This window comes from Pseudorca crassidens, chromosome 9 (genome assembly GCF_039906515.1).
Source record: "Pseudorca crassidens isolate mPseCra1 chromosome 9, mPseCra1.hap1, whole genome shotgun sequence".
In the NCBI taxonomy this organism is placed as follows: Eukaryota; Metazoa; Chordata; class Mammalia; order Artiodactyla; family Delphinidae; genus Pseudorca; species Pseudorca crassidens.
The window spans coordinates 105,163,467-105,384,070 of record NC_090304.1 but is presented as its reverse complement, the minus strand read 5'-3'; the positions used below and the strand labels follow the sequence as shown (position 1 = coordinate 105,384,070).

The 220,604-nt window shown below is 43.8% G+C and overlaps 3 protein-coding genes and 1 long non-coding RNA gene across 9 annotated transcripts; 2 read left to right on the top strand and 2 right to left on the bottom strand.

Moving 5' to 3' along the window:
• Positions 1–34,926: 34,926 nt before the first annotated feature.
• Positions 34,927–122,500, top strand: PRDM10 (PR/SET domain 10). 2 transcript variants are annotated; one of them, XM_067751575.1, is made up of 23 exons: positions 34,927–35,089; positions 65,125–65,306; positions 67,700–67,864; positions 70,323–70,382; positions 77,826–77,897; positions 81,971–82,184; positions 84,037–84,278; positions 85,595–85,798; positions 90,240–90,312; positions 92,360–92,477; positions 94,793–94,922; positions 95,431–95,673; positions 100,767–101,114; positions 103,437–103,592; positions 105,315–105,494; positions 106,320–106,430; positions 107,441–107,641; positions 108,296–108,439; positions 109,129–109,299; positions 110,529–110,669; positions 112,904–113,072; positions 116,671–116,774; positions 119,499–122,500. In XM_067751575.1, exons 2-23 carry the CDS (start codon positions 65,238–65,240, stop codon positions 119,694–119,696), a joined length of 3,513 nt encoding a protein of 1,170 aa, XP_067607676.1. In that variant the 5' UTR covers positions 34,927–35,089; positions 65,125–65,237; the 3' UTR covers positions 119,697–122,500. The 2 variants fall into 2 exon arrangements, with proteins under 2 accessions (XP_067607676.1, XP_067607675.1); XM_067751574.1 differs by lacking the exon at positions 77,826–77,897 and having other exon boundaries at positions 34,930–35,089.
• On the bottom strand, positions 56,799–81,057 carry LOC137231051 (uncharacterized). The gene is made up of 5 exons (XR_010946364.1): positions 80,812–81,057; positions 79,103–79,356; positions 77,375–77,453; positions 74,798–74,845; positions 56,799–57,925 (listed from the first exon to the last, which is right to left on the bottom strand). It is a non-coding gene; the product is annotated as an uncharacterized lncRNA (long non-coding RNA).
• Positions 122,501–123,451: 951 nt separating the features above from the next.
• On the top strand, positions 123,452–160,137 carry NFRKB (nuclear factor related to kappaB binding protein). 5 transcript variants are annotated; one of them, XM_067751567.1, is made up of 27 exons: positions 123,452–123,560; positions 124,614–124,767; positions 125,909–126,064; positions 128,157–128,358; positions 135,911–136,038; positions 136,673–136,847; positions 137,348–137,449; positions 138,200–138,273; positions 139,098–139,182; positions 139,544–139,724; positions 140,300–140,408; positions 140,611–140,737; positions 140,985–141,050; positions 144,291–144,370; positions 144,477–144,523; positions 147,874–147,934; positions 148,346–148,520; positions 149,588–149,694; positions 150,193–150,316; positions 150,497–150,576; positions 150,670–150,890; positions 150,989–151,256; positions 151,881–152,087; positions 154,045–154,812; positions 157,551–157,657; positions 158,420–158,555; positions 158,669–160,137. In XM_067751567.1, exons 3-27 carry the CDS (start codon positions 125,930–125,932, stop codon positions 158,792–158,794), a joined length of 3,891 nt encoding a protein of 1,296 aa, XP_067607668.1. In that variant the 5' UTR covers positions 123,452–123,560; positions 124,614–124,767; positions 125,909–125,929; the 3' UTR covers positions 158,795–160,137. The 5 variants fall into 5 exon arrangements, with proteins under 5 accessions (XP_067607668.1, XP_067607669.1, XP_067607670.1 ...); XM_067751568.1 differs by having other exon boundaries at positions 123,460–123,560; positions 124,606–124,767; XM_067751569.1 differs by having other exon boundaries at positions 123,466–123,560; positions 124,682–124,767.
• A 1,545-nt stretch (positions 160,138–161,682) lies between these two features.
• On the bottom strand, positions 161,683–193,291 carry TMEM45B (transmembrane protein 45B). The gene is made up of 6 exons (XM_067751572.1): positions 193,188–193,291; positions 168,608–168,804; positions 166,223–166,429; positions 165,211–165,395; positions 164,570–164,715; positions 161,683–163,482 (listed from the first exon to the last, which is right to left on the bottom strand). The coding sequence occupies exons 2-6, from the start codon at positions 168,786–168,788 to the stop codon at positions 163,371–163,373; spliced, it is 831 nt and encodes a 276-aa protein (XP_067607673.1). The 5' UTR covers positions 168,789–168,804; positions 193,188–193,291; the 3' UTR covers positions 161,683–163,370.
• Between the last annotated feature and the right edge of the window lie 27,313 nt (positions 193,292–220,604).

Sequence of the window (220,604 nt, the reverse complement as noted above, 5' to 3'; positions counted from 1 at the left end):
ACTTTCTGTATCTATAGATTTGCCTTTTCTAGACATTTCATGTAAGTGGAATCATAAAATATGTGGTCTTTTACAAATATCATGTGATATCACTTATATATGGAATCTAAAATACGACACAAATGAACATATCTATGAAACAGAAACAGACTCACAGACATAGAGATCAGACTTGTGGTTGCCAAGCGGGAGGGGGGAGGGGAGGGATGGACTGGGAGTTTGGGATTAGCAGATGCAAACTATTATTTATAGGATGGATAAACAACAAGGTCCTACCGTATAGCACAGGGAACTATATTCAATATCCTGTGATAAACTATAATGGAAAAGAATGTGTGTGTATGTATATATATATATATATATATCTGAATCACTTTGCTGTACAGCAGAAATTAACACAACATTGTAAATCAACTATATTTCAATAAAATTTTTAAAAAATAAAATAAAATATGTGGTCTTTTGTGACCAGCTTCTTTCTCTAAGCATCGTGTTTTCAAGCTTAAGCTAACCATGTTGCAGCATGTATCAGTGCTTCATTTCTTCCTAGATAATGTTCCATTATATTATCCATATATATTATACTACCCATGTAATATTCCATTATATGGATAGACCACATTTCAATTATTCATTCCTCAGTTGATAGATAGTTGTTTCCACTTTTAGACTATTATGAATAATACTTTTATGGATATTTGTGCACAAGTTTTTGTGTGGACCTATGTTTTTATTTCTCTCGGGTATATACTTAAAAGTAGAATTTCTGGGTTTCCCTGGTGGCGTAGTTGTTAAGAATCCGCCTGCCATTGAAGGGGAAACAGGTTCATGCCCTGGTCCGGGAAGATCCCACGTGCCACGGAGCAACTAAGCCCGTGTGCCACAACTACTGAGCCCGTGTGCCACAACTACTGAAGCCTGCGCACCTAGAGCCTGTGCTCTGCATCAAGAGAAGCCACTGCAATGAGAAGCCCACGCACCGCAACAAAGAGTAGCCCCCGCTCGCGGCAACTAGAGAAAGCCCCTGCACACAGCAACGAAGACCCAACACAGCCAAAAATAAATAAATAAATTTATTTTAAAAAAACCTTGTTTATTAAAAAAAAAAAAAGTAGAATTTCTGGCCCATATGGTAGTCCACTGTTTTGCAGGTCAGAAATTTTATCAGAACCCTTCAAGTACTATCTTTAGGTAACCAAACTCAAAAGAGATTGCCAGGGACTCCCCTGATGGTCCAGTGGTTAAGACTCCACACTTTCACTGTGGGGGGCATGGATTGGATCCTTGGGTGGGAGGGAACTAGGATCCCACATGCCATGTGGTGTGGCCAAAATTTAAAAAAAGAGAGAGAGAGAGAGACTGCCATGTAGAACTAGAAGATAATACATCAATTGACATTACTGTTTGCCATCAAATGGCATTACTGTTTTCAGGGGACCAGATCACTCATGCTAACTGCTTGGAGAGCCTCCTTTCCAATATCAAGGTATATGAGAAACTGAAAATGACTGCATTTAATTTTTAGTTTAGTACTCACAACAGCTCTCTGAGGCTTAGAGACACTAGATAATCTACATAGAAAACAGATGGAAACAGCAGGATTGCAACTCGTGTCTGCCTCTTTCCAGAACTGTCTGTCTTAAATACTAGACTAGACTCATACCGCTCAAATGCCACCAAATATTTAACTGTCCACTTGTTGGAAATGAGTTGCTTCCAATGTTTTCACCCACAGCACTAGTCCTTCTGCAAACGGCTACTTGAAATAAGTATGTGCTCTCAGTAGTTTTATTCTCAAAAGGTGACCTGGCATCCAAATTCTGGACATGTCTTTATGTGGCTCTGCCGCTACTGACTTTTTATGAGAAGTTGTTCCTGATCGCATTTGCTGGCACACCTCCTTAAAAGCACAGTCAGCAGCATTCAAATCAGCTCCTGGACGCCTGCCCTACAGGGACTTTTGATGATCTCTGTACTGTTTTGAGATAAAAAGGGTTCAGCATCCAGCCGTCCAAAAACATAGTCTAAATCAGCTTTTAAATCCCTCGTTACATTTTACAAGGTGGAGGCTGCTGAAGACTTGAGTTGTTTCCAGGTATACTCCAGTAGGTCTCTCTAGGTCTCGCTCCTTTTTTGGGAATGGGTTGCAGACCAGACGAGGCGCGGTGAGGTGACTAACCCACCATCATGGCCTCAGCTGTTGCTCATCTTGGAACACCCAGCTTTACAGCTCTTTTGAGAAAACCGGGGTTGTATCACCTGTACTTGGCTGGTATTCACACACTAAATTACATAGCCACGGTAAAATATTATGAAATCAAGACTCACTTTGAGAAGTTTTGTTAAATTTGTTAGGTGTGACAGTGGTATTGTGGTTAGGTGAGGAAAAAAAGATTTTCCTTTGAGATGCATACGAAAAAAATATACCTAAGGATGGGCTTCTCTGGTGGTGCAGTGGTTGAGAGTCCGCCTGCCGATGCAGGGGACACGGGTTCGTGCCCCCGTCCGGGAAGATCCCACATGCCGCGGAGCGGCTGGGCCCGTGAGCCACGGCCGCTCAGCCTGCGCGTCCGGAGCCTGTGCTCCGCAACGGGAGAGGCCACGGCAGTGAGAGGCCCGCGTACCGCAGGAAAAAAAAAAAACAAACATATATATATAGATAGGGGTGAAACTGAAGAATAAGAGGTTGCCCTGTAAATGAAGAGCCTGTGAGAGGCAGACGGAATTGAATACTTGATATAAATAATTTAAAATGCATAACTGTTATTCAAATCGTTGAGACTTGACTACGGATGCAACTTTTAAGATCTGCTAGAAATTATTTACACTGAAGTGCTCAGAGAACAGTCCAGATAAACGATAAGGCAAATGTATCAACTGACATATTTGGTGAGGATAAGTGATACTTGAACATCACAAGATTGAGTTAACATCCTCAAAGAGAAAGTTTGTAACAGTTTCAAGTTGTAAAGACTGATGTATGGGGCAATAACCTATCCTTGAAAGAGAAGTTATTCTTGTAATGGTTGTTTATTATATCTTTTACTCTTGGTTGCTACCCTAGGTAGATTAATGTTGAAGCTTTCAGTATCTATGAGGTTGAATTTACAGTGACAAAGGGTGCAAATCAGCCTCAGGATTCTTACCTTTGAGAAAAGGTAAAGAATGGCTTTCTCATTCTTCATCCTGCCATTTTGCTTAGTTCTTTTTTTTTTAAATTATTTTATTTATTTATTTTTGGCTGCATTGGGTCTTTTTTGCTGCACACAGGCTTTCTCTAGTTGCTGCGAGCGGGGGCTACTCTTTGTTGGGGTGCGCGGGCTTCTCATTGCTGTGGCTTCTCTTGTTGCAGAGCACGGGCTCTAGGCGCGCAGGCTTCAGTAGTTGTAGCACACAGGCTCAGTAGTCGTGGCTCATGGGCTCTAGAGTGCAGGCTCAGCAGTTGTGGCACATGGGCTTAGTTGCTCCACGGCATGTGGGATCTTCCCCGACCAGGGCTTGAAACCATGTCCCCTGCATTGGCAGGTGGATGCTTTTAACACTGTGCCACCAGGGAAGCCCTGCTTAGTTCTTTAAAAAGAAATGTGGGGTGTTCAATCCTGCGTTCGGCTGTTTTCTATCACTCAGCAATAAGTCAATTCTAATTTGAGTTCAGAGGTGATTGACGAAAACCAAAGTCAACTCTCAACCATCATCTACGTTTTGTGTTATCTGTGACCTCTTAGCTCCTCAACCTGCTAACCCCCTTTTGTGCCATTCCTTTGAGGAAAGGCAAGGACATTTTTTTAAAGTCAATTTTACCGCTCTTGAGAAATTCTGGCAAAAGGAGATTAGGGAGTGAGGAAAGAAAAGAAAAAAAAGTGAGACAGAAAATCGTGGTGAGGCAATTAATTAAAGTGAACTTTGGGGATTGTTTGTGGCTTTCCATTATTTAAGTTCCACTTCTTACCAAAAATGAATACAGTGGGCTTCCCTCGTGGCGCAGTGGTTGAGAATCTGCCTGTTAATGCTGGGGACACGGGTTCGAGCCCTGCTCTGGGAGGATCCCACATGCCGCGGAGCAACTAGGCCCGTGAGCCACAACTACTGAGCCTGCGCGTCTGGAGCCTGTGCTCTGCAACAAGAGAGGCCGCGACAGTGACAGGCCCGCGCACCGCGATGAAGGGTGGCCCCCGCTTGCCAAAACTAGAGAAAGCCCTCGCACAGAAATGAAAACCCAACACAGAAAAAATAAATTAATTAATTAATAAACTCCTACCCCCAACATCTTCTTTAAAAAAAAAAAAAAAATACAGTGCAATTTGGCTCCTGTATGCTTGGTAAATACCTCAAAACTTCGTTAGTTAGTGCCTATTTCTTTTTTTTTTTTTTTTTTGAGGGTTTTTTTTTAAACATCTTTATTGGGGTATAATTGCTTTACAATGGTGTGTTAGTTTCTGCTTTATAACAAAGTGAATCAGTTATGCATATACATATGTTCCCATATCTCTTCCCTCTTGCGTCTCCCTCCCTCCCACCCTCCCTTTCCCACTCCTCCAGGCTTAGTGGCTATTTCTGCCTGCTACTAAGCCACTTTGAACCATTGAGCATTAAGCGACAATACAGAAAACTGGAACTTCTTAAGCCATTGCTGACACCTGAAACATTAACAGGCTATAGTTACCAAATTCCTGGTCCAAAGATGTTCTATATTTGTGTGGTGATTATATATTCTAAAGCTAAGGCATATGATCTGATGAGATGAAACATTTGAAATCAGAGCAGTTAACCACAATACATACTTGACAGTTAAAATATTATTTTCCCATCCTACACCTTGTTCTTAATTGCTTTCATTGCTGTGTATTGAGCAGACTTGACCTTAACAAACCCTTCCATTAAGATAGAAACCAAAACAAAGAACATGTGTTAGAGAGGAAGAAAACGTGTAAAGACAGATAGTCAAATAACTGGAAATCACGGTGCTTAGATATTTAATATTCTTCAGCAACGTTAGTCATTATTTTAATAAACTTGATTCTTTCAAACAGTTGTTAGGCCATTTTTAAAAACTGGCTTGCAATTGTGGCAGATCTGATTTGCAAGAACAGAAGAGAGAAAAGCAGTCTTGCTATATTCAGAACTAGGAAGATTATTCTTAGAGTATTGTGTTCAGTTTTGGTTTTCCTAATTGAAGAAGATTGGGCACAACTTGGGAAGAGTCCCAAAAAGTCAACCAAAACATTCAGAGGCTAGAAAAGAAGGCATATGGATTCAGCTTCCAGAAATACACAATGGAAAATAATGAACGTTCAAGTGTATTCACTATAGCATTATTTATGACAGAAGATTGGAATCTACCTAGAAGTTCATCATTATGAGACTGGGTAGATGAATTATAGCTCAGCTATACAATGAAATTTACTGTAGATGTAAAAAAGATTGAGGAGGGCTTCCCTTGTGGCGCAGTGGTTGAGAGTCCGCCTGCCAATGCAGGGGACACGGGTTCGATCCCTGGTCCGGGAGGATCCCACATGCTGTGGAGCAACTGAGCCTGTGCACCGCAGCTACTGAGCCTGTTCTCTAGAGCCCGTAAGCCACAACTGCTGAGTCCGCGAGCCGCAACTACTGAAGCCCGGGTGCCTAGAGCCCGTGCTCCACAACGAGAGAAGCCACCGCAATGAGAAACCCGTGCGCTGCAACAAAGAGCAGCCCCCTGCTCGCCACAACTAGAGAAAGCCTGTGTGCAGCAATGAAGACCCAACACAGCCAAAAACAAATAAATAAATTTATTTAAAAAAAAAAAAAAGATTGAGGAAACTATTTTGTGTTAGGGAAAGATCTCCAAGATGTATTGTTAAGTGAAGCAAGCAAAGCACAGAACAGTGTGTGGAGTATGCTGTCATCATGTTGAAAAGTAAAAGGAGAGATGATATATATTTATATCTATTTGCGTATGCATAAAAATAATCTCTGGAAGTGTATACAAGAAATCAGTGACAGGGAGTTTGGGATTAGCACATGCAAACTATTATATACAGGATGGATAAACAACAAGGTCCTACTGTATAGCACAGGGAACTATATTCAATATGGTGTGATAAACCATAATGGAAAAGAATATGAAAAAGAATAAATATATATGTATAACTGAGTTACTTTGCTGTACAGCAGAAATTAACACGTTATAAATCAACTATACTTCAATAAAATTAAAAAGAAAAAAAAACAATGACAGTAATTGCTTTCCAAGGGTAAGCAAAAATTAGATGGATGTGAGATGTACGTGTAAAGAGACTTTTATACCTTTTGAATTTTGATTTTTACATATGTATTACTTACTTTAAAACTGAATAGATAACTTTAAATGAACGGCAAAGAAGAAAAGATACAAAATGAAGATTGGTGAGAGAGATGAGGATTTAAATTTTGTCTACATTTACGAAGAGCCCTAAGTAACGCACCTTATCTGAGTATCTCCATAATCAGTGTAAATTACCACATGTTAACTTAATTGCAAAGACAAACAATGAATGAATTGATTGTGCCATAATACAGTTCACTCATGATGCAAAGACACGACCCTAATTCACAGAACAGAAGATTGAATTAGTAACTGATTTTTTTCCAAAATGACGAACAATTAGTCAATGAAAGAATAATACAGTTCTCTATTCCCTGGACCTCATAATGTTTGTAAAGCACTCTGTAGTTTGCAAACTGCTTTCACTTACGTTATCTCATTGGATCCATCGTTACAAAAACGTTGTGTGGTGTACAAGACAGAAATCGCTATTTCTCATTTTACAAATGAGAAATGGAAATAAAGAGAAGTGACCACGTGCTGGTGGTCTCAACCAGCATGACAGGATATCTGAAACTGGAACTGGCTTGAGAAATGAGGGAAAGACGATGGCCAAGGCCTTGCCAAGTCCCTGGACTCCTTGGAAGTACTTACAGCTTTAAAATTCTTCTGCTTTTTGCCCAGAGTTATTTCTCAATTACTAATTTTTCTTTGTTCTGGTTCAGAGATTTAGCTGAATTTCTGACTCATCTTGTTTCTTTATAGAAAAAGGCATAGAAACCCTTCTTATCTTCCATCCATTCAATCTTTCCTTTTAGTGAAAGAATCATGGAAGAGAACTGATTAGAATGCGCATTCCTGACACCTCTCCCAAGATTCTGAGCAATTGGGTCTCGGGTGGAGCCTGGGAATATGTGTTTTCCATAAGCATGTGACTATACTTAGACTGGGGGTCTGAGCATTGCCCTGAAAAATATGCACAACGTGAAGTGAGATTGTTTGTAATGAGTTACTCTGTGTGGCTGATTAAAATCAAGGAGGCCGGGTAGGATAGGGAGGGTGGGAGGAAGGGAGATGCAAGAGGGAAGAGATATATATATGTACAGCTGATTCACTTTGTTATAAAGCAGAAACTAACACACCATTGTAAAGCAATTATACTCCAATAAAGATGTTAAAAAAAATTTAAAAATGAAATAAATAAATAAAATCAAGGAGGCCTCTCAGAGTCTCTTTCCAAGCTCATTATTGCTGCAGAAAAGGCAAAGGCAGGGAGCTGGGAGTGATGACTAGCCTCTAGTGAGCTGAAGGGAAGACAGTGGCGACAGCGCACAGGGCTAATATTTGCCTATAGCAATTCAGGAAAAGATTCACAGACTTAAAACTCATCAGATGTATTCCTTTCCCTCTGAAACTCTCCAAGTATGAGACTGAACTCACCTTGGAGAGTCTGAACAAGTTGCCTGTTTGCTTCTAAGGAGAATTGTAAGTGTTGACCACGTCTGTAAAGACCTAAGTGGTTTGAGATTTGGTCTCCTGGTGACTGCCTCTTGCCCTCTGCAGTGCTGGAGCAATTTGTGATCTGGTGGGGTACACCTACTCACAGGTCCCAAATTCCATCTAGAGAAGAGGGACCTGGAAACCACAGAGGCCTCATGGTGGAGGACACTTGTTTACCTAAGTTCTTCCCCACTCCAGCCCTGGTGAAGCCCCTAGTTTGGCTTCCTTCAGAGTTTCTGTACCAACATTTATCTTTTTTCAGCTGGCTTCTCCATAAGACAGTATTTTGTGAAAGCTGCTTTGGAATTATTTTAAATGGCGTAATGCCTAAAGAGTACATTTGTCATTGGCTGAAGGCTTTTATAGTTCTGCATAATTTTCTGAGTGTTTTTCACTTGGTACTCATGCCCCAATTATCGAAAAAGATATACATTTATTAATTGAAATAATAAATACTCTGTAGGTGTTCTAATAAAATGTGGTGATTTAAGGGTTAAGTGGTATATAGACTCATTCTAGAATAACAGTAGAGAACACTTCTGTAAAAGCCAAATGGAAAAGTACAGAGGGAGAAAAAAAACAAAGAAAAGTTAAATCACGGTGCACTAGGTACACAGAAACAATGGAGAGAATTTGAAGAAAAACTCACCTCATAAGTTTAGGAAAGGTGTATTCACGAGAAATTTCATTTGCTAACTATTTTTCCTCGGTTCAAAGATGTACAGGTGCTACTTTATCTTGTCACCTTATTTGTCCGTGGAGCATGTCCTCTACAAAAATAAGAGCCGTTCTGAGCTGTGACCACTTATTGACCTTATGGAGTCACTGGATGCAAATTAGCCAATTTCCTGCTCTCCACACTTCATTAGTTGACTGTTAGTCTACCTTCCAAGAAGGAAGCAGTGACTAGAAGTTTGTCTAAGGACAAAACTGGATTACCGATTACATTTGCCTCAGCTCCTCAAACTTCCTTTCATAAATAAACATAATAAGGAGCCTTGGGTGCGTGGATCTACCTCTGTCTCTTGGTAAGATCTTTATCTGAAAATCTTATAACAACTCAAAGATGGAGGCCAGGACAGAAGCCCGAGTAGCTTACGAGAAATAGTGGTCCCTAGGGAAGAGTGAAGAGGACTCTAATTAGCTAGTTTTGACTTCAGCATTCATGTCTTACCCACAGTTTCCTCATCCACAGTTGCACCTGCAGAAGCATTTCAAAGTTAGGAAGATAAAGATGGGGAATTTGGAAAGTGCAGGAAATGACATACTTGCTGGCACATGATCTAGACCAGCACCGTCCAACAGTTCTTTCTGAGGTACGGACATGTTCTAGACCTGGGCTGTCCAGCATGGAAGCCACCAGCCACATGTGAATACTGAGCACTTGGACATGTGCCTCCTGTAATGGAGGAACTGAATTTTAAATTTTATTCGGTTTTAATAAATTTAAACTTAAAGAGCCACATATGCCTAGTGGCTACTTATACTGGACAGTGCAGTTTTAGACTTTCAGGTGACTTTTTTAGCTGTTAGAGACCAAATCCAGATTTCCTGACTGGTTGAGTATTCAAACCTTAACCAACTCCTGAGTTTGGTTCAAACTCAAAGAAGTAGATGGTGGAAAAGTGAAAGGGTGAAGAGAAAAAAACATACCCTCATCTACTGATATTACTGGGGTAGAAGGAAGACACATAAACAGTTCTAAACCAAGTAGATACTAAAGAACTTTAGCTGATCACCTGAACATTTGGTATCTATACAACACCAAAAAACTATTTTACTTTTTAGAAAAAACTGAATGGAGTGAATTGGCAGATGAATTTGGCATCATGTAACACAGTAAAATATAAATGAAAAACAAACACCAGGCCGGTGTTTGAAGCTTCAATAATAAAAGGGTGGAGGGAATGTTTCATTTTCGTAAGGACTGCTCTTTGACAACTAGGCCATCCAACCCAGCTGCCAGCAGGCAACTTAGGTACCACAAAACAGAACGACCTAATTGTGTTTAAGTGCATTTGTATGCATAAATGAATAAAAAAGATAGGAGGTACATATACTCATGAACGTTGGGTTTTTATTATTGTTATTGGGTTTACCCTTTTCTGTTTTCTCCAGATTTTCAACATTGAGCAGAAACATTTTTTAAGAAAAATATTTTTTCAAAAGACAAAAACACAGAGAGTAATACAGTATAGTAAACATTCATGTGCCTATCACCCAGGTTGAACAGTTGTTCCTAATTTGTTATATTTGCCTTGACTATTTCTTTCAGCCCCTGGGTACCCTTCCCCAGTCTCATGGCCCCTTTCTCCCCATTAGCATGAATTTAATGTGTTTTCCCACACATTTGAAGTTCTTTCCCTTCATATGTATGTATTCATGAACAACACATAGCGCTACTTTACTTTTTAAAAAACTCACAGTGTTTTCCAAAGAAGACATACAAATGGCCAACAGGTACATGAAAAGATGCTCAACACCACTTAACAGGGAAATGCAAATAAAAAACACAATGAGATACAGCTTCGCACCTGTCAGAATGGCAGTCATCAAAAACACAAGAAATAACAAATGTTAGTGAGGATGTGGGGAAAAGAAAACCCTTGTGCACTGATGCTCAGAATGTGAACTAATATAGACAGTACGGCAGAACCTGAACTCAAACCCTGCCCACTGCAGGCAGGAGTTTTTGTTCCCCAACATTTTGCCTCCCATGGTGTCCTGGTTCTCATTTGACCATAAGACCCACCAGTGGAGAGTAATTCTCCCTTGCTGACCAAGGAAACTCAAGAACTGGAAGTCAGTAAGAGGGAAGGAAAGTAGAACAAGTGAGAGAAATAGAAAGAGGGGGAGGAAATTGAGAGGAAAACAGTCACTTTGGTCAAGGATGTAATGTTACTAAATTTTAATGGATTCCATAGCTTGGAAAAGACAGACCAAGGTTGCTGAAGAGTGGGTGGAGAAGCTGTTCAGGTATCATTCTATCACGTTTTCAGCCTCCCAGTTGGATTGCAGGTGGGGTTGAAGGCATCTCTTCACCTTCCCTTGAGCAGTGTTTTCTAAACGGTAGGAGGAACCAGAGATGATTTTAGATGTCACAGTCTAGGCAGCAGTTGGATGGCAGAGTGTGAAAGTGAGATCTTTTTAAGTTGTTTTAATCCTCCTCTACCCAGTTTATTGAACAATCTGAATCAAGTGAGGTACAAACCTGAAACGTTTTCTTTTTTCCCTTCTGCCACGCTCAGTGAAATCGCTTTCTCCCATGATTCTGGGAAAGAAGGAAGAGGGGAAAATGTCTCCTCCCTAAACGATGTCGGATCCTCTTTGGCTCAGTTGCCTCTCTGGCTGACATTGTTGGCTGTTGACGCCCCTTGTTCTGGGCGTCTTAAATTCTGATTCTCCCACTAGTGTGAGGACGCATTCTTCAGTAGGCCCTGGGTAGCTCCCCGGCATCGCGGGGTCACTCTGGCTCGACCGCCTCAACTGTCCCTCAGCTCCCATTCCATGTCCTTTCCACTCTGTGGGCGTGGGGCTTGGGAGGCGAGCACCAAGGCTCCTCCAAAGCCTCTGTCTCCACACTCCTTGCTGGGGTCGCGGCTCCAGGTCAAGACCGGTTCCGACCTCCAGTGGATGGACGCCACCTCCTTCCTTACTATTCTGTGGTCCCTGAGAGTGATTCTCTCAGGCCCCTTCCTGCCTCAGGGGAGGCAGAATTCCTGACCAAGTCAGGAGTCAGGACTGAAGGTCCTCAACCTCTCCCCGCCCCTCTATCCAGGCATCTGCTCTTTCTGCAGCTCAGCCACCTCCGCCTCTGATAACCTAAGAAGGTATCTGGCCTCAATTGTTTTCAACTCTATTGACGGTGGGGACACAAGAAAACCTTCTTTGTTCTCAGCCTGGGATCCCAGTCTCGGGTTCTGATTACATCAGAGCGAAATTCTCTGTTTGTGCTGGTGTGAATCACCTGGCTAGCTTTTTCAGTCTCCTTTTTCAAGCAGAGAGAGCAAGCCTTCCTTAGGTAACAACATGTGTCTACAAACTAAGATTGTTTGGCTTTCCTTGTGTTTATTTTCACAGTACCTTTTATTTATGACAAATGATACTGATTTTGCGTTTACCATAGGGATATAGTGTTTTATTTTTCAATGAATTTCTCTAAGTTTTATGTAAGTAATTTTGTTTAAAGAACAATATTTGGTTGATAATTGGTGTTGATGGTAAGTGAATATGGAAAAAATAATGAAAGTGGTATTTGAAAGACTGAAACTAAGAAATACGCCTTAGAAATACATGAGTTAAATTGAGCTATGGCACATAATGTGTTTAAAGTTGCTTACCAGTAAATGCTTATTAAATGTTAGTGATTTGCTATAGTATTGAGTATCTACTACATGTCTGGTGGGTTTCTAAAAACAGCTTTATTGAGGTCTGATTTAGATATTTAGATATCATAAAATTCCACCATTTTTTAGTGTGTGTTCAGTGACTTTTAGTAAATTTACAGAGTTGGGCATCCATCCCCACAATCCAATTTCAGAGCATTTCCATCACCCAGAAAGATCCCTCCTTCCCATTTGCAGTCTCTTCCCCTCCCCGCTCCCTCAGCCCTTGGCAACTCTAACCTGCTGGAAGTCTCTGTAGATTTGTCTTTTCTGGGTTTGCCTTTCCTCATGTAAACGGACTCATAATATATGTGATCTGTTTCATCTGGCTTCTTTCACTTAGCATAATGTTTTTGTGGTTCACTCATGAATAATGTTGCTATGAACATTCACACATCAGTCTTTGTGTGGACATATGTTTTCATTTCTCTTGGGTAGATGCCTAGGAGTAGGATCGCTGGGCTGTATGGTAAATTGATGTTTAACTTTTTAAGAAGCTGCTACACTGTTTTCCAAAGAGGCGGCACCATTTTACATTCCTCCCAACAAAGTAGGAGAGTGCCAGGTGTTGTGAATATATTATTTTGCAGAGATAGGTGTGGTCATATCGTAAGCACTATTTTATGGGTGGGAAATCTGAGGCTGAAAGAGCTTAACTGACTTGCAGGAAGTCACACAGCCTTGACAAAGCCAGCATTCAGCCATATCTGATTCCACATCCCATCCTTTTTCTACTGTGGGACTAGGCTCTGTGCTGGGTGTCTGTTTTCTCCAACAGAGATGGGGGAGGTGCTGCAGTAGCTTTGCTCTTGGCTCCCTCTATGGAGCTACTCAGGTGAGTAATGGGGCCTCGGGGCAGGAAAGGTGTCTGGTTTTTTTGCCACCTGGTCCTGGACACCTAGCCCTGAAAATGATTTACATAACTCGCGTAGTTCTTTCCATTTAGAATGGAACTTCGGTCCTGCTTAACGGATGACACAGCAAATGAGCAAGCTGGGTGTCCATCCCTGTGAACTTTGACAGTCTTGTAATCACTTGGCTGTCCACAGAACTGGGAGAGATTTTTGCTTTCCTCTTGTCTCTGAGTCAGCAAGTAGTTAGTTACTGAAATCACATCCGATAACAAGTCCAGGCAACTGCTGACTGCATTGTTCCTGGGTACCTTGTTTTCTATGGTCGGTCAAAACACAAACAGCAGGGTGTAGAAATTGATTACCTAAAGACAAGGGAGACAACATAGTCCAATTGAACAGATCAAGCAAGAATTACTGCTTTCTATAATCTCTACCTTCAGCAGGATTTTAATAAAAGTCCATCTTCTCTCATTCATAGCTTTCTACATCACTGGCTCCAGGAGCCTCACGTTGGGGTAAATGAGCGTGGAGTTCGGCATTCTTCTTCATTCGTCCTTCGAGGCAGGGCCGTGTCTTGCTCAGCTTCTGTTCCCTGCAGTGCTGAGCAGGATGTCTTGTAATATCAGACTTTCATCTTATCTCACCTGGACTATTGCAATCTGTCTCCCAATGGTCACCCCCCTTCCATATCTCCTCTGTGCAGCCCATTTTCCATGCTGTCTCCTTTATTATCTTTTAAAACACATCTTTTTATTCAAAGAGAAATAGTGACTTTTTTCATTTGATTAGATTCATGGTGTTGCAAATATGGCAAAGGTAGCACCATGCATGGCAGTGCATTTAAAGATGCCCACTGGTATGGCCAAAAGAAAAGAAAAAAATATATTTTAAGGTTGTCAACTGCTGCGGGAAAAAATCCATATTCTTTAGGAGGTTATAAAAGACCATTTGTATCCTGGCTCCGGTACCTGCAGGTGGACTTCTCACTATTCTCTTTCCTTCTCTGCCTTACCTGAAAGGACCTCTTAGTCACTCGCCTTATATCTCCCAGCACCTGCAGTAGGCTTGGACATAAAGCAGTGCTCAATAAATACTGCGCAGTAGATGATAGCTCTTTTGGCCTGTTAAGAGCTCTATTAATTCTATAAGCCTTCAAAGGAGACTTCTACTAATTCCTAGGAATTCTTTCTTCATAACAGAGGAGGTATAAGAACGGTAAATAAATGTCACTATTTCTTCTTCCCTTCAGAGTGAAACCACTGATTCTTTCAACCTGTGTCTTAAACTTTTTTAAATTGAAGTTTAGTTGATTTACAATATTGTGTTAGTTTCAGGTGTACAGAAAAGTGATTCAGTGATATTTATATATATATATATTTTCCAGTTCTTTTCCGTTATAGGTTATTACAAGATATTGAATTTATGTTCCCTGTGCTATACAACAGTAAACCCTTGTTGTTTATTTTATATATAGTCGTGTATATCTGTTAATCCCAAACTCCTAATTTATCCCTCCCTTTGGTAACCTTGAGTTTGTTTTCTATGTTTGTGAGTCTGTTTCTGTTTTGCATTAGTTTTTAGATTCCATATATAAGTGATATTATATAATATTAGTCTTTCTCTGTGTCTTAAAATTTTTTAAGGCCAAATTTTTATTTTAAAATCGCAGAAGTGCCCACCCCTCAAAGTGGAAGAAATTCGTAAAGAAATAGCAAGGGTGCTAAGTTTCCTAACATTAGACGGTTTAGTGAAATGGAATTTGAAAGGATTTAATGGTCATTTAAACTTGAACTGCTAATTATTTTCTTAGGAAAACAAAAATAAGTAAATAAAGGAAAGAAAACGTAAATGAAAGTTCTCCATAAGATACTAAAGATGGTACATGCTTTACAAACCACATTGGGGTCAGCAGTACCCTAAACGCTGTTCTAGGAAATGGATGATTTAAGACCACCAAGAGAATCTTAAAATTTAGCCAATTTCAGATTAGTATATATATTTGTAAATTTAATGATATATTAATGATTTTACCATCAAAATATCCTATCTATTATGTGTGACCACTCACATAAGCAAATTGACATTATAATAGAATCAAGTATTAAACTCTTTAATTCTATACTGATAGGCATTATTTAAAAACTAAACCACGGACCCCAAAAAACCTAGGGAAAATGTGTAGCAAATTTGACAACAGCTTTATTGGAATATAATTCACAAATCATAGAATTCCACTTTTTTTTTTTTTTTTGGCTGTGCCTAGCAGCTCTGCGGGATCTTAGTTCCCCAACCAGTGATCGAATCCGTGCTCCCTGCAGTGGAAACGTGGAGTCCTAACCACTGGACTGCCAGGGAGTCCCCTCCACTTTTAATTTTCCTTTCTTTAAACACTTTGCATTTATTTACATTTGAGAAAATTCCTAGAGGAGTGTATACATGGCACTGTGTAACAAGGGATCTTCCTTTTTCCAGAGCAGCAGGTTGTAGTCATTCTAAAACTAAAAAACTTTTGTACATTATTCCAATAGCGTATACTTATCGAGTTTAATCAAATGCAAATGAATAATAAAAATCATTGAAGATACTTTTCACAAATTGGTTTCTAAGCAACAAAGTTTATATTAACACTGGTAAGGCTTAAGTAAAATTCTGTCACATTTATAAACACACGTAAACATTTATTGACTGTTTACTATGTGTCATATGCTGTCCTAAGCAATTTAGTACTGTGCTACCTCATTTGATCTTTACAAGAACTATATCAGATAGGTACTATTATTTTTCCCATTTTCTGGATGAGGAAATTGAAGCATTTATCCAAGTGTGCATAGCTAATAAGTGCCAGAACCATGATTCGAAGTGATTTAGGCCAACTCAAAGCTGTGCTATCAAGTATTATGCTAAGCTGCTTCTCTGGGAAAATAGTACAGGGAATTAAATTGTGGCTTTTAAATATGAAATCATCAGTGTTTTCTGAGTCTGTCAAGCACCCTGTAAATGGAAGTCTTTGTGAAAATTAAATACAGATTGAGCTTTTTCCTCCCCACTTCTGGACCACCTCTCACTCTCATGAAGCTTGACCTGGTTTTTAGCCATATGTTACCCCCTCCGTTTTGAGGACTCCACTTATCTGTGGGGTGCTTCTTTTCACTACTTCTAGATTTAACAAGATATATTTTAATTTGGGGTCATTTCATTAGGAATGAAAAAGCAAATTCACAAGGAACATAGTTTTTATATAACAGTTTTATATAACAGATGGAAGCACTCCTTATTCTGAAGCTCAGTCTTGTTTTTTCTTGTATTGGTTTTTTCTCCTCAGTTTTACTGACTTCACTGACTTCTCTTTTGGGTACTCATGTTCATTTCTTCTAGATTTACGAATGTATATTTTTATAACTCTTGACCATATCGTTAGGCATGAAATAGCAAATTAAAAGGGACGTAGGGGTTTTTTTTGTTTTTGTTTGTTTGTTTTGCGGTATGCGGGCCCCTCACTGCTGTGGCCTCTCCCGTTGCGGAACACAGGCTCCGGACGCGCAAGCCCAGTGGCCATGGCTCACGGGCCCAGCCGCTCCGCGGCATGTGGGATCTTCCCGGACCGGGGCACGAATCCGCGTTCCCCGCATCGGCAGGCGGACTCTCAACCGCTGCACCACCAGGGAAGCCCGGGACATAGATTTTATAACCGATAGAAGAGGTAATTTTTTTTTATTATTTAGCCTTTAAAAACATTTAGTGTTTTTATTTGCGGTACGCGGGCCTCTCCCTGCTGTGGCCTCTCCCGTTGCGGAGCACAGGCTCCGGACGCGCAGGCTCAGCGGCCGTGGCTCACGGGCCCAGCCGCTCCGCGGCATGTGGGATCTTTCCAGACGGGGCACAGAACCCGTGTCTCCTGCATCGACAGGCGGACTCTCAACCAGTGCGACACCAGGGAAGCCCTATTTAGTGTTTTTGAATAGCTGACTGGTATTCAGAAGTCAGTATGAAAGATACAGAAGGGCCTTCAGTGAAAAATGAGTCCCCTGTTGTTTTTTATTCTGCCTTTGATAGAAGTGACTGTTGTTACCATGTTATTATCATGTTGTGGGAGAGATTTTATCCTCAAGAAAGTATCTTGAGGGGCTTCCCTGGTGGCGCTAGTGCTTGAGAGTCCGCCTGCTGATACAGGGGACGCGGGTTCGTGCCCCGGTCCGGGAGGATCCCACACGTCGCGGAGCGGTTAGGCCTGTGAGTCATGGCCGCTGAGCCTGCGCGTCCAGAGCCTGTGCTCTGCAACAGGAGAGGCCACAACAGTGAGGACCCCGCGTACCACCAAAAAAAAAAAAAAGCATCTTGTCCTCAGTTTCTTAGACTTACTTTTAAATGACTGCCTCCTACTTGTTTTGTTTCAGCATTTTAATGGTAATAGTCCATTGCCTTATGTTGTCCTTTCTTTCCAATAACAGGTCATCAGATATTGTATTGTTCAATGATTTGTTTCTATTTATTTATTTATTTATTGAAGCACAGTTGATTTATTTAATGTTGTGTTAATTACTGCTGTACAGCAAAGTGACTCAGTTATACATATATATACATTCTTTTTCATACTCTTTTCCATTATGGTTTATCACAGGATATTGACTGTAGTTCCCTGTGCTATACAGTAGGACCTTGTTGTTTATCCATTCTATATATACCAGTTTGCATCTGCTAATCCCAAACTCCCAATCCATCCTTCCCCCAACCTCCTCCCCTTGATAAACACGAGTCTATTCTCTATGTCCCTGATTCTGTTTCTCAGATAGGTTCATTTTTGTCATATTTTAGATTCCACGTATAAGTGATATCATATGGTATTTGTCTTTCTCTTTCTGACTTACTTCACTTTTTTTTTTTTAGTTAACACACCAGTTTTGTTATTTTTTAAAATTTTTGGCTGCGATGGGTCTTTGTTGCTGTGCACAGGCTCTCTCTAGTTGTGACGAGTGGGGGCTACCCTTCATTGTGATGCGCATGCTTCTCATTGAGGTGGCTTCTCTTGTTGTGGAGCATGGGCTGTAGATGTGTGGGCTTCAGTAGTTGTGGCGTGTGGGCTCAGTAGTTGTGGTTCGCAGGCTCTAGAGCGCAGGCTCAGTAGTCGTGGTGCACGGGCTTAGTTGCTCTGCAGCATGTGGGATGTTCCTGGACCAGGGCTTGAACCAATGTCCCCTGCATTGGCAGGTGGTTTCTTAACCACTGCACCACCAGGGAAGCCTCTGACTTACTTCACTCAGTATGATAATCTCTAGTTGCCTCCATGTTGCTGCAAAGGGCATTATTTCATTATTTTTCATGGCTGAGTAGTATTCCATTGTATATGTATATACCACATCTTCTTTATCCTCAATGGTTTATTTCTTATGCTCTGTGAGGCTACATGGATTTTCATTCTATTATTCCTTATATCTTTTGGTATGAAATATTTCATGATCAATTTAAAATATTATGTAACTATCAAAAAGTTACATATAAAGCCAATATAATAACATGGAAAACATTGCTATAAAATCACAATGTATAAATTAAAAATAATGACAACTATGTAAAAGCCACAAAAAATCTGGCAAAGCAAGACCTCCCCCCAAAGTTAACACCTTTTCCTTTGGATGGTGGTATTATTACTTCCTTTTAAAAAATATTTCATCTATTTTCTTTTATGATTGGCATTGTACTATAACTTAAAAATAGTAAACTTATTTTTAAAAACAAGCACAATATATTTATTAGGTAGTAAACCATTTGCACTATTATATTGCATTTGATTTATAAGTTAATATTCCACTTACCTTGGGATCTAGAATCACATGTGAACTGTAAAAGGATGGGGAGGGCAGAGATGGAGTTCACTGGTACTGAAGTTAGTTGACAGAGGGGTGTGAAAGCTGGGTGGACCAAGGGTTGCTGCTAGAGATTCTTGAAATTTATGAAGAAGATTTTCCTGATGGTTATGGATAATTGAAGTTGGCTTCCAGTGAGATTTGAGGTAGCAGCAAATGTCCTCAGACTCAATGTGCAACATAAATTAACTTCGTTGCAAGAAAGAATAAATGAATAAGTCAGGGCTAACATTGAAATGGAGGCTCTGAACTCAAGCTTAGATATTAGAATATTCTCGAAGTTTCCAATGAATCTTAGACTTCTAGAATATTCACAGGTCTTTGAGAGCATCTGTTTTAACTTCCTCATGTGATAATTGAGCAAACTAAACGCCAGCCAAGTAAACAAAAGAATGAACTCTTCTCATTTCTTTAATTGTATTAGTTCCTGTGTCAAAACCAAACCAAACAGTGCCCTAAAATTTTCACAGGAAAATATACTACAGATTCCTTGGTCTGCTCTTTGCCAGTCATAGAAAACCCTTGACAGTCTGGCTCCAACCTCTCTTTCTACCTGATCCCACATTAATCCTCCAGAAATGCATGGAGTTTCTGCTATCCTCTGCTTCCCAACCTCACCACCTGTGTTGACACCATTGTCTCCCTCACCAATAAGGCCCTCATCCCTTCTCTCTGCCTATTGAAAATAACTTATCTTTCAAGATACAACTAAAACACTTGGTGGGTTGGTTATTATCCAGATGCAACATAATGAGTGTCTTGATTTGGCTGACGGTGTGGAAATAAAGTAGAATGGAAAAAAATTTGTGCTGGAGATGGGGAAGAGTGAAGAAGCCATGGGGGATAATAATAATATCGATAATAATAATAATAAATAAATGCCAAAAATAGCTACTAACATTTATTATATGCTTACTATGTGCAACACCCTGTGTGAACCATTTTTATATTCATGATCACACTTAATAATATTCTCAATAACTCTGTGAAATACTGTATCAGTTAGGATTGTGTTACATATAATAGAGAACACTTTTACAAGAGTTTAAGTAGTCAATTTGGTTATTTTTCTTCTTCCATTTTAAAAAATTTGTTTTATTTTTTATTTTAAAAAAATTTTATTGGAGTATAGTTGATGTACAACGTTGTGTTAGTTTCAGGTGTGCGGCAAAGTGAATCATATACCTATACCCACTCTTTTTTTTCTTCCATTTAATGAAGAGCCCAGTCCAGTTTTATGTGTTACTCAATGACATCACTAAGAATCCTATCTTCTTTCTTCACTCTTCTCAGCATATGTCTTTCATTTTCATGGTCATAGTATCACTGACACTTCTCCAGACATTGCATCTGCCTCCCAGAGAGAAAGGACAATGAATATCTCTTCTCAAGGACCTCCATCAGCATCTTTTTGGTCAGAACTATGTCTTATCGTTACCTCTAGCTGCAAAGGAGGCTGTGAGATCACTAAATAAAATTTTGTTAATAAGGAAGAAGGAGGATGGATAATTTGGAAAACAACCCTCAAGGTTATCCTCATATTATAGATGAGGAAAGTGAGGTGTGAGAATGCTTAGAAACAGTGTTGGAAGTAGGTCTGACAGCAGAGCCCAAGTTATTAACCATTTACATTACACAGCACTATTTTTAAAATGGCTTTTGTCCTGCTCTCCACTTAAGATGGTGTGTGAAAGATTGGAACACACTTTTTGCCCCCTTTTCCTTCTCTGGCGCCTTCTCTTCCTCTTTGCTGCTGTCTTTCCCCCTCAGATCTCAGAGAGGAGGCTGCAGTTTTTAGTTAGGGCTGGAGGGAAAAAAACTGGTATATTTCTTCATTTTCTTTCCCATTTGAAATCCTCGATATTGTTTTAGGAAACAAGAGAGAGGATGATTTTAATAGGATTTGGTAAGTGATTAAGTATGGAGCTTGACATAGAGTCAAACAAAATCTTTTGGTTTTGATCACAAGTTGTTTGGGTCATGGAAGATACATATGAATAAGATAGAGGAATTGTTAAATTTCTAGTGTTAAGTTTCAGGCGTTGGTAAAACTTCCAGATAGGTAATTGGATAATCGTTGGGTGAGTCAATCATAAGACGCAGAGGAGAAGAAAAGTAAGGTGAATGTATGAGAAAGCGTTAATCCTGTCCCCACTGGAATAATAAAATGTATTTGTTTTGCTTATTTCTAAACTTGTTTGTAACAAGGCTTTATATGCCTGAGGATGAAAAAAAAGAGAGGGTAATATTTCAGTCTTGAAGATAACAAAACAATGACTTTTTTTTTAAAAGGAGCATCATCAATTTACATCTACGTCTGCACTGGGAGAGCTGACAGCATCTTATGAAACTCTGTGAACCAATTCTATGGACTGGGGCGATGGAAGAAACACAAAAATAGGGAATTCAATCAGAGAGCTCCCATGCTGTATGACACCACGAAATCAGATTCAGACCTCTCAAGAGTGGGGAGGGTGTTACTTTTCATCATCTCGTGAATATATTCTTTATTCCAAGTATGGCAAAAGTCAATGCTGTAAGTGTTTACTCTCCTGTCTTCGTCAGACATTAGGGTATATTGATAAACACAGTATTAGAATCATCTTAATGGGTGAAATTTTCTGAGCTCTGCATAGGGTGCTCTTTGGGTGTGTCGTATTTTTTGCTGTTACTTTTAGTGTGGTCCATGGACCAGCGGCAACAGCATCTGTTAGAAATGCAGAGTCTCAGAGCCTACCCCAGAACTTCCGAATTACAATCTGCATTTTATACAGGATCCCTACACGATCTGTATGTGAATTAAAATTTGGAAAGCACTGATGTAACCAATTAAGAAAGTATATGGAATGCATTATAAAAGCCCCTTGGTTTTCAGTAACTGTTATAAAGGAGTGATTATTGGTATTTGTGGGATCCTGGACTCCCTGGAATGTGCTGGAAACTATGAAATCTCCTCTCAGAAGAAATGCACATAAGAAGTTGAACATGGTACTTTGCCTAAAAGTTTTTAGAGGGATTCATAGTCTCAAGGCTAAAAGCCAGGGTCTTATTTTCCTTTTCTAACCTGGAGGAACACTTTCCAACAACTGACATGTGAGTGGGCTGATTAAGTAGGGCATGAACACAATCTGAATAGTTGAGACGCTTCCATGTGTGTCACTTTTGTGTGAACAAACAAACAAAACTAAAAAGTATTTTTTCTAGAAACCTAGTCACCAGCAGTGACTGCATTTGTAGGTACTAGTGATTCATGTTTCTTCCTGGTGAGGAAATAAAAAATTTTAAACGTAAAAAATAACTTGATTTTGTCTGGACCGAAATGAAAAGAAATTTGATGCCAGCCTAGAATTTGAAAGCAGCCTTGAGGGGAAAGAATCCTGCTTAATTCTCAAGCGCTCGGGTGGTTATTTTAATACGATAAGAAAGAGAAGTTAAGAGAATATTTACATTCCATGACCACAGGAGTAGAGTAAATAAAAACACTGGGAAGGAGCAGGAAAGGTCTTACTTAAATTTAAATCTATGCAGGACCTGTCTCTTGTTAATATTTACTGAGAAGGAGCAAAAAGCTTAAACAACTTAAAATCCACACATCATGGTTGGCATTAAAAACAATGGAGTTTTTCCCTCATTTCTTACAGTCTCCTATTTTTAATAGGGAAACGTTGTCCTCACTTACAGAGGATTATTCCTCTAACCAGTGGGACTCACTTTGCTTCCTCTCAGTCTTTAAAATTATGCATTCATGGCCCTGGTAACAGTAACGCTGCTCTACTCTTCTTTGTCGCCATATGTGCTGGAAAAAATCCACCCCAATGTTTTTCATCTGATTTACATCAGCAATATCTATTTCTGAGGATTATTCATGGATTACCCATCAATATTCAGAACAATGTTTCTGTGGATCTTAATCTTTGCTATATTTGGCTTCGGATTTTGTTTTCTAAAAAATTTTCCATTTCCTTTCTCCCACTCAGCAGAAGACTAACCCCAGTTAACTGTTTGGTTGGCCAATATATTTGCAATCTCACTTAGATCAAAAGGTGCTATCCACATGAAAGGCACAGCAGCTGAAGCGGTACAGAAAGAAGGGCTTAACTCAAAATAGAAATTGCCCAGCATTTATTTTTTTAAATTAAGCTTTAAGTAAACCAAAAAGGTTGCTCTGAATGTTTCATTGTGAAAATTCTTAGAAAGTATTTTCTTCAGTGTTTTCTGGGAGCTTTTCGAAAACTGGTCATTCACATCTTCTTAGCTTACTCTAGTGAACTTGGTGGTGGTGGTGGTTTTTTTGTTTGTTTCTTTTTTCATTTTGCTCCCCAATACTACTTTTCCCATCAGAATCTGCAGTTGTCTTTCTCTTCTATCCACGGTCATGTCCTTCTGTCATTTTCTCCCATGATCGTTCAGCTAGAGGGGAAGCCAAATCATGAACAGGAGGAAAAAGTTGGCAAAAGACCACAGCTTTGTTTAAAACGGTCTACATTTAATACAGCTCTTTGGCTTCTGCCTAGAAAGTAACCTTCTCTCATAAACAACCAGCAAGGCAGCAACTCCAGTGGTTTGGCCACAAGTGAAAGCACAGAGGGGGCTTCAGGGCTGCTTCCTACAAACCACTTGGGAACCAAACAGGAGGGATCAGAGAAAGGAGAATTGTAGATCTCCCAGCTGTATTTCCTGTCGTGAGGGAGGAGTGCAGAGAGGATCAAAAGTAAACTTGGCAGGGCTTCCCTGGTGGCGCAGTGGTTGGGGGTCCGCCTGCCGGTGCAGGGGACAGGGGTTCGTGCCCCAGTCCGGGAGGATCCCACATGCCGCGGAGCGGCTGGGCCCGTGAGCCATGGCCGCTCGGCCTGCGCGTCCGGAGCCTGTGCTCCGCAACGGGAGAGGCCACGGCAGCGAGAGGCCCGCGTACCGTAAAAAAAAAAAAAAAAAAGTAACCTTGGCAAGGGGCAGAGCACAGGCAACATGGTAAAGCAGGTCAAGCATGCCTGGAGCAGAAACCTCGCCCTGGGATCCAGAAAATCCTGCTGAATAACTGAGCCACCTCGCACTTCTCACTTCTTAAAGGACAAAGCTAAGCGCGTAGCAGGCTTTCCATACCTACGTATTTCTCTATGGTGCTTCCTATGATTCTTGTCACTGTTAAGGAAAACTACTCATTTGTATTTAATGATTGTGTGTGTGGTCACCATTTCAAACTCTCTTATAGACCCAATGGTATATCAACACATATGCTCTGGATTTCTGCCCATAATGCTGGCTTTTTTCCTCCTTTCGAATAATTGTCTCGCTTTTGTTTTCTGTGTTATTGCAGTGGTTTGGGCTTCCAGGGCAGTGTTAAATACTTGCAATAAGTGTGGCGTTGTTGTTCTCTCCTTTTAATAGAAGTGTTTTAGTTGATTATCATAAGTTGTATACTATAGTGGGTTGAATTGTGTCCCCCGAAAAGATATGTTAAAGTCCTAACTTTTGGTACCTGTGAATATTGACCTTATTTGCTAATGTGATAAAGTTTAGGTGAGCCCTAAATCCAGTGACGCTCTCAGGCGAAGGAGATTTGGAGACACACACATGCAGGCAGAGGGAAGACAGCCATGTGATGGCAGAGGCAGAAACTGGAGTGATGACACTACAGGCCAAGGAATGCCAAGAACTGCCAGCCACCAGCAGAAGCTGGGATACAGCAAGAAAGGATTCTTCCCCAGGCCCTTCAGAATGAACATGACCTTGCCAGTACCTTGTCTTTGAACTTCTAGCCTCCAGAACTGTGAGAGAATAGATGTCTATTGTTTCAAGCCATCCAGTTTATGGTAATTTGCTCCTAGAAAACTAATACAGATACTGTTTGTGGGTTGGTTTGTTTTTTTTCCGGTATGCGGGCCTCTCACTGTTGTGGCCTCTCCCGTTGCAGAGCACAGGCTCCAGACGCGCAGGCTCTGCGGCCATGGCTCACGGGCCTAGCCGCTCCAGGCATGTGGGATCCTCCCGGGCCGGGGCACGAACCCATGTCCCCTGCATCGCAGGCAGACTCTCAACCACTGCACCACCAGGGAAGCCCATGTTTGTGTTTTAAAACAGATATTTAAGAAGAGCAGTTCTCTTTGATTATATTTTAAAAAACTAACAATGAGTACTCTTTTATCTATTGAATACTTGTTAAATTTGTATTTTGGTTTTTATGTCTTTATATATTTTTATACACATAGATTATTTTATATAAATCCACAAATATGATGCTATGATATCCTGGATTTTATGTTTTTAATGTTGTAGAGGTTTTTGTTTGTTTGTTTTTTGGTATTTTTGCTTTTTTTGCTTGGCATTCTCCTCCCTTTCTCCCCCCCATGCCCTCCCAACATTACCCTAACCCAGAGAACTAGATCCCGCATACATGCCACAATGAAGATCCCGCACATCACAACTAAGACCCAGCGCAGCCAAATAAATAAATATTTTAGAAAATAAAGTAATATCTAATAATTAATTTCCATTTGCCTGATGCTTAAAGTTTGAGTATGTTTTATATAGTTTTGGACATTTGGATTTGCTCGTCTGCCTTGAAATTTTAATACACCTTGTCTATTTTACTTTTGGGTTGTTTGCCTTTTCTTACAAATTTATAAGATATTTGTTTTTGTGCTCTGTATAGCAAAAATTTTAATATATTGTTTATTGACTTGTTTGTGGTATATATAGCCAAAGTTTTTATTTACATGCAACTAAAATATGCCTATTGTCTCTATTATAGATGTTTTCCCCCATTACAGCTCCTTGGTCTCCGGTCTTGGTGAAGAAGGTTGCCAATGTTCCTAGAAGAGATGGCACATATAATGAATTAGATTGTCTTAGAAGATTTTTATTGTTTCATTGTTATATTTAAGTCTTTTAGTATTTTTTGTTTATATTATGTTTACCCAAAAACCCTAAGAGACTTTGGTAAATCCTAATCATATTATAAACAAATGGAGATTGAATTCTCCTTTTCAAATTCATAACCAATTAAAAAAAATTTCTTGACTTACTATAATTGTCAGAAATCCCCAAAACAATCCGAACAGCCTTACTGAGGTATAAGTGACATTAAACTGCACATGTTTAAAGTGAGCACCTTAATCAGCTTTGAAAAATGTACACATCCATGAAGCCATCACCATAGTCAAGAAAGTGAACATACTCACCTTCAAAAGTTTCCTTCTGAACCTTTGTGATCCCTCTCCCTCCTCCCAACCCCACAGGCAATCAGATCTGCTTCCTATCACTACACGTTAGTTTGACTTTGTCTAGAATTTTATATAAATGGAATCATGAAGTATGTACTCTCTCTCTCTCTTTTTTTTTTTTTTTTTTTGGTCTGGCTTATTTTACTCAGCATAATTATTTTGAGATGAATTTACATGATGGTATGTATCAATAGTTTATTTCTTTTTTTATATAAATTTATTTATTTTTGGTTGCGTTGGGTCTTGGTCACTGTGTGCGGGCTTTCTCTAGTTGAGGCGAGTGGGGGCTGTTCTTCATTGCCATGCGCGGGCTTCTCATTGCTTTGGCTTCTCTTGTTGCGGAGCACGGGCTCTAGAAGCATGGGCTTCAGTAGTTGTAGCACGTGGGCTCAGTAGTTGTGGCTAGTTGTGGCGCACGGGTTTAGTTGTTCCGTGGCATGTGGGATCTTCCTGGACCAGGGCTCGAACCCGTGTCCCCTGCATTGGCAGATGGAGTCTTGACCACTGCGCCACCAGGGAAGCCCAATAGTTTACTTCTTTTTATTGCTGGGTAGCACTCCATCGTGCAGATATACCACAATACATTTACCCATTCACCTGTTAATGGACATTCCATTCAGCATTGGTTCTCATGCGTAGAGGAGGCTTCTCCACACATTTTACATTCATGTTTATTACCTGGATGGGTTCTTCACATACAATAAGCAGTGGGATTCCGGAGGCTTTTCCACCCTTAATACATTCATAGTGTGTCTCATCTATACGGATGTTGTAATATTTAATGAAGCGTGGTTTCTGCGTGAAGGGTGTTGCCCATTTACTGTACTTATAGGGCATCTCTCAAATGAGGATTTTCACTTGCCATTGAATACTTTCTCACCTTCCTCCCATGCACAGGTTTATCTCCAGTAAGACCTCGCCAGCATCTAATAAGGCTTGACTTCTAAATATGACTTTTCTCATACCTACTACATTGATAAGATTTCTCTCTTGCATGGATTTGATGAATACTGAGGTTTTCCCCTTTGTCTGCAGATTTCCCACGTTCATTACATTCAGGGAGTTTCTTTCTAGTATGAATGTTTTGATCCGTAGTGAGGCATTGCCTCTAGGTAAAGACATTTCCACATTGATTATACTCAGGAGGCTCTTTCCAGTATGGATATTCTCATGCTCTGTGAGGTGTGATTTGCTATTGGAGCGGGGGGTGCCCTCTTCCTTTAGATGCACGGTGTCCCTCCAGCATGCCTTCTTAGATTTCTAATGAGAAATGACATGTGAGTACAAGCTTTCCTTCTCCTTATAATGATGCGTGTAAGCTTTTCCTATGACAGCTGAAGTCTTTTCCACCTTTATCACTTTTATATGATTTCTCCTTGTATGGATTCTGAAATGTAGAGTGAGGGATGAGATTCAAGAGAACACTTGAGGGACTCTCCTGGTGGCGCACTGGTTAAGCATCCACCTGCCAATGCAGGGGACACGAGTTCCAGCCCTGGTCCGGGAAGATCCCACATGCTACGGAGCAACTAAGCCCGTGCGCCACAACTGCTGAAGGCCGCGTGCCACAACTACTGAAGCCTGCATGCCTGGAGCCTGTGCTCCGCAACAAGAGAAGCCACTGCAATGAGAAGCTCTCGGCAACTAGAGAAAGCCCGCGCACAGCCATGGAAGACACTACGCAGCCAATAATTAAATAAATAAAATAAATCTATTTTTTTAAAAAAGAGAGAACACTTGAGTCCAGTCAGCACATGCTTGAATGCACAGTCTCCAGGACGCATATTCTCATGATCTCTGAGGTATTGCTTCAGGCTAAAGGCTTTTCTACACTAAATATATTCATGAGTTTTTCCTCCAGTATGAATTTTTTTAGCTTAAGGAGATTTGCTTTGGCTAGAGGCTTTCCAACATTCCTTAAATGCTACAGTTTCTCTTTAGTATTAATTCTCAGGTATCTGCTGACATCATATTTCTGAGAGAAGACTCTTCTCACAATGATTACCCCAGATGAGATCGCTACACATAGGAGGAACCATAGCAAACTTGTTATATTCATAATCGTTCTTGCTTACACAGATTCCCTCATACTGAAATCTAAGTTATGGTCCAAATTTTTCAGACTGAGCCATATTCATAAAAATGTTTTCTTGAAGGAAAAATGTTTGATGGGAAGTACTTTTCCTTTTTTTTCTTTAAGGAAGTACTTTTCAATTTCATACATTTTCTTTTTCCTTGACTGTATTTCGGGGAGAAAGATGCAGTTTGACTCAGGGTCTTCCTGCTGCTTTTATCGCTGCTTATTAACTTCCGCTGGATATCACCTCCTTTGCAGTTCTTTCTCCAACATCTGTGGCTCTAGCTGTTTGAACTGAAGATGGTATATCCACTCCTGTGACTTAAGATCTCTGGGAGTCTGGGACACAAACAAAAGCAGACACCCCATAACAGCTAGTCCTTCTGCAGCCATCTTATCTATTTTTCTTAAAAAGCTGATTTTTTTTTTTTTTGACCGCACCGCGCGGCTTGAGAGATCTTAGTTCCCCGACCAGGGATCGAACCTGGGCCCCCTGCAGTAGAAACGCGGAGTCCTAACCACTGGAATGCCAGGGATAAAAACCTGCTTGTATTTTCCACTCCATAATTAAGTGTGTCCGATTTTATATAAAAATCATATTTTAATTTAATTATCTGCTCAATTCCTTGGCTTTTTCCTTTCACATCTTAAAAAACATACAACCAACAAGGAACTACTGTATAGCACAGGGAACTATACTCAATATATATATTTTTTTGGTTGCGTTGGGTCTTCTTTGCTGCCCATGGGCTTTCTCTAGTAGCAGTAAGGGGGGGATGCTCTTCGTTGTGGTGCGCGGGCTTCTCATTGCGGTGGCTTCTCTTGTTGCAGAGCACGGGCTCTAGGCGCGCAGGCTTCAGTAGTTGTGGCGCACGGGCTTAGTTGCTCCACAGCCTGTGGGATCTTCCTGGACCAGGGCTCGAACCCATGTCCCCTGAACTGGCAGGCGGACTCAACCACTGCGCCACCAGGGAAGTCCCTCAATATTTTGTAATAACCTATAAGGGAAAAGAATCTGAAAAGGACTATACATATATATCTATATATCTATATCTGTATCTATATATATATCTGAATCACTGTGCTGTACACCTGAAACTAACACAATATTATAAATCAACTATACTTCAATTAAGAAGATAAAAACATTTTTTTTAAAGAATGTATATATATGTCTAACTGAATCACTTTGCTGTACAACAGCAGTTGACATTATAAATCAACTACAGCTCCGTAAGATAAATTTTAAAAAGCCAACCTTCTCAGCAAAAACAAACAAAAACACCCTCAAACTGTTCCTATATCATAAATGCTCATAATCTCAGCCATCCACATGGAGATGCCCTACACATACACGATCCTGTGGCCTTATAGTTTCTTCCTTACTTTATAATGTTGTCTTAGTTTCCTGTGGCTGTCATAACAAAGTACCACAAACTAGCTGGCTTAAAATAATAGAAATTCATTCTCTCACAGTTCTGGAGGCTAGATGTCTGAGATGAAGGTGTTGGTGGGGCAATGGTCCCTCTGAAGGTTCTAGGGAAGAATCCTTCTCTTCAAGCCCTTGGTGGTTGCTGGCAATCTTTGGTTTTCCTTGCCTTGTAGATGCACCATCTCTGCCCCGTCTTCATATATCTTCCCCTGTGTGTATCTCTATTTTCTCTTCCTTTTTTTTTTTTTTCTGGCCGCGCACCATGCGGCTTTCGGGATCTTAGTTCCCCGATGAGGGACTGAACCCACGCCCTCAGCAGTGAAAGCACAGAGTCCTAACCACTGGACCACCAGGGAATTCCATATTTTCTCTTCTTTTAAGGATACCAGTCATTGGGTTAGGGCCCAACATATCCATCTGATGTGACCTCATCTTAACTCATCATATCTGCAAAGGCCCTATTTCTAAATAAGGTCACAGTCACAGCTGCCAGATGTGGCACCAGGAAAGCCCATGGCATTAACATTTTAAAGGTGAGTATAGGCCAGTTATTTTGTAGAATATCCCTCAGTTTGGGTTTGCCCATAGAGTTAAGAGCTTCTGGTAGCCATATTGCAGAAGTCGTGTCCTTCCCAGGGCATCACATGCAGAGGCACTCGGTCTCAGGGTCCTATCCCTGAGTACAGTAACTTTGATCACAATGATGGTATCTGCCAACTTTCTCCACTGTAAAGTTATTATTTTTTCCATTGTAGTTGATAAGTATCTTTTGTAGAGCTATTTCAAGACCACGTTGATATCAAACCATCAAATTTTCATCCATTAAGGTTTATCCTCCATTGATCATTCTTGCTTGAAAAAATTTAATAGTTGTTATGGTTCCTGCCAAATGATCTCTCTTCTTTTCCCAGCATTCCTTTTTCTCTTTTTAGTTTGTTTTCTTCTGTAATGATGAGCTTTACCCTTTTTACTCACGGACTTTGGTTTTAACCTTTGTAGAGTCCTCACTCTGTTGCCAGCTCTGTGATGCATTAAAAAAAAGTGTTTTATGGAAAGCATGTACAACATTTTAGTTGTTTTTATTGGCCTATCTTATCTGCTATACTATTGGCAACAGATATCACTCTTCACCTCCCACTCTTTCTTCAGACAATTCTTAAGTTTCCTAACCCTCCCCTGAAGCTGCTATTGACAAATAACCAGGTACTTCCCCCTCCATCTTTCCAGGCCCACAGGTTATCTGTCTTTATCTTTCTTTACCTCTCAGCATCATTAGCTGCAGCTGATGACTGCAGCCTTCTTCAAGCACTCTCTTCCCTTGGCTTCTCAGACACCACCCTCCTCTGTTCTGTTTTACTGGCCTTCATGGTCTCTTTGGTTGGTTCCTCTCCTGTCTCTCATCTCTAAACTCAGCAGCTCCCAAGAGCTTAATCCTGGACCCTCTTGTCTTCTCTATAAACACTCTCTCCTTCATCTCATCCTCATTAGATGATCTCATCTAATTAGACTTCATGTAATCGTATGTATTGAAATACAATTCAGGGACTTCCCTTGTGGTGCAGTGGTTAAGAATCTGCCTGCCAATGCAGGGGACACAGTTTCGAGCCCTGGTCCGGGAAGATCCCACATGCCACGGAGCAACTAAGCCCGTGCGTCACAACTACTGAGGCTGCACTCTAGAGCCCACGAGCCACAACTACTGAACCCATGTGCCACAACTACTGCAGCTGCGCGCCTAGAGCCTGTGCTCTGCAACAAAGAGAAGCCACTGCAATAAGAAGCCCACGCACCGCAACAAAGAGTAGCCCCTGCTCGCTGCAAATAGAGAAAGCCCGTGCACAGCAACGAAGACCCAACACAGTCAAAAAAAATTAATAAAAAAAAAAGAAATATAGTTTATAGGGGGGAGGGATACATTGGGAGATTGGGGGATTTATATATACACTACTATATATAAAATAGATAACTAATAGGAACCTACTGTACAGCACAGGGAAGTCTACTCAATACTCTGTAATGACATATATGGGAATCGAATCTAAAAGAGTGGATATATGTATATGTATAACTGAGTCACTTTGCTGTACACCTGAAACTAACACAACATTGTAAATCAACTATGCTCCAATAAAAAGAAAAAAAAGAAATACAATGTATAATCTGATGAATTCTAAAATTGTATTGCAGCCCAGATCTCTCCTTGAATTCCAACTGCTTCTGCAGTATGTCCAAGTGTATTTCTAAAAGATATTTCAAAATTGACATGACTATAATGGAACTCTTAATTTTCTAACCAGGTCTCTCCTCAGTTAAGCCATCCACATTTACTAGGTCACTCGAGTCTCAACTTTATGCATCGGTCTTGATCACTCTCTTGTCATCACTAGAAATGCCAACTCTCACCCATTCTCTTATTCATTTGCAAGTTCTTTGGCTTTACCTCAAAAATATATTTGGTATCCATACATTTCCCCCATTTACACTTCTCCTGTTTTAGTCAAGATCACCATCATTTCTTGCTTAGACCATATTGCAGCGGACACTTACTATCCTCCTTGTCTCCCGTTTCTCATCCCCTCAGCCAACATGATAAGCTTCCTAGGGCAGCCTGAGTTATCTTTAAAAACGAAACAAAACAAATATCATACCTTAAAACCTCTACTTTAAGTTGTACTTAAAATACAATAACAACTCCCATACTCTAGCCCTCAAAGCAATATATGATCTGACCCTTGCCTGTTTCCCCAAGTTTTCTTGGACCACTGTATTTCTTGCCCTGTGTCCTAGCAACTCAGGCTTTCTTAGGTTTTTCAGTGTGTTAGAGTGAAAGCTCTCCATAAAGGCAGGGATTTTTATGTGTTGTGTTTTTCCTTTTGTCTATAATGTTAATTGACCAATCTCAAAGCACCTAGGACAGTGCCTGGCGTATCATAAGCATTCAATGAATATTTATTCTATGGAAGAATGAATGAATAGGTGCATGCTTCCCCCCCCCCCCCGCCCCCCCGCCTTTACATCTGCTGGTCTCAGACTGGAATGTTCTCCAAGATCTTAGCATGGTGGGCTTTTTTCATCAATCAAGTCTCAGCTCAAATGTTAGCATCTCAGAAAGGATTTCTTTGACACCTTTATTTAAATTGCCAGCATTCTCCTCCCCTTTGCATTTTTCTGCTTTATTTTCGTCATAGCACTTATCATTACCTGAAATCATCTCATTTATTTATCAATTTTCTTCTGTTGCCTCCACTAGAACTTAAGCTCCATGAGAGCAGGGGCTTTTTTTGTTTTGGTTCCCCATTCCATCCTCATTGTTTAGAAAAGTGACTGGTAGTACACATTCAGTACTTGTATACTGAAGGGAGAGAATTCTACTGTGTGCAAATTTAATAATTAACTGAAACATTTATATAAAAAGCAGATTACTGAGGCTCATTCCAAACCTTCTGAATAACAAAATCTCTGAGGTGGTGTCTACCTGTAACATTTATGCACTCTAAAGTTTTAGGTCTAGGGAATTCCCTGGCGGTCCAGTGGTTAGGACTCTGCGCTTTCAGCCCTTCCACTGCAGGGGACACATGGGTTCAGTCCCTGGTGGGGGAACTAAGATCCTGCATAGCTGCGTGGCCAGTAAAGTTTTAGACAATTTCTCCAAGTCCGTGAGGCCAACTTGGGCCCTCCAGTCCAGACAGCCCCATTCCTCATGACAATTTCCCCTTTTGTGTTCCTTGCGGTCATTTCTGGTCAGACTTCAGTTGTGATGATCCCAATCCTTCAGAGAGGATGTAATAAATGTTAAATCTCAAAACGGGGAAAATTCTCTCTAGGGGCCGTGGACCTGTCTACTTCTGGCATTGTTTGTCTACTCACAGCACCAAAAGAGAACATTCCAGTGACTCTCCTAACCAATATCATCTTTCCTAAGGCAACTGACTTTCATGTGTCTTTATATCCAGCTAAGAGTTAATAGCATCTCTCACTATAAATGTTAAGGTCTGCCTCATCAGACCCCAAATGTGCTTTCTTTTCAATTAAATTCAGCAAGTGTTTACTGACAGCCTGCACAGGAGTCTGTGGAGGAACAAGACATGGGTTAGTCATCAAGTTGCTTATAAGGTACTCAACAGTCCTGAAATTCTAAAAACAATGTTTTCCCAAAATTTCCCAGATTTTGTTTCCAGTTTTAAAAATAAACAGTAAATAGGATATTGTTGAATGAATTTGACATCCTCCGCTCGCCCACCGCCCCGTGTTTTCTATTCTTAGGTTTTTTGCTTAGTGGTACTTTCTTGGTTAGCCAATAGTTCAGAAATTTTGTGTATTTTATCGTCATTGATACTTTTATCCGTTTAAGATCTAGCGTGCTAAGTATTTTACACGTAAATCCCACTTTATCTTCAAAATAACGTAGCAAGTTAGATGTCATGGACAGGATTACGGCTCCCTGAAGGTCCAAAGGCTCAAGGTCTCTTCAAGATCTAGTTGCCATTCATATTAGGGGCGGGGAACTACAGGTGGCATCTTGCTGCAAAGCCCGAGCTCATCTCTCTGCACTGGGCTGCTTTGCGAAGGCAATTTTAAGGGATGGTACGATGTGGAAGCCTGAGGTTAAGAAAAGAGTGAGTTAAGCCCTTGGTTAATCAGGGTTGAAAAAATCTTCACGTTTGTGAAAATCACTTCCTTTCAGCATAGTAAAGGGGAGAGGAGAGACGCAGCGCCGCACTCCGGGCTTCTGCCGGGCTGAGGTCAGACGCCGGGGCCGGCTCCGAGGCGCAGGGCTTCCGCGCGTGGCGTGGGCTCGGCTGGGCGCTCCGCAAGCCGGCCCGCTGCCGGGGCCCGCGCCGCCTCCAAGCCCGCGCGCCCTCGGCCCGCCGCGTTCTGGGGAGCAGCTCTCAGGACGCGGGCCCTCGGGGGGCGTGCAGCACCCGATGAGCAGCTCCTCCTCCCAACCTCGGGCACCGAGGCTGGAAGGCTCACGACCTGGGCCGCGGCCGCCGGTCCCTCCGAGCGGTCTTGACCCTGAAACCGAAGAGTCGGCTTCTCTGATTGGCTTAGAGCACAAACGCAGGCGAGCGGTGCCTGAGACCCGCTCTTTGATTGGACTTGAAACGAACAGCAGAGCACGAAATAAAGAGGCCTTCCGTCATTGGGCCACTGTGTAAATCTCCTTTTAGCTTCTCCGCTGACTGAATAAGCGTCTCAGGATCTTCGTCATGAGTCTTAAATCTGGGCCTGTCAGTTCGCCCCAGCGTTACTCCTCTTCAGGCGAGGCATGGAGTTTACAGAGTTCAACCAATCACATAACGCCGAGATCAGGTTGCCAGGCAGGTTATGCTAATGAAGCCCCGCCTTTTATGCAGCTCCCACTCTGCGGCGGGAAGAACCACCTGGAGGTGGCGGGGGGGGTTTGATTTCCATCACCCCTAGGGAGAGAGGATCGGGGACCCGCTGATCTTCCAGCTCCCCTCACCCAACATCGTGTAAGTACCTAAAGGATTAAGGGAACCGGATAAGCCAGCGTCCAGAGTACCCCATCGACTGGGAGGGTGTTTCGTCTTTGCTTAGTCCCACCCAAAATGGCGCCAAGCTCTTTCCGCGTCTCAGAGCCCGGCCGGGGCCAACCGACCGCGGACCCGGGTGGGGGGGAGGACTTGATGGTGGTGGTGGGGGAGAAATCCCGGCGGCACCGCCCGATGGTACAGTCCAGTCGGGGCTGGGACGAGGCACCTCACTCGGGGTGGGGGGTCAAACCATCTGCACCTTCCAAGGGGAAAGGGGCAAAATCCCTAAAGGAGCTCCTCCTGGTGCTGCGTTCAGCCATGGCTCCGGCGCCTCTTCGCCCTGCCTTCCCTGCGCGCAGCCTCCCCCCTGCGACCCCCGAGCGGCTCGCACGCTCCGCCGGCCGCGCGCACCTCTCCTCCCCTGCCCGCGTTGGTTGGGCCGGGACGGCAGTTGGGCGCCCTGCGCACTCCTGCGGCGGCTGTTGGGCGGGCGCTCGGGGTGCGGCGGGCCGTGTTGGCCGGCGGGCGCGGGGGCGGCGGCTGGGCCCGGAGCTCGGGGACGGCGGGCTCCGTGGACTAGGCGCCCTGCTTTGTTTTGGGAGGCCGCGCCACCGTCCTGCCATTGATTGCTGGTTCCCTGTCCCTTACGCACAAGTTGGCGTCCCGGGACCCGGCGAGGCCCCGCTCGGAGGGCGTGGGGGTGGCCCGTTTGGGTCAGTCGTGGTGCATGGTGTCCTCCGTGGGCAGGGCGCAGGCCGAGGTCCACTTGCGCTCTGGGTCGAGTGCAGAGGCGCGAGCCCGAGGCCTTTGGGGAGCGGGTTGGTGGTGCACGGTTGCCAGCCGAGGGTCAGCTTTCCTTAAGCACTTTAGCCCGTGACCACGTATTAGGTCCTCCACTAAGTAAAGTGTACGCAGCGCTTTGGAATAGTGCGTGCGTACGTGCTTAGCCTTGCTTGGCGGATTGGTTGGGTTTCGATCCATTTTCAATCTATGTTTGTGTAGGTCTAAGCACAAAGCGGGCTGGTTTGGGGTCTGCAGTCGAGGTTCGGCGTGTGAGGAGTCCCGCCCAGCGCGGCCCTGTGCCATCTGCGCCGAAGCCCGTTCAAATCTTGCCTGGCTAATCGTCCCCAAAAGTTCTTTAAACTCAGAAGCACTTAACGTTCATTAAAAACAAAATCACTCGTGACGCTCTGCGGCCTCTGCCTCAGACCCGCTCCTTTGTTTCTCTCTCCACCTTTTGCTGGAAGCTCTTTGAGGGCAGGAAGGTACATTGCGTGTTTTTGGTATCCTTCCATCCACTCCACCCCCCAGCACCGCAGCAGCTTGAGGAACCGTACTTATATGATGCTCTAGAATTGAAAAAGCAAAATTAAAAAAAAAAAAGAAAAATTGGTGGGGGCAAAGCCATGCTTCAAGCAGTGCTGATGCAATCTGATATGTTTACAAAGTGACTTCTGGGTTTACTTTTGCGGTACGCGGGCCTCTCACTGTTGTGGCCTTTCCCGTTGCGGAGCACAGGCTCCGGACGCGCAGGACCATCGGCCATGGTTCACCGGCCCAGCCGCTCCGCTGCGTGTGGGATCCTCCCGCACCGGGGCACGAAACCGTGTCCCCTGCATCGGCAGGTGGACTCTCAACCACTGCGCCACCAGGGAAGCCCCCTGCGTTTACTTTTTAAATGAAGTGAAATTGACAAAGTGAACCGTTTTAAAGAGAACAATTTAGTGATAGATGCGTATTTAAAAATTTTGGAGCGAGACTTTTTTCCCACCTGTGGCTCTTCCTCACTTTATTCCTTGAGCACCCACCCTTGGCTCTGCTCTTTTGTTTTGCGAGGGCGCTAAACGTCTGTCTTTTTCTAAATAAGCCATTTTTAGTTTTCTAGTGTTTTGCGGCGTGGTCCACCACGCGTTAGTGTACTGTATATGTGAATATAATACTGTATAGTGTACTGTATATGTGAATATAATCGAGCATGTATTATAGATAAGGGAAAGCCCACGTCTTCAAGGGCCCTCAGTGCTTTTTAATAAGAGTTTATCATGGTATAAGGGATAGTGTATCAATCCAGTGTAATCCTAAATTGGTTGGCACTGCCTCAGTTGCCACTTGTCTGAATTTATTTTTTCTTCTAGTTTTAACAGTAGTACATGATCATTGTAGAAGACATAGAAAATATAGAACAGTATAAAAAGTAAAAATTAGCTGAAGTACAATTGCCAGAGATAATTTCTACTGATATTTTGGTATGCTTCAAATCTTTTTTGTGTGTGCATATAAACATTTTTACAAACTTGGCACATGATATGTGGTTTTCACATCTAGGTTTTTTGTTTTTTTGTTTTTTTAATGTAAATAGGTACCTAATGACGTCACTGATTTTCCATTTTCAGTAGTTTTCCCCATTACTTGAAGGGGGCATCATGAAATCCTCTGAACTAAAGGAATTATGAAATTTGATTCATTCTGTTTTTCACAAGCAGAATTTATTGATTACTGTTTAAATTTATCATAGGTAACCTAATGGGATAGGTTTCTGAGTAACAAGCAGAACTGTTTCAAGAGTTGAGAAATAGTGAACTGTAATTTTGGTTTCCTTAATAATTTTAAGCACTGGTGAACACATGGTAACTGCATAATTTCGTTTGGTGCAAATGATAAACTGTTAAACACCCTGTCATTGCAATGTTGGAATTGTTTAGCCAGAGTTTGTTTTAAAATAGAATGCTGATGTACTTTGACCTATTGCCACTAAAATACACAGTCTTCCCCCACCCACCTCTGTCCCAGAGAGTGTAGACACACTCTGCCCAGCCTTTTGTGTGGTTTTCACAAGCAGAATTTATTGGTTAAACAATAAATGTATTGTTTAACTTTATCATAGGTGCTTTAATAGATTAGCAAATGAGCATTTGGTCTCCTGTCTAGAAGGGGCCAGCGAGTTAAGAAAAAGGAAGTGTTTTACTATAACCAAATCTTTGCAGAATGGTCCCACTGGATTCTCCAGGGGTACTGGGTAGGGGCAGGAAGGTGAGGGGGGAGCTTTTTCTGACTTTATTATATTGGTCATTCTCTGTTGAAGCCTTTCTCTCCCTCTCTGGCCTTATACTGTTTACATGAATTACTGCTAAAAGGTGTCTGGCCTCCTTCCTTTTTTTATTCTCAAAGTTATAAGCCTAGTTCAGGACCTATGTGGACCTGGTGCCTTTCCAGCTTATTTCCTTGCAGCCCTACCGTGACACTGATATTTAACTATTAGGACTGAAACATTACTTCCACTCCCTTTCCAGAGTCCGTCAGGGGCTTTGGGCTTCCAGTTGCCTAGACCTGTGTAGATTTTAAAGGTTCAGGTTGTGGAAAGCAGCTGAAAGTAGGTTCTTTTTGGATAACTTTGAAATATTTCAAAGAATTGGGGTTGAGGAAACGGAGAGGGAGGTGGGAGGCTATAGATTATACCAAGTCACAATTATAGCAAGACTAGTTAATGTGGTGAAAACACTCATTATAAAATTATAAAATCAGTAATGTGCAACGCTCTAAGAACTCAAAACATACAGATTGCTATTGGGAAAATAGTCTGTTATTGTTTGTTATCCATTTCTTAGTTGAACTCATTTATTTCAGCATCAGAACATTGGGGCTAAATGCTCGCTTTTTTTGCCCACATCCTTCACTCTCACGGTCTGGCTCTCATGGTCTGGCCTGTTTCCCACTGTCCCTCAGATCTGTGCTGTCCGGTATGGTTACCAGTAGCCACATATGGCAGTGAAGCACTTGAAAAATGGCTAGTGCTGTGAGTGTGAAATGCATGCCAGATTTTGAGATTTGGTATGAAAAAAATGAAATATCTCCATATCTAAAATATTGATTACATGTTGAAATGATATGTCGCATATCCCATGTTAAATAAAATCCATTACTGCAATTAATTTTGCCTGTTTCTACTTTCAACAAATGTGGCTGCTAGAAGATTTAAAATTATGTATGTGGGTTGCATGCGTGGCTGCCTGATTTGTTCACTGAACAGCCACCTTAGGCTTAGTCTCATGGGGGGGGAGTGCTCCCAAGTGGCAGTAAGTCATCATACAGTGTCTTATCTTTTTGTTTCTATAGTTTCAGCCAATAGATGTGTCTGATTTCTTTTAGTGCTTATGATAGCTCTCACAGAAGCATTATTATTCTTTTGAAGAATACCTTAATCTCAAAACCATTTCCAGGTAATTGAGTTAACTGTTACTGAATAAATATTCAGTTAATCATTTGAACTTAAAATAATGAAATGCCATCTGTTAAGCACATAATCCATTAAAAAAAAAAAAAAGTTGAGGATTTCCCTGGTGGCGCAGTGGTTGAGAGTCCGCCTGCCGATGCAGGGGACGCGGGTTCGTGCCCCGGTCCGGGAAGATCCCACATACCGAGGAGCGGCTGGGCCCATGAGCCATGGCCGCTGAGCCTGCGCGTCCGGAACCTGTGCTCCGCAATGGGAGAGGCCGCAACAGTGAGAGGCCTGCGTACCACAAAAAACAAAACAAAACAGACAAAAAACAAAACAAAACAAAGAAGTTGAGCTAAGTATAATCAGCTGAATTTTCCCCAGCTTGGTCTGCTACTTACTCACTGATTTTTACAATATACTGTTTTTTCAGAGATTTAAGAAATATTTCTGGGAGAAACTTGAAATTGAAAAAATCAAGCTCATAATTTTTTTTTCTCCTGTGATTAAAAAAAGGCCACAATAGTTTGCTTCTAAGTGTGGAACACTTTGGACCAGCTCATGGGACAGCTATCCTTTTAAGCACAAAGAATCATAACGTACAGATAAAATCATATTCTTTTTATACCTATATTTGAAAACATTGACCGTTTTGCCCTTACGTACCTTTGTGGTTGTGTTTCTTTTTACTACCCTGTATGGGGGTTTGATACGATGTCAAATTTAACAGCATGGGCTCTGGGGGCAAAGGAACCTAGATTTAGAGCCCAGCTTTATTGGCTGGCTGTGATCTTGGGCCCATTAGTTAACTTCTGTAAGCCTTAGTTTCTTTATCAAATTATTAATCTAGTTCCTTAATTATTAATGGGGATAATAATAGTACCAACCTCAAAGACTCCGTGTGAGAATGCCTGTTTTCACTGTCCACAGCGGTAAAAATGGCTCAGTTAACTGTATACTGATTTTGGATATTCTATTTCAGCCAAACTAGTCTTCTCACTGTCCCTGCAATTCTGGGGTTTTCCTTCATGTTTTCACACCTTCATTTCTCAAATGGAATGTTTGTTCCTTTCTGCCCACTTCTCCCTCCTTCCCCAGTTCTGCCCACGAAAATCCCATCCATCCTTCTAGAGCAGTGGTCAGTAAACTTTTTTGGGTAAAGAACCAGATAATAGGGACTTCCCCGACGGTCCAGTGGTTAAGACTCAGCACTCCCAATGCAGGGGGCACGGGTTTGATCCCTGGTCAGGGAATTAAGATCCCGCATGCTGCACTTCAAGGCCCCCCCCCCCAAAAAAAAAACCCCCAAACAAAAAACAAACCAAAAAACCAGATAGTAAACATTTTCAGCTTTGTGGGCCGGACAGTCCCTGAAGCAACTACTCTCGCCCCCTGGTGTGAAAGCATGTTCCAATTAAACTTTATTTAAGGACCCTGAAATTTGAAGTAATATAATTTCCATGTGTCACAAAATATTCTTCTTTTGTCTTTTCAACCATTTAAAAATGTAAAACCATTCTTAGTTCACAGGCCATACAGACAAACAGGTGTCGGTCTGCCCTGCCCTGGAGCCAGGTGAAAGCCGAGGTGGGGAGGGAGGCGGAACATCTTACCTGAAAGGGATCCCTCTCGTCTCTGAATGCCCTACAGGATTTTTGTACTGCTTTGTAATCATTGTAACATTTATTGAGTGCTTAACTAGTATCGCATAGCAACTATTTGTGCTTATTTCTTGCTTCCTAAACATATTGTAAATTCCTAGAAGCTTTGGATGTTTCATAGTCCCCTCATATAGAATGCAGTACAAAAGTGCCTTTCACTTACTGGGCTCTAAAATGTTTGGAGGAATAAAGGAGTGAATACAATTAACATAAGACATTAGAGTGAGCTCTGGAATTTTCCTCTCTTTTCTTCAAAATTCTTATTTTTGGATGCAAATCTCACCATTTTGTTGGCATTGCTTGAAGATTTTGAGGCCAATCCGCTAGGGGTTATTTTCAGTCTTGCCACAAACCATGATTATAGGCAACCTTATCATCATGTTCTTCTGATAGAGGAAGACTATAATCCTTTGACTAATTATTGCTTTGTGTTTGACTGACTTTGAAGTGTCCTTTCTAAGACACCTGTTTACATTTAATCCTTACTGTGCGACAGTGACAGACGGCGTTTTAACTACTTTACAAATGAGAAAAAGGAGGCAGTTTAGTGAATGATGTGGGTGGCGGGAGCAGGGTGTCTGGGTCCTCAGTCCCAGGCAGTGGTATGTATATTTATGAGATTTCAGCCTCTTACTCATCATTTATTCATCTTCTCTTTTATTCTTTTTCTCTTGAAGTTGATGAATTGAAAATATTCTGGGATTCTGGGGAATTCCCTGGCGGTCCAGTGGTTAGGACTCGGTGCTCTCACTATCGAGGGCCTGGGTTCAATCCCTGATCGGGGCGCTAAGATCCCACAAGCCGTGCAGCACGGCCAAAAAAAAAAAAAAATTATTCTGGATTTCCAGTACTTCATAATTTGATAAATATAAGGACTAATAGATGTTTAGGACTTGTTTATGTGACATACAAGTTTTCTCAAGTATGTTAAACCCTCTGAAGTGAGATATGACATAACCACAAAACAATAATTCTAGAATTAAAACTAAATTATGGAGCAGTAATTGTGCTTTTTTAAAAAATTAATTAATTTATTTATGGCTGCGTCGGGTCTTCGTTGCTGTGCACGGGCTTCTCATTGCGGTGGCTTCTATTGTTGCGGATCACGGGCTCTAGGCGCGCGGGCTTCAGTAGCTGTGGCTCGAAGGCTCTAGGGCACAGGCTCAGTAGTTGTGGCGCACGGGCTTAGTTGCTCCGCGGCATGTGGGATCTTCCCGGACCAGGACTCAAACCCGTGACTCCCGCGTTGGCAGGGGATTCTTAACCACTGCACCACCAGGGAAGCCCAGTAATTGTGCTTTGATGAACTTTGTTTCATTCAAAAATTTTAAGAAAGTTGATATTCATATTTATATATACTTTTCCCAAACCTTAGGAATCTCATCAAAAAATTATATCTTTTGGGCTTCCCTGGTGGCGCAGTGGTTGAGAGTCCGCCTGTCGATGCAGGGGACACGGGTTCATGCCCTGGTCCGGGAAGATCCCACATGCCGCGGAGCGGCTAGGCCTGTGAGCCATGGCCGCTGAGCCTGCACGTCCGGAGCCTGTGCTCCGCAACGGCGCAACGGGAGAGGCCACAACAGTGAGAGGCCCGCATAGCTTTTTCTACATCATTTAAAAATCATATATTTTTTTCTGATTTGTGGTTTTTCAACAAACTGTAGGAGAAATATTTTAATTCTAACAAAATATGTATAAGACCTTTACAGAAAAAATTCTGAAACTTTATTGAGTGACTCCAAATAAACTCTAAATAAATGGAGTGACACTGGTTTGAGGATTGGAAGATTCAATATTGTAAGACATTGATTCTTTGGAAACTGACTTATGGATTTAATGTAATCCCAGCAAATTGAAAAAAACTAGACAAGCTGATGAAATTTTTGCCAAGGCCCAAGAAAAGGCAAGACACTCTTGAAAAAGAAAAAGAAGTTGGAAACCCTTCTGTTCCAGAGATCAAGAGCTAAATAATTAAGACAGTGTGATCCTGGCACCGGGTTAGAGCAGTAGACCAACTGAACACCCCGAGGAGTCTGGAAACAGTCTCACACACATTCAGACACTTGATTTATGACCCAGGAAGCATGGCAAATAAAAGGCCAAACAGTACAACTTTTAGAAGTTGACATAGGAGAATATGTTCATGACCTCAGTCTTGAAAGGGTTTGTTTTTTTTTTAAGATGTTTTTTATTTAAGATGTTACCTGCACTAACGGAAAAATGGGCAAAAGTCTAGAACAGGCACTTCAGAAAAGGAGAGATCCAGATGTCTAATAAACATACGAGAAGGTGTTCAGCCTTGTGCCGTGTTACTTTGAGCCTAAATTCAAGTTGGCAAACGTGTACCTGACTGAAAGTCGGCAATACCAAGTCCCAAAGCTTTTGAGCAATAGAACAGTCATACGTGGCTGGTAGGAATAGAAACTGGTATGACTACTTAGGAAAACCGTTTGGCATTACCTAGAAAGTCAAAGACAAGCAGACACCAAAGCCCAGCGACTCCACTGTTAGAGAAGTTGATACACATGAGAGAACCAGGAAGAATATTTGGGGTAATTAATTTTCCTGATATGAGTTGATTCAGTTCATATTTGAGGGCTGTTATGTTCTATACACAGGTAGCTTTATTTTGGCACAAGGGTAAATAAATTATTTATATTTTTTCCCTCTCTACTGGGGAATAAAATAATATCTAGTGTGTTCCTCATTTCCTAAAACAATGCTGGGCACAGAATAGGCATATAATAAATACTGTTGTGTTTTTAAAAACTATCATTTCAATTCTTATAGTGGGTACCCTTCACTATAGCTTTGTAGTTACCTTAACTCTGGCTGTTGACTAATTTGCTCAATTAAATCTGTCTGCGGGTTTGGTAAATTACAACCTCCCCTGGTTCCTTTGAGATCGAGCCTAGCCTACTGATTGCATCATCTGGTGGGAGTCCGAGGAGACAGCACAGTGCTGCGATGCTTGGGTTCTGGCAGCTTTGCTGGGAGGAAAGCTGTGCAGCAGAGAAGGGAAAAGATGTCTAAGCTCTGTAGTGAAAGGGATCTGCGTTCAAATCCCGCTTATCAGCGCTATGGCCTTGGACAAGTAATAATTTTTCTTTTTTTTTGCGGTACGCGGGACTCTCACCGCCGTGGCCTCCCCTGTTGCGGAGCACAGGCCCCGGACGCGCAGGCTCAGCGGCCATGGCTCACGGGCCCACCCGCTCCGCGGCATGTGGGATCTTCCCGGACTGGGGCACGAACCCGCGTCCCCTGCATCGGCAGGCGGACTCTCAACCACTGCGCCACCAGGGAAGCCCAAGTAATAATTTTTGGTTGTTGTGAGGATTAAGTGGAATTGAGTATTTAATAAGCCACAATGCCTGGCTTATGATGGGAACTCAGTAAATGGCAATGACCATAATTATTACTATGCCAGTAGTTGTTTGCTTAAGTAACATTGAATTTCCACAGTATGTTTTCAATCAGTTGAACTATGAATATGCTGATTTTTAAAATAAAGAGCTGCATCTGTTAGGGGATTCTAATTCTGTGGTCTTGGACTTCCCTGGTGGCACAGTGGTTAAGAATCCGCCTGCCAATGCAGGGGACATGGGTTTGATCCCTGGTCTGGGAAGATCCCACATGCCGCGGAGCAGCTAAGCCCATGCGCCACAACTACTGAGCCTGCGCTCTAGAACCCGCGAGCCACAACTACTGAGCCCGTGTGCCACAACTGTTGAAGCCCACACGCCTAGAGGCTGTGCTCCGCAACAAGAGAAGCCACTGCAATGAGAAGCCCGCGCACCACAAGGAAGAGCAGCCCCCGCTCGCCACAACTAGAGAAAGCCCGCACAACAGTGAAGCCCCAATGCTGCCAAAAATAAATAAATAAACAAAAAAACCCTGATTTTGTGGTCTTAACTCATTTGACGTGTAGCCTATATCTGAAGGAAGTGGTCTGGTAAGTGTTTGCAAAGCGTAGATACGGCTGAGCTTTCTAAACAGGAATGGGATGTCTCTCTTTATGGGAGAAAGTGCTAATCACATAGTTTTAAAATTCTATCCGTTTAAAGTTGAAATACACATGTTATCTAGTGAAATACATTAGTTGTGAGAACCCTTGCCTACAGTTAAGACATATTTATTCCCCAATGAATTGTTTAACAATGAAAATATATTAAATTGTCTTTTACTTGGAAAGACGACTTTTCTGGATAAGATACCTTCATGATCTAATACTTAGCATCATGAGTTAAATAGTTACTAACATTTGGAATACACTCTATACCATTGTAGTATACTGTAACAAACATCCCACTCTACCTTAACAGTGAGGCTGAGTTAGGTAAATCAGGTGTTATTATTCCAGTTGTCAAGAAAAAGAACTTGTCTCACATCCAGAATTTTCCCACTACTCTGTACTGAGAAAACACTGTAAGAAATGTCCTGGCTTGTAGAAGACACCTCTGAATACCAGGCCAGTGGTGGATGCTGGCCTTTTATAGTAGTTTTATTAAGATGGAGGAGGTTGAAATTAGATTATAATGTTAATTATATGCCATTAATATAGAGTTTTTATGAAGGCAGTAACTGCCTCACTATGTCATCTGTCTGGGCTCACCATCTTGTTAATTAAATGTTTATTTTTGACCATTCTGTGTTTCATATTTAACTTTGCAAGCAAGGGGCTGAGGTTGAGGAATGAGAATTTGAAAATGAACGGAAGATGAGGCCCATATTACCTGTTCACAGGGGGACTGAATTGGATACAAAGGGAATTACTTCAAACCAGTGTCACTTTGCTTCGTAGTCCTGGGGCAGAGCCATGGTCCAGTCTGTTTGAACAAAAGGCTGTGCCTATTTCAGGAGTTGAGGTAGAGTGAATGAGTAGTTACACTGTCTTCTCTTGTATTATATCCAAAATGTTAAATTATGAAAATTGTGCCCTAGAATAATTTCTTCTAAGCAATTTTAATATTCTTTTTTTTCCAGTTAAAACATTTTAAAGCGCTTGAATTTGTTGAGGAAACAGCTTAGTACTTGAGATTATGCCTCTTAACATTATCTAGTATTTTATCCTAACCTGGATTTGTGATTGTCGAGTCATAGTTACCACCCAGAACCCTCTGTAAGAAAGGCTTTCAGGGCCCCAGAAGACCCACCTGCAAGTCTCCTATTTAGTTACTGCAATTGCTAATTCAACAAAGAGCTTGTGATATGTGGACCAGATAGCTTTCTTTGTACAGGTGCGCCCGGGCCAGAGATTGTATTTGTACCCTTGCCAGTTCTCTTGTGAATAAATGCTACTGTTGAGAAAGGGAGGTGGAAGGATTGTGCTCAGAGCTATGTCATCCATTATCCGTAGTCAGGAAACATGGATGCTCCATATTATTCGATGAGTCATTTGTATTAATCTCTCAGTCTTCAGATGTTCCCCATTAATCCGTATTTGCATACAAAGCTTATTTCCAATATTCCTGGTAAGTGCACGGAATGGGTTTGCTTGTTATCATGTGGTGAAGGGAAGCTGGAAAATCAAATGTGCATGAGAGTAATCTGGTTGGCAAGGAGGACCACCTGAACTAACAACCACACAGCCTTTTCCGAATTCTAAGACATTCACACCACAAACATATTAGAGAAGCTGGTAAGTTGCATATTTTGAAGAAAGGTGTAAGGATTCTTGCTAAATTTTTGCTTAGTAACAAAAAAGAATCTCTTTTTTAGAAGGTGACTTTGAGCAATAAAGGTCTATGAATAACTTTTTTTTTTTTTTTTTTGCGGTACGCGGGCCTCTCACTGTTGTGGCCTCTCCCGTCGTGGAGCACAGGCTCCGGACGCACAGGCTCAGCGGCTGTGGCTCACGGGCCCAGCCGCTCCGCGGCATGTGGGATCTTCCCGGACCGGGGCACGAACCCGCGTCCCCTGCATCGGCAGGCGGACTCTCAACCACTGCGCCACCAGGGAAGCCCCTATGAATAACTATTAATATCATGAAGTTGGAATAAGAATTCAGAGCTCTAATCTTTGCCCAGTGCTTCCTGAAGGCAGTTCTTGGCCTCAGTATAATCAGCCCTTCATGTTACTTCTAGAATGATTTTCCAAAAGATGTTACTGCCATGATAAAATATTTTTCTTCCCTTGCTGTGTAAGATTTAGCCAGATCTGGTTGACTTCAGAATCATCTGGAGAGGTTTACGAACAAAGCTTCCTGCTCTTCCCCTCGACCTTTGCAATTGAGAGAATCCAGAATTTCAGAGGGGAGGCTCTGGAATTTGTCTTTTTGCCTAGGTCCTTAGGTGAATCTGATAAAACCAGGTTATAAACTTTGGGAACTGTAATTCTTCAACTGGAAGTCTTTTGTAGATCCACCCTAACTATGGTTTGAGGCTTTTCTCTCTTATAGTCCCTGAGCATATCCTCAACTTCTCTTGCCTCTGGAACTTCCTCAAGCTGTTCCCATCAGAAATGCCATTATGTTTGCTCCAGTAGCAAGTATTATTCTCTCTCTTTCTCTCTGTATCTATCTCCCTATATAGAAAGGTTCTTGATGTTTATTGCCAAATTGCTTCCTAGAAGGTTTGCATTGATTTAAATGCCCATCTTTTTTTCTTAAAAAAAAACCCAACAGCTTAATTGAGATATAATTCACGTACCATACAATTCACTCAGGTAAAGCATACAATTCAGTGGCTTTAGCCTGTTCACAGTTATACAACTATCACCACAATCAATTTTAAAATATTTTCATAACTCCAAAAGGAACTCCACCTCTTAGCCATCACCCCTTAATTCCTCATTTCATCCCAATCCCTGGGCAACCACTTATCCACTTTCTATCTCTGTTAATTTGTCTTTTCTGCATATTTCATATAAATGGATTCATTCAATGTATGGTCCTTTGTGACCAGCTTCTTTCACTTAACAAAGTTTTAAAGGTTCATTCTTATTGTAGCATGTATCCGTATTTCATTTCTTTTTTTTTTTTTTTTGCTGCGTAATATTCCATTATATGAATGTACCATATTTTATCTCTCTGTTCATCAGTTGATGAATGTTTAGGTTGTTTCCACTTTATGGCTATTATGAATAATGCTGCTATGAATGTTTGTGTCCAAGTTTTTATGTGGACATATGTTTTTATTTCCCTTGGGTTTATTATATCTTGGTGACAAATCTCTGGGTCATTTGGTAACTCTATGTTTAGCCTTTAGAAATTGCCAGACTGTTTTCCATAGTGGCTGCAGCATTTTACATTCTTACCCAGCAGTATATGAGGGTTCCAGTTTTTCTGCCTACTCACCAACACTTGCTATTATCTGTTGCTATCTCAGAATTTTGAATGAAATTGAGAAGATTAAAGTATACTACAGAACTGAGCATAATAGAAACTAGGATATCCTTAAAAGAGGCAACTTTGTGTAGTTAGTGGGCATAAAAGATCTTGCCAGTGTTAAAGATATAGATTAATATTTTGCTGAAGTTGAGGGTGCATAAGCTATGTTCAACTATAATTCTGAACCTCCATATACTATAGATTTTCTTAGTTGGAAAAACCTTTCTTGTTAGTGGAGAGTTTACAGTCTGTATGATTTGAATTTCAAGAATGTTCCACTTACACAATAGCAGGTGAAGAGCCAGAGGTGCTTAACCCTAGGAATGAACATGCATTGTTAAGATGTATTAATAATTAATATCAGTAACTGGGACAACCACAACCATGAACGTCTGCTACTGTTTCCCAAGTGCCAGGTATGGTGTTCTGTTTCATTGATTTCATGGCTTCACATTATTATTTCATAGTTCTACCTTAGCAAGTGGATCTCTCGTTGTTGTTCCTGCTCTATAGATGAGGGAGTTAAGGCTTGGGAAGTGAGATGACTTGTCTCTGGTCACGTAGTGAGTGGATGGTGGCTGAAGAGCGTGAACCCAGGCCATCTGACTCTGGAGCTCTGTTCACGCCGCCATGCTAGAGATGGGGGAAGGGGACGTGGGGTGGTAGTAGGCTAGCGGAAGGTCCTGGTAAAGCACCAGGAATTGTGTAAGGACTGACCATGGCTCTACAGGAGGGAGGACTGTCCAGCTGTGATTTCCGACGATTCTGACGGTCACCCCTGAACCTCTGTCCATCCTGTTAACTAAAGCAGGTTGGAGGCCCCAGGGGAGGGGAGAGATGTACATTCTAGTTCGCAAACTGCCCTGCCACTAGCCTTGGCTGTGCCACCTTGAGCCTGGGTTTATCCCCTGTGAGGTTGGCTCCTCTTAATACCTGACCTACTGTGACAGTGCTGTCATGGGCATGACACAGGTCATGCCTACAGAAACTGCAGAAATTCTACAGTCAGACGTCAAGATCTATTCCTTGGGTTGTAATACGTGGACTTCTCAGAGAATTTCTTTTAATACCATATTTGACCCAGTGTACTCTGTGTTTATAAGGACTGATTTTGATTTGGGAAGCAGCTGAATTCCATGGACCTTTGCAGTCTTATAGTTGGTGTGAGTTCAAGTTCCCTCAGAATATTCGGATTTGCTAGTTTATGGTACTAGATAATGTCTTGAGGAATTTGCTTTCTCCCCCTCCATGTTTCTTTCTTTCCAGCTCATGAAAGTTCAGTTATAAACATTGATATCATACATATACTTAATTTCTTAACTGTGGAAGTAGTTGTGCACCATCATTTTAATGCTGACACATTTTTTTATTTATGGGAATTCATCCTAAGAGTGTTTTGTTAAGAAAGCGGTTCCCTCCTAAGGCAGGAGACTGGACCATGCGTTCATTCCAGAAGCATTTGTGGACCCTCTGCTGTCGGCCGGGTTCCAGGTGCTGAGGGCCCTGCGTTGTCCCATTGGGTGAGGGCGCTCTCGTGCAGCTGCATTCCCCCGTGGCGGGTGGCAGGGGACGCAGACTCTGCACAAAATGCGTGCATCTCTTAATTGATGGTACATGCTTTGCAGAGTGTGAAAGGAGAGAATGTGGAGACAGGGAACAGAAAAGGCCTGCTGAGGAGGTAACACTGACCCTGAAATCTGAATAGGGAGGAGGAGGTGGCCATCTGAAATGTTGGCCAGAGCATCCGGGTGGAGCCACTGCAAAAGCCCTGAAGGCTGGCCTGAGCCCTGGGAGTGTGTAAAGCTAGAAGGAGGAGAGGTCTGCCAGCGCAGCCTTTAGAGGTCGGCCAGCAAGTGAGCTTGTGAAGGAAGTGCCATAGAGGTGGGAGGAACCAGGACAGTTTAGTGTTAGGAGGTGGAGAGAAGAGCTTAAGGAGGGTGTGAATGCTCCCGAGGTCAAGTGAGCTGAGAACCTGGAGGGAACCTGGGGTTTGGCTGTAGACTTTTAAAAGGTGCAGCCTTGCAGGGGGGCAGGGTGGTGTGTTGGCAAGGGTGGAAGCCCAGTTGGGGAGGGAATGTGGGGCGAAGAAGTGAAGGTGGGCTCGCCAGCTCTTTATTGTGTGTGAGAACAGCAGAGAGAAGTAGGTGAGCAGGAAGGTGGGCCCAAGGGAAAGTTTGTTTTTACTGTAAACATTTTGTTGAAATATAACACGTTTAGAAAAGTGCACAGTAAAGATAGGAGATACTGTGCACATTTGCTGATGTGAGTGTTCCAGTAGGGAGGGAACAGTGATGCTGCAGAGGAGTGGGTGTGGGGAAGCGTGCAGAGCGGTGCAGCCCCTGAGGGGACCAGACGGACAGGCTGCCCAGCAGCCCAGGTGGAGAGCCCTGGGCTTGGGTCAGACTGGGGACGTTTCCTCCATTGCAGTGTATGAAGAAGGAATATTTAGTTTCAAAGTTGGGAGAATCACATTTTAATAACAACACAATATTTTTAGGTACTGCCTATATTCCGAAGCTTTCTCATTGCTTTTCTGGTCCTTGATAAATCAATGACCTATTTAATGATTCTGGGTGTATCTTGATTATACTTTGTCATATCAGATGTGTCATATGACAGTTTTTTCTTACCAGGGGCTACCATTACTGGTGTCCACAAGTTCTCAGATTTTGATAAACACAGTCACAAGGTCAAAGGGGAAATGTTTTCACAGTCTCATCCCCCTGGGATTGCCCTCAGTTTCCTGCCAAGGCAGCCAGTTCTGAATGGTCAGACCCAGGAGAGAGGGGATGCTTATTGAAACGTGCCTGCACTTCTGCACCTGCTTTTCCCCTTGGAGCATTTTCTGATTCCCAGGAGGCTGGGAAGCTGGTTGGAAAGGGCTACTAAGAGACAAGAGAAGCAGGTAGTGCTTTAGGCTACTTTGTGGGGCTGGAGAGATAAGACATTCCAGGTGAAGGGCTGCGAAGGCCGGCTCTGGTTTTCCCCTCAAGCTATTTGTAGACTAGGCTGTACTGGCCGGCAGGCTAACAAGTCACCCCCGAAGCAGCTGAATAGCAGAGTGGGATTTTGGTAGTGTCACTTTGCTGGGAAGAAAAAAATTGGAATTCCGGGCCCACCAAGGAAGAGGCTCCCTAGGAAACACCTACCTGGAAATTTCCGTTGCCACTCCCGGAAGGTCAAACCTAAGAGCAGACTCTTGTCTTGTAGGCCTGCAGAAAGTGCCGACCAGCCTGGAGTCAGCTTGGTGGGGTGGAGGGCCCTTCTGCAGCCCGCGGGAGGATGGGCAGAGGGTGGAGGCCGGCGGAGGCAGGTGGCCGCTCCCAAAGGCGCCACAAGGCTTCCAGACGCTGGTGGCTTTCTGTTCCTTGATCCACATGCCTTTACTTTGTGAACCTCCCTCAGGTCAGACGCTAATGATCTGTGTGCTTCTCCGTAGGCCTGTGATACACTGCGGTTTGAGGTTTCCACCTGAAATCTTGTAAGAGCAGAATGGAAGACCCCTGATAGAGTCCTCTTTGGAATCGCTTTCACATTTTACCAGCCAACCAGCTATTCTTTGTAAAAAGGAAAAGGCAAACATCAAGGTCTATCATTCTTTAGAACTCCCACTGAGTGCTGCCTCCTTTTGAATTCTCAAAGATATTAATGTAGAATTGTTGGGCTAAGACCCCCAGCATGTCCTTAGCCTAGGTTTTTCTTTTCTTTGAGTGAATGGTAAGAGTTCTTTTGAATGACTTGATGGGGTTCAAATGCATTGCTGACAAACTATCAAATGGGATGGGAGGATCAACCTTTGTGTTTTTTTGGTGCATGAAAAGTTCTTATCTGAACTAGGAAAATAAAGCCTGTGTTTCTTGGGTTGACACAAAGAAAGATTTGCTTGCATGCATCTTTTGAGGCATGAAGAAAGGAGTGCCACAGCCCTGACTGGAAAAAATAACCTTCTTTCAAAGAAGAGAACCCTTAGTTGATAGTGTCTGAAGCCCTTTGTGTGCACAAGAAAAGTAGGAGGAATCATTGCCTAATGTGGAGATTTCTGTGGGAGAAGTGGAAGGCAAAGGGCCACAAATGGAGAGGCAGAGATGGCCGAGGTGACCGTTGCAGGCCTGTTTGACACACCTCATTCCTTGCTTGCTGTTGTCATCCTGCGTTTTCTACTCTGTGTTTTTTTAAAAAACCTTAGTTCAGCTCTCTTCTGGTTACACAGTGTTGTCCTTGTTTATGGCCAGAAACAAATTAGGAAAAGTTACTTAGGATATATTCTACAGCAGTTTTTATTTTTATTTAATTTTATTTAATTTATTTATTTTTAATTTTTGGCTGCACCGTGCGGCTTGCGGGATCTTCGTTCCCTGACCAGGGATTGAACCCAGGCCCCGGCAGTGACAGCACCGAGTCCTAACCCCTGGACTGCCAGGGAGGTCCCTCTACAATAGTTTTTAGACTGTAACAGGTAGTTCAGTCTCATAATATTAAAAGTGCAGCTTACACCGACGCTTATCTGCCATTCTCCCCTGCTCACGACCCAGTTTCTGAAGGTTTTTTCTGGAGTTTTTTTCCCCAGTGGCATAAAATTTTATCTGGAGTTTTTTTGCAGTCTTGTGCTTTTCACTATTTGCTTCATTGCCAACACTTACAACAAATGTAAAATGTGAATGGCATCGGTGGAAATACCTGGAGGACCCCATTATGATCACTTCTTCATCCTTTATCTTTACCCTTAGACCTCTCTGCTTATATGGAAATATTCCAAATCCATAACTGCTTAATTAAGAACCCCTTTTTTATTTGGAACCTAGTCAAAAGTTTATTATTATAATTTTAACAATTTGTTGAAAGCCTTTCTGAAAGCCTTGTTCCCTGATTATTTATTTTTTCAGAAGCGTTTAGTTCCTTAGGTGTACTTCCCTTCACTGGAATTGTGCTTACTTTATTTCCTCGTGGAATTAAAAAAATGATATTTTAGTCCTACTACTCCGCCCTCACTTGTAGGTTTCCAGGAGCTCTTTAGCTGGGGTCATAGTAGCCCCTTAAGATGGAATTGGGCTCCGACAAACGGAGGGACCTCAGGCCCACCAGACCCAGGACTGCGGGGGAGTCATCACCCTGTCTGTGGTCACTTGGTCCTTTGTGAACTGTAGGCCGGTCCTGCGCTAGCCCTCCCCCTGGCCCCCGGCTGGGGTGAAGCTCGAATAAACAGTGTCTGCCAGGGCGTGGGGCACCTTGCTGGGCAAGGAGAGGGTGTTGCAGATAGTTTTCACTCCTCATTTTCATTTTTTCTCAATGGAGATACTAATTTGTTGTGAATTTTTAAAATTGAGAAACTATGGGATGGATTATTTGGGCTTCCCCTTTTCAGCAAGAATGGGGAATTTGTGTTGAAATCTGTATACGTTTGTTGTTTGTCCTTTGTTACTTCCTCTACCAGTTCCTGTTCACCACGTAGAACCAAGTTCAGTTTTTTTCCCTTCTGAGTTCCAAAACTATTTCTTCCAGAAATCGATGAAATGTAAAATCTCAGCTTGCCATTCTAAATGAGTGAACATTGTGGAAGCCTTTTTTTTCACATTTAACTAATTAATTAATTAACTGAAGTATGGTTGATTTACAGTGTTGTATTAGTTTCTGGTGTACAGCAAAGTGATTCAATCATGCACATATGTATCTAGAGTTTTTCATATTTTTTCCATTATAGGTTATTATAAGATATTGAATATAGTTCCCTGTGCTATACAGTAGGACATTGTTTAGCCATTCTGTATATAATAGTTTGCATCTGCTAATCCCAAACTCCCACGCCATCCCTTTCCCCTCCCCCTCCCCCTTGGTAACCACAAGTCTGTTCTCTAGTCCATGAGTCTGTTTCTGTTTAGTAGATAAGTTCATTTGTGTCATATTTTAGATTCCACATATAAGTGTTACCATATGGTATTTGTCTTTCTCTGTCTGACTTACTTCACTTAGTATGATAATCTCTAGGTTCATCCATGTTGCTGCAAGTGGCATTATTTCAATTCTTTTTTATGGCTGAGTAATATTCCACTGTATGTATGTACCACATCTTCTTTATCCATTCATCTGTCGATGGGCACTTAGATATAGTAGAAGCCCTTTATTTCCAGTCTGCTTGGTCTGATTTTATAGCTCTCACATTTACTGTAGCACCTCAGTTGTGCAGTGGTGACCAGCTGTGCAGAGCAGAGCGCTCGTTGTGATTCTGTCCTGTTATGTCTTCTGAATCATGAGGATATGGGTTTAAACAACTTTGTCAGCTGTCGTGACATTAAATCAGCTGAAGGAGTTGATGAGTGATACTTCTCAGACTGGTGCTGGCGCACGGTGGCACATCCTGTCCTGAGCTTGGCCTTTGAGTGCTGTCTTCCCTCGGGCATGCCATGGCCACAGTGCCAGAGCGCTGAGCTGGATGATAGCTTCTGTAAAACGGAAGCTGCCCGAGACGAGTGGTTCCCAAAGTACCCTCCCCCGAAACAGTAGTGTTCTAGAGCTAGACCAAGGTGTTTTTTCATTTAAATAAAAATAAAGGATAGAATTTTCTTTATTTTGAGCTTCTGTCCCATGAAATTTCATTAACTCTTTGTTGCTATTACTGCCAATCACCTTAGTCAGCACTAGGAGGTGACAAATGAACAAGTAGCAAAAAAAGTTAGTGGAAAACTTGGGAAGACCTAGTCTTGCTTAATCTGATAGTTTAAAAAAATTATAAAATGAGCTTGGATGTGATTTTTATATAGCTCATATAATGGAGCCATTTATGCTGGAATCTTAACACAGGTCAAGTAATCTTAGTTTATGGAACGAGAAGCAGGGTGGAATGGTGGCCACCACATGGGCTCAGTAGCCACATGCCTGGGCTTCTGGGCATCACAGCTCTGCCACATAATAGCTCTTACCAGCTCTGTTACCCTGGGCAAATCACTTAATCTCTCTCTTTCTCTGTCCCTCACCTATAAAGTAGAGACAATAATGTACCAGCTTCATGGGTTATTGTGAAGATTAAATGAATCAATACATGTAAAGTACTTAGAACATGCCTGGCACGTAGTAAGTGCTATACAAATGTTAGCTAATATTGTTTTGTGACATAAAAAATATATATGTTAATGTTTCATGGTGCTTGGCAAAGAACACTGTGGTCCTGTCTTGTGAACATATTTGAGAACCATGGGCCTGGAATTTCTCTTCTAGTTCTGCAATTCTATTATTCTGTGTCATAGAATTGGATTCCCCATAATCTTTCTTTTCCATTTTTATGTTAGTGCTTTAATGAACATGTTCTTCTTTTTTTTCCCCCTTTCTACATAGAGTGAAATCATTCTTACCAAGTGGAATCTAATCTTAAATATGACTTCAGAAGGTGTCCTTTCTGTTTCTTGACATAAGGGTGTTTTTGTATCGTGTACATTAGTTACAGTCGTTTTCTACTGTTACACAGCTAATATCCTTCCGTTCTTTATCCTACGGATGAGAACACTGAAGCTCAGAGAGAGTAAACCAATTGTCAAAAGCTAAGAGTGGCAGATCTGTGATTTTAAGCCAGGCTGTCTGAATCCCGAGCCTGCTCTCCTATAAGTACGGCAAATCCAAGTTGCGGTTCCAGTGGCTGCGTGCCTATTCCAGTGTAACTAACCTAAAGCAAGCTCAGGCAGCATTCCCTTAAATGGAGACGGATTTCTATGTGAGCATTCCTGAAGGATGCTCTTTTTATACTTGGGTCAGCAAAAGTCACCAGATAGCTGTGCCTGTTCATTCCAAGAAAGGTGAAAGGCGAAGCAAACAAAAACAAGCAATTGCTTGTACATCAGGCCAGAGAGCCTCTGGGCCCAGCCATTGCCTGTTTGACCCGGGAGAACCCTCCTGTCGGTGCGCACTGCTGCCCTAGGCCTAAGGGGAGGCGCTGGCTGGCCTCCAGGCCTTGGTGTCTGTTCCCCGCCCAGCCTTCTCACGTGCCCTGAGGTCTCCCTACCGCTGGCCGCGCAGGGCTGGCTGCTGAGTTTGTGCACTGCGGGACGGTTGTTGCAGGCTGGGCAGCAGGAGCGCAGGGAGAGAAGGAGAAGGAAATCTGCCTCCTCACCCCCGCTCTGCTGGCTGGTCCCCTTCTGTTCTGAGCTCCCCACAGCTCCCTCCCACGATTGCAAAGCCACCTCCTCCACTTTCCTTCTCACAGTTTTTATATTCATTTTGCAAGTCTATCAGCCTCCCTCTAACTTCTTTCTATGGTGTGTGTCGTGTAGGATTTCAAGGAAGGAGTTAGCAGTCTCTGCTGGTTAGTTTGCCATGAGCCAGAAAAGTTGATTTGCAAGTGTACTGTCTGGATTGTGGCACACTTCCTTCCATGTAAAGGATGGTGCATCTGGAAGGCACCTCACCAGTGCAGAAACCTCTCTTGCATTCTTAGTGTTTCTGAGGTTCAACAATGTGCCATAATCCCGGGGAATTTAACAACTATCTATAACAATGTGTGTTTTTTTTTGTTTTTTTGTTTTTGTTTTTTTGCGGTACACGGGCCTCTCACTGCTGTGGCCTCTCCCGTTGCGGAGCACAGGCTCCGGACGCGCAGGCTCAGCGGCCATGGCTCACGGGCCCAGCCGCTCCGCGGCACGTGGGATCTTCCCAGACCGGGGCACGAACCCGTGTACCCTGCATCGGCAGGCGGACTCTCAACCACTGCGCCACCAGGGAAGCCCTGTAACAACGTTTTAAAGTGAAATTGTATTTATAGTTCATCCTGTTATCCCGGGTGCGCATCTACCTTTGAAGGTGGATCTGGGCCTCTTCTTCCACCTCTACGTGCAGGTGATGAAACGGGAGCTTCTCGACTCCAAGTCCTGAGTGGTTCTGGAGAATTGGCTTCTTTCAGCCCAAAAGGGCCGGTGTTGGTGGGAACCAGGCTGGTGGATGGTGAGGGGATACGGCTGTGGGGTGGGAACTACGAGGAGAGCAGGCGATGTGGAGGCTGGGTCACTGGGCCACTGCATCGTCTGGCTCCGGGCCAGCCTTGTTAGTGCAGCAGCTGGAAAGGCAGGCATTTCTCTTTCCTTCTTTCTCCCCCTCACGTTTCCTCACTGTCCTTTTTACCACGCAGGCATCCCCGGTGAGCTGGGAAGCCAGCTGCCCATCCCTCCCACTAGGCTGTGAGCTCCGTGGGAGCAGAGCTCTTGCTCAACCTTTCATGCTCGATGTTCACAAAGCATGAAAAGAATTGCTACCATTTCTCGAATGTTCGTCATTATGCTACGTGATCCCAAATGCTATCATGTTGTCTTGAATCTAAGATGTTGGTGGTAAGAAACAACAATTATTTTATGTATCATTACAAAAGGAAAAAGCCTTGCCAATTAAACTCTGATTCAAGTGCTTTTTGGTACTTAGAATTTTTATTGGATACTTGTTGAAAGAGCTCTTTTAGATTTATTTAGGCATAGATTTTTATCACATCACTCGTGTGTACATAAAAGGGAAAATATAAGTGAAATGAACTGTTTAAGATATTCCTAAAATGTTGTCGCTTTCAGAGGCTGACTTCAGAATCACTTTTGGCTCAGGGTCATCGATGTCTCTGTACCATCAAGAGTGCTGGGGACACAGCATTTCTGAAAAGAGGGCACACTGCTGTCACCAGGAATCTCCTCCAAACAGCCTGTACCCATTCTGGGAGTTCTGATCCCGGTGTTTTTTTATTCAGCCTGTGGCAGGCCTGTCTTTCCACGTATCTCAGTAATAACATTGCACAAAGCAGCATCATTCACGACGCTGTCTCTTATACGCAAGTCCCATAGGTTTGTTGGGCAAGGTCATTTTTCCAGTGATGGATATTTGCTTCCCTAATCAAATTTGTGCCCAGCTGCTGTTCCCATGCCTTTCCGTTTTAATGCCAAATTACAGTGTCATCTTTTTGCATTTAAAATGGCAGTTACACGCAGGGTGTCTGGTGCTCACAACACACATGACTCAGTGAAGCGAGGACAGAACTAATGAAGGGCTGTAAGCAAGGTCACACACGCGGGCAGGGCATCCACAGCCTCCCTGCCACCTGGGTGAGAGCGACGGTGGGACACCAGTGTTGTAAAATAGACCCCTCATTCAGAAGTGTTAACAGGTGAAAAAAAGTGCATTAGAGACTTGATGAAATGCAGACTGTTAAGTCTTAACAACAGCCATGCCGGGCAGATAATTTGGATTTTCCAACGAGGAGACTGAGGATTAGTCTGTGGCTTACTGACATCACACATGGTAGATTTGGGGGCATAGAACCCAGATTTGTCTGATGCTATAGCTCCTACTTTCAATTATATAACACCATTCATTTATATATATATATATATAAAATATGTAACATATGTAACATATATGTATATATATAGGACCTAGAACAGTATCTGGCACGTTTAATAAATATTTGTTTTTAATAAGTATTTAATAAATATTTGTTGAATGAAATCTAGAGAGGATAGAAATGCTTCTCTTCCTGGAAATGAAGTCTCTAACATTTTAGACAGTGGGTGAAAGAAGGAAGGTAGGTGGCCATTTTCTAGACAAGGTACAGCTTGTGGATCTCGGGTTCTTTCAGGTCAAGAAGACGAGCGGAGGAAGTCTGTCCCTAGCTCACAGAGCCTGTCAACACTTGCCTGTTGGACAGTGCTGAGGCAGTTCCTGGAATCATCCTTCCGCCTCGCCCATAAATCAAGATCAACAGCGTTCTATAAATTGTGCAGTTAAAAAAGTAATAATAGGGCTTCCCTGGTGGCACAGTGGTTGAGAGTCCGCCTGCCGATGCAGGGGACACGGGTTCGTGTCCCGGTCCGGGAAGATCCCACATGCCGTGGAGCAGCTGGGCCCATGAGCCATGGCCGCTAGGCCTGCGCGTCCGGAGCCTGTGCTCCGCAACGGGAGAGGTCGCATCAGTGAGAGGCTCACGTACCGCAAAAAAAAAAAAAAAAAAAAAAGTAATAATAAAAAAGGAAATCAAATATGACAAGCCTTGCTATGAAGAAAGTTCAGGTACAGGGCATTGGTTATTTGATAAATTGCTAGGTTTATAAAACTATGAGGACTTCCCTGGTGGCACAGTGGCTAAGAATCCGCCTGCCAATGCAGGGGACACGGTTCGAGCCCTGGTCCGGGAAGATCCCACATGCCATGGAGCAACTAAGCCCATGCACCACAACTACTGAGCCTGCGCTCTAGAGCCCGTGAGCCGCAACTACTGAGCCTGTGTGCCACAACTACTGAAGTCCGTGCGCCTAGAACTCGCGCTCTGCAACAAGAGAAGCCACTGCAATGAGAAGCCCGCGCACCACAACAAAGAGTAGCCCCTGCAAACTGCAACTAGAGAAAGCCTGTGCCCAGCAACGAAGACCCAACACAGCCAAAAATAAATAAATAAATTTATAAATAAAATTTAAAAATATGAAATGTTTTGAAAATTCTGAAGCTCTTATAGCTCATCAGTAAAATATGAAAGTTGACACATTTGAGCACTACCATGTGCTAAATCTGTGCCTGGGATTTTTACATATATCATGTAACCCTCACTGTAACACCAGTAGGTAATTATCATATCCACTTTACATAGGATAGTATCGAGGCTCAAGGTGTTTAAGTGATTTGGCCGAAGGATGTAACTACTGAGTAGCTGAGTCATTGGGGAAGCCCGGATGTTCAACTCAGAGTCTGTGGATTTTCTACTATACTCTGCTGCTTCCCGTCTACGCTTAAGGCTAGAAACCACTTTATACTCTCGTTTTACAGTTAAGGAAGCTGATGCTAGAGGATTTTAAAGTGACTTACTTAGTAGCGGAGTCATACCTAAAATTCAGTTTTCTTGAACAATTTATTAAACAATAAATAATTGCAGAATGTCACACTGTTTTGAATAGTTTATCAGTTACAGGAGCTCAATAGGTCTTATAAGTATCAATATATCTTAAAGAACAAGAACTGGGTATTCTGTATCACTGCTTTAGATTCCAGACACTTTTTAAATTAAAGGATTTTCACCATCTTTTATTAGTTTAATTTTTTTATAATGTATTTTAAAATAAATTTATTTATTTATTTTGTTTTTGGCTGCGTTGGGTCTTTGTTGCTGTGTGTGGGCTTTCTCTAGTTACGGCATGCGGACTTCAGTAGTTGCGGCACGTGGGCTCTAGAGTGCAGGCTTAGCAGTTGTGGTGCACGGGCTTAGTTGCTCCGCGGCATGTGGGATCTTCCCGGACCAGGGCTTGAACCCGTGTCTCCTGCATTGGCAGATGGACTCTTAATCACTGCGCCACCAGGGAAGCCCTTTTAATTTAATTTAATTTTGTTTTGGCTGTGCTGGGTCTTCGTTGCTGCCCGCGGGCTTTCTCTAGATGTGGCTAGCGGGGGCTACTCTTCGTTGCAGTGCACGGACTTCTCATTGCAGTGGCTTCTCTTCTTGCGGAGCACGGGCTCTAGGCACGCAGGCTTCAGTAGTTGTGGCACGTGAGCTCAGTAGTTGTGGCTCACGTGCTCTGGAGCGCAGGCTCAGTAGTTGTGGCACATGGGCCTAGTTGCCCTGCAGCACGTGGGATCTTCCCAGACCACTGCTCGAACCCATGTCCCCTGCATTGGCAGGCAGATTCTTAACCACTGGACCACCAGGGAAGTCCAAGAGTTTTCACCATCTTGGGCTTCTTTATGTGCTAACAGTACTCTAAAATTATTGGGAGCTGACACTGTGGGCAGTATTTCACATCTGTATTGCTAAATTTTACTAGCAGGCTTTCCTATGTGTCGATGAACTGTTCTGTTATTTTGCTCCTATCTGCCAAGTAGTTATTTTCATTTTTTTCTCCCCCTTTATCCTTGCCTTCTGCAGTCTCTGGTATTTTATGTCATGTAATGTATACTTCCTTATTTTGGTAAGATTAGAAAAAAGGTATTTCAGTCTAGAGTAAATATCCTGTCCCTTCCCATCTCTTCTTTCTTGTTCCTGTTCATCCTTGAAGATTCACCTTCTCTGAGAAGTCATCCCTGGACACCCCCATTGGGATCAGGTGTCTTCTCTCTTCCCACTGCGACCGATCTGTACAAATGATCAAGGACATGCCACACGACAGATCTAGAGTTACTCATATTCCTTGACCTGAAGGAACTTGAGTTGAGACGGGGAGGCAGACATTTAGACAGAAAAATGCAATATGATCGAACCTTTTTTAAAAATCTAATGTGTGAGTGTTTATCATGGAGCAGGCGTTGTGCTAAGCATTTTATGTGCATTATGTCATGTTCTGTCAATAACCTTATGATCCCGATTTTACAGAGAAGGAGAGGGATTTAGAGACTGTCCTTGCTTTGCCTGAGGTCAGTTAAGTCACAGAATTGCTACCGAAATCCAGGTCCAGAGCCCAAGCTCGTAGCCACTCTGCCTCTTGTACTGACTTCTGCCTCTGCACAGATGTGTCCCCTGGGCCCTCGCACGCTAGGCACAGGGAGAGGACAGCCCCAGTGCTGGAGTTCAGAAACTGATAGTTACTCTACCGTCATACAGCCACTGTAACTGACTCCAAATTATCCCTCAGAGACTTCAAAAGAATTCAAGGTATAGCACATTGTATGTCCAAACGCATTCATCACAAAAGATTAAAAACAACCTGTTTATCAACACAAGATTAAATACATTATGATATATTCATATAATGAAATGATGCAGCTGTAATAACGAATGAGGAAATGCTATATGGATATGGAACAATGTAAAGGGTATGATATTATATGGAATAAATAAGGTTTAAAAGAGATGCTGCTTTGTATAGAATCAATAGCATGCTGCTGTGTGTGGTTGCAGAGGCAGGGAATGTGTAAATTTTGCTTGTATATGCATAAAATATCTTTGGAAGAATAGATAACAAATTGATGGTATGGGTTGATTCTGAAGAATGGATAAGGGATTCCAGGTAGAGAGAAATAATAAGCACCTTTCTAGAAATGAAAACAAATAAGAAAGGCACTCTGGGCTGGTGTGTTTCCAGAGCGTGAGGGGTGAGCCTGCCTGGCTCCTCGCTGCGTCCCCTTGTGCACTTGAGTGATTGTACAATTGACAAACTAAGTTGAAAAAAAAAAAATCTCAAATTCCTGTATGGGAAAAGCATAACATCTCTTCTGTGGTATTAATTCCTGTTGAAAATACATGTCCTGAACCTAACCATGAAGACACATCAGACAAACTCAAATTGAGGGACCTTCTGAAAAACAAATGGCCTCTGCATTTCCAAAATGTCAAGGTCGTGGAGAACTAGGAAAGACTGGGGACTGTTCCCAATCAGAGGGGACAGACGGGACGTGTCCGCGGGATGCACCGTGTGCGATGCCAGATTGGATCCTGGGCCAGAAAAAAGGGGTTTCCTTCTCTGCAAAGGACGGTAATCAGACAATTGGCAGAAGTTGAATGTGGTCTGTAAATTAGGTTAATAGTACTGTTTTCATGTTAACGTCCTGATTGTGATAGTACTGTGGTTACGTGAGAAAATGTCCTGTTTTTAGGAAACAGACACTTAAGAATTTAGTAGTAAAGGGGCTTTGTGTCTGCAATTTACTCTCAAATAGTTCAAGTTAAAAAAACAAAAGAGAGGGAGAGAGAATAATAACGTAAGCATGGTAAAATGTTACCATTTGGGGAACCTGAGTGAAGAAGTACAGGACTTCTTTGTACTATTTATGCTGCTTTTCTGTCTGAAATTATTAAAAAATAAAAAAAGTTTTAAAAACACTTCTGATGTGGAACATTTTATGATTTTGTAATACTGAGCCTTTTATGTCCTTTTGTACAATTTTGTGATTTTCTTCCTATAGATCTTTATATTGTTGGTGACATTTATTCCTAAGTTTCTTAATATTTTTATTCCTTTTTTAAAAAATATAAGTTTTGTTGAGGTATAATTCACATACTGTGCAACTCACTCTGACCACCTTTGTACTATGCTTAGATAGTACCATTATATAAGGAAGGCATGCTTTTTTTTTTTAAAGACAACTTTATAGGGTATAATTTACACATGATGAAATGCACATATTTTAATTGAATAGGTTGATGACTTTTGACACATGAATTCCCCACGTAACCACCCCCCAGTCTAGATGCAGGATAGAGAACATTTCCATTTCTCCAGAGAGTGTGCCCCCAGCCCCTTTGCTTATATAGTCACCTGTTGGCGACACGGGCATCTTTTCCAGGACCCTCCGGTGTGTGCAGGGCGAGCGTGTGTGTGGTGGGGTGCCTTCGGGCGGGGGTAAGGATGGTAGCATTGCAGCCAAGCAGGAGCAGGTTCCTCAGTGGCTCCAAAGAGGCTCTCAGGCTGTTTGGACGTGGCTTTCCTGTATCCCAGACTTAGGCCCTGACATTGGGTGTTCCAGTTTCTTTTTTTCTTCTATAGGCCTTATTCTGGTTCAGAGGTTGGAGCATGTGTAGCCTAAGAATGTTTCTCAGCTTATTTCCGTTACAATGGAGAAAATTCTGGCTGGGTTCTGGGTAGTGGTCTTTTTTTTTTTTTAAAGAGATGTGCAATTTATTTATTTTTAAAATTTTTTGGCCATACCCCGAGGCACCGGGGATCTTAGTTCCTTGACCAGGGATCGAACCCACGCCCCCTGCATTGAAAGGCAGAGCCTTAACCACGGGACCACCAGCGCAACCCCTGGGCAGTGGTCTTTCTGACCTTTAGTTGAATGGTGTTCTGAGCAGTTTGGCCTTTCCTGTCCTGCTATTTAATGGGCTGGTGGGAGGAGGTGTATCAGGCCTGGCTGCCCTGATAAACAGCAGATCTCATGTGACCTTTCAAATGTCAGTGTTTTATCATCATCAGAAGGGAAGATTGATTAAAACATCTATTTTGGAAAATAATAATGTTTCAAGATGTAAATTTTGTGCACATTGATGTTTAGTTGATGTTTGATTGCTCACTCATCACCCCTGTATGGACCCAATGGGAAACAGAGTTTATATTTGTATTCACCAAATTGTGGCCCAGAAAATTCAGCTCCCTCTGCCTGCCAGTTTTTCCTCGTTTTGTGACTTTTATTATTCTGCTGTTCATTCTGAGTTGGTGGTATAGGAAGTCAGTGTCTAAACAAGTGTGCAGGGACTTCCCTGGTGGTCCAGTGGGAAAGAATCGGCTTCCAAAGCAGGGGACTTGGGTTCGATCCCTGGCTGGGGAACTAAGATCCCACATGCCTTGGGGCAACTAGGCCTGCACGCCACAACTACTGAGCTCTCGCGCCTCAACAAGAGAGCCTGAGTGCCGCAAACTACAGAGCCCACGCACCAAAACTAGAGAAGAGAAAACCCTCACTCCACAGCTAGAGAGAAGCCTGAGTGCCGCAAGAAAGAGCCTGTGTGCCACAACGAAAAGATCCTGCATGCCTCAGTGAAGATCCCGTGTGCCTGCAACTAAGATCTGACACAACCTAAATAAATAAAATATTTTAAACAAGTGTGCAAGGGAGGGACGAGCTGGCCGAGCAGCAGCGAGTCTTGGTGTGAACCCAGCACTTCCCTGCATTTAGCATCTGGGGCCTCATCCTTCTCAGGAGAGCTAAGAGGGCTGCCGTCAGCATTTGTGATGAAGGTTCCATCCACCTAACTATGCCCAGAGCAGAGCAAGTATGCAATACATTGCATCATTATTCCAAATAATTTCTTCATTTTTACCTTTTTGCCCAGGTGTGTAATCTTTCACAAAGCTTTTTTCCCCCCTTTTTGTGGTTGAAACTGTAATTTATTAAAATGCATTCATTTAGTTAAAGTCTTGGGTCCTTTTCTCTCTTTTTTCAGGCACGTTGCAGAGAGGCCTTTTTGTCCTTGATGAACACTCACGTGGTAGGCAGATGACTGTCCTTCACCCCGAGCTGCTCTAGGTGCCCAGGACGCTGTCCAGCAAAGAAAGGATGGATTCCAAAGATGAAAGCTCACACGTGTGGCCTCCGGCTGCAGAGCATGAGGAGAATGCCGCACAGGTGAAGAGTGGTCTTCCAGCTGGGCATTGACAGCAGTTTTTTAGTTGGTACAGTTTGCTGACAGCTAGAGAAATAGAAGCTCCTATGCAGTGATGAGTGGTTGGGAGGAAGCTGACTTGCAGAACTGGTGCAGAAGGAACGGGCAGCGTTTCAGCACCTTGGACGCTCCAGCAACGTGGGGTGCTGTGATTTTGCGGAGCTACATACCACTCATGGCTTCTCTGCCTTTCCCCTGTTTTATTGTCATAATCCACTTCACTGCTCCGTTTTATTACATGGTATTGGTGCTGAAAGCTTCAAACTGGAGGTTTTCTTTATGTAATCCTGGAAAGGGTTTTGTTTCTTCATGTGTAATGAAGTACAAAGGTATGCCTATAAAGTGAGTGGCTTTTCCATTTCTTCTCAAATTCAGGATGTAAACCTCTAATTGAAAGTTGTCCCATTGAATCCACAGCTCTGGAGGTTAGTCGCTTATTCAGATGCTGCTGTAACCAGTGATCTCTGCCTTTCAAATTGCTACCCTAACCAGCTACATGTTCTTTGGACTATTCTTAGCAAAGGCGAACCTCTGCATTTTTGGTATGCATTTGAATTTTGAGAAGAGTCAGCACTCATAGGGAGCCGTGTTTACATGTGACCAAAGTATAACACTTCATTTTAAAGCATTATAATATATATGTAATTTTAATTTAATTTTCGTCAAATTATATAACCATAGTATTATTACCCAAATCAGAAAATTAACATTGAAACCTTTAAATATACACATCTTATTTAATTTAAGCAATATAACAAATTTACAATACATAAAATTGATCACCTGGTATGATTTGAAAGTCTGAGTTTGAATACTGAGCAAAACAGTTCCAGAGATGCTTCCAGCAGAATAATTGAGAACGCTGTTTTGGTTCTCATGGAAACTATTTGGAAGGCTACTTTCATGTAGCTATATATTTTGGTGTATTTTGTTTATGAACAAAAATGTAGTTCATTAATAAATAGGGTCCACATTTGTGGGTGACCAGATGGTAGATGGCAGAGCTCAGCACCCTTTATTGCCCCCCTCCTCCCACTGTTCCTTCTCCCAACCAGGAATTCTGATTTAGCCCAGGACTGGGTGTTGAAGACCAAGTTGAAGAGTTTGGATAACTCTTAAGGAAATTTTATTTTTTCTTTTTCAAGCATTGAAACTACTTCAAGATTTTGATGTCAATGAGCAAATCTAAACTCACAAAATTATTTTGCAGCACTTAAAACTGCGCAAATATCTTAGAAGCCTAATTCTCGTATGGATGCAAACTGTATCTTCATGGGCAAAGCAGATTTATGTAGAAGCTGGACTAAGCGCTTAGTATAGAAGTGGAGGTTTGTTTTACTTATGTGGTGCTTGACTTCACTGGGTCTCCATTTTTCTTTCTGGGGATTGAATTAGCTTATGTCATCTTCGGGCTCTACTATTCTCCACTGGAAAAAAACTGAAATAAAAAAGTTAGGTCTAAAGCCAAGACAGTGTAAGAGGAAGGAATCCGACCTAAGAGGGTCTAACTTCAATATCAGCCCATAAACTATTTCTCTCCCAAATGTGTTCTTTGACCATCTGCTTTGTACCTTCAATATCAGATACTAGGCTGTATGCCAGCCTTCAAGAACCTCCAAAGCTGACTACTCGAAAGCACTTTACAGAATCCAGTTTCTGCTTTAGTTCTTGGTAGATAGAAAATTATCTCCCCTGGTGACAACTGAAATAGTTGTCCAAAACCCCTTAAAAGTACTCACTTAGAATTTTTTGTATTGTTACCTAGTTGGCAAGGGAGAGTTCTGTTACATTCACCGAGTCAGCAAATGTTTACCGACTCGCCTCCAGACCGGCCCTGGAGTATGAAAGAATTTGTAGGAAAGAAAGTGACCTTGTTTTAATGTGTTTGCCAAAAGGCACTGTTAGTGATAAAGTAGAATTCTTATGATGTGTTGAAAGCAACTGGTTTTTGAATCTTGACATTTTTTTTCACATTACAAATAATTTGTATTTTGTAGTTCGGTAATGTTGTCAACCATGCATCTTCTGTCACATTTCCAGGGTCAGTGAACCACCCTGTCAGTACGCCCCGAAAGAGATACCTGCATTGGACATTTGAGGCAAAGGGAACTTTAAATCGGTTGCCTAATATTGAGCAATAAGTCAGTGACAAGGTCCTTGGATCCTGTTGCCAAGTCGCTAACTCAGCATAGATGAAGGCGTATCAGTTGAGTTCTCCTTTCAGTGGGGATCTTTTAGAAATGCAAGTGTGTAATGTTCTCGGTCAGTCCTGCGTCTTTGTGAGACAGGTTTTGTTCCACAAGGGTGGTTACTACATACTTGCCGGTTATTTTTATTTTTTTATTTTTTGCCCCAGGTGCATTTTGTTCCAGACGCTGGAACTGTGGCCCAGATTGTCTACACCGATGACCAGGTCCGTCCACCACAGCAGGTGGTGTACACGGCAGATGGTGCCTCTTACGCGTCAGTGGATGGTCCGGAGCACACGCTGGTCTACATCCATCCCGTGGAAGCTGCGCAGGCATGTGAAGGACTGTGGTTTATAGTTTGTTTGTTAATCAGTTAATTCACCAATTACTTAGGTTTACTCTCTGCCAGTCACTGTGCTATTTGCTGGTGATACAGGAAATATTCATATAAGATTTATGCTCTCAAGGAGCTTATAACCAACTGGGCAGAGGAAGATATGGTTTATTTATTTAAATTAAATGTAATAAGGAGTTAGAGCACTAACCTCGAATGAGTTCTTTCCCCAACTGACTATTGATATTGATTTTTTTTTTTTTTTTTTTTGCATTATGCAGGCCTCTCACTCTTGTGGCCTCTCCCATTGCGGAGCACAGGCTCCGGATGCGCAGGCTCAGAGGCCATGGCTCATGGGCCCAGCCGCTCCGCGGCATGTGGGATCTTCCCGGACCGGGGCACGAACCCGTGTCCCCTGCATCGGCAGGTGGATTCTCAACCACTGCGCCACCATGGAAGCCCGATATTGATTTTTTTAAAATTATAAATTTATTTATTTTTGGCTGTGTTGGGTCTTCATTGCTAAGCCCGGGCTTTCTCTAGTTGAAGCCAGCAAGGGCTACTCTGTGTTGTGGTGCGTGGGCTTCTTATTGCAGTGGCTTCTCTTGTTGTGGAGCATGGGCTCTAGGTGCTTGGGCTTCAGTAGTTGTGGCTCACGGGCTCTAGAGCGAAGGCTCAGTAGTTGTGGTGCACGGGCTTAGTTGCTCTGCGGCATGTGGGATCTTCCTGGACCAGGGGTCGAACCTGTGTCCCCTGCATTGGCAGATGGATTCTTAACCATTGTGCCACTAGCGAAGTTCCTGATTGATTTTATTAACAAGATTATCAGCTTTTACTTTTCCTAAGGTATCAACAACCAGGCCAAACATGGTAACTTAATCAAGACAGATCAGTGAAAACATGCAGAGTTTTTCAGTTAAACGAGGGATCCTACTAGCTTATTAAGTGCTATTTACTAATAACTTACTGATGTGTAGACCTGTAATAGAAGCACAGGTAAAAACTGTACGATTACAGCTACTTTCATTTCTTCGCCAGTGACTCTGAATTTTAGTTTCCAAATGCATGACGCGAATATTCCCCAATATATAAATGTTAGTTTGTAGGGGCTTCCCTGGTGGTCCAGTGGGTAAGACTCCACGCTCTCGATGCAGGGGACCCAGGTTTGATCCCTGGTCAGGGAACTAGATCCCGCACGCATGCTGCAACGAAGAGTCTGCATGCTGCAACTAAAAAGATCCTGTGTGCCGCAACTAAGACCTGGCGCAGCCAAAATAAATAAATATTAAAAAAAAATGTTAGTTTGTATTGTCAGCACTTTACAGTGTACAAAGCACTTTTAAACACATTAAAAGAGAAATCAGTTCCATGGTTTATAGTAGGATCCTGGTAATAAAAATTTGCCCTCATGCAATATTTAATCAAGAGACTCAAATCACTCCCAAGAAGACATGGGACCCACCTAATAAATACCTTTCAAATCTACATAAAGATGAACGTGCCTAATAGTCAGATGGTACTTTTGGAATGTCCTTTCTTAGTTTTAGTCCCCTAGCTGTATTAAAATAAGTGCATGTAGATTATGTGAAGAATGTCCTGTGACCAACTTTTGGTTCATTACTGTGTTACTAAATATCTGAATTATGATAATTTTTTTTATTGTCAAATACGAGAAATCTGACACTGGCTGAAATTCTCTTTTACAGTTCTCTGGAATCAACACTTAACCTTAGTTCTTATGCCCATAGGTTTGCTAAAGCCTCGCGCAAATTAAAGTCTCTCAGAAAGAATACTTCTCTGGACTGGAGATTTTCTGTGGTACCCTGGCTAAAATCATTTTGAAGATTTTCCTTCTCCATTTATCTTTGCTGCACCATGGCCCAAATTATGTGTTTATAATCAGAACTTTTAAAATTATGATTTTACTGGCTTTTATCCAAAACAGAATCTGTGGAACATTAAATTCAATTTATTTTCCTTCTACTTCTCTTGTGATAATGAGTGTGCATTTATATTTGAAAGAGTTGTAATCCTTGGGAATACAGTACTCTTCTGTTTGCCGGTATATCTCCAACTATTTTCATTTAATTGCAAGTCTACTCCTGTGATAGAGTGTTACGTGTTGAATGCATGCCCCCTTGTTCATGGCATGCCTTTTTAATCAAGTGTGACATTCAGTCTCAGGAGAGACTTTGCTTTAGAGTAAACTCCTGAAATATGAAGTATGTTAGCCAATAGAGATGGTTAGCTTTCACAATCTCTTTGGAGCCATCTGGATGAAAGGCTTTAGCAAAATGTAAGATTACTATCTTTATCTTCTTTGTTAACGAAAGATTATTACTAGCTATTTGGTAGTTAACTGTCTCAAGAATTGGTGCTTAGCAGTAGTATAATTTTTCCTGTGTAGATGAGCTGTCTAACGATCTATTGATAAGTTTTTGTTGTTGTTTGTTTAGACGCTGTTTACAGACCCAGGCCAGGTAGCTTATGTCCAACAGGATGCTACAGCTCAGCAGGTAATGAGTTGCTTTTTTGCCTTTTTGTTGATTGTGGGTAATACTGAAGTTACCCTTCCCTGGAATGCCCCCAACCCTCTGTACTGTGCATTCTCTGGATGTCTATTTCTCATGCGTTTAGAATATTCTCAATGTCCGTTAATGAAAACAAAGCAGGACATGACACTAACACACTCCAACCAGTATACATTGCAATAGCGTGGTAATAAAAAAATGATTTGTCAGGGGAATTCAAGCATTAAATTAAAATAAGCATATCAACTGGGTATTGGTTCAAGTTCCAAAGAGTAATCCTGAGTTTCAAAAGTGTCTATGGAAATTGGGAAACATTTTAGTACTTGGTATTTTTTTTACATTATTGAATTATAGTTGATATACAATGTTGTGTTAGTTTCTGGTGTACAGCAACGTGATTCAGTTATATATATATATAATATATATATTCTTTTTTCATATTCTTTTCCATTATGGTTTATTACAGGATATTGAATATAGTTCCTCGTGCTATACAGTAGGACCTTGTTGTTTATCTATTTTATATATAGTAGTTTGTATCTGCTAATCCCAAACTTCAAATTTATCTCTCCCCCGCCTTTCCCCTTTGGTAACCATAAGTTTGTTGTCTATGTTTGTGTATCTGTTTCTGTTTTGTAAATAAATTCATTTGTATCATATTTTAGATTCCACATACAAGTGATATCATATGATATTTGTTTTTCTCTTTCTGACTTACTTAGTATGACAATCTATTTTTAAATATTAGGGAAAAATTCCTGCTTAAATTACATATATATTTAGTGGCAACCTTCCTCATTCTACTTTCAGAGAATTGAGATTCTTCTTGGTTTTCTTTTAAAACATTTCTTTCCTTTTATCTATATTTCTAATATATCCTACTTGACTTTGAGGGACTTCTTCGTTATTTTCCTCCAGGTTGCAAAAGTGATAAGGAAGGTGCAGAAACTAGATATTGTCAGTCTTACCCTCAAGGGAATGTGAATCCAAATAGTTTTATTTTCATGTTGGCTAGTATGACTGTTATTTAGCTATACCACTGAGTGTCATGAGTAATTATCAAGTAAATTCTCATTAGTAAGCACTTTCTGCTTTTAAAATTTTTTAGTAGGTGATTTGGAAACTTGCATTTTAAAATTTGGAAAATGAACAGTAATTGTGTTGCTATTATTTATGAAATCTAGCGAGAATTAGGAGTCTTCATCATAGCAGTTATGGTTGAATTTATTCCTGACTGGTAGTGACCTACAATTTTGTGGGTCTGCCATCTTGAATGAGAACTTGTCTTAGTTCATCTGGGCCGCTATAACAGAATGCCATACACGGGGTGGCTTACAAACAACAGAAACTTATTTCTCACAGTTCTGGAGGCTGGGAAGTCCAAGACCAAAGTGCCAATAGATTTGTTGTCTGGTGAGAGCCCTCTTCCTGTTCACAGATGGCTGTGCCCTCACATGGCAGAAGGGGTGAGGCTGCTCTCTGGAGTCTTGTATAAGGGCACTAATCCCATTCATGGGGGCTCTACCCTCATGACCTAATCACCTCTCAGAGGCCCCACCTCCTAACACCGTCACAATGGGGATTAGGTTTTGACATATGTATAAACTTTGGGGAGACACAAATGTTCTGTTGCAGAGTTATTATTTTATTTTAGTAATTTTGTACTAATTAAGTTTACTCTTGATAAAACAAATCATGTCCATTTCTGTGAATATTTATTGATTCCACCAAGCAAGCAATGGATAGATTTAATTCATTTTTACAACTTGGAAGGAAAAAAATAAAATGAAATGCCTTTGTGTTTCATAGATGATTAATTCATTCACTAATATTTGGAGTAATGATTTTTTTTTCATAAAAAGTTGAAGCAATACAAAATAAAAGAGAAGTACATTAAAAAACCCAAACAAACAAATTCTGTCCAGGAACATCCTCATTAATTTACAATTGGTAACTATTATTCTAGACTTCCTCCCAGACATAAAACAGACAAAGATAAACAAGCAGGGGAAAATTGTGCCCTAAATGCTATTATTAATCTAAATGCTTTAAACTTAAATTTACTTGAGTGTAATAGAAGGAAAGCAAATGGAGATGAACCGGAAAGAGGTTGGAGTCCTCACGGTTTCCTAACCGGCCTTGGGCTCCGGTCCCCTGTGTCCTCAGCTCTTGCTGTGATGACCTGACATCAGCACACTGACACTTCCTCCCCCTCCTCTCCTCCCCCAGTGTTTGGTGTTAGTTGCATTATTATTGTAACTAATGTATTTATGTTCTGTTCAGTAACCACAGCTACTTAGAATTTTGCTCCATTATCTCCTGGCATTTAATTTATACAAACCTTGAGTCTAATTTTGATTATTTTCCTCATTCCTTTTCTATCTTAATGGCTGTTTGAGTGTTTCTTTATCCTTGAAGTTTTTCTTTGAAGTCTAATGACTTCACCAGCATTTGAATCAGAATTCCCTAGGACAGGGTGTGTCCTTTTCATGTATAGGTTAAGACTCTGTTTCGGGAACATTTTCATCTATTAGGTTTTTGAAGATCTATTCAGTTTCATTTGATATGTTCACTTTTCCAGGAATATCAGTGTGAGTATATTGATTCTGCTTTCTATATCTAACATTCTCTCTGTGCTCATTTTTATATCTATTCTTTTCCACGTTATTTGTGTAATTTGCTTTATGTCCCCCATATTTCCTTACTGTTTTTTAAACTTTTTAATTAAATTATAACATACATATGGAAAAGTGCAAAAACTTATAAGCAATAATGCAATGATATACCACGAAGTGAACACACTCTGTAACCAACACCCAGATTAAATAATAGAACATTACCATCTCCTAAAAGCCATCCTCACGCTCTCTCCTAATCACTTCTCCTTCCCTTCTCCTCAAAGGTCACACTCTCCTGCCTGCTGACACTGTAGACTGGTTTTCCATGGTTTTGAACTTTATATGAACAGAATACCTTAGTATGGTTTCCTTTTTGTCTTTTTTTTTTTTTTTTAAATTTTTATTTTGGCCTTGCCACTCAGCTTGTGGGATCTCAGTTTCCCCATCAGGGACTGAACCCAGGCCACGGCAGTGAAAGCGCGAAATCCTAACCACTAGACCAGCAGGGAACTCCCCTTTTTGTCTTGTTCTTTGGTTTAACATTCTGCGTGGGAGAGTCACGTTGTTCATGTTGTTGGGTGCCCCCGCGGTTTCCTTCCCTTCTATTTTTATCGCTATATCGTGTTCAGTTTTATGAAAGTACCATAATACATCCAGGAGTGTGATCCTCCCTCCACTTTGTTCTTCTTCAAGAGTTTCTTGGCCCTTTGCTTTTCCATACACATTTTAGAATCAGCCTGAAGTTTCCACCGAAGTCCTGCAGGAAACTTACTGGCATTTCGTTGCATCTATGGATCAGTTTGTGAATCACTGACATCTTTATAATATTGAGTCTTCCAATCTGTAAATATGATCTATCCACGAGTTTATTTATTTTTAAAATTTTTATTGAAATATAGTTGATTTAGAATGTTGTATTAGTTTCAGGTATACAGCACAGTGATTCAGTTATACATACATGTATAAATATATGTATTCTTTTATTACATTCTCTTCCATTATAGGTTATTACAAGATATTGAGTATAGCTCCCTGTGCTACACAGTAGGTCCTTTATTTTATTTTATTTATTTATGTTTGGCTGCGTTAGGTCTTCGTTGCTGCATGCGGCCTTTCTCTAGTTGCGGCAAGCAGGGGCTACTCTTTGTTGCGGTGTGCAGGCTTCTCATTGCGGTGGCTTCTCTTTGCTGCAGAGCACGGGTTCTAGGCACATGGGCTTCAGCAGTTGTGGCTCGTGGGCTCTAGAGCGCAGGCTCAGTAGTTGTGGCGCACGGGCTTAGTTGCTCTGCAGCATGTGGGATCTTCCCAGACCAGGGCTCAAACCCGTGTCCGCTGCATTAGCAGGTGGATTCTTAACCACTGCACCACCAGGGAAGTCCCAGTAGGTCCTTGTCGGTTATCTATTTTATATATCATAGTATCCTTGAGTTTTAAATAAAAGTTGAAAATTGTCTTCTGGGTAGAGGTTTTTCGATAGATTTATTCCTAGATATTTGGTGTCTTTTGATGGTATTGTAAATTATGGTATGATTTTTTTAAATTTTATTTTCTAAGTTCTATTTCTGATTTTCTTGATAAATAGTCAGGTTGTCTATGATTACTGACATTTTTACTTCTTTCCAATATAAGGAAAAAAATCCAAAACTAGATTTTTTTCCTTCTTTCTGATATAAGCATAAAAAATCCAAAGCTGGATTTTTTCCTTCCAGTTTTATTGAGATATAATTGACATACAGCACTGTATTATAAGTTCAAGGTGTACGGCATAATGTTTTGACTTACCTACATCGTGCAGTGATTGCTACGATAAGTTTAGTGAACATCCGTCATCTTCAAAATTAAACAAATAGAAAAAAATATTTTTTGGTGATGAGAACTCTTAGCATTTACTCTCTTAACAAGTTTCACATATAGCACACAGCAGTGTTCATTATATCTATTGCATTGTACATTACATCCCTAGGACTTATTTATCTTGTAACTGGAAGTTTTACCCTTTGACCACCTTCATCCAATCCCCGCTCCCCCATCCACCACCTCTGGTAACCACAAGGGGCATCTCTTTTTCTATAAGCTTTTATGTTTGTTTTTGAAGTATAATTGACCGACAATACTGTGTTAGTTCCTGTTACACAACATAATGATTTTTTGTATACATTTCATACATTCCGCGATGTCTAGTTACGATATGTCGCCACACAAGGATATTACTCACTGACTGTATTCCCCACACTGTATATTTCATACCCATGACTCACTTATTTTGCAACTAGAGGTTTGTACCTCTTAATCTGCCTCACCTATTTCTTTCCTTCCCCCACCCTCCGATACTCCGGTAACCACCTGTTTGTTCTTTGTCTATAACTCTGTTTCTGTTTTGTTATGTTTGCTCACTTACATCTTTTATTTTTTATTTCTTCTTTTGTCCCCCCCTTGGTCTGCTGGCTAGGATCTCCAATACATTACTGAACAGAGGTGGTGCTAGTAGGTTTGTAGATTTCTCATTTTCCTTCCTGATCGCAGAGGAAAAACTTTCACTACTTTACTATTAAGAATGATGTTTAGTGCAGGATTTTCTTTTCTTTTTTTTGGCTGCACTGTATGGTTTGGCTTGTGGATCTCAGTTCCCCGACCAGGGATCGAATCCGCGCCGCCTGCAGTGGAAGCGCAGAGTCTTAACCACTGGACTGCTGGGAAGTCCCTAGTGCAGGATTTTTATAAAAAGAACACATTGATTAAGAAAGCTCCCTTTATTTATAGTGTTTAATGCGTGTTTATTATTGATTGATGTTGATTATTATTCATGGATGTTGATTTTTATCAAATGCTCCTTTTGAATCTGTTGAGATTTTTCTCTTTACTGTTAATAAGGTGGATTATATTAATTGATATTTAAAAGTTAATCCAGCCTCGCATTCTGTAATAAACTCTATTTGCTCCTTTTCATATATGTCTGGATTTGGATTTGGTCTGCTAATATTTCGTTTGGGGTTTTATATGTTTATTCAATAGTTGACTGTATTTTAGCCAGTGTATTTGATATTTTTTTCTTTTAAAGTAGCTTTCATCTTGATGATATTTTTTTCTTTTAATAACATCCTGAAAAGCTACATCATCATTTTTGTTGTCTGTATAGTATTCTATTATGGGGATGTACTATTATTTATATTCTCCATCTATTGTTTTATATGTATGTTCTTTCTTTCTTTCTTTCTTTTTTGCTACTATAAAGAACATTCTCACAGACGTCATATCAGATTATTTCCTTAGAATAAATTCCCCAAAGAGAAATGATAGAGACTAAAGGTAGTCACATTTTAAATTATTTAAGAACCAAGATTTTTGTGAAAGTGAAAAAAGATACAAATATAAAAATCAAACACTTTAAATACAAAGTTAGAATCCTAAATTTGAATTAGAATATCAGTATGAACTCATGACTTTTTTTTCTCTTAAAAAACATGTTTTCTAGTTCTGGCCACTGAAAAGGTTTAGATGAAGTCATCAGTCCAGTAGCAATGATGTAGTCTCTAACTACAGTTTTCCAATAAAAGGAATCAGGGCTACTTAGAAAAAGGACAGATTCTAGCCCTGGGGCAGAAAATGTACAAGATGTGCCTGAAACATCTTGTCTTATCAGAATGCAAGGAAGCGAGTAAAAACTTCTCTTCTGGGGTCCTGGGAAGAAACTCAAGATCTAACTTGAAGGGGCCAAAATGGGACAATTTGACTCATGAAAAAGGAAAAATATCTACAGTAGATTGAAACACATTAAATATATTTAAAATCCACAAGTTCATACTGATATGAAAAGAAATAACTCTTTGGTCACTTTTTGAGGCTGCTAGGGGACCACCACATTATTAGGAAAAGTGGTAAATGGCTGGAAAGAATCCAGCCTTTCCCCCCGAGTGTCCACAGGTAAACAATCACTTGATGAGGGAAATTTCATTATAGAGGCATCCAACTAATAAAGAAAGGGGGGACGACTGGCTTAGAGTCTCACCATTTTTCATCTCCTATCATCAGAAAAAAGCTGATGAGGCACTTTGTAATGAATGGATCAACTTACCCCCTGAACATTGTCAATATCACTAAAAAGAGAGAACATTCATTATAGGGTTCCTGGTGTTGTGTACCTCCTCTTGACATACAGCACTGTATTTTTCCACATAAGAGCTATTCCTCCCCCAAAATTGAACCTGAATCTGATCGAGTCTCTAGATTTCACTGCCAACTAATAGGAAGCACAGTAAACAAAATGGAACAAGTTACAAGACACACAAGAATGCAGTTAGCACCATCTAGACTGCGGGAAGCAGACAAATTGCAGAAGAAAAGAAGAGAAATGGAACTTACAGATTAAAGGAGACTTCAGAGACATAGCAGTCAGATGCAGCACGTGGACCTTGATTGGGTCCTGATTTGAACAAGCCAACTGTAAAAAAAAATTATGAGACAATTGGGGAGATCCTAACAATAATTGGATATTTGGTGATGTTAAGGAATGATTATTTTTTAGGTATGATAATAAATAAAATATAAAAGTCCTTTTCTTGTAGAGATATCTACTGAACTACTTAGAGATGAAAATATATAATGTTTGAAGTTTGCTTCAAAACAATCGAGTGAGGGGGAAGGTGGGCGGGAGAACAGCTGAAGGAAGGTGAGCTCTGAGTTGATAATTGTTGAAGCCAAGTGATGGGTACACAACATGTATTATACTATTCTCTCTATTTGATATAGGTTTGAAATTTGTCATTATAAATGAGAAAGTCATTTTGATAGGACTTTCTAAATTGCTTTTCAGATGCTGAAAAAGTTTACATTCCCACCAACAGTGTATGAGATCGCCCATTTCCACACGCCCTTGCCACGTTGGGTATTTGCATTCTTTGAATATTTTGCCAATCTGATAAGGAAAGTGGTTATTTTGTTGCTTTAATGTTAAGGTATCATTTTAATTAGAGGTTTTGTTGCTATTTGCACCTTAGAGGGCCCTTCCTCTTCTCCAGTCTCCAGAAACAATCTGCCTGTTTATGTTTTGTACAAAAGAAAAGTTGTTCTCAGACAGCTCTGTGAACCCGGCATAACAGGCAGTACAGCCATTGCCTTAGCATCTGTCTTTATTGCAGTTTCCTTTCAACCCGCACGGTTTTTATTTCCGGCTATAACACCTCAGTGATTATCAGTTAATTCCATGACCTGGATAGATTCTGGATAGAAAGTTAGAGTGAGGGTTTAACATAGATGATGGGTGCCTTTTTTTTCAATCCTTAGCAAAAAGGTGCCTGTTTTTTCAATTGTCGGTAGTGGTGGCAAAATCCATTTGAAACCTTTTTCATATACGCATTCCCTCGTCCGTAAGGAAGGCAAGGGACTCTCCAGACCTAGAAGCACAGTCTCCGCTTTGTTTCTGAAAAGGAACATGTGTGGCTCCCCACACACTGAGAGGAAAATATGCTGCCCTCATAATTGGTCTCAGTAGGAACCCGGAGCATTCTGTTGTGTTTGCTGCTGTCCAGTGTAGTTTCATGTTTCACTCTCAGATAAATTGTATACTGAAATGCATTATGTCGCTTCAGAAATAATTACCGAGAGTGATGTTAAGTGGGAAGGAGAAGGTATACCACGAGTTTAACAAATTCCTTTTCCTCTCGCCACGCTTTATCGTGTGTGACAAAATGAACGGGCGTAAACTATTTTTGTTACTAATCTTTTCCTCTAAGGGAAGTTGGCACCATGGCTCCCCGCCCTGCTGCCGGGCCGTTGCCTCAGGAGCAGGTGTGTTACCTCGCTGCTCGTCGCTCGGGTACTCACGGTGTATGCGCTGTTTACCTTCTCCTTGAATCGACTCCAGTCCACAGGGGCCATTGTGATGTAGCAGAAAAGCAGGGCAGAGTCAGAATGTGGATTTCCTCTCTGCCACTTAGGAGCTGGGTGGTAAAGTGATCTGGCCTCAGAGGAATTTAGATTCCTCTGGCACGCCGTAAATGTCAGTTGAATTTGAATTATTAGTGAAACAAACCTGTAATGCATTCCTACTGTGTGTTAAGGTCCATGCTATCTGAAATACACGGTTCTTACCTACAAATGATTATCCCCGCTTTCCATCCCTTTTCGACGGTAACTTGCCTGATTCTGGTATATGTTCCACCTGTGCTTTAGCATCAGTCCCTCTAGGAAATGCTGAAGGCTTCAAGCCTTTTCTTTGCCACAGCCTTTGAGGAGAGTTCCAGCCCAGGGACGAGGAGGTTGTCCGTCTGTTTTGATGTCAGCTTTCTCAGCAGTGGCGAGAAGCCAGTAGTAACTTGCCTGACCCGCAGTCTTTCTAGCAGCATCTGTTGGGGAAAAATACAGCTCAGCTTCATGGGAGTTAACTCCCAATTGCTGAATCCATTCTTTCAGGTTGGCTCTGCAAAGAGATAAAGAATTTATGAGGAGTGGAGGTGGATATATGCTTTGGTTTGTTCAGTGTGTGATAACATTCATCACTAAGGCTGGCATAAGCTCTGAGTGGCTTAGAGTAAAGGGTGATATCGAAGCTGCGCTCTGAGACAGCAAGTGGGAGCCGATCAGATCAGGGTGCAGAGGGGGTGGCAGTTGCAGTTCTGTTGCCAGAAGTCCCTATTCTTTTGCTTGTTGACTCCTCATGTCAGTGGGCATTTTATTGTTGTTATTGAAGTTGAAGCAGAAGCACCTCCCAGAATTTTGTCCTCCTGTCTACACTTCTGAAAGGCCCTGAGCTACAGATGGAATGTCATGCAAGAGTCTGGCTCCTGGGTTAAGTGAATGCATGTTAAAACACGCATGTGCTATCTGAGGTAACTGATTTTATCTGCCTTCTTCAGCCTGAGGGTTTCCCATGTTGGGCAGTGACCTTTAACTGCCTTGGCAGGTCAGATTCTGTAATATTGTTTCTTTACAGAGTTTGAGAGGTTCTTAGATGCACCACTGAGAAAGGATGTTTCTCTGAAGAGCTGCAGAATATCATTTCCCAAAGGGCCAGATGTATTTCCACAAACTAATCTTCATTGGATACCTGCTATGTGGCCAGCAGCCTTTTAAGGTTGTAAAGGAAATACATGCTGTCACCTCGGTCCTTAAAGAACTTAGATAATAATAATAATCTATTACTATTAATATTAAGCACTTACTAAATGCCAGACACTCATATACTGGCCTCATATACACGTTGTTCCACTTAATCCTCACAACAACCTATGAGGTATGTATTACCATGCCCATTTTACAGATAAAGAAACAAAGGTTCAGAGAAGTGTGTTAACTTGCCAGCATCTTAATCGAAATCTGTCTGACTCCAAAGCCTGTGGTCTGCTTGCGTGAGGTACAGTTCGAGAGGCAAGCTGGGCTCCCAGGGAAATGCACACGAATTGGCAATGGAGACAAAGCTACGAGGAACAGCTAAGGTGTGACATGTCAGAACCAAGATTCTGAAAGATCTTGGCAGACTGAAAGAACAGAAAAGACAATAAAATGAAATTTACTAGAGATACATGGCCATTTAAATAAAAATCAGCTATGTAACTCCTGAGCAGGAGAAAAAGCGTTCAGTAGCGCTCTTTGAGCAGACAAGAGGACCCAGTGACCTGCCACTTCCAAATGGGGAGCGCTAGGACGTGGCGGTCTCCAGTAAACGCTGGTGCAAGCTGATGGGGATCCGCTGAGGGGTGAATGGACACAGCAGGACCGTGAGCAATGGGTCAGTGCATTAGGGGTTTGGGTCTTGAAGTACTGGAGGAACTGTCTTCATGGGGCACAGAGGGGGCACTTACTTGGTGTAACTTGAGAGGGAAGTCGGGGAGGTCTTGACTCCACGGGAACATCCCTGAGCTGTTCCAGAACCATCCGGGCTGCCTGGTGGGCAGTGTGAGGAAACGTGAAGCCCAGGCTGGACGGTGTCGCTGGGTGGGATTCTGTGACTCCAGGGGCTGCAGAAGGTCAGAGCAGAGAGCGGACGCTGTTCCCAGAGAAAGCAGACGACGAGGACGGGGTTTAGACGGTTGCCGAGGGAAGAGCATTTTAGGCGAGGAAAGACAAAGAAAAAAGGGAGTAGGCACTTCCAAACACGTGTCTTACTTGTTGAACAGGGGGAGGGCATGGCTTGAGTATGAGTAATGGTGCTAATGGAGCAGGAGAAATGCGCTTGCGTCAGAGGGATCTGAGTGGTATATATCCCGAGGCCGCTTATTTAGAAGGTGAGAACTTTTAAGGTACCATTATTTTCCTCCGGTGTATTTGGTAAAGTTAATCGAATCCATGACCCAAACCGTGTCTTATTTGCAAGAGACTAATTTCAGTGTGATGAACAAAATAGGCATCTCTTTCCTTGTTACTTACAAACCTCGGCCTCTCTGAAGTGTGTGACAGGAGAGCTGGTACCCACTGAATTTTACCAACTGCGTCTTGCACCACGTGTTCAATTTTAAAGCCACGTGGTTGAAGGTGGGTCAGATCTTTACCTGCATTATGGTGTGGCCCCCTGCAAAGGCAGGAGGGTCCCCACCCCAAACCAAACTGAGGCTGATGATACCACACATGTTCCAGGAGGGTTTGGAAGGGTTCATTACTTTCATATTTGAAGTCTCCGGGGAGACAGGGCAGGCCCCTCATTCAGGTTTGGAAAGGCTGAGAGACCAAGGAAGTGGGACTTGAGGTGAAGGCTGGGATCGGCACGACAGTCCCCAGCATGTGGTCAGGGGCTCGTGGGATCTGAAACTCCCGCTGGCACCGGCAGAGCCCAGATGTTGGGCAGAAACAGCAAAAAAGGAAAACAGATCCCTTATTACAGCCCATAGATGGAAATAAGAGTCATTTCTGCAGGGCCTCGAAGGGACCTGGTGAGAAGAGTATTGCGCCCAAACCTCGTGTTCTGCGTGTGTCCTGGCTAACCCCAAACAGGCTGTACTAACGTTACGATTAAATGTCGTCCAGGCCTCGTTGCCGGTGCACAGCCAGGTGCTACCTTCGCTTGAGGGTGTGGGTGGCACGGACCCTTTGGCGACCCTGCAGAGCCCCATGGCCAGACTGGAGGCCAAGGATGAGGAGGACTCAGAAGACTCGGAGGAGGAGGAGGAGGACGGCGGAGACACAGACCTGGACGACTGGGAGCCTGACCCCCCTCGGCCCTTCGACCCGCACGACCTGTGTACGTAGAGCCGCCTCTCGGGAGCGCGTGTGGGCGCAGGGCGGGCTGGCCCCTGCCGGGGCTCCTGGTGCAGATGCTGCGCCCGGTCTAGGTGTCGCCCTCACTCCATCCTCAGGCAGCCTGTGAAGGAGGCCCTGGCTGTCCCTAGAGTTCTGATTGTACTGATGAGCGAACTGAAGCCCAGGGGAAGCTGGGCGGCCTGCTCAGTGCCCCAGGGGGCCGGGGCTGGGTCAGGACCCAGCCTCAGTCTCTGATCCCAGAGCTCCAGCTGCCAGACCGTGATGTGGTCCAGTCCTGGCAGATCCGGCCATTTCCGATTCCCCAAGTTCCCTTCCTGCTTTACCTCTCTTCATACCGACCTGAAAAAATGCCTGTTATAAAAAGACGCCTGTTCTGAAAAGACACCCCAGGCACCAGAGCGCTGCATTTTTCTAGCTCCACTAACGCTCCGCACAGTCTTGTGAGGTCGGCAGCTTTCCCAAGGTCGTGCTCAGTTGTTCAAGAGCCAGGGTTCGAACTCGGGTGTCTGCTGGCTGCAGGTGCCCAGGACGACTGCCTGTCCGTCCTGCCTGCTTGGGGGGTGGGTCCTGCTTCCACCCACCAAGCCATTGCCGCTGCCCATCAACTTCGTGCCTAGATGACAAAGTCCTTATCTCCCCTTGTGAGTTACGAGACTCTGCAGAGCTTTGAGGTCTCACCGTATTTCCCCTGGACCTTCTGTGTCGTGGTGGTAGGCCTGTTTGCATGGGGCCAGTGTTCATCTCCAGGCCCAAAGAAGGGCTTCCTCATTTTGCTTTTCTTTGAATTCATAAGTTTTCAAGGCAACTCCTTAGTCAAATACACAACACACAAGGTCACTTTATGTTATAAATATTAATACAAGATAGCTCTCCATTATTGGAGAACTGTGGAAATTGGAAATACCCATTTTCTAAGTCAGGTCATCACACAGCCAGAGTTGGGTAAACTATAATTGGTTAATTAGATTTGTTTAGGGTCACGAGCATGCTCTCTGTGTGGCCCAGTCCCTTTTTCCTGTTTTGTGGCTGGACCTGTCTCATTCTGGCGGTGAGCTGACAGATGGGCGACACTGGGAAAGGGGGTGAACCACTTTTTCCTGTTTTGTGGCTCGACCTGTCTCATTCTGGCGGTGAGCTGACAGATGGGTGACACTGGGAAAGGGGGTGAACGTGGATGCTTAGTGCCCACCGGTCACTCGCAGAATGAGCTGAAAGTACATATCAGGGCTGGGCTAACTGTGTCATCCAGGTGAATGAAGGATGGGATGCTAAATTCATTCATGTCAGCATTACCTTCACACAGTACACACGGAAATCTCAAACTCAACAGCGCTTTTTCTGTTGATTTAGACATGCCCAGACAATAAGGCTTCTATAACTCCCTTTGAGGAAACTGATTAAACAGTATTGTCAGGTTTTTAAATAACAGCTTTATTGTGATATAATTTACATACTATAAAATTCACCTAATTTACATATTATAAAATTCTCATCAGATTTTGCAACATTTAGCCTAAGAAGCTCCTCTCTTCTCTTTTCAGACACGTTATAATTGATTTGCAAGTTTAATGCCACTATTTGAATGAATATCCAACAGAGGAATAAATCACGGCCTGCAAATTATTTCCGGCAGGCCGCAAGATAATTCTGCCTGCTTTTAGAAGAAAAGTACAGGATCTTAGTGGCCTCTGAGGAGGAATGTATTACAGTGGAATGGGTATTGCAGCTGTAGGAGTGCATTGAGTTTGGGCTGGGAAGTTTAGATTTGGGGATTTTTCAGGTTGGAACTTTTCCCCTGAGACTGTGACGTTGAGGATTGCTCTCTCGTGTAGGGTGTGAGGAGTGTAATAACGCGCACTCGTCCGTGTGCCCGAAGCACGGCCCCCTGCATCCGATCCCCAACCGGCCGGTACTGACCCGGGCGCGGGCCAGCCTCCCCCTGGTGCTGTACATCGACAGGTTCCTGGGCGGTGTGTTCTCCAAAAGGCGTATCCCCAAGCGCACCCAGTTCGGCCCCGTGGAGGGGCCGCTGGTCAGGGAGTCGGAGTTGAAGGACTGTTACATCCACCTCAAGGTAATTCATGCTTCAACATAGTCCAGTCTCGTTCCGACGATTTTTAAGGGGCACGCGTTTTCCCACCAAGCCTCTTAATGCAATCTCATAGCAGTTCGCTAGTAGTTTTCTTTCTGTGCTTGACTTGTTTCAAATGGAGACGTTTTCTCTCTCACCAATGACACAGAGGGTACGGTTTCAGTCCCCGAAGTCTCAATGTGAATAATTCTGAGAGGTGTAGTTCTCAGGGGCTGGATTAGTCTGGGAGGGCTGCCAGGATCAAACACGACAGACCGGGGCAGCTTAAAGAACCGATGTTTGTTTTCTCACAGTCCTGGAGGCTGGAAGTCCAAGGCCAAGGTGCAGGCAAGGCTGGCCCCCGGTGAGGCTGCTCTCCTTGGCTTGCAGGTGGCTGCCCTGCGGCTGCCTTTGCACAGGGCTGTCCCTGTCTGCAAGGTGCCTCTGCAGCTTCTCTGTGTGGCCTGATCTCCCCTTCCTATGAGGACACCAGTCAGATGGGATTGGGACCCACTCTTTCAAAGCCCTGTCTCCGAATGCAGTTACATTCTGGGCTATTGGGGGGCTAGGGCTTCAACATACGCATTTTGGGGGGGGACACAATTCATCCCATAAAAGGGACTCGACAGCTTATTTTTCAAATTAACTGTGACTGGAGCACAGAATTACGTCGACTCGTGTTATCTGTTAAGTGCCCATAATGTTTTTAGGAAAACCTCTTTGCAGTTTTTTTTTAAAATTAATTAATTACTCTATTTTTGGCAGTGTTGGGTCTTCGTTTCTGTGCGAGGGCTTTCTCTAGTTGCCGCGAGTGGGGGCCACTCTTCATCGCGCTACACGGGCCTCTCACTGTCGCGGCCTCTCTTGTTGCGGAGCACAGGCTCCAGATGCGCAGGCTCAGTAGTTGTGGCTCACGGGCCGAGTTGCTCCGCGGCATGTGGAATCTTCCCAGACCAGGGCTCGAACTCGTGTCCCCGGCGTTGGCAGGCATATTCTCAACCACTGCGCCACCAGGGAAGCCCCTAATTAGTCGCATTTTTTGATGTGTTAGTTAATGATGAAATATCAACCAAAGCTGTACACTCAGGGTGCTAACTTTTAGATTTTGCTAAGTAATCCTTCTGTAGGTGAGTCTTCAGAAAGTATCTTTTTCCTGTTCCATTCAGCAAGACACAATTCCAGTATCTTTCTAGATACAAAGGGGAGAATCAGCATATCTGGTTAATTTCAGGAACAATATCTTGTATGTCATTACATGAATATCTATCACATTAGAGGTTTTGTGTATGTGTGTCTTTTTACTTTCACTCTGGTTGCAGGTTTCTCTTGATAAAGGTGACAGAAAAGACAGGGATTTGCACGAAGACCTGTGGTTTGAGTTGTCTGACGAGACCCTTTGTAACTGGATGATGTTCGTGCGCCCGGCCCAGAATCACCTGGAGCAGAACCTGGTGGCTTACCAGTATGGCCACCACGTGTACTACACAACAATCAAGAATGTGGAGCCCAAGCAAGAGCTTAAGGTACAGTGCTGGGTCAGTGGCGCCTTTGCTAGGAATTGCAATTGCTTCATGCTTTTCCTACTTTTCTTTTCCCTTTGCAGAGGGATTCTTTAAACAATGGTCCTTTTCTTGTAATTCACTTACTTACTGAGCACTTGCTGTGTACTGTACACTTCTAATAATCCCATAAATAAAACAGAATGAAAAGTATATGACTTTTGAGATCTATCAAAGGCATTCATGAAGGTATTAGGCCCAGGGGTGAGGAAGTAGTTGTTTTGGGGGCACAGGCAGGTCTGTGTGATTAAAGATGGGCTTACTTCACATCATTTACACATTCTAAGGAAGAGTTAGTTGGGAAACAGGAGATCTTGTAAAATGGAATTCAGATGTATGGGCGAGCTTTCTTTATCTGAAGACTCATTTTACCCAAAGAATTCTATGCACTGACTTCTGATTTTAGGAATATATTTTGGGGGGATAACACTCTGTAGGAATTTGTCTAAATATTAACTCTTGATGATTAATGAAAATTCCGCTATGATTCTAAGGGAAAATCCCCTCTGCCCCCCACTACCCGCGCCCGTTTTTAAAGCTATGTTAGGAACATGGTAAAAAGAGGGGGTCAAAATATTAAAGTTATAAATGAAAAATATGTTAGAAATGATTGCTTTGGTACATGAACACTGAATAGCACTGTGCCTCAGTGTGGTAAAGTGAGAAATAGATACTTCTTTGGGGGGAACAAAGACCTAGACTTTGTTTAAAAGCTGTACGAACCCTGCGTCTTTGAAACCGTCAAGTTTAGATAATCCATAACCTCCAAAGAAAATGTGTAGAAGGAGATTCACATCTCACACCTGTATTCCAGTAAATTCTTGATATTGAATGAGTACTTTTAACTGTGGAGGGGAGATTATTTTCTCTTTTAATGCAGTAGAAGGCAGACAGATACAATTAAATAAGAATAATAGTTCAATATAATGAACAACCAAAACAACAGATAAAAAGAAAGCAACAGAATGGGGGAAATATTTGTAATACATGTTAAAAGGTTTGAGTATACAAACTGAGAGAAAGTTGTGTGCCTCTAACGTCACTACATCCAGATGGACAATAAATAAGTATCAGGAATAGACTTTATTTGGGGGAGGACTCAAATAGTAAAGAAATGTTAAAAATTATTTTAAAGGTTGATCATTTAAAAACCCTTAAAGCAACTATGAGTTAATATTTTTGTTAATTTAAACTAGCAAAAACAAACAGATATAATACAAGGAGTGTGAGGGTTTAAAAAATAGGGATGTTTGTTTCAGAATTGCAATGTTTTATAGAATATTTCTGACAGTAGGCAGCAAAAATGTTCTTGGCCGAGTAAACCCAATCCTTGAAAATAAGTCTGAGGAAATAATTATAAGCAAAGATAGAGCTAGCTACATTAGAATTTTGTAATTTTTTTACTGACTCAGACATTAAGATGCGCCATTATTTTGCACACCATTGAGAAAACATTGCCAGCTGAGCTATGTTACAGTGCTTATTTTAATCAACAGAAGTAGTTATTTTATTTTTATGGCAGGAGCTATTTTGGACTTATTTAGACACAATTTTGAAATCACATCACACTTAATGCATATTTAAAAAGGCACACTATAAGCAAAAGAAATTGGTTCAGGTATAAACTGCTTTCTGTGCAGTCTGACTTTTTTTTCTTTAACTGGATCATTGTTTTACTTTATCATGGATGTTTGTGCTTTTGTCTATCTGTCATCTTCTGTACCATCAAGGTGCTGATGATGATGCAGTGCTTTTAGAATAAGTGCTCCTCTGTTACCTCTGCGATATTTTTCCAAGCCACTGATAGCTTTTCTGTAAGTTTTGATGCCGTGCTTTCCCATTGACCGAACCCATATGTGTCTTTTTCCTCAATTGAAACACATGTCCTTGGAAGCTGAGAGTTTTTTGATCAAGTCAGTGGGAAGTTTCTGATCACTCGATGTTTGATACCTTAATGAGAGTTCCTCCGGTATGATCACACCAGCCTTGCATTGCTTTGAAATTTCTTTCTTTTATTCTAAGGGAGATGGCAGGGTTTTTTTGGCCTTCATTTTCATTGCTTGGCAAGTGTAGCACCTCACGGGGTGCCAGTGGGACACATAAGCGGAATGAGGTGAGAATGGAAAGATCTCGGCCAGGTTTGTGCAGGAGCAAAGGCAGGTGGTCACGGCTACGTCAGAGCAGTGACCACAGAATGCCATGGATTGGGAGGCACACTCTGATTTCTGAATCAGAGAATATGAGAAACATACCTCTTGGAATCGATGAACAAGGCAGAATTTATAACAGCAGAATGATAAACTACCTAAAAGTCCAACCACAGGGTCATGGTCAAGTAAAGTATAGAATACAGACTCTGTAGAATATTATTCCACAGTTGAAAATGAAGTCTCTCAGTGTGATTATTTCCATATGGTGAAAATAATGTTCCACAACAATTGTATATGATGGATTCATTTAGTGACCCAAACATGGACCTTGTACTATGTTCCAGACACTAGGAGAAGACAGACTGGTGCCCTGCGTTCAAGGAACTTGTCCTCCAGAGGGGAGGTGGGCAGAAAGGTGTAAATAAGCAAATAATATCAAATAGTGGGAAGTGCTGTGAAGGACACAAAAGGTGTGAAAGGAGCAGGTAACAGGAAAGGCCCCAATTTAGGTGTGACGGGAGAGGGCAGGCCTTGCTGAGGAGGTGACAGTGAAGAACCCAACATTCCTGGTGGTGGAACAGCAAGGGCAAGAACTCTACATGTTGGAGGAACTGAAGGTGGGTAAAGGAGGGTGGTGGGAGCCCTTTGCAGACCAGCGTCAAGCACTTGAGGTTTACTGAGAACCAAGCAGCTGTTGCAGGCCATTAAGCATGGGAGTGAGTGATGAAATCTGACTGTGTTTCCAGAAGACCGCGCTGGCTTCTGTGTGGGGACTGGAATGCAGGGAGCGAGAGTGGAAAAGCAGAGGCTCGTTAGAAAACCAGGCAAGAGCTCATCTTGGTGTGCGTCTAGGTGGGTGGAGCAGACGGAGGACGTCTGAGCCACCGAGAGTTCTTACTGAGGCATTACAGAAGAAAACAGAAATATGGTGGTCCAGGGGCTAAGGCTCCACGCTCCCAATGCAGGGGGCCCGGGTTCGATCCCTGGTCAGGGAACTAGATCCCACATGCCATGACTAAGAGTTTGCATGCCACAACTAAAGATCCCACCTGCCGCAACTAAGACCCAGCACAGCCAAATAAATAAATATATTTTAAAAAGGATTAGCTTTTAGATTTCAAGTCTGAGCAACTGTGTGGAAGGTGGGGTATTTACTGAGATGGGGAAGGTAGGCAGGGGTGGGGGGCGAGGAGGAGAGCATCTGGAAGTCAGGTCCGGACAAGCGCCATCAGGCAGGTAGTAGAATGTAGGTAGAGGGCAGGAGGGGAGGGTCTGGGGTAGAGGCAGTGACCTGGGAGTCATTAGCACAGAGTTGGCTGCAATGGGTGCGATCACCTCAGGAAGAAATAAGAAGGCCCTGGACTTGGACTACGCTTTGAGGAACAGCGCTGTTCAGGGTGCGGGAGGGGAAGGACAGCCAGACAGGGAGACTGAGCAGAAGCGGCCCGCGGGGTAGGGTGGAGGAAGGGGCTCAGGAAGGTGGCGTAGCTCTGGTGTCGCAGCAGTGTTGGGGTGGAGCCACCATGATCACAGCTGTGGAGAAACCTGTGTTTAAACACAGATAAAAGAATTGGAAGAGGGCTTCCCTGGTGGCGCAGTGGTTGAGAGTCCGCCTGCCGATGCAGGGGACACAGGTTCGTGCCCCGGTCCAGGAGGATCCCACGTGCCGCGGAGCGGCTGGGCCCGTGAGCCATGGCCGCTGAGCCTGTGCGTCCGGAGCCTGTGCTCCGCAACGGGAGAGGCCACAGCAGTGAGAGGCCCACGTACCTTAGGAAAAAGAAAAAAAAGAATTGGAAGAGGCTCTGCTTCATGCAGATCAAGAGACTATTGATGTTATCTCTCGTGAAGTTGTTCTAATAACAAAACCAGTTTTTTATCTTTTTATTTTTTACATTTTATTTATTGATTTTTTTGGCCTCACCGCTTGGCACGTGGGATCTCAGTGCCCCGACCAGGAATCGAACCCGTGCCCCCTGCAGTGGAGGCGCGGAGTCCTAACCACTGGACCGCCAGGGAAGTCCCACAGTTTTTTACAAAGGAAAAAGAAAACACACAGTGTGTCTTGGCAGGCGAACTTCCTGACTGACCGTCTGCGCTAATGGGGTCACCTCACAGTTCGGCTTCTTTTGTTTGTTTGTTTTCCGTGGGCTGTAGAAAATCCTGAATTGTTTCCTGTGAGCAGGAGGGGGGATTGAAGCACGTGCAGCACATCCGGTGATGCCCTTAGTCCTTGATGATGTATTTGGCTCTTGCAGGTGTGGTATGCTGCTTCCTATGCCGAGTTTGTGAACCGGAAGATTCATGACATTTCCGAGGAAGAAAGGAAAGGTGCTTGGACTTTTTCATTTTTTTTGTATTTCATATATTGATTCTAAATTGTATATATTACTTACATCTTTAGGCAATGTCTAATTTTTCTATCTCTCTGTATTTAAGATATTCTAATAGATTCTTTAGAGCTGCACATCCCTGTCTAATTCTAGGGTCAAATGACAATGACATATTTACATTTCTTTCATGGGTGCTGGAAAATAGTATTTAATATAATGAAAACCTCCAAATACTAAATTAGGACCTAGATCAGAGGACGATCCCTATCGAGATGTAATCACCTCTGAACACGGCAAGGTAGGCATTGACTTTGTTTTCAAAGTAAATGTCACTGAAGTACAACCTACGCACAGAAAAGTGCGCAAATCCTAAGTAAGGGCGCAATGAATTTTTGTAACGTGAGGACACCTGGGCAACCTGCACCCAGATCAAGACACAGAGCGTGGCCATGGCCCCAGGACTCCCCTGAGCCTTGTAATTCCTCCTCACTCCCAAGTGTAACTAATCTCCCGACTTCAGCACCACAGATATGATGATGTGCTTGTTACCAAACTTTTTACAAATGGAATTATGTGATATGTACATTTCTGGTGTCTGGGAATCTTTTGTTTGTGAGATTCTTCCATACTGTTATGTATTAATGTAATTTGTTTATTCTCATTGCCATTTGGGTTTCCATTGTGTGAATGTACCGCAATTCACTGATCTATTTCTACCATAGAAATGTGGGCTGCACAATGCAATCCTGGCACTGACTAGCTGGAGTGAGGTCACATTCTGCAGGTCAAGGGCAGAGTCTTCCACAAGGCCCTCCCGACTTCAGACAGTAGTCTCAAGCCCTGGGGGTCCCACGCCCCCTGCACTTCTGACCAGCTAGCTACAATTTAGGGAGTTCCTGCTAACCCCCTTATGTGTGATAATTCCCTAGCACGATTTATGGGACTCAGAAAAGTGCTGTACTTATGAGTACCATTGTAGTATAAAGGATGCACGTGGGGACCAGGCAAATGGAGAGACACTCAGGGCAAAGTTTGGGAGGATCCCATGTCCTTAGGCCATGTCACGACCCTGGAACACTGATGTATGATTACCAGCCTAGAAGGCTCACCTGAGCTTCTGTGTCCAGAGTTTTTCTCAAGGCATCATCACATAGGTGTGAGCGATTGGCTCCTTGGCCTGTGATTGAACTTGCTCTCCAGCCCCTGCTCCCCTGCCTGGTTGATACCACCTGGCTCAAAGCCCCAACCCTGTAAGCAGAAGGTTGGTCTTCCTGACACAGCCAGCCCCATCCTGAGCCATCTCATTAGCATAAACTCAGGTATGGTCCCAGATCACCAGGAATAACAAAGACGTGCTTCTTACTTGGAGATTCCAAAGATTTAGAGGCTATTTCCCAGGGACCGTGGACAAATGCCAGCAAAATTCTTTATTATACAGCAGGGTCGTTTCCAGTTTCTGGCTAACATGAGGGTGCCACTGTGCACATTCTTGCATGTCTTTTAGTGAACATATGTGCATATTTCTGTTGCGTGCACATCTAGGAGTGGATTGCTGGGTCATACGGTATACACATAATCAGCTTTAATGGGTACTTCTGAACATTTTGCTAAAGTGATTACCTTGGGCATTGATTTTCAAGTTATTTGTGATACAGTATACCATCTGATTATGAAACTTGGATCTGAATCACTGGGTTATCTGCATACAGATTTCCATTGTAGCACTCCTTGTCTTTCCAGTGTGGTAAGGTCGTGTGTGTGTGTGTGTGTGTGTGTGTGTGTGTGTTGTATGTATTGCGGGGTGGGAGAGGGTAGCACAAGGGTGTTTGTTCCTTTGATGTCTTATGCAAATATATCAGAAAACAAGATCCTAACAATTATTCTCTGTCAAACTTTAGCCTTTGATTTTATAACCGAACAGCAGACATTGTGTATTTATGAACACTGGGCTACGCTGAGAAGGGAATGGTGTGGGTACTGGGCATCTGAGTTTTATTGGTGCCTGTTGATCACCAGCCTCCGTGGTTTCTCTCCCACGACTGCAGTTCTTCGAGAGCAAGAGAAGAATTGGCCCTGCTACGAATGTAACCGCCGATTTATAAGCTCAGAGCAGCTGCAGCAGCATCTCAATTCGCATGATGAGAAACTGGATGTGTTTAGCAGGTATAATAATAAGGGGGAAGATTTCAAAAGCTTCGTTTTTAAAGTTCCAGTGTCGTTTCTAGATCATCTGTGAATTTACGGGTCTGTGTGTGTGTGCGTGCACACACGCGCGCTTGTGTGTAGACAGGTAACCAGGGAGGCTGCTGAAGGACATTTCTTATCCGTCATTTCCTTTTTTCCGCTGGTTCTCATCACTACTTGTGTCTTTTCCAGCATAACCAATACCCAGCAATAGGACATCTTTTCACCGTAGTAAAATCTCCCCTAACTAGAGATTCTGAAATAGGAATTCTTCTGATTTTCAAACTCTTTTCAGTAGTAGGATTCCTTCATCAGACGAAGTCCTATGTTTAATTCCCACTATATAAAAAAGGTAGGTGAAGGAGAATTCCACGGGGTGGGGTAAGCAGCAGCTGGATCACATAGGCCTGATGGGTAGTGGCGGGAAATTTGAATTTAATTCTATGTGTGATAAGAAGTCTTTAGAGTCTGCTGATCAAGGGATATTGTGATGTTAGTTACATTTCTAAACATAACTGTGGATAAAAATAAAACTATCACCTTAGCTTGTGTTGCAGTAAGAGTGAAGACAGGGAGTCTAGTTAGAAGCTATTTCAACAGTTCAGATGAAAAATGAGAGTGGTTCTGGGCAGAGTGGTCCCGGTGGGACAGATGTAGGGTTGCCAGCTTTTATGTGATTTGAAAAGAGAGGAGATGGTGCGAAATGGCATTTAGGGAAGTGGGAGAGTAAATATCCCAGGGAAGTCCGGTGTGATTGCCTGCAACGTGAGTGAGGGCTCATGTGAGTCACGGCTGTGTCGTCACCAAGTATCTTTCGCTGCGAGGGTGCCGGTGCAGAGCCGGCAGGAAGTTGGTTTCACCAAGCGCGTGCAACGCAACAAGAGTGATGAAGCAGCAGTGGGGAGGGAAGAGCATGTACAAGGGAGTGACTCCAGTGAAGGACCTTGGAGCTTATGAGTGGAAGGACGGAGATAAAACATGAAGAGGATGCAGGACTGCAGACAGGGCACAGGACTGGACTGGAGCTGGTGGTGAGGCAGAAGGATCGTTGAGTCCAGGTGTCTGAGGGCGTGAGCTGGGAAGTTAGGACACCGTGTAGGAGCGGGCGAGGCATGGCATCAGGACAGTGGGGATTCCACACCTCCCAAGGACGACAAGGCTGAGGGTGTGACCACGGGAGCAAACGTCTGGGGTGCATGGAGGACACAGCAGGAGTTCCATCGCTCTCTCCTGTGTTTCCCGAAAACTCCGACCATGGCTCTGTTATAGCACTTTTTATATTCTATTGTGAGGTTTGGTTTACATGTCTGCTGCCTCTACTGGACATGTGAGGGTAAAAACTGTTGCATATAACTTACCGTCTTTAGTGTCAAGCTCCATGCCTGACACATTGTAGATAAAAATGTTTGTTAGCCAGCTGTTAAAAGAAATTTGAGACAATTAGGCAAATTTGAACTTTGGCTAGATTTAATAAATGTTGAGCAACTATCACTTATTTTTTAGGTGCGATAAAGTTGTTGTGGAGATATGTGTATTATATATACAAATATATGTCCTTATGTTTTAGAGGTACATATTGAAATATTTACAGATGAAATGATGTCTGGGATTTATTTCAAAATAGCCTAATGGGTATGTGTGTGGGAGAAGTGGTGAGGCTATAGATGGGATAAAACTGGCCACGAGTTGATAAGTATTGAAATGAGGTAGCGGGTACACTGGCCTCCTCGTATTCTCCACATTTGCCGAGGTTCGGAATTTCCCATAATAAAGAATCGTTTAATGTGGTGTTTACTGGACGTGCTATGGAACCGGTGAATTAGAAATTTGTTCTGACCTTCCAGAAGATTATAGTAAAACAAGGGCGTTCCTTTGACTCGATAGCCACATTCCATGGAAGGAACATGAGGTGAGCAAGGGGAAGACTGGAATCTTGTATCCAGGACACACACTAGGCGTGTTCTGTCCTGTCTGCATTGCTCACAGAATCGCAGAGATGTGTGCGAGCTTCCAGAATTTTTGGTAGCAAAATGGTGTCAGTGCTTTGACTTTTTAAACCTCCTTTTATTCTGAATAATTTAAGACATCTCTTTGAGCTATGTAGATGGCAAAGATGAGAAATTTGGAAAGCGTGCATGAGCAAAGTGATTGTTTCCATTAGAAAAAAAGAATCAGGAAAAGAAATCAAGTGAGAGGAGATCAAGATTTGGGGTGAATCGGGATCATTCAGGGAAATATTTGTTGCGCAGTATTGTGTAACCATGACTATCTATAACCCAATGTCTTGTCCCCAGAACAAGAGGCAGAGGAAGGGGGCGAGGCAAGAGGCGGTTTGGCCCAGGTCGGCGGCCGGGACGCCCTCCCAAATTTATCCGCTTGGAAATAACCAGTGAAAATGGGGAAAAGTGTGATGATGGGACACAGGTATGGGGGATGGGAAAGCAAGAGCTCTTCTTGGATGCTTGGTTAGAGAACTTATGAGAACCATTACTGGATTCAAATACAAACGCCTCTCAGAGGGTGATGGGCCTGCCTGTCAGTGCTGTGCTGCCTGGTAATTAAAGTCTGACTAGAGAAAGGCTAAAAAGAACGTTGTTTCAAACGTTACTTACAACAAAAACCCAACTCTGCTGCCCTAAAGGTTTGAAATTGTCCAGAGACATTACTGGGGGACTCTGTTTAATTAGTTTAAACAATTAAAATGATGATATTCCAGAAGAGTCCTGTCATAGTCTTTTCCTCACAAAATGATCTGGAATGTCTCCTGGTTTTTACATCCTGTGGATGGTTACCTAACTAATTTTCTCAGAAAGAAAATATTCTTTTCTGAGCATAACGACGCTAGTCATTTAAAAAGTAAAGCAGCAATTCTAAATCCTAGCACTAATGTCTATCTAGGTAGGGAAATAATTGCTGGTTATTGCAATTTCAGGACTTGCTGCATTTTCCCACCAAGGAGCAGTTCGATGAGGCTGAACCTGCAACTCTGAATGGGCTGGACCAACCAGAGCAGCCCGCGCTCGCAGTCCCTCAGCTGCCACCGGAAGCCCAGTCTTCTCTGGAGCACGAGACGGAAACGCACGAGCTGCACCTGCAGCCCCAGCACGAGGAGAGCGTGCTGCCCGCCCAGAGCACCCTGACGGCCGACGACATGCGCAGGGCCAAACGCATCCGGGTAAGCGGGACGCCCGCCCCGCCCTCTCCCAGCCCTCCGCCCCGCGGGCGCTGACCTCTGTCTAGGCGGCCAGCCGCGTAGGTGCCCTGCCGTTCACCACCACTTATAAGGCTTGCTTGCATCTAGCCTATCACAGGCTCAAGCCCCTTGTTTTGGAAGAAAGTATGAACTGTTTCTCTGGGTCTCTGGGTCCCGTGGCAGGCTGGCATGGCCGGTCCTAGATTCCATCAATTTACCGGTGACTCAGAAGCCTGGCTCTTGGCAGCATCCGGACTGGTGTAGTTAGAGTAGAATAACTCTCTGGATGCCTAAACTCACAGATTGGAAATGGAGAGATAAGTACACTGAGTTGTAATAGTTACTTACATTGAAGCCAGGCTAATCTGTGCCTAATCATAGCTCTCAAGTCAGTTTGGGGTTTTGAATTTGTTTATCAATGGTTTCCAAGGGGAGACTGGCAAATGCCAGGACCCGTCAGTGCACAGGGACCTGAGTTCAAGTTGATCTGGCAGGTGCAGCGCACACACGGGGACAGCTCGGAGCTAAGCTCCAGGTTCGGGGGTAGGGCGGTGTCTCACCCGCGTGACCGGTGACTTGACTTCAGGCCATGTGGCTGCACGGCCTCCATGGCTGCCTGGCCCGGTGTGTTTTGTCCCTATTTCACAGACAGCGTTGAGTGTGCGTTAGGACCTGCGGGGGATGCATGTGGAGAGCAACGTGGTTTTGTGAGATCAGTGTCTGTGTGGACAATTGACATCCAGAAGAGAATGACTTAAACCCGTGATTGTGGCAGCAGGACGTTTAAAGACTTTTCTTAATCCTTTATGCAGATGAAAGAGACTTTTTGTATAACTTCCGAGGCTTTACAGTTTCTAGGTGGACGATCATTTTAGCTTATGTTTCTTTGGGTCTTATTTGCCGATAGGCTAGAAGGGACCTTGAACAATAGTCTAGTCCGTGCCTTCGTTTAAAAATACATTTAAATGTTTGTTCTGTATGATAGCGTGGGAGAACTCTGAGCAATCAGGCTAAATAGACTTTATAAGGGTCCTGAAATGGAAACGTATAAAACTTATGACTCCATGTATATTATTTCAAAAGGATATGTAAACCTACATAAATACACACCAGAAAGGCAAAAGGCTCTGCATACCTTCCATCCGTCATGCCACATGATTCCCAATCTGTGTTTCACTCTTTCTTGGGCAATTACTATCTTTTCTGCTTTGGCCATTCTGATTTTTCACTAGGTCCATAGAAATGCTTTCTAGATTGAATTTTTTGAAGGAAAAAACCAAAGCCCACATGTTTCGTGAGGTGTGGATGTGTAAGCATAGTGTAGCCATGATCGTACTTGTGTTCTGGAATGAACTGGGTTACTGGTTTTGGAACAAGATTCCTTGTGTCAAAGCAAAAGCCATGTGTATGTGGCTTTTGGAGGTCAGTCTTAGGTGAGCGATTTTTTTTTTTCCTCTCACACATTCTAAAAAGCAGGGGCTATGTATTTTTTCATCTTTTCTATCCAGATTGGTAATGACCAACTGAAGGGAAGCCTTCCAACCCCATTGGTAATGTAACTATTTTTCTCTCCTCTAATGCTGCCTGCTCAGTTGGAGCTGCAGGTACGTTTGTTTCCTGTGTTTCACTCACATAACAGAATGTTATTTAAGTGTTTGCCTGACCTGCTGTTCTTTGCAACCTGTACTTACTAAATCCTGGTGGAAACGACAGTTTGGTTGCTACAGTCAATGCAAATTAGTTAATGAATAATGATAATTTATTTTCAAATAGTGAGTGGGCTGCAGTTTGCTCATACACAAAATGAAGGGTAGGACTAAGTGATCTCCAAGGTCCCTTCCAGCTCTGAAACAACTGAATGACTTCTGCAGTGGCACCGAGTTCTGACTGTATGTTCAGCACTGCCTAGATGCACAGTAGAAATTTCACTGGTGTCCTGTCCTCTGGGATCTTCCAGTCTAATTAGGGAGGCAATGCTAATGTAAGGTGGGTCACAGTTAAGTGCTACACGTAAAGGTAGAGCCTATAATTGCTATCAGAAGTTGGAAGAGTAAAAGGCCAAAGAAAGCTGGAGTTGGGGAATAATTCATAGATGAAGTGAGAGTTAAACTGGGAAAGAGAGACAGGAAGAAGGGAGATGGTTTCAGAGGACGGCAGCCATAGCATCAAAGGCCGACACCCAGGAATTGTTTGGTGTGGTTGCTGGCCGGACCTGAGCACGGGTACCACCTGGAGGGTCGTGGAGAGTAGCACATACCGGGCAAGGCTAGCCCAATAGAGGTTTTGAAAACTGGGCAGAAAACAGGCCAGAGAAAAGTTGTTTAAAAAAAAAAAAAGCCAACAAACATGATTGATTTCCTTTTAATGTTAGGATCAAAATAATATGAAAATTAGTCAGTTTAGGTTCCTTTAGCTATTAACATCAGACTTTAGAAACGTTTTATGGTTTTGTCTGCAAAGACTCTGTTGACTCAGAATTCATCTCAGTGTGAGTCGAATCCCTTGTCACAGGTTTTAGCAACTATACCATTTTGTCACCTTTCAAGAAGCTTATGTTCCATCCAGTACAGAGTGGTTGGCCAACGACAACTCTGAGACCCATCTGTGCTGCTTCCACCCTTTCTCTTGATTGCTTCTAGAAAATGTGTACCAGTTGCAGCTCTGAACTGCAGAAGATACCGTAGAGCTGAAATGGCCTGCAAGTGGGTTGGGGGCGGACAGTTTCAGCACTTCCACTACCTTGTAATGAGAGGGTTACATTAGGATCATTCGATCAGAGAAACAACCTAGTTCTTGAGCACTTAGTTCAGTGCTCCATGGAAATCAAAAAGGCAGTAAGAACAAGGTTTGTCGGTAGAGCTAAGAAAGTGGAGCCCAGCGGCTGCTGGGTTTAGATCAAGGGTCTGAGGACACTCACACTAAACAGAGATGACAGGAGACTTATTAGCATAATGGACTGAAACAAAACCACCATCCAGATTTGGTGCCCAAGGGGAAGTGGAATCTCCGTGGGACCAAGACCAGTTGTTGTGCGTTATGTCTGCCCTTGGAAACATCACTGAACTTGGGTAAAGGAAATGATGCATTCCCCGAGCACTCTAAATCTTGAATCTCTGAACCTCAGGATAGCATCTGTTCTTTTTGCAATATTTCCGTAAAGCTTGGAGAGTAGCCAGAATCGTGAGAGCTTTTATGTAAAATAAGTATCTGTCCAGATAGGGTAGAAAGACTAGGTGACCGCTAAACCGTATAATGAAGTGAAAGAAAGCTCTGTGGCTGATTTGAAAAAGGTCTGTTGTTGATGATCTCTTCAGGTGGTACAGAAAAGATCTTGAAGTAATTCTTTTTGATTTTCTTATGAAATACATTTCATTAATTTGCAAACTTTTATTGACACTTCCCTTGAGCTCAGCTATTTTTTTAAGAGACCTAGATACAAAGGAGAATAAAATATGATGCAACCCCAGTCAACCTGGGAAGATGATGGAATTGCGAGATATTTACTCAAGATAAATCAGTAGGTAAAATACCTCTCCCAACCCTATTGGAGAAGCCCCGAGAAAGACGTTCTCTGCTATATAGGAACTATGTTCAGGATTTTCACTAAGTCAACAATAATTATTTTGCTTTTTCCCTAAATGATTATTTCACATTAAAGTTACTTCAGAAGTTGCTGCTTGTGAATAATTTGAAATTAAGGGTTTAAGCATTGTTCATTGTACTTTTTTCATTGCACAAATAACGCATTAAGACCTCCATTAATTCTTTAATTACTAGTCTCTTATAGTTACATAAGCATACCCATTCACAGATATATTTTTTTGAGGGATTTCCCCCCCCCACCTCATAGCTGTCTAGAACTTTCCCCCTGGTGTTTTGAGGAACTTATGAATGAGTCTTCATTATAGTAGAACTAAAATATTGATTCTGTATTCTCTGTGTGAAAGATGATTCTGTTGGTTTGCTCTCAGTAGAACGTGAGTTGTTTTCTCAGTGGTGGTGATGAATTTGCACTAAGTAACCATCTTCCCTCACTGGGATTCCCTATAACAATTGGATGAATTTACAAGATGGCTAATCAGCATTAGAAGTGCAATCTGTGACTGAAAAGCAAAAAAGAGCGAAATTGACTGGTCTAGACAGGGAACAAAGCAATAAGCTTAACCCAATTAGCAAGGCATTCTAACCAGTGGAGCTAACCAGCTACACTGAGAAGCTGTCCTCTGCATTTCCTGAGTAGGAAGTGATTAAGGCACATATTCCATTTAGAACGTGTGCTTCCATATCTTGTCTCAGCTGCAAACGCGTTCATGTAAATCTGTATCTTCGTTCTCTTTCATTCTTTTTCATAAATTGAGATATAATTCACTTACCATAAAATTCACTTTTTTTGTAGTGGTTTTTAGAATAGTCCCAAAGTTGCACAACCATCACCACTAATTCCAGGACATTTTCATCACCGGCGAAAGAAATCCCATATCCGCTGCCTCCTTCCCCCAGCCCTTGGTACTTACTACGCTTCAGTTCTTTTTATTATCTTTATTTTTGCTAAGCATTTTAATCAAGCTTCAAGTTCTTTTTCTCAAAGACTTCAACAGGTAGCATTTGGCTGACTCACTCCAACCTCATCATGCATGTGTGACTCAACCCAAGTCATTTCTTCCAAGTCTTCAATTTTTATTCTACTTGACTCTGGGGTTTGTTTTACTCTATTGGCTTGGCCAAAAAGTTTATTCGGGTTTTTCCTGTAACATCTTATGGAAAAACCTGAATGAACTTTTTGGCCAACCCAATATAAGTCCTCTATTTTTTGAACGTTACTTAGATCCTTTCAAAAGAAAACACACACACAGAGACGTAAAACAGCACACAAAAGTTTGTCTTTTCAAGACGAACTTCTTTGGGGATGGCTTCATTTTTAATGTCTTTACCAGAAAAATCTTTCAACTGTGTGTCCTAGAGTTTAATTTCTGTGGAAAGTCTGTGATTGCAGAGATTGTCCTCTTTTCCTATAAATGTGCGAGCTGCTTACACACTTAACTCACTAAATAATCTCATTTGTGTGTGTCTTTCAGAATGCAGCTCTTCAGCATCTGTTTATTCGGAAGTCCTTCCGGCCTTTTAAATGTTTGCAGTGTGGGAAGGCCTTCCGTGAAAAGGACAAACTGGACCAACACTTGCGCTTCCATGGGCGGGAGGGGAGCTGCCCATTGACCTGTGACCTCTGTAACAAGGGCTTCATCAGCAGTGCGTCCTTGGAGAGCCACATGAAGCTCCACTCAGACCAGAAGACTTACTCTTGCATTTTTTGCCCAGAATCCTTTGACCGCCTTGATTTGTTGAAAGATCACGTGGCCATTCATATCAGTGATGGCTACTTCACCTGCCCAACTTGTAAGAAACGGTTCCCAGATTTCATCCAGGTGAGTGTCTGCTACCGCGATGCCTGAACACTTCCTCTTTTAGGTAAAAGAAACTTCGAGTTTTGGAAGATTGAGACAGCCTGTCATCTGCATTTCCATTCCTTCTTTGCAGCATCTTCTTAGTTGAGCATGATATTTCTTCAGTCAACCTACTTTTGATAAGCAAAAGATTACTATGACCCTTAATTGTCCAAATAAGACATTGGCATTTAAACATTTAAGTTGTATTACAAGTAATAAACACCCAGATCTGGTTATAATCTTTAAAAAGTCTTTCTTAATCCTCGCCAATACCCACTACTCATAAAATATGTGGCGCTTGTAGAAGACATACCCCATTTCCTGGCCTGGAAACATTTTCTCCCCATCACTTTGGTTTCCTGTCTTGTGCTACTAAGGTGATGCATTTTGGAAGGAAACAAAGAGAAAGCTGGTATATAACATACTGTTTTTTTTTTAACTTTTTATTATATATTGGAGTATAGTTGGTTAACAGTGTTGTGTTAGTTTCAGGTGTACAGCAAAGTGACTCAGTTATATAGGTACATGTATCTATCCTTTTCCAAATTCTTTTCCCATTTAGGTTGTTACATAATATTGAGCAGAGTTCCCTGTGCTCTACAGTAGGTCCTTGTTGGTTATCCATTTTATTTATTTATTTTTGGCTGCGTTGGGTCTTCGTTGCTGCGCTCAGGCTTTCTCTAGTTGCGGCAAGCTCGGGCTATTCTTCATTGCAGTGTGCGGGCTTCTCATTGTGGTGGCTTCTCTTGTTGCGGAGCGCTGGCTCTAGGCACGTGGGCTCAGTAGTTGTGGCACGCAGGCTCAGTAGTTGTGGTGCACGGGCTTAGTTGCTCCGTGGAATGTGGGATCTTCCTGGACCGGGGATCGAACCCGTGTCCCCTGCATTGGCAGGCGGATTCTTAACCACTGGGCCACCAGGGAAGGTTATCCATTTTAAATATAGCAGTGTGTACATGTCAATCCCAAACTCCCAGTCTATCCCTCCCACCTGCTGCCTTCCCCCCGGTAACCATAAGTTCGTTCTCTAAGTCTGTGAGTCTGTTTCTGTTTTGTAAATAAGTTCATTTGTATCTTTTTTTTTTTTAAGAGTCTGCATATAAGTGATTTCTCTTTCTCTGACTTACTTCATTCAGTATGACAACCTCTAGATCCATCCATGTTGCTGCAAATGGTGTTATTTCATTCTTTTTAATGGCTGAGTAATATTCCATTGTATATATGTACCACACCTCCTTTATCCATTCCTCTGTCAATAGACATTTAGGTTGCTTCCGTGTTTTGGCTATAATATACTTCTGTATTAACACTGACCTCCTCCCCTGTATTATATTCTGGAGTAAAATGGGGTGAGGATAAATTCCAGAATATTCATGATTTCATTTGGACTTCAAGTGTTAATATTGTTACATGCTAGTGAATGAACAAGTAAGTCTAAATATCTAGTAAAAATATTGTGTCTCCCTCTTTTTTTTTTAAAATTACCAAAGCAAAAGGAGACTAGGATTTAATCATAGTTCTGTTAGTGTTGGGAGTCTTGGTAATTTTCTCACTTTACACAAACAATTAGAGAAGTTGCCTTAAGGTGGAATTTAATGGCACAAGAGACTCCAAAAATAATGAAGGAAAATGTCTTGCAGGAGTGGTTTGATATGACTCACTACTTAGCTCCCATCCATAACTCTTCTTTGCTGGGTATTTATGGCAAAGAGAGTTCAGAGGCCATATTCCTTTGTTTAAGTTATCTAAAAGTATAGGGAATAAGTCCCAGTTAAGGGGAAATGATGCTGGTGTTGTGCTGTTCTCATATATGGGTAATGTGTTTTCTCCCGTCTAATTCATGTCTTTAATTCTTCAGAACCTGATTTGATAGAAAGATGTAAAAGGACCAGTTACTACAAGGGGCTAAGTTGCTTCTATACATGTTGGAAGCAGGAAAAAGTGAGAAGGAATTATGTTTTGTTCTCTTATAGGTACTTTTTACCAAGATTCATTTAAATCCAAGGGAACTCTTGCTTTTAATCTTAAAAAAAAAAAAAAGGAAAGAAAAATGGGTTGCACGTGATCAGGGCTTGGACTAGGCGAACATTTTCTTCTTCCTCTTCAAGTTCTGTGGGAGGTCGAGGTTGGTAAGGCTTTCTGGCCTCTGTGATGGGGATAGTGTTACCGAGGCCCGTTATCAGTCACACCTGATTGGCTCCCAGGCCAGGCTGATGAAGATCCACGGCACAGCGTTTGGCTCCCTCTAGCGTCGCTGAGCTGCCTTTGGTCATTTCCCCTGACTTTCTGTGTCCTCACTGCCAGGTGAAAAAACACGTGCGAAGCTTCCACTCGGAAAAGATCTACCAGTGTACGGAGTGCGACAAGGCCTTCTGCCGCCCCGACAAGCTGCGGCTGCATATGCTCCGGCACTCAGACCGTAAGGACTTCCTGTGTTCTACGTGTGGGAAGCAGTTTAAGGTAGGAACCAGCAAGCAGCCTGGGTGTTCTCGGGCCACTGAAACTGACAAGCTGAGGATGAGCCTGCGCATTTCATGGGTGTATCATCTATGCTCAAGGAACAGACTTGAGATGTACTTTGTGCCTCATGTTTGACTTACTTGTTAAGATAAAATTAAGGGGAAAACTCACCTTAATTTCCCAAAATAATTAATTCAAATCCCCAAACAGAGTACTAATGCATCTTTTACAAGAATCCAAGTGTATAATGAATAGAACTAAACTGCTATCGAGGAACTCCTAAGAGGACAATACATTTACCCACCAAATTTTTTACTGAGCACTTATTAAGTGTAGGAGCCTGATAATTGAGCCCTGGGGCATGAGGACTGTCATCCAACAGAGGTGGGAAATCTGTGGGATGTTGAGAGCGCTTAGACTATTTTGGGGAATGTTAATGACTTACAGGATTAAGATAAAAAATAATAAGTATCAGAAATGGGCCTGGAATTTAGAAGAAAGCAACGGACAAACCCACGGGAGACTCAGAGATAAGAGTTAAACAAATGAATGTGAAAATGGTAAAATATGGTTCGTGGGGAAACCAGATGATTCTGCAAAGATGTCCCTGAGAGACACTCTGCAGAATATGAGTAGGTCATGCTGTCATAGAAACTGGAAAAGAATCCGAAATGGATTCAGGAGGGGAGAACTAATTTTAAAAGGAGGCATTTGTGTAGAGTGTGGAGTTGGTGGGGATGCCTGGCATTGCACCTCTGAACTTAGCATGGTTCCAGATACACGGTGGTCATTCAAGAAATGTTTGTTAATAAATGTGCTGAAAAATGAAGTAGTTACAGAAACATCCTCGTACCAAAATGTGGAAAGAACTGGTCTGGTAGAAAGGTTCAAAATCTTTCTAAGACCGATAGCAGTGTAATCGTATGTCCAGGAGCAGAGCCTCACTGGATAAGGGAGCTGGCATTTTTGGAATTTGTTTTTATTCAGGATGGGCTCTGCTTCATTTTCTGTCTGTGGACTCACATCAACATGTGTCACTAGAAGATTAGATTATCAGACTAAGAGCTGTGACCTAGACCGTGTGCCCCATCCATAGCAGGCAGTAACTGCTTACTTGAACTGCTAAATTTATATGATGAGAGATACTTACTTAAATTCATTTGGGATTTAGAGGAGTGTCATTATGTGTGTTAAAACATGTGGTAATTGAGGACACACATGGCTTTGTAAATCCAGTATTACCTACCATCCATTATCAGTTTGTCTTGTAGTTCTTTTTTTTTTTTTTTAAACTTTTTGGCTGCACTGCAAGGCATGTGGGATCTCAGTCCCCCCGACCAGGGATGGAACCCGCACCCCCTGCAGTGGAAGTGTGGAATCTTAACCGCTGGACTGCTAGGGAAGTCCCTGTCTTGTAGCTCTTAATACCAAACTTATTCCACGTGCCCTTTGATCACTTCTACATAAATGCAAAACCTTTCTTCTCAAAAATCATTGTGTAGTTTTCAAACTGGATGGTCATTTTCAAGCAAGGCTCATTGGAATGCACTTACTTGCTAGCGAACAGAGTAATTCCCAGCCAGGGTTGCCGTGTCCTCGGTTGTAGTCTGGTGGGTTGCGTTACTGCTAACTTGTATTGATTTTTTTTTTTACCCCTTCAATTAAAAATCTTCTACTCCCACTCCCCACCCCTCTGCCTTCTCAAAAATCCTCTCTAAACAGCGAAAAGACAAACTACGGGAACACATGCAGAGGATGCACAACCCTGAGAGGGAGGCCAAGAAAGCTGACCGCATCAGCCGCTCCAAGACGTTCAAGCCGCGCATCACGTCCACTGACTACGACAGCTTCACGTTCAAGTGCCGCCTGTGCATGATGGGCTTCCGGAGACGAGGCATGCTGGTCAGTGCCAGGCTCCGGACCGCGATGGCACAGTAGTCTGCACTAAACCTGTCACTGGGTTTCGTCCCTGGCCAGGGACAAAGCGGAGGCGAACAGTTCCCAGCCTGGGGCTTCTCTCCCCCCTGGTCACCCCTTGCTGCCTTTGCCATGGTTCATTTCCGGTGTTTCTTGGAAGAGGTCTGTTGATCACTTTGCATTGCTCGGTTTGCTTTGCTTTGCCCCTCTCCGGCTCTGCTCTCCTCTTCCTGTTCTCTTCTGTGTTCCCGAACGTACTCTCTGGCGGGGTCGTTGCCTTGCAGCCCCCCCACACCAGTTGTTCCAGATATGACACAGCAATAGAAGGGAACTTTCCGCCAAGGCAGGGTATGCGAACCGGGTTAGCTGAAGCACCAGGAGAGCCGGGTCTCCGCTCTCAACTCATTGGGCCCTGATGACAGTTTTTGCAGAATATATCTGTATCTCATTCAACGTCCTCGGTAAGGCCAGGGCGCTGAATAATGGAGACACTTGATCAGGAGAATTCTTGAAAGAAATTCCTGCTAGTGTGATTTTCCATTTTTCCACCAGCAGCTCTTTCAGTCAAAGGCTATCGGTGGAATCCACAGCAGCCCAATTCACCTTCAGTGATTTGCTGAATTACTGTTAACTCCTGTTAATGCGTCGGTGTCAGAGGGTCCTGGCAGTGCCGGTTCTGGCCAAAGGCCTCATGTTTTGGGGTGTCGCTTCAGAGAGTTTCAGCTGCTTGCACTCGGTATCGGAGGTATTTGTTCAGCGTCTGCTGGTCACCGGGTCTCTTCTTCTCATTTGCTTTTTTTTTCCTTTTAGGTAAATCACTTATCAAAGAGGCACCCAGACATGAAGATAGAAGAGGTGCCAGAGTTAACTCTACCCATCATAAAGCCCAACCGTGACTACTTTTGTCAGTATTGTGATAAGGTAAAAGGAAACTGTCCATAGGAGGATACCTGTGTGGGAGCCCCGCTCAGGGCCAGCTTGTCTGCATGTATATATATATACTAGGACCTTGCAGTTTCTCTTAACAGATGGTTCCCTGTCTCTCAGTAGTCTTCCATTCAGACAAGAAAGGGCTAGGAGTGCAGCCTCATTTTAAGCCAAAATTATTTTCTTAAGAATTAGTGAGCTCTGTTTTTCTTGTTCCTTCTCTCTGTGATTTTTGCCGTTAAAGAAGAAGCTTATTACCAAGAGCTTAGTATATGCATTCATTTTAAATTCCTAAGCTCTAAAATGAGGGTGTTTGTCATCCTACTTGTAAAATACAGAGTAGATTTTGGATTTCTAGGAGATTGAGTAGGATGTGAAAAAGTCTGGTGGTGGAATACTGTTTGTACTATTCCATTCTTGATTTTTGCATAGTTACAAAAAACACAGGAATAGAATATACATGTATTGTTTCATTGTAATAATGTCTCCTTATACGATGTCAGCCGTATCAGTTATAGGCTGTGCATAAGTAGTGTCAACTTAAAAGTAAGAAACATTTTTTAAGCACAGATTCACCACTACAGGTTCTAGTTGCTATTAGACTTGCCATTTTGGAAGATTCTTTGGCATCTAGTAGTCAACTATGTATGTACATCACATGAGAGCTTTCACAGAAAGTCTAAAGGGTGAACTGGCCTTGAAAGAAATTGTTTCTATGACTGTATATTCACCTCTTAAACTTCAGGGTAAAGGTAAAGGTGTTTTTACTGTTCCTATCTTAGATGTATAAATTCAAGGCAGATGCCTCACATATCTATGTTATGTTCTTACGTTATTCTGATTTATGTTATATCCCCATTATCCTTCAGCATATCTGTTAATATAATTTATTTTGGACTACGTGAATACTTTCTCTCATTTCCTCGTGATGAAATTGTTAGATTGCCTTAAGCAAGAAGGTGGACGTATACACTGCTTCCATGGCAAAGCTTTTGAATTTGCAGGTTTATAAAAGTGCCAGTAAGCGAAAAGCCCATATTCTGAAGAACCATCCTGGGGCTGAGCTCCCACCAAGCATTCGGAAACTTCGTCCCGCCGGCCCTGGAGAACCAGACCCCATGCTGAGCACCCACACCCAGCTCACGGGCACTATAGCTACCCCGCCCGTGTGCTGCCCTCACTGCTCCAAACAGTACAGCAGCAAGGTACGGGGAAGGCTTTGGACCACGTCGGAACCAAGGTCATGGTTTAAGGGAACATTGCTTAAGAGAAGATGGTACTTATCCAGATGCCGTGATGGCGTCTTCTGAGTTGATGGGGGTGCTAAAGGAGCTGCTTCCTGAGAACAGGGAGCGTAGCACAGAACGGGAAGGGAATACAGTGGACTTTCCCGGGAATTAGTACCATCTGAGCACTTGAATGGTTTCCTTTGCCCTTGGCCCGAGGTGGGGCTCCGATTTCAATATTCCCTGCTCGTGGTTTATGAGCTCAGGCTTGCAGCAGCACTACATAAGAACTTAAATGATGGTTCTTGAGAAGGGGGTCATTGTTGCTGTGGGGGAATGCAGTCATTGATTGCTGCAGGTATTGGTGGGATCAGGGGATGCTGTGAGGTATTCTGACCTTGCCTGATAGCGTGGGGGGGTCACACGAGTCTTTACTTTCTTTCCAGCGTCTTCTTTTTTCCCTTTCATACCATTGTCCCGCTTCAGGGAGGGCAGGCAGAGCCAGTGTTACTCTTTTTTTTCTTTTAAACATAACATGAAGGACTATAGGAACCATTGGAGGGCTTGCATTTGAGAAAGATCGAAAATAACCTATTCTAGTAATTCTTCTTGGTTTTCGCCATAACTTTTCAGACCAAAATGGTACAGCACATTCGAAAGAAGCATCCGGAGTACGCCCAGCTACCCAACACCATACACACGCCTCTGACAACGGCCGTGATCAGTGCGGCTCCAGCTGTTTTAACTACAGACAGTGCTACCGGAGAGACTGTGGTGGTAAGTGTGTGACCGGTAAGAGCGACTCCTGTCCTCTGCTGCCCATCACAGCTTCAGTGCCAAGGCCATGTCTGTCCTGGTATTTAATTGGCTGCAGATGTAGCCCACCGCCCTTCAGGGTTCTATACCAGGCGTGATGCTTAACGATTGGGTCTCCCAGTCGGTGCTTTCCAAAGCTCTCTGTAAAAGGAGTAGCAGGAAATTCTCAGTGCTGCTTGTTCACTGCAAGATTGTCAGAACTGGGCCTCCCTGGTGGCGCAGTGGTTGAGAGTCCGTCTGCCGATGCAGGGGACACGGGTTCGTGCCCCGGTCCGGGAGGATCCCACATGCCACGGAGCGGCTGGGCCTGTGAGCCATGGCCGCTGAGCCTGCGCGTCTGGAGCCTGTGCTCCACGACGGGAGAGGCCACAACAGTGAGAGGCCCGCGTACAGCAAAAAAAAAAAAAAAAAAGATTGTCAGAGCCTCCGGGGTAACTCCCTGGGCCTGACACAGACAGACAGCTAGAGGTATATAGGTAATCTTCCAACACCTTCTTAACTCTGGGTCTTTTTCTATCCGAGCTCAGGGCTCATTTGCGGTCCCATGATCCCACCAGTTAGACAAACCAACTGTTTGTAGGATTTCAGAGCACTGAAACAGCCACAAGCAGCAGTGTTATCAGCTGATGTGCTTTTTGTGATTTTTGCAGACAACAGACTTGCTAACCCAGGCTATGACGGAACTGTCCCAGACCTTAACGACGGATTACCGAACGCCGCAAGGGGACTACCAGAGAATCCAGTACATTCCCGTGTCGCAGTCTACATCTGGGCTACAGCAGCCTCAGCACATACAGCTTCAAGTGGTGCAGGTGGCCCCGGTACTGTCCTGCGTTTATTTCTCTTTACCTGCGTGAATGCCATATGGCCACCAGCCAACACAGCAGCTGGGGTCAGCTAAAACACCTAATTCTCAGAGCTGGGGCTGGGCCCTACATACTGTGCATGTCAGCGTGGAGTCTAAGGCGTTTGTAAAGCCCTGGCTGTCGAGGGCTCTGGACTCAGCAGTGTAAGAGATTTTTGTCAACAGTATCCAGAGATTTTCGGCTCCAGTGTATACCACTATCCTGCCCTGCTGCAGGCCAGCACTGAGCCTCTTCTGAACCCTTACCCTGGGCACCCAGGTGGACTACTTGGTGAGGAGCCTGTTTGATCAGCCCCTACCCAGGCATCAAATGACGTCTGTCAGTTGGAGGTTGTAAGGAATAACTGTGAATTTTGAATATCGCTTAGTACCTTATTAGTAGCAAGTTATAACTGTTCCTTCTACAAGGTAATTAATACCTCATTCTTACTGATTCAGGAGCTAAAAGAAAAAAGTCCTCCCAGAACTATTGTTTCATTGAATTATACTAAGGAAATGTACTCAAGGCACACATAAACAAATGTTTTGCTTTGAAATAAGTTGGACTCTGAAAATTTAAAACTAATATGAAAGCAGGAAAGAGGAAGTTGCCACTGTCATTGACTATTCTTTATCTTTTTTTTTTTTTTTAATAGGAGCGTTCTTAATTTTAGGCTTTGGAGGAATCTATGAATCCCTGAAGTTGTCTGTAAATTATGATATATATGTACATTATTTTAGAAAAAGGGTCTGCACTTTCATCAGATTCTCAGTTGTCTGTGATACATAAAAGGTTAGGAACCACTGTTTTAGTGGTTAAGTGTGACAAGCTGAAAGCGAATTTTCTCCTTTGATCTCTTTTAACTGATAAAGGGTAGGCCATTAAAATTAATTGAAACTTAAGGGAAAAAAGATTTTTGATTCCTGAGAGCTTCTCAGTCAGCTTCTTATTAGGAGCTATATTCCCTCATCTCCTCTTCCAGAATGAAATCTCGTTACTGTCTTATGGTTAATAAGCATAATTTTTAAAACTATTTTTTTCCCTGATGCTTGGCAGCTTGGCCCCGGTGTGGGCCCTCTGGGAGTGAGCCCCGGCTCTGAAGCCCTGCCTGTTCTGCTGCTGGGGTGTTGTTTTAGCTACACCTTTTCTTTGGAAGGCTTTCCTTTAACCTTAATCAGCGTGGGTCTGGGTTTCTCCTCCCGCAGGCCACTTCCCCTCACCAGTCCCAGCAGTCCACGGTGGACGTCGCCCAGCTCCACGACCCTCAGACCTACACACAGCATGCCATCCAGGTGCAACACATCCAGGTCACGGAGCCCCCCGCCCCGGCCGCGCCCGCCTCCCAGGTACGCTGCTCCCACTGACTGCTCCAGGGACTAGTCTCAGGTTCATGTGGCCTCAGGGACCCTGAAGATGTACTAAGAGCGAAGACATGCAATCTTCACACCTGGTCTCCTTGACTATGGAAATGATATCATTATTTTGCGGGCCTTTAAAGAGTCTCACCTCTGCCTCCAATTTTTCTGTTGGTATTAGGGATGCACTTCCATTAAGTGCTTAGCTTCCCCTGTCCAGATGGAGCCCTGGGCTCTGATCTCGTAGAGACAACATTGGCCTTTGCTTCCTGTTCTAAATGGCTGTATGACAGTCGGCAATTGCTAGGCTGTTTCTATAATTTTGGAACAGTGACTTTGTGGAGTATTACTGTGTTTGTGTGATAGAGACTATCATTGAGATCACAGAGTTACATCCATTCAAAAATGTTTATTAAATTCTTACTCTTTGCAGGAAACTTTTCTAGGTCTTGCCCTCAAGGAGCTTAGAGTCTAGTAGGGATATAACACCTATATATAAGTAAATAGGGCATGAAATGAAGGTATCTGAGCCGTAAAGGATGCCTGTAGACCCACCCCTGACATTCCCAGGTTCCACAGCACAAATGAAGGCCTGCATACCACCATCCTGAGTAGTTAAATGTTTCAATCAAGTTCACAAATCATTAAATAAACATGTTCTGTCTTCCCTGCTTGACATAGGTACTTTAATAATGATAAAATTGAAAAATATACATAAAGTAACAATGGCTACTAAATAACATGGATAGTGCCAATTCAAAATTAAATGCATTTTTCTGCCAAACACATGGTTGGCACTGGCAGCGGCCCGGTATGGGTGGGAGGAATGGAGGAGAAAGGGTGTCTCTCTCTCTTTTGCTGGCTCCAATTGCTGTGGAATCCATAGGATAAACATGCACTTTCTCTGCCTTCCTATTTATTGGGGGGTGGGGGGAGGCCTGACATCTGATCGCCCCTCCTCTCCACCCCCCAGTAAGGTTTCTGGTGACTTCTCCCAGCCCAGGACAGGCAGCCTCTATCCACAAGGGGCCGTGAGTTTCCCACGCCCACTAGCTTCACACTTCTAAGTTTCTCAAAGGAACCCAAGGCTGGAGGGCCAGGACGGACTCAGTTCCTTGTCAGGATGAGGTGGCCCAGGGACAGCCGTCCCCAAGCCTGCTTCCCCTTTCTCCTCACTCAGGCTCCTTCCTGCACTCACAGGGCCTGTGTACCATGTGGACACCCCATCCCACGTGTCTCAGCTCCATCCACACCCCTGCAAATGGTGATCCACGGCCACCCCTCTGGTCCCAGGTGCCCGAATACCGTGAGAGGGGCCACATCCAGGAGACAGGACCCCTGCAGGAGGCCAAGCCTAGGGAAGAGACTTGTGTGGGTCCCAGAAGTGGGTGCAGGGCCATTTCCAAGGTCTGCGAGGCCTCACGTGAGAAGGGCATAGCTGGAGAAGGGCCAGCCAAGATCCCTGCAGGGGTCCCTCTTGCCTGGGTCTGAGGACCACGTGGATGTGCCATTAGGTTAGCGGAGTACAGGTGAGGGAAAGACGGTGTTTAGCAGGGAATCAAGGACAATTTTGTAGAAGTGGTGTTTGAATTAGGTCTCGAAGGAGGGGTATGGTTTTGATATGGTAGCTGGGGAGGCATTATGAGCTGACCACACTCTCACTGTGAGTAAAGACACAGAGGTGGGAAATTGTGGTGTATTTGTAAAGACTGTGTAGGTTAGTGACAGGAGATGGTGTTTGGAAACAGCACCGGAGCTGGAGCGTGGAGGGCCTGAATGGCAGATAGATAGTGGGGCGGGGGCTTTATCCTGTAGGTGGGATGTATCCCCGTGTTTATCTCCACTAACTGGGGGAGTATCCAGTGCACATCAGTGGGGATTCTGACTTCCGGATTCTACTTCAGTTTGTGTTACAGGTTAGCTTTGTGACACCGGCAAGTTATTGGGCTTCTCAGGGTTTTTTTTAATGTAATGAAGATAATTATACTTTCATTCATTTACTTTTATAACAAGCATATGGAAATTAAGTTTTTGGATACCCTTGTAGATAATCCTTTGGAAACTAGGATTTCCTAGTTATGATTGCTTGTCATTACTTCTGTTCTTTTTTAAAATATCACTAGTTTAGCAGTGCTCCCTTCAGTGTTACAGTCCCCATGATCACGATGTACTCTCTTCAGTGGCTAGTTGACACTTTAACGCATCCTGGTCTCTTTTCTCTCGAGGTGGCAGGGCAGCCGCTGAGCCCCTCCCCGCAGCAGTCTCAGCAGGGGCTCAGCCCCTCCCAGGTTGCAGGCAGCTCCTCGCAGGGCCAGGCCCTCCAGCAGCAGCCCCAGAGCACCACGGTCCAGCACACGTACCTCCCCAATGCCTGGAATTCCTTCCGCGGCTACTGTAAGTGAGGGTGGCCCTCCTGGGTGCCGGTGGGGAACCTGCAGCCACGGGGAGGAATTTCATCAGCTTTATCATCCATTTTATGGCTTAAAGGATCGTTGGCCATTTTCTACACTCTGCAGAACCTGTACTTCAGTGAGTGTCATGGCACAATTCAGGGCGGCGTCTGATTCAGGGCCACCCTGAAATGACATTTTTCCAAGACGTCAGGAATATTGCTGGAGGAAGTGTAGGCAGGTGGTTTAAGTAATAGAGCAGGTGGATTGAGGGTATGGGGTCATGATTCACCTCTTCCACCAATATTTACTGAATATCACTGGGCTAGACCCTGCATGTACGAAAGATGAATACTGACATTCGCATAAGTAACACAGCACAATAATAATGTTAGCTAACGTTCATCAAGCTCTGACCATGTGCCAGGAATGATTCTAAACTGCATCTATATCACATCCAGTATTCACAACAACCTCCTAGGAAAGTACAGTCGTTACTTGCATTTTACAGATAAGACAATTTAGACGCAGTGCAACTCGTCCAAGGAACGTAGCTACTAAACGGAGGCCTGGAACCCAGGCAGTCTGGCTCCAGAGTTTACACTGTAAACCAGCCCACTGTGCTGCCCCTCCTAACGAGATAGTCATGGGCTCACAGAGACGATTATCTCGTGGAGATAGATATATGAGTAGCTGATTTCAAAACCCTGAGGTTAGTGCTACCAGAAGCAGTTTAGCCTGACTGCCAAAGGTCAAACACGTAAAAAACCTTGGTGAGGACAACAGCCTTGGGTATGAGCTGAAAAGTTTGAGACCCTTATCATTGAAGATCTGGGAGAAACAGTAACAGTTAGAGCTCAACAGTAGGAGCTAGGAGGAATAAGGGCTGTGTTGATCTCTCTCCTACCGCTGATTTCTTTTTTTGGGTCCATCTCCGCTGTGATTGGTCTTTGGCTGTGTTATATAGATCTGGTTGTGGAGACCAGGCTCAAAGGCTACCATTTAGTTATCTTTACCATCTATTCTCCTAAATATTGGTGGTCACAATGAGAGCTGAGTCTAGTTTCTGTCAGGGAAGGACTCCTCCTCATGATAAATCCCAGTAGAATCCTGGTAAATAGATAGACATTTATACTCAGTTTAATTCCTATGAGAGGAACGTGGAAATGATGCTGACAGCCACTGTAATAATAGTAAGAACTAGCATTCTAACTTGATGAAACAATCTGAAAATTTTTATTAGGAAAAAAGTTTAAAATATACAAAAATAGGGAATTCCCTGGCGGTCCAGTTGTTAGGAGTCCATGCTTTCACTGCTGAGGGCCTGGGTTCAATCCCTGGGGGGGGGAACTAAGATCCTGCAAGTTGCGCGGCACGGCCAGAAAAATATGTGTGTGTGTGTGTGTATACACACACACACACACACACACACACACACAAAATAGAACAGTATAATGAGCGCGCCTGTACCCATTATCCAGCTTCAGCAGTTATCATGGCCAGTCTCATCTGATACGTACATGCTGTCATCCTCTCCCAGTCCTCCAACTATATAATAATTCATACCATTTCATCCATAAATATTTTTTAAAAAACCCCACAACTCTAAGTGTCGTTATCACACCTAAAAATAAATTACAGTAATTCTTTAATACCATCAAATATCCAGTGTTCATATTTCTGTGATTGTCTCATAAATGTCTTTTTTTTTTAAATATTTTATTTATTTGTTTATTTGGTCGTGCTGGGTCTTAGTTGTGGCATGCAAACCCTTAATTGCGGCATGTGGGATCTAGTTCCCTGACCATGGATTGAACCCAGGCCCCCTGCATTGGGAGTGTGGAGTCTTAACCACTGCACCATTGTGGAAGTCCCATAAATATCTTTTTAATAGCTGGTTTTTCAAATTGGGTTCCAAATAAGGGCCATACATTGCAATCGATTTTACCTTTTGAGTTTCTTTTAATACATGTGTTCTCCTTCTCTCTTTTAAGTTGCAATTAACATGTTGAAGAAACTGGGTCATTTGTTTGTAGAGTTCCCCACATTCTGGATTTTGCTGTTGACATCCCTGTATTGTCATTTAAGATGATTTCCTCTGTCCCTTTTATTTCCTATAGATGGGCAGTTAAACCTAGAGGCTTGATCAGATTCAGGTTCAGTTTTTTTCCCCAAAAACACTCCATAGCTGTTGGTGTGGAGTTCCATCGGGAGGCACATAATGCTTTTCTGTCTTTTTCCTTTGCTCCACTATTTCAGTAGGGATTGCAAAGTTGTCATATGCTATCATTCTTTATACACTTATTGCTAGAAAACTTCCATAACGAAAACAATTTTACCTTAACCATCAGGTTACTCTGAGGTACAATTTGTACAGGAACCGCAGAATAGATGCTTTAAATACTCGGCTCATCTCCTTTATTTAGCAGTTTTCAAAATAATGAGTTGTTTCCTAGTATTATCCAAGGTGACCAATGCCGGGCATGTGTGTTTTAGTGTCGCTGGGTACTTATGAATTTCAACCCACTGGATGTGTTTCAAACCACTGTAGTCAGGGCTTCCCTGGTGGCGCAGTGGTTAAGAATCCACCTGCCAATGCAGGGGACAGGGGTTTGAGCCCTGGTCCGGGAAGATCCCACATACCGCGGAGCAACTAAGCCCGTGCGCCACAACTACTGAACCTGTGCTCTAGAGCCCGCGAGCCACAACTACTGAAGCCTGTGCGCCTAGAGCCTGTGCTTCGCAACAAGAGAAACCACTGCAACGAGAAGCCCGTGCACCGCAACGAAGAGTAGCCCCCGCTCGCAGCAACTAGCAAAAGCCCATGCACAGTAACAAAGACCCAACACAGCCAAATATTAAATAAATAAATAAATAAATAAATAAATAAATAAATAAACCCATTGCAGTCATTATCCTTGTTGATGCTCAGATTATCCCATCTTTGGCTAGTGGGAACACCTTTCTGTATCTTTCCCACATGACTCTGCAGTCTTTTATAGGGTCTTACACGCTGGTATGACACCAGATTCCATGCTCACCTTGTACATTTCTGACCCAGGTTTGGAATCAGCCATTTTCCCAAGAAGTCCTGGTTCCTTTGAGTAGAGGATGTGATTTAGAGGCTGTCAACTGGGTGCTAGGGTGAACTCTGTTTTTAATTAGCTTTAATCACACAGTAGTGAAGTAAAATTCATGTTAGACTAAGTTGTGATTGCTAGGCAATAGTGGATACATTGTGCCAGTAATCAAATGTGACTGTAAAAGATAAAAATATTGAGCTAACAGGTGAATCTTTGTAACTTCTCTCAAGGTTTTAAAATTTTTGAATATTTGTCTTTCTGGATATTCAGAAGCCACATTTGAAGGAGATGCATTGATTGTTTCCGACATTTGGTAACTCTCTACTAGCCTCATGTGATCAATTCTTAAGCAGAGGTGCTTTCGCTCTATCAAGAAATCATATCAACGTAAGACTCTCAGAGCAGGCAAATCCATGGAAAGTGACTCAGTAGGGAATATGGTCACTGGTTAGGTATTTGTTTCTACAACTTGAATGAAAATCTGAGACCACTGAACTATGGTTCCTTCCTGTTTTTCAGCATCGGAGATTCAGATGATGACGCTCCCCCCGGGTCAGTTTGTGATTACAGACAGTGGCGTGGCAACTCCGGTCACCACTGGCCAAGTGAAGGCGGTGACTCCAGTAAGCTGTGCTGCTTGGAGGGTTTTCCTGTTCCCCACGCTGCACCACCCTCGCCCTCCCCCATCTTCTCCCAAACTCTTCACATCTGAGTTAGAGGCACCCCCCTGTATTCCTATAATTTCTTGTGGTGCTATATTATAGCACAGTTTATATTTTTTTTAAATTTTATTTCTTTTTTACTTTTTTCTTTGAAGTGTAGTTGATATACAATGGTGTGCCAATCTCAGCTATACAGCAAAGTGACTCAATTTTACGTATATATACATTCTTTTTTACATTAAAAACTTCTGTATATTTTAAAATATTCTTTTCTGTTATGGTTTATCCCAGGAGGTTAGATATAGTTCCCTGTGCTATACAGAAGAACCTTGTTGTTTCTCCATTCTAAATGTGATAGTTTGCATCTGCTAACCCCAAACTCTCAGTCTGTCTCTCTCCCTCCCCAGCCCCCTTGGCAACCACAAGTCTGTTCTCTACATCTGGCAGTCTGTTTCTGTTTTGTAGATAGGTTCGTTTGTGCCATATTTTAGATTCCACATGTAAGTGATATCATATGCTATTTGTCTTTCTCTTTCTGACTTACTTAGTATGATAATCTCTAGTTGCATCCATGTTGCTGCAAATGGCATTATTTCATTCTTTTTTATGGCTGAGTAGTATTCCATTGTATATATGTACAACATCTTCTCCATCCATTCCTCTGTCTATGGACATTTAGGTTGTTTCCATGTCTTGGTTATTGTGAATAGTGCTGCTATGAACATAGGGGTAGCACAGTTTATTTTAATTATTGGTTTACTATCTTTTCCCAGTAGGCAATTAATTCCTTGAAACCTAGGTCTTTGTCTTTATCTCTTTATCTTCAGTGCTGTTGCACAGGAGGCTGGGCTATAGCAAATGCTCAATAAAGATCTATTCAATTAATAACTATAATGAACCTTCTAGATCCATATACATATATATACATGTAGATAATCATCTTTTTAATGTGCTTCTTAGAAAGTATATGAGTCTTTGTGACTATTGGTCCTCAATGTTGATTATATCTGCTACCTCTGTTTTTATCTTCACTGGTTTCTTCTGGCCTGCCAATGTTGATTATATCTGCTACCTCTGTTTTTATCTTCACTGGTTTCAGTGTTGAAACGAGTCAATGTTGATTATATCTGCTACCTCTGTTTTTATCTTCACTGGTTTCCTCTGGCCTGCCAATGTTGTCAATGTTGATTATATCTGCTACCTCTGTTTTTATCTTCACTGGTTTCTTCTGGCCTGCCTCTGGAAGACAGAGTGTGTAAATTAAGAAAAATACTCTTAAGTGACTAGGGATATTGAGATGTTCCCAGGGGAAGACTATTTCCCAAGAGGCCTCAAAGAGTAGCAGGGTAGTCTAGTGGCCTCAGAAACCGGATTTATTTATTTATTTTTCAAAGCACACTGAGAGCTCACCCATTTCTCAGCACATGAATTCACATTAACTAGACTTAGGAGAGATGTATAAATCCAGAGTAACACTATTGTCAATGGAAACAATAACTAATATAAAATGGAATAGTCTCATTGGCATGATCAGTGAAATTTTTTGCTCTTTGTGGGGACTCACTGACTCTACCTTTTCTTGGCCAGGAACCCACTTGGGAAACCGATTATATAGCCAAGGATGTTCCCTTCCATCTGCCACAGTATACATACAAATTTGACGTACAGTTTTGTTTATAGATTCTCTGAAGCCTACCTGTGAACGGCCTAGGTGTCCATGGACCCTTGGTTGAGAACCAGCTCCCTCCTGCTAGAGAAGGACCCACACAGGAAACCAAATCCTGATCAAAGAGTGGCTTGATGAGTGTGGACTCAGAACATATGGCCCTCGATAAATCAAATGGGTATTTGGCTGTGGCTTGCTCCCTGGACAGTGCTTGGAAAGGATGCTGCCAGAGTCTTCCTCTGTGACTTCTTTTTTTCTCAGCCTGTGTAGCTGACCAATTCTCCCTCTTACAGACACATTCTTTCTTTAAAAATGTTAATGTAGGGACAGAGTTAGCTGCAGGTCTATGGATATGTTTTTTTCATGATCAGAGGGAAAATGAAGAAAAATTAAGACAACATATGTTTTCATAAAGTTAAATTTATTCAGTGCAAAAGACTTTTATTCTAAGATTGTGTTCTTCCTATGCTTTTGAGTGTTAAAATGTCCCTCATTTGACAGTAGCATTTAAAAAATGATTTTACTTGGCAAAATAAAATTTGGGAACATTTATTCTTACTTCAATTTTGCTGGTCTTTGAAATTCTGAAGTCTGGGAACCACTGATGTTGACTTGGGCATCATTCTGCCTCTTTAAGGAGAATTTAAATATCTCTCCTTTGATCCATTTTGTATTAATCTTAAACATTAATTGACAGATAGTCACCTTATTTTATGAATTTCTAAATTCTCAGGGACAATACCATAGCACGTTTCCTTTGCCAGGTAGGTTACCATCATGATGCAAATTTCTGTCCCTGAAGTTCCTCACTGTATCATTTGGTACGACCAAGGTGCTCCCTTAAGTTACCTCTGTAGTCTACCTCTCTAAAGGAATTAGGCAAAGCATCTCCCATAGGCACCTAGTTTGGTTCCCCATGTAACATTTCTTTGCATATTCCTTCTCCCCACCGTGCCCCCATAACTCTACCCCCCACTTTAGCCCTCAGATTTCTAAAGATCTTTTTCTTCCCCCTCTAGGGTCATTATGTGCTATCAGAAAGTCAATCAGAATTGGAGGAAAAGCAAGCTTCTGCTCTCACTGGTGGAGTCCAGGTTCAGCCAACTGCACATGGTGACTTGGACCCCCAGACCACCAGCCAACAGCCCACCCAGTACATCATTACAACCACCACCAACGGGAATGGGAGCAGCGAAGTGCACATCACTAAACCTTAACTTCCATCCTTGAGCCAGAATCAAACAGTCACATCATGTCTTTTCTTATTCATATGTCTGGAACATCTGGAAGCTTCTGACACTTAGAACTCTTTTTTAAGATCTATCACTCAAGAGTTTGGAAGTCACAGTTTTGACGCTTATACATACACTGGGGCTTATTTTATCAAGGTCATCTTTACCAAATGGACTCTTCAAACCCTAGGAGTTTCTGCCAAGGAATGGAGATCTTTCAGGGGAAAGTAGATTTCAAGACAGAGAAACCTTGCCTTGCTCTTGAGTTGGTTTTTTAACCCATAGATAAGCCTTACTTTTCCTTTGTGGAAATATTAAGCAGTGTATTGTGTTTGTACCAAAGGTGGATAAAGGATATGCCAAGTCCATGGCCACTGGACTTGTTGATTCCAAGCCATGGCACCAAAGGCGAAGGTGCATTTTATGGGCGTGTGTTAGGTCACAACTGCTTCATCTTGTGAGTTTGCATTCTCAGTAACTTAACAAAGGGAGCCCATTGAATATGAAAATTAAAATGATGAAGCAAAGGTTTCATCAGTGATGGTCTGAAGGAAAAAACTGTTACCTAAATTTTTCTTATTGCTGATTTTTTAAAAACTTGCCTTTTTTGGAAAACCGTTGTTGGGCTATTGGTAGTGCTTTCCACAGACCCTGGCCCTCAGTGGACTAGGCCAGAACCTCATGTTCTGATAGATTACTTTATTACTCCACAACTGTGGACTCCCTGTACAAGAAAAGGATGCTTGGTGTCAAGAGAATTTAGACCCCCAGGTTACAGGTTGGCCTCCCATTCTCTGGTTGTACTTGTATGAAGAAGGAGATATTGGAGATGACAGTAGCAAGAAAATGATACTAAAACAACTATATAGAGCGTAAAAAGCACTGAGACCTTGTCCTGCCTTTCAGGATCCATTTACCACTCATTGGTAAAGGGTGAATCCTTGCTTGTACTAGGTGTACCTGCAACCCTCGCTCACAGCATGCAGTGTATTTTAGTACTTCTAATGCTGTCTTAAAATGAACATTCTTTCAGGTTGGATGGAAAGGTGGTCCTCCTTATTGCTTAACACTTTCAACTTTAAATGTATTGCAATTCATCTGGACCTTTTGGTAAGATGACTAACTTCACACCTAGGGGAAAAATAAAAATGTGGGGACCATTTATAATACGTTAGAGTAATTATAAGGGATCTGGAAGGAATCCAATCTTAATATTACATTGTCAGTTGGGAGAGGGAGAAAAACTGCCTCAGTGATAGCTTTTCTTATCATTGTTCCTGTTTGGGAGTCTTATTAGCTATGAATTCAATGGGGAAAATATTTCCCTTCTTTTTACTGTACATTCCAGTTGTGCACATAAAACACTGCAGAAATCAATATGTAGTTTAACAACTTTTTGTGACATACTAATACATTTTTAGAATAATTATGGCATGGTAGAATTTATCATTCCAGAACAGAAAGACCTACCTTCAGTTTCAAATGAAGTTAAGTAATTTATTTTATTGACATTTCTGGGTAAAAACTGGTTCTATAAATTAAGAAGTATAGTAGCTTCTTTATGGTAAAGATACCTTTTTGAAAAGTAAACAATTCTGTGAAGTAACTTTACTAATATGTAGACTTTGCACTTTATTATTGAGACCTCATTCATTTAGTTATCCCTGACAATTTAGGCACTAAGAGAACTTGAGAGTTACTTGGTAATTGTGTAGAAAATGAAAATGGACTCTATATCTTTGGTAACAGAGGTAATGCTGATGTTTTCAATAGAAAATATTGACTCAGTGTCACAATATAGAGATTTTTGAGTCCCAAAGTCCTACAATGTGATGATTATAAAGATCCTAGTGTCCAGTCTGGAGAGACTTGCTAGGTAAAGCATATTAGACTTTCCCAAAGGTCCAGTTTAGTTTTTATAACTTAAATTTGGTCCTGTTGGTTCCTTTTTAATTTGAACCAGCAAGGTATTCCTCCCTCCCCTCAGGAATAACTTACTGATTAAAATGGAAAACTATCACTGAACGGAATGTTCATTTTATGCCAGTTATTTCAAGTTTTAAAATACACAGAAGAGAAAAAGGATTGCGGAAGGACCTCTGTTTCTTTCCCATCTCAGTTCTTTTTTTTCCCTTTTGTTTTTTTGTCCTTATGTGGAATACGACTCTAAAACTGATTTGTATATTATCAACCAGAGATGCAGGTGTGGCAGTCAAGCCAAACAACATTGCTTTAAGATCAGGTATTCTGTGTATTTATTCTAAGGTAATGGCTTTTCAAAAGGACTTGGATTTGAAGAGATGGCAGATTATAAGCCATCTGAAGACCCAATTTGGAAAAAATGTCTGTAGCCAATGTTTATACTGTGGCCTCGCCTAAGACGCACTGGCACTGTAGACTTGGATCAGTGCAGTGTGAGCATTTTGGAGTAGGTTACATAGAGATTTTGCATTTTTACTGTTTCATTTGTGCCCACATAAACAGATATTTCATCCTGTAAAATTCCTGTTATTCCGGAGAAACCTATTGTTTTGATCTTCTGGAACTGTTTTCTGATTTGGAATTATCCTTTCAAAAAACTCTTAAGATATGTAGGGCTAAAAAGCACTTCATGAGATGCTGAAGCTGACCCACAGGTTGAAAATGTTGACCCTATCCTGTTATTTAAATGTGAACATTTACTGTACATTCAGTGAGTTATAGTGTTAATAGTCTTGTGCTACTCAGCAGGTGTAAAAATTAATAAATATTTTTTTTAATAAACATCTTTCTGTTTGTATGTGTACAAGAGCTTCTGAGATCATTACTTTTTTAAAAAAAAATACAACTTACATTGTTTTGACTCTTTGGTTCACTCTGGTGTGGTCAGAGACATAAGGTCAGGGAATTTATGGATGGTAATATGGAATGATGTTCCCCTCCCCTTTTACTTGGTGGTTTCTAATTCGAGACCCCTCCCAACAATCTAACAGGAACTAGGGGCAGGCACTCAGCCAGCTCGGGAAGAGCGATTGGCTTTATTTGGAAACCACTATTTGCCAACCAGGGAGGAACACCAGCTTGACTGACATGTTTCCATTTAGTGGAGAGAACTGAGGATGCTCTCTGCACGACGGGTTGGAAGTAGCTGTGAGAGAAGTTTGAATTGGTTCTAAGTAAAACCTAGTTTATAAGAAGAAAGCGGCCTAGATTCTTAACGAGAGGAAGATTAATCGAGTTTGATTAAGAAAATGTGTTTCTTCGATGTGTGTACTGTCTTTCCGGACGTCGAGGGTCCAGGGACCGGAGAGAGATGGGAGAGAGAAGTGGGGCCACGCCCGGGTGGGTTGCAGGGCACAGGCTCTGTTTCGCGTTCTCCTCAACGAAACTCGAGAAATCGCAAAATGGGAACTAATAGTGCACACAGCTGTGGTACAAAGACAACGATGGAAAGTGCTCAGCCTAGTGCCTGGAGCAGGCTATGAGATATGCAAACGTTAGCTAGTAAAACGGCATTCACTCACTCATGGGCTCGGGAGCCTCAATTCGCGGCCAGGTGACTAGCGACACCACCCTCCGGAAGCTTCTAAGCCAGGTGAGACCAACGAGATGCCAGCAAACTGCATCCCAAGGCCCAGCCCCGCGAGCTCACGCCTCTCTAGGTTAGGCCCCGCGAGCCCCGCCCCTCCCCGCCCCCGGCACTTCCAGGCCCCGCCCCATGAAGCTCAGGCCCCGCCCCCAAGCCCCCGCCCCTTCCGCCGCCCGAGCCCGGAGCGTGCGCGCACCGAGACGCCTTGCGGGAGCGAGCGCGTCAGGGAACCCGCGGGCCGAGAAGCGCAGCGGGTTCGGAGACCAGCGCCCGCGGCGCGGGTAAGGCCGGGCCGGGGCGGTGAAAGGGTTAAAGTGTTGCCGGGGAGCGGAGGGAGGGAGCGAGCGAGAGTCTGGGCCTTCGAGGGTCGCTGCTCCTGTGGGCACGGGACAGGGGAGCGGGCGTGTCGGGAGGCGGGTGGCCCGGGTGGGTGGGGGTTAGAGTTAGGCACGGTGTTGGGGGAGGGGCTGTGGGCGCGGAGGTGCGGTTTAGCGGGGCGGGACCCGGGCCTCGGGCTTGTGAGAGGCCGGCTAGGGAGGGGTTTGCAGTTTGGAGCCGGCGGTTGCTCCGGAAGGAGTCTGGGGTTTGGCTTCTGAGTTGGGGAGGGTCCAGGAGGGAAGGTTATCCCAGGTGCAGAGGAAAGGCCGTTGGGAGAGGCCTGTCCCGGTCTAGTAAAGACGGACCTCTTTGGTCCAGGACGCCGCAAGACTTAGAAGTCCTTGGCTTCCGGTTTTCAGCCCTTTGGAAGCTGCCTGCTTTTTGTATTTTGAGATCCTCTTCAGAATAGTAGCAGGGCACAGGTTGCCACTCGAATAGATTAAATTTAGCTACACGTTCACTAATTGAAGTGAATTGAAGTGAAGCTTATTGAACAAACTAGCTTCACTAATTGAAGTGAAGCTAATTGAAGAAACTTGTGAGCAAGTTGTGAAACAGGTGATCCTCCTGAGAGTCAGGTAAAACACTGGCTTTGCAGCTCTTACCCTCTTCTGTGCCAGTTCTGGCTATAAAGAGGACTTTATTCTGAGCATCAGGTTGCATCTACACTTCTTTTCTTTTTAAAAGTTTTGTTAAATGCAAATGCCATGTGCTTTCTTACCTGCAGTCAGTTATTTAGGCACCAGGGGTGTTCAGGATGCGGTAGTTCATCATGTGCTGAAGGGTGATGGGACACAGTTGCTTGGTGACAACGCAGCTGCTTTGAACACTAATCTTTCCACTGTACCTTTACGTAGATCTGACATCTCTTCCAGGTAACTTGAAATAATTAGTGCAAACGTGCTTATTTTAGTAGTAGTATTACAAGTCTACTCTTTATCATTTGAGAGTTTCAGGATGAGAAGTCATTACATGACTACGTGAAGTTATATAAAGGCATCCACCTGGAGGTTATTCATTGCAGGATTCCAGGATTGGAAATAACAGTAGAGAGGACCGGGTCCAGCTCTCCTTCATCTTATATAGATAAGGAAATTGACAGCCTGTGAGGTAAGATTTGCCCAAAGTCACTGAGATGAGGCTAGGAGTTTGGTGTTTTATCTGTTAAATCTGTTGTTGTTGTTTTTTTTCTCCTTTCTATTTGGTAGAAATCAGAGAGAGAGAATGGTTTTAGCAAATGTTTGTGGAGTGGTTGAATTCAGCCTCCCTGTGGCCCTGTTAACTGTGGCTTCAGCTGTGCACCTGATTCCAGCCATCAGCCTTATGAGATGCTCTCTGAAAAAGTTTTCCTATGTACTTTTCTAAAGGTAGCCAGCAGTGTTTATTTGTTGCAGGAAGGAGAAAAATAGCATTTCATCTACATGGTTATAAGTATCAGCTGGACCAACTAAAGTGGGTTGGCCGCTGACTTTGCTGGCTGTCCTGGTCAGGTGCTTGGATCCTACAGAGTTTATGCAGACTGATAAAGTCATATTAAGATGCTTGCTTTTCCTGATTTAAACCGAGAGTTTATCCAGGAGGTATTGTATGTAGTGTTAAGAACATGGGTTTGCAGTCATGCAGACTTGAGTTTCAGTCCTACCTCTGGGGTTGGGCAAGTTGCTTATCCATTTTGATCCTAGGTTTTAGTATCTGTGGAATAGATGTAATAACCCTATCTTGCACACTTACAAGAATTAAATCAGGTGTATGAAAGGCCTGGCACTTAACAGGCCCTCATTAAATAACTTAGTGTTACGGTCTGAATTTTACTGCTCTGTGGATTTTCAGTGACATTTCTTTTGTGAAGGAACAACAGCTAAAAAAAAAAATAAATTATATTGGAGTGAGAGATTATTGGCCTGGGAAGTCTAAATTATGGACCGTGATCTAGTTATTTAGTCTTTGAGTCTCATTGTGCTCCTGTGTAAAATGGAGGTGTAAGAAATTCTATAAATTGGGGAGTCACTGTAGAAGTATTCTGAGTAATGAGAGACCTACTGGCTAAGATCTGAAATTCAGATGAGGATGCAATGGTGGAAGGGAGGGAGAAGAGCTGTTTAGCTGTCGTTAGGGTGTATGGATAAGGCAGAATAGATTTGAGATTGAATATTTTCTGGGCCAGAATATTTTGTGAAAGAGCGTTAGTATCAACAGATCCCTGGGACTTCTGCCTTTCTGTCTCGAGGTCTGACTGCATTTATTTGTCTAGGCTACCCGTGGAACATAAGCAATGGATTCCTTGGACCATATGCTGACGGATCCCTTGGAGCTGGGTCCGTGTGGAGATGGCCACGGCACGCGGATCATGGAGGACTGCCTCCTGGGGGGCACTAGGGTTAGTCTGCCCGAGGACCTTCTGGAGGATGTGAGTAGTGACAGCGGCACCATCTTTTTCTTTCTAGCAGTTCCTCTCAGCCTTTTCCACACTCTGCAAGTTTTCAGTCTTTTGTGCTCCCTTCTTTCTGATTTTCTACATTGCAACCAGAGTGATCTTTTTTTATTTTTAAGTTTAAGTCTGTTTAATAGTGTGATTAAGGAAGAAAGTATAAGCTACATTCTGCATGTTTAGTAACATGTAACTCTATAATGACATAAGCCATATTTGACAAGATAATTTTCAGCAGTTAGCAAAAGTTTTATATTTAAGGGCAGAATTGTGTATATCTTTACATTAGAATGTTTACCCATGTTGTGAATCATGAAACAAAACGCAAACATATTATCTCTGTCCGTAAGGTAACCAACTTGCTAGTCAGTTAATAGTACCTTCCCTGGGATAGCATTAATAGTGTGCTTTTGACCACTTTTCACAGGCAGTCATCATGATTGTTATGGTGGCATTTATTTAGCGCTTATTATGTGCAAGGCACTAGGTATGCTGAAACGTGTTTATCATCTTGTTTATTTTGCCATAGTTCAAACATATGGACAGGCGTAGAGTATCGTATGGCGAACATCTGTGCATCATTCAGTTTGGGGAGATAATTTCATTTAGTTCTATTTGGTTCAGATTTTTCTTTCATAATGTGTCAAAAATTGTAGATAAAATTAAAGCCACCATTTTGCCCTTATTCCCTCTCCTACCCTAAGTAACAGGTACTGAACTTGGTGTATTATCTTTCCCATTCATGTTTTCTTTGCATGCTCTTTCAAGTAAACCTCTTCATGTCATTCATTCAGCCAGCAAACACTTGTTTTATTGAAATACCTACTTTATGCCAGAAACTGAGCTGCCAGGAATCAAGTGGTATGCAGAAACAGGTTTGCAGGGGGAGATCTTGGCCAGGGAGCCAGAGGAGCTTTGGTGCCTGCTTGCTGAGACGCCTGGCAGGTGGCTGATATCTGGGTTCTCTCCTGCTTAAACCCTTCGGTGGCTCCCCATTGTCCTTAGGATAAGGTCACAAGTACTTGACATGCTTATAGGTCCCTTGCTCCTCTCTCTGCTGTCTGCTGCTTCCCTTTCCTTCCCTGTTGTTGAGCTAGCCAGACGTTGCCTGAACTCTTTTTTTATTTCATTTATTTATTTTTAAAAATATTTATTTATTTGGCTGCATCGGGTCTTAGTGGTGGCACGCAGGACCTTTGTTTTAGCATGCAGGCTCTTTTGTTGTGGTGCACGGGCTCTAGAACGAGCAGGCTCAGTAGTTGCAGCACGTGGGCTTAGTTGTCTTGTAGCACGTGGGATCTTAGTTCCCCGACCAGGGACTGAACTTGAGCCCCGGCAGTGAAGTCCTAACCACTGGACCATCAGGGAATTCCCAACAGATCTCTCAAGTTTGTTTTTTTTTTTTTTTAAGTTTATTTATTTGTTTATTTTATTTTTGGCTGCGTTTGGTGTTTGTTGCTGTGCGTGGGCTTTCTCTAGCTGTGGCGAGCGGGAGCTGCTCTTCCTTATGGAGTGCGGGCTTCTCATTGCGGTGGCTTCTCTTGTTGTGGAGCATGGGCTCTAGGCACGCGGGCTCAGTAGTTGTGGCTTGCAGGCTCTAGAGTGCAGGCTCAGTAGTTGTGGCGTGCGGGCTTAGTTGCTCCGCAACATGTGGGATCTTCCCGGGCCAGGGCTCAAACCCGTGTCCCCTGCATTTTCAGGCGGATTCCTAAGCACTGTGCCACCAGGCCCAAAACTTGAGAGGCCCTGACCTCTCAAGTTTTGAGAATTGAGTAAAGATCAGAGGAATTTTTGTTTAAAAAATGTAAAAACTTGAGAGGCCCTGACCTCTCAAGTTTTGAGAATTGAGTAAAGATCAGAGGAATTTTTGTTTAAAAAATGTAAAAACTTGGATGATGGTGATTTTTGCACAACTTTGTGATTGTACTTAATGCCACTGAACCATACACTCAAAAATGGACAAAATGGTAGATTTTATGTTATGCATGTGTTATCCACTTATGCACAAAAACTTAAAAACTTCATTTTTTTTCTTGCTCACTTTTCCTCCTGCTTTTCCTGATTCTCGCAGCCTGAGATCTTCTTTGACGTAGTCAGCTTCTCAACGTGGCAGGAAGTACTGAGCGCCTCGCAGCGCGAGCACCTCCAGCAGTTTCTGCCCCGCTTTCCTGAGGACAGTACTGAGCAGCAGGATGAGCTCATCCTCGCCCTGTTCCGTGGGGAGAACTTCCGCTTCGGAAACCCTCTGCACATCGCCCAGAAGCTTTTCCGAGGTGTGTAGCTCAGCATTCTTGTTTTGAGAGGACTGGAGGGTGGGAACACACCCACTTCTGTGCGTACTCCTTTCTTCGTTTTATTCTATTTTTATGTATAGACACTGACTCCAAGTACTTTCATGCAACACTTTGCTGCCTAGGCCGTTCTTTTTTTTTTTTTTAATAAAAATTTTTAACTTACATAGGAAACATATAAATCATAATTGTAATGCTCATTGATGTGTTATATGAACTCAGCTGTGTAACCACCACCCAGATCGAGAAGTAAAACATTATTAGCATCTTAGAGGCACCCTTTATGACTAGTCTTCAAAAATTATTAAAAACAGTTTACCATTTGGTTTATCACATGGATGTATGTGTGTGTGATGCACATACACGTATTTTTTCTGCAGAAAACCTGACACTTTACCACCAAGCACCTCAGCGTGTATGTATCTCTTAGCAAAGACATCCTTCCACATAATCACAGTCTTAAATTCACCCCCAAGAAACTTTACATTGAACAAGTAATAGCCTAGAATGTCCCATATTCAGATTTTCTCAGTTGTTCCCAATGTCAGTTGGCCTTTATTTATTTATTTATTTTTAACATCTTTATTGGAGTATAATTGCTTTACAATGGTGTGTTAGTTTCTGCTTTATAACAAAATGAATCAGTTATACATATACATATGTTCCCATATCTCCTCCCTCTTGCGTCTCCCTCCCACCTTCCCTATCCCACCCCTCCAGGTGGTCACAAAGCACCGAGCTGATCTCCCTGTGCTATGCGGCTGCTTCCCACTAGCTGTCTACCTTATGTTTGGTAGTGTATATATGTCCATGCCTCTCTCTCGCTTTGTCACAGCTCACCCTTCCCCCTCCCCATATCCTCAAGTCCGTTCTCTAGTAAGTCTGTGTCTTTATTCCTGTCTTACCCCTGGGTTCTTCATGACATTTTTTTTTTCTTAAATTCCATATATATGTGTTAGCATACAGTATTTGTCTTTCTGTTTCTGACTTACTTCACTCTGTATGACAGACACTAGGTCTATCCACCTCATTACAAATAGCTCAATTTCGTTTCTTTTTATGGCTGGGTAATATTCCATTGTATATATGTGTCACATCTTCATCCATTCATCCGACGATGGGCTCTTAGGTTGTTTCCATGTCCTGGCTATTGTAAATAGAGCTGCAATGAACATTTTGGTACATGACTCTTTGAATTATGGTTTTCTCAGGGTATATACCCAGTAGTGGGATTGCTGGGTCATATGGTAGTTCTATTTGTAGTTTTTTAAGGAACCTCTATACTGTTCTCCATAGTGGCTGTACCAATTCACATCCCCACCAGCAGTGCAAGAGTGTTCCCTTTTCTCCACACCCTCTCCAGCATTTATTGTTTGTAGATTTTTTGATGATGGCCGTTCTGACTGGTGTGAGATGATACCTCACTGTAGTTTTGATTTGCATTTCTCTAATGATTAATGATGTTGAGCATTCTTTCATGTGTTTGTTGGCAATCTGTATATCTTCTTTGGAGAAATGTCTGTTTAGGTCTTCTGCCCATTTTTGGATTGGGTTGTTTGTTTTTTTTGATAGTGAGCTGCATGAGCTGCTTGTAAATTTTGGAGATTAATCCTTTGTCAGTTGCTTCATTTGCAAATATTTTCTCCCATTCTGAGGGTTGTCTTTTCATCTTGTTTATGGTTTCATTTGCTGTGCAAAAGCTTTTAAGTTTCATTGCGTCCCATTTGTTTATTTTTGTTTTTATTTCAGTTTCTCTAGGAGGTGGGTCAGAAAGGATCTTGCCGTGATTTATGTCATAGAGTGTTCTGCCTATGTTTTCCTGTAAGAGTTTGATAGTGTCTGGCCTTACATTTAGGTCTTTAATCCATTTTGAGTTTATTTTTGTGTATGGTGTTAGGGAGTGTTCTAATTTCATACTTTTACATGTAGCTGTCCAGTTTTCCCAGCACCACTCAGTTGACTTTTAAATAGTTGGCTTTTAAATCCAGGATCCACTCAAGATTCATGTGTTGTGTTGGGATCTTCTGTCTCTCAGCTCCCTGAATCTAGGGCCCTCTGCCTTTTTTTCCTTGTCTTTCAAAATACACTTGTGAAGAGCCCAGGACACTTGAATTGTAAAATGTCTTGCTTTCTGGGAAGGTGTCGTCTTGCTTCGTCATAATTAGTTTTGGGTTAAACATTTTGCCAAGAAAGAAGATGGGAAATGTCATTTCTTTCTCATGCCTCCACTCAGGGGATATGTGATGTCAGTCTTGGATTGTTGGTAGGGAGGCTTTTGATCACTTGGCTCTGTGGTATCTGCCAGAGCTACTGACTGTAAGGGCACCTTTTTCCCCCTGTAATTAAGAAGCAATCTGTAGGGTGATATTTAGGGACCATGTGATAATCTCATTTTCCAAAAGCATTTGTTTTACCCAGCGGTTTTAGCATCCACTGACCCTTGCCTGAACCGGTCATTACATTGGGGATTCCAGAATGGTTTGGGGCCACTCTTCAGTCACAGTTTGCTCTCTGTCCAGTGGAGAGGAGGAGAGGATGCTTCTTCCCTTCCCACTTTCTGGGGTGACTTTGCTTTGGCTGGAGGCCCTGAAAGATAGCACATCTTGAGTTTGTGAAACTGGACAGCTTGACAGCTGCAAAAAGACTGGAGGGAATAAGCTTATCATTTCAGACCGCATTATCTTAAGGTTTAAAATGAGCATTCCCTCCTTTGGTGGATCATTAAGGAGGATTTCCCTTCTGGTTGGCCAGTGTTTTATGTCGCTGAAGCCAGGGTCTCAGGTGGGATAAGCTGGTAGGCCTGGTTGGTAGTAGAGGCCGTGTCAGGGACTGTGTGTAACGCTGGCATGTTTCCTTCCAAAACAATGTGATGGTCAGGTAAGGATGCAAACGAGGAATGCAAGACAGGAGTTCTGCGATGTCTGGTGTCATGTTTCAGGTCCCGCAGTGATGAGGACAGTTGCGTTACCACGGTTATTGTGGTTATGTGTCTTGACTGAGCTGGCATTGCTTTCAGTGTGCTTTTATTTTTGCTTATCTTTTCTGGTTCTGTTTTAAAAACTCACCTTTTCCATGAGTTCCAAGTGCTTGTCGAGCTGCCTTGACTTCTGTTTCTTCCAGGAAAGAGTCGTCATGAGCTTCAGCTTCCCACTTCCAGCCTCCCCCCAGCACACTGTAGTCGTTTTCCTCCTGACCTACTTTTGCTTGTCTCGGAGGAAGGATATTTTCCGTCTGTTTAAGATTAACCTCTGCTCTTGATCCTCTCATGTTTTACGTCCTCCAGGACCTCGTTTCTCAGTGAACCGTTCTACCATGTGTACTTACTCCACTCCTTTTTCAGCCTGTAGATGTGGTCATGGGTCTCACACTAAAAGAGTCCTTAACCATCTGTCCCCTTCATTGTCCTCTGTCATTTTCCCTTTTCTCCGAACTTCCTGAAAGGCATCCACAGGCGCCGTCCACTGGTGGCTGTTCCCTATGCCTGCCAACACCTTCGACTTTCTAAACCTACAGGAAAGTTACAAGAGTTTATAGTTGACACCCGCATACTCCTTACCAGGTTCACCAACTATGAATATTTTGCCACATTTTTTTTCTTGTCAATATTGTACTTATTACCACTATTTTTATTTTTGCTGAACCACTTGAGAGTATTGCAGACCTAAGACTCCTGATTTTTCAGCATTCATCTTTGAAGAACAAGAACATTCTCTTAAGTAACCAGAACTGATCAAATTCAGAAATATAGAAAATACTGTATTTAATTTAAATTCTGTACTTAAATTCTGTGTTTCAGTATAAAATTTAACAGTGACATATTGTTATCTAATGGGTGGTCCGTATTCCTATTTTGCTAGTTGTTTCAGTGCTTGCTTCTTCCTCTGCTCCATTTCTTTTCAGTGAATGTGTAATTTGCAAACAGCATATGGCTTTTCTGTTCTCTCCTTAACCCGTCTGTAGCATTTGATGCCTTGATCTCCATCGTGAGACTCCTCTGCTTTGCAGCTGTGGCCCTCCCCGTCCTGGCTTTCTCCTGTGCCTCAGACGCCCTCCCTGCACCCCTCTCTCTGCTGAGCCCTCATCCGCTCGCTATTCCTGCCTCTGCTCCTGCCGTTAGGCCCCCTCTCCCTCCCCGCCTGCCTGCTCTCACCCACCAGCTCTTCTCTGGGGGCTCTCGCCAGGGCTGCTCTAGCCACCATCTCCACACAGCCACCAGCGTGAGCATCTCAAAACTTTGCTTTTCAGAGTGTTTACCAATTGCCTTCACTTGGAATAAAATTCACAGCCTACCAGGCTCTGTTGCCCCCGGTTTACCGACTTCTCCTGGTGCTGCAGTCTCTCTTGCCGCTGCTCTCTGGCCCAGCGCCGCCAATAGAAATGTTACGTGAGCCACACGTTCAATTAAAAAATTTCCAGTACCGGGGCTTCCCTGGTGGCGCAGTGGTTGAGAGTCCACCTGCCGAAGCAGGGGATGCGGGTTCGTGCCCGGTCGGGGAGGATCCCACATGCTGCGGAGCGGCTGGGCCCGTGAGCCATGGCTGCTGAGCCTGCGCGTCCGGAGCCTGTGCTCCGCAGTGGGAGAGGCCACAGCAGTGAGAGGCCCGTGTACCTTAGAGAAAAAAAAAAAAAAAATTTCCAGTACCCACATTAAGAATAGTAAAAGCGGGCTTCCCTGGTGGCGCAGTGGTTGAGAGTCCGCCTGCCGATGCAGGGGACACAGGTTCGTGCCCCGGTCCGGGAAGATCCCACATGCCGCGGAGCGGCTGGGCCCGTGAGCCATGGCCGCTGAGCCTGCGCGTCCGGAGCCTGTGCTCCGCAACGGGAGAGGCCACAACAGTGAGAGGCCCGCGTACCGCAAAACAAAAACAAAAACAAAAACAAACAAACAAAAAGAATAGTAAAAGCAGTTTAATTTTAATAATATATTTTCTTTAAGTTGATGTACTCAAAATGTTATTTATTTTTTAAAATAAATTTATTTATTTAATTTATTTATTTTTGGCTGCATTGGGTCTTCATTGCTGCACATGGACTTTCTCTAGTTGCAGCGAGCAGGGGCTACTCTTCGTTGCAGTGCATGGGCTTCTCATTGTGGTGGCTTGTCTTGTGGCAGAGCATGGGCTCTAGGCACGTGGGCTTCAGTAGTTGTGGCACGAGGGCTCAGTAGTTGTGGCTCACGGGCTCTAGTGCGCAGGCTCAGTAGCGTGGTGCACAGGCTTAGCTGCTCCGTGGCATGTGGGATCTTCCCGGATCAGGGCTTGAACCCATGTCCCCTGCACTGGCAGGCGGATTCTTAACCACTGCGCCACCAGGAAGTCCCTTGAATTTTTTTTTTTTTTTTTTTGCGTTAACGCGGGCCTCTCACCGCTGTGGCCTCTCCCACTGCAGAGCATAGGCTCCGGACGGTCAGGCCCAGCGTCCATGGCCCACGGGCCCAGCCGCTCTGCGGCACGTGGGATCCCCCCGGACTGGGGCACGAACCCGTGTCCCCTGCATCGGCAGGCGGACCTCAACCACTGCGCCACCAGGGAAGCCCTCAAAATGTTATTTTAATAGAGCATTTGGCTATCTTGGTGAGGGAAACTAAAGACTGAAGGAAGGTAACTTTGGAGAAGTACAGAGGCAAAGAAGTAGAATTTTCATCCAATTTCTATATATCAGCATCAGTAGCATTGAACTCTTGCCTCTTTTCTTGAAGGTCAAATTCCTTATTTCTCTGCAACAGGCAGCGTAATGCGGTGGCTAGGAGCGGCTCTGGAGCTGGACTGCCTGGGTTCAGACCCGATTTCCCCTTTTATTAGCTGTGTAACCTTGCGCAAGGTATTTAGTTTCTCCATGCTTCGGGCTCTTCAGTAAAATGAGGATGCAGTAGTACCTTCTTGGTGGGGTGGTTGTGAAGATGAAGTGAGTTAATATATGCACGGCCCTCCTTATATGGTGACAGTTCCATGTCAGGTCCTGTTCTAAGTGTTTGCTGTTATTCGTTACCTCGGAATATCATTAAAGTGGTTGGAATTAAAAAAAAAAAAAAAAGAAACGCCGTGTACTTACTTCAATGCCTCATTTTAGCCTTCTGAGGTTAGCTTTTCCATCTTTCCCCTTAGTTCACTTTGTAGCAGCCTGCTCAAATCTAATATTCCAAAACGGACCTCTGTCATCGCGGCTCCCACAACGGTATGAGTTGCTCGTGTCCAGTGATCTAGGTACCATGCTCGCCTTCCTGCCCCAGCATCCAAACGAACAGCAGGTCTAATCTTTCTCCCTCGAAATATATCTGAAGTCTTTCTACTGCCGTTCACATAACCACTGCTCACTCATCAGCTAATATGTGCCAGCCATTCTTCAAGGTTCTGGAGATACAGTCATGACCTTACATTCTACTAGGGGAAAACAAGGTAATAGACAAGCAAGTGTTTGTTGGTATCACGCACTATAAAGAGTGAGGAAGGGTAATGGGACTGGAAGTGACAGGAAGGATCTGGTTCAGAGGTGGTAGTTGGGCAGGGCTTCTCTGTGGAGGTGCATTGGACAGAGACTCAATGAAGGTGCGACGAGCAAGCCGTGAAGTACTGGGTGTTAGTAGGAAGCCTTGCAGGCAGAGGGGACTTGAAGGACAAAGCCTTTGTGAAAAGGCAGAGGGGACTTGAAGGACAAAGGCTTTGCGAAAAGTACGGTACTTCAGCAAACAGCGTGGGCTGCGGCGGAGTGAGCAAAAGGGAGCCTGGTGGAGGATGAGGCCGAGATACGTGGGACCCACAAGGAAGGGCCCTGGGCCTCCTGGCCCCTTGGCTCTACCCTGGGTATGGAGGGAGAGGTCCGACCGGGCCACTGTCGTCCCTCTCCTCAATCACTGCAGTGGTTTTCTTCTTCCTCTTTTGCTCTCGGCCGTGTTATTCTCCTGCTTTAAACCCTTCAGCTGATTTCCACTACACTCAGGATAAGGTCCAGACTGTGCTGTGGTTTCTGTGTGGTGTGACGTCTGCCCAGTTTCACAGGTCATCTCGGCCCCTCCTCAGCTAAGTCCCTCTGCTTTCCTCACACCAACATTTCTTCAGGGGTTGGAGTGGGCACATTCTTCCTTGCTTCAGGGCCTGCCTTAGCACATGCTGTTCCTTCTGCCTTTTCCCTATTTTTATTTTAAAAATTCCTACTTGCTTAATTTTCCTTCCAATAAATTTTTTAAACATATAGAAAAGTTGATAACCAATACGTATGATGCACATCCGTAAAACTTACCTGTGTTTATCAGTTGTTAGCGTCTTCCCACAGTTGCTGTGATCGGGCCTCATTTCATGTCGCCTTCCTTAGGGGCTCTTTTCCTGATGTCACTCTTCGCTCTCTTTGGTTGTTTTAGGTTGGTTTCCTGGCAGCACGTCAGAGAGTCGAGTACTGGCTTACACGCTTTCTGTCTCTCCCCTTGGACCGTAGGCTCCCCTTTCCCCACTATCCTCCCATCAGTGCAAAGCTGGCCGCCTCTCCAGCCCTCGCTGATGGGTGGCTGACAGATATGCATGGCTGTGCCTGTTCTTTGCAGACGGACACTTCAACCCCGAGGTGGTCAAGTATAGGCAGCTGTGCTTCCGGTCGCAGTACAAACGCTACCTCAGCTCCCAGCAGCAGTACTTCCACCGGCTGCTGAAGCAGATCCTGGCCTCGCGGAGCGTAAGTGCCCCTGGGAGCTGCGTGGGACTCACTCCTGGTGACCCAAAGGGGCGGATCAGGGGCAAGAACAAAAGATACCACTGAGGAAGGAAGCTGCCCATCAAGCCCCGACACGACCAAGTGCATCCTTCCTTCTCATGATACGTTTTAAGATGCATCCTGATTTCAGATACGTTAGAACAGGAACAAAAGAAGGATACATCTTAAAATTGATGAAATATTGTAGCTTCTGTATTTACCCAGAAAAAGAGGCAGCTTTCAGATCCATGGTGGGTCGTGCAGGAGAAGCAGCTTGCACTCAGGTTCACGTTCGGGTGCCTGATGGGTGCCAGGCTCAGCGGCTCTGGGTCTGGACCAGCCTTGGGATGCCTTGGGGCAGAGTAGTTCTGGCTCTTATTGGTTCTTTAAGCTTCGGTTTGGAGATACTTCGGGGTCTGGTGTAAGTGTTCATTCTCGATGGAGCAGCACAGCACTCAGATTGGGGATTTTCCATCACAATCAGCACAGGCCCCTTTTATTTGGAAGGAGGGAACTGAGCTTGCTAACAAAGAAGAGAAGAAAGCGTAGACTCGGGGAGCGTGTCAGGACAAGCTGTGGCTGAGGCCGTGCCCCCATCCCATCCGATCTCTCCCAGGATCTCCTGGAGATGGCCCGGCGAAGCGGTCCCACCCTCCCCTCCCGGCAGAAGCGCCCCTCACCATCCCGCACCCCCGAGGAGCGGGAGTGGCGCACCCAGCAGCGCTACCTGAAGGTCCTGCGGGAAGTGAAGGAGGAGTGTGGGGACTCGGCCCTGTCATCGGACGAGGAGGGTATGTGTCCTCCGTGCCCCGCACCATCTGTATCTCATCGGTCTGCACCTGCAGCTGCTTCTCTGGTTGGAGGCCGTGGTAGCCATTTCCCCGTGAGGAAGCCATCCCTGTGGTTTTTCTGGGCGCGTGGTGACGCTCAGAGCCGTTGGGTGGCTGTGACTGCACACCTCGCCACCCTTGACGCTCAGGCACACGCGGGGCCCTCCCGGCAGGTGCTCTGGTCCAGTCGGCTGCTCGAGAGAACCACTGTCCCCGCAGGAGAGTAATAGTGACTGTGACCTCTGCAGTGTGACCCGCCACTGTTGAAGTCTCTCCTCCCGGAAGAGCCGTTGCGCTGACTCAAGTCTGCAGTCCGTCTGGGGAAGGGTCAGGAAGCATTGGTGGAGCCTGGCCTCCCTCTTGTTGGCTTAGCCTTCTTGAGCCCAGAGAGCCACTTACCCTGTCTCCCCTGCTGGAGTCCACAGGCAGGTTGGATTTACAAGAAAACTTTTCTTTTGCAGATCTCAGCTCGTGGCTCCCGAGCTCTCCAGCGCGCTCTCCTAGCCCTGCAGTGCCCCTCAGGGTGGTGCCCACGCTCTCCACCACGGACATGAAGACTGCAGGTGAGTGGGGCTCGGCGTGGATCTGAGGACTACCTCGGGGTGGGAGACTGGGTTCTGCCTGCCAGGAAAGCAGAGCGGTGTTCCTTAGAATGAGGAGACCTGGGGAAGCTTTCGTGTAGCTCCACTTCTCCGCAGGTAGGTAGGCCAGCTGGCCTTCTGTCCTTTGTTTTGAAAGTTTCTCTTAGGAGCTGACCAGCTGGCATTTTGGCCTCAAGAAAGCAGAATCTTAAAATAACAGTATCAGGATTTCCCTGGCGGTCCAGTGGTTAAGACTCCACGCTTCCACTGCAGGGTCTCGGGTTCGGTCCCTGGTTGGGGAACTAAGATCCCACATGCTGCCCAGCACAGCCCCCAAACAAACAAAAACAACAACCAAAAAAAACCCCCAAAATAATACTAAGGGATAATTCAATAATAGCAAAGGGGTAACCAGAGGCACAGCAGTTTCTTGGCATGTCTGTGAAATTAGAGACTATTTTTAGTTGGGATAGGAGTCAAAGAAGAATGTTCAGAAACTTCTAGGTGTTTTAGGAGCAGCTGAGTACCGAGGTCGTTATTGACGAGTGTACAGAAAAGCTGCAGAGTTGAGCCTGTGACTGTTTCAAGATTGTTGGTCCTTGAAGTACACAGGTCAGGAGGGAAGCTCAGAAAATATCTTACTTTCAAACATTACCAGTGACCAGAAAGATGTGAATTTGAGCATTGTGGAAGTGAATGACCGTCCATGTGGTTTGGTTCCTTTTCTCTCAGATAAAATAGAACTGGGGGACAGTGACCTGAAGATAATGCTGAAGAAGCACCATGAGAAGCGGAAACACCAACCAGTAAGATCGGAGGGGTGGTCAGTAGGTTTTCAGTCTGATTCCCCGGATCAGCTATCCTGGGATGATACAGGGAGTCACTACGTTATTAGTCCCCTTTCCTTATCCTTGTTAGGGGACAGGAGCAGCATGGGAGGCCCAGTAACACTGAAGATGTGTGGAGAAGACAGATGCTTTGACTTTGTAAGGCACGCTTACCGCCGTGTCTGATCCAGTCTTTAGGACGACACTGCTGTGTGAATCCTTTCGTCCGTTTAGCAGGGCTTGGAGAGGCCAGGGAGCTTGTCTGACGCCCAACGGCCAGTAAGTGGCAGAGCCAAGCGTCAGAGCCTGTGCTTTTCCCAGGTTTTACGTTTCTGTTCCTTCGCTCCACCAAATGGAGGTAACACTGAGCCAGAGATCATGGTGGAGGAAGGAAAGTCAGTTCATCAAGGCAGAGTGGTGAGATGGGATGAGTCTTATGTTGGGGTTAGAACCGAGTTCTGTCTCTCTCTTTTCCACTTACTATGATGTCGGGCAAATCCCTTAACTTCTCTGAATCCCGTTTTCAGTCTTTGTAAAATACCACTTAGCAAGACTGTTTGAAGAGCATATAAGATAAGGAACGCAAAAGAGCTTTATAAACTAAATGCCACACATGAAGGATTGGAACTCAGTTCTCCCCTGCCCCATTATGAAGAGCAATAGTTTTTACCTCTGTACGTTTTAAATTCAACACAATTTCCTCAAGTACACGTAACATCTAGTTTTATCTGTAAATTGGGAAAATCAGCAGTTTTAGCTCCTCTTTTGGACCTCCATAACAAATCTCTGAATATCACGTCTAGGATCACCCAGACCTTTTGACGGGGGACCTGACTCTCAATGACATCATGACTCGAGTAAATGCCGGCAGGAAGGGCTCTCTAGCAGGTAAGTGACGTCCTCTGTAGGTGGCCATTGACTGTGGTGTTAGATTACACAGGCCTCTCTACGTATTGCAAAAGGAAAGGAAACCACAGCATCCTTCTTGCTGATAGCCTTTATGTCGTTATTGCCTCTTATGGATTTGTAGGTGGAGAGTGAATATAAAATCAGTACAATGGATCATTGACTCTTTAAAGCACTCATTAGTTTGTTTTAAAAAAAAAAATCAAACGAAACTATATGTCTTATTACTGAGACTTTTCTTTCTTTTGCTGGTGGGCCTTGGGAAAATAATATACAGATAAGACTCCTCATTTCCTGATGTAGAAAATGCAGTTCTATGACTTGAGTTACTTTTTTCCCCCAGCACTGTATGACTTGGCTGTCCTTAAAAAAAAGGTTAAGGAAAAAGAGGAAAGGAAGAAGAAGAAAATAAAACTGATCAAATCAGAGGCAGAGGATCTGGCGGAACCCCTAAGCGGTACTGAAGGTCTCCCACCCCTCTCACAGGCACCGTCTCCACTGGCCATACCCGCTATCAAGGAGGAGTAAGTGAGCAGCGGGGGTCATGGCTCAGGGCTGTCCCCAGAGCTGGTGCTTCTTGAGAGCCCTAGGTCCCAGGGGCCCTGCTGGGGAACGTGTATGGTGTGGGCTTTCACTGAGCTTTTTTATGACGGCTGGGAAGCGTGGAGGACCTAAAGCAACCTAGGCATGTGTTCTTGGTTGTTTCAGTGGTTCTTTTTTTTTTTTAATTTATTTATTTTTGACTGCATTAGGTCTTTGTTGCTGCGCGTGGGCTTTCTCTAGTTGCGGCGACCAGGGGCTACTCTTCCTTGCAGTGCGCGGGCTTCTCATTGCAGTGGCTTCTCTTGTTGTGCAGCACGGGCTCTAAGTGCACAGGCTTCAGTAGTTGTGGCGCACGGGCTCAGTAGTTATGGCTCGCGGGCTCTAGAGCGCAGGCTCAGTAGCTGTGGCGCACGGGCTTAGTTGCTCCACGGCATGTGGGATCTTCCAGGACCAGGGCTTGAACCCGTGTCCCCTGCATTGGCAGGCGGATTCTTAAACCACTAGGCCACCAGGGAAGCCCTTTTCGGTGGTTCTTATATTTTTCTTCCCTCATTAGGCCTCTCGAAGACCTCAAGCCTTGCCTTGGAATCAATGAAATATCTTCCAGCTTCTTCTCTCTTCTCTTGGAGATCTTGTTGCTGGAGGGGCAGGCTAGCCTTCCTATGGTAAGAATTTTGGAAAAGCCACGTGTGTAGCAGTTTCAGATTGTAGAAATCTTCAGCTCTGGGTTCCCCGCGAAGCTCCACAGCTGCCTTGCTTTGTGACCTGAGCAGACTGGACAGACATAGCCAGTTTGTTCTGGCACAGCCTTGGAATCGCTGGCGTGGAATAGAAATCTAACCGGGTTCTGCCTTTACTCTCCCTCAGCTAGAGGAGCGAGTTTTGGACTGGCAGTCATCTCCAGCCAGCTCCCTCAATAGCTGGTTCTCTGCGGCCCCCAACTGGGCAGAGTTGGTGTTACCAGCCCTGCAGTATCTTGCTGGAGAAAGCCGTGGTAAGGTACTTTGTTCTGTAGGGCCCGGTATTTACCCCGCTTTGTCTAATTCTCGTAGTAGACTGCAGCTTTACTGGCTACATCCGTTGTGGCTTTGCATGATGCGATGCCATGCCTTGGAGGTCTCTGCTGTCCTGATACACCATTAACATACAGAAGTTATCTCGGAGCTCAGGGGTGGCAGTTATTCTGAGTTTAGTAATCTCTCTGACCTGTGTGGCTTGTTCATGGGATCCATTTCTTGCAGCTGTACCTTCCAGCTTCTCTCCATTTGTTGGCTTCAAAGAGAAAACCCAGCAGTGGAAGTTGCTTGGTGAGTAATGCACGTCACCTACCTGTCATAGTAGGTTCTCTTTCTCTTGTTTTCTCCCCGAGCTTCTTGTGCCTTCCAGTCAGTGTGTGCCAGGAGAATGTTGAAAAAGGCAATATTAAACCTTATTTTGCTCAAATAAAAGAGTCCTTCTAGAAATTCTCAGGGTCTGAGTTCACCCCCGTTGGAGTTGGCTGCGGTGGCATTTGCCCTTCAGTTCCGCTGCACTCTGGGGCTGGCTGAATTAAAATCTCTGGGATGTTTTACAATAGCACCTTCATTTATGTCAACCATATCTGTGGTTTTAGGTTAATTTCTAGTAATATGATTGTTTTTCTTTCCTAAAATGGGTTTTGCTATTGAGGATAACGTGTTGGGCAGCCCTCAGTAAGCTACTTCTAAAGAACAGGTTCTTTTTCTTATAAATTTGTGAAGTTCCACTTACTGTGTAAGTTGTAGTAACGTGTACCTGAAATAACTTGGTTATGAGAGGAAGATTCAGTGTTGATTTCCTGTGGAAATGGACAAACCTTTCTCCACTCTGTCCAGTGGTCTATGAAGAGAAACATGGAGAGAAGGTTGTGGAAGTAGTGGATGCGTTCATTGCTTGCAACATGGATTAACCTTCTAGGTGTCAGGCACTGTTAGGTGCCGGGGGTGAGGTAGTGGTTTGTGAGGTAGACAGCGTGCTCCCCTCGTGGAATTTGTTTGGGGAACAAATACTCATTCGAATGAAATGACAAACTTAGCCATTCTGTAAGGGAAAAGTGCCGGTAGGGGTGGGCGTTTGTAAGGAGGCATGGGTGTGGCATGCGTGTGGAGTCCGGGAGGGCCTTCCTGGGGAAGGTCATTTGAGCAGCGGTCTTAACAACGACTAGGGATGAGCCAGGCAGGCGGAGGGAGGCGGCTCCCCATGGGGGGAGCCGTGTGGGTCAGTGACTCAGGGATGGTTCCCGCGGAGATCACACAGGCCTGCTCATAGAGGATGTTGCACCTGGGTAGAGAGGATGCATGAATTTGGGAGCTTTAGGTGGTAAAAGCCGGAGGATGTGGTTGTGGGTTGGGTGTGGCGAGTGAAGGAAGAGGGCAGTCAGGTGTCACTTCTGCTAGATTTGTACCTGGCGGATGGGGGTCCGCCATCGACGTAGGCAGCTGGGGAGGACGTCCAGGCCTGGGTGAGGGTGAGGCGCGTGAGTGTAGTTGTGCACATGCTGCCTTGAGCTGCCTTTGGGGTGTTGAAATGGACATGTTAAGTAGGCAGTGGGTTTAGAGTCCAGACCCACAGTCAGGGTAGAAAGCTGTGGGCACATGTGCAGTAAGTGAAGTCAAAGGCATGGGGAGAATGAGGAGGAAAGAGGGCCTGGGGCTAAGCCTTGATAAGCTCCGAGGTGGCGGAGGCTGAGTGGGGACACGGGAGAGGCAGTGACCGCAGAGTCAGGCGGAAGCTGTGAGGTCCGAGAGTCAGGAGGTGGGGAGTGGTCATTAACCTTCATTGTTCCTAAGGTTCAGGAAGGTCAAGACTGGATTTGTGGACATGAAAGAAATGATGGCTCCCTTGGAGGAGTGATTCCTTAGTGGGGTGATGCCGGTTGCGGGCAGAGGTGAGCTGAGGCCGCTCGTGAGGCTGGCTGCAGCTCTTCCCGCCTGTCCGGCTGGTGGCGGAGGATCGGCCGGGGGAGGCTGCCCTAATAGGACCAGGTAATAAGTGTCTCAGGCCTGTGGGGCAGATGCTTTCTGCTGTGGCTACTCAACTCTGCCCTGTGCACAGCAGCCAGAGACAGGGTGTAAACAAATGACCACAAAACTGTGTTTCCAGAAGTGGTTTGCTGACCTTCACGTACACCGCAGAGGTCTGCACGTGCTACCGATCAGGCCCCCTTTCCTGCAGGCAGGAAAACGTTTCCCAGTCCCCCTGGTTAAAGGGACAGTGAGTGTGGACAGCGCTTTCTAGAGGTTTGGTGGCGGAGGGGAGCAGAGGAAGCGGGGCTCGTGGCCAGGAGAGGACTTAAGTGTCGGTGGAGAGGGACAGGAGAGGAGGGGACACCTGTCATAGGGTGAATTCCTGGGGGCAGGGGCCGGCCTCAGGTGGCAGGAGGCAGCACATCTGTCCGGGTGGAGGAGGAGCCGTGGCTGCTGGGTCGCGCCGTGGGGAGTTGAGGGGATGGGTCTGTGGCCTTCCTGTGGGAGGTGGGAGGCCTGCTGTGCGCGGGAAGGGTGGTGGAGAAGGGGGGGCAGTTGCTGTCCAGCGGGCAGGGAGGCCGGCTAGTGCGGGGCTCGCGGGCAGATTGAGGGCCAGTGACGGTGGCTGTCCGCTCATTGATAGAGGTGTTCTCTGCCTGTCTCTGGGCCTTGTCTCTGGCAGCCGGCAGCTGCCCGAGTGGAGAGTATGGCTGGTTTAGGACGTGAGCTTTGCTCGACGGAAGTGATGCAGAGATGGAAGGGACAGGTGTTAGGTATTGCTGTGTTGCTCGGCTTGTCGTTGAAGTGACGGGCGTGGGCCCTCGCCGAGTGGGGGAAGTGTGAAGGGAGGGGCTGAGGGGGCCGGAAAGTGGGATGTCTGGACCAGCAGTGCGGTGGAGTCCAGGTAACGTTTTGGTGGGCGAGGGTAGACAGCGGGGAGGGGAGGGGAGGGGAGGCAGCTGCGGCCAGAGAGCAGGATGCGGGGTTAGTTGAAGGTTCCCAGTCCTGGCCGTGTGCTGCCGCCAGTTGGGAAGCTTTTTAAAAACGCTGGTACCTGGGCCTTACCCACAGGGGTTCTGATTGATTGGTTGAGTGGGGCCCAAGCCTTGGCATTTTTAAAAGTTTCCAGGTGATTCTTAGGCGTAGCCAGGGTTGAGAAACTGGATTAGGCATTTTGAAGAGTCCCGTTTGGGGGAATGACAAGGTCCAGTTGTGATAGTGGGAATGAGAGGCTGGAGTCGGGGGAGGAGGCCCTGAGGTCACGTGACTGAGGAGTTAGGGTGCTGGCTGGACTGTCCATAGGGATGTCCATCCGGACCCTTCAAGTTAATCCAGCAAGGTGAGTGTTTAATCCCTTCCAGTTAATTTCAAGGTAATTTCTGTGAGTGGTGTCAGACAGGGGTCCAGTTTCATTCTGCCTGTGGATGTCCAGGCAGAGGGGTATTCTGTGTACAGGACCATCGCTGTAGGTCCAGATGTAGATACAGCAAGTAAGGAGGAAGTGGCATCCTTAGGTCATATCCTTAGATCATATTACTATTTTTTGCCTTTTTGTTCTAATAGGCCAGTCCCAAGATAATGAAAAGGAGTTAGCTGCACTCTTCCAGCTGTGGCTGGAAACTAAAGACCAGGCCTTCTGTAAGGTATGGTTGTTGAGAACTACCAGCTTTCTCGTGCTGGGCTTCCAGAACCCTGAGTTAGCCAAAATCCTTCAGTCCATTTACCTGTTACTGCTTTCCTTTTCTCCAGCAAGAAAATGAAGACAGCTCAGATGCCACAACGCCTGTTCCTCGGGTGTGAGTATAGTACCCTAACAGAGGATGGTGCCCCAAGAAAGCATCATCTCAGTACTGCCCTGGTTGTGCTGACACATCCTTGTATGTTAGAGCCAGAGTGGGCTTGAGATGCCGGGATCCACTGGTCCTTATCTGCCTCAGCCTCGCTAAGAGGCAGCACGCTCCCAGCAGTGGAACTGTTTTCCCCATGAGTCTCTGAGGAGGTGGGATCCACCTGTAGGTGCATGCTTTTCCCCGGTCCCCCCTTCAGTTCCCGCTGGAGAATGGGCTATCCAGCCCATCTTCCTCATTTTACCTACAAAGAAAGGGAGGTGTGAGGGTAAGTGACAGGACCCAGGCTGGGATTTAGGTCTCGACCTCGTCCTGAGCCTTTGTATCTCTCATGTGACTGTTTCCAGTCTGTCATGGTCCCTTTTCTTTCTCCCCAGCTTTGTAGAGATATAATTGACAAAGCATGGTGTAAGTTTAAGGTATACGGTGTATTGAATTTATTTATATATATATATACACACACACATATATGTACATATATATAGTGAAGTGATTACCACAGTAAGGGTAGTTAACCCATCCGTCACCTTACATAATTACCAGTTCTTTTTTTGTAGTGAAAACATTTAAGATCTTTCTTAGCAACATTCAAGTATATGATGCAGTATTGTTGACTGTAGTCACCATGCTATTTGTTAGATCCGTAGAACTTTCTATAACTTTAACCAGTGTCTCCCCATTTCCCCCATCCCCTGGTAACTGCCATTCTAGGCTCTGTTTCTGTGAGTTACGCTTCTTTTAGGTTCCATGTGTAAGTGAGATCATACAGTGTTTGTCTTTCACTGACTTATTTCACTAAGCATAATACCCTCTAGATCCATCCATGTTGTTGCAAATGGCAGAATTTCCTACATTTTTTAATGACTGAATAACATTCCGCTGTGTGTGTGTGTGTGTGTGTGTGTGTGTGTGTGTGTGTACACACACACATTTTGTTTATCCATTCATCCATTGGTGGACACTTATCTCTCACAGTTGTTTCCATGTCTTGGCTATTGTAAATAATGTAGTGAATATGGGGGTACAGATATCTCTTTGACATAGTGGTTTCATTTCCTTTGGAAATATTCCCAGAGGTAAGATTGCTGGATCATGTGGTAGTTCTGTTTTCAGTTTTCTGAGGAACGTCCATACTACTTTCCCTAACGGCTACACCAGTTTGCATTCCCACCATAGTGCACAAGGGTTTCCTTTTCTCTGCATCCTCGCCAACACTTGTTATTTCTTGTCTTTCTGGTAATAGGTACTCCAGTGGATGTGAAGTGATATTTCATTGTGGTTTTGATTTGTATTTCCTTGATGATTAGTGATGTTGAGCACCTTTTCGTGTACCTGTTGGTCATTTGTGTATCTTTAGAAAAATGTCTGTTCAGGTCCTTTGCCCGTTTTTTAATTGGATTATTTGGGTAGTTTGCTTTTGAGTTGTAGGAGTTCCTTAAATATTTTGGATATTAACCTCTCACATGTATGTTTTGCAAATATTTTCTGCTATTCTGTAGGTTGCCTTTTCATTTTGTTGATGGTTTTCTTTGCATAGAAGCTTTTTTTAAAAAATAAATTTATTTAATTTTTGGCTGCGTTGGGTCTTCATTGTTGTGCACAGGCTTTCTCTAGTTGCGGCGAGTGGGGGCTACTCTTTGTTGCGGTGCACAGGCTTCTCGTTGCGGTGGCTTCTCTTGTTGTGGAGCACGGGCTCTAGGCCCACGGGCTTCAGTAGTTGTGGCACACAGGCTCAGTGTGGTGGCTTGCGGGCTCTAGAGCGCAGGCTCAGTAGTTGTGACGCATGGGCTTAGCTGCCCCGAGGCATGTGGGATCTTCCTGGACCAGGGCTTGAATCCATGTCCCCTGCATTGGCAGGTGAATTCTTAGCCACTGTGTCACCAGAGAAGGCCCCTGTACAGAAGCTTTTCTTTGAGGTAGTCCTACTTGTTTATTTTTGCTTTTGTTGCTTGTGCTTTTGGTGTCATCTCCAAAAAATCATTGCCAAGATCATTGTGCAGGAGCTTCTTCCCGATATTTTCTTCTAGGAGGTTTAGTTTCAGGTGTTACGTTGAAGTGTAATCCATTTCAAGTTAATTTTTGTGAATGGTTTAAGGTAGGGGCCCAGTTTCATTCTTTTGCTTGTGGTTGTCCAGCTTTCCCAGCATTGTTTATTGAAGAGGCTGTTCTTTCCTCATTGAGTATTCTTGGCTCCATTTGCCAAGTATTAGTTGACCATATATGCAGTGGTTTATTTCTTGGCTCTCAGTTCTGTCCCACTCACTGGTTTATGTTTCTATTTTTATATGAGTACCATACTATTTTGATTACTGTGACTTTGTAACATAGTTTGAAATCAGCAAGTGTGATGTTTCCAGCTTTGTTCTTTCCCAGGTTTGCTTTGGCTGTTCGGGGTCTTTTGTGGTTCCATACAAATTTTAGGATTGTTTTCTTCTATTTCTGTGAAAAAAGTCATTGGAATTTTCATAGGGATTTCATTAATCTATAGATAACTTTGGGTGATATGGGCATTTTAACAGTATTCTTCCAATCCTTGAACATAGAGTATCTTTTTACTTGTGTCTTCTTCAGTTTCTTTAATCAAAGTCTTGTAGTTTTCAGTGTAGAGATCTTCCACCTCCTTGGTTAAACGTATTCTAAGAGTTTTATTGCTTTGATGCTGTTGTATAGCTCTTTAGTTAGATTCCTGAACACCAGCACTCAGGACCAACCTGAAAGTGGCAGAACCATTGCCTTACATAATAAAACTCAATTTCTTTTTTCTTTTCTTTTTGTTTTTGGCTGCACTGCGTGGCTTATGGGAGCCTAGTTCGCCAACCAGGGATCAAACCCGGGCCCCGACATTGAAAATGCGGAGTCCTAACCACTGAACCGCCAGGGAATTCCCTGATCTCACTTACTTGGTACTTTTGCCTAGGAAGCAGAAAAACCACCCTTGCCATCGTACAAATTTGAAGTCCTTTGTTCCTCTAAAGCTGAATTCTTTGTTACTTTTAGATTAGGCTTACTTAGCAACAGTACTGAAAACAGTAGGTAAAACACGACGTCAGTTTCTTTCCCACCTACCCAGTACCTTTCTGGACTTCTAAGAATCAAGTAATTTTGCAATTACCAACAGGAGCTACTTGGCAGGATTTGGAAAGTGGACTTCTGACCTTTGCAAGATAAGAGCACTAATGAACAAATAGAGCACTCGTGTTGCAAAGGATGTGGTTCTGGGTGCTGGAGAGGGGATGATGGACCCAGTGGTTTGGGGTGCTGGAGAAGGGGTGATGGACCCAAAGGTCTTTGTGTTCCAGAAGAACTGACTATGTGGTGCGGCCCAGCACGGGAGAGGAGAAGCGAGTTTTTCAGGAGCAGGTAAGAAAAAGCTGGAACCCGGTGTAAATCTCTGTATCTGTGAGGCCATGAGGTGAGAAGCTCTGAGCCTGACTGTCCTTGAGTCCAAATCTTGGAAGCAACTCACACCCTTAACCTTGCTATTCCGTGGGTTAGGATTGCTTTTGGGGGCAGAGCTGGTGTGAGGAAGGGAACGAAAAATGGTCAGGTGGTTTTTCTTCAGATACAAGACAACACATTTACCTCCTGATCTGTTCGCTAGTGACTGGCGTTTGGGGACAATCCTTCTCCCGCTGTGGTCGGCTCAGTGTTCCTAGTGGAATAGCCTGTTTGCTTTTTGCTTTAATGTCTCCGGGCCGACCCCCTCCTGCACGGGGTGGCTAGAGAGAGCCCCCGTGACTGACTCAGGAGCCTCGTCCCTTCTTTTGGCAGGAGCGTTACCGGTACAGCCAGCCCCACAAGGCATTCACCTTCCGCATGCATGGCTTCGAGTCCGTGGTGGGGCCCGTGAAGGGCGTGTTCGACAAGGAGACGTCGCTCAACAAGGCGCGGGAACACTCCCTGCTGCGCTCCGACCGTCCCGCCTACGTCACTATCCTGTCCCTGGGTGCGTGCCTCCGTCTGCTTCCCCCCCCCCGCCCCGCCCCCATTGCAAAGGCTGGAGGGTCAGCGTAGCTTCAGGAAGCTTTGCAGTTTGGGACGCGGAAGGAGGGATTCTGCCCCAGAGATCTACACAGAATCCGTGTTTCCTCCCTGGGGTCTGGGCTCATGTTTACCTTCCTTCAGGAACTGTTCACAGGCTGCTAAACAGTTAGCTTAGGTGTCGGAATTTGCTTCCTCCAGGCTAGGATTCCTACAAAGGTGAGGTTTTTAACCTTTTTTGTGCCACAGATTGCTGGCAGTCTGGTAAACTCTGGACCCCTTCTCAGAATTAAGTTTTTAAATGCCTAAAATAAGATGCACAGAGTTAAAAAAGAAACCAGTCATATTGAAATTGTTATCAGAATATTAAAACAGATTTATGGAGCAGAAATGTATGTTTTCGGGCTTCCCTGGTGGCGCAGTGGTTGAGAGTCCGCCTGCCGATGCAGGGGATGCAGGTTCGTGCCCCGGTCCGGGAAGATCCCACATGCCGCGGAGCGGCTGGGCCCGTGAGCCATGGCCGCTGAGCCTGCGCGTCTGGAGCCTGTGCTCCGCAACGGGAGAGGCCACAACAGTGAGAGGCCCGCGTACTGCAAAAAAAAAAAAAAAAATGACAAGATCTAGTGGCAGGTCTTCTGACTCCTCTAGTTCCCAGCTAGTGATGAGTGGAAATAATATTTTGGGTTGTCCGCAGCAGCTGTGCTGTGATAAGAAAACGTCTGATTTCCATTACAGCATCATGGCACTGCCATCATATGGTTGGCAACATATGCCAACAAAGGTTATGCCAGCCTTGGTTCACAATGGAGGGAAATGCTGAATTTCAGTTACAGTTGTAACTTTTTTCTGCCTGAGTTCCTGGACGCACTGAACTCTCAGGGATCCTGGGTCTTCAGCCTTGGCTGAAAGTGTGAAGGGTGTGGAAGAAGCTGCCTGCAGAGGGCCATGTCCACCTGCTGCTGGTCAGCAGTTGGGGGACAGCTCTCCCGGGGAGCCCTGCTGACGCTCGGACTTTGCTGTTTCTGGTGTCAGTTCGCGACGCGGCGGCCCGGCTGCCCAACGGGGAGGGCACGCGGGCGGAGATCTGCGAGCTGCTCAAGGACTCCCAGTTCCTGGCTCCAGACGTCACCAGCACTCAGGTAGGAGGGGAAGGGCTGCTCGTGTTTTGTTCCAGGATGGATTTAAGGGAGCTTACAAGGAGATACAAGATAGAATAACGTAAAAATAAAATTTAAAAAAACTGATGGGGAATTCCCTGGTGGTCCAGTGGTTAGGACCCGGCACTTTCACTGCTGAGGGTCCAGGTTCAGTCCCTGATCGGGGACCTAAGATCCTGCAAGCCGTGCGGCGCAGCCAAAAAAAAAAAAAAAAACTGATGGAGAGGAAAGGAGGCCGTCTTGAGAAAGGAGAGCAGTGCTGCCCCTCGACCTTGCCATTGGCGAGGCTCTCCTTCTCTCAGCTCACCATCTTCGGGGCACAGCACCTCCATCTCTCAGGACTCGTAGTTTCTTGTTTTGCCGAGTGATGGGGTTAGCCATTGGGAGGTGGGATGTGTGTGTTGGCTGTGCCTCTCACCCAGGGATTTTCCCCGAGTCTGAGCCTGCGTGGTCCTTCCTCCTCTTTGTCCTGGGTCTCAGGTGAATACAGTGGTGAGTGGTGCCCTGGATCGTCTGCATTACGAGAAGGACCCTTGTGTGAAGTACGACATCGGACGGAAGTTGTGGATCTACCTGCATCGGGACCGGAGCGAGGAAGAGTTCGGTGTGTGCCCAGCCAGCTGAGGGCTGCCTCTGCCCTCCTGCCCCAGCTCCACTCCTTCTCATTGGCATGCGGGCAGGACAGAGCTGTAGAGGCGGTTTAGCGCCCTGGCTCTTGGTAGGACCACCCTCCACACTGTGCTGAGGGTAAGCTGTTGCTGAAGCTTCCCACTCTTGTCCACAGAGCGGATCCACCAGGCCCAAGCAGCTGCAGCTAAAGCCAGGAAAGCCCTTCAGCAAAAACCCAAGCCCCCATCCAAGGTGGTAAGTGACCTCACGGGATGGCGGCAGAGGGGCTGTGGCATCCCCGTGGGCCTTGCTCACGCCCGCGTCCGTGCGCTCCCCGTCCTTGTGCAGAAGTCCAGCAGCAAGGAGGGTTCGGTGAAGGTCCTCGGCGCTGGCCCTTCTGAGCAGAGCCAGCTGAGCCTCAGCGACTCCAGCATGCCCCCCACCCCAGTCACGCCTGTGACCCCCACCACTCCTGCTCTGCCCGCCACGCCCATATCCCCGCCGCCTGTGCCGTCAGTGAACAAAAGTGGCCCCACGACTGTCTCGGAACCCGTGAAATCCACTTCGGGGTGAGCACTTCCATTTCCTCTCCAGCTTTCTCCTTCCAGGGTTCTTTTGAATCTGTGTCCTAAGTTGTCTGTGTTGTTTCCCTGTGTGTTCTTTACAGTGTTCTTCTCGTGTCTTCGCCAACGATGCCGCAGTTGGGAACCATGCTCTCCCCGGCGTCCAGCCAGACTCCACCGAGTTCTCAGGCTGCTGCCCGTGTCGTGAGCCACTCCGGCTCGGCTGGACTCCCCCAAGTGCGGGTGGTGGCCCAGCCCAGCCTTCCTGCTGCGACTCAGTCAGCGGGGCCGGCACCGACGCTGCCACAGATGACAGCAGGACCACAGATTCGCGTGCCGGCCACGGCTGTGCAGGCCAAAGGCGGGCCCCAGGTAAGGAGGGACGGGGCCCAGGGGCCGGGGTGATGAGTCTGCCAGGCAGTCTGGGTCAGGACCCAGGACCCAGGTTACTGCTGCTGACGATGATGTTTATCACAACAGCTCATTTAACGTTCAAAGCCTGGTAAGCAAGTTATCAGTTTTGTTTTATTGAATACGTGTCGGGAATCAGAACTTTGGGAAGTTTAGTGATTTACGCAGGATTGTGACATCAGGACCCTGGTAGACAGAGGTGGGATGTAAATCCAGGCCTGTGATTCTAGGTCCCAGGCTCCTTCCCTTGTGCCTCTGGGCTTAGCCAGGCCACTAACTGCTGTGCTTTAGACAGGGGTCTCCTGCCTCAGGTCCCTCTGCTGTAAAAGGGGTATAACGTTTGCCCTCAGTGTGTAGGGGTGAAGTGAGATGTTAAATGAGAAAGTATTCCTGAAAGTTAAGATGTTCTGCCTAAGGGTAAGAACTCCGCACTGTTCATTTTAGAGGGTAGTGCGCCCTCGGCATTGTTAGATTAGAAGCCCTCTTACAGGAACGCTTCCTGGGTGGTGACAGGTGGAGACCACTCCACGTGCTGGTCTGCGGCTTAGTGTCTAATTAAGCTCTTGCCCTCCTGCCCTGAACTAGACAGTAATGGCCACCGTTCCAGTCAAAGCTCAGACTGCGGCGGCCACTGTGCAGCGACCGGGGCCGGCGGGGCTCACGGTGACAAGTCTCCCTGCCACAGTCAACCCTGCGAGCAAGCCGGCCACCAGTTCTCCTGGGGGCTCTGCTCCAAGCACCCCCGCGACTGCCGTCATTCAGAACGTCACAGGACAGAACATTATCAAGCAGGTAGGTGCACGGCTGTCTGGGTGGGTCTGACTCCTTTGTCTAGAATCAAAGGATAGTTGGAGATCTTAGTGGCTTGTGACCTTTGATCCTTAGTTCGTAGGTATTTCAAGCGTGAGTTTCCAGCAAGGGCAGTGCAAGCTTGGTAGGTGCCAAAGAGGTCTTTTTTTTTCCCTCTGTTTCTGTCCATGTAATTCAGCATTAAGTAGCTGAGTTTCTTGATTTGGAGTAGACTCTTCATGAATTTACTTAGCTAAAACCGTATAGAATAACTTGAATGTCATTCTCATAACACCACAGGGCAGGCACTTTTGTTATCCCTGTTTTACTGTTGAAGAAATGGGACCACTAATGATGAAGCAACATTATTTTTTTCATCAGATGTTTATTGGGTGCTTTTTGTGTGCCGGCCACTGTGCAGGGTGTTGGGGGCTGAGTCTGTGCATCACCCAGACCAGGCCCCTGCCTTCCTGAGGCTCCTAGTGTCATAGAGAACACCTCTCTAGAGAGAAGGCTTGTGAGAGTGGGGAGCGAGGCTGGAGAGTGTGCGGAACCGTGCTTGTCCGGGGTCAGGCATCCCAGGCATGGGAACAGCACCTCGAGTTGGGAATGTTTGAGGAACGACAGGAACGCTGTTGGAGGCTCCATGAGCAAGTGCGCAGGTGTTAGAAGGCGAGGTTGCCAGTGGTTAAGTCACGTCAGACTTCGCTTTTAATTTAAATGTGATGGGAGCCATCGGAAGATTGTGAGCCAGGATGACTTGACCTAGTTTACATTTAAAGAAATCTGAAGTCCATTCCACTGCTTTTGTGTGGAATGGACTTTAGGGGCCAAGGGCGGAAGCAGGGAAGCCAGTTGGGAGGGAGTCGCAGCCGTGCAGGTGGGCGGTGGGCTGGGCTTCGAGCAAGGGCCTGGCGGTAGAGCAGTGTGATTTCCTGGTGGTTTGAGGACAGGGTCAGGAATGACCCTGTGGCTCTTGGCTTGAGTGACTGGGTGGGTGGTACTATCATTCACTGAAACAGAAGGAAACACTGTGGTGTGGAGACTGGGACAGGCTGAGAGGAAGGTGTGCTCACGAAGTCCGTAGCAGCACCAGGCGTGTGAAGGGCAGTGAGACGAGGCCTGAGAAGTGACCACTCAGTGGACATGGATAGTGAGTGAACTCGACCGATGGCATGAGTGGCCCAGTAGAGGGGGGACGGCTCACGAGACACAGAGTCCCCCACCTGGAAGGATCGCACCTGTTGCACGTGGACATTGGCCGTAGGTAGGAGTTGGTATGTGAACCTGGGAAGTCTGGCCCCGGGGCTCATGCCCTTTAGTGCCGGGCCCTGCTGCTGCCTCAAAGTGGAGGTCGGCACAACAGTGAGGCGTTTTTGAGACTGTAGGGGAAATGCTAGTGTGTGTTATAATATTTACAGGTGATTATGTGGTGATGATAGGGGATTACTTTTACATTTAGAAGTTCTCTTCTAGGTTAGAGACATGTAGAAGTCCAGTCGGCCCTCTCTTTCCTTGGGTTCTGCCTCCACAGGTTCAACCAACCACTGACGGAATTTTGGTTTTGAACCCGCAGGTACGGAGGGCCGACTGTTCTGTGCCATTTTATGTCAGGGACTTGAGCAGCCCTGGATACCCAGGGACGAATGTGTTGATCAGCAAAATGATACTTATTGGTTTACTTTAAAATATTCCAACTCCTCCCTCTCCCCACCCCAGCTCCCTGAAGAGTGGGGAAAGATAGATAAAATTGGCCAAGTGATAACTTTTGAAATTGTGTCATGGGTGCATGGATTTGTTAGACTGTTTTCTGCTTTGGCGAATGTCTTCCATTTTTCAAAATAGAAAGTTAGAAAAATACATGAGACCCACATTTCCCGCAGTGGAGGTTCCCCCAGTCACGCTCTGGAAGCAGCTCAGCCTCGCGAACGCCTTTGTCAGTGCTGTTCTTCCCCTCCAGGTGGCAATCACTGGGCAGCTCGGCGTGAAGCCCCAGACGGGCAGCAGCATCCCACTCACAGCCACTAACTTCCATATCCAGGGCAAGGATGTGCTGCGGCTACCGCCCTCCTCCATCACCACGGACGCCAAAGGCCAGACTGTTCTGCGGATCACTCCAGACATGATGGCCACGTTGGCCAAGTCCCAGGTCACCACAGTCAAACTGACCCAGGACCTCTTTGGGACAGGCAGCGGCCCCACAGGCAAAGGCATCTCCGCTACCTTACACGTCACTTCCAACCCAGTCCACGCAGCTGACAGCCCTGCCAAGGCCAGTCCAGCCAGTGCCCCCTCATCCACTCCACCAGGGACCACCGTGGTCAAAGTGACTCCTGACCTCAAGCCAACAGAAGCCTCGAGTTCAGCTTTTCGCTTAATGCCAGCGCTTGGCGTGAGTGTGGCTGACCAGAAGGGGAAAAACACAGTGGCCTCATCGGAAGCCAAACCAGCCGCCACCATCCGCATCGTGCAGGGCCTGGGGGTGATGCCCCCCAAAGCAGGCCCGACCATCACGGTCGCAGCCCATGCCAAGCAAGGGTCCTCCGTGGCCAGTGGGTCTGGAACTGTCCATACGTCCGCGGTGTCCTTGCCCAGTGTGAATGCTGCCGTGTCCAAGACTGTGGCCGTGGCTTCTGGGGCTTCCAGCACCCCCATCAGCATCGGGACGGGAGCCCCTGCTGTGCGGCAGGTCCCCGTCAGCACCACGGTTGTTTCCACGTCCCAGGCTGTGAGTAACATTGGTGGTGGAGACCAGCCCTTCTGCTTGGGAAGCTTCTCTTGTTGGGAGTCTGTCTCCTCCTCTGACCCAAACAGGCTTCTTTACTAAAATACTTTGCTGTTTAATTCTGAGACAAATTTACAAAAGTGTAGCATGGGCATACGTTCTCATAAAAGTAGAGCAGTGCAGGGGATATACGTATGCATATAGCTGATTCACTTTGTTATATAGCAGAAACTAACACAACGTTGTGAAGCAACTCTACTCCAATAAAGATGTTATAAAAAAAAAAAGTAAAACAGTGCAGAGGTACACGGAGTAGGTATGAAGTTCCTCTTACCACCTCCGATTCTCCTTTCGTGAGGCTCATCACTCGTCGTGTTTTGGCATTTATCCTCCTAGTTCTTTTTCTGGGCATTGTCGTATATATTTACGTGGTTTTAAAATCCCTATGAGAGACCTCAATCTGTGATTTGCTTTATTTAAATATTTAAAAATGTGTCTTGGGCCTCATTCCAGATCCTACGATACTTAGTATCTTGTTAAAAACATTGCTACAGTGCATGTTTGTGTATGTGAACATGTATCAGTATTTCAGGAGCAGAGGTTCCTGGCATGGGTCGGGGAGGTGCACATTGAAAGTTCTGATACTCCAGTTGTATTAGCAGAAAGGCCACACCAGCCTACACTCCCCCCATCAGCTAGTTTCCTGTTTCCCTCGTACCCTAACCTCGTGCTGGATATCCTGTTTTTTTAAACTTTATGTCCCTATCTTAGTAGTAAAAAGAGAGTTCTTTTTCTGTTTCCTGGATCGTTAGTGAGGATGGGCAGCCATTCGTCCAGAGGTTGGCATGGGCTCTCCAGGGGTGAATCAGTCTTTGCCAGTTTTCTTCTGGGGTATTTGGCCTTTTCGTATTGTGTGAGCTGGCACCAGCCTTTGTATCTTCTGCATGTTAGTTCTTGTATGTGTAGAAAATATTTTCTTCCAGTCTGTCAATTTTTAACCTTGCATGTGAAGCCTTTTGCTCTGCAGGTATTTTATCTGATGAGATCCATCAACATTTTCTTTTACGGCTCCTAGGTTTCGTGTCTTGTGCCTTTCTTACTCCAGGCTTATAAAGATGTCAGCCCTCATTTTCGTAAAATATTTTTAGAGTTTAAAAAAAGTGTAATTGAGAAATCCATTTGAAATATATTTTTGTGAATGGCATGTGGTATAGGTCTCATATTTTTCAAATTATTCCAACATCAATGACTAGTATACCTCGTCCCCACTAACTTGAGGGTACTACCTTTATCATAAACCAAATTTCCATATCAACAGGTGTGTTTCTGGGTGCATGTGTTTATTCTTTGACCTCTAGATAAGGGGCACTGTTCTGTATGGTGGGTGCATCTGGACGGTATAAAATACAGTTTACTTTTCTAAGCAGGCAATATAGTAAAACCTTACTAATTTGGATAAAATCCAGAGGATTAGTGGGAGGAAGGAGGACCTACATGGTAGTAAAGCCAACCAGCCAACCCTGAAGTGCAGCGTCGCTTTGAAGGAAATGTTTGTTTGGGTTCTCGTATCAGAGAAGTTAAAATAAGAAAGCGAGGAGACGGTGCTTACTTGATGCACTTTTGTTTCTCTTGAGTCCTTCTGAAACAGAAAGGTGAATCCAGCGGTATCTACCCTGTTGTCATCAATCAGGGTCACTGTAACCGGAGCGCATTTGGTGGGGCAGGAAGTACTGAGTGGTGCTGCCTGTCTGTCTGTCTAGGCAGCTGGTAGGCTAGTTCATGGAGGGACACAAGTTGGCGGACGGCTGGTCTGAAGCGGTCTTGTTCTCAACACTAGGGATTCTTAGGACGACAATACAACCCTAGTAGGTTCCCTTGGAGGCCCCATCTGGCCGTGTTCTCTTGCCCACTGACATCTTTCCGTGCTTTCTAAGGGGCTGCAGTTGAGCTCAGCTGTGGAGATCAGTGTGGTGCCCTGGTATACAGTTTTCCTCCTGAATGCCTGGCTTCTTTAGAACCAGCTTGCCTGTGGGAAATGTTGATTCCTTTTCTTTGCATCTTGTTAGCTGCCCCTCTTGAATCATTTTTTTAAAGTTGTATGTACACAGGATCCTACTGTGTATAAATTTTATCATCAACCAAGGGTTAAAAACCAGGCAACCTACAAATGGGCTAGTGTAGCGGCCGAACCCCAGCCATCATGAAATCCCAAAGATACCAGGTCTTTCCAGCTCCTTTTTTCTTCCTCTGGGCCTTCTTATTAGCTGTGGGTTGGACTTGTCATGTGGTTGAGTTTATTGCTAGTGTTCGCTGACTAACCTCCCTTACCTCTGGGAGAAGCAGAGCACTCGGGGAATGTGTCCTGCTGTGTGCTCCCCAGCAGTGCGCCTGCTCGAGGGGAGCAGCAGTTATGCACCTGCTGTATTCACTCCTGAGTGCCTCTGTCCTTGCTCAGTTCCTCCACTTGGCTGTGTTCCCGGTGTTGGGGGTACGTGGATGAGTAAGACCCTCCCCTCTGGGAGCTCAGGCTCATACTGTGCCGAAGTGGACACACGCTTTCCTTGGTGGTTCAGGCACATGTCTTGCCCTGATGACGGCAGGTGCGTGCGGCTGCTCTGCTTCCTGAGGCAGGAGAGAGGAGGCTCATGGCAGCTGGGTGGCACTGGGTGATGTTGGGTGGCGCTGGGTGACGCTGCGTGGCGGTCTTTTCTTCCGTAAACCTAGTTGCTTTTTCTCTCTAGGGGAAGCTGCCTACGCGGATCACAGTTCCGCTCTCTGTCATTAGCCAGCCCATGAAGGGCAAGGGTGTGGTCACAGCCCCCATCATCAAAGGCAACCTTGGAGCCAAGTAAGTGCTGTGGAGGGTTGGGCGGGCGGCCGTGGGGGGACACCTAGACATGCAGGGGAAGGCGGCTGGTTTCCTGGGCTCCTCCGTTGTGCTCAGCAGTGAGTCTCGAGCACCCGTGTTGTTTTAGGTGCTGTGGGTACAGCAGTGATTAAAACAGACAGAAGTTGGTGCTGCTTTCAGGCTTATACTGTAGGGTGAGTGGGGAGAGGAATAGTGAGTTAAAGTACTGTGTGGCCGGTGACATGCTCTAGGGAAAGCAAGGGGGAGGACACAGGCGGAGCTGGATGGGGGTGGTGGGCGTGACACAGCTGGGGGCAGTCCCCAGCATGGGCGTTAGGGAAGGCCTCGCCTCGATGTCTGAGCCCTGGGCTGGGATGGCTCAGAGGTGAGGGCCTCCTGGGGGCCTGGGCGTCTCGTGGCTCTGACTTAGATGGGGATGGAGGGCATGAGGAGATAAGTCTGCTGCTCTCAGGACGGCTGCCTTGGCAGGGCTGGGCTTCTGGTCAGGAGTGCACACCTGCTAGGGCCCCGTCCGTTACTCCTGCTGGTCGCGGAGCGGATACAGGGCCATTTCATCCAAAGCGCTGGGAGCCTTTGGCCTTGCTCTCTTCTCTGACACGGGAAGCATAGAAGCTGGAAGAAAGGTGGTCTCGGCAGCCGGTTTCCATTTCAGTCCAGAGTGCCGGGGTTTTCCGCTGGCCCCAGACCTGGCCTCATGCTGGCCCGGCCCGGCCATGCCTCACTCCTGCTTCCCCTCCGCAGCCTTGGCGGGCTGGGCCGCAACATCATCCTCACCACCATGCCAGCAGGCACGAAGCTCATTGCTGGCAACAAGCCGGTTAGTTTCCTCACCGCCCAGCAGTTGCAGCAGCTCCAGCAGCAGGGTCAGGCCACACAGGTGAGGTCCGGGCACCCGTTGCGCGTGTCGGGCTGCCCTCCTGCCCCGTGCTGCTCGTCCTCAGCTGACGGGCCGCGGGCAGTCTGCCGACCAGACACTCTTTCTGCAAACAGGTGCGCATCCAGACTGTCCCCGCGTCCCACCTTCAACAAGGAACAGCTTCTGGTTCCTCCAAAGCCGTCTCCACGGTCGTCGTGACCACGGCCCCATCTCCTAAACAGGCACCTGAACAGCAGTGATTCTCAGGGAGGAAGACGGTGGCCGCAAAAGCCACACCCGGTCGGCTTTCTGGCTGAAAGGGAGGAGCGGGTGGTGCATCACCCCCCGGGCACATCTGCCTGAGAAAGGCCAGCGGAGGGACCATGGCGGCCCGGCTGCTGCTCGGCGGGGAGTGCGCTGCGCCAGGTGCGCTGGGGTTCCGAGGTCTGTTCTGTCTGGTCCAGGAGAAGCTTCTCTGGTGGGGTCGTGTGAGCGCGCCGTGGCCACACAAGCCCAGCTGTCTCCTGGAGTGAGGCTCTGAGGATGGGCAGACGGCGAGAAGGTGTGCAGACGGCAGACGAGGCTCGTGCTGTGCGGGGTTTATTTAGCTCTGGTCTTCTCTGTGGCTGGTGGTTTAGTTAGGAGCTCTGTGTCCAGACGTTTTTATGTAACTTATTTTTTTAGAGAACATCTTGTACGTCCTTATCAAGTAGAAACCTGGGCTTAGCTCGCCCCCTCCCCCTCAACTGGTTATTTATTCTTTTGACCAGAACGAGAGAAGAGCAAGATTCTTAGTAAGTTGGAGGCTGACTTGATCTCTGCATGGTAACAGAGAGGCCGTGAGGTGGGGGAGAAACATGGGAAGTGAGGTCACGTGATCCCACCTGAAATGGGATTAGTCTGGCGGCCCCTCTTAAAGACGGGCTGTCAGGATCTTGACTGTGGTCCATACCGTCACCTGCAGACTTAGACCCCCTTATCGAGCGTGTCCCCACGCGAGTCCAGGGCCAGCGGACAGAGCAGGCAGACGCCAGCAGAGGTGCTGCTTTTGCAGCACAGGCTTTATTGCAGTTCAGAGATGATGCGTTTTGCTTTGTTCCGGAGCAAGAGTCAGCAAGCCATGCCCCTTGGGCTGGCTACCCAGTTTTGTAAATAAAGCTTTATTGAAACACAGCCCGTGCCCATTCATTTATGTACTGCCTATGGCTGCTTTCAGTTAGAAGGCAGAACTGAGTAGTTGTCATAGAGACCACACGGCCTCAAGCCTGAAATGTCACCTATTAAGTAGAACTTTGCTCGCTTCTGCTCCAGAGTAGAGGTGGGGAGAAGGGGTAGGGGGTGGGTGCAGCCACGAGGCGGCACCAGCCACAGAGGAGGTGGGTCTGGGTTTACAGTCGTTTGCTCCTGGCTGCTTCATGGTTCTCAGCCTCCATCGAGCTATAGGCAGAACTCAGAATATTTTAAAATGTAACTAAAAGCACTGATTATTGACAGTATGCCTCTTTCGTATTGGAGCAGGGGTTGGGTGGTGAAGCTTTTCTGTAACGACAGGACTTCCCTGTCTTTTTTGAAAGTATCCAGATTATTAAAAATGTGTCTCTAACTCATGGAAATTCAGTGATGATCTTTGATGGGGTCTCTGTGAGGAAGTGGAGTTGGAGGGCAAAGAATTGGAGTGGCCTCCTTTGGAGGGGTTGCTGGGTGGAAGCTGAGTGATCAGGCAAGTTGCAATGGTGCAGAGAAAGAGTGGCTCACTGGGTACACAGACATTTGATTCGTAAAGCAGTTCGGTAAAATAGACATGACCATCCGTGTTCTAACTGAGAAAATCCAAGCCTGAGTTGAAGTTAAAGAGAACCAAGCTGCGAGTGCAGTCTTTTAATTCAGGTGCCCTTTCTGCTGCCTTCCTGTGGGGACGTGGCTGTGATGTGTCCTAGTGAGACGTGGGGACCGTCCGGAGCCGGGAGTGGTAAGCCTGGATTATAAAGAGCAGAGGTGAATTGGCGGGGGTGAGATTGAGCTTTTGGTGGGTGGTAGAAGGCTGGCACAGAAATAAGATTGGTAATGGGGAGAGGTGGAGACTGCAGGGAAGGAAAGACTGGTTTTTGACCTGAGTGGAGGAGAGCACGTCTGCATGGCATTATTTCCTCGAGCACATGTCACGCGAAAAGCCCGTGTGCCGGTTTCCAAACGAGAAAGAGGTAGAAACTTGAGGGATCCTGGCTCTGGCATTTACTGCTGGTTAAAACAAATCCCTTTTGAATTTACTTAACAAATGATTTCATCGTTTGTTCAGCCTCAACCCTAAGCTCCACTCTTATTTGCTGAAGTCACTTGACTCTGCCTGTCTCCTGGGTGCCCGCAGATATTTACATCCTAGCCCGCGGGTCACTTTCAGGATACCGGTGGCAAGTGTGACCCGGTGCTTCCTGCCCAGCCTGCCCTTGGGTCCCAGAGGATGGCACCCCCTGCCGGAGCTGCTTGGGTGACACCACCGGCATTTGCACCAGGCATGGTTCCTTGCGTGCAGACCTCAGGGGTCTTGTAGAGACATGGTAGCTGGTGGGTGTTTTGTGGGGAACCATTCCAGAAGAACCTGGTTCAGAGGCTCAGAGGCTGGTGAAATTATTCAGACCATGTATCTGAGACTAGATTTGGTGAATGGCATTGTGATCGGTTTGTACTTTGTCACCACGTCTGAGAATATTTATGCGGGTTGATCACTTCCATGAAGGTATACCAAACAGTGCTGTGTCAGGTGCATCAGAACAAACTGTAACATTTTGTATCTGACCGTCACACCTCAGCCCCTCACTGTCTAGAAAACGCTGCATTTCCTTAAAGTGTTCTGTCCCCTCCCCACTTTAAAAATCTAAAATGGAGGGTTTTCCTGGTGGCGCAGTGGTCGAGAGTCCGCCTGCCGATGCAGGGGACGCGGGTTCGTGCCCCGGTCCGGGAGGATCCCACATGCCGCGGAGCGGCTGGGCCCATGAGCCATGGCCACTGGGCCTGTGCATCTGGAGCCTGTGCTCCGTGACGGGAGAGGCCACAGCAGCGAGAGGCCTGCGTACCACCAAAAAAAAAAAAAAAAAAATCTAAAATGGAGATCTTTACTGTGAAAGTAAACCTGCGACTGTGTTCCTTCTTCCCATCTCCAGTCCCTGAGGCAAGAACACGTTTTACATTAATGGCCAACAGTAGAACTTGCTGGATAGAACATGCTTCATTCAGGACTTGCTAAATGAACATTTGGGTTCCTACTCAGCAGGCAGGCCAAAGTGGGTCCTGAAAGGGGGCTCCCGGGTTCTCTTCTCAAAATGCAGTGTCTTCAAGTAGCTCATGCTTAATCCCTAAGATGTGGCTTCGACCCTGAGATGCTGGCTGACCGTGGGAGGTTGCCCTTCGTGTAAGTACAGCATTCCTTCCAAAGAGCATACGTGCTTCACACAGCCGATCCCTGCCATGTTGGTGTGAAGTAGCGAAGGGCATAGCGGGAGAGAAGCTGGCCTCTGAGTCCTACTTGAAGGCTGGCTTTAGGACTTCGTGGTTGTGTGGCCTTAGGCTGATCCGGTTCTCTGAAGAGCCCTGATGTTCTTGCAGTACAGGTGGTTGTGAGAGTCAAACGAGATAGAAAGCAGTTTAAGGTCTGGGAAATACTGTACAAATGAATGGCACTGTGGGTCCCTATGACCTTTCAGATTTGCCCTAACCCACTTTTATCAGTTTACAGAGCTTGATTAGCCGTCCGCGTTCTTTCGTACTCTCACTGTCTTTGTGCCTGGATTCTCTGTTCCTGGAATGTGCTTTTCTGTAGGGCACCCCCCAAACACACACCTTCTCCTCCCCTCCTTCGTTTCCCATGGTATCTGTACTTACCCCTTAGGGCACCAGTCACCGTGCACATAACTGCTTGTATCTCTCCCTTTAGACTGTGAATTCTTTGCTGGACACATATTTCGTTAATCCTTACAACCATTTCAGTGCTGGTGCAAAGCAGATGATTAATAAATATTTGTTGAACGAAACGTAAAGAAAAAAAAAGAACAGGTCCAGAACCAAGATTCGAGTATCAAGACTTTATGTCACTAGTTCAAGATTCACGTCCTTTGCAGGATTCTTATCTTTTGCTTTCAGCTATGTTGAAATTCAAGGCCTTCCATAACCTGACATTTTTCTCTCCACCTCATTATAAAGGTTTCCTGTCAGCACCCTCTTACTAGGGTACTTTTGAGAAGTCAGAATATCTGGGCTCCAGCTCTCAGCTGGACCACTCACTAGCTTCCTGATTTAACCAAAAAAATCACCTTTGGCCCAACTTCATCACTTGTCAACAGTGAGTGGTATTGCAGTACTCCGGAACGTTATGATTAGTTAGGAGATGCTTAGCAAGTCATGTTTAAAAATACCAAAGCTCGTGAATTATTTTACTTTAAAAAATACGGATTAGAATTAAATCTCTAAAATAAAGGCTCTGTCATTCACCTTCTGATAAGAAAGTACCTGCCTTCTTGAGGGCAAAAGGGCTAAATTATCAAAAGCAGTAAATTCTGCTGGATTCATATTCTGAATTCACCCATGAGGTCACTTCCTGTTCTGAAACTTTCAGAGTCTGAGTTCTCTTCACACTGAGACACAAATAAAGGCTGGCTTCGTTTTTCTCTACAAAGTATACCACAGCAGCAGAGACCTCAGTTGGTTAAATGAGCAGATGCAAATATACAGACCCTTGAGAGTGGATCACAATGGGGATTTCAGTGAAGGAAGGGAGCTGCCCCACTGACCACCAGCTGTGCCCCCAGAGGACACTCTGTCCTCCGTTGGTGACCGATGGCCGCCCTAGTCCTCATCAGAGCCGCTCAGGAGGATCTTCTGGTAGGTGTGATCTGACTTCAGCTTGTGAATCCCAATGATTTCTCTGTCTCCAGGCCTCTTTACCCGTGTCAGGAAGCTGTAACGGGGAGACAATAATTGCAGATGGAGTGAGCCCCAGGTTGCCTTATTCCCTCACCCGAGGATGCGAAGGCGTCCGCTGGCCCTCAGAGCATGTTTTTTATGTCTCTGTCAAATACTGTGGTGACTCATCTGCATCTCCGATTTCTTAGACAGCGCTCTTTGGTGGTGAAAGGACTCACAGTCACTTAAAGGTCAGTGATGTAACTGAGACTCAACTTAGTTCCCCTGCCCCACAGTTTGTTGATTCACTGACCGGGCAGGAGAACTCAGAGAAACCATGGCCTGCTTTCCCTTCTGTTTGGTCTGTGTGGAACTCTCTCTGGGTGAACTCTCTCTCTTTGGGTAGGGAAATCAGGAAGGAGGAAAGAACAGAGGTGGCCCTGACGACACAGAACTAGCAGGACCGGGTGTGCAGTGGTTAAAGAGCTGGGCTCTGCCGTTTACCCCTTGGGTGAACTTGATCCAGTTAGTCTTTGGAAGCCTTGGTTTCCCTGTCTATAAACATCACGTGCATCCTTTATAAAGTGAGCATTAAGTGGGGTAATTTACACACTTTAAGTGCTGACCACAGTGCTGGGACACAGTCAGTGCCTAGGAATTACTAGCTACTCTGGTAACCTCGGGAGAGCGAGCGCTGTCGTGAGCGCTTGCTGCTGTGGTGTCTTACCTGACCGTCACATGTCCCTGGGAAGTAGGGCAAAACCAGGAATAAGGTGTTGGGCTCTGAATGAACCAGGGACACAGCAGGGACTGCGGTTCAGTACTGATGCCTAATGCAGAGTTTTTCCTTTCAAACTACGGACTTAAAATCCATCAGAACTGCGTTCGAAACCTGAGTCTGTGAGGTCGCCGTGACCAGACAGACGGTCCTTTAACTTCTCAGACTTCATCACCCTCACGTGCAGGCACAGAGTGCCTTGCACAGAGCTTGGCATATAGTTGGCCCTCATTAAGTGGTAGATATTAGCACTGCTTAGTTATGAAGGGTGGGGCGTGGAGGTAAAAAGGATGCAATGTAATACATTTCGGGGACGGGGCAGGTTAGGACAAACTTGGCAGAAGTCATCTTGTTTTGGACATACCAGTAAACCAGCGAGTAGCTGATGGCCACAATGCAGAGGGCGGCCAAGTAGTGCCAGCAGAAGCACATGGTGATGAACATGATGTTGGCGTCATCTTTCTGGTCCCATTCGGGTGCTCCAAAAAGCGGGAACAGCACGAACCCGATCTGGTGGATTATACAGAGAAGCCAGCCTTGTCACTGGGTGGGCCTGAGAAGCCCCTTAGCCTCCTGTGGCTGCCAGAGTGTCTGTAGTTGCCCAGACAACTCCCATGCCTCTGTTAGCATTGAACAGCCTCTGCACAGGAAATTGCTCTGTTAGCTCTGGTTTTAGTGTAGCCTTACTTAAAATTTCAGGGCCCACATTTCAGATGAACAGTTTTAAGCAAGTAGAGGCTGTAAGTGGTGTCAGTAGCTCTGCTGGGAAGGGCAGGCAGGTAAATAAATCCTCAGCCTGCTCGCTACCTGTGCTCTGTTGATGACGCTTGTTTATGTGTCAGCAGGATATCGATGGCTAAAGTCACGTAGGTCAGGGGTGGGCGTGGGCAGAGAAGTGGCTTCTGACCCCCTTCGAGTGGTGTGTCAGTGCTGCATCTCCTGGATGCGCTCGGCGGGCCTGCTTTGTCCTTGCACCAGGTGAGGAGCATGGTTTTGAATAATTACCTGCCAGAACCAGGTGCCCTGAAGGATAACGAGGCTGGTACGGAAGAGTTCCAGCACGATGTTGTCCCGGAGGATCACTTCCAAGGTGAGGCTGACAGCCCCCGCGAACACGGCACACAGCAGGAGGGAGTGGATGTGCTGGTCCAGCGGTGGCCGGTGGTGGACATGGTGGTACAAGAGGAAGCCTGTGTGGAGCAGGGGATGCTGTCGGGCCCGCCCCCGCCCCAGGGGATCCGTTCCCAGCTTCAGCCTGACTAGGAAGTGTCTGTCTGGCACTTAGGAAGTCAGTTTATGTGACAATCTAGGGCAACAAACCGATGCAGGTTATTGTGTGTGTGTGTGTGTATGTGTGTGTGTGTGTGTATGTGTTTGTGTGTAAGCGGGTATAAGCAGCAGAGGATGAATCTTAACATCTCTTTACCGAATTTGTGGTAGGTAGGGTTCAGTCCAGGATGGGAAGGTGAGATGTTGCTGATATGTGACCAGTTGTGTGTTTGTACTTGACATTCAGTTTTACCCTCATTCAACCTCTTTTCAGTTCTTTCTGAGGTTCAGAAATCAACGAGGGGTTGGATTACAACATGCTTTCTCTCATCCAGTTAAGATGAGTTGCGTTGGGAGATGTGTCCTAGCCACTGGGTGGGAGTCCGGACAGCGACAGCGCAAGGTTGGGGTAGAGCACGGAGAACCTCTCCCCTAACCAGAGGGTCACCCCCTTGTGTGATGGCACCCCGCCAGTACTTCGTGCGGAGGTCGGGGCGGGGCGGGCGCTGGGCGGGCAGGGGGAGTTGGTGCTCTGCCAGCCAGAGCTCTGGCTAAAAGCCTCGTGCTTTCCTGTGCTGCTTTATGGAACGTGCCACCCGTACCGTCCAGAGCACAGGATCAGGTCCTGTGTAGGATTCTGAAGCGCAGAGACTAACTAGGTTTCTCTGGGGAAGATGATTACATTTGCAATATTTCTGATCTGCTGTGCTCCCGTCCCTCTAAGTCTCCGTCCACACCACCCAGTCACCTTCATTGGAAACTGCCACAGCCATGACCAGTCTGTCCAGCCCCAAGGGGATGTGGGTGATGAGGTAGGTCAGCATGTCCACGAGTCCCGAGACCCCAAAGAACAGGTACATGGTGCTGTGCTGCCAGTTCATGAGCTTTACCCAGTGGTCCTCATGGGACAGGTGGAGGTGGGGCCCGTCCGGAACAAACTGCTCTGCCAGCATGCCTGCAGGGAAACGGGAGTGGAGGTTAGGGAGGGAAGAACAGCTCCAAGACAAATAGACGGCGAAGTGACCCCGAGTCATGGCGAAGGTGGCCCACGGCTCTGTGGACCTACTCTGCTGCCTCAGATGCAGCTGTTTCAGGATGAAATATGTATTTGCTGAGGAACCTGTGCAGACATGTTGCCTTTGTTGCCGTTCCTTTGGGGGAGGGGGGAGAAACGGCGATAGGAACGCAGCCACACAGGTCCCCAGGACATTGTCCAGCAGTTGAGATGACAGCAAGGCATTGCCTCTTAAGCGAGAGTGTGGCTGATGCATTCTCTGGGGGTCCCCTCTGCCAAGCGAGCCGTGAGATAAACCTGGAAAGGAACAATTAGGTGGAAAATGATAGAATGCCAGCGAGACACACTGCAGGTGAAGATAGCCGTGGCAGGCCCAGCGACTCCCGGGTGTGTGCTTTTCCTGCGCCCGGGGCGAGCTCGGAACTGAGGGTCCCTCCCATGGCGCTCGGCCTCTGTCCCAGACGCTGGGAGAACAAGGCCAAGACCACACCTTGGTGATCCTGGCCACCCTGTAGCTCAGGAGACGGGGCTGGCACACAGGTGAAGCAGTACCACAGGGCAGCTCTCACTTCTTGGGAGCAAAAGATTCGCCTTTTGCCTGGTGCCCAGAATGTTCTCGGAGCCTAGAATACGTCCTCCGTGACAACGTTCTGGACCGTTTCCCAAACATTTCTTTCTCAAGCCAGATCCCCACCTCCTCTTTTTTTTATTATTATTATTATTTATTTACTTATTTGGCTGCACCAGGTCTTCGCTGCGGCACGTGGGGTCTTTGTTGCCACGTGCGGGCTCTTGGTTGCGGCATGTGCGATCTAGTTCCCCGACCAGGGGTCAGATGCAGACCCCGTGCATTGGGAGTGCAGAGCCTTAACCACTGGACCACGAGGGAAGTCCCTGGCCCCTTTCTGAATTCATGTACAAAGGATGAAGGTGCTGGTGGAAGCAACCCAGGAAAAGGACGTCCCAGTGACAGGTGAGCAGAAGGCCTCCGAGAGCAGGGACTGCGTCTGTTCCCCCACCCCCCACCCCCCCGGCACCCAGACAGCGAGTTCCTGGCACGTGGCAGAGGCCCCAAGAGACCGTTCTTGGGTGAGGATTATTTTCACATAGCAAAGAGGCAAAATATCATTTTTCTAGCTTTTCTAAGGCCAAGTTGATGCTGTCCTTTACCGTTTAAGCCACACGGGCCCTATCACTTCGCAGCTTCATAGAGACGACAAAGCCTTTCCGATGCCTGGGTGACTGGTGAAGGGGACATTCAGCTAGACTGTGACCTTTGCTCACTCCACGGGGAGCTACTGCCCTTGCTTCCGTTCCTTGGAGAAACTGTAGGCCAAAGGGGACAGGTGGCAGAATGTAGCTGCAGGGTGAGCTCCCTCCTCACTCACGTGATGGGCTGGTCCTGACAAGGAATTCTGTCTGCTCTTGACACCGCGTGTTGTTCCTCGAGGGCCACCAGTGGGCTGGATGGCTGTCAGGTGACCATGGGAGTGGGTGGGTTTGTTGGAATGGGGCACAGTGAAGGAAGGTTCCCCTCAGGCAGCTGTCTGTTGGCTTTTCTCTGCCTCTCTGACTAGCCTTCCAGCATGAATCCCCATCTCTAAGCACTTGAGATTTGGGGATGGAGGGTACGAGTTGGGTGTTAACCACTCGTGAGATTCTAGTGGAGGGAGAGAGCTGGGGGGAAAAAAGATGACTTTTCTAAAACTAAGCTCCGTTTAGTACCTTCTCATAACTCACGTACATGAGCTTAACTCTAATTTGTTCTTATTTTCTCTTTTTCTGTTTTGTCTTTTTCATAAAGTATGTCTTCTATTTCTACAATTTATGCCTGTGTTCCTACAAATTATACCTGTATCCTCCTAGGGCAAAGAATGCTGCAGTCTATGTGGTAGTTTTTCATAGTGTGAAACTTAGAACTGTGATGTAAGGTGCTATTAAACTGTCAGTGTTACTAAGCTTGGTACACAATAGATGCTATGGTGAAATATTTAGTGCCCCAAATTCTTACGTTATCCCTGCCAGTGGAGACATCCATTTTCCACAGGGTCCAGGAAGTGGGTGACGGGTTCTGGGTATGACAAGGAGATCCCTGGGCCAAATGACCCCCTTCCTTACCGATGACTGAAAATAGAGTTCTGATGGCGGCCTCAGTGACCTCCAGACGCTGATAGTGGTGAGTCAGTCGGCTGCTCTTCCCCTTTTGGTGAAAGTACTTCAGTGGGTACTTCACTGACCACCACAGTCCAACTATCAAGAAGAAGCTCCCTGGGAGAGCGTGGCCCTTGAAATTTGCCATCGGGGTCCCAGGATACCTAAACAATAAAGGGACAGCTGTTAGGTGGCTGAATGGGGAAGACATAAATGGATAATTTGGCAGGAAACACGATCCATGACTGGGGATTTCGAGCTGTAAGCCATATTGAGAAGGAGCCCCTTATTCTCAGAGAATAAGCCTGTGTTACGTCATTGAAGTCTTGTCCGCTCAGTGAGTTACAAGCCCAGGAGAATACCACTGGCCCTGAGGCTTTAGAAACGTGGGTAAAATAGGAGGGAGGAGAAGGAGGATGGGTAAATACTTCCTGATCTTAGAGTAGAAAAGCCTTTCTAAACATAGAGGTAAAGGAGGGAACTAGAAAAGAGAAAGTCATCTGCATAAGCATTTTACATATAAAACATATTAAAAGGCACACCATTTGGGAAAACGTTTGCAATAGCTGTGATAAATGGCCTTTACAAGTTAATAAGAAAAAGACCGTACAAGAATGGGCAGAAGACACAAACCACATAATTCACAAAATAACACAAATTGATAGTAAATCTCACTGTAAAGATAATGCAAATGAAAAAATATTTTTCACCTAATTTGAAAAATTGAGGGTTTTCATGCAGCCCTCTAAGTATAAATGAATACGGTCTTCCAAATTTGGTAAAATGACAGGCTATTCAGCCAGAGATGTGTGGAGAACTTGTATCAGCCCTTCCATGACTCATCTCTAGGGTTTTCCCTGTTGAATTCCTGGTTGGTCTGCTGCTCACCCCATCTCCCCTGCTCATTCCCGTGTGTTCATTTCCATGCTTAGCTTGTGAAGCCAAGCGTTTCTGACCCCCCATCGCTGCCCTGAGCTGTGTCTGTTTCCTGGCAGCTGAGCAACTTGTTTTCATGGCCAGTACCAGCATATTTAAAAGTCATTGAGTGAGGGGGGACTCTTGTTATGGTGTGGCCACAAAACCCACAGCCTTCCACTGTTTAGCTGAAGTACTCCATAATATTGCCGCCTCAGCATCCTTTTGTGCGGCCAGTGGCCTGGAGGGGCCTTGAACTGACACCGGCCCCTCCTCTGAGCATGCCCTTGAAACAGCTGCAGAGTCACAGTCTCTTCCACGTCCCAGGGCCTTCCCCCTGGTGTACCCCTTGGATGAGCCCCCTGCAAAACTTACGAGAACCCTGGTCTTTTTGGTTTGAATGGTGCAATCTGGTTTCCCTGGGAACCCTGAAGCACTCCATCTGTGGACCTTAATAAGGGCGTATGTCCCAGTCTGGCCTCCCTCTGCCTGCACCCTGCCTTGACCTCCCACCCTGTACTCCTCCAGGGCTGTGAGTAGTCAGCTTCTCTATTTCGGTTCTCTTGTGGGCTTTTGTCGGACTGAGGCTCACGATGCGACATCCAACATTCCAGGACCCTTATTTAACAAGTAATTTAACAATCACCACAGCTCAGTTTGTTGTCTACCTTTGGTCAACTTCCAGTTCCCTGCAATTGTTGGTTTTGATAATTTTGTCTAGTGCTGTGCTTATATTTTTGCGGGGGGCAGGGTGGGTGTTTTGCAGAAAGGAACTGCCTGTCTCTTTATGCTGCCATAACTGGAAGGCCTTCTCATTCTTTTTTAATCCTGTACTGAAAAACATTAAAAAAAAAAAAAACTCCACTTTTCATTTAATGTTTAACACAGGTCCCTTTCCAGGTCAAGCCTGTTACACTCCTTTGTTTTCCTAGTCAGAAGTGCAGAAAAACCAGCGTTACAAATCCTCCCTGCCCTTCCCTATTTTTCTGAGAGGCAGAACCCCAAATGGAGGCACAGTCCTTGTCTGCTTGTGTGGCGTCCGTACCAATTTGTCAAGCCTCACCCTTGCCTTTTACCTGGTTTAAAATTCATGCCAGTGGATCGTAGGGCCTGCAGCGTGTCTGAAGAAACTCCTTTTAACTTTCTGGAAGGCTGAGGACGTTGATTTGATGGGGAAGAGGAGCAGGGGAGGTAGATTTCTTCCATTAACAAATTAATAGGTTATTAGATTAGCTACATTATAGAACGTCTAGAGAGATAGGACGGGTCCAGTTTTAAAAAGGGAACAAGAGAGTAACTTCAAACAGAACAATAAAAATTTAGACTTCCAATAATTTGGATAATACCATTCAGATAAAGCCCCTGAGAAGTCTAGCTTAAAAAGTAATTAAAAATATTAAATAAGGAAGCAAACATTTAAGGGCTGAGTGCCCTTGAATACACAGAATGGTGTGGCCATTGCACAGTAAAATACGTCGATCTACAGAAAAGCCACAGATAGGAAAGCATTAGAAAGTGCTTCCACAAAGGCAAATTCCCTTATTTTTAATATGTTTACTCTCTTTTAATATTACATGAGATGGAATGGGAGTATGAAGGGAGGATTAAATGTTTTGAGGGGTAGCAGCTTTGAGTTAAAGCTGGAAACCGAGAGGGCTAGAGGTTTAGGCAACTTTTCATTTCACGTCTGGGGAGATCACTGGAGAAGGAACATTGTCTGAGTAAGGTTTCACCAGCTTTCCTTGTACTCCTAGTTTTTAACCATTTTCCCCAGTCTGCATTCCCTTTTTTCCATTTAAAGTAATTGAAATGGAAGACAAGGTAGAAGGTGTCAGAGAAAAAGGAGGTGAGAATGGGGAAGAGTGGGGAGCACGGAAAGAGGAGGGAGGGAGAATTGTAGGAGTTGGGGGTGATGTTGCAGAGGAGAGGAGAAACCGTGGTCGGTGCCATTTGCCTGTAGTTAAAAGTAAAACGGTGTGGCGCCTTTTCTTTTTTAATAAATCCAACATTTCCCCCTATTTTAGATGGGGAAAGTAGGAATTGTGAAGGAAAGGGTGTATGTAGATGAGTGACAGGATCAGAAAAAGGAGCAAGAAAAGAGAATTTTGTTCCTCATGTGCTTCGTCTTTGCAACCTCCAAAATTAGCAGGATCGAGGGCTTGGCATTCATGGCAGGGGAAGAGTTAAAACCAATTTCCTCAAATTCGTGAGGACAGGATACAGATACATAGACTACCAACTACACAGCCTGGATCTCTGCTTAGTTCCAGTCACACCTGTGACTTACGTTATCTTCACTCACCGTGGAATGTTACGTTAACCACTAACAAGAATGAATTAGCACTATACCTGCTGTTCTGGGAGGTTTTGCACGAGTTACTGTTGGGGGAGACATGAAAGGTGGAAAAGACTGCTTATAATGCGATCCTGTTTTGTGCAGCAGTGAACGTTCCGCATATCTGTATACACATGTGTATAGGTGTATGATTTGCATGAACGGGGAAAGCAGTGTGGAAGATAATTCGAGGGTATTTCGTGTTCATTGAACATTTCTGGCTCTGTCTTCTAGGCATGTGGTATGGTTGCACTTTCTGGCCCCCTTGCGGTTGGGTGGGGTCTTGTGAGTTGTGAGCATAGGTGACGTGTTACTTCTGGGCTGACATGTGTAATTGCCAGTTCAAGACCCCCAGAACAGTCACCTCTCCCTCATCACTATCAGTATTCATGATGGTAGCTCCTCCGTCAGCCTAGGTCCCAGAGTGAGGAGACACGGAGCAGAGCCCCAAATCAGCCGCGATGAACACATGGCATGAGAAGTAAACGGGAAAGCATCACTGAGCTCTGTGGACCGTTATTATCCAGCAGAACCTAGCCTGTTCTGAATCATACAGCTGTATACTAGGCTAACGTTGACAGGTAGGACACTCAGGCTTTTGTAGTTTTTTTTTTTTTAATATTGAAAATCTTTATTAAATCCAGGGAGGAAGTAGTTGTGGTGCCATAAGAATGGCGGAAATTGTACCAAAAAGGTGCCAAAGACAATTGTGGTAAATTCTCTCTGAGCTGCCCTGACTTGTCACCTCCTTTCCTACCTGATATCACATAGATGCATTTTCTCTCTTGAAATGGTTCTTCCAGCCCCACCTTACTGTCCTGCCTAAAAAGACAACCTAATTCAAATTCAGGCACCCAGGGGTCTGTTACATTGCAGGGCAAACCTGGAGGTCCATTTCTCGAGTCCAGTAGTTCTCTGTGGGGGACCGTTTGTCTGAAGATTGATTGATTGATTGATTGATTGATGGCTGCGTTGGGTCTTCGCTGCTGTGAGCGGGCTTTCTCTAGTTGCAGCGAGCGGGGGCCACTCTCCGTGGCAGTGCGCAGGCTTCTCCTTGCGGTGGCTTCTCTTGTTGCATAGCACGGACTCTAGGCACGCGGGCTCAGTAGTTGTGGCACACGGGCTTAGCTGCTCCGCGGCATGTGGGATCTTCCCGGGCCAGGGCTCGAACCCGTGTCCCCTGCGTTGGCAGGCAGACTCTTAACCACTGCGCCACCTGGGGAGCCCTGCTGACGTTTTTGACGGTTACCGAGCGGCTGGTGGTGGTGTTACTGGCATCTGGTGGGCGGAGACCAGCCACTAGACGTGGCATCTTACAGCGCACAGGACAGTCCCCCACAGCAACAGATGTGCAGTCCTGAGCTCCTAGTGATGGGGTTGTGAGGCCCTGCTGTATTCGAGGTCAGCTTCCTATTCTCCTTTTTTCTGGAAGGAAATAGAAATTAGGCTGCCTGCCTTTCTTTGTTATTTATGCCAGGGTGTTCTTCTCCCTTCAGAACTTTACGGAGTATAAGCCCACTTCCCTAACAGTTTTTTTCTTGGCTGTCCATATCCTTTTGTTTTTTGTTTTTGTTTTTTTAAATAACAGCTTTATTGAGATATAATTCACATATCATACAATTTACCTAAAGTGTAAAATTCAGTGACTTTTGAGTATATTCACTGAGTTGTGCAACCATCACCACAGTCAATTTTATAATATTTTCATCACCCCCAAAAGAAACCTTTCACCCGTCACTCCGTTTCCCCCAATCCTCCCTCCTGTCCCCCACAGCCCGAGGCAGCCACTAATCTACTTTATAGAGTTGCCTATTCTGGACATTTCATATAAATTGAATCATACAGTGTGTGGTCTTTTGTGCTGGCCTCTTTCACTTAGCATGTTTTCAAGGTTCATCCCTGTTTTCCAAAGTGGCTGCATCACTTTACAATCCCACCGACAATGTATGAAGGTTCCAGTTTTTCTGCATCCTTAACAACACTTAATTATGTCCATCTTTTTTAGTTCAGCCATCCTAGTGGGTGTGAAGCGGTAGCTCATTGTTTTGTTCCATTTTGCTTCCCTAATGATTAGTGATGTGGAGCATCTTTTCATGCACTTATTGGGCATTTGTATATCTTCTTTGGAGAAATGCCTATTCACATCCATTGCTCATCTTAAGTTGGGTTATTTGTCTTTTTATTGTTGGGTTGTAATAGTTCTTTATATATTATAGATACAAGTCCTGTATCAGATACATGATTTGGAAATATTTTCTCCCTTTCTGTGAGTTGTCTTTCTTGATTGTGTCCTTTGAAGCACAGAAGCTTTGAATTTTGATGAAATCCAGTTTATCTTTTTTTTTTCTTGTTTGTACTTTCTGTGTCATATCTAGGAAACCACTGCTTAACTCACCATCGTGAAGATTCACTCCTATGTTTTCTTCTAATATTTTTATAATTTTTGCTCTTATGTTTATGTCTTTGATCCATTTTAATTAACTTTTTAGGTACGGATCCAACTTTATTCTTTTGCATATCTAGTCATTCCAGCCATTTGTTGAAAAGTTTCTTCTTTCCCCCATTGAATTGTCTTGGTGGCCTTGTCTCCCCTTTTACTCTTGAAAATGGATTTCATCAATCTTCAGGGGAGGGCTTTGCCTATAATAATGTCAAACTGTGGTGAAGAAAGAGTAATTTAGCTATTGTGACACATATATTAACTATTTTAATAGAGTGTTGGGACAGTAAAGGGAGGACTCCAGTTCAGCCTGAGGGCAAGAGGAGGAAGATTACAGAGGGAAGTGTCACTGAAGCTTCCTTGAAAAACAGGTAGACACAGGTAGTATGCGTGGAGTTCTAGGCAGAGCAGACAGCACACGCAAAGGCTGAGAGGCAGCTGCAGCTAATCATCTCTGTGGCTGGGTGGAGCTGCTCACTGTTTCTGCCCTGCCATCCCCACCGTCTTTACCGAAAAGACCAGGTGGCTTTCTCTTCCTTGGGGGGAATGCATTAAGCCTCGAAATTCGATTGGGAATGGAAAAAGACAGTCTACTTAAAAAAGTCAAAGACCTTGACTGAGTCCTATAAACTCGCTGAATCTCAGTACCCCTCCTTCTAAAAAGGGACATTAATGTCTACCTCACAGGGATCTTGTGAGGGTTAACTGAAAATGTCCAACAGCTGACTAGAACAAGTGTGTAATAAATGTCAGTTTCCTCTCTTCTCTGGTGCTCTTACACCTACCTATTCCCGCAGTCCATGGGGGAGAAACCTGGGCTTCTCTCTTAGGAGAAGTAAATGATTGAACCAAAGCTGCTGTCCTTTGCTTTGAGTGGCTGACCCTAAGGTGGGGAAATCACTGTTGAACCTTTACCTCACCTTGGAGAGGGTGGTGGTTGAGTGTATTTTTTTTTTTTTTAAATGGGAACAGGAAGTGTGTTTGGTCAGTAGGGAACAGGTTATGGGAAGAATATGGCATATTCTTTTACTGCAGAACATGGTTTTTAGACTTTCTGAATCTGTCCTTGCCAACGGAAACACTCAGATGGTTTCTGGTCTGCGTTTACTTTGGAATACAACCAACCATGCCTGACTCAGCTTTCTGTTCCTCTGCAAATAACAAGGTTGATACCCCTCGTTGTTCTATGAGCTGCCTGTTAATAGAATGTGGAAGAAGCACAAGGTGCAGTGTTGAAAGTTCCAACAGGCTGATGTGACCATGGCTTAGTCCTGAACTTAAGGCACGGTGTATCCCTGCTCTACACTAGCCTGAGAGGCCTTAAGCAACTCTGAAGTCCATCACTCGTCTTCAGATTTTGACAGCTACTGTGTCATTGTTATTTTCTCTGTGGGGCGGGTCCTTGAACAGCATGGTCAGAAGGAGTAAGACCGGAATGAGTCTGAACCTTGTTCTGGCATGAATTCATGATGATATGGAAAAGATCACCATGAACAAGAGCTCAGTGACCTCCTAGCTCGGTTGGGTTCCTAAACAAAAGATGTTCTCATTTCTGCTTTTCCACCCGCCCCGCCACGTGCACCTATGAAATACAAGAGTCAATGCTGCGTGCTGAGTAAATAATCAAACGAATAAGAAGGGATCCCTCCCATCAGGGAGTTTATAATCCAGCAGGGAGCTATATACTTGTGAAAAATTGAACGTCATGAGGTATACTGACAGCAGTGCTTGGGGACATGAGTAGAAAGTGAATAACTTTCACCGGAGAATCTGAGAAGGCTTCAGGGAGGGGGCTGGCATTGGATCTGGGCGTTTCTCGATTGCCTCTTTCAAACTCTTGAGAATTAGGCGATCTTACTGGAATCTTGAATTAAGGACTGAAGAACAAATCCAGGCTAAGTTCCATTATTTCTCAAGCTCTAATAAAGAACTTTGGCCTCTAAGTCAGAAGACCTGGGTTCTAGTCCAGGTTTTGCTGTGAACTTACTCTGTGATCTTGAGCACGATACGTAAGCTCTCAGGATCAGAATTTCCTTGTTTGTTAAATGGGTATAGTTTGGAAGAGGTAACCTCCATGGCCCTTTCTAGTTCTAAAATCCCTCTTCTGAAATGAAAAATGAAAAGGAATTAGAGCAGGTTGAGTCATGGCAAGGGAAAATGGAACTCAGGTTATGGATGTCAACAACAGAGATGCAGTTACCAGTTGCCGCTTCAGCATACGTTAGAGTGAAAGGGGCATCTCTGGACTTGAATGGTTGGCTTATTTTCCAAGCAACAAGCAAAAAAGTTTAGTATATTTCCCTTCGTTCCCTACTTTCTGCTTCAGTAGCAGCCCTTCTTGCCATGTGCAAGTCTTCCTCCCGTCTCCCATAGAGTAGTCTTTGAAAACGCATAGCTTCCCTTAAACCTGAGTTCAGCCAACTCCAGGTCAACCTTTTCTCTCATTCTGTTAACACTGAGAATGGAATATTTCCTGCCAGGTCAGTAAACAAAGGATGTCACCGTGGTCAGCGATTGCAGCCACCACCAGACAGTGAGCTGTCTGGTGGTGAGGGGACTCAGGATGAGAAAACACAGGATACTGGCCCCAGATAGCTGAGGTGCACATCAAAGGAATGATTTCAGTGAGCTCAGACTCTTGCATCTTCCCATACATAGAAAAGCACTAAATTCCTTAACTTGGGATATCTGGCTTTCTTTAATTTACAATAATTGTTTGACGTTCAGACTACCTGCCATTTGTTGCAAAACTCCTATATATCCTAGCTCCCCCCTCACCTCCTTGGAGCACTTCTCTCAGGGTTACTTGAGATGCTGCCTCGTGGGCTTGAAGTGCTAAAACTTCCCACCAAATAAAACATAACTCGCAACTTCTAGGTTGTGAATATTTTTTAAGTTGACAACATCATTGAGACTAAGGCATCATCACCTCAGTTTCCTCTCCTTCACCTACAAATTCATACATACCCACACCCATTCTTCTCCTCAGACTCACCCCTCCTCTCATGGACCATCCTCCATCTGTGCTTCTGATTTCATCCTCACCTGTGCTCTCTGGGCCTCGTTCTGTCGATGTGAACTTCTCTCACCCTTTATAGCCTTTTCCCCTTCGACTATGACCAGGCCCAAGACTTTTTCACACAAAATAATAACAGAAAAAGGAAAAAGAACAACCGTGTGTCCTTCTTCCTATTTACTATTTCAATCATAAGAATAATGTATCTAATGTATATAAAAGGTACAAAGGATAATTTAACAACTGTGTTCCACGAGCCAACTTAAGAAATGAAACATTCCTAACATCCTTGGGGCTTCTGTTCGTTGACCCCTCCACCCCTCCTTTTTTTTTTTTTTTTTTTTGGCCGTGCCATGCGGCATGTGGGATCTTAGTTCCCTGACCAGGGATTGAACCCGTGCCCCCTGCAGTGGAAGCGTGGAGTCTTAAACACTGGACTGCCAGAGAAATCCCCCATTGACCCCTCCTTGACCATCTCCCCCTACTTCCCCCTGAGAAGCAGCCATCATCATGAATTGTGTGTTTAGCATTCACTTCTTTCTGCTTTACTATATACTGCATACATTTACTATGTACATTATCTCCAAGCAACATATAATTTTTCAAAATTTTACACTTTATATATATTGTCAAAATATGTGGATCTTTGGGGAGAGGGATAAATTGGGAGATTGGGATTGACATATACACACTACTGCATATAACATAGATAACTAATAAGGACCTGCTGTATAGCACAGGGAACTCTACCCAATGCTCTGTGATGACCTATATGGGATGGAAATCCAAAAAAAGAGGGGATATATATATACGTATAGCTGATTCACTTTGCCGTACACCTGAAACTAACACAACATTGTGAATCAACTGTACTCCAATAACAATTAAAAAACAGAAAACATGTAGATCTTTTCCTCATCATCTCACCCAGTTAGTAGCCAATAAATAACTTTGATAATTATTTATAGATAATTAAAAACAATCTTTAATATTAAAAATTACTTGAGAAGTCATTAATTATTGAACTTAATTACCACTTGAATGACATTTTCTTTGGATAGAAAGGAATTTGGGTGGTTTTGTGTAATGCAATCAGATATTGTCAACATCAGTTAAGTTTCTTGAAGAAAACCTGGAAAGACAATTGCTGACTCCATTTGGTCCACCCTCTTCACCACCACACTGAAATTGTATTCAAATGCCCTCTGTATTGTTTCATCCAATGGAAATCTCTAAAATAGTATCTAATAGACCTCTCTTCTGTTCCCGAGGCTACTCTGTAGTTGACACTGTCAACTAGTCACTTATCTTTGATATTATCTGTGCCCTTTGGCTTTTGTAATGCATCTCTCCTGGCTCTCTCTGTTCATCTGCCATAACCTTCTTCCTCTCCTTTAACACAAGCAGCCTCGGGTCCATTTTATGTGTCTTCTTGTCTCAAGAACTCACACCTACCCACGGTTCACCTTCCACATGCACGCTGATGACTCTGGGACTCTGGCCCTGACCGCTGAAATTTCAGACTCACATATCTAACCACCTGCTGAACGGACAGACATGAATGGAAACACAAAGCTGCTTCTTGGACACCTCAGAGTCAACATGTCCCAAACTGAATTCCCCATCTTCCTTCCCCACCAGATCAGCTTCTCTTCTGTATCCCAAACTCAGGTAATGGCTTAGCATCCAGTCACTCTCAAAGCCAGAATCCTGGGAGGAGGTCGTCATCCTAGATTCCCCTTTGTCCTTTGCTCTGCCCTGCAGTGTCCCAGTTCCCTGAGAGACTAGACATTCTGCTTATTTTGCATCCCCAAATTTTCTGGTGTTCTCCCTTTTCCTTTGATTCCTACAGCAGTGATCTCATTTAGGCTCTCGTGGTCTTTTGCCTGGACTACTGCACCCCCTCTAGTCCTGCCGTCCATAAATCCTTCCACTCTGCAGCCACCGTCACCTACTTACAGTGTGAATCTGACTACAACACGATGGAATTTAGAATATTTCTTTGACTAACCACCTCATGGATTTGCATTGCGTGTCCCCAGGTCTTGGCTGTTGGTGTGTGTATCCAGCTTCATCACCCATTTCTCCCCATCACGACCTTTAAAGTATGCACTTGACCTGTGCTATTCCCTCCCCCTAGTATGTCATTCTCATTTCTTCTTCACCTGTCTTACTTTTACTCAGTTTTCAATAGGTGGGCTTATCTCCTCTGGAAAGCCTTCTGGAACCTCCAGGTCGGGCTATGTGCTCCACCTCTATGCTACCATACTACCTCAGACATCTTGATTTTTATCACTTACTGTTTCATATTAAAATTACACATTTACATGTCTTACTAGACTATAGCTCAAGAGCAGAGACCTTATCTGCTTCATCTTCAACTGCCCATGGCTTAGCACAAGCCTTAACATACAATTATAGTTCCTGGTCTGAACTGAACTGATGCAACTTAGCTTTGATCCTGAATCGTAGGGAACTATCTCCTAATCCAGGCATTAAGAAGGTTGCTGGTACCATTGCTTTTCCATATAATTTTTCAGCCTAGATAAGTCCTTACAAGAACATCTTACAAGTGCTGTGCCTCTTTGGCTGGTGTGGGGAAGCCCCTCCTCCCAAAGATCAGGTCCAATATGGCATACCGTTCTAGAGTGTCAGGTTTCACCAAAAGATTTTTGGAAAGAGATGTGTTTTGAGGTAGCCTATTTTTTTTTTTTTTTTTTTGGCATTTAGAGAGGCTTCACCTTATGCCAGGCTGTTCCTTGCTAAGCCTCTGTGTCGAGGGAGCACATGTTCTATGGTGACTGGTAGTGTTTGATAAACACTAATCTACGGGTCACTGTATTACGCTGTAGCCTAGTTCTTGTTCTAGAGCCTTCCATATAAAAATAAACAACCCCAGTGAGACCAAAGCATAGAAACGATCTCAAAAACAGGCAGAAGAGAGAGATTTTTCCTCCTGGGCTGAGTGAGGTTTGAAAAGGTTTCCCTCAGGCAGGGTAGGTCTTCAGAAATTAGTACACCACCGTACTTTGTACAAAATATGCCAGGTGGTAGATAAAGGAAGGGGAGGGAAGGTAGGAAAACAATGTTAGAACCAAACAAAGAGAAGGTTTGGGTCAAAGTGGGGACCAAATCAGGGAGAGTGGAAGGAAGTGAGGGACAGGACAGCAAGGCACAGAGCACGAGGAGGGAAAAGAGTCAAACAGAACTGTGGCTACAGATGGGATGGAGGTGGGGTGTCTGCCGAAAACCCAAGAAACTATTACATCTTTAGTAAGATGATAACGGGGCGTTTTCACCCCTGGAAATTCTACCTGGAGTCCTGAGTTTGAGATCTTCCCAGTCTGGGTTCTGACAGCTGTTTCACACATCAGATTTGAGAATGAGGTAGAATCCTCCCAGAGGGAGTGACAAAAAGATGCAAAAGGAACAGAGGAAACAGCAAGGGGACAAGTAGGAAGGGCTAATTTAAAATGGATAATGGGGAAAAAACCCAATAAATTGACAAAGGAAAAAATAAATTTAAAAAATGGATAATGGAGTCAATTCAAGCCATGTGTATTCAGTGTCTGTTATGTATCAGGCATTGTTCTGGGGGGTGGAGGATCAGAGGTAAGACTGCGCCCCAGCCTTCAAGGAGTTTGCAGTCTTCTTTGAAGGTGTCTGAGAAGGAAAAGCCAACAGTAGAAAATCCAGTATCTAATGCTTTCATCTTCCAGTTAAGAGGTCTTTGAAAGCTAAACCAAGAATCATTCCTGTACCATTTCTGTTACCTGGTGCTATAAACCTTTCTCAGCAAAAAAAAAAAAGTGTGACAAATCTGCCCCAAGTTTTGATTGTCACACGTCAGGCTGCACAAGGGGAAAAGGATATGGATTTGGAGAATGACCTTCAAGGGCAGAAACTCTGTCCCCAGATCTATCACCAAGACATCCTCCAGAAGTATTAGGAAAATATCTTCCCCATATAACCTCCTAAACAAAAATACTAGGCTAATATACTTTTCCATCATAATTAAATCTTCTCCCAAATGACCTACTAAGACAAACACTATCCTGATATGGAACTTCTCCAAAAGCCCTAATTTATCCTGCATTAATAAGTATTTCCTTGTTGGTGGGTAATGAATGTTTTGCAAATGGTTATTACAAAACAATTATACATGTGCTCGCAGGACTTTCATTGCCCTAGGATCTCAGACGTTTTTTTTTGTAATAGAAAAAAGCTTTGTCTCTGGAAGCTTTCTGATGGTCTCTGTGCTGTTGATAGAAGGTGATGCATAGAGGGGCACAAAAGCACCAGGTACTTCAAAGCGGGGGGGCGGGGGGAGTCAAGAACAAATTCTGGTTTTGAATCCTAGACTACCACGGAGCCACCTCAAAACAGGAACCTCTACTATGAAACAAATTACATAATAAATCAGTCTAAGTTATCAATGGCCTTCTCTCAAACAAGAATAAACGGGTTTCTAATGAGAAACTGATTGTACTAGAAAGCTGCTAGAGACATAACGATAAGCCGTCCAAAAAAGCCTGCTCTGCCTAATCACTCTGCAACGAGGCTCTCCCATCTACAAGACACACTCACAGACTGCATGTTAGTACAACATTCTTAAACATGGACATTTGAATACTGCTTCCAACATGAAAGAACCAAAACAACAGAAAAGGGGACTTTGAAAATAAACACAGACATTGTAGGCAGCTGAAGAAAACTTTTAAAATGCAGAAATGATAGTTAATTTAATATTTTCAGAGAAATATGAGGAGATACTGCATCCATGAAATAAGAACAGGATGCTATTAAAAAAAAATTGGAAGTTCCCCTCCACCCCAAATTAAAGCCCTTGGGAATTAAACATATGGTGGTAGAAATGCAAAAATTTAATAGAAGGGTTGGAAGATTTATTAGAACTAAATGACAAGATTCAAGACAGATTCAAGAGATCCAACATCTAAGTAATTAATATAGTTTCAGAAACAACAGAGGGAATTATATAACAGAAGACCTGAAGAACATGATTTTTAGATTGAAAAGGTCTTCAAAGTACCTAGAACAGTGACCAACCAAACAAGAAAAGCCCAACATCAGCTTACAACATTGTGAAATATCAGGACGTGAGGAAAAAAGAAAAGAAAACCCTACAAACTTCCAGAGATTAAAACAAAATATAAGAGGTCAAAAATCAGAATGGCATTAGCTTCTCAAGAGCACTATGAGAAGGTGGAAGGAAATGGAACAATGCCTTCAAAATTCTGAGGGGAAATTATTTTCAGTTCATCAAACCATCAGTCAAGTGTGAAGGAAGAAAGATGACATCTTAAGCGCGCAATTTCTCAAAAACCAACCAGGTCTTGTGGGGCCTGAGTCTTACCCACTTTAAGAAAAAGTCCCCATTAGGAAACTTGCACAAGCCTCTTAGATAGCCTCATCCACCAGAGGGCAGACAGCAGAAGCAAGAAGAATTACAGTCCTGCAGCCTGTGGAACAAAAACCACATTCACAGAAAGACAAGAGGAAAAGGCAAATGGCTATGTACCAGAAGAAGGAACAAGATAAAAGCCCAGAAAAACAACTAAATGAAGTGGAGATAGGCAACCTTCCAGAAAAAGAATTCAGAATAATGAAAGTGAAGTTGATCCAGGACCTCGGAAAAAGAAAGGAGGCAAGATTGAGAAGATACAAGAAATGTTTAACAAAGACCCAGAAGAATTAAAGAACAAACAAACAGCTGAACAATACAATAACTGAAATGAAAACTACACTAGAAGGAATCAATAGCAGAATAACTGAGGCAGAAGAACGGATAAGTGACCTGGAAGACAGAATGGTGGAATTCACGACTGCGGAACAGAATAAAGAAAAAAGAATGAAAAGAAATGAAGACAGCCTAAGAGACCTCTGGGACAACATTAAATGCAACCACATTTGCATTATAGGGGTCCCAGAAGGAGAAGAGAGAGAGAAAGGACCTGAGAAAATATTTGAAGAGATTATAGTCAAAAACTCCCCTAATGTGGGAAAGGAAATAGCCACCCAAGTCCAGGAAGCGCAGAGACTCCCATACACAATAAACCCAAGGAGAAACATGCTGAGACACATAATAATCAAATTGGCAAAAATTAAAGACAAAAATTATTGAAACAGCAAGGGAAAAACGACAAATAACATACAAGGGAACTCCCATAAGGTAAACAAGCTGATTTCTGAGCAGAAACTACAAGCCAGAAGGGAGTGGCATGATATACTTAAAGTGATGAAAGGGAAGAACCTACAACAAGATTACTCTACCCGGCAAGGGTCTCATTCAGATTTGATGCAGAAATCAAAAGCTTTACAGACAAGTAAAAGCTAAGAGAATTCAGCACCACCAAACCAGCTCTACAACAAATGCTAAAGGAACTTCTCTAAGTAGGAAACACAAGAGAAGAAAAGGACCTACAAAAACAAACCCAAAACAATTAAGAAAATGGTAATAGGAGCATACATATTTATAATTACCTTAAACGTGAATGGATTAAATGCTCCAACCAAAAGACACAGGCTTGCTGAATGGATACAAAAACAAGACCCACATATATGCTGTCTACAAGAGACCCACTTCAGACCTAGGGACACATACAGACTGAAAGTGAGGGGATGGAAAAAGATATTCCATGCAAATGGAAATCAAAAGAAAGTTGGAGTAGCAACACTCATATCAGATAAAATAGACTTTAAAATAAAGAATGTTGCAAGAGACAAGGAAGGACACTACATAATGATTAAGGGATCAATCCAAGAAGAAGATACAACAATTATAAATATATATGCACCCAACATAGGAGCACCTGAATACATAAGGCAACTGCTAACAGCTCTAAAAGAGGAAATCGACAGTAACACAATGATAGTGGGGGACTTTTAACACCTCACTTACACCAATGGACAGATCATCCAAAATGAAAGTAAATAAGGAAACAGAAGCATTAAATGACACAATAGACCAGATTTAATTGATATTTATAGGACATTCCATCTAAAAGCAGCGGATTACACTTTCTTCTCAAGTGTGCATGGAACATTCTCCAGGGTAGATCACATCTTGAGTCACAAATCAAGCCTCAGTAAATTTAAGAAAATTGAAATCACATCGAGCATCTTTGCTGACCACAACGCTATGAGATTAGAAATGAATTACGGGAAAAAACCAAAAAACACAAACACATGGAAGCTAAACAATACATTACTAAATAACCAAAAGATCACTGAAGAAATCAAAGAGGAAATCAAAAAATACCTAGAGAAAAATGACAATGAAAACATGATGATCCAGAACCTATGGGATGCAGCAAAAGCAGTTTTAAGAGGGAAGTTTATAGCTATACAAGCCTACCTCAAGAAACAAGAAGAATCTCAAATAATCTAACCTTACACCTAAAGGAACTAGAGAAAGAAGAACAAACAAAACCCAAAGTTACCAGAAGGAAAGAAATCCTAAAGATCAGAGCAGAAATAAACGAAATAGAAACAGAGGAAGCAATAGCAAAGATCAATAAAACTAAAATCTGGTTCTTTGAGAAGATAAACAAAATTGATAAACCATTAGCCAGATTCATTCAGAAAAAGAGGGAGAGGACTCAAATCAATAAAATTAGAAATGAAAGAGGAGAAGTTACAACAGAAATACAAAGCATCCTAAGAGACTACTACAAGCAACTCTATGCCAATAAAATGGACAACCTGGAAGAAATGGACAAATTCTTAGAAAGGTATAACCTCCCAACACGGAACCAGGAAGAAATAGAAAATATGAACAGACCAATCACAAGTAATGAAATTGAAACTGTGATTAAAAATGTTCCAACAAACAAAAGTCCAGGACCAGATGGCTTCACAGGTGAATTCTAACAAACATTTAGAGAAGAGCTAACACCCATCCTTCTCAAACTCTTCCAAAATTGCGGAGGAAAGAACACTTCCAAACTCATTCTATGAGGCCACCATCACCCTGACACCAAAACCAAAGATACTACAAAAAAAGAAAATTACAGACCAATATCACTGATGAATATAGACGCAAAAATCCTCAACAAAATACTAGTAATCAGAATCCAACAACACATTAAAAGGATCATACACCATGATCAAGTGGGATTTATCCTAGGGATGCAAGGATTCTTCAATATACACAAATCAATCAATGTGATACACCATGTTAACAAATTGAAGAATAAAAACCATATGATTATCTCAATAGAAGCAGAAAAAGCTTTTAACAAAATTCAACACCCATTTATGATAAAAACTCTGCAGAACGTGGACATGGAGGGAACCTACCTCAACATAATAAAGGCTATATATGACAAACCCACAGCAAACATCATTCTCAATGGTGAAGAACTGAAAGCCTTTCCTCTAAGATCAGGAACAAGACAAGGACGTCCACTCTCACCAATATTATTCAACATAGTTGTGGAAGTCCTAGCCACGGCAATCAGAGAAGAAAAAGAAATAAAAGGAATACAAATAGGAAAAGAAGAAGTAAAACTGTCACTGTTTGCCGATGACATGATACTATACATAGAGAATCCTAAAGATGCCACCAGAAAACTACTAGAGCTAATCAATGAATTTGGTAAAGTTGCAGGATACAAAATTAATGCACAGAAATCTCTTGCATTCCTATATACTAATGATGAAAATTCTGAAAGAGAAATTAAGGAAACACTCCCATTGACCATTGCAACAAAAATAATAAAATACCTAGGAATAAACCTACCTAGGGAGACAAAAGACCTGTATGCAGAAAACTATGAGACACTGATGAAAGAAATTAAAGATGACACCAACAGATGGAGAGATATACCATGTTCTTGGATTGGAAGAATCAATATTGTGAAAATGACTACACTACCGAAAGCAGTCTACAGATTCAATGCAATCCCTATCAAATTACCAATGGCAGTTTTTACAGAACTAGAACAAAAAATCTTAAAATTTGTATGGAGACAGAAAAGACCCCGAATAGCCAAAGCAGTCTTTAGGGGAAAAAAGCGGAGCTGGAGGAATCAGACTCCCTGACTTCAGACTATACTACAAAGCTACAGTAATCAAGACAGTATGGTACTGGCACAAAAACAGAAATACAGATCAATGGAACAAGATAGAAAGCCCAGAGATAAACCCACACACCTGTGGTCAGCTAATCTATGACAAAGGAGGCAAGGATATACAATGGAGAAAAGACAGTCTCTTCAGTAAGTGGTGCTGGGAAAATTGGACAGCTACATGTAAAAGAATGAAATTAGAACACCCCCTAATACCATACACAAAAATAAACTCAAAATGGATTAGAAACCTAAATATAAGACTGGACACTATAAAACTCTTAGAGGAAAACATAGGAAGAGTACTCTTTGACATAAATCACAGCAAGGTATTTTTTGATCCACCTCCTAGAGTAATGGAAATAAAAACAAAAACAAATGGGACCTAATGAAACTTCAAAGCTTTTGCACAGCAAAGGAAACCATAAACAAGACGGAAAGACAACCCTCAGAGTGGGAGAAGATATTTGCGAACAAATCAATGGACAAAGGATTAATCTCCAAGATATATAAACAGCTCATGCAGCTCAATATTAAAAAAAAACCCAATCCAAAAATGGGCAGAAGACCTAAGTAGACATTTCTCCAAAGAAGACATACAGATGGCCAAGAGGCACATGAAAATCTGCTCAACATCACTAATTATTAGAGAAATGCACATCAAAACTACAATGAGGTATCACCTCACACCAGTTAGAATGGGCATCATCAGAAAATCTAGAAACAACAAATGCTGGAGAGGGTGTGGAGAAAAGGGAACTCTCTTGCACTGTTGGTGGGAATGACAGCCACTATGGAGACCAGTATGGAGGTTCCTTACAAAACTAAAAATAGGATTACCATATGATACAGCAATCACACTACTGGGCATATACCCAGAGAAAACCATAATTCAAAAAGACACATGCACCCCAATGTTCATTGCAGCACTATTTACAATAGCCAGGTCATGGAAGCAGCTTAAATGCCCGTCAGCAGACGAATGGATAAAGAAGATGTGGTACATATATACTGTGGAATATTACTCAGCCATAAAAAGGATCAAAACTGGGTCATTTGTTGGGATGTGGATGGACCTAGAGACTGTCATACAGAGTGAAGTAAGTCAGAAAGAGAAAAACAAATATCGTATATTAACGTATATATGTGGAACCTAGAAAATGGTACAGATGAACCAGTTTGCAGGGCAGAAATAGAGACACAGATGTAGAGAACAAACGTATGGACACCAGGGGGGTAAAGCGGTGGGGGGGTGGGGTGGTAGTGGGATGAATTGGGATATTGGGATTGACGTGTACACTGATGTGCATAAAATGGATGACTAATAAGAACCTGCTGTATAAAAAAATAAAATCCAAAAATTAAAAGAAAAAAAGTCATTGAATTACAGAGTTGGGTGTGAATGTGAATATTTACATTGAGGAAAGAAATCACAACAAACAGGGGCCATGGAGATTCAGGGCTCTTTCTTTTAAAATCTCTTTAGAAAATTGACCAAAAATGCCTCTCGATGGCAACCTGCCTCCCTGCCCACATCCCCGACAGCTTGCAGTGATTTGCAGCCCTCACAGTGGCCCCATGACTTCATCAGCTCCGGGTGAAGCTGCCTCTGCCTCCATGCATCCTTCCTCAGGAAACTATGCTCCAGCAGAACCAAGGAATGGAGTCCAAGGCATGGACTCCAAGGGACAGGAATCCTGTACAATCCACAGGATGCCAATGAGGGAGCTCCCAGGGTAACAAGGGGCTCAGAGAAGGACCAGTTCCAGAGAATGGGGGAGCTGGCTGAGCAGGGATTTCCCAAGGGAAAAAAAAAAGAAAACTGGCTACTTACTTGACGTTGACTAACTCTACTGAGAGGAATTTTACCATCCTGTCGAAGGTTGAGCAAGAATTAGTAATGAGTACTCAACACTTAAGCAATTGAAGATGTAGCAGTGACTAACTCCAGGACGGTAGAAAAGGTTGTACAAGAGAGGAGGTGTAAAAATCATGGTTTATCATATGGCTCAGTTGTGAATAATATTTACGTAGTCATAATAATGCAAACACTAAACATTACTATATCGAAAAATATTATGATATAACTTGATATATTGGGAACTTGCAAGAAAGGGAAGTGAATGTGAGGTAAAATTATGAGGGTATAAGAGAGCTAAAGCCACATCCTTCAAGGTAGGATGTCAGTAGGTATCTAGAACTGTGTGTGTGTGGCCGGGGGGTGGGGGAAGAGCCAGTATTTGCATGTTATTTGGGAATATGATGGTAAACATGAGAAAAATGTAGCCGAAAGCATGGAAAGTAGTTGCCTCTGGGGATGCAGCTTAGTATAAACTCCATAAAAACCTCGTAGAACTTTTAAGACTATACATTTATTTGTTTTGACCAAAACAGAGAATTAAAAAAAGAAAGTGACGCCCCAAGAGGAGTGAGACAGAAAAGCTGTTGGAAATAAAACGAAGGCGCCTCTGCTAAACTACCTCAAGTTCAGTGTTTTTCGAGTTGTGGTCCTGTGACCACCTGCATTCAAATTACCTGCAGTGCCCGTTTATCATTCAGATTTATAGACCCATCCCAGACCTAAGTAATCAGCATTTCTCAGGGCAGGACTTGGAACCTACAATTTCAAAAAGTTCCCCTAGACCCACTGCATTATCTATTGCTTTTTAGTAAACCAAACAACAAAAAATAAATAAAATGAAAAAGAATAACAGATGTATAAACAGAGTCAGTGACCCATAAAAAGCACCATGGCAGACACTGCTATTTGCTTACCCGATATCCATTCTTCCTAATTAACAGAATCCCTATTTTATTGTATTGGCAACATGTCCAACGAAAACACTGGATTTTCTCAGGCTCCTTACAGTTTGGGATAGTTGTGTGACATAGTCTTTATACCAGTGAGATGTATAAGAGGGCTACTGGGTGGAGCTTCCAGGGAAGATCTTAATATTACAGTAAGTCCCCTACATACAAACGAGTTCCGTTCCGAGAGCGCGTTCCTTAAGTCCAATTTGTAAGTCCAGCTAAGTTAGCCTAAGTACCCAACTAACACATTCAGCTATATAGTACTGTACTGTAATAGGTTTATAATACTTTTCACACAAATAATACATAAAAAACGTACACAAAAAATAAAGAAAACATTTTAAATCTTACAGTACATACCTTGAAAAGTACAGTAGTACAGTCCAACAGCTGGCATCCAGGGTCTGGCATCGAGTGAACAGGCAAGAAGAGTTACTGACTGGAGGAGGGAGAGGAGGTGGGAGATGGTAGAGCTGAAGGACTGACAGAGGGCAAGCTGCAATTTCACGTGAACTAACTTACATGATTGGACATGCGAACACACGTTCGCATCTTTGAAAGTTCACAACTTAAAGGTTTGTATGTAGGGGACTTACTGTATTATCAAAAAGGGACAGACTCAGCTGGTACACGCCTTCTGCCCTTCTTTCTATTAAGCACAGAAGAGGTGCCTGTCCTTCAGTGAGGACGAAAGCGTGCTAAGGGTGGAAGGAGCCTGCTGTGGCCCTGGACTTTGCACCTGCAGACCTCTGGTTCTCTGAGAAGAATAAACTCCTTACTTATTAAGCCCCCAGAGTGGGGTCTTCTGTGACTTGTAGCTGAATGAAATCCTGATGACATCTCATACTTGTTCAAATGTGTATATTTGATATACAAATTTGATATACCGTATATTGAACACAGTTTTTTGAGTGCTTTGGGCACTGTGCTAGGAATAATACAACGGGCCAGACAAATAAGGCTCTTTCCCTCATGGAATGTGGAATACAGTTAGAGTAGAAGAATCTACAGGTGTCTGAGTCCAGGATTCAGTGGGGCTATAGTTTGCTGTCACAGTCCCTAAAGCAACAGAGTCAATCGAAATAAACCACTCGATTTATGTATGTAGGAAATCCTCAGGGGACCACATGCCAGAAGGAGCAATAGTCTGGACATTGGGAGACCTAGGTTTTCTCTGTAATTCATTAGTGAAGTACATTTGGGGAAGCTATGTGGGGTGACTGCTTAATTTTTCCCGAATCCACTTTTCTTCTTTGAAAAACAAGAAGATTGGGCTCAGCTCTAAAATATTTTGTGATTACATTGAACAACGATGGCCATGAAATATACCAGACAAGAATGTTTCTAAATTTAAACTCTAAGAGTTCAAGTCAGAGGATATATTATACAAATCACAAACGACTGCCCACTCCAAATAAACAAACAAAGGGAAAAAGAACATGCTGGAGGGAGTTCTGGTTTGAGACCCGGCTTTGCCACGAAACAGCTGAGTAACCCTGGGATGGACACTCAGTGTCTAAATCTCAATTTCCTCATTTATAAAATATGAAGCAATTATACTCCAATAAAGATCTATTAAAAAATAATAAAAAAATAAAAAGCATACTAAAAAAAAATAGGGCTATTACTCTGACCTCAAAGTGCTAAGGAAGATGCCTGGTACTCTGTAAAGCCCCATTATGATTTGATACCAGCAAGCTATTGATAATGGCTTAGAAGTCTAAATCCTGCTAGGGGAATACACGAGTGTGCTTTGATGTTTTCAGTTTAATTCTTCATTCCACAAGGCAGATAGATCTTTTGAGTTTCCTTCTGCCTGCCATAGTGTACCTTGTGACCCATTTTATTTTTACATAAGAGAATAGGCAAGAGAAACAGAAACAGCTAAAGTTGAAATCATCTCTGTTTGTTTCTAGCCCCAGTAAAGGTTGGGGGAAAGGGTTGGCTGGTTAAAAGGGAAGCTGGGTTCAAACGAAGTGTGGGAATTACATCACTTACCTGCGGCCTCTAATTGTCCATATTCAGTATGGTATAGTATTGTGAATAATCTGGGTTTTGCCTTATAACCTGTCTCAAGTGTAGATGGGAAATTTGTCTACATAGGCAGCCATTAGCTGATGACGCAGTCATGACTTCCATTCTCTTACCCACAATTATAAAAAGTTTTGCAGTAACAGGAACTGTGGCTATGGGAGTGGTTCTACACATGGTAAAATTGATCGTATCCATTTTCAACAAGCAGATGCGTTTGAGAGAAAGACAATCTTTTGATTACAACCAACGTAGGTAACATCTGTACTTTGACCAACTGAGCATGGCAGCCAAAGTGAACGGTGGGGAGATAAGACAGCAGAATTCTTTCTTCCTCTTTATCCAACCCTTTCGCCTCAGCCCTTGCCAAATCCTGACAATTTCAAAGTGCTATTTGCTAAGATTAGGCAAGACACACAACCAAGGATATTGGGGAATACTTTACATAAAATTACTGGTGCCAAACGTGAGATTCAGTAACTTCACCTAGTCCATCACAACCAACATTCCCCAGAAGGGTCGGGGAGGAACCCGCAGAATATAAGGAAAAATGCAGAGTATGTGATAAGTGGTAATACTGCTTCCACCGCCCATGGAAGAAGTGTGAGGAAATCAAAGGTCTTTAAAAAGAAAACTGAGTGCTTGCCTCCTGTAGTACCAGAACAAATAATGCATAACCAGAAATAATGCCTTTTTCTCTGCTTATGTCAGGTGCTCTCCCCTTGTAAAATTAAGCGGCCTTATTCAACAAAGCCCTCATATCAGTTCCATATCTTTTCCAGAAACTTTAGGAACAGAGGGTAACTACATCATATTATTAAGCAGAGGAACTGTCACTCAGGAAGAGCTCAGTCTGAAGCAGGCCGCACCCCCCTATCTGAGTGTATTATTTTTCTCCCCAGCAGTGTTCAACATGGTACAAAACCCAGAATATACTGATATGTTGCACATCTGGTTAAAAGGAGTACACGTTTCCTTTAACAGTAAGCCGTACTACTTATTGGAGTGAATGCAAAAACACAGGTAAAATTCTTTTGTCACTTTATGAGCCCAGAAGAGCAGCGGGTAGGGCAACGGGGCAGCCGGCCAGGGATGTGGGGAAAATGGCAGGCGAGGGCAGTGGTGGAAGAGAACAGGAAGGAAGTGCTGATTTCTGGCTAAAATTTTTAAATTGTTTATTTCATAGGGGGTTTCCGTTGCTGCAGCACAACCCTTCTTACATGGAGGGCTAGCTCCTGTCTCCGGAGGTGATCACTCTGGACCCAGACGGGGACACCTAAAACTATTTTCAGGCCCCACTAAACCTCTCCAACCACTGCTAACCTTCCCCCTTGACCCCTCGCATCCCTCTGCCCACTGGCCTGTCCGTGAAAGCTAAATAATGGCTCAGGGGACATTATCTGTCAGTTGCCTCTCACTGTTAGCCTCAAGGCTTGCTGGCCTAAGGAGAGTATGTGGTGGGCGCATTCGCGGGGGGCGGGCGGCGCCGGCCCGGGGAGGGTCGGGGTGGAAGTGCCGCCGCTGCGAGCCGCGGACTCAAGACAGCTCCGGTCTCCGGGCGGGACACGAGTCATCACCGCGGGGGGGTTCCGATCCTCGGGGCGGAACGGAGGGCAGGGGCTTCACACTTGGAAGCTCCTCTCACCGGGCGACACGGTCGCCCTGCCAGGCCAGGGTCGCGACAATATTCACCCCAGGGCCGCTGGCGATCGGCCACAGGTGCGCGGGCGCGGAGGGAGCCTCCCAGTGCGGCCCCACCTCCAGCCCCGAGGGGGCCCTCGGGTCAGCTTCCCCACCCCTGGACCTCCAGCGCCTCCCTGCCCTCCCCAGCCGAGACCCCTCCCCTGGCCGAGCCCCTCCGCGTCGGAACCCCTCCGGGCCGAGCCCCCTGCCCGCAGCCGGCGTCTCACCTGCGCCGAGCGCCTACGAGCCGTCAGTCCGTGGCCGCTTTGCGCGCCGAGTGCAGCTGCCACCCCGCAGGTGCGAGCGCCCCTCCCCGCCCGGCCGCCGCCAGCCGGTCCTCCCCCAACCCCGACCGCCCCGCCCCGCACCTGCCCGGGGGCTGGACTGCCCGTCTCAAAGTCCGCACTGTCCTCCACGCCCCTGACAACTCCCGCCGGGTTGTTTCCTGGCTCCAGACACTCCCTAAGATGTGTGTTCCAACAGGGGCCGGTTCCCAAGCACGTAAGGCCAGCCGTGACTAACTTTGACCTCCTATGATGCAAAGCAATGAACAGAGCCTGGGAGGTGACAGCGGAGGCTGGCTCAAGGAAGACCGTTTAACAAGCCAACCAATCGTGGTGAACAGGCCTGCCAACTAGGCACGGATCACCCTCCAGCAAAGGAAGGCTCTGGTGTCATATCCCGGACCAGTTTTCTAGGTTAAGCTTGATGTCGTATTCATTCAGCAGAACTGCCAGCAAATCCGCACGCCAGGTAGACACAGTTCTAGGTTCTGGAGACACAGCTGCAAAGGAGCTAATGTCCCTGCCTGGAAGGAGCTGCTCCTAGGAAGGAAGGCGTGACTTTGCAGTGTCATGTGGTCTCCATGCCCTCATCTCTACGTTAAGTGGTTGGCCTAGTGGTGTAGTTTCCCACCCCATCTGTTGGTCATAATCCCTTGTGGAAGTTAAAATAACGCAAGAGGTACGGCTCCATCTCAGACCACTGATCAGAATCTGGGGGAGGAGTGTGGGCAGATTCAGGGGAGCAGAGGAAGTCAGGGCTGAGAATGGAGCCTCCAGGTCTCTAAGATGCCTTCCAGCTTATTCCATTGTTGTAGGCACTGGAAACCAGGAAGGCTTCATGGAAGAGATGCTGTATTTAGGTTTTAGAGAGAGGCAAAAGCAGGGTGGAAAGAGGACAGGATCCCCAGTGCAGCTTCTTTGGATCACATAGCTTTTCTTTTCTCTAAAGCCAAAGTCAAAGGAAGGCACTTTTGAGCATAAGGCATAAACCTGAGCAAAATTTTCCTCTATAAATAGAGTGCATGAGGCCTGGTGGAAGGAGATAAAGCCAGAGGCAGGGCTGTCGGTTAAAAGGCTAATGGAGCCACACACTTGAGATGGATAGTGTGCCAGAGCCAGGAGCTGGAGAGTACCACTTTAATTTCCCATCAGCGTGGGAACTGATTTACCCATTAGGCCTCATCCTGGCCCTTGCTCACACCCACTGCTTGTGAAATGGATGGTAAGGCGGAGTCCTGGATGCCTGTTACCCTGGGAAATGCTGTGCCTCTCACCAGACCCCTGCTGTGGTCAGGCTTTCTCTTCAGTAATGGTCCCTTTTCCTCTAAGGCAACGATGATGAAATAAATGTGTGACCGCTTAGCTGTAGTCACAGGTGGGTAGAGATGGTTCTTAACATTGAAAACCCAGAACTAAGAAAATTACTTCTGCCTCAAATGATAATATCCAAGAGCCAGGACAAACCAGTTTTTACAAAATAAGTTTGACCATCTTTAAGTTGGTCTGTGGAAATAGTGTAAATCAAACAGCTTAAATCAAACAGTTAACAAAAGCTAAATTACTAATATATCAACAACTGTAATACAATGAGAGCAGCTAACAATTATTACAACGTTCATTTAATATGAAAGTGGAGCAGATTAGCATTTAGAAACAGATCAATCATATGAGCCTAAATGTACACAAGGATGGCATTTTAATTCGGTGGGAAATGGTTTATTTTATAAATATTGCTGACATAATTGACTGTTCTTTTGGAGGATCTTATCATAGAGTTGTTCATCATCTCATCTCCTCTTGGCCATCACGGTGCTAACAGGGCACACAGCCACCCCGCAGGAGCGCCATCTTTCCCAGCCTCCCTTTTAGGTAGGATGGGTTACGTGACTAAGTTCAGGACAATAAGCTGTGAGTGGAAGTGGTTTAGGCAACCTCTGGGTGGAGTCCTGAGAGGAAGGGCTTGTGCCGGGCTTCTCCCCTCCCCTCTCCTGCTGACTGGAATATGGACATGACAGTGGGCCATCAGGGACCATGAAAATGAATGGTGGAGTAAGAGAATAAAAGGAGTCTGGATGCTTGGGTCATCTCACTCAGTAGTCTGTGTACCAGTCCTGGAATGCCCATCTCCAGACTGTAATGTGAAAGAGAAACAAAATTACATCACAGCTGTAAGTCACAGCTTTTGGAGGTTTTCGTCACATGCAACCGAGTCCATAACCTAACTAATGCGGAACATCTTCCCTCCTGCTTGATACGTTGAACAAATACAAATTGAAAATGCATTAAATAAAGATCTAAATATACCATTCACCAGGAATCACAGTTTGGAGACTCCATTGCACAGAACGAATACATCGTAAGAACCTTAAAGATTCTGACTGCAACGTTATTTATAACAGCAAGTGTTTCTCAATATGGGAGTAGTTAAATATGGTATAGCATACCCTTTCTATGATATATTGTGCAGTGATTAAAAAGGGTGAATTAGATTTATATTTGTTGACCAGGAAAATAGTCATAATGTATTGTTAAAGTTAAAAAGTCTGCAGAGTGGTGAGAGATTTTTGTTTTTCTTTTTTTGTGTGTGATAAAATATACATAACATAAAAATTAACATTTTAACCATTTTAACTGTACACTACAGTGGCATTAAGTATGTTCACATTGCTGTACAACCATCTATCTATCTATCTCCAGAACTTTTCATCGTCCTGTGCTGAAACTGTACACCTATTAAACAATAACTGCCCATCCCTTGCTCCCCGAGCCCCTGGTAACGACTGTTCCACATTCTCTATGAATGTGACTACTCAAGGTGTCTCTTTCAAGTGGAATCATACAGAATCTGTCCTATTCGGTCTCACTTATTTCAATTAGCATAGTGTCTTCAAGGTTCATCCATATTGTAGCATGTATCACAATTTCATTGCTTTCTAAGGCTGAGTAAGATTCTGTTGCACATGTATACTATATTTTGTTTATCCATTCACCTGTTGATGGACATTTGTATTGTTTCTGCTTTTGGCTACGGTGAATGATGCTGCTATAAATCTTGGTTTTATTTGGTGTACAAATATCTGTTTGGGTTCTTGCTTTCAGTTCTTTGGTGTATATACCCAGAAGTGGAATTGCTGGATCAAATGGTAATTCTATGTTTAAGTTTTTGAGGAACTGCCATACTGTTTTCCACAGCAGCTGCGACATTTTACATTCCCACCAGCAGTGCACAAGCATTCCAATTTCTCCACATCCTTGACAATGCTTGTTTTTGGTTTTGGGGTAATAGCCATCCTAATAGGTGTGAAGTAGTATCTCACTGTGGTTTTGATTTGCACCTCTCTAATGATTATTGCTGTTGAGCATCTTTTCGTGTGCTTATTGGCCATTTGTATACCTTCTCTGGAGAGATGTCTGAACGCTTTGCCCATTTTTGAATTGGGTATTTTGATTTTTGTTGTTGAGTTTTAGGAAGCCTCTAAATATTCTGGATATTAATCTCTTATCAGATATGTGATTTGCAAATATTTTCTCCCATTCTGTGGGTTGCCTTTTTACTCTGTTGATAGTGTCCTTTGATGCAAAAAAGTTTTAATTTTGATAAAGTTCAGTTTGCTATTTTTGCTTTTGTTCCTGGGATTTTCATGTCATATCCAAGAAACCATTGTCAAATCCAATGCCATGAAGATTTCCCCCTATGTCTTCTTCTAAGAGTTTTATAGTTTTAGCTCTTATGCTTAGATCTTTTATCCAGTTTTAAAATATTTATTTATTTACTTGGTTGCACTGGGTCTTAGTTGTGGCAGGTGGGCTCCTTAGTTATGGCTCCAGGGCTCCTTAGTAGTGGCATGCAGGCTCCTTAGTTGTGGCATGCATATGGAATCTAGTTCCCTTACCAGGGATCGAACCCAGGCCCCCTGCATTGCGAGCACGGAGTCTTATCCACTGCGCCGCCAGGGAAGTCCCCCTTTTATCCATTTTGAGTTAATTTTTTGTATATGGTGTTAGGTGAGGGTCCAACTTCACTATTTAGAATGTGTATATCCAGTTTTCCCTGCATTATTTGTTGAAAAGACTGTTCCTTCCCCATTGAATTGTCTTGTCACCCTTGTAAAAAATCACTTGACCATATATGTGCATGGGTTTATTTCTAGGCTCTCTGTTTTATTACATTGGCCTATATATCTGTCTTACCAGAACCACACTGTTTTCATTATTGCAGCTTTGTAGTAAATTTTGAAATCAGGAAGTGTAAGCCTTCCAAATTTATTTTTCTTTTTCAAGATTGCTTTGACTATGTGGTGTTCTTTGAGATTCCATATGAATTTTAGGATGGATTTTTCTATTTCTGCAAAAATCAAATCTTTGGGATTTTGATAGGGTTTGCATTGACTCTGTAGATTGTTTCAGGTAGTATTAACATTTTAAAATTAAGTCTTCTAATCCATGAACACAAGGTGTCCTTCCATTTATTTATGTCTTCTTTAATTTCTTTCAGAAATGTTTTGCAGTTTTCAGTGTACAAGTCTTTCACCTCCTTGGTTAAGGTTTTTTGTTTTGTTTTGTTTGTTTTTCTTTAAAATTTTTTTTTTTCCGGCTGCGTTGGGTCTTCGTTGCTGCGTGCGGGCTTTCTCTAGTTGTGACGAGTGGGGGTTACTCTATTGCAGTGCGCAGGCTTCTTTTTGCGGTGGCTTCCCTTGCTGCGGAGCACGGGCTCTAGACACATGGGCTTCAGTAGTTGCAGCATGCGGGCTCAGTAGTTGTGGCTCACGGGCTCTAGAGCGCAGGCTCAGTAGTTGTGGCGCATGGGCTTAGTTGCTCCGTGGGATATGGGATCTTCCCGGACCAGGGATTGAACCCGCATCCCCTGCATTGGCAGGCAGATTCTTAACCACTGCGCCACCAGGGAAGTCCCCTTGGTTAAGTTAATTCCTAAGTGTTTTATTCTTTCTGAGTGTTATTGTAATTGAATTATTTTCTTAATTTCAGGTTTTTGTTGTTAGTGTATAGAAACACAACTGATTTTTGAGTGTTGATTTTGTATTCTGCTATTTTATTGTTTGTTTATTATTTCTAAAGTTTGTTTTTGTTCTGTTTTGTTTTGTTTTTTGTTGGTGTGTGTGTAATAGTTAGGGTTTTCTACATACAAGATCATGTCATCGGTGAATACAGATCATTGTATTTCTTCCTTTCTAACTTGGATGCCTTTTGTTTCTTTTCCTTGCCTTATTACTCTGGCTAGACCTTCTAATACTATGTTGAATAGAATTGGAAAAAGTGAGTATCCTTGTCTAGTTCCTATTTTTAGAGGAAAAGCTTTTAGTCTTTCACCACTGAGTATCCTGTAAGCTGTGGGTTTTTCATTTATGAACTTTATTATTTTGAGGTAGTTTCTTTCTATGCCTTGTTTATTGAGTGTTATTTTCATGAAAAGCTGTTGAATTGTTTTCAAATGCTTTTCTGCGTTGATTGATATGATCATATAGTTTTCTTCCCCCTTTTCATTCTGTTAATGTAGTGTATTACATAAATTGATTTTCATATGTTGAGCTACCCTTGCATTCTAGGAATAAATTCCATGTGGTCATGGTGTATAATCCCTTTGATATGCTATTGAGTTCTCTTTGCCAGTATTTTGTTAAGGATTCTTACATCAATATTCATAAATAATATTAGTTTGTAATTTTCTTGTAATGTTTTTATTGACTTTGGTATCAGGGCAATGCTGACCTCATAGAATGAGTAAGGGTGTATTCCTTTCTCTTCAATTTTTTGGAAGAGTTTGAGAAGGATTGGTGTTAATTCTTTACATGTTTGGTAGAATTAAGCCGTAAACTTATTAGGCCCAGGGCTTTTCTTTGTTGGGAGGTTTTTGATTTTTGATTCAATCTCCTTACTGGTTTTAGGCCTGTTCAGATTTTCTGTTTCTTCATGATTCAGTCCTGGTAGATTGTGTGATTCTAGGAATTTGTTCATTTCATCTAGGTTATCTGATTTGTTGGCATACAGTTGTTCATAGTACACTTGTTCTCTTGTAATCCTTTTTATTTCTATAGAATTGGTAGTAATGCCCCCACTTATATGTCAGATTTTAGTAATTGGAGTCTTCTCTTTCTTTTTAAATTAGTCAATCTAGCTAAAGGTTTCTCAATTTTGTTAATCTTTTTCAAGGACTAACTTTTTGTTTCATTGATTTTTTTCTATTGTTTTTCGTTCTTGATTTTACTTACCTCTGCTATAACTTTTATTATTTCCTTTCTTCTGCTACTGTGTTGGGTTTAGTTTTTTCTTCTTTTTCTAGTTCCTTCTTTTCTTTTTTTTTTGGCCATGCTGTGTGGCTTCTTAGTTGCCTGACCAGGGATTGAACCCGTGCCCTCAGCAGTGAAAGTGCAGAGTCCTAACCACTGGACTGCCAAGGAATTCCCCTTTTCCTAGTTCCTTGAGTAGTAAAGGTAGATTGTTAATTTGAGATCTTTCTTGATTTTAGTGCAAACATTCACAGCTATAAAATTTTCTCTTACTACTGCATCCCATAAATTTTAGTATGTTGTATTCTCATTTTCATTCATGTCTAAGTATTTTTAAATTCCCCTTGTGATTTCTTCTTTGACCCATTGAGTGTTTAAGTGTGTGATGTTTAATTTGGCACAAATTTGTGACTTTTCAAGTTCTCCTTTGGTTATTGATTGCTAACTTCATCGTGTTGTGGTCAGAAAAGATACTTTTATTTATTAATTTTTAACTTTTTATTTTATATTGGAGTATAGTTGATTAACAATGTTGTGTTAGTTTCAGGTATACAACAAAGTGATTCAGTTATACATATACATGTATCTGATATCTATCTTTTAAAATCTATTGAGAGTTGATTTGTGGCCTAACATATGGTCTATCCTAGAGAATGGTCCATGTGCACTTGAGAAGAATTTATATTCTGTTGCTGTTGGGTGTGTATGTCTATTAGATCTAGTTAATTTTTCCTTTGTTTGTTCTTTTGTTTTGCAATAATGAGATCATATTACGTACATACACAAGTGTGTGGTGTGTGTGTGGGGTACATGAATGAGCATAAAGGAAGTTATGGAAAGCTACCTTGGTTACCTGATGGTAGTAATAACACTGGACAGGATAGAGGTAGGGGTGAGATTGTTAACTTCACTTTAGAAGTGTGTTCCAAGCTGAAGTGCTGGTGGCAGTGAGAGAACCTAGATTGGGTTGTATATGATGACTATCTCAATCATGGTCTCAGGACCAGCTGAGCTGTGAGGGCTGTAGTTTTCTCCACTAATACTCTTCCACGGAGTCTTGCAGAAATCCTGATTGACCACTACATGGAAGAAGGCTCTGTGATGAATTGGACTTAAGAGAGGCATGAGTGGCTCTAGTGGACAGCACTAGTCACCTCTGCTGCAACGCTACAGAACCCTCTCAGCCCCACTTCTTAGTCAGTCATGATTGTGGTGACAGTTCGTGCAACCTTTGACAGGCTTTGTGCAGGTGTGGTCAGAGAGATTTACATGAATGCTTATGCTATGATCTCTTCTTCCTGACTTGGGACTTCTCTGAGGCTCACAGGGTGTAGACTCTTGGCACAAACCACTTAGTGGTCATGCATGTGCAACTAGGAGTTCGGGGGGAATAAACGCCCATGAGGCCATTTTCCATGAATGGGGAATAGTAGCCAATCCATAAATGCTTCTCTTCTGTCCCATGGGCAGAGAGTTCTGAGACATATTTCAAAAAAAACTCCTCAAGACGTACCGGTCAGAAAGAACGTCCTGGTGGCTAACCTTTCTTTCCCTTCTTCCTTGTGACACTCCCTACATCTTTCGCTCCTGCTCTCTGGAATCAAATTCCCAGAGACACTACCCGCACACAGACTTTTTTCTCAGGCTCTGACTTGCAGAAACCTATGTAAAGGCAGTAGCTTTGTTAAAAGGACACGGGAGCTAGCTTGAAGGAACACTCTAAAGATGGGACAATTTGAAAAACCAATAGAATGCCAACAATATAAAAAGCGTATTGGATATATTCAAAACCATTAATTCATAGTGATATTCTAAAGAGAAAAATAAAGTTGTCGAGTAGAGCGCAGTGAACCCGTTCCCAGTCCCAGGGAGGACTCCCACTTCGCGGAGGAGAGCAAAGCCCTTCGCAGCACCAGCCGCCAGCAGTAGATGTCCAGACGTGCTCCCCACTGCATCTTGGTATCAGAGTCGCCAAGGAAAACAACACGGTACAGCCGTGGGTGGAGCATCGCTGTGCTCACGTAGAGATAGAGCAAAATCAGCCCCAATAGCGCGCATTGGTCCCCTGTGGCCAGTGGGGTCCCTCTCCACCCTGGCAGCCGTCACAGGGCAATTGGTCTAGAAGCGCCCCGTTCGTGCTGGAGCAGAAGGACCCCGACTCCTCCCCTTTGGAGTCTGGGGTTGTGCACATGTGCAAGCAGGACGGAGGAGCACAGGTTGAGTCTGAATCAGGGAAAGATATTCCCATACAGGCCATAGGCCGGCACAGCGGTGTGGGCCCTCTGTCTCTTGATAAGAAGTGGTCCAGGCCCGTGGCCCATTCTTATGTGGCCGAGTACGGGTTGAAAGACTGCCCATGAGACCAGTTTTCCCAACAAAAACAAAACTAATGAGATGGTTTTGGGGGATGCGGGGACACCAACTCATTAGGTTAAAAATTAGTAACTACAGGGAAAGAAGAGGAAGCATTTAACCTGCCTTTCCGGTATGAACTATGCATCAGGGAAATTAGATAGTCTTAGGGGATGAAGGAGGTCTTTGTAGAAAAACTCTAGCTAAGTGCATAATGAATGATAGAATTAGAAAATCACCATTTGGTGATTTCTAATAAAATGATTGATTCAGGTGATAATCACTAATAAATAGATCTAACAAAATATATCCAAGACTTCAACACTGAAACCTATAAAACAATACTGAATTTAAAGAAGACCTATGTAAAAGGGGGTATACCATGCTCGTATATTGAAAGACTCAGTATATTAATGATTTAATCCTCTCCAAATTGATCTATAGAGTCAGTGCAATCTCAATCACTGGAAGATTGTTTTCATGTGTGGTCAAAAAACAATAAACTGATTTTAAAACAAACATGGAAATGCAAAAAGGGTAAGAATAGCTAAGACAAACTTGAAAAACAAAGCGGAAAGACTTGCATTATCAGATATCAAGGCTTATTATGAAGTTGTATAAACAAGAGAGTATGAAAATTGGTACAAGAGTAGACCAATTAACAAAAAGAACAGAAAACGGAGTCTAGAAACTGACCAACACAGATACAGTCACTTGATTTATGCCAAGTTTGCAGTGCAGTGCAGTGGGTGGGGTGGAGAGAGTAGTCTTTGAGTTAACAGAGCTGGGTCAATTGTACACCCATATGGACATTTTTATATATTGATCTATCCCTCTCACTGGTACACGAAATGAGTTACAGTGGATTGTAGATTGTTGACTGGAAAAAGCACAACCTAAAAGTTGAGAGTTATGTTTTATGAGGCAGACATTCTGAGGACATTCAGCCTGGGAGACAGGACTCTCAGATAACTCTGAGGGACTGCTCTGAAGAGGCGAGGCGGAAGCCAGGAAATATATTAGGAGTTTTTGCAACTAAGAGCAGGTAGTCGGAACATCAAACGTTTACTGTTAATTAAAGAAAACCAGATATCTCAAGTTAAGGAATTTAGTGCTTTTCTATGGATGGGAAGATGCAAAGTCTGGGCTCACTGAAACATTCCTTTGATCTGCACCTCAGCTATCTGGGGCCAGTATCCTGTGTTTTCTCATCCTGAGTTTCCTCAGGGTGAACCATCGCCTGGGGTGGCTGCAGCAGTTGACTACTTGATGGTGGGCATCCTCTTCTATCCTGAGTTCCCTCATGGCTCACCTGGGAAGGCCGTAATGTGATGGCTTCAAGGCTGCAACATCCTTTCTTTACTGATACGGCAGCAGTATTTTTCATTCATAAGATCTAAGTGTGAAAGGGGAAACAACAAAGGTTTTAGAAAACAATATAGAAGAATATCTTTACACCCTAGGGAATAAAAATATTTTCTACAAAGGGCATAATAAAGCACCAACCATAAAAAAAAGACTGATAAAGGAGACTTCATTGTAATTAAGAACTTCTGTTTATAAAAGGGCAACATTAAGAAACTGAAAAGGCAAACCACAGACTGGGAGAAAATATTAATATTTGCAATACATATCTGATAAAAGATTCATATACAGAATATACAAGAAGCCCCTACAAACCAGTAAGAAATAGGCAGACCACACATTTAAAAACAAGCAAAGGAAGTTAAATAGCTACTTAAAAAAAGAGGAATAATAGTAAGACAGTACAAATTCTCAATCTACCCCTCACTCCAGCCTTTTTGAGATATGTTTGACATATAACATTGTGTAAGTTTAAGTTGTAAAATGTAATGATTTGATATATGTATATATTGTGAAATGTTTATCACGATAAGGTTAGTTAACACATCGTTCACTTCACCTAATTACAGGTTGGTTTGTTTGTTTTTTGGTTGTTGTTATAGTGGGAACATTTAAGATCTACTTTTTTAGCAGCTTTCAACTATGCAGTACAGTATTGTTAACTATAGTCACTATTCTGACATTAGATTCCCAGAACATATTCATCTTATAACTGAAACTTTGTACCCTTGGACCAGAGTCTTGTCATTTCCCCCACCCCCCAAACCCTGGCAACCACCAGTTTACCTTCTGTTTCTATGGGTTTGGATTCCACATATAAGTGAGAACGTACAGTATTTATCTTTCTCTATCTGACTTATTTCACTTATTATAAAGCCCTCAAGGCGCATCCTTGTCACAAAGGGCAGGATTTCCTTCTTTTTTTATGACTGAATTATTTTCATATTTATTTATTTATTTATAGCTTTTCACTGTATTGGGTCTTCGTTGCGGCGTGCAGGCTTTCTCTAGTTGTGGCGAGCAGGGGCTACTCTTCGTTGCGGTGCGTGGACTTCTCATTGTGGTGGCTTCTCTTGTCATGGAGCATGGGCTCTAGGCGCATGGGCTTCAGTACTTGTGGCACTTGGGCTCCGTAGTTGTGGCTTGCGGGCTCTAGAGCGCAGGCCCAGTAGTTGTGGCACACGGGCTTAGTTGCTCCGCGGCATGTGGGCTCCTCCTGGACCATGGCTTGAACCCGTGTCCCCTGCATTGCCAGGTGGATTTTTAACCACTGCACCACCAGCGAAGCCCCTGAATTATTTTCTTCAGTCATTCATCCATCAATAAGTTGTTTCCATGTCTTGGCTATTGTGAATAATGCTGCAAAGCACATGGAGGGGCAGATATCTCTACAAGATGGTGATCTCATTTCTTTTGGATATATACACAGAAGTGGGATTGCTGGGTCACATGGTAGGTTGAGGAACCTCCATAATGATTCCTGGAACAGTTTACATTCCCACCAGCAGTGCACAAAGTTTCCCTTTTTTTCACATCTTCACCAACATTTGTTATCTGTTGTCTTTTTGATAATAGCCATCCTAACAGGTGTAGGGTGATATCTCATTGTGGTTTTGATTTGCATTTCCACAATGATTAGTAATGTTAAGCATCATTTCATGCACCCGTTGGCCATTTGTATGTCTTCTTTGGAAAACCGTCCATCCAATTTCTTTGCCCACTTTAAGATCAGAATTTTTTGGTTTTTTGTTTGTTTGTTTTGTTTTTTTTAAATTTTTGTTATTGAGTTGTATGAGCTCCTTAAATATTTTGGATATGAACCTCTTATCAGATACACGATACAAATATTTCCTCCCATTCAGTGGGTTGCCTTTTTATTTTGTTTATTATTTCTCTTGCTGTGTAGAAGGTTTTTAGTTTGACGTAGTCCCACTTATTAATTTTTGCTTGTGTTGCTTGTGCTTTTGGTGTCACGTACAAAAAATTTTTACCAGGACCAATTTCAAGGAGCTTTCCTCCTGTGTTTTCTTCTAGGAGTTTTATGGTTTCAGGTCTTGTGTTTAAGTCACTTTAGTTCTTCTGCCCATTTTGAGCTAACTTTTGTGAATGGTGTAAGACAGCAGTCCAGTTGCGTTCTTTTGCATGTGAATATCTAGTTTTCCCAACACCATTTATTGAAGAGACTATCCTTTCCACGCTGAGTATTTTTGACTCCTCCATCAAATAGTAGTTGACCATGTGTATGATGGTTAATTTCTGGGCTCTTGATTCTGTTCCATTGGTATATGTGTTTATTTTTATGTGTTTTTTTTTTCATTTGACAATATCATATGTTGTAATTACTGTAGCTTTATAGTATAATTTGAAATCAGGAAGTGTGATGCCTACAGCTTTGTTCCTCTTTCTCAAGATTGCTTTGGCTATTCAGAGTCTTGTGATTTCATACACATTTTAGAATTGTTTTCTCTATTTCTGTGAAAAATGCCACTGGAATTTTGATAGTAATTGCACCGAATTTAGAGATAGCTTTGGGTAGTATGGACATTTTAACAACATTAAATCTTTCAATCCGTGAGCATTAGCTGTCTTTCCATTTCTTTGTGTCTTCTTCAATTTCTTTAATCAAATTCTTGTAGTTTTCAGTGTACAGATCTTTTATCTCCTTGGTTAAATTTAAAGGCAGTCCTCATTTTATTGTGATTTTCTCAATTGAGTTTTTCTTTATTGCACTTTACAGACATTGTGTGTTTATTTTTTTTTTACAAAATGAAGGCTTGTGGCAGCCCTGTGTTGAGTAAGTCTACTGGTGTCATTTTTCTAACAGCATTATTTTTCAATTAAGGTGTGTACCTTGTTTATTTAGACGTAATACTATATGCACTGGGAAACCAAATAATTCTTGTGACTCGCCTTGTTGCAATATTCGATTTATTGCGATGGCCTGGAACTGAACCTGCAATACTTCTGAGGTATGACTGTATTCCTAAGTATTTTATCATTTTTGATACCTTTTTGAATGAGATTGTTTTCTTCACTACTTTTTCAGATATTCTGTTGTTAGTATATAGAAATGCAACTGTTATCTGTATGTTGATTTTGTATCCTGCAATTTTACTGAATTTGTTTATTAACAGTTTTTTGGTGGAGTCTTCAGAATTCTCTATAAGATCATATCATCTGCAAACAAAGACAATTTACTTCTTTTCTGATTTTGATACCTTCCTGGCTGTGCTGCGAGGCTGTGGGATCTTAGTTTCCCATCCAGGGACTGAACCCGGGCCCTAGGCAGTGAAAGCCCAGAGTCCTAACCACTGGACTGCCAGGGAATTTCCAATATGTTTTATTTCTTTTTCTTGCCTTATCGTTCTGGCTAATGCTTCCAGTACTATGTTGAATAGGAGTGATGAGAGCGACCACCCTTGTCTCGCTCCTCATCTTAGAGGAAAAGCTTCATTTTGCCTGCATCATCCCATCCCCCAAGGCAGCGTTGCTCAGTGCCAAGAGGAAACTGCAGCAAATTCTACCGTCCAAAATAAACTATAAAACTGCACTGAGTTGTCAAAAACAACCATTTCAAGGCTCTGGAAACTGACCAAAGCCATCTGAGCAACTTACAGGTGGTTACTAATGAAACACTGAACTCTGACTAAAGACCATACGTCTGTGGCAAACTTATCGGGGACTGCTTTCATTTTCCCCACCCTCCATCTCAGTTTGTGGGAGGTCTTACCAGGGTGTTCAAGCTGTAAAAATCCACTCCTTCACTGCCAGAGAGGTCTCACTTGATTCTGAATGAGCAGGGAAAAACCCACCCCAGCAGCACTGTAGCTAATATTTGTGATCTCAGTGGCAAACAAACAGGTAAAACCAGTGCCTCAGCTAGCCTGAGGTTGCAGTCCTGGCTGGAACAAGCAATAAAGTTAGCCAAAAATTTAATAGGAAGATTTGGAATATGAGACAGTCATAGGGTCTGGAAAAGTTTCCACACATCTGCACAGAATAGACTAGAGAGGAGCTAAGCTATCCACAGCAACAGAACGATCCATGAAAAAAAAATTGATAAATTGTACGTCATCAAAATTAAAAACTCAGAAGATACCACTGAGAAAATGAAAAGTCAAGCCACAGACTGGAGGAAACTATTTCCAAGTTATATATCTGATAAAAGGACTTGGATCTGGAATGTACAAAGAAGTCTTACAACTCAGTAATAAGGAGGCCCAGTTAAAAATGGGCAAAATAGGGACTTGCCTGGTGGCGCAGTGGTTATGAATCCGCCTGCCAATGCAGGAGACACGGGTTCGAGCCCTGGTCCAGGAAGATCCCACATGCCACGGAGCAACTAAGCCCATGTGCCACAACTACTGAGCCTGCATTCTAGAGCCCACGAGCCACAACTACTGAGCCTGTGTGCCCCAACTACTGAAGCCCACGTGCCTAGAGCCTGTGCTCTGCAAAAAGAGAAGCCACTACAATGAGAAGCCCGTGCACTGCAACCAAGAGTAGCCCCTGCTCGCCGCAACTAGAGAAAGCCTGTGCGCAGCAACGAAGACCCAACGTAGCCCAAAATAAATAAATAAATAAATTTTTTAAAAATGGGCAAACTATTTGAATAGACATTTCATGCACAAAGGTGTACTAATATCTGAAAATCACATGAAAAAAATAGTTAACAAAACTAGTACTAGGAAATGCAACTTAGACTATCATGAGATACCGATGTACCCACTAGAATAGCTATAATAGAAAATAAAGAGGGAATCCCCTGGCGGTCCAATGGTTAGAACTTTCCGCTTTCACTGCCGGGGCATGGGTTCTGTCCTTGGTCGGGGAACTAAGATCCCACAAGCCTCGGTCAGGCCGAAAAAAATATATATATATATATATATAGAGAGAGAGAGAGAGAGAGAGAGAAAATAATAAGAATTGGGGACAATATGGACAAACTGGAGCCCTCATACATTGCTTCAGGGGATGTGAAGTGGTTTAGCCACTCTGGATTACAATCTGGCAGTTTCTTAAAAAGCTAAACAAACTTATATGACCCAGATATTTTACTCCTAGGCGAGTATCCAAGAGAAATGCGAATATGTAGCCACACAAAGACTTATATGCACACGTTCATAATAGCATTATCCATAAGGTTCAAAACTGGAGGCAACTCAACCGCCCATGAACTGGGGGATGGGTAAACAAAATGTAGTGTAACTGTAAAATGGAATATTATTCAACAACAGAAATGACTGAACTAATATATGCTTTAGCATGTATAATCCTAAAAAATATTATGGTAAGTGAAAGAAGCCAGGTGGAAAAGACCACATGCTGTATGATTCCATTTACAAGAAATGTTCAGAGAAGACAAATACTTAGAGATTGCAAGCTGAAGAACGGTTGCTGGAGTGGGAGAGGGGGTAGGTATTGACAGCAGTTGAGCAAGGTGGAATATTTTGGGACAATGGAAGTTTTCTAAAACTGAATTGTGGTAATGTTTTCACATGTTCAGAAGTTTACTAAAAATCCTTGCACTGTGCAGTTACAGTGGGTGAATTTTTTGGTAAATAAGTTATACCTCAATAAAGGTGTTAAAAATCATAACTAGCAATAGGTAAGAGGTGGAGAAGTATAGATGAAACAAGATTGTTGAAGCTGCAGCATGGGTAATGAAAGTTCGTTTTACAATGCCTTCTACTTTTGTGTATGCTAAAATAATTACATAATAAAATGTTCTTTAAAATTGAGGGCTAGCTCTATTACATGTGAATAAAGTTGGAGGGTTTACACTGTCTGATTTTAAATTTTAATATATTAGTCAAGACAGTGTAGAACTGATGTAAGGATAGGCATGTAGATCAGTGGAACAGAATTGAGCGTCCAGAGATAAGCCCTTACATTCACGCTCAATTGATTTTAGGCAAAAACAATTCAAAGAGAATTAACAAATCGCCTAAGGGAACAGAATCGAGAGTTAAGAGGTAGACCCACCTGTTTATATAAACTTGATATGTGATAAATTTGGTCAAACGAATCAATGCATAGTAGATGATGTTGGAGAAATTGGCCCATAAATAGCGAAATAGCACTGGATCTCTACCTTATCCTTACCTTATTTATAGAGGTGGACTTCAGATGGGTTAGAGGTCTAAAGGCACGTCTTTAAGCTTATATAAAAATATGGTTGTGGCTTTTTAAGAACACAAAAACACAAAGCACAAGGCAAAAAAAAAAAAGAAATTCAATGGATTTCATTGCATCAAAATTATAGATTTCTGTTAAATGAAAGACCCTATAGACAAGGCCAACACGCAGGCGATAGATTGGGAGAATATATTTGCAATAGTTAAGACAAGAGACTATCAGTCTATAGCTATTAGCTGGAATGGTACAAACAACTCTTGTGAATCAACACGGAAAAGCACGACAGATAACTGGGCAAGTGATAGGAACAGGAATTTCCAAATGGAGAGACCTAAATGAAGAAAAAGATAAAGAGATACACCAACTCATTAACAATTTAAAAATGTACAGTGTATTAAAACACTGGACATCAGATTTGCAAAAATTAGAAACTGGATAACATCAGATGGTATAGGACTTTGGGAAAAATAGGAACCCTCCTGCATTTCTGGCGGAGTGTTGACTGGTACAGTTTTTTGTTTTGTTTTGTTTTTTTGCAAAGTAGGTTGTAAGCATTTGGCTAAATTAAGCATTCATAAGTTCCAGAGAAATTCCCACACAGGCTCAGAGCAGGGCGTGTGCACAAACGGTCACTGCAGTTCTGTTTGTAATAGGGAGTGGGAGGCATTTATCGTGCAGCATTAGAAGCAACAGTGAAATGGGGACTTCCCTGGTGGCGCAGTGGTTAGGAGTCCACCTACCAGTGCAGGGGACGTGGGTTTGAGTCCTGCTCCAGGAGGATCCCATATGCCGCGGAGCAGCTGGTACCGTGCACCACAGCTGCTCAGCCTGCACTCTGGAGCCCGTGAGCCACAACTGCTGAGCCCGCGTGCCACAACTACTGAAGCCCACGTGCCTAGAGCCCGTGCTCTGGAAAGGGAGAGGCCACCGCAATGAGGAGCCCGCACACTGCAACCAAGAGTGGCCCCCGCTGCCACAACTGGAGAGAGCCTGCGCACAGCAACGGAGACCCAACGCAGCCAAATAAAAAACAAAAAAAAAAACAAACCAAAAAAACCAGTGAAATGTACACAACAGCGTGCGTATGTTGTAAAAAGAGTGCTGAGTAAAAATAGTAAGAAACGACACAAGCCCTACATAGTAAGATGCCCTTTATATAAATTTAACACACACACATACCACCACCAATATGCGTTTTACAAAGAAATATGGAAATTCAAAAATACATACAGGGACTTCCCCGGTGGTCCAGTGGTTAAGACTCCATGCTTCCAATGCAAGATGTGTGGGTTCCATCCCTGGTCGGGGAATTAAGACCCCACATGCTGCGCAGCGCAGCGCAGCCAAAAAACAACAACAAAAAACCATGCAAAACGCATTAGACCAGTTAACTATGGAGATGAAGGGAATGGGGATGGAGAACAGGGATAGAAAGATACACATAAATTCATTTACATAAAAGACGGGGGTCTTGTGTGGACCCATGGGGGTTGTAAGCTAAGAACTGGGTATTGTCATTCACTCAGTCATTTTCATCTGAGATCCAAAGGTGGGGAGAGGAGAGGGGAAAATCACGTGTGAGAACAACCTACATCTTCAGATTAGTGGTTCCTTTGGGGCAGGCATGTAGGGAGGAAAAAGAGTGTGAGGAAGCTGTATTAGTTCCATCTGTGCAGTTTTATTTTTTAAAATAATCTATCCTATAGCTTCTGTGTTAGTTAGAGGAAGTATAGTATAGGTATTAAAATCATGGGCTCTGGGGTAGATGAGCTGAGTTGAAACCCAGATCTGCCAGTTATCAACTGTGTGACTTCGTGTAAGCTTCTGAACCTCTCTGTGCCTCAATTTCTTCATCTGTAAAATGGAACAGATGATAATATCTACCACATAGGGCTGATGTGACAACCAAAATGTATGTATTTTATCTGAGAATATATACATATTTACGTGGTACTTTCTGTACTTGGCACAAAGCAGCATATTATATGTGTTTTATTTTAATTAATTTAATTTATTTATTTAATTTTGGCCGTGTTGGGTCTTCGTTGCCTCACGCAGGCTTTCTCTAGTTGCGGCGAGCAAGGGCTACTCTTCGTTGCGGTGCGCGGGCTTCTCATTGCGGTGGCTTCTCTTGTTGCGGAGCACAGACTCTAGGCACGCGGGCTTCAGTAGTTGTGGCACACGTGCTCAGTAGCTGTGGCTTGCGGGCTCTAGAATGCAGGCTCAGTAGTTGTGGCACACGGGTTTAGTTGCTCCGCGGCATGTGGGATCTTCCTGGACCAGGGCTCGAACCCCTGTCCCCTGCACTGGCAGGCGGATTCTTAACCACTGCGCCACGAGGGAAGTCCTGCATGTGTTTTCTATTATTAGAGAGACCTAAGGCAAGCATGACAAAACAAGCATCTGTTTAGTAGTGGACATGCATAAATTGATATATATACTATTTTTGTTTTTGAAATATTTTTTATTAAAAATAAAATGGGAAAATACTTACCAAAGAGAAGGAAGGAACAAACTGAAAGCAGAAAGAATGAAAAGGAGTTGAAAGTGAAGCAGGGTTTGAAATTTTGAAGATCAGAGAATTCTGCGGAAATAACCTATGTCAGTAGGGCTTTTGTTTTTCTTTCTTCTTAATAACTTTTTGGTTTATTAGCACCAAAAGTTGGGGAAAGGAAATTATCACTTTTGTAATTTTTTAAATTGAAGTAGTTGATTTACAATATTGTGTTAGTTTCAGGTGTAGAGCAGAGTGATTCAGTTAAATATATATGTATATATTTTTTCAGGTTCTTTTCCATTATCGGTTATTACAAGACATTGAATATAATTCCCTGGCTATACAGTAAATCCTTGTTGCTTATCTATTTTATGTGCAGTAGTTGTATCTGTTAATCCCGTATTCCTACTTTATTACCCCCTTTCCCCTTTGGTAACCATAAGTTTGTTTTCTATGTCTGTGAGTCTGTTTCTGTTTTGTGTATAGATTCATTTGTATTGTTTTTAGATTCCACATATAAGTGATATGTAATATTTGTCCTTCTCTGTCTGACTTACTTCACGAAGTGTAATATTCTTTAGGTCCATCCATGTTGCTGTAATTTTTGAGTCAGCATCTACTGCTAAATCCTTGTGAGGCAAGAGTGTGAAATCATGGCCATGACATGGTTAATGGGTGTTCTTTGTGCTCTTTGGAGTTGGTTTTTTTGGATCAACGGATTGAGTTTGATTTCTTTTCCTGATTGAGGTCATTGTTCCTGTTTATTTGCATACCTGGTAATGTTTGCTTGGATGCCGGACAATGTACATTTTATGCTATCGATGGCTGGAGTTTTGGAATTGCTTTAGAGTTTTATGGGCTTGATTTAGGATGCAGTAAGTCCCTTGGAATCAGTTTGATTCTCTAGAGGCTTGCTTTTAAGCCCTGATGGGACAGGTCTAACAGAACTTTTCATCGAGGACTAACTTGGCCCAACGGAGGGAACATGCTTCTGAGAACTGTGCCCGGTGCCCCGGGCGTTAGGCGATCTTTCCACCCTGGTTAGTGGGAGCGCTGTTTCTGGCCTCCTGTGAGCTCCTAGGCTGGCTCCGCCTCCCCCTTTCTGACGCTCCTTCCTCAGCCGTGGAGATGTCCTCACACATGCCCATCGCAGCTCTCAGCCAAAGACTTGAGGGACCCCCTGCGGATCTTGGGAGCCCCGCCTCTCAGCAGCTCTTCTCTGGGTGCTTTGCCTCACACCTTGTCACCACCTTGCCCTCCTTGAGCTCTGCACCTGTCTCCTCAACCCAGTGAGAACCTTGGGCTCTGTGTTACTTTCCCCTTTCTTCGTTCAGCCTGGTGGTGAGCTGGGGCACTCTTAGGGCTCACTTCATTTGTTTCCTTCTCTCAGGGATCACTGAGATCCTGCATCGCCTGTGGATCTCAGGTGATGAGATCTTTTTTTTCATATAGTTAGTTGCTTAAAGAGGGAGGGTAAATCTCATCTCTGTTATGGCATCAGGATTGAAAGCAGACGTCTAATGTTTGTTTTTGGTAAACAGTCTTTCTTCATCATGTTTAAGTAGTTTCTCTATATTCCTATTTTAATGAATGTTATTTGTTTTTTTATTAGAAATGATATTAAATATTAGGAAAAAACTTTCTTCGCAATAAAATCTTATGAGCTTTTTGCTTTAGTATATAAACCTAATGATTGATGTTGGTAGGATTTCCATTGTTGAACAACTTTTGCTCATTCCTGGAATGAGCCCTTCTTGGTCTTATTATTACTGTTATTTAAAAATTTTTATTGGTGTATAGTTGATTTACACTGTTGTGTTAGTTTCTGCTGTACAGCAAAGTGGATCCGTTATCCATATACATATATCCCCTCTTTTTTAGATTCTCTTTCCATCTAGGTCATTGCAGAGTATTGAGTAGAGTTCCCTGTGGTTATACAGTAGGTCTTTATTATTTATCTATTTTATATATAGCTGTATTATTTTTATATTATTTAAAAATGTTACCAAATGAACAATGTGATGGTAAGTCCTGGAATGACGGCTGTGTCAGCATAAGAGCAGAGTGCCTGGATCGGTGGAACCTAAGAGAGTGCATCACAAAGATTTACATGTTAGGATCTTGGGCGGCAAAATAAAGTTTTTTCTCCAATAAAGCTACAGACGGTCCCCGACTTACGACGGTTTGACTTACACTTTCTTGACTTCAGGGTGAGGCTGGAGTGATATGCGTTCAGTAGAAACTGTATTTCAAATTTCGAATTTTGATCTTTTGCAGGGCTAGCCACGTGAGGTACGAGTCTCATGGTGCCGGCAGGGCGGTGAGCTGCAGCTCCCATCAGCTCTGCCATCACAAGGGCAAACACTTAACAACCATTATGTTTTCCACTTTCAGTACAGAATTCAGTGACATGAGATAGTCAACACTTTATTATAAAATGGGCTTTGTGTTAGATGATTTTGCCCAGCTTTAGGCTAAGGTGAGTGTTCTGAGCATGTTTAAGGTCGGCTAGGCTGAGCTGTGATGTTCAGTAGGTTAGGTGTAGTGAATGCATTATCAGCTCACAATATTTTCAATTTATGATGGGTTTATTGGGATGTAACTCCATTGTAGGATGAGGAAGATCTGTATTTAAAAACGGGCTCCCTGGCATTTTAGACCAGGAGTCCCCAACCCCCGGGGCTGAAGAACCGGGCCGCACAGCAGGAGGTGAGCAGCGGGTGGGAGAGCGAGCGGAAATTCATCTGCCACTCCCCGTCGCTCCCCATCGCTCATATTACTGCCTGAACCATCCCTGCCCCGCGCCCTCCATCCGTGGAAAAATTGTCTTCCATGAAACCGGTCCCTGGTGCCAAAAAGGTTGGGGACTGCTGCTTTAGAAGATTCCTTTTTACACTTGGAAGCTTTTTGATGTCTTTCTTTTCACAATTAGACTGCTTGAAGTCATCCCAGAGTGCACGGGTGCCTTTTCCTTTTTTTCAGTGTTTTTTCTCTGTGTATTTCATTGTGGATGGTTTACATTGCTATGTGTTCAAGTTCACTAATCTTTTCTTTTTCAATGTCTAAACTGCTGTTAATCTCATCTAGTGTGTTTTCATCTCAGACATTTTAGTTTTATTCTCGGAAGTTCAAAATATCTACCACTTCTCTATCAACATGTTCAGTCTTTCCTCTGGAACTTAACTTCTGGAACATGTAGGATATAGTTCCTTAACTTCTGGAACATATAGGATATAGTTATAATAACTCTTTTGATGTCCTTGTCCACTAATTCTGTAATCTGTGTCATTTCTGGGTTGGTTTCATGTTTGGTTTTCTCTTCATTATGGATGGTATTTTCCTGTTTCTTTTTCTTTTTTGCATGCCTGATAATTTTTGACTGGATGCATGACATCGTAGATGCAGCCCCTTATTGGGTGCTGCACCTAAAAGAGAGTAGAACAAGTGTTCTGGTGGCTGCTAGCCTGGCTGGAGACGCTGGCATGAGGCTCCCTCTTGTGGATGCAGCAAGGAAAGGCGAAAAGTGGCCACCCTCTCCTGGAGGAGCACCTCCAGTCCCCACTCTGGACCGAGGCTCCCAGGGGGTCTGAGGTTCAGGCCAGAAGCAGTGATGGTGACTGGGAAAGAAGGGTTTATGGGAAGGGTAGTGTTCCCAGCCCCAGGACCCATCAGAGGTCAAGTGCAATTAGGGGAGAGGTTTCGTATCAGTAAAGTGAGCCATGGAGGGAGAGAGAGGAAAGCAGCTAGAGCAAAGAGAGGAAGAACCAACTGGCCAGAGGAGGGGAGTTGCTTGCAGAGAAGTTGTAGGTAGTGTTTACAGGCTGCAGAGATCATTCTTGAGCCACCCAGGAACTGGCAGGGTTGGGAGGGAGTTGGAATTTCACTCTTTTCGCTAGAGTGAGCTCAAGACAGAGGGAAACATAGCTGGATGCCAGATAACTTACCACCTATGCCTGAAAGTTCGGTGGACACACAGGAGGTCCCCTGTCATTTTAGTACGTACTTAGTTTTTGACTGAGGTCAAAGAAATTTACCACATGCCTAAAGGTCACATGTGAGAGAGCAATACTCACCTTGATCCTTGTCTGTGTGGATGGAATATTCATGGAAAAATTTTCTATTTCTATTTCATTTTTCGTCACGTGTTTTCTTTGTTCCATTTTCTTGTCTGCCCCCGTCTCCACAAGAATATCAACTCTTTAAGGGATCATGCTTTGTAGTTACCACGTGTGGAGTGATTACTAAGTTGATAAACATTTTATATGCCTTATGTTGCTTAACTTATATACTTGTCTGAGAAATTGTAGGAGTTTCTTCCTTTTATCTCCATTTTCAGGTTTAGGAAATTGAAGCACAGTGAGGTAAAATAAGTTGCCCAAAGCCATATGACGATTAAAACTTGAACTCTAAAACTGTCTTACTCATTCTGAATGTCCTGCATCTAAGGTAATGAGGGAGGCATAGTACTTATGTACTCAGTACTCAATACTGAGTAATACTCGATAGAATAGGGGCAAGAAAGGTAGCTGCCTCGTCGTGAACACCAGGTGGCGCTGTCGGCTCGGCCTTGCTGCCTCGCGGGTGGAAAGGTGCGCCTGGCAGGGCAGAGTTGTTAGAACCCATGTGCACATATTGGACCACCCCCAGCCCCGCCCTGTTTGTCTCCTTTTTCAGTGACTCGCAGCTCTCACTGTCAGAAAGTTCTGCACATAAGAATGAAGAATTAACTGTATGATCTCACACAGATTCTCTGAAGGTAGTTATGGGCCCCACCCACCAGCCTTATTTACCTGAATGATTCTATGATCTTTTCTCAGAGCTCTTTCCTTTCGTTTTAAATAAATCGGGTGCTTCTCTGAACAAGCTCCTGGAGATCTGTATGCCTCCGAATGCGATTGTTGTCCTTTACCAAGCCCTGCTCATGGCCAGCTTGGGTCCACTGCAATCATGGAATCCATTTCAACTCTATATCAAAGTTGAATTTGTTTTCTTCTCTTTGCACTATGTTTCTGGGAACTGCAGTCCCACTCCAAGATATATACCCAACAGAACTGCATGCGTATGTTTACCAAAAAACATGTTCTGGGATGTTCACGATGATTTATTACTAATGTCTCCAAACTGGAAACCACCCAAACACCCAGCAACAGGATGGAGAATGGACAGTGATGTATTGATTCCTTGGAAGACTGCAGTACAGTGAGAATGAGTTAACCTCAACTACACGGGAGAAGGGTGAACTGCACAGACTTATAGTTGAGTGAAAAAAGCCAGGCACCAAAGTGTACACATTCTGTGATGTTACTATATAAATTTCAAAAAAACAGGAAAACCAATCTACTGTGTTAGAAGTCAGGACAGAGGTTGCCCTGGGGTTGGTGGTACAGTCGTGACTGGAACTGGGGTTGGGAGCTTCTGGGGGTTTTGTAATATTCTGTTTCTTGATTTGGGTGCTATTTTTTTTTTAATTGAAGTAGTTGACTTACAATATTGTATTAGTTTCAGGTGTACAGCAAAGTGATTTGGTTATACATACACACATGTATAAATATATATTTTCAGATTCTTTTCCATTATAGGTTATTACTAGATACTGAATATAGTTCTGTGTGCTACATAGTAAATCGCTGTTGTTTATCCGTTCTACACATATTGGTGTGTATCTATTAATCCCATTCTCCTAATTTATCCCTCCCCCCTTTCCCCATTGGTAACCATAAGTTTGTTTCTATGTCTGTGAGTCTGTTTCTGTTTTATAAATAAGTTCATTTGTATTGTTTTTTAGATTCCACATATAAGTGTTATCATATGCTATTTGTCTTTCTCTATCTGACTTATTTCACTTAGTATGATAATCTCTAGGTCCATCCATGTTGCTACAAATGGCATTATTTCATTCTTCTCTTATGGCTGAGTAATATTCCACTGTATATATGTACCACATCTTCTTTATCCTTTCATCTGTTGATAGACACTCAGGTGGCTTCCATGTCTGAGCTATTATAAAGAGTGCTGCTCTGAATATAGGGGTGCATGTATCTTTTCGAATTAGGGTTTTCATTTTTTTCTGGATATATGTCCAGGAGTGGGATTGCTGGATCATACGGTAGCTCTATTTTTATTTTTAAGGAACTTCCATGCTGTTTTCCAGACGGGCGTGGATGCTGGTTTTACAGATGTGCTCACCTGGTGACTTCATGACTTAAACGTCTGTTTCTGTATGCATGTTTTACAAAACTCACAAAAAATACACAAAAACTGTATTGCCGTGTATAATTGGATTCCATCCTGGGCTATTTTGGTGACTTTGGAAAACTGAGTTCGAACAGTGCTTGTGCTTAGAATAGGCCCTGACTTGCCGGGATCCAGGCCCTGGATTCCGGTCATCCTGTGAGGACAGTACAGCATTTGAAGGGAAGCTATCTCCCTGTTTTTACAGTCCTTGTGTATTTAAGGGATGGGAGCTGTAGGGACCTGTCTTTTCTCCATTGTCCTGAGTCTTGGCCACACAAGACCTTCCAAAATAACTGTGCAGTTGTCGTCATTGTCCGGGAGGCTGTTTTGGAACATTGGCTTAGGCTGGTGATGTGAGGGGATCCAGGAAGGGCCCAGCTGTTGGGAGGCCCAGGGGCAACAGGGAGACGAGGGCAGATAGGAAGTCACGGGGCGCTGGGCTGCAGGAGCTTCTGAGGGGCCCGGGGTAGCATGGATTCTGGCAAGTGTTCGGTCTTGGCGGGGGGGAATTGGGACAGAGGGAGGAGAAAGGATGGGGAGGGTGGGGTGTAGGTTGGAGGGAAGCTATTATCTGAGCTGGAGGAAGAGGCAGAAGAGGAAGGTGGTTCACCGAGGAAAGGGAGGGAAGAGACCGTGGTGTCGAGGGCACGTATTGTTTGGAGAGTGGTTTCTGTGGCCTGGAGAACTCGTCCACGGGATGAGAGAAAAGTAAGAGGAGCGTGAGGGGGCATGGTGACTACCAGCTTGATGTTGAGTCAGGTGACACCCTGCCAGCTTTAGCAGTGAGACTGGCGTCAGACTACCCCAGAGCCTCCAGCTCAGCAGAGAGGGTGGGCTGAACAGATCTCAAAGGTGTTACGAAGGAGGAGAGGGGCAGGTGAGTTTTAAAGGGACAGAGGTGAAAGTCTCCTTTCCATTTCCATTTTCTCTTGACTTCACAGGCCTGTGGAAACAGCATATCATGAGTTAAAAACTTTCGTGTCACTGGTTCTTGTACCGCCAGGATCTCACAGAATCTCTAGCCCCTTCAAGGTCTGCTCCAAGTATCTGAGATCCTGTGACGTGTGCTTTATAATAAGAAATATTATATATATTTGGTCTTCGTCCCCCTGCCTGGCACAGAGCCCCTAAAACTCTTGGAATTTCTTGTGACCAGAGTGATAAAGGTGTCTTCTGTTATCTTAATGGGAAGCTTTTAGGAAAGCCCCTGGGTCATCTAGGGATGGGGGCTGGTTGCCAAGGGATCCAACCACGTGGTTAGAAGGTTGGCACTTTCAGTCCCACCCCTGCGTCGGGGAGGGGAGAGGGGCTGGAGGTTGAGATCAGTCCCCAGTGGCCGATGAAGTAATCCACCATGCGTCTGTAATGAAGCCTTTTTGAAAACCCCAAAAGGACGGGGTTCCAGGTGTTGGAGAGCAACACCTCTCCGCCCCCTTCCCGGATACCTTGCCCTTGCATCCATCTGGCTGTTCCTGAGTTATATCCATTTATAATAAACCACGACCTAGTGAGCAAAATGTTTCCCTGAGTTCTGAGAGCAGCTCTTTGGTATAAATACGTTCACCATAGTGGATTCCAAGTCACCAATGTGATTGTCAGCTGGCTTGCAAACTTCCTGAAAAGTGAACCATCAGTACTGCTGGTGGGCTCCAGCGGGCTGCGGCGCACCCCTGCCTGTATACACCTGTGTAACCATCACCCAGCAAGACTTAGGACATTTCCATCCCCCCACCAGTTACCTAGTGCCCCCTTGGAGTCAATTCTCACCCCGACCCTGAGCAAACTACTATTCTGATTTCTATCACCACAGATTAGATGTTCTAGAACCTCATAAAAATGCAGTATACATATTTTTGGGTCTGGCTTTTTTTTTTTTTTTTGGCTGAGATTTGAGGTTCACCCATATTGTTGTGCTCATCTGGTTGTTTGTCTTTTCTGTTGTGCATTTGTACTTCGTTGTATGGATAGACTACAATCTAGCCCTCTATTAATGGACATTCGGGCTGTTTCCAGTATTGGGCTTTTCTGAGTAATCTTGAAAGTACTTGAGAGAGTATGAAAGCAGGAGGTTCTAATATTCTTGGCAAAGGCTTTTCTGGTGGAAAGAAGGGATGTGTCTTGATGCTTTAGATTTTACTGGTGAAAATGAAAGAGCGGCTCTGAAAGTGGCAGACATTTAATAAATGTGAGTGGAATCTCAGTTTGATAGAGTTCTGTTTCTAGGCCCAGTGACCAGAAATAGATTGGTTTTTGGAGAAGGGTCAGACTTAATCTTTCTAGAGAAAAGGAAATCTAGACTATTAAAAACAAAAAACACCTCAGAGGTTGTCTTCTCATTTGCTGCATCCATTTCAGGAATATTTCACAGTTCTAACAATTAGGGGAAATTTTCTATGTTAAAATTGTATGCTATACTTTAAAAACCTAATTATTATACATATTATCTGATGTACTTTATACACATTTCCTTTTTAACTTATGTACATGATCTCATTTAAATGTTGCTGTCACACTGCAAGGTAAGCCCCT

What these genes read in the sequence shown, in the direction of transcription:
- PRDM10 (XM_067751575.1), top strand. Translation starts at nt 65,238, where the DNA reads ATGGATTCCAAAGATGAAAGCTCACACGTGTGGCCTCCGGCTGCAGAG. An exon ending in GGTTCCCAGATTTCATCCAG is followed by an intron (nt 101,115 to 103,436) that starts GTGAGTGTCTGC and finishes CCTCACTGCCAG; the next exon opens with GTGAAAAAACACGTGCGAAG. An exon ending in TTTGTCAGTATTGTGATAAG is followed by an intron (nt 106,431 to 107,440) that starts GTAAAAGGAAAC and finishes TTGAATTTGCAG; the next exon opens with GTTTATAAAAGTGCCAGTAA.
- NFRKB (XM_067751567.1), top strand. Translation starts at nt 125,930, where the DNA reads ATGGATTCCTTGGACCATATGCTGACGGATCCCTTGGAGCTGGGTCCG. An exon ending in CCGGAGCGAGGAAGAGTTCG is followed by an intron (nt 150,317 to 150,496) that starts GTGTGTGCCCAG and finishes TCTTGTCCACAG; the next exon opens with AGCGGATCCACCAGGCCCAA. An exon ending in TTGTTTCCACGTCCCAGGCT is followed by an intron (nt 154,813 to 157,550) that starts GTGAGTAACATT and finishes TTTTCTCTCTAG; the next exon opens with GGGAAGCTGCCTACGCGGAT.
- TMEM45B (XM_067751572.1), bottom strand. Translation starts at nt 168,788, where the DNA reads ATGGCAAATTTCAAGGGCCACGCTCTCCCAGGGAGCTTCTTCTTGATA. An exon ending in AACTCTATTTTCAGTCATCG is followed by an intron (nt 166,430 to 168,607) that starts GTAAGGAAGGGG and finishes GTTTCCCTGCAG; the next exon opens with GCATGCTGGCAGAGCAGTTT. An exon ending in AGCTACTCGCTGGTTTACTG is followed by an intron (nt 163,483 to 164,569) that starts GTATGTCCAAAA and finishes TCCCCGTTACAG; the next exon opens with CTTCCTGACACGGGTAAAGA.